This window comes from Geotrypetes seraphini, chromosome 13 (assembly GCF_902459505.1).
Source record: "Geotrypetes seraphini chromosome 13, aGeoSer1.1, whole genome shotgun sequence".
In the NCBI taxonomy this organism is placed as follows: Eukaryota; Metazoa; Chordata; class Amphibia; order Gymnophiona; family Dermophiidae; genus Geotrypetes; species Geotrypetes seraphini.
This window is the reverse complement of record NC_047096.1, coordinates 20230433-20465697: the sequence shown is the minus strand read 5'-3', so window position 1 is coordinate 20465697 and position 235265 is coordinate 20230433. Positions and strand designations below refer to the sequence as shown.

At 42.3% G+C, this 235265-nt stretch overlaps 4 protein-coding genes across 7 annotated transcripts; 2 read left to right on the top strand and 2 right to left on the bottom strand.

Annotated features, from left to right (window-relative positions):
* The first annotated feature begins 5602 nt into the window (after positions 1 to 5602).
* On the top strand, positions 5603 to 14555 carry TMEM167B (transmembrane protein 167B). The gene is made up of 3 exons (XM_033918967.1): positions 5603 to 5758; positions 10823 to 10954; positions 12375 to 14555. Exons 1-3 carry the CDS (start codon positions 5749 to 5751, stop codon positions 12455 to 12457), a joined length of 225 nt encoding a protein of 74 aa, XP_033774858.1. The 5' UTR covers positions 5603 to 5748; the 3' UTR covers positions 12458 to 14555.
* Positions 14556 to 25346: 10791 nt separating this feature from the next.
* Positions 25347 to 42348, bottom strand: C13H1orf194 (chromosome 13 C1orf194 homolog). The gene is made up of 5 exons (XM_033918779.1): positions 42192 to 42348; positions 34759 to 34875; positions 33859 to 33974; positions 31251 to 31369; positions 25347 to 25535 (listed from the first exon to the last, which is right to left on the bottom strand). Exons 1-5 carry the CDS (start codon positions 42270 to 42272, stop codon positions 25465 to 25467), a joined length of 504 nt encoding a protein of 167 aa, XP_033774670.1. The 5' UTR covers positions 42273 to 42348; the 3' UTR covers positions 25347 to 25464.
* On the top strand, positions 32548 to 185855 carry ELAPOR1 (endosome-lysosome associated apoptosis and autophagy regulator 1). 3 transcript variants are annotated; one of them, XM_033918777.1, is made up of 23 exons: positions 55364 to 55516; positions 99403 to 99523; positions 105045 to 105234; positions 109288 to 109435; positions 114182 to 114262; positions 116815 to 116920; positions 126280 to 126429; positions 136220 to 136308; positions 138905 to 139082; positions 142296 to 142424; positions 145113 to 145203; positions 148404 to 148509; positions 151065 to 151202; positions 154120 to 154383; positions 155920 to 156093; positions 159243 to 159423; positions 160410 to 160506; positions 160606 to 160707; positions 164861 to 164987; positions 166617 to 166792; positions 173375 to 173540; positions 182542 to 182617; positions 185625 to 185855. In XM_033918777.1, the coding sequence occupies exons 1-22, from the start codon at positions 55400 to 55402 to the stop codon at positions 182593 to 182595; spliced, it is 2985 nt and encodes a 994-aa protein (XP_033774668.1). In that variant the 5' UTR covers positions 55364 to 55399; the 3' UTR covers positions 182596 to 182617; positions 185625 to 185855. The 3 variants fall into 3 exon arrangements, with proteins under 3 accessions (XP_033774669.1, XP_033774668.1, XP_033774667.1); XM_033918778.1 differs by lacking the exons at positions 55364 to 55516; positions 182542 to 182617 and adding an exon at positions 32548 to 32573; XM_033918776.1 differs by lacking the exon at positions 182542 to 182617 and having other exon boundaries at positions 55365 to 55516.
* A 13453-nt stretch (positions 185856 to 199308) lies between these two features.
* ITPRIP (inositol 1,4,5-trisphosphate receptor interacting protein) lies at positions 199309 to 232706 on the bottom strand. Of its 2 annotated transcripts, none has more exons than XM_033919378.1 (2): positions 232282 to 232706; positions 199309 to 202086 (listed from the first exon to the last, which is right to left on the bottom strand). In XM_033919378.1, the coding sequence occupies exon 2, from the start codon at positions 202071 to 202073 to the stop codon at positions 200454 to 200456; it is 1620 nt and encodes a 539-aa protein (XP_033775269.1). In that variant the 5' UTR covers positions 202074 to 202086; positions 232282 to 232706; the 3' UTR covers positions 199309 to 200453. The 2 variants fall into 2 exon arrangements, with proteins under 2 accessions (XP_033775269.1, XP_033775270.1); XM_033919379.1 differs by lacking the exon at positions 232282 to 232706 and adding an exon at positions 225818 to 225887.
* Between the last annotated feature and the right edge of the window lie 2559 nt (positions 232707 to 235265).

Sequence of the window (235265 nt, the reverse complement as noted above, 5' to 3'; positions counted from 1 at the left end):
AACGAATCTAAAAAACTCTGGATCTGAAGTTTTTCCTCCCTTTTACATAAAAAAATTCTTCAAACAGTTAGGGCCAATCATCCACTCAATCATTCTAAAGAGCTTGGCTACTTCTTCAATCCCCTCATCGTGGAAAACTGCTGTCATTACGCCTCTTCTTAAAGATTATAAAATCTGCAATAATGATCCTACTAACTATCGACCAATTGCAAATATCCCTTTTTTAGCTAAACTGACAGAAAAAGTAATATTTACCCAAGTATCTGACTTCATTGAAACAACAAATGTTCTGCACCCTAATCAAACAGGCTTCCATAAATATCATAATACAGAATATTCCTTGATCGGCTTAACAAATAACATCCAATATTTTCTAGATCATCATAAGTCAGTCGCTCTATTTTCATTGGATATATCTGCCGCATTCGATACAGTTGATCATGATCTTTTACTCAGTCGACTTGAATCGATAGGCATTTGCGATCAAGTCCTTGACTGGTTCACTTCATACCTTTCCAATCGAATCTCTTCAGTTAAGTTTAATAATGAATATTCCAATCCTTATTCTACATCCTTCGGCATCCCTCAAGGATCTATTTTATCGCCACTTTTATTTAACATTTTTCTTTCCCCATTGCTGAGTCTTTGTCAATCAATTGGTTTTACCTCCTTTTCTTACGCTGATAATATCCAATTAATGTTCCCTTTTGATCCCGAAAACCAGGAAGACATAATGTCTATAAATAAAAAACTAGATCTAGTACATAATTGGCGAAATATGAATAAATTGGCGCTAAATATCAAGAAAACAAAAATTATGATCTTTAATTGGAAAAACAACTTAACTCTCAAATCCCCATTTATCCTAAGCAATAATTCCATAGAGATTGTTCACAATCTAAAAATTTTGGGAGTTATAATCGACGATAAACTGATTTTCCATGAACATATCAATAATATAGTCAAATCCTGTTTCTATAAACTGCGACTAATAAGATCGATCACTAAATTCTTGGAACCTAAATCTCGTAACATTCTCATCCACTCTTTAGTTATATCAAAGATCGATTACTGTAATTCTTTATTAATGCTATTAAATTGATTTACAATGCAAAGAAATTTGATCACGTTACACCTTTACTGATCGATGCTCATTGGCTTCCTATAAGCCATCGTATTTTATATAAGGTATTGCTGCTTATATTTAAAACTGTAACTTACAATGAGCCCCAGTTTATATCAAGAATGTTAATCCCTTACAACCCCATTCGCTCTTTAAGATCATACTCCCAAAATTTATTAGTCATACCCTCCCTGAAAACAATAGGAACAAGAAGATCAGACATGTTCTCTGTCATGGGCCCACAATGGTGGAATTCTCTCCCACAATATATTACAATCGAAAGAGATTTACATTCTTTTAAAAAATCTTTGAAAACACACCTTTTTAAAGACGCTTTTATAAGAACATAAGAACATAAGCAGTGCCTCCGCCGGGTCAGACCATAGGTCCATCCTGCCCAGCAGTCCGCTCCCGCGGCGGCCCAAACAGGTCACGACCTGTCTGAATCACTAGAAGGGGCCCCTTTCCACCTTGGTTTCTCATTAAAGTCCTGTCTTCCCATCAAAGTCCTCACCCTCCGGTCTTGCCCATGCACGACCTGGTTGGCTTTCTATACTTATTACCTGGTTAGCTTTCTATACTTGTGTTACATCCCAGCACCTCTCTCAGTATCCCACGATCCCTTTATCCCTCAGGAATCCATCCAATCCCTGTTTGAATCCATGTACCGTACTCTGCCTGATCACTTCCTCCGGTAGCGCATTCCAAGTGTTCACGACCCTTTGGGTGAAGAAAAACTTCCTTGCATTTGTTTTGAACCTATCTCCCTTCAGTTTCTCCGAATGCCCCCTCATAACTGTTGTCCCCCTCAGTCTGAAGAATCTGTCCCTATCCACCCTCTCTATGCCCCTCATGATCTTGAAGGTCTCTATCATATCTCCCCTGAGCCTCCTTTTTTCCAGAGAGAAGAGCCCCAGCCTATCCAACCTCTCGGCGTATGAGCAGTGTTCCAGCCCTTTTACCAGTTTCGTTGCTTTCCTTTGGACTCTCTCAAGTACCGCCATGTCTTTCTTGAGGTGCGGCGACCAATACTGAACGCAGTATTCCAGATGTGGACGCACCATCGCTCGATACAATGGCATAATTCTTAGTATTATTTAATCTTTTTTTAGCATTTTAACTTTTAATCTAACCCTTCCCTTATGTTTTTTTCCCTATTTGTTTTCTTAACTAAGACAGATGTAATCTTTTCCCTTTCTCTCCCTCCACCTCAAGTTTGTCCTGTCTCAAATTTATGTTATTGAGTTTTAATTTTGTATCTCGATATTTTATGTTTTATTTTGTACATCGCTTTGTAAACAGATTTAGCGATAAATCAAATGTTAATAAACCTTGAAACCTTGAACCTTGACAAAAGCTCTGCTCCAGACACCACCCAAGCTCCGCCCCACACCCCGCCCCATAATAGTACTAATTATAATGCCATTTTTTCCATTTATTTTTCATATACAGTATACAGGCAATTTAATCTTATTAGTAATACATAATGGTTAACCACAAAATTAAATTACAAAAAGCACACTGTATGCTTCTCAACGTTCATTCCTACCAGAATACCTGGGATTGGTCACACATGCAGAACACACAGGACCACAAACTAAAAGTACGAATATACACCAAACCAAACCCTAAGATGACAGACTACATGCAGTACATCACCAGAGAAACAGAAAATTAGTTTCTTCCTGAACAGTGCAAAATATAAACAGTGATACAAATTCTCAAAACTGACACCTTTGTAGCACTAACTTGAAAATAAAATTATTCTACCTTTGTTGTCCAGTGATTTTATTTTTCTAATGATCTTTTCCCAGCCTCTTGTTGCACTTCCTTTTGCCTGAACTGACCTTTTCAGATAAGTGGTCTATTGTTAAACAACTTTTGTAGAGCCATAACATTTGCCACTCCAGTAGAAGCGAGAATCCTTAATCCATGCAATGTTATGATTAAAATTCAAGCACCTTTCCAGCGACATTGTACCCCTGCTGTGGCGCCTTGCTGAAGAGCTTATGAGCACATTTAAATATTTAAAAGCCTTTAAATGTTATATGAAGATATTATTTGAGAAACTTGCCCAGTATTGATGAGAGGGGGTCTTTTGTGTTTTGTTCTATTTTGAAAATATTGCCCCTTCAAGTGGACTGTAATTTAAAATCCCTGGTCTGTTTGGATCAAACCTACATCCATCTTTGGCATTAACTTTTAACATTCAACTTTCTTCCATTTGTCTACTTTCTTTTCAAAAACTATCTACTTTTCCTTGTCTTCTCTTCCCATCTATCCATGTGTACCATCTCCTTCCTCTTTCTTCTGTATTCCCATCTATCCATAAGAAGCATTTATTCTATCTCTCTTCCCTTCCAAACCCATCACTGCACCATCTCCTCTCTCTCTCCCATGGTCTGACATCTCAGTCTTTCCCTTTCCTCCCTCCTATTGTCTGGCATCTTTCTTTTCCCATAGCTTGGCATCTCTCCTTGGTCCAACATCTCTGTCCTTCCCTTCCCCCTTCCTGCAGTCTGGCATCTCTACCCTTCCATGCCCTGGTTTGGCATTTCTCTCTGCTTCCCCTTCCATTAGTCTGACATCTCTCCCTTCCTTGAATCATCTCTCCTCCCTCCCAGTGTAACATTTTTCCCTCCCTTCCGCTTTTCTGCCCCCCTCCCAACCCAACATTTCTCCCTCTTTTCTCTCCACCAGTCCAACATTTCTTTAGCTCTGCCTCCTGGTTAACAAGACTAAGAATGTTATATAATGCCTCTGTATCACTCTATGATGCAACCTCACCTGGAGTATTATGTTCAGTTCTGGTCTCCTTATCTCAAGAAAGATATAGTGGCACTGTAAAAGGTTCAAAGAAGAGCGACCAAGATGATAAAGGGGATGGAACTCCTCTCATATGAGGAAAGACTAAAAAGGTTAGGGTTCTTCAGCTTGGAAAAGAGACGGCTGAGGGGAGATATGATTAAAGTCTACAAAATCCTGAGAGTAGAACGGGTACAAGTGGATTTATTTTTCACTCTTGCCAAAAATTACAAAGACTAGGGGACACTCAATGAAGTTGCAGGGAAATACTTTTAAAACCAAGAGGAGGAAATATTTTTTCACTCAGAGAATAGTTAAACTCTGGAACGCATGGATAGCGTAGCTGGTTTTAAGAAAGGTTTGGACTATTTCCTGGAGGAAAAGTCCATAATCTATTATTGAGAAAGACATGGGGAAAGCCACTGCTTGCCCTGGATCGTTAGCATGGAATGTTGCTACTCTTTGGGTTTTGGCAAAGTACTAGTGATCTGAATTGGCCACCATGAGAACGGGCTACTGGACTTGATGGACCATTGGCCTGACCCTGGAAGGCTATTCCCTCCCACAACCAACATCCATAACTCTTTTTGTAATCCGCTTTGAACCGAAAGGTAATGGCGGAATAGAAATCTGTAATGTAATGTAATGTAATTTTCCCCTCCCTAAATGAGTCTAACTTTTCACTCGCTGCCTTCTCTCCCTTCCCCTAGTGTGACATTTCTCCTTCCCTCCTTTCTGCCCTCCCCAAACCACAGGAAGTGGGGAAGGTAAAGAGAGAGATATTGGACCACGGGAAAGGGGAGGGAAGGAGAGAGAGATTTCAGACCATGGAAGAGGAGAGAGATGCCAGGCTGTTGGAAGGAGAAGAGAAAAATGCCAAACCATAGGAGGGGGGAATGGAGAAGATTGAGATGTTAGACCACAGGAGAGACAAAGGGAAGAGATGGTGCATAAGGATGGATGGGACGGGAGGAGAGAGGGAGGAGATGGCGCATAGTGATGGGTGTGGAAGGGAAGATACTTAGAAGGAATTCCTATGGATAGATGGGAATAGGGAGGAGATGGTACACATGGATAGATGGGAAGAAAAAGGAAGACATGGAAAAGTAGATAGATTTTGAGAAGAAAGCAGTTTGTCTGGATTTTTAAAGCTACTGAGCTCAGGGCCATGTCTGGATGGCATGTGCGCATGCATGTGACATTGCGTCACATGCACAGATGCCCTCCAAAGTCCAAACGTTGCCCTGAAGAGATGAGGCTTGTGTGGGGCCAGGGTTAGGATGGGGGGGGGGGAGAATGGGTTGGGGCTGTGGGCGGAAAGGGGCGGGACTGGAGTGACATGGGGCGGAGCCACACATCCTTCTTTTTTTTTTTTTTTTTGTAGTACAAATCTGGTAACCCTTTCGATTGTCATATTCTCAGCATGACCTTAAGGGTTCTTAAGGAGTTAGAGTTTCAGGAAAACTAGCTGCACACAAACTTGCAATAGATTTGGGCTCGATATTTGTGGACCCGATCTCTTAGATTTAAGAATTATTCTTGTACGAAACACCTGCCCAAATCATAGATGACCGCGAGAGGCTCAGAAAAAAAAAAAATATATATATATATATATATATATTTGTTGGCTGTCTCCTGCCTGTTCTGGTTTCTCGGTCAATGCAATCGGTACTCGATTGATTTTGTGCGGCTGACTCCTCCCCTTGCCGCGCTGGACCCGGAAGTGGTCGGATAGAAAGATTGAGCGCCGCAGACGCTGGGTGCAGTGTGTTGCAGGTCCTGGATAGAGCGGTGGGGACCGGTTGTAGCGCCTAGCGGACATGACGAACGGTGAGAGGTGGATGTTTGCTACCTCCGTGGGATTTTCTGGCTCTGGGGCCCGCGTAGGCCGGAGCTCCTCCTTCTTTAAACGAAAGGTTGCCGTTGGCTTTGTAAACATCTCCAAGGGATGGCAAAGGCTGCGCTGGATGTCTTTCCACAGCCCCCGCCTGCCTTCTGGTTATAGCCTAAGGTTTAGTGCAAGGAAGGGAAGGGATCTGGGATTTAGCTCACGTCTTAGAATTACCTTAGGTATAAAATAAGTAGTTCTATAGTCACAATCTTAGATTTGTGCTGGAGCAAATCTCTTAACCCTCCATTGCCTCAAGATCACAAGACTTGAGAGTGTCTCCCTTCATCCCGTTAAGCCAGGAGCACTGGTTTCAGCTTAAACTTTTGCACTGAGGCCTCACTATTATATATTTATTTAAATAGGCAGTTCCCTCCGTTGTAGGGTTGTGGTAATTCGGCTGCACTGCTACCCATCTTTCTTGGTTTATATTTGGGAATTTGGTTATTACTGTTTGACTTATTATATTCCCTTTTGGGTTCTTTAATCAGTCAAGATCACAAGGAGCAGCAGTGGATTTGAAAGCTGGCTCTTTTCAACCATTAGGCTAGTTCTCCATAGCGTTATATTTTCCCATAACCCCCACCACCACCCTTGAATCTGCATCAAGTGGGGTTGGGGGTTCTTTACGATTTGACTGTGTGTATGTCATTTATGCACGTCCTTCTTTTTTTTCCAGATGTGAGATGATGGAGACAACTCTCTTTTTGCTATGTGATTTATGCTTCAACACAGAGACATTCCTGAAGCATATATATATATATATATATATATATATATATATATATATATATATATATATATATTTATATTTTTTTTAAATAAGACATATTTTTTGTAAACTTCATGAAATGTCCATATTTATTTATTTTTATTTTTTTTGGGGGGGGCATGATGATGTGAATGCTGGAGATTTCAGACCATGAGGAGAAGGCAAATATGTTAGAAGCCGCTTTTAATGTTGAAATAGTGAATTAAGTGGAAAGTTTGAAGACTTTTTATGTTGAAAAGGCTTGGAGTAATTTTTTAAACTTTTGGAATCTTTTGTTTGTGGCTGAGGGTTACCACGGAGGTGGGTACATAATTTATATATGGTCTGTGATCAACATGTACCATACTACTCCTCACTCTCCATCCCAAGGCATACAGCAGTGCATCTCAGACTGTGTTCCTCCTGAGATTTCAGGTGTACTGGGGAGGAGGAGAGGCTCCAGCTAACTGATTATAGTACATGCCTCTCGCGGTGAGAAGTACGTCCTGTAGGCAATCAGCCGGTGCCAGCACCTCTCCTTCTCGCCGGCCCTCTTCCCTGCTGGCACCCCCCCCCCCCCCCCTGGCATCTCAGGGCTCATCTGGAGGGCCTTCGCATCTGCAGATGTGGGTGTGATGATGTTGCACATGCGTGTGACATCATCACTGTGATGTCCGTGCATTTCCGGAAGCCTCAAGCTGTGGCCACTACGTTTAGTGTGCCGCAGCTCGAGAAAGTTTGCGGGACACTGGCATACAGGCTACAAAGGATTCGTCTGCTGTTGTAAGTTTACTATAATAGGTTGCACAAATTTAAATATAAAACAGCAGCAAAAAACAAAAGGAAAACTGAGAAGCTTGCCAGTTTTAACGTAAAGGGGACTAATCTTCAAAGCACTTAGACATACAAAGTACCATAGTAACCTTTGGTACTTTGTAGGTTTAATTGCTTTGAGAAAATGAGTCCCAATGTCTTTTAATAGGCACTCCAGTATTTAGCAAGTATATACAATAGAAGAATGATGAAAAGTAAAAAGCAAATTGTCCATAGGATTAAAGTAAATAGGCCGCAGCATTATTTGTAACCTTTCATTAAAGAAACATTTCTAGGTCTCCTTGGTGTAACGTCACTCACGCCCTAATCCAGCATCTCTCATAAATTTAGCAGACTGCAAAGATGGTATAGAACGAGACTTGGGGGTGATCGTCAGTGAGGACATGAAGTCTGCCAATCAAGTGGAGCAGGCTTCATCCAAGGCAAGACAAATAATGGGTTGCATACGAAGGGGTTTCGTCAGCCGTAAGAGGGAAGTCATTATGCCATTGTATAGATCCATGGTGAGGCCCCACCTGGAATACTGTGTGCAATTTTGGAGGCCGCATTATCGCAAGGATGTGCTGAGACTGGAGTCGGTGCAGAGAATGGCCACCCGGATGGTCTCGGGACTCAAGGATCTTCCATATGAAGAACGGCTTGACAAATTACAGCTATACTCGCTCGAGGAGCGCAGAGAGAGGGGAGACATGATCGAGACGTTCAAGTATCTTACGGGCCGCATCGAGGCGGAGGAAGATATCTTCTTTTTCAAGGGTCCCACGACAACAAGAGGGCATCCGTTGAAAATCAGGGGCGGGAAACTACGAGGTGACACCAGGAAATTCTTTTTCACTGAAAGAGTGGTTGATCGCTGGAACAGTCTTCCACTACAGGTGATTGAGGCCAGCAGCGTGCCTGATTTTAAGGCCAAATGGGATAGACACGTGGGATCTATTCACAGAGAAAGGTAGGGGAGGGTCATTAGGGTGGGCAGACTAGATGGGCTGTGGCCCTTATCTGCCGTCTATTTCTATGTTTTATGTTTCTATGTACTTTTTGTAATGGTACATCAAAGTCTTTTAGTTATTCTGTAGCCTTTTCCTTCTGATTTTTGAGATATGGTTCATTGAGGTGGATTTTAGCATTTAATCTCTCTATCTCTCTCTTGAATGGTGACAGGGTTTCTGGGCTCCTATGCAAGTTTCAAGTTTATTAGGTATCTTGATGAATCGCTTAATCAAACTTCAAAGCGATGTACATATTAAAATTTACATTTGTTAGGTAACTGTACAATACATACAAATATTTAAAAAAAAAAAAAATTACACTGTTTAACATACTCTTAACATTAGGTAAGGAGGGGTGAAATACAATTCATTAAAGTAAAGAAGAGACATTCAGGGAAAAAACACAAGGGTAATAGTTAAAAAAATATATAATAAAGTACAATGGAGTAGTAACATAAAAAAAATCAGTTTGCAAAGGCATCTTTAAAAAGAAAAGTTTTTAAGTTACTTTTAAATTTTCCGAATTCCTTCTCCTCCCTTAAAAAAATAGGGAGGGCATTCCAAGTCTGAGGTGCAGTACATGAAAAAATAAATTGCCTTCTCGTATTTATACTTTTTAATGAAGGAATAGACAATAAGTTTTGTGCCAGTGATGTTTGAGGTAATGCTCTGGTAGGCATTAGTGTTCCTTAAGTGCTGTAAGCATGCCTTGTGAATCGGTTGAGGTGATAAGCCTAGGGTGGGTGGATTAACCTCTGACACTTGAGGGGTTTTTGTCATTCACCAATTCCTCTGGATTGGATTGGTTTTATTATATAAGTACTTATGATTATCGGCAGCTTCAACCTTGGTGCCTTGAGCAGAGAGCTAAAGCTATGGTGGGCTCCTAGATGGGCTCTCCGCCTGTTGCTCTTCTATATTCTTCTTTCCTGGATTCCCCCTAGAAGAGGAAAGACATGGCTCCTCTGTTCTTAGGTTTTATAGTTCCTCCCAAAGCTCATAGCAACATTACACTGGATCAGAATAAATCTCTTACTGTTATACTTTGATACCTCTTTTTTGGAGCAAGGGTCCAGATGTTCTTTGTGTGACTGTAATGAGAGAGCATTTTGGCAACCTGTCACGCAAATAATGAAGAGGGAATGAATGTTGGAGACTGGGAGTAGGAGCTGCGAGAGAGGAGAATAGAACATGTGTATATGGTAGTTGGCAGCCCTATTTTTCTTCCCTGTGTACTAGTTATATAATTGCTTATTGCTGTTTGTGAGGGCTTGGGCATGCTTCTTGGCCCATGTGCTTTGGGATCTCAGTGCAAGAATGAGACATTGGTGCACAGGTTTGTTTAAAAATGTGCAGTATTTTGTGGAAAAGACAGCCTTTCCCAAATGGATGGACCCCCCTCCTTGACCAGTGGCACCTGAGTGCTGACATTAACATTTTAAAAAAGGAGAGGGAGGGAGCAGCTTTTAAACTAGAACATGGAGAGCCAACAGTCACTCAGTAGACATGGTTTAGAATGAAATATCTTCAAAGGACTTAGCAAAAGTTGGAGACTCACAATAGAGAGGTTAAAAAAGATATCACATATTCACGATAGAATGGACTCAAACAAGATTACTTCAGCAGGAAACAAAATGCACTGTGCAATTTTTGAGGATAGACATTCCATGTATGGTAGGGAACAGTCGGTGGCACAGGGAGGGGGGGATGCACTGCCTCAGGCACCGGCACCTCTTTGCCCACCCACCTACCTCTTCAAATGATCACCAGCAGCCTTGGCTTTCCCTTTAATGTCACTTCCTGGTTGCAGGACCAGGAAGTGATGGCGAAGGGAGAGCTGAGGCTGGCGGGAGCAGTAGGTTAGAGATGCTGCTCCCCACTGGCGATCATTTGAAGTACACTGGGGGGACGCTTGGCGAGGTGATGCCAGGCACCTCCTTCCCTCGCTACACTATTGGGAAGAGTATAGGGATATACTACCATATGCTTGGACAGAATGAACAGACATAATAAAATGTTAATATAAGTTAGGGAAGCTAACAAATTTGGCAACATAATAATAGAGATTTCAGTTATTCCCACCTCAGCTAGCCTTATACAATATAGGCTCCTTTTACAAAGGCATACTAGCGGTTTTAGTGCAGGCAGTAGTTTTTCAGATAGCACACACTATAGCATGCGCTAAAAACGCTAGCGCACCTTTGTAAAAGGAGCCCTATGTCTCAAAAATTTACAAAATAATTCACAAAATACATGGTTTATTACATATACTGTATAGCGATCTCATTGGGTACGGTTATGGTAGTGATACTCTTGGATGGTTTTCTCTGTAAGCCAATGATAAAAGGGATGAGACATTTGGCATGATGGATTGGGATGTTTGTTATTTATGGGCTGAGGTGATAATTGGATGTGTTGCCTTTCCCTCACAGTGTATTCCTTGGATGGGATTTTGGTCTTTGGCTTGCTCTTTATCTGCACTTGTGCCTATTTTAAGAAGGTGCCTCGGCTGAAAGGTTGGCTGTTATCTGAAAAGAAGGGAGTCTGGGGTGTCTTCTACAAAGGTAAGAAGCCCAGCTTCACAGTTCTGAGCTGAATTTGGATGGATGATTGTTACTACTGTCAAATAAAATTAATGATGGAGTATCTGTCAGCACAAAATTGGAGGAAGGCCTCATTTGATCCTTTGTAATTTATTTATAAACAGCATTCTAGTTCTCTGAAGAGGAGGAGATTGTGTTTCTATCGGTATAATTTGTCAGACAAAACTTTACATCCTAAAATGTTTATGCAACATTTAAGTTTATTAAAACATTTGATTATTGCCTACCAGCATCCTGAACCCAGCAGTTTACAAATCCAAAATAATACATAAAAGAAACGCCATTGATAATATAGGACAGATCTCACCTCCATTCAGACCAAGATCTTTCATAAAATATCCTAAAAAGGGCCAATTCCTCATCCATTGCTCTGTTGGTCATATTCTGCAGACAACCTAGTAAATCTTTAAAATCCCATCTACCTCCATATCAAAATCTTTTTTAAAAAAATAAACAAGAGTTTTTAAATGCCATTTTAAATTTGCTAAAACTTTCATGTTTTCTCACCACAAAAAAAAGGGCATTCCATAATTGAGAGGCTAAATAAAAAAGGGCCTTATTTCTTGTTGAGGCCCATTTTGCTCTTTTCTAGCCTCATCAAATAACCAAATTCTACCCCTCAATCTAATACTTCCACCCTTTTTACTTAACAGCGGTAAGTGCACAGTTACTGCACCTTAGGTGTGTTAATTTTGAGGACATGCCAAGGTTCTGCTCATGCAATAGCACAGAGAAAATGCATTTACCACATGATGTGTATATGATCGATAAGGATGTACCATCTGCTGAGGAGATATTAAGTGAAATGCATTATCTGCTGCAGTAAAAGCTAATGTGCATTAACTGTGGGGAATGCTCTAGGAACTACTGATATTCAGTGTGCTGTCTTAACTTATCTGGGTACCAGATGATTTTTGGTTCTGCCCCAAAGCTAGTGCCAGTGCGCTCACGGAAAATATCTTGGCAGCATTTTCCAGCCAATGTGGCTGAAAATCAGTAGCTGGCTCTAGTGAGCGGTACTTATCTGGGACAGAGCCACTTCTACCCTAGTAAATGCTGCTGATTATTGACTCCCTTTGCTCACACTGGTCAAGTTCTAGGGTAATTATGGCTGAAAGAAACCTTTGTAAAAGGAAAAAAAATAACCTACTGTTGTCATGTTGTCAGGATATATAACCTGTGTCAGACTGACAACTGTGTAAACACCAGTAAAGAATTGAAGGGCCTCTAGGGTGCTGGGGAGAACAGATTTTAATAGATTGTAGATGCTTGGTTCTCTAGCACTGCGTTTTAGATGGGGATTATTGTTCTGTACTGCACTAACATATAGTTACTGGTGGAGATTTTCTCTTACCTTGCTTCCCTTCACTTTTCCTTTCAGCTGCTGTTATTGGTACCAGACTTCATGTGGCTGTGGCACTGTCCTGTATTCTGATGGCATTCTACATCCTCTTCATCAAGTGAGCCCTACTGCTTTCAATGCTCGCAATCAAACAAAGAAATGAAATTCAGGAGCAAACTTGGCTGTGGCTTCTGACAGACTATGACTGTATTCTGCAGCTGGAGGAACACAGCGCTGCCTGCTTCTTAGACTAAATGCCACACACTTCCCTTTTTTTTCCCCTGGCCTCTCTATCCAATGTTTTCTGCTATAAAGAAAAGACTCCTACTCCTCCATACCTGCAACACCCTGTACTAGTGCGCGTAGACAGCTCATGCCATTACAGGTTTTTCTTAATGCAAGAACTAGAACAAGTGTACATACAGAGATAGCGATGGCCCAGGATGAAACACACGTATACACATCCTGTGCTGATGGATGTCGTTTCCCTTCTACCTTCACTCTGATGCTTAGCAAGTGGATTTGGTCTAGACAAAGGAGGCGGTAAAGCAGTAAAACCTCAGCCATTGCTGTGACTGGAAATGACTGATGGAATCTCCATTCTCTTCCATGGACAGATCCTGCAACTCTGCTTTAACACCTGCAGCAGCAAAGTGCACTAAATCTTCCTTCTGCTGTAACAGGTTTTCTAATGTGTGATTGTTTTGAGCCTGAGGGATGGGACCTATATTAGCATTCGTATCATTGAGTGATGGGGGCTTTACTGAATATTTAGTAAAAGTGTAGCTCATTTGCCACCTAACTTGATTTCCCTCAGAAACGAAGCAGGGAAATGACACAATCCAGAGCAAGACTATCTCTGATAAAATGTTACATTTAGTGCCTATAGCTTCAGGGTAGTGAGCTGTTTCTAGTGGTTCGGGTATTGGTTTTGGGTCCACTCTAAGGGTGGTGGGGTTAAGGCATGTTGACAAGAAGACCATGCAATTGCTGTTTCCTTGTAGGGTTCTAGGTTGGCATCAAGTTCCTTTTCCACAGTCTGAAATCACTATATATGAGCTATACCTACCAGTCTGGTCACTGTTGTTGGCGGTTTCATTTTTTTTGTTTGACCTCATTCTCTATTAATGTAATCAAAGTAGCCCTTGACTATTGAAAACAAAGTTTTATGGCAAATTATCCTTGTGCTATCCATAGGAAGGCTAGGGAACAAAATTCATACGATATCTGAAGTGAGCTGTGAACTATTGTAAACCGAGTCGAGCTTTCTTAGAATGAAGACTCGGTATATAAAGCCAAGCATTAGATTAGATCTGCTATTAGCCAGTGTTCAAAAAAGGGAAGTGCGAAGAATCCTAATGGGGAAGCTGCTATGATGAGTGGGAACGTGAAAAGAGAAAGTCTGCAGGCATGATTACCCAAAACATTGCACACATTTTATCTAAAAGAGCCTCCGTGTTGAGACTTGAGCCCCGTTTTATTGTTGTTACTATATTTATGCTCTTAAGGAGAGGTGCAAAGAAATCTTACTGGCATTCTGGCTCTGAAGGAGCTCTGCTTAGCTAGTTTCTGACTGCAGTGTGATCGATGACAACTAGCTATCTAAATCTGGACTTACATTCTGAGTCAATTCCATGGCATGCTTTTTAAATGAACCAGCTGCTAGTGGGGAACACTAGATGCCTGTTAATGAGTGAAGGAAAGTACCTGTACTCCTACTCAGCTATCATCTACCTGTCTTACTCAAAAACCTTTTGCTTGTCTCTGATGACTGGAATGCTGCAGGTCTCATCTCACTAGATGCTGCCTGATTGAGCACATACTTGGGTGAAACAAACTGATCTCTTGCCAAACGGCTAGTGAAATCATGCTTATCACAAGGTCAGCATAGGTTTTCACCCCATGAATAATTAGAAATTGGGTATATGGCTCCTCTTCTCTTGCCAGTGTGCATCTGATGCTACAACGTCACCCACAAGATCTTTTAGAAGAGGACCCTGCACCAAAGGTTTGGAAGGCATGTGCTTGGTTCAGATCTGCAGTGTGGTTTGTACTAGCAGGTTCCTTCTATGGGGCCTGTTAATTACATTGGCCAAGTGGCTGAAGCACAGGGAAGGTAGGAGTTCTGTTAACAAGGCTGATCGTAGATGCTGAAGAAAATATTTTGAAGCAAAGGTTTCAAATACTTTTGATGAGAATTAAAGTCTTTAGAAAGTTACACAGGCTGGTTCTGGCTTCTGCTTGATTTTTTCTGGCTGTCTAACTCTGTTTTGGTTTTTATATTTTTCTCATATATTTTAATTCCCATCCACTATTGTGCTTCCTAATCACACATAATAATAGTGGTGATTAACCTGTACCTATGTGTCAGTGTGACTTTAGCATCTGTTTCTATTCCAAAGCCTGGCACCCCTAAGAACAGCTATTTAAGAGCACTCATTCAGACTTGCACTCTGATCATCTCATTGGGCCACTGTGACAATGACTTTACAGATGATGTGACACAGCCAATCGGGAACAGTGTGATATCAAAGCTGACGGTAAGGTACTAAAAGCAATGGTTTCCAAATCCTAGATACTCCACAGCCAGTAGGTGTTTCAACAAATCTGTAAAGAATATGCAAGAGCCCCATTTGTGTCTACTGGCCTGTACTGTGTGCAAATATTACTCATGCATGTTTTGTTGTGAATAGGTGGAAAATGTGATGAGTTGTGGGGTCACCAGGGTGGGAGTGTGAACCATTTCTAGAAAAGAACGAGAATAAATCCTTGGTTTCAAAATGCAGGGTATTGACTGACAAGAGTGTATACACTTTTCTCTTAAGCATCTTTTGGAATGGGTTAGGATGCAAAGTTTGTTAATATGATTGAAAGGATTAGTAGAATAATACAACTCCTTTTAACATATAGGCCTGGACGGCTTAGGGAAGGGTGCAGTGATGCTAAGAATGGCCCCTGCAAAACTTGATATCTCAATGATTTGGTTGATACAATACTACTATTATTTATATAGCACTACCAGGCACACGCAGCGCTATACAGAATCACAAAGAAGAAGAAAACAGTCCCTGCTCGAAAGAGCTTACAATCTAAACAGCCAAGACAGACAAACAGGATGTCAAGGATACAGTTAAGGGGAACGGTTAATCAGCTGGCTGGGTTACAGACCTTCTTACCCCATAACAAAATGGATTATGGGCTTGGCATTGGATTACAGAGCTCAGCTACTTCCAGGCTGGCATGATTCAGATGGAATAGCACAAAAGACAGCTTGTTAGCTCTATGATTGGTTGGATTAATAGCTTGGCATAGATGATTCTGGAGGGAGAGACATGGATGCCAAACCTGTTCCTTAAGACTGCAGCTGGGGGAGGGCAGGCACCGATAGTTACTTTCATTTCTAGGCCTAGACTGCTCGGTGTATTAGCACAAAGCCAAAGATCACACTGATTTAAAGTCTGATACTTGACTGGATAAGTTAGGAGATTGGCATAGTGGTACTAGCATTGCATGGGTTGGATTGGGCGTGATACAAGAATACAATCTGATATGAGCGGATGGTTCATAGATCTTGCACCTTTTTTATTGCTTAACAAGCCAGGTAAATCACATTATACAAAGATCAGTTTAAAACTAACAATCTACTGCTCCAATAATCAGTAAAGCAATAAGAATACCTCACCTCCCAGAATTTCCAAGCACACTTGGGAAAAATTGTCACTCATCTCTGTTTAAGAATTCTTTCCAGGTAGCTGCTGTTTGGAAGGATCCAGTATCGTACATGACCACCTGTGTCACCTTAAATGCTATTCACCAAGTTTTTATGATTTCCAACACTACCCCAGCTCTAAGGAAAGATATTGTAGTTACTCTTGGTCATTGAAAGTATCCTGCTTCACAAAAATGTGGGTGTCTATATAATTAAAAAACAATATACATTTCATAAGAACATAAGCAATGCCTCTGCTGGGTCAGACCTGAGGTCCATCATGCCCAGCAGTCCGCTCACGCGGCGGCCCAACAGGTCCAGGACCTGTGCAGTAATCCTCTATTTATACCCCTCTATCCCCTTTTCCAGCAGGAAATTGTCCAATCCTTTCTTAAACCCCTGTACTGTACTCTGCCCTATTACTCCCTCTGGAAGCGCATTCCAGGTGTCCACCACTCGTTGGGTAAAGAAGAACTTCCTAGCATTCGTTTTAAATCTGTCCCCTTTCAACTTTTCCAAGTGTCCTCTTGTTCTTTTATTTTTCGAAAGTTTGAAGAATCTGTCCTTTACTCTCTCTATGCCCTTCATGATCTTATAAGTCTCTATCATATCCCCTCTAAGTCTCCTCTTCTCCAGGGAAAAGAGACCCAGTTTCTCCAATCTCTCAGCGTATGAGAGGTTTTCCATCCCTTTTATCAAGCGTGTCGCTCTCCTCTGAACCCTCTCGAGTAACACCATATCCTTCTTAAGGTACGGAGACCAATATTGGACGCAGTATTCCAGATGCGGGCGCACCATCGCCCGATACAATGGCAGGATAACTTCTTTTGTCCTTGTTGTAATACCCTTCTTGATTATGCCTAGCATTCTATTTGCTTTCTTAGCGGCTGTTGCGCACTGTGCCGTCGGCTTCATTGTCATGTCCACCATTACCCCCAAGTCCCTTTCTTGGTTGCTCTCATTCAATAATATCCCTCCCATCGTATAGTTGTACCTCGGGTTTCTGTTTCCAACATGCAATACTTTACATTTCTCAACGTTGAACTTCATCTGCCATCTCGCCGCCCATTCCCCCAATTTGTTCAAGTCCCTTTGCAATTCTTCGCATTCCTCTTTAGTCCCAGCTCCACTAAATAGTTTTGTATCGTCCGCAAATTTTATTATCTCACACTTCGTGCCTGTTTCTAGATCATTTATGAATATATTAAATAGCAGCGGCCCGAGCACTGAGCCCTGCGGAACACCACTCGTGACCCCCATCCAGTCCGAGTAGTGGCCCTTCACCCCTACCCTCTGTTTCCTACCCGCCAACCAGTTTCTGATCCATCTATGTACGTCTCCGTCCACTCCATGGTTCTTCAGTTTCCGGAGTAGACGTTCGTGAGGCACCTTGTCAAAGGCTTTTTGGAAATCAAGGTATATGATGTCTATGGGGTCTCCTCTGTCCATCCGTTTGTTAATTCCTTCGAAGAAGTGCAATAAGTTCGTTAGGCACGATCTCCCCCTGCAGAAACCATGTTGGGTTGTTTTCAAAAGTTCGTTTCTTTCCAGATGTTCATCGATGTGTTCTTTAATCAGTGCTTCCGTCAGTTTCCCCGGAACCGAAGTCAAACTCACTGGTCTGTAGTTTCCCGGGTCACCTCTTGATCCCTTTTTAAAGATGGGCGTGACATTGGCTATCTTCCAATCCTCCGGGATCATGCCTGTTTTCAAGGATAGGTTGCAAATTTGCTGCAGTAGTTCCGCTATCTCCTCCTTTAATTCCTTCAGAACCCTGGGATGGATTCCGTCCGGACCCGGGGATTTGTCAGTTTTAAGTTTTTCTATCTGCCTGTGTACATCATCAAGGCTCACTTCCATGGATGTTAATTTTTCTGCTTGATTTCCATTGAATATTTGTTCAGGTTCCGGTATGTTGGTTGTGTCTTCGTTTGTAAATACAGACGAGAAGAACATGTTGAGTCTTTCTGCGACTTCTTTCTCCTCCTTCACCGCTCCCTTCCTGTCTCCTTCGTCCAGCGGTCCTACCTCCTCCCTAGCTGGCTGTTTCCCTTTAACATATCTGAAGAACGGTTTGAAATTTCGTGCCTCCCTGGCTAGCCTCTCTTCATACTCTCTTTTGGCTTTTCGAACCACACGGTGACATTCTTTTTGATACTTCCTGTGCTCCTTCTGGTTCCCTTCAGTTTTGTCCTTTTTCCATTCCCTGAATGAATTTTTCTTATTGCCTATCGCTTCCTTCACTATTTTAGTCATCCATACTGGGTCTTTTGTTCGACCCTTTTTGCACCCCTTTCTGAATCTGGGGATGTGCAGATTTTGTGCCTCGCTCACTGTGTCTTTGAAAAAAGACCAGGCATGTTCTACTGTTTGCCATTTTTTGGAAGTGTTCCTAAGTTTCTTCCTTACCATTTCCCTCATTGCTTCATAGTTTCCTTTCCTGAAGTTGAAAGATGTCACTATGGTTCTCTTTCCGTTCGGTATGCCTACTTCAACCTTGAACTTGATCATATTATGATCACTGTTTCCCAACGGTCCCACTACTTCCACTTCCTTTGCAGGTCCCCTTAGTCCATTTAGGATTAAATCCAGAGTGGCATTTCCTCTCGTCGGTTCTCTAACAAGCTGCTCCATGAAGCAATCTTGTATAGCCTCCAGGAATTCTGTCTCCCTAGCGCATCTTGAGCTTCCAAGACTCCAGTCTATCCCAGGATAGTTGAAGTCTCCCATAACAACTGTGTAACCACTTTTGCATTCTCGCTTCATCTCGGCATCCATTTCTTTATCGCTATCTCCGGTTTGCCCGGGTGGACGATAGTATAGGCCCATCTTTATTTCATGCCCTTTCCTACCCGGTATTTTAACCCATAGCGATTCCAGTTTGTTGATCATCTCCGCTGTGTCCATTCTTGTCGATTGTATGCTTTTTTTTACGTATAGGGCTATTCCTCCTCCTTTCTGACCTGACCTATCCCGGCGATAGAGCTTGTACCCCGGCAGTGCTGTATCCCATTTGTTTTCCTCATTCCACCACGTTTCAGAGATTCCAATGATGTCTATGTCCTCTGCATTGGCCATGGCTTCTAGCTCCCCCATTTTGTTTCTTAAACTCCTTGCATTAGTATATATGCAGTTTAGATCCTGGCATTTTGTCGTCTTCATTTCTTTTCCCTGTGCTTCAGTCTTTGGTGTCTTCTCTTTTGCTACAATCTTTCTAACCTCCTCTTCTGGGTTAGTTGACTCCTGTAATTTGTCTCTTGTTTCTTCCCTGCCTTTTTTCCCCTTAGTATCTTCACGGGATACCTTCTTCCGAATCATCGACGCTAGGTCGACTGTCGGCTTTCCCCTTTCTCTTAGTTTAAAGCCTGTTCTATTCCTCTCTTGACGTTGTTTGCTAGAAGTCTTGTTCCCGCCACGCTCAGGTGCAGTCCATCTCTCCTGTAGAGCTTGCTCTTGCCCCAGAACGTTGTCCAGTTCCTCACGAAGTGGAACCCTTCTTCCTCACACCATGCATTTATTGATTGTAGTTCTTCCTGCCTTTTCACATCTGCCCTCGGTACCGGTAGGATCTCTGAGAATGCTATCTTCTGGGTCCTCATCTTCAGTTTCCTTCCTAGAATCTTGAACTGTTCTATCAGCGTGCCTCTTCTGTAGTCTCTCCTGCTGACATCATTCGTCCCGATGTGGATCATTACTGCGGTCTCTTCCGTCTCTGCTCCTTCCAAGACCTTCTCAATTTTGTCCACGATGTCCTTGGTTCTCGCTCCTGGGAGGCAGGTCACCAGTCGATGGAGTAATTACTGGGGCTGACTTCCTGGAAGGAAGGTTAGTCTGAGTCAATAGAGAATTTACACGAACTCCAGCTCTTCCACTTCCTAGACCAGGGGTAGGCAATTCCGGTCCTCGAGAGCCGGAGCCAGGTAAGGTTTTCAGGATATCCACAATAAATATGCATGAGATAGATTTGCATCTCAAGGAGGCAGTGCATGCAAATCCTTCTCATACATAATCATTGTGGATATCTTGAAAACCTGACCTGGCTCTGGCTCTCGAGGACCAGAATTGCCTACCCCTGTCCTAGACCATTAGCAGATACCAAACTTAACTGTGGCCAAAAAACTTTGGTTCTCATTAGCCCTTTGTGGCTCTTATTTAGTGGCTGCACATGACTTGTGTGAATAATCATCCTCTGCCCTCAAACTACACAATTTCACTGACAAGACAACCCCTGCCTACAGTGCCTGAGGCTTTTAGATAGCTGCCCTTGTCTACCACAACAGAATTTAGTATCGTATAGGGTCATCCTCTCAGTCTTCTGTCATCTCTTAACAAGGATTTCTAGTGCAAGGTGTCTAGTGGTCCTGAACGCTAGGATTATACATTTGAACCCACAAGTTACGTGTAGAATGCTGCCAATCATCTTTTTGAAATCCACCAACTTCCCAGTAAGCTGTTCCTGCTCCCTCAGTTCTTTTCTGCAAGTTTCTCAGAAGTGTTTCTGTTCTGCTTTGCAGTTTTATTTTTTTCAGGTATTTTTTTTCTGTGTTTGGTCGGAGGCTTGGTGCCCAGAGATTCCCACTTGTTGGGACCTCTGCCTGGGAGACGATGCAGATTCATGCTGTGGAAGTCTGCTGCTAGCAGGATCAGCCCTTGGGGGACACCTAGATAGTCAGCCTGCTTTTGTATTTTTTGAGCTTGGGGGCTGTACCCTTCATAGCTGCTCACATCCATGATTTATCAGGAGCTTGAACGCAGGCCATATGGCTCCTTCCTAGCTTGGTTGGGATTAATAGTGGGCTGGCTGTGTGGTACTCCCTCCCTTCATGGTGTGAGGTTTTCTGGAGTTGAAGCTCAGTCTGACTTCAATCCGACTGGCAGCCTGAAGACCAAGTTCTTCTGGGGAACCTGTGAAGCAGAATTCTCAATTTATCCCAGCTGCATTCCTGAGCTGAAGCAGGCAAGTACATGGCACAGTGAGTAAGGCTATTAAAGAAAATTTTTTTGGGGGGAAGAGTCTCCAAAACTAAAATGTAAAGGTTTCTGCAGCCAAAGTCAAACCACCTCTAAAACCCCTGTCATTTTTGATGTGATTTTACTGATGGCCATCTTGGATTGTAAATTATCTTTTTTTCCCCCTAAAGCCTCTATCTGCCTCAAATCCCTTCAATTTTACTTAAAAACAGGGTTGGACCCCTCAGGCCTTTATCCTTATATCATGCCAGATTTGCACTAGATGGCCGGCCAAGGAACATCCATGTCCCGTGTGCGGAGAAAGGGCAGGAGCATAGTTTTTGCAAATGATAGAAACAGTACTTGAAGGTTGCTTTGATTTGGGGGATTAGAGTGAGTTGAATCTAGCTGTATTCCAAGTCTTCCAGCGCTGAGGATCCACAAGAGATGCATTCCCAAGGGAATGAGACCCTTTCCAGACCCCTCCAATGGTGTATTGGCCAAGCACAGATTCGTGGTGCCCAGGAGGCCCTGCACAGGGGGATCTCCCATCAGCATGCACCCTGAGCAGGCGACACAACTAGACCAGGAGGCTCAGTCTGACAGACTAAGTCTGATTCCATGTCATTATTGTCCCAGGTTGCAGTTTCTCTGGCAGAGTCTGGTTCTCTGCATGAGCACAGTGGTCAAGAAGTGGTAGTGGTCCTGAACCAAGGGGAAGACCCCACAGTGTGCCGGCTGTTCAAAGCCTCTGCGCTCTCAGATATTATTTCTGCCTCGCTACGAGACGAAGCTGGAAGTTTCTCCAGGCTCCTCATTGCAATGCTCAATTATGAGCGGCTCAAGTGCTCCATGTTCTTTCCCTTGCAGCTGGACGTCACAAAGCTGAGGCCATCGTCCAGGAGGTCCAGGAACTGGCCTGGCATCTCTATGGGTTTTCTTAGGCTTCTGGAAACTGCTGGAACTCCTGTCGAGTCCCTAGCCTATTCCAGAGTTGCCTGTCTGCGGTTCCCATGGAGTCCCAGGTGCATGAGTATGTACTCCAACTGCCAAATACTTTATAGCTCTGAATGCTAAGCAGCCCTTCCTACACTAGTACACAGCATACAGCACTGATAATTTTAACACTCTCAGCTTGCAGTTCTGGGAAATAGATGCACCCACTTAACGCCTCACTTCAGTGTAGCTCATGGCTACATAGGTAAAAAAAAGACATTAATACCCCCTTTTATTAAACTGCGCTAGCAGTTTTAGCGCGGGGAGCTGCGCTGAATGTTCCGCGCTGCTCCCGATGCTCACAGAGTTCCTATGAGCGTCGGGAGCAGCACGAGGCATTCACCGTGGCTCCCGGCGCTAAAAACTGCTAGCGCAGTGTAATAAAAGGAAGCCTAAGTTTCACTAATGACTTATTCATCTTCAGGAGGTAATTAAAGATGTATGTGAGCATTCATGAAAAGCTGTTACATTATGGTCCATTTCAAAATTAAGCTCTCATAGCTACGAATAGCATTTGACATACTGAATACTGCGGTATACAAACCTAAGGATTAGATTAGATTAGATTAGATTAGATTTTGAGTCTGGTAAAGATTGGTTGTTGGTTTGGTTTTTTGCATAAACTTTATTATGTCTCCTTGAATGGGGGGGGGGGGGGGGTTGATTTTACAGCATACATATACATACTGATGGCAATACGGCTTATTCCTGGGTTTGAGCCACAGTGAAAGTAGGGACTTCCACCGTTATTTATTTAAAAAAAGTTGTACCCTACCTATCTCTAGGTGGCTTTCATAGTAAAGCCAAATTGATAACAAAACAGTTTACAAAAAACCACCACCACACACACACACAAAACTACATAATAAGTTGTTATACTAAAATTAAAAATTGGAGAAAGTCTACACATACAAGTGGTTAGATAGATTTTGAACCCGCCGGGACAGGAAAAAATGCTTGAGTATCTGAGTTAATTAATGTAAACCATTCTGCGCTCCCTTGAGAGAACAGTATAAAAAATTAAATGTAATGTAATTGTAATGTAATGTAATTTATTTCTTATATACCGCTACATCCGTTAGGTTCTAAGCGGTTTACAGAAAATATACATTAAGATTAGAAATAAGAAAGGTACTTGAAAAATTCCCTTACTGTCCCGAAGGCTCACAATCTAACTAAAGTACCTGGAGGGTAATAGAGAAGTGAAAAGTAGAGTTAGAGGAAAAATAGAAATAAAATAAACATTTTAACAAGACAGCATTGATCTAAATACTTTGGAAGGTAGAAGAGAGGAGAGAAAGGAATAGAAGCAGAAGGGGGAGCCGTTGAACAGTAGAATTCTGCAGCATCCACTATCTCCTCCTCTCCCTATTGGCTAAGGCTCTTAACATTTGCATATCTTCTTCCCATTGGCTAAGGCTCTTTGCCTGCATTGTGATGTCATAGAGCTTTATGGTTATAGAAACCTAGAAACATGATGTAATGTAATGTAATGTAATTTATTTCTTATATACCGCTACATCCGTTAGGTTCTAAGCGGTTTACAGAAAATATACATTAAGATTAGAAATAAGAAAGGTACTTGAAAAATTCCCTTACTGTCCCGAAGGCTCACAATCTAACTAAAGTACCTGGAGGGTAATAGAGAAGTGAAAAGTAGAGTTAGAGGAAAAATAGAAATAAAATAAACATTTTAACAAGACAGCATTGATCTAAATACTTTGGAAGGTAGAAGAGAGGAGAGAAAGGAATAGAAGCAGAAGGGGGAGCCGTTGAATAGTAGAATTCTGGAGAAATTTAAATGATAGAAATAGAACAAAACAAAGACAAAAGGCAAAACAATAGATAAGATTAAAGATAAATCGTAAGCTGGAAAGAAAAATAAAATAAAACTTTGTCTTCAATCCACGGTATCAGCAAGTAAGTTTAAGAGGAGCGATTGACGTTCCCAGAAAGGGCTTCTTCAGGGAAGAGACTTGGCCGACAGTCCCAGGATGCCTATGTCTCCTCCCCTGCGATGTTCTCCCATCCATGCATTCCCTCCCAGACACACTGAAATGTGTTAGACCCGAGATCCATAGCAATAGCTTATGATCCATCCACCAGATTGGTACAAGTAGAGCCTGCCAGCATGAGCCATTCGTAAAAGCAAATACTGTAATGTTCTTGGGTGCATGCAGAGCTTGATGTACCAACAGGTTTCTCCCAGTCTGGTGGCAATTCTCAATATCCTGCCTAAGCGCAAAGGGTTCTACAGACCTGGTAAGTAATTTTAAAAGAAAACTTAATTGATTTCTTTAGAAAATTTCCTTCAGCAGTTATGAAATCACAGTTCTTATAGCCTTTGCACCTCCTTTTTGTCCAGAACTAAGGTACTGTGATCAAAACTTGAACAAATCTTTAATGGCCTTTTATTTGGGAACAGCCCAGGTCCTGTGTAAATTTGTAACCTCACCTAGTTTGCCTCACACATAAAAGGCGATTCTATAGAAGACGCCAATTGCATGCATTAATTTCTAGAATAAACACATATACATGTGAATGATCTCTCAGATTGGCATAGGTGCTATTCTATAAAACTGGCACACTAGTTGCATCCTGATACACTTTTCTTTTTTTTTCTTCACCAGCCCAATAACACACAAACTTCCACAAGAGGTAGTGTAAAGCTATATATCAGTATAAGCATTTTAATGCTCAATGCTCGGGCATTCTAGGGATTTTCAGACATCCACCTCAGTAATATAACTTATGGTAGCAGAGATCCTCATTACTACCAGCCTGGCATTTTATCGTTTTGACATTTTTTTCTTCTTTTTATCCAACTTATGATTTTCTCAATAAATATATAAATATTTTGTAATAAATATATTTTCAATATGTTTCAGCAACATTGATTAATATGAAGCAGAACTTAGCTTTAATTTGTAGTTTTTATCCCCTTGCCAACGCGTTTGTTTAATGTGTTTTTGTAGATTTCCTCATCCTGATGAAGTATTTGTGAAACACGTCGGCAAGGGTATGTGCAGATGGATGACACAACTAATTAAGTTAAACTGTAGAGAATGACATGAGGATGGGTACCCATGGTAAATCTGTGATAAAAGAAAAAAAGGCTTTATCGCTCCGTGGGAACCATAAAAAGCCTTGCTCCCATGAGGAAAAAAACCCCGTGATTACCCTGAGTCTTCCTTCCTCCTTCCCTCTCTCCCAGCCGTTGTTGCATACCTTCTAGAGCCAGCTGATACACACACACTTGCAATCTTCCCTCGGCCGGGACCCTCCTCATGATGCAACTTCCTGTCTTTGAATACTGACCCCAATGAATTTTTCCATTAGTTACTAAACTCCACTGCCAGGTTATAGCAAACAGCTTGATTTAATGAAGAAACCGATAGAAGCCATAGGGGACAGAGAGAGGGAACAGAGGTCACAATGTGGATGTGAGACTGAGGTGACCAAGTCAAGCCGCCTTCAGATAGAATAGAAACCTCCATCATCTTTCCTGGAGTAGCCCCTGTTGGTAGTAGCAGTGTGATGACTCTCTAAGGAGAAAAAAAACACAAGACAAGCTGTTTTTTAGTTGTTGCTCGATGTTGACAGAGAGGTGCTTATATCCAGTGGCATACCTAGGGTATGTGACACCTGGAACCTATCATTTTTTATACCCTCCCCCCCGGCCCATCATTTCCCCCCCCCCCCCCCACCCTTGGTACGCCACTGCTATGGTTTGAAAAAGGCTAAGAAGCTGGCAGAAGCGGCAAAAGTGTCCTTTAAGGAACACCCTCCCGATTTGGCTCTATCCCACCCCCTTCATGACGCCACTGGACAGCGATCTCAGCCATTGGTCGACCTTGCCTGGGTCACAGCGCTCAGGCAAGGTCGACCAATGGCTGAGAACGCTGTCCGGTGGCGTCACGAAGGGGGCGGGATAGAGCCGGATCGGGAGGGTGTTCCTTAAAGGACGCTTTCGCTGCTCCCACCAGCTTCTTAGCCTTTTTCTTGGCCGCGAGGTTGGACCGGCAGCCGCACTGAAGTGCAGGTCCCAGGAGGTTCTGGACCCGGTCGGCTATGCACCCCCCTAGGGCGTGCACCCGAGGTGGTCCGTCCCGCCCTTGGTACGCCACTGCTTATATCATCTGTGATCAGAATCTACTCCTTTCCCCTAACACTCCTCACTGAGATCCACCCCTTCTGATACAGATAGGTTATAAGATCATCTGCTCCTGACCTCCACACTGCAATATCCAATTCAGCCTCTAACACAGCATGATGCTTTGGTAATTAGGGGCTCATTTTCCTCTTGCATATTGGGCAGTTCTTAAAGTCCAGTTTTGCTGTGGTTTTCTCTCCTTCTTTTGCCATTCTTTTCTTGTTCGGGGGGTTTTGTTTTTTGGTTTTTTTTGTGGAGAGCTGTGATCTGGCCGTTGGGAAGGTCAGATCAATTAAACTGGATTAGTGAGGGCCAGCACAGGTATATATAGGGCTCCCTGCACATGCTCAGGTGAGGCTCCCAAAAGCCTCATCTGAGCTCTGGGAGAATTGGGAACGTTAGATGACGTCACCAAAGTGTGGCTGACTTATCCTGCTGTCCACGGAGAACTCCCGTTACAAGTAAGTAACTTCGCTTTACTGTACCATATAATGGAGCTGCCTAGTGGGAGCAATTTTTTTTAGAGAGCATTTAGTGTGGACAAAAGCAAATCTTTCTACATCAGAGGTATTCAACATAGTCCTTGGGTCACAACCAGCCATAGTAGCGCAGTGAGGGTGAGCATGGGTCCCAGAAGTGACATCAGAGAAAGCGCCGAAGCCGATGTGGGCAACAAGTTGGTGGCTGCTCATGCCGAAGCTAAAAAGGTATGGGGGAAGGGAAGGGGCACGCATGGGGGAGGAGAGGAGGAGGGGTGCCAACGCCCTGAGAAAAATTTGAATAGATTGGAGGCAGGGCATACAAATTTATCTCATGCATATATTCATTACAGATTACCAGAAAACCTGACTGACTAGGTGTGTCCTGAGGACTGAGAATAGAGAATGACACGGTGACAAAATTCATCACCGTTCCCATCCCCGTGGATAACCGCGGGAAACCATCTTCATGTCATTCTTTAAGGAGAGAGGGAAGAATCAGAGTATGAATGGCCACAATCACTGACCCTCAAGCTTTGCTTTGAAGAATGCTGGGGTAGAAGGACTGAGGTTGAAACAGACACTAAAGCATGACAGTTTCTGGTATCCAGAGCAGATATTGTGATATCATAATGCCTCATTCCACCAGTGCCTAAGAGCCAATCACATCAGTGATATCACAATGGCTTCATTATCCTTGGCTCACATAAGAATTAGAGTAAATGGCCACAACCACTGACCCGCAAGCTTTGTTTTGAAGAATGCTGGTGTAGAAGGACCGAGGTTGAAATAGACACTAGAAAATGACATGGGATTATTTCCCGCGGTTATCCGCGGGGACGGGAACGGTGATGAATTTTGTCACCGAGTCATTCTCTAACTGAGAACCCCTGGTCTATACCCTTCCCCCTCCTCCAAGCAACCCTTAGCAATGATCTTGGAGTACATTCACCCGCCCTCACCCCCGGAGCAACTGCAATACTCCTACTCCAGCATTCACACACATAGCCCAGATCAATTAACAACAAAGGGATCAGCATGTCCTCACCCTGGCCTATCCCTCAGTAAAATTTTGCCAGTATAAAAGGTTTTGTGAAAGAATCTTTGCCATTCAGGTAGCTAAATTAAATATTTGGCTTGCCCGGTGGTGTTAGAAGCCTCTTCTTACCTGGATTTTAGAAAACAGATAAAAACTCAATTGTTTAATAGGCCAGGGTCTTAATACTTTTTTATATTTTTATCTTGCTTTGTAAAATTCTCCGCATTTGTTTATACTGTTTGTATTTTATAATCTATGTATTTTTTCTACTAAATGCCTTCAATTGCTGTCTTTAATAACTCGTACTGTATGTATTTTATCCAGTTGTTGTGAACCGCTTAGAATTCTTGGGTATGAGGGTATATAAAAATAAATTTATTATTATTAGATGGACTAAAGTCTCTGATCATCTAACGATCGTTGCTAAACTGGTTTGACCAGTTTAGCGACTGATCAAATTTGCTGACCCAATGCACAAAACAGCTCAACGCGTGGTTTCCTGAGCGTTTGCTCATTCTCCAACTCTGCCATGCAAATGAGATCGTTCATATTAAAACGCCATGCAAACTAGCTGACCAATCGATGCTCTACCATCACTTGGCCATGCACAAAAAAAAGCGATCATTTCTAGCGACCCCCAAAAAATGACAAGTCAAGACCAGTTGCTTGCATGTCTTACCGACAGTTCAACCTTGAAATCAATATAATATTAATAAAATATATAACATTTATAACATGAATTAAATGTTTACAATAGGAGAGGGATGTATACATGTGTGTTGTGAGTATGTGTGTTGAAGGAGCATCTTATGCATGCCCGTCAATAGTGTAAAGTATACGAGAGTGTGGCGAAAAGATGGGTGTGAACAAAAAGAAGGTGAAAATTTTCATTCCTCATGATAAAAATATGTACAAGCTGGGGACCAGAACTTTTTTTTGTACAGCAAAAAGAAGGAAAATCTCTACCGGCGGTGTTTATAAATCACTTTGCAATAAGAATGCTTTGCAGCTGATACTTCAACACGCAGCAATGATGTACACATATGACATGCTACAAAAAGCCATGCCTATGACTGACATAGTAAATCTTGGCGCATGCATACATTGTGGCTCTATCAACTTCACTATTCTGCACATGTGCCTAAGTCGCTGTCACAACGATCGATCGAACGGGATTTCGGTGAACCCCCACGCAAATCATTTGCAAACTTGTTGGAACATTGATCATTGTTTCAGAATCAGCCAAAAAAACTGGCCCACAGTGACTTGCACATTCTTAGTGACCATCTTTTGTGCATCTAACCTCCTGTAGACACACTCCAAGAAGAGCATGAAGAAAAAGGGGAGATGCAGAGAAACCTGGAAGAAGAGGGGAAAAAACCAGGAAATTGGGAAGATAAGGGGAGGACCGATGACAAAGTAAAGATGAGAAGAGGGAGACAGCAGGAAAAATTAAAGAGGAGGAGCCGGGAGGAACCCTGAGGTGCTACAGGGGAAGGGAAGAAGGAAAAACACCAGAAGTGAGCTCTACCACCTGGAGTGTTCTGCACAGCTTTAGAGGGAGACCCTGCCCCAGAAATGGGCAGCTGTGGCTAAAGGGGTCAATCCACTGCTGGAAAGATAAGAACATAAGGTTCATCAAGTCCAGTATCCTGTTTCCAACAGTGGCCAACCCAGGTTACAAGTACCTGGCAAAATCCCAAAGAGTAAACCAGATTTTATGCTGCTTATCCTAGGAATAAGCAGTGGATTTCCCTAAGTCCATGTTAATAATGGCTTATGGACTTTTCTTTTAAGAAATTATCTAAACCTTCTTGTTTAAAACCTGCTAAGCAAACTGCTTTCACCAAATTCTCTGGCAATAAATTCCAGAGTTTAATAACACATTGAGTAAAGAAATATTTTATCCGGTTTGTTTTAAATCTACTACGTAGTAGCTTCATTGCACGCCCCCAGTCCTAGTATTTTTTTGGAAAGAGTAAACAAACGATTCACAACTACTCACTCCACTCCACTCAGTATCATAACTCCCCTGAGCTGTCTCCTCTTCAAGCTGAAGAGCCCTAACCGCTTTAGCTTTTCCTCATAGGGAAGTTGTCCCATCCCTTTTATAATTTTCATTGCCCTCACTGTACCTTTTCTAATTTCACTAAATCTTTTTTTTGAGATGCGGCAACCAGAATTGCACACAGATCCTTTTCCTGAATGGTGACTCCTAACGTGGAATCCTACAGCACGTAGCTATAGTTTGCATTCTTCTTTCCCGGATGCGTCACTTTGCACTTGTTCACATTAAATGTCATGTGTCATTTTGTTGCCCAGTCTCCCAATATTGCAAAGTCCTCTTGCAACTTTGTATCATCAGCAAGTTTAATTATCTCACTAATTATTCCCATCTCATTGATAAATGTTAAAAAGCAGCGGTCCCAGCACAGACCCCTGGGGAACCCCACTATTACCTTTCTCCATTGAGAATATCTTTTAAAAAGTTCTTAATCCCAAATAGGACATTACCTCCTAAGCTATGATGAACAACCTAAAGGCAAAGAAAGAAAGAAAGAGGAGAAAGGAAGATGAGAATAAGAAGGGGGAAGAAGTAATAGGCTAACACACACCATCCTTTTTAAAAGTCTAGATCTGCTCATGTGTTGTGTAAAATTCAGTAGAATTTCTTTTTCTGTAGATATCCAGGTTGTAAAATGGAGTAAGTGTAGACTAGAGAATGACACGGTGACAAAATTCATCACAGTTCACATCCCTGCGGATAACCGCGGGAAATAATCCCATGTCATTTTCTAGTGTCTATTTCAACCTCGGTTCTTCTATACCAGCATTCTTCAAAGCAAAGCTTGCGGGTCAGTGGTTGTGGCCATTCATACTCTGATTCTTATGTGAGCCAAGGATAATAAAGCCATTGTGACATCACTGATGTGATTGGCTCTTAGGCACTGGTGGAATGAGGCATTATGACATCACAATATCTGCTCTGGATACCAGAGACTGTCATTCTTTAGTGTCTATCTCAACCTCAGTCCTTCTACAGCAGCATTCTTCAAAGCAAAGCTTGCGGGTCAGTGGTTGTGCCCAATTATACTCTGATTCTTCCCTCTCTCCTTAAAGAATGACATGAAGATGGTTTCCCGCGGTTATCCGCGGGGACGGGAATGGTGATGAATTTTGTCACCGTGTCATTCTCTAGTGTAGACTTTGCTTTTGCTTAAGGACATAAGACAATTTTTCATAAAACTATAGGACTTCTGTATAAAGCATGACATCTTTTCCCACCAGTTAATGTTCCCCTGTCTTCTGTAGCTATGTCGTCTACTATCTTAAATGCTTCTGTGGTATTTCTTCATGTGGATTATTGGACTGTTCTTTTAATAAAGCCTGCATCTTGAACATCATCTCCTCCAAAGTGTTTTTGTTCTCGTCAGAATCCCGGTTCAGTGGAGTATCAAGGGTCAACCCTTTGTTTGTGCATATGTACGTTTGTAACCCATTCTGGGCTCCTGGGGAGGACGGGCTATAAAACGAATTAAATAAATCAATCTGGTCACACCATACATTCTTTCTGTCTAGGGTGCCTTACCAATAGCTCCCTCTATACAATGAATGTTCTCCTTCCTAGGGCTCATCCACTCCCTCACCATATACTTCCGATGTTCTGATGAAGGAGGTATTTCCTTCACTCGATTCTTTAGAATTCTCCTGAAACGTATCAAGGGGAAAGAAGACATTTTTCAGCTTCACGCTGCGTTATCTGGAATGAATCTAAGCATCAATAACAAGGAACTGAGATCAAAACCAGTCCTCTAACTATGAGGTATCTGGTAGCTGCTCAAATTACCATACCTTTACCCATTGAACATGTGCGTTGTATGTGTTTTTACACACTGTGCCTACCCACTGCACGATATATCAGTGTATTTTTACTAAGACATGTTAATTGCAAAATTGATGTGTTTGTTGTTTAGGTCTTTTCTTTCCCTTTGCAGGTTTTTGTTTTTTTTTTTTCTTTCTTGCAGGCTTTGTGCTCTAAGAATGCCTACAAAGGAAAGCTCTTAAAACTAATGCATTAATTTTGCAATTCTTCATCACCAATAGGTCTATCAAGTTTCAAGTTTATTTAATTTCTTTGATTAATTAGCATAATCCAAATCCAATGCGATTTCCATAAATTCAAAATTAAGTAAAATAATAAAAACTGACAAACATAACATTCACTACTAATACGGTAATACATGTAAGGAGGGAAGCGGTTGACAGCAATTGACATAAATACAATTCTAAAAAAATAAAATATAATATTAAGATTCCTTTAACTTAATACAAGTAATTTATTTAATAAGTATAAGAGCTCATATAGATCAGCTTCCCAGGACCTCAAAGGTACTACTCAGGGCTTGATTACTCTCATAGCCCTAGAGCTTTAAGTATCCAATCCAATCGTCACTGGTCCATATACTCATTTTAGATTTAATACTCGCTTGGTTTTTAGGTTCCTTCTACCAACACCAGCTGTATTCAAATTTTAACATTTCTAATATGTCTTATTTACAAGAGATAAGCACTTAGCTTTATCAACTTGAATCAATCGGTCAGGTGTTAATTAATCTGACATGTTTCGCAGATTGCTGTCTCAAAGACACCCCTGGAAAGAGATAAAGTGTGTTATACTTTCCTCCCCACATCTCTTTCTTAAAGATTATTAATCATATCAGTTTTACTCATTGACTACCCTAAGCGCTAACACCTTTCTCACCCACCTTTTCTGATATTGGCAGGCTCTGATTGGTGGGGTTGGCTAGAGGGGAGGAGTAAAGTCTGGGATTTAAATTCTACTCTATGACGCTGATGCCATCTTGGTCCGGGGAAGAGCTGGTGAGAAAGGTGTTAGCGCTCAGGGTAGTCGGTGAGTAAAACTGATATGATTCATAATCTTTAAGAAAGAGATGTGGGGAGGAAAGTATAACACGCTTTATCTCTTTCCAGGGGTGTCCTTGGGTAGGTTTTTTTCTAAAAATGTGCATCCCAATTGGCTGGTTAGATAGTGGTAGGACGCCTACCACCGCCTACAATCAGGATGCCATTTATAGAATTTGCTCCACAGTGTATGCCTATGATGGGGTATGTCACTGGGCATAACTGGGCCCTTTGGAAACTGAGCATTTGAAAGCATCAGAGCTCCAAATTTCTTGGTTGTTATGCTCCCATTGTTTTTGAAGATACACATAAAAATATATATTTTTATTTATTTACATTTGTTTTGTAGTGGTATTTGGTTTAAGAATGTACTCCTTGTGAAACTGGCATTGTCTGTAGTTCTGAAAAATCTTTTGGTACATGCATAAATATATGGCATATGATAGCATGCATTAGTGAGGTTCAGTATTAAAACAGCTTGGGGTATAGAACTGAGGTATACTGTCACAGCTGTATAAGTTACATAGAAGTGCAAAGGGTGCTGCAGAGCAGAACTGAGGTGCATTAGCAGACCTGTAAAAGAGCCTTCATACTAGAATAGCAGAAGTCAAGTACACTTCTCCCTCTGTATTCGCTGTGATAGGGGATTAACAGAACCACAAATACAGAAAAACCGTGAATAACTTTTTCATATGTTATTCACGGTTTTCTATTAAAAACCATCGTGAATATGGTGAAACCACGAATAACTTGGCGGGAGACCTGGCCTGTTCCTGAAGGAGAGGCAAAACACGGTGAAGAAAGTGCTGGGAATCAGCGATTTTCTCTCTAAACGCTTGGAATTAGCGATTTCTCTATGCATGCTGATGTAATTGGGGGGGGAGGAGCCAGCAAGCTAAAAACCGCGAATAATTGAAACCGCGATTGCAGAAACCGTGAATACGGAGGGAGAAGTGCACATTGGTTGGGGCTATCAGTGCTGCTACAGCAGGAGGTGCTCTAGTGCATCCACTAAAGCAGGGGTGTCCAATGTCGGTCCTCGAGGGCCGCAATCCAGTCGGGTTTTCAGGATTTCCCCAATGAATATGCATTGAAAGCAGTGCATGCAAATAGATCTCATGCATATTCATTGGGGAAATCCTGAAAACCCGACTGGATTGCGGCCCTCGAGGACCGACATTGGACACCCCTGCACTAAAGCATCACTTTCTAAGATCACCTTTGGGCTTTACTGGAACCAGTATCTGTTCTGAGGGGAACCTGCCCCTGCTTACCCATGATCCTTGTGGAAGGTCTCTTTCTGAAAAATAACCTCATTCTTGTTTTTCAGTAAATCTGTTTGGTGATTGTAGAGCCCCTTCAGGTTAAAATCCAGGTTGTCATTTGGTGCCTTTAGAACCAAACATGTGAGAAAAAAAATAAAAAGATTCAAATTCCAAACGCAAGTGTTGTTAACCCAGAAATGTTACTGTCAATGGCTGGGATAATCTGAAAATGAGGAAGGCAAGCCATTCCACTCAACTGTCTCTTGGAAGTTCTCTTTCACAGGTTCTTTAATACCTGCCTACATACTCCTAATGCTAGTGCAGGGGTAGGGAACTCCGGTCCTCGAGAGCCATATTCCAGTCGGGTTTTCAGGATTTCCCCAATGAATATGCATTAAAAGCAGTGCATGCAAATAGATCTCATGTATATTCATTGGGGAAATCCTGAAAACCCAACTGGAATACGGCTCTCGAGGATTGGTGTTCCCTACCCCTGTGCTAGTGTGTCCTTAGCTAGCTTTTCCTTATTTAGTGATGCTATACTGTAGGCATGGCTGACCTTCAGACATCAGGTCTCATGAAACCAGAATACACAGCCGTGACCCTTGCAGCCAATGGAGAAGTATTACAGAGCTCCATCCCAGTGGCAATACCCTGGAATGCCACGGGGAAGGAAATTAACATTGTATGAATGGCTCCTGCAAGCATTAGAAAGACACTGTAAAACTATCACTGTGCAGGTACCCTGAGGTGCCTGGGAAGAGGGAGGTCACTGTTGACACAAGTAAAATGTAAATCCTGGTCTCTTGGTTCAGTAGAAGCCTGATTTATTTTTTGTGGTGGTTTTATATGTTTGCTCTACTTCTTCCTTTGGCTGTGTGAATCTGCAGCGTTCTAACATCACCTTACCTCGGGGTCAAAGTAATACACTTCCCTGCGGGCACTGGAGAGTGTTGCTGTGGCATTTAGACGACTCCAGGGGTCTTCGTCCTGGGAAAGGTGGGTTGGCTTTGAATAGGGTGCTCTCTGAAAGAAAATAATGTCTTTTAGATGACCTATGGACAACTTGTGTTTGGAAGCACTTTAGAAATACAAAGCTCAAGTGGATTTCATTCAAAATAGTTTTACAGAGAGAGAGAGAGAGAGAGACATAGCACTTTTCACAGTAACCGTGTCCCAAAATGCTTATACAAAGTCAGAGCTGTGTCTACCCTGTGGGCTGGAGGCTATTGCTCCACATGGTGAAGCAGCTCTGGATCTAGGCGCCTGGGCCAATCAGGCCTTAGTCTTAGTGGGGATGGGCGGACCCGCTATGCCTAAGGCCTGATTGGTCCAGGCTTCTAGAGCCTGGGCCAATCAGGCCTTAGGCTTCGGAGGGATGGGCTGGGAAGGGGCGGGCCCGCCTCATTTCGACGAGGCGAGCCTGCCGGCTGGACGGGCAAGACCCATCTGGCCAACAAGAAAAGGTTAGTTTGGTGGGGGGGAGGTTTGGGGGCTGTTAGCGCAGGGGGTTGAGGAGATTGGGCACCCTCCTGCCGGTGATCGGTAGTGTCGGGGGGGGGCGGTCGGTAGTGTCGGGGGGGGGGGGGCATCTTCCGGCAGGAGGGTTTGGGCACCCTCCTGCTGGCAATTTGAAGGGCGGCCGCGGCCCGCTATACTTATAGCGGCAGAGATCCCTTGCCGCGATAAGTGTAGCAGGCCGTGTCTAATCTAACCCGATTCTCTAACCAGCGTCTGTACCATGGACGCCGGTTACAGAATCGGGGTTTAGTGTAGGCCCGATTCTGAATAGGACACCTCTCCCGGGCGTCCTATACAGAATCAGGGCCATAGCGCTGTACATTAAACACGCAAGAGACAGTCCCTGCTCAAAAGAGCTTACAATCTAATTATGACAGACAAACAGGACAAAAAGGGTGAATCAATACAGGTTACTCAGGTAGAGAATTACAAAGGGCGTGATAAGGCAGATAGGGTAGGGGACTAAAGAGAGAATGAGAAACAGACATGGGTGCTTTGCAAGTGGGTTGGAGTTGGGATTTGAAAGCAGCTTTAAAGATATGGGCTTTTAGCATGGATTTGAACACTGCCCGAGATGGAGTCTGATGAACTGAGCCAGGCAGTTTGTTATAGGCATACGGCACAGCAAAGTAGAAGGGATGGAGTCAAGAGCACTAGAGAAGAAGGGTACAGATTAGAGAGTGACATGGGGACACATTTTTCCTCATCCCCACAGGAACTGAATGTCCCTGCCCCATTCCTGTAAGCCAGGGGTGTCCAATGTCGGTCCTCGAGGGCCGCAATCCAGTTGGGTTTTCAGGATTTCCCCAATGAATATGCATTGAAAGCAGTGCATGCAAATAGATCTCATGCATATTCATTGGGGAAATCCTGAAAACCCGACTGGACTGCGGCCCTCGAGGACCGACATTGGACACCCCTGCTGTAAGCACTGGCTTAACCATACAAGCTATAAGAACATAAGAATAGCCTTACTGGGTCAGACCAATGGTCCATCAAGCCCAGTAGCCCGTTCTCATGCTGGCCAATCCAGATCAATAGTGCCTGGCCAAAACCCAAGGAGTAGCAATATTCCATGCTACCAATATTGGGCAACTACGTTAGAAGGGTACAGGGAGATATATTAATGTAGTCAGAAAATTACTGAATGATAGAAAGAACAGACTGACTATAATAGTAATGATAATGTTTAACAGTGAGAAGAGAGTGGAACTACTGGTATTCAAAAAATGCTCAGAGAAGTGAAACCCTGAAGAGGGGGTGAAAACCACCTCTTGAGAGGAAGAGTTTACCATCCAATCATTGCATTCACATGTAGAAAATCACTCTCTGGTCACTGGTGAAAATATGACTTCATGACTCTTATGTAGTATTATTCCAAAAGTTATGTCAGAAAACTCTCTATATGGACAAAATGAGATTGCACTTAGCTTGCAAAAAGCTTTCTAAGTCTTTTTGCAAGCTAAGTGCAATCTCATTTTGTCCATATAGAGAGTTTTCTGACATAACTTTTGGAATAATACTACATAAGAGTCATGAAGTCATATTTTCACCAGTGACCAGAGAGTGATTTTCTACATGTGAATGCAATGATTGGATGGTAAACTCTTCCTCTCAAGAGGTGGTTTTCACCCCCTCTTCAGGGTTTCACTTCTCTGAGCATTTTTTGAATACCAGTAGTTCCACTCTCTTCTCACTGTTAAACATTATCATTACTATTATAGTCAGTCTGTTCTTTCTACCAATATTGGGCAAGCAGTGGCTTCCCCCATGTCTTTCTCAATAACAGACTATGGACTTTTCCTCCAGGAACTTGTCCAAAACCTTTCTTAAAACCAGCTACGCTATCCGCTCTTACCACATCCTCTGGCAACACGTTCCAGAGCTTAACTATCCTCCGAGTGAAAAAAAATTTCCTCCTATTGGTTTTAAAAAGTATTTCCCCTGTAACTTCATCAAGTGTCCCGCTAGTCTTATGATTTTAAAGTGTTTGAGGCTTGTGCAGAGGAAGACAGAGCTTGTATAAATGGGGCGGGGACAGGAAAATGAGTTCCCGCAGGGATGGGGAAAAATTTGTCCCTGTGTCATTCTCTAAAACTTACCCAATGAACAAAGTTCCTAGGGTGGAATATAGGAAGAGATCAGAGAAGAAAGATACAGAGGATCTGCAGAGTGAATATATTTGCAGGTCAATAAGAGGAGTCTGAACTGTAGGTGGAAATGGATAGGGAGCCAATGAAGTGATTTGAGGAGAGTGGTAACATAGTAACATAGTAGATGACGGCAGATAAAGACCCGAATGGTCCATCCAGTCTGCCCAACCTGATTCAATTTAAATTTTTTAATTTTTTCTTCTTAGCTATTTCTGGGCAAGAATCCAAAGCTTTACCCTGTACTGTGCTTGGGTTCCAACTATCAAAATTTATTATTTTTTTTTTTTGGTTATTTTCTTTTTTTAAAAATTTATATTTTAACACTATCAAGAAATACACTTCTTGTACAGAAATGAATAAGATATACAATTCCTATCTAAGGAAATTAAGTTAAAGAAAGTAAAATTATTCACTTAATCAATATTTAAAGTCCCATATTGATAAGGTCCCCAAGATTCTAATGAGTGAAATTCAATAAAGAAAAAAGGGAACTTGAGACGAGAAAGAGCGCGTAAGTGGTGCGAGCCGGCTGTTGCAGCTCCGCACGCCTTGTGGTTAATATACCAAAAAGCTAATTTGACGGTCAGTTGTAAATAGCGACTGAAACAGTAGATTGTCTATATATATTTACATTTCCTTTTTTTCTTTTCAGTCAGAATAATATTCCACCATGGGGGGGTGTCACGTGCCTTTAAACAAGATGGCTGCTTAGCTTCTCTGCTCCGTTCCAGCCCAGCCTAAATATCGCCTGCACAGCCCTGTTACACGGGAGTTCAGATCGTGGTTCGCTGCCTACCTCACTGAGAATGTCTGGCAAACCTAGTAAGTCGGATCCTGCCTCTGCCGCAAACTCAGTCTCCCCTCATTCGGCATCCAAACGCTCCAAACACGAGCAGCCATCACCGGCTAAAGCTTCCGCTGCCAGCACTACTAAAAACAGCCTTTCTCCAGTTCAATAGTTTTTTATTGAGTATTTTTAGAAAAAACTATCAAAATTTCTGTTAAGACTTACTCCAGCCCATCTACACCCTCCCAGCCACTGAAGCCCTCCCCAGCCCATCCTCCACCAAACAGTCATATACAGACACAGACCGTGCATGTCTGCCCAGTACTGGCCTTAGTTCAATTTTTTATATTATTTTCTGATTCTAGATCCTCTGTGTTCATCCCACTCAGTCACAGTTTTACTGCCCACCACCTCTCTCGGGAGCGCATTCCAGGCATCCACTACCCTCTCCGTAAAGTAGAATTTCCTAACATTGCCCCTGAATCTACCACCCCTCAACCTCAAATTATGTCCTCTGGTTTTACCATTTCCATAAGGACTCTGGTGCAGCAGAATTCCGAACAGATTGAAGGGGAGAGAGATGGGTTAGCGGAGGACCTGTGAGAATCAAGTTGCAGTAGTCTAGGCGAGAAGCGTGGATGAGGTCTTAGCAGTGTGCTCTGAAAGGAAAGGCCAGATTTTAGCGATGTTATCGAGAAAGGACAGGTTTTGATGGTCTTTTGAATATGTGAAGTAAAGGAGAGAGACGAGTCAAAGACGACCCTGAGGCTGCAAGCTGATGAGACAGGGAGGATGATAGTGTTATCCACAGAAATAGAAAATGAAGGAGGAGGAGAGGTGGGTTTAGGAGGAAAGATACTATAGGAAAAAACTATATGATGGCCTCCTGGCCACTCAAGCAGCCAAACTAGACAACCAAATCGCCAATCTACTGACGGCATCCCTCGACTACAAGACTTTTAGAAAAGAAATAAAGACCATACTCGTCAAGAAAACTCTGAAAAAAGAAATAATACCGCAAGCCTCAAACTCCACCTCTCACTAAAGCCAACTACCCCAAACAAATAACCTTACCCATTTCTTACTCTTTTTGAAAATGACCAATTTTTTTTTTTTGGTAAGTTCTTGTTGTAATACATCTTGGATAATTCTTTTGTAATCCGCCTTGAACTGCAAGGTAATGGCGGAATAGAAATCCCTAATGTAATGTAAGATAAGGACTAAGGAGGTCTGTCTTGGCTATGTTTCATCCTCAGAGCGGTAGAAGGCAGAGGAACAAAATTTGGCTACTTGTTCTTTCTATCCCCTACAGCATTTATTTCTTGGGTAACGTTTATTTGTTCTTTTCAATACTCAACACAGAACTAAGATGTTTAGAAGCAAAAGACACAGGATAGTAAATAGAAACTGAAAAAAAATAAGAGAAATAAATGTGTTTATGTTTTAAGAGGGCAGGAGGCATACTGTAAATGCTAAAGGGTCAATAAAACCCATGCTAAGATAAAAAAAGTATGTAACCATGCAAGTTAAAAACTACTAAATAAATGAAGCAAAAAGATTTAAGGGGCAAAATTCAGCCTTTCTTTAAACAATGAGCATCACCTAGTTAATGGGACTGAGTAAAAATCGGATCCCGTGCTTTTTTGCAGGATGTGAAGGATCTGGCTTTTACCGATTTTCCTTCTGGAATATTGCCAAGTCACAGACACCACAGCTTTTCTCGGTGGTGGACTAGTCGCCCACTCTTGCTCTTAAACCTACAAGTAGATTTGGAGGATCGGGATAAGCTTTCCAGACCTGCCCTCTGCTGTTTCACCTGGCACATAACATCCCCGATATTGAACAAACTCCTTGACTGTGTCCACAATAATTTTGAAAAGTTGACTCCTATGTTTCACATTGTGAGCTTAGTATCACAGAGGAGGTACAGCATAGACAAAAGTAAAAACACAGGCACTGGTTTTTAATTGCATAAAATTTAGCGATGAAGTTAGGTTAGGAAAGTGAGATCCTGCTTCCGCCAACAACATTTTGCTGTCCTTGTACAATCAATCATTCTTTCCAGACTGGACTATTGTAATTCCAGCTATCTAAGTCTAACCGAGAAAAATCTTCAAAGACTTCAGCGGATCCAGAACACTGCGGCTAGGTTGATCTTCACAAAAGGCAAATTTGACCATGTTTCCCCGCTTCTGTCAAAACTTCACTGGCTTCCGGTGATTTCTAGGATTCACTTTAAATGTACCTGCCTAATTTTCAAGATCCTACATGGCATTCTTCCTCCCCTAATCCCACTATCCTGGAATTCTTCGAGACCTGACACTACCAGATCCGCCCACAAACTCAAACTATCTTTCCCCCTCGTTAAAAGGCGTCATGTATGCAGGTAAATTAGGGAAATCCCTTTTCTTCAAATTCACTGAGCTTTGGAATAACCTCCCTGCCCCGCTGCGGATGTGGAACCTAGGCTCATTCCAATTATTCCGAAAGCATCTGAAAACTTGGCTTTTCTCCAAAATGTAAAGCTACCTATTTAAAATGTAAAGCTAGCTATCCTCTTCTTAACCTCTAATATTTTATTATGTCCTTCCCTCATTTATTGAATTGCCTGTAAACCGTGCTGAGCTCTATCTTTATGGAGATGATGCAGTATACAAACTTAAGGTTTAGTTCAGTTTTTCTTCCTCTCTCTTCCTCTCTTTTTTCTCTTTTTTCTCTCTCTTCCTCTTTTTTTCTCTCTCTCTTCTTCTCTCTTTTTTTCTCTCTTTTTTTCTCTCTCTCCTTTTTTCTCTCTTTCTCATTCTCATTAAAAGGCGTCATGTATGCAGGTAAATTAGGGAAATCCCTTTTCTTCAAATTCACTAAGCTTTGGAATAACCTCCCTGCCCCGCTGTGGAACCTAGGCTCATTCCAATTATTCTGAAAGCATCTGAAAATGTAAAGCTACCTATTTAAAATGTAAAGCTAGCTATCCTCTTCTTAACCTCTAATATTTTATTATGTCCTTCCCTCATTTATTGAATTACCTGTAAACCGTGCTGAGCTCTATCTTTATGGAGATGATGCGGTATACAAACTTAAGGTTTAGTTCAGTTTTTCTTCCTCTCTTTTTTCTCTTTTTTCTCTCTCTCTCTCTTCCTCTTTTTTTCTCTCTCTCTTCTTCTCTCTTTTTTCTCTCTCTCTTCCTCTCTCTTTTTTTCTGTCTCTCCTTTTTTCTCTCTTTCTCATTCTCATTAAAAGGCGTCATGTATGCAGGTAAATTAGGGAAATCCCTTTTCTTCAAATTCACTAAGCTTTGGAATAACCTCCCTGCCCCGCTGCGGAACCTAGGCTCATTCCAATTATTCCGAAAGCATCTGAAATGTAAAGCTATCTATTTAAAATGTAAAGCTAGCTATCCTCTTCATAACCTCTAATTTCTTATTATGTCCTTCCCTCATTTATTGAATTACCTGTATCTTTATCTTTATGGAGATGATGCGGTATACAAACTTAAGGTTTAGTTTAGTTTAGTTCTTAGCAGTAATCAGGGCAGGTTGCCCGTGCCACAGGCAGTACCACAGCAGTGCTGTCCAGCGCTAGTTAAAACCCAAAATGCATGTAGATCCAGAGAGAGACCTCATCCGAGCCTGATTTCAGACTGAAGAGCGAGCGCCTATAGCCCTCATTTCTCCACAGCTCTGGGGTACTGGTGATCCGCGAGGTCCGGGGGATCCTTGTTTTACCCAGTCCACGGCAACGGCCCAAATGGATGCAAGAGTCGAGCTCCGACCCGAATTCGACGTGGCAGGCGACAACCCCAGCCTTGCTTTACCCAGACCTACACCCAGCCCTCTAAGGCTGCCCCGGCTAGTAATTCGTTTGCGTCGTTCTTTCGGTACCTGCAAGCACGGAGCCTCCCCGGAGAATGTGACGTCATTCTCGTAGCGCGGGTAGGGGAAGGGGTCGCGGGTCGGCGGCATGGCTCAGTCCGGCAGCCTGGGGTCCAGCTTCGCGGAAGGCACCTCCTCTGTTTACCGGCTCTGTCTTCGTTGCTAGGTAACCTGCCTCTGTGACGTCACGGAGAAGGATGACGTAACAGCACAGAGCTTTAAACGGCGGGGATAGAACGCTGCCGTAATGCATTATCCGCTCCTATCGTCATTGCTAAGTTTGATGCAATTAAAAAGCAATGCCTGTGTTCTTACTGTCGTCTGTACCTCCTCTTCCCTCTGATACTAAGATCACCAATGTGAAACACAAAGGAGTCAATCTTTTAAAAAATGTTAGGGGTACTAAAGCCAACAGATAATTACATCTCTTGGACACACAGTCAAGCAGTTTATTCAACATTGAGGTGCTCAAGCTATGTGGTATGTGGAATAGCAGAGGGTGGGCAGGAAGTAGAGGTCTGCACGGGAACGGGGATTGCGGGAATCCCCCCTAACCCACGGGGACCCCCCTCTGGCCCACGGGACTCCCACAGGGATGGAAGGCTTTGGAAGCAGGGTTCATCCATATAATATAATGGACACGTCAGCCTTAGTAAAAGAGTTTATAAGTTAATTACCTGAACAGAAAACAAAAAAAGGGTTCCACCAAAGAGATTCCACAAGGAAAACAGCAAAAGAAACTGTGGAATTGATGATCCTGTCAGAAGTGATTGCTGCTTTTTATGGGGACGGGCGGGGATGGAGGTAATTCTTTGCGGGGATGGGTGGGGACGGAGAGGATCCTGATGGGGATGGGTGGGGACGGAGAGGATCCTGATGGGGATGGGTGGGATCGGAGAGGATCCTGATGGGGATGGGTGGGGACGGAGAGGATCCTGATGGGGATGGGTGGGGACGGAGAGGATCCTGGTGGGGACGGGTGGGAACGGAGAGGATCCTGGCGGGGATGGGTGGGGACGGAGAGGATCCTGATGGGGATGGGTGGGGACGGAGAGGATCCTGGTGGGGACGGGTGGGAACAGAGAGGATCCTGGCGGGGATGGGTGGGGACGGAGAGGATCCTGATGGGGATGGGTAGGGACGGAGAGGATCCTGGTGGGGACGGGTGGGAACGGAGAGGATCCTGGCAGGGATGGGTGGGGATGGAGAGGATCCTGATGGGGATGGGTGGGGACGGAGAGGATCCTGGTGGGGACGGGTGGGAACGGAGAGGATCCTGGCGGGGATGGGTGGGGATGGAGAGGATCCTGATGGGGATGGGTGGGGACGGAGAGGATCCTGGTGGGGACGGGTGGGAACGGAGAGGATCCGGGCGGGGATGGGTGGGGACGGAGAGGATCCTGATGGGGATGGGTGGGGACGGAGAGGATCCTGGTGGGGACGGGTGGGAACAGAGAGGATCCTGGCGGGGATGGGTGGGGACGGAGAGGATCCTGATGGGGATGGGTGGGGACGGAGAGGATCCTGGTGGGGACGGGTGGGAACGGAGAGGATCCTGGCAGGGATGGGTGGGGATGGAGAGGATCCTGATGGGGATGGGTGGGGACGGAGAGGATCCTGGTGGGGACGGGTGGGAACGGAGAGGATCCTGGCGGGGATGGGTGGGGATGGAGAGGATCCTGATGGGGATGGGTGGGGACGGAGAGGATCCTGGTGGGGACGGGTGGGAACGGAGAGGATCCTGGCGGGGATGGGTGGGGACGGAGAGGATCCTGATGGGGATGGGTGGGGACGGAGAGGATCCTGGTGGGGACGGGTGGGAACGGAGAGGATCCTGGCGGGGATGGGTGGGGACGGAGAGGATCCTGGCGGGGATGGGTGGGGATGGAGAGGATCCTGATGGGGATGGGTGGGGACGGAGAGGATCCTGGTGGGGACGGGTGGGAACGGAGAGGATCCTGGCGGGGATGGGTGGGGATGGAGAAGATCCTGATGGGGACGGGTGGGGACAGAGAGGATCCTGGTGGGGACGGGTGGGAACGGAGAGGATCCTGGCGGGGATGGGTGGGGACGGAGAGGATCCTGATGGGGATGGGTGGGATCGGAGAGGATCCTGGCGGGGACGGGCGGGGATGGGTGGGATTTCTGTCCCCGTGCAACTCTTTAGCAGGAAGCTGCTTGTCGCTTCCTAAATCCTTCCCTCCCATTTCAAGGTTCTTTCTCCATTAGACACGCTTAGGTGGGTGCCTGAGCCTTACAACTGAAGAGCAAAAACTGTGAACCCGCACCCCGCAACATATGTGTGTGTGGGGGGGGAGGGGGGGCTCTGTCTCTCTCTCAGTGGTGGGGGGAGCACATGGTGGGAGGTGTGTGGATTTCTGCGGGAGCGGATTGGACACCTTGCGTATAGAAGAGCCCTAGCCGCAGTTGCTGCTTTTATAATTGTATTTTAAGTTTTAGAATCTTTTTTTTTTCTATTTTAATTAGAATTTATTCTGTAATTTATTTTCTTTGTATTTTTACTTTACTATTGATTATGGAGTTTTTTTGCTTTTGATTAGTACTATGTAAACCATTATGATGATGTATCAAATTGCAGTCTATAAATACTAATAAGCAATACCATATGTGTAGGGCCCTTTTTACAAAGCTCCAGTAGTGACACTGCTGCGGTAAATGCACTGAAGCCAGTTGCATAGTAAGGAGGGCAGGGAGGGAGGCAGGAGGCAGACTGCCCCAGGTGCTGTCTTGGTGAGGCGCCGACACCTCTCCTCCTCTCTGCCCTCCGTCCTTCCTTGCCCCTCCCCTGCCACGCTCACGCCTTCCCTTCTCCCCCTCCAGTGCCTCTAACTCTTGGCACGGGACCAGGAAGTGACATCAGAGGGAGAGCTGAGGCTGGTGCAGGCAGCAGGTTGGACATATTGCTCATGACAGCAAAGTTAAAGAGGAAGTAAAGGGGTGTGTGTATGTGCACATGATGGGAGGCATCTGGGGGGGCACCCAGGGAGGGGGCACCCACCCTCCTACCCACCCTCTCCTCCAGTTGCGTTCTACCCTCACTGCATCAGTGACTGAAGCCCATTCTTATGGGCTTCAGTGCTTATACCATGACAGCATCGCCACTGCAGCTTTGTAAAAGGGGCCCTTAATGAAAGAACTCAAAAAAGGATGCCTCAGTAAAACACAGATACACACCTCAGGCCCTGTCCTCCATCCATTTAAACACCTTCTTCCCTAATATTAAATGTTTCTATAGCACAACTGAACAAAAGTGACACTGTACAGCCATAGAAAGTATAATCATCTCTAGAATTAAAATACAGACAAGAAAAATAATTTAGCGAATGATACAGGTACAAATTTGTTTCTGTCCCAGCGGATCTATCTTCATCCCCGACCCATCCCCGTGAGTTCTGTCCATGCCCCATCACTGCAAGCTCTATCCTCATCTGCACAAGCCTTAAAGTGTTCGAGGCTTGTGCAGATGAGAGCAGAGCTTGCAGGGATGTGGATGGAGATATATCCCGCAAGGAATTTGTCTAATCCTTTCTTGAACCCCAGTACCGTACTCTGCCCAATCACGTCCTCTGGAAGCGCATTCCAGGTGTCCACCACACGTTGGGTAAAGAAGAACTTCCTAGTATTTGTTTTGAATCTGTCTCCTATCATCTTTTCCGAGTGCCCTCTTGTTCTTTTATTATTCGAGAGTTCGAAGAATCTGTCCCTCTCCACTCTCTCTATGCCCTTCATGATCTTATAAGTCTCTATCATATCCCCTCTAAGTCTCCTCTTCTCCAGGGAAAAGAGTCCCAGTTTCTCCAGTCTTTCTCTATCAATCTCTCTCTATTTCTATTTCTGTCTCTCTTTCTTTCTCTCTCTCTCTCTCTATTTCTATTTCTGTCTCTCTCCCTTTCTGTCTCTCTCTATTTCTCTCTGTCTCCCTTTCTCTCTCTCTTTCTGTCCCTCTCTACTCTATGCCTTTCATGATCTTGTAAGTCTCTATCATATCCCCTCTAAGTCTCCTCTTCTTCAGGGAAAAGAGTCCCAGTTTCTCCAGTCTTTCTCTATCAATCTCTCTCTATTTCTATTTCTGTCTCTCTTTCTTTCTCTCTCTCTCTCTCTATTTCTATTTCTGTCTCTCTCCCTTTCTGTCTCTCTCTATTTCTCTCTGTCTCCCTTTCTCTCTCTCTTTCTGTCCCTCTCTACTCTATGCCTTTCATGATCTTGTAAGTCTCTATCATATCCCCTCTAAGTCTCCTCTTCTTCAGGGAAAAGAGTCCCAGTTTCTCCAGTCTTTCTCTATCAATCTCTCTCTATTTCTATTTCTGTCTCTCTTTCTTTCTCTCTCTCTCTCTCTATTTCTATTTCTGTCTCTCTCCCTTTCTGTCTCTCTCTATTTCTCTCTGTCTCCCTTTCTCTCTCTCTTTCTGTCCCTCTCTACTCTATGCCTTTCATGATCTTGTAAGTCTCTATCATATCCCCTCTAAGTCTCCTCTTCTTTAGGGAAAAGAGTCCCAGTTTCTCCAGTCTTTCTCTATCAATCTCTCTCTATTTCTATTTCTGTCTCTCTTTCTTTCTCTCTCTCTCTCTCTATTTCTATTTCTGTCTCTCTCCCTTTCTGTCTCTCTCTATTTCTCTCTGTCTCCCTTTCTCTCTCTCTTTCTGTCCCTCTCTACTCTATGCCTTTCATGATCTTGTAAGTCTCTATCATATCCCCTCTAAGTCTCCTCTTCTCCAGGGAAAAGAGTCCCAGTTTCTCCAGTCTTTCTCTATCAATCTCTCTCTATTTCTATTTCTGTCTCTCTTTCTTTCTCTCTCTCTCTCTCTATTTCTATTTCTGTCTCTCTCCCTTTCTGTCTCTCTCTATTTCTCTCTGTCTCCCTTTCTCTCTCTCTTTCTGTCCCTCTCTACTCTATGCCTTTCATGATCTTGTAAGTCTCTATCATATCCCCTCTAAGTCTCCTCTTCTTCAGGGAAAAGAGTCCCAGTTTCTCCAATCTCTCTCTCTCTATTTCTGTCTCTCTTCCTTTCTCTCTCTCTTTCTTTCTCTCCCTCTCTCTATTTCTCTCTGTCTCCCTTTCTCTCTCTCTTTCTGTCCCTCTCCACTCTCTCTATGCCCTTCATGATCTTATAAGTCTCTATCATATCCCCTCTAAGTCTCCTCTTCTCCAGGGAAAAGAGTCCCAGTTTCTCCAATCTTTCTCTCTCTATTTCTGTCTCTCTTCCTTTCTCTCTCTCTTTCTTTCTCTCTCTCTCTCTCTTTCTCTCTTTCTCCCTTTCTCTCTCTCTTTCTGTCCCTCTCCACTCTCTCTATGCCCTTCATGATCTTATAAGTCTCTATCATATCCCCTCTAAGTCTCCTCTTCTCCAGGGAAAAGAGTCCCAGTTTCTCCAATCTCTCTCTCTCTATTTCTGTCTCTCTTCCTTTCTCTCTCTCTTTCTTTCTCTCCCTCTCTCTATTTCTCTCTGTCTCCCTTTCTCTCTCTCTTTCTGTCCCTCTCCACTCTCTCTATGCCCTTCATGATCTTATAAGTCTCTATCATATCCCCTCTAAGTCTCCTCTTCTCCAGGGAAAAGAGTCCCAGTTTCTCCAATCTCTCTCTCTCTATTTCTGTCTCTCTTCCTTTCTCTCTCTCTTTCTTTCTCTCCCTCTCTCTATTTCTCTCTGTCTCCCTTTCTCTCTCTCTTTCTGTCCCTCTCCACTCTCTCTATGCCCTTCATGATCTTTTAAGTCTCTATCATATCCCCTCTAAGTCTCCTCTTCTCCAGGGAAAAGAGTCCCAGTTTCTCCAGTCTTTCTCTATCAATCTCTCTCTATTTCTATTTCTGTCTCTCTTTCTTTCTCTCTCTCTCTCTCTATTTCTATTTCTGTCTCTCTCCCTTTCTGTCTCTCTCTATTTCTCTCTGTCTCCCTTTCTCTCTCTCTTTCTGTCCCTCTCTACTCTATGCCTTTCATGATCTTGTAAGTCTCTATCATATCCCCTCTAAGTCTCCTCTTCTTCAGGGAAAAGAGTCCCAGTTTCTCCAATCTCTCTCTCTCTATTTCTGTCTCTCTTCCTTTCTCTCTCTCTTTCTTTCTCTCCCTCTCTCTATTTCTCTCTGTCTCCCTTTCTCTCTCTCTTTCTGTCCCTCTCCACTCTCTCTATGCCCTTCATGATCTTATAAGTCTCTATCATATCCCCTCTAAGTCTCCTCTTCTCCAGGGAAAAGAGTCCCAGTTTCTCCAATCTCTCTCTCTCTATTTCTGTCTCTCTTCCTTTCTCTCTCTCTTTCTTTCTCTCCCTCTCTCTATTTCTCTCTGTCTCCCTTTCTCTCTCTCTTTCTGTCCCTCTCCACTCTCTCTATGCCCTTCATGATCTTATAAGTCTCTATCATATCCCCTCAAAGTCTCCTCTTCTCCAGGGAAAAGAGTCCCAGTTTCTCCAATCTCTCTCTCTCTATTTCTGTCTCTCTTCCTTTCTCTCTCTCTTTCTTTCTCTCCCTCTCTCTATTTCTCTCTGTCTCCCTTTCTCTCTCTCTTTCTGTCCCTCTCCACTCTCTCTATGCCCTTCATGATCTTATAAGTCTCTATCATATCCCCTCTAAGTCTCCTCTTCTCCAGGGAAAAGAGTCCCAGTTTCTCCAATCTCTCTCTCTCTATTTCTGTCTCTCTTCCTTTCTCTCTCTCTTTCTTTCTCTCCCTCTCTCTATTTCTCTCTGTCTCCCTTTCTCTCTCTCTTTCTGTCCCTCTCCACTCTCTCTATGCCCTTCATGATCTTTTAAGTCTCTATCATATCCCCTCTAAGTCTCCTCTTCTCCAGGGAAAAGAGTCCCAGTTTCTCCAGTCTTTCTCTATCAATCTCTCTCTATTTCTATTTCTGTCTCTCTTTCTTTCTCTCTCTCTCTCTCTATTTCTATTTCTGTCTCTCTCCCTTTCTGTCTCTCTCTATTTCTCTCTGTCTCCCTTTCTCTCTCTCTTTCTGTCCCTCTCTACTCTATGCCTTTCATGATCTTGTAAGTCTCTATCATATCCCCTCTAAGTCTCCTCTTCTCCAGGGAAAAGAGTCCCAGTTTCTCCAATCTCTCTCTCTCTCTCTCTATTTCTGTCTCTCTTCCTTTCTCTCTCTCTTTCTTTCTCTCCCTCTCTCTATTTCTCTCTGTCTCCCTTTCTCTCTCTCTTTCTGTCCCTCTCCACTCTCTCTATGCCCTTCATGATCTTATAAGTCTCTATCATATCCCCTCTAAGTCTCCTCTTCTCCAGGGAAAAGAGTCCCAGTTTCTCCAATCTCTCTCTCTCTATTTCTGTCTCTCTTCCTTTCTCTCTCTCTTTCTTTCTCTCCCTCTCTCTATTTCTCTCTGTCTCCCTTTCTCTCTCTCTTTCTGTCCCTCTCCACTCTCTCTATGCCCTTCATGATCTTATAAGTCTCTATCATATCCCCTCTAAGTCTCCTCTTCTCCAGGGAAAAGAGTCCCAGTTTCTCCAGTCTTTCTCTATCAATCTCTCTCTCTCTCTATTTCTGTCTCTCTTCCTTTCTCTCTCTCTTTCTTTCTCTCCCTCTCTCTATTTCTCTCTGTCTCCCTTTCTCTCTCTCTTTCTGTCCCTCTCCACTCTCTCTATGCCCTTCATGATCTTATAAGTCTCTATCATATCCCCTCTAAGTCTCCTCTTCTCCAGGGAAAAGAGTCCCAGTTTCTCCAATCTCTCTCTCTCTATTTCTGTCTCTCTTCCTTTCTCTCTCTCTTTCTTTCTCTCCCTCTCTCTATTTCTCTCTGTCTCCCTTTCTCTCTCTCTTTCTGTCCCTCTCCACTCTCTCTATGCCCTTCATGATCTTTTAAGTCTCTATCATATCCCCTCTAAGTCTCCTCTTCTCCAGGGAAAAGAGTCCCAGTTTCTCCAGTCTTTCTCTATCAATCTCTCTCTATTTCTATTTCTATTTCTGTCTCTCTTTCTTTCTCTCTCTCTCTCTCTATTTCTATTTCTGTCTCTCTCCCTTTCTGTCTCTCTCTATTTCTCTCTGTCTCCCTTTCTCTCTCTCTTTCTGTCCCTCTCTACTCTATGCCTTTCATGATCTTGTAAGTCTCTATCATATCCCCTCTAAGTCTCCTCTTCTCCAGGGAAAAGAGTCCCAGTTTCTCCAATCTCTCTCTCTCTCTCTCTATTTCTGTCTCTCTTCCTTTCTCTCTCTCTTTCTTTCTCTCCCTCTCTCTATTTCTCTCTGTCTCCCTTTCTCTCTCTCTTTCTGTCCCTCTCCACTCTCTCTATGCCCTTCATGATCTTATAAGTCTCTATCATATCCCCTCTAAGTCTCCTCTTCTCCAGGGAAAAGAGTCCCAGTTTCTCCAATCTCTCTCTCTCTATTTCTGTCTCTCTTCCTTTCTCTCTCTCTTTCTTTCTCTCCCTCTCTCTATTTCTCTCTGTCTCCCTTTCTCTCTCTCTTTCTGTCCCTCTCCACTCTCTCTATGCCCTTCATGATCTTATAAGTCTCTATCATATCCCCTCTAAGTCTCCTCTTCTCCAGGGAAAAGAGTCCCAGTTTCTCCAATCTCTCTCTTTCTATTTCTGTCTCTCTTCCTTTCTCTCTCTCTTTCTTTCTCTCCCTCTCTCTATTTCTCTCTGTCTCCCTTTCTCTCTCTCTTTCTGTCCCTCTCCACTCTCTCTATGCCCTTCATGATCTTATATGTCTCTATCATATCCCCTCTAAGTCTCCTCTTCTCCAGGGAAAATAGACCCAGCTTCTCCAATCTCTCAGCATATGACAGGTTTTCCATACCTTTTATCAGACGCGTCGCTCTCCTCTGAACCCTCTCGACCAATGCCATATCCTTCTTAAGGTACGGCGACCAATATTGGACGCAGTACTCCAAATGCGGGCGCACCATTGCCCGATACAATGGCAGGATAACCTCTTTCGTTCTGGCTGTAATACCCTTTTTGATTATACCAAGCATTCTATTCGCTCTATTACAGTAGAAGCACATTTAGTGTCAGAGAGTTGGGATCAAGAAGAGTGAGTTAAAAGGCAGATGCTGTTCAAAAGGACCAGAAGTATTCCAGGCATATGGAGGTTAGGAGGAGGGGTATAGTGAAAATAAGAGAGAAGTAGTGTAGAGCTGCAGAATGAATACACCTGAAGATGAGAAGAAGTTTGAAGAGAATACAAGAGCCAATGTGAAGTTCTGAGAAGTCTGCTATTGAGATAAATATAGGGGAAGGCACTGTTTGCCCTGGGATTGGTAGCATGGAATATTGCTACTATTTGGGTTTCTGCCAGGTACTTGTGACCTGGAATGGGCATTGTTGCAACTCTGTCATATGGATCACTGATCTGACCCAGTATGGTTATTCTTATGTTAAGACGGGTAACATGTTCATAACAAACCTTGAGAAATAAGTCAAGCAACTGAATTACATATAGACTGCAGTGGAGAAAGGTATTTTAGGCAGAACTGTGAGGAGTATTACATACTGTAGATGAACCCCTCCGTTATATCCCCTAGGTCACAGACTATTGCACTAACCATTAGGCTATTCCTCCAATACATGCTATTGGTTCTGGCTGTCAGAATCTGTTGTTTTGCTTTGCTTTATTCTTTGCTGCCCCCCAGAAGCTGCTGCCCTCTTGTCTGTACCCTTCTCCTCTACTGCTAACTCCTTCTACCTTGCTACACCATATGTTTGGAACAAACTGCCTGACTCTGTGCCAGGCTCCATATCTAGCGGTATTCAAATCCAGGTTGAAATGGGGAACAGAGAGTGGGGAGAAGACGCTGAAGGGACATGGGTTAGAGAGAGTGGGGAGAAGACGCTGAAGGGAAATGGGGAACAGAGTGGGGAGAAGATGCTGGAAGGGAAGACAGAGATGTCAGACTATGGTGGGAGCGGAGGGAAGAAGATGGGTGCCAGACCAATTGGGAGGTGGGAGGGGGGTGGAAGGAGAGATGCAAGGGAGAGGTTCAGTAACAGAGAAAATGGAAGACGCAGAGAGAAGGCAGACAGTGGATGGAAGGAATTGAATGAGAAGATGAGGAAAGCAGAAACCAGACAACAAAGGTAGAAAAAAAAATTAAGTCCTAACCCCAGCCCACTTGTAAAGCATCCATATCTGTTTGTCACTCCCGCTATAGTCCCCTACCATATCTACTTCATCATTCCCTTTGTAATTCCCTACCTGAGCGGTGTGTATAGTTTCACCCTTCTGTCCTGTTTGTCTGGCATAATTAGATTGTAAGCTCTTTTGAGCAGGGACTGTCTCTTGCATGTTAAATGTACAGCACTGCATGCGCCTGGTAGCGCTATACAAATAATAAATAGTAGTAGGTGACCACCTAGTTTGTCTAAATCAGTGATTCCCAAACAATGAGGCAGAGAGTGGGCATTCCTATGCTAACCAGTGAGCACATCTATATTACCGCATGCTAACTGGTTAGCACACTAACACCGGAGCCCTTATTGCCTATAAAGTGTTCATGCGATAACTTTTGAAAATGGCTGCATGCTAATGGCCAGTAAAGGAACAAGCTACTTTAAATACCTTTTTAAACGAGAGTGGCGCTCAGAATCCAAGATGGAGTAAAAAACTTCAAATACATTTGAAGTTTTTTACTCCATCTTGGATTCTGAGCGCCACTCTCGTTTAAAAAGGTATTTAAAGTAGCTTGTTCCTTTACTAGTTTTTTGCCTGTTTATGGTCATTTGGGAACAAATCTCCTTTTTTTGAAATTTACCCAGTTGTGTATATTGCATGCTAATGGCAACATCAGCCCATGGCCATTAATGATAATAATTGAGAAAAAAAAAATGTTATGGCTGCAATAAAGATGGCCTTAGTACACAAGAAAAACCTGCATAAGGGTGCTCTAAAGTTTTTACCGTAGCCATGTATAATAATAATAATAATTTATTTCTTGTATACCGCCAAATCAGTAAAAGGTTCTAGGCGGTTCACAGCAAGATAAGGCTGAACATTCAGCCGAGTCATAATATAACAAAAAGCTATTCTTAGAAGATACATAATGCCTATAGATTAAAAGCTTTAACATTAAAATACTTAAGTTACACTTTTATCAAATAAAGAACCGCTTCCTTCTCTTTTATACTATAAACTCCCAGATATTATATCTGCATGACCTCTGTAAATCTTTTATTGAATCCTACAAAGAAGCATCCTCTTTCCCAGATATATATGTCCCTTAGGAGCCTTCTTTTTTAATTATTATTATTGGGGTATTGCTGAGAACAAAGAGATATGATATGTATAACTGTTGGAAGAAGAAGGATGCTCAGTACTGAACACGTCCACAACCTGGAGGTAATGGGGGGTAGAATGTTGCAGCCTGAAAGAAAATGGAAAAGAGATGTACCGGGAAACAGTGGTAAGGCATTTTGGAGTGCCTGACAACTTGGCATGCGAGAGCCTGAGAGAGAGAAGGCGAAAAGGAAGAAACAAATTAATCGGGGGGGAAGGGAGACAGACATGAGAGATCAGATAGAGTGAAAAGGAGAGGGAAGATTCAGTTGGAATAAAGGGAGATATCACAGATAGAAAGAGAAAACCCTGCAGCAGGTGTGTGTGTACAGAGAGATCCTCCTAAAACAGTGGTTCTAAATCTTAACCCAATCAGGCCTTCACAATGAATATGCATCGAAAGGAGGTGATGCATGCAGGGCAGGATTAATTCATCGAGGGCCCCTAGGCACACAAGTACACTGAGTCCCCTGCCCCGCTCCACCCCACCATGCGCCCAGGCAGAAACAGGAAGCTGCGTCAGAGGGAAGCTTTGGGCAAGCAGCACCGCTTGCAGGAAAGGGGTAAAACGTGGACCTGACGGACCTCGCGGATCTAAACCCGCACGTCCTTAAAAATCTGAGGTCCGTGCCGCTTGTAGTTTAGTTTCTGGCTGTGACAGACCTCGGTGACAATTTAGCGCTGACGGATCCGTCTCAGCATAGGGAGGGAAAAGTATTAGGATCCGTCAGCGCTAAAATGTCACCGAGGTCTGTCAGAGCCAGAGACTCGTGCTGGAGCGGCTCTAAAACGAATCCTTTAAGCTGGTTTCCTGCAGCCCCAGTAAATCGGTTCTGACAGACCTCGATGACATTGTAGCGCTGACGGATCCTAATACTTTTCCCTCCCTAAGCTGAGACGGATCCGTCAGCGCTAAATTGTCACCGAGGTCTGTCAGAGCCAGAAACTAACTACAAGCGGCACGGACCTCAGATTTTTAAGGACGTGCGGGTTTAGATCCGCGAGGTCCGTCAGGTCCACATTTTACCCCTTCCCCCGCTTGGACAATTACATTTCCCGTTGCCTTTCTTACCCGCGTTGCTTGCTTGTCTTACTTTCCATCGATGGGGGGGGGGGGAGGGGGGGCGCGTTGGTGATCGATGCTGGAGGGGCCCATCGCCGTTTGGAAAAAACAATGTTGAGACCCTCCTTCATCGGGCCCCCCTGACCATTTCGGGCCCTAGGCACGTGCCTACATGGCCTATTGGTTAATCCTGCCCTGGAGGCATGCAGGTTTATCTCATGCATATTCATTGTGAATACTGTATCCCGACCACCTAACTGGCCAGGTTGAGAACCACTATGAGAGAAAAGGCAGAGAGAGAAGAAACTGTGTGAGAGGCAGACAGGAGAGCTACCTAGGAAAGAGAACCCGTCACAAAGAGAGAGAGTGGGGGGAGGGCGGGCTCGGTTGCTATGGCGGCGAGAGAAGGGGCGCGAGAAACACAACCTTCGCAGGGGTCGGCCAGTGTAGTCGGTTACTGCGGGGGAACCATTCGGGTGCACGTGGGAGGTCGTTGAGCCGCCTGGAGCTCGGCGAGACCGCCAGGGGGCGCAGCTGAGGCGTGAAGGAAGACGGGGCATTTGGGGACAGAAATCTTAACTGTCGTCCTCCTGGTTCTCCGCTGGGAGGCCGGGGCAGGAGAGGACCAGATCTTCCACCTGTACAGGGGAAGGTGGAGCCGGAGAGGCGGGGCAGCTGTCACCCCCCTGCCCTGAGGGCGGGGCAGAGCTGAAGTAGGCGGAGTGGCAGAGCTCATATTTTGTATGGAGAGGAGGGGTAGAACCAGGTGGATCTCACATCTGCACGGAGGAGGGGGTGGAGTTGGGGAGGGGGGGGCAGGTGTCACTCCTGCACAGCGGAGAGGGGCGGAGCCGGGGGCAGGTCTCCCACCTGCTGCGGGAAGGCAGGATTGCGAGCGCCTCTCTGGGTCACACACGTCACCAGTCAGCATGGCACGGGCGGCGGCAGCGGGGCTCGATCGCTACTGGCAGCTCCTAGTGCTCGGCCTCGGGGCGCTGGGTGCCCTCGCCGGAGCCCAGGAGCAGAGTCTCCACGTCTGCAAAGAGGTAAGAGCGTCCCTTTAGGTCCATGAAGCGCATCCTCCAGCCCAAAGAGGCAGATCCAGCAATGAAACGAAGCCCCAGGTCCTGCCAGGTGTGGGGCAGGGGAATGGTCCCTTGCCTTGTGAGGGTCAACCAAATCCCATGCCAGCACTTCATAAAATAACATAGAAGTAGGGATTTTCACCTGAAATCTCCTTCCTCACTATTCTGATGATTATTTTGTCCGTTTATTGGTTTTTATAAGGTTCTGTCACTTTAAGAAAGGAGATGATATGGGGGCACGTTATAGGGGGGGAGATCTCTAACAGCAGGTTCAACCATAACAAACATAGTAGATGACGGCAGATAAAGACCCGGGATCTTTTCCAGATAAGCCCTGCCAAAAAGTTAACCCCCGCCACCCAAAAAAATTATAAAAGAGAGGCGCGATCTGTAGAAAGTAAAGTGTGTGGGGGGGGGTTTCCCCCCCACACACCCCCGTCGGAGCCCTTAAAAAAATGGTCAACAGTTTATCCTATTTTTTTATAATGTTAAGTTTCATATCCTATTTTTTATAATATTTTTTGATAATGTTAACTTTCATATCCTCTTTCTTATAATCTTTTTTGGGTGCTCCGACGGGGGGGTGTGGGGGGGAAACCCCCCCCCCCACTTTACTTTATACACATCGCGCCGCGTTGTGGGGCCGTTGTGCTGAGAACTTCACTGCTTAAGTTTGTGTGCGCTGGTAAAAGGTGGCGGGGCTTAACTTTTGGTGCGCCCACTTTTTCCATTAGTGGCGGGGCTTACCGGATCTTTTCCAGATAAGCCCAGCCAAAAAGTTAACCCCCGCCACCCAAAAAAAAATTATAAAAAAGAGGCGCAATCTGTAGAAAGTAAAGTGGGGGGGTTCCCCCCCACGCCCCCCTCCCCCCCGTCGGAGCCCTTAAAAAAATGGTCCACAGTTTCCATCTTCACTGGTTAAGGTTGCGTGCGCTGGGAAAAGGTGGCGGGACTTAACTTTCGGCGCGTCCACTTTTTCCATTAGTGGCGGGGCTTATCTGGAAAAGATCCAAGACCCGAATGGTCCATCCAGTCTGCCCAACCTGATTCAATTAAAATTTTTTAATTTTAGGTCAGGGGACAAGAGATGTCATAAGGTTTATTAGCAACTAAAGAAGAAAGTGCAAGTGCCACATAGCAAAATCATGGTTTTGTTTTCCTTCTCTGCCAATTCATGATTGACTTGTTTCTTGTTTAAGTTACTTTTACAGTCTGTGCCTTTCTTTCTTGGTGGGTTTCCCTTTAGCAATATTGCTGGCAAAATGGCTCCATTATAAATACCCTTTGGAGGTTTCTGTTTGTCCACCTTTACCTTATGCTACAACTATACTGTGGGGACAGGAAAGAGTATAATCTTCCAAAAGTATTATGTATTAGATCTTTGAATTTTCGATTAAGTTGTTTTGAAGAAAGCACCTTTTATATTATATTTGTAAAGGAAATACCTATTAAATCAGTTTCTAGGGCCGCCTTTATAGGCAATTAGTGAGCGGCGTCAACTGGAATGCACGGATATTTATTTTGGAAGCGCAAGGTTTGAAAAGTAATTCTATACCTGAAAGGACAGCCAGCTCCTTCCTTGCAAATAGGGGCATTAAGGGCTCCTTTTACTAAGCTGCATTAGGGCTTTAACGCGTGGAATAGCGCGTGCTGCCCTAAATACATAAAACACAAATAACATAACACAAACAAATAAAACACAAACAAATAACATAAAACACAAATACATAAAACATAAATAACGCCAGCCCTAAATACATAAAACACAAATGTCAATTAATTGTCAGCATTGAGATACTTTTTTTTTTATGTTATCAACATGTAGAAAAATGATATTCTGATGATAGCGAGAATACGAAAGAGCCATTCAATATTCTAAAATTACTTTTGGTTTGTAATGAAGTGAAAAGCAAAAATGCTTATAAAGATAGTTTGTTTGTTTTTTTTTTTCCTATAGGGATATACATAAGAAAATAAATCTTTGGCTCAGTTTTGGATTTTTATAAATGTTTTTGTCCTGCTTTTTGGATTCTTTTTTTTTTTTTTTCAGTTTATCTCCTCACTTCTTTGAAACCTCCAATCTGATGCCTATCACCCCCAAGAAGGATATAGATCAGGGGTGTCCAACCTGCGGCTCCGTGAAGTATTTTGTGCGGCCCCGGTCTAGGGCGATGCAGTGTTTTCCTCTGCTGCCCCCGGGTGTTTACCATCTTGCTGGCTCCCTCCTCTGTCTTGCTGCAGCGTTTGCGCATTTGTGTGGCCCCAGAAACATTTTTTTCGGCCAGTGCGGCCCAGTGAAGCCAAAAGGTTGGACACCCCTGATATAGATAGAGATTCTTTTAAAGTTCAGGTGTCAAAGAGAAGGGTTTTCAGTTTCTTCCGGAACAAGTTGTAGCTTGGCTCTGTTCAGATTGTTTCTGCCAGGTCATTCCAAGTGTTCACTACCAGGAAGGCTAGCGTGGAGTGAAATATGCGTCTGTACTTGAGATTTTTGGGGGTTGGAAGATTTAGTTGTATCCTGTTCAGGGTTCTACGAGAGGCAGACCAGAAAAGCTGGATAAGAGGAGCTGCTGAATTTCTATGGAGTATGTGATGAATGATGCATGACGTTTTGAAATTTATTCGTGATGGGATGGGTAGCCGGTGTAATTCTTTGATGAAGGATGAAACAGTCATATTTTTTCTTGTTGAAAATTAGGAGAGAGCTCTACAAGGTATTCGTCAGGATCCCAATTTAATAATAACATGGGGTAGCGATTGTGGTCCAGCTACGAGAATCTTATTTAAATGACACACAATATTACCAGTGTTTAGCATATAACCCTACTAATAATATTATGAAGGAAATAGCTCAATTAACAGCACAGGCTCTGAAAACCAAAGTTTTAACCACTAGAGAAGCAGATTTGATAAAAGAACAGCCAGTAACACCATAAATTTACTTTTTACCTAAAATACACATAAGGCTTTACAGCCTCCTGGACGCCCTATAGTCTCTATGAAAAATTCAGTTTTGGAACCATTCTCAAATTTTTTGGATGTCTTTTTATAAGAAGACGTTATTAAGATTAATCACATATAAAAAGACACCACTCACATACTTCAGCTACTATTTACAATACAAGGGCCCAGATGCACTAAAGTCTAACGATCTTTGCTGAACTAGTTTTGACTGGTTTAGCGACGATCAGATTTGCCAACCCAATGCAGAAAATGGCTCACCACATGCTTTTCTGCACGATCGTTCATTCTCCGATCCAGCCATGCAAATAAGGTCATTGATATTGAAATGCCATGTAAACTAGTCGAGCGACTGATGCTCTAACATCGCATCGTGATGCACAAAAAAAAGCGATCGCTATTAGTGATCTGAAAAAAAAATGACTGGTCAAGACCAGTCGCTTATGTGTCTTACCGATAGTTCAGCCCTGAAATTAATATAATATTTATAACATCGGTGGCCTTCTGGTTACAAATGAAATAAATTTGACAGAGTTCTTGGAAGATATGTCAGGATGTGATCCAGAGTAGGTCCACTATTGTAATAACATGCATGAGTGAGATAGATAAAATGTTAATAATGAAACTTTACTTCAAAAATAGGCTGACAAAATTTTGTGGAGATTTGGTTAGAAGCCCTCCCCAGCCCATCCTCCCCCCAACGACCATATACAGACACAGACCATGCAAGTCTGCCCAGTACTGGCCTTAGTTCAATATTCAATATTATTTTCTGATTCTAGATCCTCTGTGGAATGAAGACACAAACCAGCGCTGGAGTCCTTTTGGACAAGCTAAGCGGTCGCTTTATTTTTCAGTGATGTTTGAAGTTTTTGAACTTTAAAAAAAAATGGGATTTAACTACTGTACTTATTTGTTTCTTATTTCAATTGTGTATTTCCATTTAAATTGTTGTTTAACAATTTGTAAAAGAATATAAATACAGTAATTTAAAAAAAAAAACCTACATAAGAACATAAGAACATAAGCAGTGCCTCCGCCGGGTCAGACCATAGGTCCATCCTGCCCAGCAGTCCGCTCCCGCGGCGGCCCAAACAGTTCACGACCTGTCTAAATCACCAGAAGGGGCCCCCATGCCTTCTTGGTTTCCTAATTGAGTCCTATCTTCCTATCAAAGTCCTAGCCCTCCGGTCTTGCCTGTACGACCAGGTTGGGTTTCTGCATATATTTTCTGGTTAGCTTTCTCAGTATCCCACGATCCCCTTATCCCTCAGGAATCCATCCAGTCTCTGTTTGAATCCCTGTACCGTACTCTGCTTGATCACTTCCTCCGGTAGCGCATTCCAAGTGTCCACGACCCTCTGGGTGAAAAAAAACTTCCTTGCATTCGTTTTGAACCTATCTCCCTTCAGTTTCTCTGAATGCCCCCTCGTACCTGTTGTCCCCTTCAGCATGAAGAATCTGTCCCTATCCACCCTCTCTATGCCCCTCATGATTTTGAAGGTCTCTATCATATCACCCCTGAGCCGCCTTTTTTCCAGAGAGAAGAGCCCCAGCCTATCCAACCTCTCAGCATATGGGTAGTGTTCCAGCCCTCTTACCAGTTTTGTTGCTCTCCTTTGGACTCTCTCAAGTACCTCCATGTCTTTCTTGAGGTACGGCGACCAATATTGAACGCAGTATTCCAGATGCGGACGCACCATCGCTCGATACAGTGGCATGATGACTTCCCGCGTCCTTGTAGTTATGCCCCTCTTTATGATGCCCAGCATCCTGTTGGCTTTTTTTGAGGCCGCTGCGCACTGTGCAGATGGCTTCAGTGATGCATCCACCAGCACACCCAAGTCTCTCTCAAGATTGCTTTCTCCCAACAATGCCCCCCCCAATTTGTAGTTGAACAACGGGTTCTTTTTCCCTATATGCATAACCTTGCATTTTTCCACATTAAAGCGCATCTGCCATTTGTTTGCCCAGTCTTCCAGCTTGTCTATGTCCCTTTGCAGGTCCTCACACTCCTCCCTGGAGCTAACTTTGCCGCACAGTTTAGTATCGTCTGCAAATTTTATAACCTCGCACTTTGCCTCCTTTTCCAGGTCATTGATAAATATGTTGAAGAGTAACGGCCCCAGCACCGATCCTTGTGGCACACCGCTCGTGACTCCCCGCCAGTCAGAATATTGGCCCTTTACTCCGACCCTCTGCAGTCTACCCGACAACCAGTGCTCGATCCATCTGTGCACATCCCCTCCCACCCCGTGGTTCCACAGTTTCCTAAGCAGCCTTTCATGTGGTACCTTATCAAAAGCCTTTTGAAAATCGAGGTAAATGATGTCGATGGGTTCTCCATTGTCCACCCGACTGCTTAATCCCTCAAAGAAGTACAGAAGGTTCGTTAGGCACGACCTTCCCTTACAGAATCCGTGCTGGCTTGTTCTCAGTAGGCCATTTCTCTCAATGTGCTCGCAGATGCCGTTCTTTATCATAGCTTCCACCATCTTCCCTATAATATTTATGAAGGTTGAGAGCCCTATGATTGAAGACTGGGATTCTTTTGACTGGGACCTGAAATAACGGTGTTATAGGAGGCTTTGGGCTCCTTTTACAAAGGTGCGTTAGGGCTTTAACGTGTGGAATAGCGCGCGCTGAATTGCCGCGTGTGCTAGACCTTAACGCCAGCATTGAGCTGGCATTAGTTCTTGAAGCGTAGCGCGGGTTTAGCGCATGGTAATTTTGTGCGTCCGCTAATTTCTTTAGCGCACCTTAGTAAAAGGAGCCCTTTGTGATCTATTAGTCCATTAATATTCTGATGCGTCTCCCCTTCTTGTTTGGACACTTTGATAGTTGATGATTCCTTGAGTTGGACAGGCATTTAAGTTTTCTAAGTGATCTCTAAATTTAAATGATGCTTTCTCAGTATAATTAAAATCTTTAAGACTAGGCTATCACACAAGTCTATAACCACTTAAGTAAGTAGTCTAGAGAGAAACCAGGGATCTCAAGTGCTCACAGTCAGAAGCCCGATGTTTTTCTCAAAGCTAGTGACTTATTCGGTGAGCTATCATCGGTCCCGTATGACATTATTGATTTATAATTATTTTTTTATATTTTTATATATTTTTTATGGCATAATGAATTCCACCAGAAAGTATATAAAAATATAAAAAAATAATTATAAATCAATTATGTCATAGAGAGCATACGGGACCGATGATAGCTCACCGAATAAGTCACTAGCTTTGAGAAAAACATCGGGCTTCTGACTGTGAGCACTTGAGATCCCTGGTTTCTCTCTAGACTACTTACTTAAGTGGTTATAGACTTGTGTGATAGCCTAGTCTTAAAGATTTTAGTGAGATTCACAAAAGTTTGGAAAGTGGGTTCTCAGTATAATTAACAGTGCTTTGGGTTTCTGGATGAGACAGTCTACTTATAAGTCAATTCATGTGACTGAGGAGAATTTGTTATTCTTTAGATGAATTTTATAATCAAGCTAAAATGTTGAAAAATAGATTTTACCAGCGGGGATATCCTTAAAAGATGGTTCAGAGGGTATATTTACGTGTTGGATTTGCCCAAGGGGATCGCCTCTTTAATTATCAGAGAAGATGCAATCAATGCTTTTCTATTTTGATATTGGTTGGTTGGAGTATTTGTATATAAGCATTTGAATTTCCAATTAATTGATAGCACGTGAGTCAAATCTATTTCAATTGAAAGGAAACTCTGGAATGAGGGAGCATAGGATGAAGGTGAAAGGGGATAGAGTCAGAAGTAACCTCAGAAAATACTTTTTCACAGAAAGGGTGGTGAATGCATAAACGATCTCCCAGTGGAGGTGGTAGAGACAAAGGCTATATTTGTTGTTTTTTTGGGGTTTTTTTTAAACTCTTTATTCATTTTAAATCTTGTAACAAGTGTACAGTAATATATCATTATAACAAATTAAAACACTTGAAAATCTTTCTAATAATATCATGCATACTTGAATTTTTACCCATTCCCACCCACCCTACTTCAATTAATTCAATTAAACATATCTAAAAGAATATAATAAAGTAAGCATTTAATAAAAATTCCAAAACAACCCCCCCTAATTATACACATATTATCTAAGGAAAATGATGTCTACCCATTACAATAATTTTCCAACAGTCCCCAGATCTTCAAAAATTTATTGTAAGACCCTTTCTGCAAAGCAATTGCTCTTTCCATCTTATAAATATGGTATAATGAATTCCACCAGAAAATATAATTAAGATTAGTGTGATTCTTCCAATTGTTGGTAATATGCTGAATGGTGACAAAGGCTATATTTGAATTCAAGAAAGCTTGGGACAAGTATGTCAGATCAAAGGGAAAGGAAGAGATAGTAGATGACAGATTGGCATATTAGGTAGGTCACAATATCTGTCTTCATTTTTTCTCTGTTTCTATGTTTAAGGTGAGTACATATGTGCCTAAGTGCTAGGCGCAATTCTGTAATTTATATCCACCTGGGCAGAGACGGGCAGGTCTGGTAGTTATACAGAATACTGTAAATTATACATTAAAATGATACATTTTGATACCAATAATTATGTCTGGCATAGATGTGGCATAAATGTTCATGTGAATATTTATGTGCACCAATGATGACATGCAAGTACAGACAGTCCCTGAGTTATAGACACCCAACTTAAGTACAACTCATACTTAAGAACGTGGTTACGGCTTCATTTGATTTCACTGAGCAGTATTTCTAGCAGCATAGACTCCTAACACTTCTCCTGCAGCAGGTTAAGGCCACATTAAGAACTTGTGGCATGTGGTTGTACATACTGTACCTTAGAGAGAACACTGGTAGGGAGAGTTGGTCCTTTTGTCAGCTGGGAGCAGAGGTAAGCAGCAAGAATCTTAAAATCTACAAGTTCTGAGTTACATAGAAATCCAACTTAAGAACAGCTTTAAAATGTAACTCGTTCTTAACCCAGGGACTACATGTATCGGAATAATCAAGCCATTGTGACATCACTGTTGATGTTGGCTCTTAGGCATTGGTGGAATGAGGCATTATGACATCACAATCTAAGCTCTGGAATGTTGCTACTTAAGAACATGGTTGTGGTTTTATTTGATTTCACTGAGCAGTATTTCCAGTGGCATAGACTCCTACACGTCTCCTGTAGTAGATTCAGGAATGATGCATGGCCGCATTAAGAACAGTGTGTGGTTGTGTATGATGAACCTTAGAACATAAGAACATAAGAAATGCCTCTGCTGGGTCAGACCTGAGGTCCATCGCGCCCAGCAGTCCGCTCACGCGGCGGCCCAACAGGTCCAGGACCTGTGTAGTAAACCTCTATCTATACCCTTCTATCCCCTTTATAAGAAGTGGGACTGGTAGGGACAGATGGACCTTTTGTCAGCTGGGAGCAGAGGTAAGCAGCAAGAATCTTAAAATCTACAAGTTCTGAGCTACATACAAATCCGACCTAAGAACAGCTTTAAAAACCTAATTTGTTCTTAACCCGGGGACAGTCTGTATTCAGTAATGGAATCTGGACGCATAATGTTTATATTTATTTAAGATTTGATCTACCGCTCCTGCATTTTACTGATCTAAGCGGTTCACAATGTATCAAACTAAAATGAAATTAGGTACTTGAGAAAAACTACCCTATTACAGAGATAGCTCTAAGTGTGCAGTATTGGTACACCCAAACTGGGACACCCTATTATAGAATTGTTCCTTTTACATTTCAAATATAAGCTTAAATTCAATCCTGATATTTAGACTTGGAGAAATATTCAGCAGAATATCATTAGACTAGCCATCAAGCTGAGGCTACTAACACAGCACCATTAGATAAAGACTATTATACTTCAATTGCAAAATGACTCTCTAATACAATTAAATAAATTAGTTTTATAATTGGCAAGCTTGAAGCGATTGAGCAGCTGTTTTCTCAGAACCCTTTGTGCTTTTAACAGGGTTTGTAGGATTAATAACTGAAAACCTCAATTATTTCAAGAAGGAGGGGCTATGAAAAATTTTATTCTCCCAGCATCAGTTCTTAGTATATTTTTCATGTGGTTACTGAGGTATTATATATACCAGATAGGCCAAGAATTTAATGACATTTTGTGCAAATGATATTTATGTATTGACATGATAGATTTCATGTAAGACCTGGTTCACAAACTGTCAAAAAAATCCCCACTTCCTCTTTTGAGGTAGAGTTAGGCCTCAGGTGGCTATATTGTTTCCAGGTGCCTTGTATAACAATATTCATATCGTTGTATATTATGATGATACAGCAAATTGGTTTTCTAAATAGAAATTAACTAAGAATAAGATTTTATTGATTTGGATTCCAAAGAAAAATCTGAATTCTCAGCCTCAATTACTGAGTATTTGATCATGATAGATGAACTTTAAAAAAAAAAAAAAGGTGCTGAAAAGTTTCAGCAAGCTTGATACTTAACTGCGGCAGTCAGCAGCTAAGAAAACCGTCGACCACTGCATTTATAATAAAACCGAATATTCAGTGCCAAGATCCAAATACTGGCCAGTGCTTTATATCTAGTTTCAGTATTGACCAATAGGTGTTATCTAATTAGTTTCAAGTTTATTTATGTTTTTGATTAATCGCCTATTACAATTTCTAAGCGATGTACAAGTTATAATAAAATACAATAAAGAAACTTAATACAATAACAATGTTATCCAGTTCTGACTAACATGAGAGAAAGAAAGCATTTCTGTACCAAGACAGGGAGCCAACCTGGAAGTAACTGTAATGGTAATTGTAAAATCCCATTTCTAAACTGTCCAGTGCAACTCCTGGAACATAACGATGAAGCAAAGATGGCCTACATAAACTTGTAATTATGTATTTGTAACTATGACCTAACTGCATTAATAACTGTATTAGCAACTCTATTGAATGTCCATAGTACCTTCCTTGAATTTAATAGGTAAAGGTAAAATAGAAAACCTGATTAGCATAACATATTCAGACTGAACATAAGAACATAAGAACATAAGCAATGCCTCTGCCGGGTCAGACCCGAGGTCCATCGTGCCCAGCAGTCCGCTCACGCGGCGGCCCAACAGGTCTAGGACCTGTGCAGTAATCCTCTATCTATACCTCTCTATCCCCTTTTCCAACAGGAAATTGTCCAATCCTTTCTTAAACCCCAGTACCGTACTCTGCCCTATTACGTCCTCTGGAAGCGCATTCCAGGTATCCACCACCCGCTGAGTAAAGAAAAACTTCCTAGCAATCTCGTGTGGCTGAACGCCACTGCTCAAAGGATAACAAACTGGATAAAGTTTGGACAGCAAAAAGGATTATCCAGAATATGGACATCACAAATGGATATCCATGTCACATATAGGGCTCTTTTTACTAAGCTGCGCTAGCGTTTTTAGCACGCGCAATGCAGAAAAACTAACGCCAGCTCAATGGAAGCATTAGCATCAAGCGCATGGGGCATTGTAGTGGGCGCTAAGCGCACGCTAAAACCGCTAGCGCAACTTAGGGCTCCTTTTACTTTTACTGTCCCTAATCCTTTTACTACTGGCACACCAAACTGTCTGGAACCGGTTTAGGGACCGGTTTGTTAAGCGCTCCTTTTACAAATCTGCGCTAGCGGTTTAAGCGCACGCGCTAGATGCTAACGCCACCATTGAGCTGGCATTAGTTTTTTGGCGCGTAGCGCGGGGTTAGCGCGCGCTAAAAACGCTAGCGCAGCTTTGTGAAAGGAGCCCCAAGTTTTGAGAATCTGGCCCTGAGTTTTAGAAGATGGAAATATTTATCTGCATGAAAAGAGGTAAATTGTGAAATCCGGGAGGGAGGAAGTCGAGATGCAAAAGAACATTTTTGTTTTGTATCTCCGTGGGGATTCTTCCAACAGTAAAAGGTAGGTGCAGAGCCCACTGGTATATTTGTACCCATGGACCTTAGCTAATTTTAAAAGGGAAATTTTGAAAATCAGCTTTAAAGTGCGCTTTTGTAGTCCTGGACCTTCAGAATAAAACACTTTTAAATATTGTTCCTTAAACATTTGTGCATGGGTGTACAATCATGAGATTTTATTGTCATTGAGAGTCCAAAGGAGAGCAACGAAGCTGGTAAGAGGGCTGGAAAACTGCCCATACGCCGAGAGGCTGGATAAGCTGGGTCTCTTCTCTCTGGAAAAAAGGAGGCTCAGGGGAGATATGATAGAGACCTTCAAGATCCTGAGAGGCATAGAGAGGGTGGATAGGGACAGGTTCTTCAGACTGAGAGGGACAACAGGTACGAGGGGGCACTCGGAGAAACTGAAGGGGGATAGGTTCAAGACAAATGAACGGAAGTTTTTCTTCACCCAAAGGGTCGTAAACACATGGAATGCGCTCCCGGAGGAAGTGATCAGGCAGAATACAGTACAGGGATTCAAACAGGGATTGGACGGATTCCTGAGGGACAAAGGGATCGTAGGGTACTGAAACCAAGGGGTGATTCAGACAGGTCGTGACCTGTTGGGCCGCTGCGGGAGCGGACTGCTGGGCGGGATGGACCTGTGGTCTGACCCAGCGGTGGCACTGCTTATGTTCTTATGTTCTTATATATGAAAAGGTTGCCTATGTTCCTAGAGCAGTCACTGGAAGGTACAGTTTTCCTTGAGGGGAAATTATTTCATCAGGCTATAAGCAAGGGATTGTGTAAGGCAGTTGTAAACATAACCATTTAATACAATTGTGAGTATTCTTCTACTTTAGAATGTTTATTTTGGGGTTGCCCCTGGTTCCTGTTAAAAAAATCCCCAGCCCTTGGAAAGGTAGGCAGGCAAGCGCTAGACAGAGAATATCTGCCAGATGAATTTGTGTTAGACCTGCTGCCTGCAGAAGAAGCCTGTAAACAGATACTGATCCTAGGAGCTAGATGTCATGGCTAGTGATAAATAGCTTTTGTGGCACACAGAGTCCAAATTGTTTAAACACGAACTTCCATCCGCAGAAAAACTGGAAGGAAGGAAACAATAACTGGAATCTCCTTTTCCATGGTTAATAAAGTGCTTCAGTCCTGGAAAGGACACTTTTGTTTAGTAAAGTAACTGGGAAAATCCCTGGGTACAGAGTTACCTGTGCTGCTGTCCAGCTTCTAGATTTAAAAACATAAGAATAGCCTTACTGGGTCAGACCAATGGTCCATCAAGCCCAGTAGCCCGTTCCCACGGTGGCCAATGCAGGTCACTAGTACCTGGCCCAAGGTGTAGCAATATTCCATGCTACCAATACAGGGAAAGCAATGGCTTCTCTATGTCTTTCTCAATGGACTTTTTCTCCAAGAACTTGTCCAAACCTTTCTTAAAACCAGCTACTCTACCTGCTCTTACCACATCCTCTGGCAACGCGTTCCAGAGCTTAACTATTCTCTGAGGAAAAATAAAATTTCCTCCTATTGGTTTTAAGAGTATTTCCCTGTAACTTTATCGAGTGTCCCCTAGTCTTTGTAATTTTTGAGTTTTTCTTTGAACATTTGGTTGCAGATCTATGAGTATAATGCATTGACAGAGAATCATGGGACCATTTAAGGCAGGTTCCCTCTCTTCATTTTAAAAGACAGAAGATAAATTGGGACTTCCTAGTTAGAAATGTCATGATACTACCACGAGGTTCTAAGTCAGAATCACTGCTAAATTGAAAAGGGATTCAGAAGTTGCACAATAACGAGCAAGGGAATAAAACTTAGGGGTCCGTATTCAGCATTCATTAACTGAATAGGAGGGGCTAATCCCGGTGCTGACCGGGTCCCCATGGGATATTTAGTGGCATAGAAGTGGACAGAGCTGCTGAATATCATGTCTGATGGCTGTGGCACTATCTTAAGAGTGCCTGTGCAATTCAGGGTGGAGTCGGGGTGAAAGTTGGAGATACCCAGGCTCCACTGATATTCAATGGCACTACCCAGATAACTATTCATTTAGGACAGCACAAAAGCTGTTCTACTTTCACCAGCTAGCTATTCAGATACCTAGATATGCCAATATTCAGTATTAGTAATAGAGGGTGACCGAACTTTGGTTTTGGTTATGGCACTGAAATGGGACCAAAATCCTTTTTCTGCTTGATTTTGTCTGAAGGGTTATTTTTAATTTTTTGGCTATGGGTTTTTTTTTGTTTTGTTTTTGATTTTAACCCAAAATGATCACATGTTTTTGATGGAAGCTGAAAATTTGTGCTTTGTCCAATTTGTCTCACAATCCCTCCCTTGTTCCTCCCCTCCCCCAAACAGGAGTTGCCCCACTTCCCAAACCACCCAATTTCTCCCCCTTTCCACCTCTAGGCCACCCTGGACCTATATTACAATCATTGGTGATCTAGGAGCATAGTTGGGGGCAGGAGCGGTCCCCAGTTACTCCATACCATTTTGGTTGTGTTCTCAAAATGACTGCCATAACTGGGGCATCACTCCTGCCCTGAGTGTATAACTAGACCACCAGGGATTGTAAATAAGTCTTTTTGTGTGTGTGTGTGGGGGGGGGGGCTTCTTTGTATCCTTTTTTATGCACTGTAATTCTGTTTTTCACTAATGCAGTTATAATCTTGCACAATAGTTATAGGGTAAATTGAGTTCTCCAAATAAATACTATCTCTCCGAGTATGGCACAAAGTCAGCCACTGTAAAAGCATGGGGGCTTTTAGTTTCAGTTTTCATGAGCTGCAGTACGTGTGTGGAGGCTGTTTTGCTTGGAGGTAAAATACAGTCAGCCTTTATTTAAATTATTACGGTATATTCTGGTTTGGATACTGTGGGGCTCATAATAATAATAAAAAAAAAACATCTAAAAAGTGGCCTAAATGGGTACTTGGACGATCAAAAAGCCTGATTGTCCAAGTACCCGTATCTAAAACCAGCTTAGGCCTTTCCCTTGCCTACGCACAGAGAGAAAAGAGGCGTTTTTAGAGGAGGGGAAAGGGCGGGCAGTGGGCCGACCTAGACCTAGGCATGCAGCAGGTATAACCAAAACTTTAGGCAGGTTGCCTAGTCGGCACTTATACGTTTTGACTTAGACCAAGTCAAAACAGGAATAAGTGCCGAAAAGGGGCTGCTGAGCTGAATGTGGCTGCTGCGATCAGCTCAGCGGCCCCAGCAACCTGCCTACCCCCTATAGCAATGATCGCGGCAGGAGAGATGGCTCATCTCCCCTGCCACGATCCACCCTTCCCCCCCCCCCCCCCGACAATGATCAGGGCAGGAGGGAGCCCAAGCCCTCCTGCCCCCGGCACCCCAGAACTGCCCGACAGGATCGGGGCAGGAGAGAGCCCAAGCCCTCCTGCCCCGGGCACCCCTGAACTCCCCGACAGGATCGGACAGGAGGGAGCCCAAGCCCTCCTGCCCTTGATACAAGGGCCCTCCCAAACCCCGATTGCCCCCCCACCGACCCACGATCCCCCCGCTGATCCGTGACCCTCCCTCGTTGACCCCACGACCCCCCATCCCCCCTCCCCGTACCTTCAATAACGTTGGTCGGATGGACGGGTGCCAAGTCCATCCGTCCGACAGGCCAGGCATCCGTTGAATGGTTGGCCTTAGGACCTGATTGGCACAGGCGGTTCAAATCCCACCCACAGGTGGGCCTGAGATGCCTGGGCCATCCGGAATAGGCCCAGTAGGCTTAGGCCCCTCCTGTGGGCAGGGTCTTAGGCACATGGGCTGGGTGGGTCACGGGTCGGTGGGGGGGGGCGATCGGGGTTCAGGGGGGGCTCTTGTGTCGAGGGCAGGAGGGCTTGGGCTCCCTCCTGCCCCGATGTCGTCGGGGGGGGGGGGGGGGGGTGGTGGGGGGTGGATTCTGTAACTGGTGTTTGTTTTACCAGACACCGGTTACAGAATCCAGCTTTTTGGTGAAGGACAGGCTCCTCCTTCGCCTAAAAGCCCTTGTTTTGGATGTTTGGGGCTTAGGCTTTTTTTAGGTTGATTATATGATATAAGTTTAGACATAGTGTGGTTTGTCTGGGCGTTTAAACAGCTGAACGTAGAGGCAGGCCATTATAAAAAAAACCCTCCTTTTGGATGTTTTTTTGATAATGGACATTTTCCCTGCTTCTACTTTCAACGTTTAAGGCCTTAGGCCAAAAAGGAATTACCGTAGATGTTTTTTTTATTATGCTCCTCTGTGGGTTTAGCAAAGAACATAAGAGTTTCCAAAAGGTCCATCATGCTATTTCCAACAGTGGCCAACCCAGTATCTGGCAAGTTCCCAAGGAAAAAGATTTTATTCTACTTATCCTAGGAATAAGCAGTGAATTTCTCCAAGCCATTTTAATAATAGCTTATGGACTTCTCTTTTAGGAAATTATCCAAACCTTTTTTAACCCCTGCTAAGCTAATCACTTTTGCTACATTCTCTGGCAATAAATTCCAGAGTTTAATTATCCGTTGAGTGAAGAAATATTTTCTATGGTTTGTTTTAAATATACTACTTAGTAGTTTCATTGCATGCCTCCAAGTCCTAGTATTTTTGGAAAGAGTAAACAAGCGATTCACATCTACTCATTCCACTCCACTCAATATTTTATAGACCTTTATCATATCTCCCCTGAATCATCTCTTCTCCAGGCTGAAGACCCCTAGCCGCTTTAGCCTTTCCTCATAGGCCCCCCCCATGTACCTCTTTATATGTTTGCCAGTGCAAATAGCATCTTCCACTTGCTGCTCATGCCGGCCTCATTTCCCTTCTGACATCACTTCCTGGTTATGGGACCAGGATGTGACATCAGAAGGGAGCCAAGGCTGCTGCGAGCAGCAGGTGGAAGATGCTGCTCACACCAGCAAACATTTCAAGAGGTATGTGGGGGTGGAGGGGCTCAAGCGGTGTGGAAGAATTTGGAGGGGGGGACGCATAGTATGACAACGCCGGGTGTGACCACCCTGAATTCTAACCTCCCTTGCTGCGCCACTGAGAAAGAGGAACCCAAATTATAGCTACGTGATGCAAGGTTCCACATTAGGAATCACTACTCAGGAAAAACATCTAGGTGTCATTGTTGATATGCTGAAACCTCTGCACAGTGTGCAGCGTGGGGGGGGGGGCGAAGAAGGCATCTGGAATATTAGGAATCACTAGGAAAGGAATGGAAACAAAAACGAGAATGTTATAATGCCTTTGTATTACTCCATGCCTACCACAGGGTGCGCTCAGGTACATGTTTAAAGTTTGGTGTTGGCGCATGCTTCCTATGCTAGGAGCAGGTATGTGGGTGAAGAGTAGGCGTGTTCTATGCTAATTAGTGCTGCTACATTGCTGCGTGCTGACCAACTAGAGCGCGGTTAGCATGTGATTCCTTACCGCTTACATAATAGGTGGTGGTCGGGGCTCACCTACTAATGGCCATGTGCTAATGGCAAAATTATGTTTATTATTTGGATTTCATAACTGCCGTTATGAAGGGATTCATCCAAGGCAATGCACAGCAAGTTGAAAAAAAGGTTTTAATAACGATACTGTTAGTTAATGTTTTCTTGTGTTTGTTCTGTCGAAACATGTTTTAGTATTTTTAATATGTATGCATGGAATTTTGTAAACCGCATAATTTTTATGAGGTATATACATTTTTAAATAAATAAATGAACATAACTTACAATTTTGTTAGCATCATAAGAATAGTTTCAAGTTTAGTTTCAAGTTTAATAGTTTCTTTGATTTGTTTGCATAATCCAATTTCAATGCGATTTACATCAGTTAGAAATCAAATAAAATAATAACATCCACATACGTGACATACACTGCTAATTGACAATAGAACATTAGGAGGGGAGGTAGCTTAATTACAATAATAAAAAAATAAAACCAGAAATAAAATCGGGTATAGGTTTAGGACACATGGGTTGGGACACAAATACCCACATATTTCTATGACCTCCTCATCCTAACCTAAAGTATAGTAAGACTGGTCTATTAAAAAGCGTCTTTAAATAGCCAACTCTTTAGGAGACTTTTAAATTTGTTCAATAGTTTTTCTTCTCTTAGGTTAAGTGGGAGTAAGTTCCAGATTTGGGGAGCTGAAACAGAAAAAATCATGTCTCTCCTAGAGTATATGACTTTTAAAGAAAGGACTGTTAGTAGAGCTTTGTCTTCTGATCTTAAAGATTTTAAGGGGGTGTATGGTATTAAATATATTTCTAAGAATGCTGGGGCTTTATATGTGAGTATTTTATGAGTAAGTAGTGCTATTTTATAAGTAATCTATGGTTTATTGGCAGCCAGTGTTTTTCCTTTAAAAGTGGTGTTACGTGATCAAATTTTTTCTTTTTCATAATTATTTTTATTGCGGTATTTTGAATAATCTGGATTCTGCGTATTTCTTTTAAAGAGGATCCTTTGTATAGGGCATTGCAATATTCAATTTTTGATATTACCAGTGAGTGTATTAAAATATTTAAAGCTGATTCGTCTAGGAAAGCTGATAATGATCTGATCATTCTCAGCCTATAAAAACAGGCTCTTACGAGTGCACTAATTTGTTCCTGGTAGCTCAATTTTTGATCTAGCTTAATTCCCAGAATTTTTACTTTTGTAACTGCTTTGAGGATGGTTGTATTCATAATAATATCGGTTCCTAGTTCCAGCCCCTCTCTACATGGGAAGAGTATGATTTCTGTTTTGGATATATTACGTGCTAGCGAGCCTATTGTCCTGAGCAATTACTGTGTAAACAAATACGAAGAATGAGGCCAATTTAAAATCAGCAAATTGAAACTTAGTCATAGGACTACCATGAAACAGTTTCAAAAATATACATGAATTAGTGCCAAAAATAGAATAGAATAGAAAAAGCAGCCATTTTACCTATGTCAGGGGTCTCCAAAGTCCCTCCTCGAGGGCTGAATCCAGTCAGGTTTCCGGGATTTCCCCAATGAATATGCATGAAATCTATGTGCATGTACTGCTTTCAATGCATAATCATTGGGGAAATCCCAAAAACCTGACTGGATTCGGCCCTCGAGGAGGGACTTTGGAGACTCCTGACCTGTGTGGTAAAAATGGCCTTAGCACAGGGGTAGGCAATTTCCGGTCCTCGAGAGCCGGAGCCAGGTCAGGTTTTCAGGATCTCCATCATGCATATGTATGAGATGGATTTGCATGCACTGCCTCCTTGAGATGCAAATCTATCTCATGTAATGTAATGTAATGTAATTTATTTCTTATATACCGCTAAACTCCGTTAGGATTCTAAGCGGTTTACAGAAAATAGACAATAGTGTGCATTAAAATTATAAGTAATAAAAGTTTACAGAGAAATATACATTAAAGGATACAATAAAAATAAGATAAATAAATAAAGAATAGGTACTTAGAAATTCCCTTACTGTCCCGAAGGCTCACAATCTAACTGAAGTACCTGGAAAAATAACAATTAGTTGAGAAATAAAAGTAAGAAATAGAAATAGAAGAAAAAATAAGAAAATAAACATTCTAACAAGACTACATTGATCTAAGGACTTTGAAAGGTAGAAAAGAAGAGAGATAGGAATAGCTGCAGAAAGGAGGAACCGTTGAGCAATAGAATTTTGGAGAAATTTAAATGTTAAAAATAAAACAAAACAAGGGCTAATCAATGAATGAAATTAACAATAAAACATAAACTGGAAAAAAAAGTGAAAATATAAATCAGAACAGTCGGATTAAAGTCCAGATTGAAATGACTTCACTGCTAGGCCGCCAAATTTCACCAGGTATCATCTCTGCTTTTCGAACTCGACCGAGATGTTCACATCCTCCTCCTGCATGCCAAACCTGATGAACTTGTCTCTTTTTGGACAGGTATTGTGCCATTTTGATCGTGCGCGGCTCCTCGGCGACCATGCCATCTGGGCTAACCATGGCCTCCCCTTCGCGGTGGTGGCGGTGGCTGTGGGGGACGCTCCTCTCCATGGCCGAAGCCAGCGGTTGCAGTGCCTTCGCCAGGTTAACGCTGCTGCAGATCAGGAGTGTTCCCGGCCGCTACTGGAGGGCGGAGCTTGCTCACACGCCAAGCCCCGGAAGAAGAGAAGTGGCCTGGGAGCCCTGGAGGTGACAGCCGCGGTGCGAGCAGGCAAAAGGCAGGAGCAGGTGAACGGCTCAACTGCCGCAGTTCAGGAGGGTTCCCGGCTGCTTCTGGGGGGCGGAGCTTGCTCACACGCCAAGCCCCGGAGGAAGAGAGGTGGCCTGGGAGTCCCGGAGGTGTCAGTTGCGGTGCGAGCAGGGAACAGGCAGGAGCAGGTGAACGGCTTAACTGCCGCAGTTTAGGAGGGTTCCCGGCTGCTTCTGGGGGGCGGCACTCGATCACATGCATATTTATTGTGGATATCCTGAAAACCTGACCTGGCTCCGGCTCTCGAGGACCAGAATTGCCTACCCCTGATCTAGCACATGGGCATACACTAAGGTCTCTTTATTACAACAGTTTCGAAAAAGGCCCCTGTAAAAGCTGGCATTTGAGTTGGAGCCTCACTCATGCTTTGCCCACTTAGTAGTTTCATTGCATGCCTCCAAGTCCTAGTATTTTTGGAAAGAGTAAACAAGCGATTCACATCTACTCATTCCACTCCACTCAATATTTTATAGACCTTTATCATATCTCCCCTGAATCATCTCTTCTCCAGGCTGAAGACCCCTAGCCGCTTTAGCCTTTCCTCATAGGCCCCCCCCATGTACCTCTTTATATGTTTGCCAGTGCAAATAGCATCTTCCACTTGCTGCTCATGCCGGCCTCATTTCCCTTCTGACATCACTTCCTGGTTATGGGACCAGGATGTGACATCAGAAGGGAGCCAAGGCTGCTGCGAGCAGCAGGTGGAAGATGCTGCTCACACCAGCAAACATTTCAAGAGGTATGTGGGGGTGGAGGGGCTCAAGCGGTGTGGAAGAATTTGGAGGGGGGGACGCATAGTATGACAACGCCGGGTGTGACCACCCTGAATTCTAACCTCCCTTGCTGCGCCACTGAGAAAGAGGAACCCAAATTATAGCTACGTGATGCAAGGTTCCACATTAGGAATCACTACTCAGGAAAAACATCTAGGTGTCATTGTTGATATGCTGAAACCTCTGCACAGTGTGCAGCGTGGGGGGGGGGGCGAAGAAGGCATCTGGAATATTAGGAATCACTAGGAAAGGAATGGAAACAAAAACGAGAATGTTATAATGCCTTTGTATTACTCCATGCCTACCACAGGGTGCGCTCAGGTACATGTTTAAAGTTTGGTGTTGGCGCATGCTTCCTATGCTAGGAGCAGGTATGTGGGTGAAGAGTAGGCGTGTTCTATGCTAATTAGTGCTGCTACATTGCTGCGTGCTGACCAACTAGAGCGCGGTTAGCATGTGATTCCTTACCGCTTACATAATAGGTGGTGGTCGGGGCTCACCTACTAATGGCCATGTGCTAATGGCAAAATTATGTTTATTATTTGGATTTCATAACTGCCGTTATGAAGGGATTCATCCAAGGCAATGCACAGCAAGTTGAAAAAAAGGTTTTAATAACGATACTGTTAGTTAATGTTTTCTTGTGTTTGTTCTGTCGAAACATGTTTTAGTATTTTTAATATGTATGCATGGAATTTTGTAAACCGCATAATTTTTATGAGGTATATACATTTTTAAATAAATAAATGAACATAACTTACAATTTTGTTAGCATCATAAGAATAGTTTCAAGTTTAGTTTCAAGTTTAATAGTTTCTTTGATTTGTTTGCATAATCCAATTTCAATGCGATTTACATCAGTTAGAAATCAAATAAAATAATAACATCCACATACGTGACATACACTGCTAATTGACAATAGAACATTAGGAGGGGAGGTAGCTTAATTACAATAATAAAAAAATAAAACCAGAAATAAAATCGGGTATAGGTTTAGGACACATGGGTTGGGACACAAATACCCACATATTTCTATGACCTCCTCATCCTAACCTAAAGTATAGTAAGACTGGTCTATTAAAAAGCGTCTTTAAATAGCCAACTCTTTAGGAGACTTTTAAATTTGTTCAATAGTTTTTCTTCTCTTAGGTTAAGTGGGAGTAAGTTCCAGATTTGGGGAGCTGAAACAGAAAAAATCATGTCTCTCCTAGAGTATATGACTTTTAAAGAAAGGACTGTTAGTAGAGCTTTGTCTTCTGATCTTAAAGATTTTAAGGGGGTGTATGGTATTAAATATATTTCTAAGAATGCTGGGGCTTTATATGTGAGTATTTTATGAGTAAGTAGTGCTATTTTATAAGTAATCTATGGTTTATTGGCAGCCAGTGTTTTTCCTTTAAAAGTGGTGTTACGTGATCAAATTTTTTCTTTTTCATAATTATTTTTATTGCGGTATTTTGAATAATCTGGATTCTGCGTATTTCTTTTAAAGAGGATCCTTTGTATAGGGCATTGCAATATTCAATTTTTGATATTACCAGTGAGTGTATTAAAATATTTAAAGCTGATTCGTCTAGGAAAGCTGATAATGATCTGATCATTCTCAGCCTATAAAAACAGGCTCTTACGAGTGCACTAATTTGTTCCTGGTAGCTCAATTTTTGATCTAGCTTAATTCCCAGAATTTTTACTTTTGTAACTGCTTTGAGGATGGTTGTATTCATAATAATATCGGTTCCTAGTTCCAGCCCCTTTCTACATGGGAAGAGTATGATTTCTGTTTTGGATATATTACGTGCTAGCGAGCCTATTGTCCTGAGCAATTACTGTGTAAACAAATACGAAGAATGAGGCCAATTTAAAATCAGCAAATTGAAACTTAGTCATAGGACTACCATGAAACAGTTTCAAAAATATACATGAATTAGTGCCAAAAATAGAATAGAATAGAAAAAGCAGCCATTTTACCTATGTCAGGGGTCTCCAAAGTCCCTCCTCGAGGGCTGAATCCAGTCAGGTTTCCGGGATTTCCCCAATGAATATGCATGAAATCTATGTGCATGTACTGCTTTCAATGCATAATCATTGGGGAAATCCCAAAAACCTGACTGGATTCGGCCCTCGAGGAGGGACTTTGGAGACTCCTGACCTGTGTGGTAAAAATGGCCTTAGCACAGGGGTAGGCAATTTCCGGTCCTCGAGAGCCGGAGCCAGGTCAGGTTTTCAGGATCTCCATCATGCATATGTATGAGATGGATTTGCATGCACTGCCTCCTTGAGATGCAAATCTATCTCATGTAATGTAATGTAATGTAATTTATTTCTTATATACCGCTAAACTCCGTTAGGATTCTAAGCGGTTTACAGAAAATAGACAATAGTGTGCATTAAAATTATAAGTAATAAAAGTTTACAGAGAAATATACATTAAAGGATACAATAAAAATAAGATAAATAAATAAAGAATAGGTACTTAGAAATTCCCTTACTGTCCCGAAGGCTCACAATCTAACTGAAGTACCTGGAAAAATAACAATTAGTTGAGAAATAAAAGTAAGAAATAGAAATAGAAGAAAAAATAAGAAAATAAACATTCTAACAAGACTACATTGATCTAAGGACTTTGAAAGGTAGAAAAGAAGAGAGATAGGAATAGCTGCAGAAAGGAGGAACCGTTGAGCAATAGAATTTTGGAGAAATTTAAATGTTAAAAATAAAACAAAACAAGGGCTAATCAATGAATGAAATTAACAATAAAACATAAACTGGAAAAAAAAGTGAAAATATAAATCAGAACAGTCGGATTAAAGTCCAGATTGAAATGACTTCACTGCTAGGCCGCCAAATTTCACCAGGTATCATCTCTGCTTTTCGAACTCGACCGAGATGTTCACATCCTCCTCCTGCATGCCAAACCTGATGAACTTGTCTCTTTTTGGACAGGTATTGTGCCATTTTGATCGTGCGCGGCTCCTCGGCGACCATGCCATCTGGGCTAACCATGGCCTCCCCTTCGCGGTGGTGGCGGTGGCTGTGGGGGACGCTCCTCTCCATGGCCGAAGCCAGCGGTTGCAGTGCCTTCGCCAGGTTAACGCTGCTGCAGATCAGGAGTGTTCCCGGCCGCTACTGGAGGGCGGAGCTTGCTCACACGCCAAGCCCCGGAAGAAGAGAAGTGGCCTGGGAGCCCTGGAGGTGACAGCCGCGGTGCGAGCAGGCAAAAGGCAGGAGCAGGTGAACGGCTCAACTGCCGCAGTTCAGGAGGGTTCCCGGCTGCTTCTGGGGGGCGGAGCTTGCTCACACGCCAAGCCCCGGAGGAAGAGAGGTGGCCTGGGAGTCCCGGAGGTGTCAGTTGCGGTGCGAGCAGGGAACAGGCAGGAGCAGGTGAACGGCTTAACTGCCGCAGTTTAGGAGGGTTCCCGGCTGCTTCTGGGGGGCGGCACTCGATCACATGCATATTTATTGTGGATATCCTGAAAACCTGACCTGGCTCCGGCTCTCGAGGACCAGAATTGCCTACCCCTGATCTAGCACATGGGCATACACTAAGGTCTCTTTATTACAACAGTTTCGAAAAAGGCCCCTGTAAAAGCTGGCATTTGAGTTGGAGCCTCACTCATGCTTTGCCCACTTGTATACACCTCCTTTGCACTTACATGCGCCCTTATAAAAAATAACACTTGAGGCACTTACATATGCATTTATATATGCAAATGGCACATAACCCTCACTACCTAGTTATAGATTTGTCTTTTTAGTGTATGTAGGACAAACCTTTGCAACATCAGGTAGAAACATAGAAACGTAGAAATAGGCCACGGCCCATCTAGTCTGCCCACCCCAGCGGCATAAATTCTGTTCAAGTCTGCAATGTCTCATCTTTTAAACAGTGCTTCATGTTACCTGGGGAAACAAATGCAGATTGTGATTGCTAAGCCTCTGGAGCTTTTTTCTCAGTGAGGTTATGTCCAGAGTATTTACACAACCATTAGCTCTTTAAACGGTCTGGGTGTTATGAATTGAGCAATTGGTGTTTTATCTGGAAGATAACCATTTCTTCCTCCTCCTCCTCCCTCTCCCACACAGTTAGCTATATCAAATTTCAAGGCTGTCTGTGAAAAAAAAGCACACAGGTAACAGATGTTGCTCCATATGGATATGGTGATTGGAAAACAAAGATAAAAGAGGTAGGTCGGGGAATAAATACATGGAAGGACATCTTGCAACAGGTTTGTCAGTTTGTTTTTCTTCAGATGTCAGGAAGCAGGAATTTAGAAATGGGAGACCCTGTTTTTGTGGTGCTTCTGGTGCCATGTAATGGGATTTGAGGGTAATTTTCCTGAAATAGGTGGAACATCAAATAAGTTTAGCTTATATAATGCAATATTTTGTTCTGGCAGACAAAATCAGAGTGGTGGCAGGGGTTCCCAAGCTCTGCCAGCTAAAATAGAAAACTCATAAGGTATCACAACAAACAGCACAGTGCTGGTGAGGCAATGGAGAATCAGCAGCAAGACCATTGAATTCACATCCAAGGCAACACCTGTTATCTCTCCCCTGCAGTTCCTCCCAAATGTGATAATATTTACCTCTAACACCAAGAGCCTTTCAAACGGAAGAGGGAGCCTGCATGGGGCAGCTGCTGCTGGGGCTTCTGGTAACTTCAGAGTTTTGGGGCAGCATATGCTTAGTTTGCTTTAGCCAAGTTCTCACCTCCCAGCAGGGTTGGTGATGTGTTTCCCTCAACCTGGTCAGGGTAACGGAGCTGGGGGTTTGGGGTTTGCTTGGGCCTAACTCTAGGCTGGGCAGAATCTTAAGGAGAGGAGATGGATGAAACATGATTCTAGCATTTTTCAACAGTTCTGTTGTACTGGGGTTACAGAGGAATGGTTCTTGAGGATGATTTTCAGCCACTCCACCTGTGTGTTTGCTGCAGTCAGCAACATTAGGGAGTGGGAAAACATCACAGCGTTGGCTGAGGGATCCTAAGGTCCTTCTACTGAAGAGGGAAACACTAAGATTAGCAACCAAAAGAGTAGAGATGGGAGGGTGGTGGAAGACGAGGAAGGAGGAGAAGAGAAAGAGAAGGGAAGGGGGCATGGGGAACATAGGAACAAGGTAGGGCAAGGAGAAGGGGAGGAGTAGAGGAAAGCAGTGCAGAAGGAGAGCAGAGGAAAGGGGATGGAAGAGTGTGCTCTGTATATTCACATATCCACACCCCCTCCCCCTCCAAGATCTCCAGACCAATATCCATGTACATAAATGCCTCCCACCATTCAGATCTCCCACACACTAACCCACCACTCTACAAAAAACACCATGCCCCTCTCTCCTCTAATGCATGCCATATATACCCTCTTCCAAACTAATTTCCCCACCCTCATACACATATCCCTCCCCCTTCTGTACACACCTCCACCACACACACTGGCAACTGAGGAAAGTGAAACATGCCAAAGCATAACACTGTCATCAACCCAAAACACACCAGTCTGGTTGGTACCTTACATTTTAGCCTATGTTTCACAACTCTTTTGTAGAGTATGAACTAAAGCACATAACTTCCTAGTTTCAGAGTATTTATTTTTTATGGCCTGGTTTGCCTTCTGTCTGAATTTCTCACCCTACCTGAGCACCCAACCATAATCACTGTGATTTATGCAGACAGGTGTGACCATGTGGCTCTGTTCTTATAATTCTATATCCCTCTCATTGTCATAGCCTTCAGAAGGGGGCTATAGATCAGGACTCCCTAGAAATCAGTACATATGTTGCTTAAATCCTTCCTGACACATGAGGGCTAGGACTTCTGGTTTTAGGTACTGTAAATAGCACATTTGAATCATTTTCAGATGCAGTGGCATAAACTTTACCCAAGTAGGAAAGCCCAAGAAAGAATTAGTCCATTTATAGATGTTTCCAGATCTTTTGAGATGGACCTTCTCCAGGGGACCTTTTCCAAAATTCTTGCTTTAGAGACCTTGTGTTTGAACTTATGCCACTATCCAAATGAAAAGAAACTATCAAGATGTTGGAAACCCTGACCCTGATCGATTTTCAGATGATTGTGTTCATGAGGAGCTAGCTAAATTGAAAGCGGACAAAGCAATGGAGTTGGATAGTGTACATCTGAGGGTACTGAAGGAACTTAGGGAACTTCTGGCAACTCCACTGGCTGACATTTTCAATGCTTCTCTAGAATTGGGAGTGGTACCAGAGGACTGAAGAAGGGTGGTTCTGATCCCTCTCCACAAAAATGGAAGTAAGGAAGAAGTAGGGAACTACAGGTTGGTAAGTCTGACTTATGTAGTAAGTAAATTAATGGAAATGCTATTACATTACATTACATTACATAAGTGATTTCTATTCCGCCTGTGCCTTGCGGTTCTAAGCGGATTACAAATTAGAAGAGATCTGGACATTTCCGAGAGAATTACATAACACAGATTCATGTGAGTTACATGATACGGTAGAGAGTTACAACTTAGAAGATATCTGGATTTTTCCGAGAGAATTACCTAGCAAAAATTCAAGTAAATTACAGATTACATTGGAGAATAACAATATATTCAGGTAACATAAGAAAATTATCTAACATTGAAGGAAGAAGTTTATTGGATAAAGAAGATGGTCACTAATTTAGGATCTGAATATATATTGGTAGGTATGATTTGAGGGGTTATCTAATGTGTTATTCACGGGGGAGAAAGCATGTGCGAGTAGGGAGGAGATTAGTAAGTAGGGAAGTGTTTTTTTGAATAGAAAGGTTTTGGATCCTTGTGTAACGCGGGCTCCCGTTGTGTATTACAACAGAGAATAGTGAAGTTTCTAGAATCCAGTGGATTACAAGATTCGAGGCAACATGGATCCACTAGAGACAGGTCTTATCAGACAAATATGATCAAGTTCTTTGACTAGGTGACCAGGGAATTGGATAGAGGGAGTGTGCTAGATGTGGTGTATTTAGATTTTAGCAAAGCTTTTGACAGTGTTCCACATAGGTGTCTAATAAATAAACCGATGCCCTTGGGATTGGTCCCAAAGTGACAGACTGGGTCAGGAACTGGTTGAGTGGAAGGCGACAGTGGGTAGTGGTCAATGGCAATCTCTCTGAGGAAAGGGGTGTTACTGGTGGTGTATTTCAAGGTTCGGTTCATGGACCTGTTCTTTTTAACATTTTTGTAAGTGATATTGCTGAAGGGCTGTCAGGTAAGATGTGCCTCCTTGTGGATGATAACCAAAATCTGCAATAGGGTAGATACCCCTGATGGCATGAATAACATGAGGAAGGATCTAGCGAAGCCTGAAGAATGGTCTGAAATTTGGCAGCTAAGATTTAATGTAAGTGGTGTACATTAGGGTACAATAAACAACAAAAAAGGAACAATAATTGAAGTTATTGATGCTTTTCTAGGATGGCGCTCCGAATCCAAAGGTGGAATAAGAAAGCTCAGCGTGGGGAAAAACCCCTCTAGAGACTTTCACAGACTCAATCATTGCACCATCTTGTTAAATAGAAAAAAGTGTTCAAAATGACTTCATGAAATAATAAGCGTTTCTTAAATCTCCATACCGTGAGAATAATGTCCAAAGTCTTATAAACACAAAAACTGGTATAAACAAAAAGACTTAGCTTGAGTGTCTCTGCAGCGGTAATCCGGCGGGGTTCTGACGCGTTGCGCCGATCTGGCTTCCTCAGAGAACCCGCAGTTGCTGTATACGACTTCAAAAAATAAGTCACAGAACACGGGTTTTTCCCTTTGAACTAGGAGGACTTATTTTTTGAAGTCGTATACAGCAACTGCGGGTTCTCTGAGGAAGCCAGATCGGCGCAACGCGTCAGAACCCCGCCGGATTACCGCTGCAGAGACACTCAAGTTAAGTCTTTTTGTTTACACCAGTTTTTGTGTTTATAAGACTTTGGACATTACTCTCACGGTATGGAGATTTAAGAAACGCTTATTATTTCATGAAGTCATTTTGAACACTTTTTTCTATTTAACAAGATGGTGCAATGATTGAGTCTGTGAAAGTCTCTAGAGGGGTTTTTCCCCCCCCCCCCCCCCGCTGAGCTTTCTTATTCCTTTGGATTCAGAGCGCCATCCTAGAAAAGCATCAATAACTTCAATTATTGTTCCTTTTTTGTTGTTTATTGTTATTCCCTCTTTGGAACAATATCCAGTTTATTTATTTACCCAGTTGTGTTTATTGGGTACATTAGGGTACAGCAGGTATTTTTCTGTTCCTGGAGGACTCACAAAAAACTCAAAAAGAGCTGAAGTGGGATTTAAACTAGAGAATGACACAGGGACAAATTTGTCCCTGTCTCCGCAGGAACTCAATTTCCCCTTCCTGTTCCTGCAAGTTTTGTCACTGTCCTTGTCCCATTCCTGTAAGCTTTGCCTTAACCGCACAAGCCTCGAATACTAATGATTTTAAAGTGTTTGAGGCTTGTGCAGATGAAGATGGAACTTGCAGGAATGGGGCAGGGACAGGAAAAGAACTCGTGGGGACGGGACAGGAAAATTAGTTCCCACGGGGACGGGGAAAAATTTGTCCCCATGTCATTTTCTAATTTAAACCTGGGTCTCCTGATTCCCAGCCCACTTCATTAACCACTAAACTGCCTATCTGCTCTGCAAAGCCATCTATGTGGCCATTCTATAACATGGATCCTATGCTGCCACACAGATGTCCATGTCCCTCATTTTCCCCATTCATAATTTGGATGTTTCAGTTTTATGATGAATATTCATGCTGGAAGTTTCCAGCACATGAATGTCCACCTTGCACATATTTAGAACAGGCTGTATCTTATTCTAAAATACATTTGAGATTGGCATTCATACTGATATCCATATTGACTTGGATGTCCGAATTCTAAGCTGGACTTCCATTCTAAAATGTCATTCCACATCTGCTATAGGTGAATTACATTGAAGTGAATAGTAAACTTCAAGTTACCACCATTTTCCCTGCAAATATATATTTATTTATTAAAAAATTTATATACCGCTCCTTTTGTTGTAAACCACCTAGAACTCTTGGCAATGGCGGTATAAAAGAATAAAGTTATTATTATACAACTATGCAGTTTCCATATCACATACATAAAATCTTGTTTCCCTACGATTATCACATATAAAATAGACATGTCTAAACAACATTATTAATCGTCCCTGTTATATTTATCATCAATGGTTTTTTTTTACTGTTCTCTTGAATGGACTTCTCTGCCAGCATAATACTTATTGGAACTGTTGAAGTGGAGAATATTTTGGTACGTACTTTGTCAGTGATACTAATTCATCCATGGTACCTTAGGCAGAGCTCTTAAATCCGGGTTTACACAGAAACCTGTTTGTTAAGCTGTTTCTCGTTGTTCACCTGCCGATCTCTGGGCATGCCAAGATAAACACGGCATTTGCATAAAGGTACAGAATGACTTTCACAGTTGTACTTGGGTTTCCTCAAGACTGTGTTTAGCATGTTTGATAAAAGTTAATTAGATGGATTGGAACAATATTATGCTGCATTTATAAGTACAAACACAGATGTGTGATTAAATTTGCAGATGACACTAAACTGTTCAAAGTTGTTAAAACGCATGTGGATTGTGAAAAATTGCAGGCGGACCTTAGGAAATTGGAAGACTGGACGTCCAAGTGGCAGATGAAATTTAATGTGGACAAATGCAAAGTGATGCACATTGGGAAGAATAACCTGAATCACAGTTACTGGATGCTAGAGTCCACCTTGGGGGTTTGCGCCCAAGAAAAGGATCTGGGTGTCATTGTAGACAATACAATGAAACCTTCCGCCCAATGTGCGGTGGCGGCCAAAAAAGTAAACAGGATGCTGGGAATTATCAAAAAAGGGATGGTTAACAAGACTAAGAATGGCCGCCTAAACCAGATCCTCACCTCAAGACAAAGAAGAACTCCGAACCCTTTTGCCTTCCCTCCATTCAAGGGCACTCAGCGCAAAAAGATGTTTGATAACCTTCTGGCGACGCAAGCAGCAAAACTTAACCACTCCATCTCCAACCTGTTGACGGCAACGGGCGACTTCAAAACTTTTTGAAAAGAAATCAAAACTCTACTTTTCAAAAAATTTATCCAGATATCTTAACCCAACCCTTCCCCCTCCTCCTAGATAAATTCTCCCCCTAAACCTCCACTTAAATAATCTCTTCCTCCCCAAAACACCAACCAAGTATTCAGATCCCTGAAATGTAACGTAATCTTATTTGTACTCTAACTGTAATCTATTTGTTATATCACACAGTAACGTACAGTCAATTTAATATCCAATTTGCAAGTTCTTCCGGAATTAATCCAGCTACCTCTCCTCCCTTGTAACCAAAAAAAACCAAAAAACCAAAACTGTTGTAACTTCACTGGAAATATCCAGTTAGCTCTTTTGTAATCCGCCTTGAACTGTAAGGTATAGGTGGAATAGAAGTCCCTAATGTAATGTAATGTAATAATGCTCCTGTATCACTCCATGGTGCAACCTCATGTGGAGTATTGCATTAAATTCTGGTCTCCTTATCTCAAGAAAGATATAGTGGTGCTGGAATAGGTTCAAAGAAGAGCTACCAAGATGGTAAAGGGGATGGAATTCCTCTTGTATGAGGAAAGACTAAAACGGTTAGGACTCTTCGGCTTGGAAAACAGACGGCTGAGGGGAGATATGATTGGAGTCTACAAAATAGTAAAATGACAAATATAATTTGGAATTGGTAAATTTAAACCTAATAATAGAACAAACATGGAACAGTATAAAAAATATATTGAGGAAAAAATTGTGAAACCGGCAACATTATTAGTAACAGTCGCTTTAGCTCCTGATAAGGAATGGATAATGAGGTTATTCTTTAAAAACAAATCTAAAAAATTTTTCAGACAAAAAATACTGATGTTTCCTGATGTCTCTAAAGATAGAGAAGGCGGCGAGAATTTTTGTTGATGAGACCCGTAGTAACATCCATTAGTGGAGATTTTTTTTCCTACAATACCCCTGCAAGTGTTTAATTAGATATAAATCCTTCAAATATGTTTTTTTATGATCCAGCCCAGCTGACTGGATTTTTGTCTCTTAAACGCCTTGATAAAGAATAAGTGACAACAACTCTAAATGAAGATAAATCTCCCACCATTATAGGCTGTTGTTTTTTTCTTTTTCGTGATTTAAGTATTTCCTTGTTCAACTTTGTCACTTGATCCCTATAATTGAGGACTTGAGAATGATAGAAATATTGTTGTTATTTCTTTAATTTTGATTAGGTTTCTTCTTTTATTTGATTAGGTTTCATATTATTTGTATGTTTAATTTCTGTCACTCTTTCTGTTCAAGATGAGTATGCTTGGAAATTGTAATTGAAAATTAAATCAAGAATTAAAAAAATCTCGAGACATCTGGAAAAATTGTCACTCGTTGACCACAAAACAGATCTTGTTTTTTAAAAAAATATAATTTCAAAATAGCCTGTTTTTCAAGATCCTCCTTGAAGGTCACCAACAGAGTAACCCGTTTACTAATTATATCTTGTCTTGTGGTCAACGAGTGACAATTTTTCCAGATGTCTCGATTTTTTTAATTCTTGATTTAATTTTCAATTACAATTTCCAAGCATACTCATCTTGAACAGAAAGAGTGACAGAAATTAAACATACGGATCTTGAAAAACAGGCTATTTTGAAATTATATTTTTTAAAAAAACAAGATCTGTTTTGTGGTCAACGAGTGACAATTTTTCCAGATGTCTCGAGACATACTCAATTTAAAAGGAAGCAATTCCTTCAGCTAAAGCCCAACGCTTTGGCAGTGGGAGCCATTTTCTTTTTAAAATTCCCATGTAAATGTCTTATTTCATATGGAAGTGATAAATATGTGTTCCTTGATCCAACCCAGCTAGAAGATTTTATTAAAGGAAAACCTTCGTTAAAAGTTTAATTTCTGTTATCGCTATTTTCATTTGGGAGAATGATGTATGATATATAAAATAAGCCACAATTTAGCCTGTCCACGATGGTAGATTATATATAGTTGATTTCCTAGTTTAAATTCTGGCGACCAGTGTAATGTGGACTAGATCAGGTTGATTTATTACCTTATATATGTCTTAATGTATTTTATATACAGAGTTTTTGGTGGATATTCATGAATATTTGTTATTATTGTAATGAATAATTATGATAAAGAATAAAAAAAATAAAAAAGAATAAAAAAATATATATATATACACATTTAACAGCACTGCAGAGCAATCATATAGCATAAATATACTGTACTGTATGATAAATATTAATACAATATAAATAATAGACAGCATGGAACTAATAGAGATTTAATATGATGTCAGCATAATAGCAATGAAAACCTAATAAGCACACAGAACATTCAAATAACATAGATATGATGTTAATGCTTTTCTACAATACAGCTTACTATATAGCCAAGGGGTCAAGTGCAGATATACTCGTACGAGGGCTACAAGATGGGTAGTACAGAGTCATTTGGGATAAATAAACGCCAAGGTTAAGTTCTTGCTTGCTAAGCAGCAGAAGAAGGCATGATTCTGGCTGCCTCTGAGCACAGGAGGAGCGCTGTGCTTCATTGCATCTGGGCCTGGGGTGTCGGCTTTGAAATACTGAATGTAGTGAGCCATAATTGAGGGAGGATGTGACTTGAAGCTCAACACCCCATCTGTGCTCAGAAGGAGCTGGGTTCACTTCTGAGTTGAAGAGATGCCAGTCCTAGCGCTGAGGCTCTGGTCTTTGTCTCCTGGGGCGATTCTGGAGCGAACAGAGAAAGTTGCAGAAAGGACTGGATTTAGCAGTCCTTCTGTGGCTGACTAGGAATCCTGCTTATACTGTTATTAAATTCACAAAATGTTCTTTCCAGTGGAAATAATGAGAACATTCTTCAAAGTTCAGACAGTAATGTTTCACTAGCAGATCACATGCTCATTATGGGGATAGTTTTATAAACAACCTGAGCACGGAGAAGTGTTTTTCATGCACAAGTGCAAAAATCAGCATCTATTTCATGCAGGGAATGGGTGGAGTGGGGCATGATTGGCACTTACGCATATATCTTAGAAAACATATCAGTGGCATAGCTATGGGTAGGGACTGGCCCATCCAGCTGCACATTCTTGCTATGGGATTCCCAAGCCCCTCCCAGATTAAAACTCCTGGAGGCTGTGTTGTTGGCTTGCATTGGTGGGACCTGCCTGGATGGTGTGCAGTGGGTTGGTGACAGCGTCGGATGATCTTTCGTGGCCTGCCTCTTCTTCCTGGTTCTTTGCCTTCTGCTCTTAGGCCAAGATTGCAGCCGTCGATTCCTTTACCTCTGGCAGGGATAACCCCACAGTCCACCATCACTTCTCTGTGTCGATCCTTCCTTATAGATGTGGAGCTCTATTGGACCGGATTGATGATTGGACTTAGCACCAGATTGGAATTTTATTTTGCTCAATCTCCAGTCTCTTAAACTTATTTGTATATTTTAATTTTATTCTTTTTATTTCTTTTATCTTTTTCTTTTTTTATTATTTGAATTGTACCTTTCCCTCACAATTCTTGGAATTTTGTTATATCTTTTCTATTTTAATAATTTAGCTAGATTGTGAGCCTTTGGGACAGATAGGGAATGTCTAAGTACCTGTATTATATTAGGTGACGGGTCAAAAGCGCGCGAGGATAAAGGCGTGCCGACAACTGAGCGTGGACAACTGAGCACAGGGCTTAATCGCGCCGAAGAAAACCCGCATTTTAAAGGGCTCTGACGGGGGTGTGGGGGGGAACCCCCCCACTCTACTTAATAAGGATCGCGCTGCTTCACGCTGCCATGTTGGGGGTGTGTGGGGGGGTGTAACCCCCCACATTATACTGAAAACTTAACTTTTTCCCTAAAAAACAGGGAAAAAGTTAAGTTTCCAGTATAATGAGGGGGTTACAACCCCCCCAAACCCCCCACAACGCCAGCGCGATCTCTATTAAGTAAAGTGTGTGGGGGGGTTCCCCACCAACACCCCCCCCGTCGGAGCCCTTTAAAATACAGTTTTTCTTCGGCGCAATGAAGTCCTGCGCTCAGTTGTCCGGCGCGCCTTTGTCCTCGCATGCTTTAGACTATGAACCACTATATTATAAACCGCTTAGATCTGTAATATGCTCAAGTGATATATCAAAATGTTAATAAAACATAAACATCTCACCTGGTCTGTCAACTTCCCTCCACCCCCATACCTTTTATAAACATTACTTCTGGAGATTGCCAACAGCAAAGAAATCACATATGTTGCTTGCGCTGGCTCCAGAGCCTTCCCTCTGATGCAACTTCCTTTTTTCACATAAGCAGGATTGAATCAGAGGGACGACTCTGAGGTGCGAACAGCATGCATGAGTTGCTGCTCACTGCTGGCAACACTCAAAGGTTTTAAAAGGTAGATAGGTGGTGGAAGGGGTGGGGAGGTTGAGAGACCAGAAGAGATGCTGAATTGCCAGTGGGGGGAGGGGAAGGGGAGATGCTGGACTGCAGGTGGGGGTGTGGAGACGTAAAGAAAATTTTGTGCCCACCCACTTTGGGCTCAGGCCCATCCAAAATTGGCTTTATGGCTACCCCACTGAAACATACTCTTCCAAAAACAAACAAAAAAAATGAAGGCAGGAAAACACAGTAGACTGACGCAGGATTGAAACAGGCCACATGGGAACCTGGCATTAAAGATAAGTGTGCCTTCTGAATATATTTTTGAATCATTTGCTAATCATCATATGAGAAAGTGATAATCTTCTGGTGGACAGCAGTATAGAGACTCTTAATACATCAACTAAATATCAACTAAATATATTGACTAAGCGATGATTGGGTGGTGAGGCGATAGTTTATGGGTTCGCCCCTTGTTTCACCTCCGTGTCTCCGAGCACTGATTTATTTATAAGTTGATATAGTTTTCATCAAAAGATGTTGTATATTTGTGAGTGAATTTACATCAGGGTATGTCCAACCTGCGGCCCGAGGGCCACATTCGGCCCCCGTGAAGTATTTTGTATGGCCCCGGTCAAGGGCGATGCGGTGTTTTCCTCTGCTGCCCCTGGGTGTTTACCATCTTGTCGGCTCCCTCCTGTCTTGCTGCAGCGTTTGCGCGTTTGTGTGGCCCCAGAAACATTTCTTTCGGCCAATGCAGCCCAGGGAAGCCAAAAGGTTGGACACCCCTGTATTGATCACATGGATTATAAAATCCAGTGTGCGAGATGTGCTGTGTTTCAACTCATACTCTTTTCAGGGACTGGGTTAACTCACAATGTACATTCAGCTGTTAAAAAAATATATGTTTCACAGTGATCCCTGTCTTCTTTTTAGTTTGTTTTAGCTGTTGTATGTTGTTTTGTTTTCCTTATTTTGAGGTAACCGAGCTTTTGCATCAAACTGCACCACATGTGTCAACATCTTAGTTTATTTTTTTTCTTTCTTTGATATGTTTTCTTCTGATTGACCTGTAGGCTGTCACTGAAGCATATCAGTACTCCCAACTAGAAGTGGAAGACCTTCTGGCAAAAGCGTTGTTCTTTGTACTTGAGAGACGACCGTAACTGCTGGGTATAAGAGTTGTTTGATCTTGTTGCTTTGAACTTTTAGTTTTTATCAGGCAGTGTTCCACACTTGAGCAAGCAAAAAAAAAAATCAATCCAACCAACCCAGAAACCATGTGTTTCACAGGTCTGAAATCTTGATTTTGTGCAGCTAGATCTCCTGGCAGTTGGGTTCTGAAGTTTAAGCTAATATACTGCATACTAGTATTTAAGCCTGTTACATTAACGGGTGCTAGAATAGATGTGTGTGTCTTTATTTCTTTTTCTCTCTCTCCTCTTGACCGCTTTCTGTTTCTCTCTTTCCTCGGCTGTCAACCATCACCCCTTGCCTGTTCCACCTGTCCAGCAGTAGGCCTTCTCCCTTCCTTTTACCTACCCCTGTCCAGCAGCACTCCTTACCTGCTCCCCCTGTCCCTCTTCCCTGCTCCCCTGTCCAGCTTCTTCCCTGCTCCGCAGTCATTATTCCCTGCTCCTCCTGTCCAGCAGCACTTCTTATCTGCTCCCCCGTTCCTCTTCCCTGCTCCCCTGTTCCTCTTCCCTGCTCTGTCTGTCCAGCAGCACTCCTTCTTTTCTCCCCCTGACCCTCTTCCCTGCTCCCCCTGCCCAGCAGCATTCCTTACCTGTGTCTCTCTTTCTCCTTAGTGTTTTGTTATTTTTTTAAATCTGTCTCTTTAGCCCCCTGTCCTTCTGTGAGTGTCTGTGTGTCTCTGTCGTTGTGCACTGTTGTTTGTTTGTTTTTTAAAATCAATGTTTAGCTCCTGATCCCCTCTGTTTCCATGGCAAGCATGTTCGCGGATGTGAGGGCCGTTTTGTGGTGCCGGATCTGGCGGCGCCGTGTAGGTCGGAAGACGGGCCTCAGCGTTTTGTAGGTCCGGGTCTGGCGTCGCCGTGTAGGGCGAAAGCAGGAGGCGGGGCCTCAGCACCGGCCGGGCAGATCGCGCCGCCGGCCCCCAGTAGCTCGAGGCCGGCGGCGGACATGGCTTGCGTTGCATGGTGGAGGAGGAACATTGGTGACGTACAACCCGCGCATGCGCACTAAAAAAAACGCGACAGCTCAGAGAACACGATTTTTTTAGTGCGCATGCGCGTCCTACCATTTTATTATATTAGATGATCAAAGAAACTGGGTACTTTCAATGACTTCAAGTGTAAACTGAGGAAGGAGCACATCAAGGATTCAGTGCTGCAATGCACTTGTCCTTTAGGCCCTATGGGGCTGGTTCTATAAATGGGCGTCCTGATTGTAGGCAGTGGTAGGCGTCCTATCATCTGGCAGCCAATCGGGATGCACTTTTTTTTTTTTTAAACCCAGAGGCAGGCTGCCTACATTGTAGGCATTTGTCACGGGTGCAGAGAGATACCTAGGGCCACTTATACTCGCCCAAGGCAGGGCGTGGGAATGGTTTCACCTGGTAGTGGCCTTGGGTGAGCTAAAGTGGCCCTAGGTGCCTCCCTAGGGCTGCGACTGACGCCTGAAATGTAGGACAGCAAAGTGCTAGCCTACATTTCTAAAACCTAAAAGTAGACGTGGCCACCTCAGCAGATCGTGGGAAGGGAATCCCCAATCAATTGAGCCAGCAGGCCTCAGTCCTGCCGGCTTAGCTGATCTGGGGGAAAATACCCCTGCCACAATCAGCTGAGCGGCTGTGGCAGAGGACCTCCCTGAACCCCCGACAACCGCCCAGAAAGTATTCCAGCAGGAGAAATGCCCAATCCCTCCTGCAGCCACTACCCCGAAACCTCTAAATGTTCCCCCCGAAGTTACCTGGCAGGAGGGATCTCTGAATCCCCCTGGAACCCCTAACACCCCCCCAATTGGCAACACCCTCCTGAAGCTCAAACCTCCACTCTGACACCTCACCAAACATCCAGACACTCACCCCGCACCCCTAAAACAAACCCAACACCCCTCACCCCCCATCCCTCGTACCTTTGATGAAGGACGGCTGGCCAGAGGGATGTCCACTCCTTCTAGTCTGCGGGTCCGCCTCTTCAAAATGGATGCACCGGGGAGGGGCCTAGGGCCCTGATTGGCTCAGATGCCTAAGGCTCCTCCTATGGGAAGCAGTGGGCATCCCCTCTAGCTGGCTTTCCATCATCAAAGGTATGGAGGGGTGTCGGAGTGGATGTGTAGATGAATGGGGGGGGTGTCAGGGGATTTGAGCTTTGGGGGGGTGTTGCTGGTTGGAGGTGTGGGCATCCCTCCTGCCGGCCAACTTTGGGTGGGTGTTGGGGCTTCCGAGGGTGTGGCAGCAGGAGGGAGTGGGAGCTGGCAGGACTGAGGCTGCCAGCTCAGCTGATTGGGAATTCCCTTGCCGCGATTACCTGATGGCAAGGGATCCCTTGATCAGGCAGGCATGATTTTGTAACCAGTGACTGTGACGTGGCTGCCAGTTAGCGAATTGGGGAGGGGGGGTAGGCGGGCTTAGGCGTCTGTCCATTAGGGCAGATGTGATTCGGTATAGTACGCCGGTGTGCAATTCTCAGCCGCTTCTTAAGTGGCTGCTGAGACCAGCATCTTATACAGAATCTATCCCTATTTTTATAAGGTCCAGCTTAATCTGTGCTGTTATTGGCACTCGACACCTCACGATCAGCTTTAGTCGGATTTAATTGAAAGTTATGCGCCTCTCGAAAATCTCGATTCTATAAAAAGTAGGCACAGAGCCCAAAGCGCTTACACTAAAAGTGGGGGTGGCTAGAGGTGGATCATGGGCGTGTTTTTGAGTTAGGCATCTATTTGTGAATCGGATGCTGTTAGGCGAAGAAAACCCTGGCATAAATTGGGGACACCTAAACATTAGGATGCTGAGATGAGTGCTGCCTAAGCACGCTTTGGCAAAGCTAAGTGCGCTATGGTTGGGAACTGTTGGTTGGGCGGTATACAAAAAATAAAATAATTATTATTATGAGCGTTGGAGCAATGTTGGAGCATTTAGTGCTCCAGGCCATGGTAGAAACCTGGGGGGTGTTTAATTTGTAGATTCACTCTCTGGTTTCAGCCATTTTCTTTCAATGCTATCTGTTTATAATGTATCATAGTAACATAGTAGATGACGGCAGATAAAGACCCGAATGGTCCATCCAGTCTGCCCAACCTGATTCAATTAAAAATTTTTTTTTTTTTAATTTTTCTTCTTAGCTATTTCTGGGCAAGAATCCAAAGCTTTATCCGGTACTGTGCTTGGGTTCCAACTGCCGAAATCTCTGTTAAGACTTACTCCAGCCCATCTACACCCTCCCAGCCATTGAAGCCCTCCCCTGCCCATCCTCCACCAAACGGCCATACACAGACACAGACCGTGCAAGTCTGCCCAGTAACTGGCCTAGTTCAATATTTAATATTATTTTCTGATTCTAAATCTTCTGTGTTCATCCCACGCTTCTTTGAACTCAGTCACAGTTTTACTCTCCACCACCTCTCTCGGGAGCGCATTCCAGGCATCCACTACCCTCTCCGTAAAGTAGAATTTCCTAACATTGCCCCTGAATCTACCACCCCTCAACCTCAAATTATGTCCTCTGGTTTTACCATTTTCCTTTCTCTGGAAAAGATTTTGTTCTACGTTAATTCCCTTCAAGTATTTGAACGTCTGAATCATATCATCTGCTCTTGTTACTAAAATCCGGAGTAATTTCAGTGGGGGGGAAAATTTTTTCTTAGATTTCCCTGTAAATGTTCATTATGGTTCAGATAAATATGTTTTCTTTGATCCAACGCACCTAACAAAGTTGTAACTTTGAAACGTCTTGAGAAAGGTGGAATAATGGAAGTAACAACTGAAACACATGGTTAATTACTCCCTGCGACTTCACTTAGATTTTCTTTAAGATTTAAATTGATTTTCCTTGATTGTTATTGTCACTCTTAAATTGAAGTCTTGGATCATAATAATTGTGGACTATAGATTACTTAATTGTAAGGAGAATAAGTTAGTATTTCTCCTATTGTGTTTTTCTTTTTCTTTTTTGAAGTTCCTAATTACAATCTTACAGTACAAGGTGTAGATTACAGAAATTAAATAGCTCTAAGTCTAATAGATGCTGGCATTGTAATCTTGAGATTGGGACATTAGATCATTTGTTATACTATTGTCCCTTTATTTTGACCTTTTGGAAATCAATCTGGACCCAAATAAATTGTTTATTAGAGAACCCTGTGGCTTTGTTGTATGACACGATTCTATTTGGTATGTCAATGAGAACAAGGAGCCAAATTTCATCAAACAATAATAAGCTCTTATTGATTATGACAGGAGTTGCCATACAACAAATCACGCATAATTGGAAAAATTGGAGCAGGCTTAATTACAGTTTTTGGTGGAACTCATTGTGTCATATTTATAAGATGGAAAAAACAATAGCCATACAAAAAGGGAATTATAAAAAAATTTAAAGAGATATGGGGACCATTGACAAATTATTGTAATGAATAGATACCATTTTTCCATTATAAGTACAATACAAATGAAGGGATGGGAGGGGGGATTTCTGAATTTTATTAAATGTTTAGATCAGTAAAAAAGAATATTTCGTAGGATATAATTGAATACATATGTTAAGGTAGGGTTGGGAGGGAAGGGGTTAAATTTTATGCATTATTGTTAAATATGACAGAAATTCAAGTGATGTATTTCATTCGAAATGTCAAATTATTGATACGCTTGCTGTAAGATGTAAAAATGAATAAAGATTTTTTTTTATAAAAGATGTTATGCTTGGAAATATTGTATAAAATTGATAAATAAATAAATTAAAATAATGTATCATCCTTAGAAAGTCATTTCTAAGGATGATGTGATTAAAACTTTTCTGTTCCTCCCAGTTAATGAAGATTAGGTTATAGTAAATGAAACTTCGAAAAATGGAAATAGGGGACTCACACATAAGAACATAAGCAGTGCCTTTGCTGGGTCAGACCAGGGGTCCATCCTGCCCAGCAGTCCACTCACGCGGCGGCCCATCAGGTCCAGGACTTGTATAATGATCTCTATCTATACCCTTCTATCCCTTTTTTCTTCTATCTATACCCTTCTAGCCCCTTTTCCTTCAGGAAATTATCTAATCCTTTCTTGAACCCCAATATTGTGCTCTGTCCTATCACACCCTCTGGAAGTGCATTCCAGGCATCCATCACCCTTTGGGTGAAGAACTTCCTAGCATTGGTTCTGAATCTGTCCCCTCTTAATTTTTCTGAATGCCCTCTCGTTCTTGTAGTTTCTGAAAGTTTGAAGGATCTGTCCCTCTCCACTTTCTCTATGCCCTTCATGATCTTGTAAGTCTCTATCCTGTCCCCTCTGAGTCTCCGCTTTTCCAGGGAAAAGAGCCCCCGTTTCTCTAATTTTTTAGCATATGAAAGGTTTTCCACACCAGTAATTTTTAAACTGGTTTCTTGAACACAAAGCTAAAGCACCTCCTGATTCCCAATTTGTGCTATATCTAGATTAGCTGATAAAGAACGAGCTTATTCACTAGCTGGTGTCAGTAGCCAGCTGTTGACATATAATCCAAAGCAAATATTTTGCAATACAGTTAAGGCGATGCAGTGAGGAAAGCTTTTCAAGTCTGCTTTTGAGATTGTGGCAGTTTCGATCTGAATTTCTTATGCTACTGGAACATGATATCTTGCAATACAGACAGCGGGTCCTTCCTTATAATCTGTAGAAGTCGCCCTGCTTTCTCTTTTCTCTGCAACTCCCTTTGTGGCTCGTTTTTTGCTTGCAGATTACCACAACTATTGCAATAATGGCCTTTAATTTACCTGTCTGTACAGCCAACATCATCCTAAGCACATTTCGTCGTTTCCCCAAATGTGCCATAGATGTTACCCGCCCCTTTTTAAGGGCTCCTTTTATCGAGCCACGCTACCCCGGTTTAACGCGCGTAATACCGCGCGCTAAACCGCCGGCTGCGCTAGCCGCTAACAACTCCCTTGAGCAGGCGGTAGTTTTCAGGCCAGCGCAGCCTGATGATGAAAAGTCGCGCGCATTAACCCCGCTAGCGCGGCTTGATAAAAGGAGCCCTAAATCTTTATTTCTAACCATATTTGATGAAATCACAGTGTGCTCATCTCCTATCTGTGATTTTAATTAAGACAGCCAAGCAAAATTTTTTTTTAAAAAAAACAAAAATATGTTTATTAGAATAAAAAAATACTTTTTCAAAAAAATGCATGCTTTAACCACCCACATTACCTTCAAACACTACAAAACATGTGCAAAACATTTTTCAACACCTAGTCCCATAGGCAGTGGGACACTGCTTTGTTTAGGGGGGGCTCAGGATCTCTGCCCTAGTGCCCGATTTCTCAGCGGCCCCCAAGTCCCCCACCCTCCTCCTCCCAGGGCTATACAGTAGTTTTAAATCTTCGGGCAGCCTCCGTGCAGTGTCCACAAGCAGGCCTGCCCCCGGAAGTAGAACATAGGATTCCAGGGCAGGCCTGCTGTTTGACACATCGGGAGATGGGAGGGAGGGCGGACGACAACCGATGACCGAAAATTTGGGGGGAGGCCTTTCCCATTCCGACGCCTATGCCTAGTCCTGTGATTCTGTTCATTGACCAATGCCAATATGACCAAGAAGAGGCATATACATTAAAGCAGTGTATCACAAACTGTGTGCCGCGGCGACATTCTGGGTGCCGGAACTGGCTGACTGCTCACAGGATGTGCCTCTCGCGGCTAGAGGCATGTCCTGTAGGTAGTCAGCCAACGTCTCTCCTCCTCTCTGTACCTCTCCTTCTCCAGCATTCCCCCACCGGTATAGTAATAACAGTATCAGGGCCCCGTCTGGAGGGCCTCCGTGCATGCACAGACTTTGATGTGATAATCGGGCTGACATTCGGCAAATTCTCTATGACTGTTTGTTCTTACAGTTTTAATGGGAGACTTGGGCTTGTTTGGATGAAATAAGCATTTTGAATCTTGGTTTCAATGTACTGATTCCCACAATCAGGTCACTTTTTTGGCACAAGCAGTTTCTTATTTTAGATTTGAGAGCTGTTAAATGAGAGAAGCTGGTTTCACATAAGAATGCAGAAGCAAAAAGCCATTTTTATAAGCTGTGGGTGTTCCATTTTCTGCATCTGCCAAAATGCTGCACTTTTGGGCCCGATCCTGTTCAATATCTTTATAAGAGACTTGGCAGAAGGGCTTCGAGGTAAAATAACGTTATTCGCAGATGACGCCAAATTATGCAATGTAGTAGAAAGGAGTGCAACGGTCAAAAACTCAATGTCCGACAATATGAAGCACGACCTACTCCTATTGGAGCGCTGGTCTAGGATCTGGCAACTAGGTTTCAATGCCAAAAAATGCAAAGTCATGCACCTTGGCAGCCAAAATCCATGCAAAACTTACACCCTTAATGGCGAGATCCTAGCAAGGACTGTAGCAGAACGGGACTTAGGGGTGATCATCAGTGAAGACATGAAGACTGCCAATCAAGTGGAACAGGCTTCATCTAAGGCTAGACAAATCATAGGGTGTATACGTAGGGGTTTCGTCAATCATAAGCCTGAAGTCATTATGCCATTGTATAGATCCATGGTGAGACCCCATCTGGAATACTGTGTACAATTCTGGAGGCCTCATTACCACAAAGATGTGCTGAGACTGGAGTCGGTCCAGCGAATGGCCACCCGGATGGTCTCAGGACTCAAGGACCTCCCGTACGAGGAACGGCTGGATAAGTTGCGGCTATACTCTCTCGAGGAACGCAGAGAGAGGGGAGACATGATCGAGACGTTCAAATATCTCACGGGCCGTATCGAGGTGGAAGAAGATATCTTCTTTTTCAAAGGTCCCACGGCTACAAGAGGGCATCCATGGAAACTCAGGGGAGGGAAGCTGCACGGTGACACCAGAAAGTACTTTTTCACCGAGAGAGTGGTGGATCGCTGGAATGGTCTTCCACTTCAGGTAATTGAGGCCAGCAGCGTGCCCGATTTTAAGACAAAATGGGATCGTCATATGGGTTCTCTTCACAGAGAAAGGTAGGGGAGGGTCATTAAGGTGGGCAGACTAGATGGGCCGTGGCCCTTATCTGCCGTCTATTTCTATGTTTCTATGTTTCTATTTCTCAGGCCCTCATTTTGCACTGTTTTCAGTGTACTGTCAGAAGGAAATTCGCTTAATGATAACATATTCTAATGACTAGACACCTTTTTACACCAAAAGTATAGTTTAATAATGGGGAAGGGGGGTATATTGCTGCATCATTGGTTTATTATTATTTTGAACACATGCACAAAAAGCAGGTATATCTACAAGTTGTATACAAAAATTATTGTAATCTGAATAAGAATATATGAACAGAAAAAAAAAAGCCTGAAAAAAGTTGCAACCAGGTAGACAATGAAAAATACTGGCTGGTTTGCTTATTGCTTCTAATTTTTCTTTGATATTTTTGCAGTCTGAATACCATTATGAATACACTGAATGTAACAGCTTTGGATCTCGATGGAGAGTGGCAGTCCCACACAGCGTAGGACTCTGCACTGGTCTGCCTGATCCAGTGGAGGGCAAAGAATGCTGTAAGTTGCCATCACTGCTCTTTTGTCTCTTATGTTTCACTGTTATCATTTGATTAACAAAAAAATGATTAGAAACTGGTTTTAGGGAAACATTTGTTTGCTTACATTGGAGCCTTTTTACGAAAGCTTAGCCCATGCTAACTGCTGCATATCCCATTTTACACCTCTGGGCCACGTGGCACTGAGACCCGGATTCTGAAAACGGCGCCTAAATAGGCTAGAAAAATGGCACATCCACATGTCAATCATGCTTAGGCGACATTTACAGAATCACGCCTAGTGGCGCCTATACTTAGGCACTAGAAATGTAAGCCAGGATTTTAAAGATCTACATTTCAGGCACCTAAGTTTTGGGAGAATTGTACTTAGCAGTAGCTAAGTCATGCTCTACCCATAAAAATGCCTACTTAGGCGTCATTAAGCACCATGCATTGGTGCCTTCCTTTTATAGAATCAGGCATCTATCACCCAATTATTTATTTAAGTATTTATATATCATTTATAGCCTAAGTCAGGGCTGCCCAAGTCCAGTCCTCGAGATCTACTGGCAGGCCAGGTTTTCAGGATATCCACAATGAATATGCATGAGAGAGATTTGCCTGCACTGCCTTCTTGGTATGCAAATCTCTCTTATGCATGTTCATTGTGGATATCCTGAAAACCTGGCCTGCCAGTAGATCTCGAGGACCGGACTTGGGCAGCCCTGGCCTAAGTAGTTTACATTCAAGTACTCAAGCATTTTCCCCTGTCTGTCCTGGTGGGCTCACACTCTATTTAATGTACCTGGGGCAATGGGGGATTAAGTGACTTGTCCAGGGTCACAAGGAGCAGTGTGGGATTTGAACCCATAACCTCAGGGTGCTGAGGTTGTGGCTCTAACCACTGCATCACACCCTCAATTATTGAAGCTATTAAGGTGATTTTGCCAACTAGCCCCCCTTTTATGAAGCCGTGTTAGGGTTTTTTTTTTTTATTGCCAGCCACGGCAGTAAAAGCTCTAACATGCATAGGAATTCTTTGAGTGTTGGAACATTTACTGCCGCAGTCTGCGATAAAAAACCCTAGTGCGGCTTTATAAAGGGAGGAAGGGTAAGTTAAGTGCCTAACTTTAGATACCCTTCAGATAATCCGTCCCTTACTGTATTCAGTTGTTAGCAGTTGCTTGGAACAATATACTGAGACAATGAAAGGGGAACTGTGTCCATAACACTGGCTCAGATGGAGTGCCCCGCAAACACCATGCTGAGATATTGGGCTAACAACTCGGAGGGAAGAGTGCTTCCTAATGTCATTTGGGACATTGGTTTTCTGCTAGTTCATAGGGGAGCATATCTTCCGACACCATGTTGGAACAATCGGCTGATAATCGGTTGATAATGTTGCAGAGAGAAGAATGACTCCTAACACATGCTGGGATGTTGCATCGATGCTGGCTCAGAGGTGAGAGTGTTCCCTATGGACTAGCAGAAAACCGATGTTCCTGAAGACACTAGGGAACACGCTTCCCTCTGACTTATTTGGGGGCACTCCGTCTAAGTTAGTGCTGATCCAGTGTCCTGGTGATGTATTATGGGCACCATTCCCGTAGAAGTAACATTTAATAATTGTCTCGGTGTGCTGTTCCATGCAACTGCTAACAATTGGGCTTTTTTTTTTCCAAATTCTTTATTCATTTTTCATCTTACATCAAGTATACAATATTACATCAATTGAATCATACACATCACTTGAAATTCATTCTATTATCATCTTAAATACATAAATTATCTCCCTCCCCCACCCTCCCTTCTCACAAATATTGTAATAAAAAATAAAAAATCATACATGTGTTATATTCATAAATATTGATTAAACCTGTGTTATAACTATATACCACCCCCTTCCCATAATTATAATTATATTTTCAGTGTACAAGGTGTCTAATCATTACAATAAGTTATCAATGGCCCCCCAATTTTTTTTTTTTAATTATTATAATTCCCTTTTTATATGGCAATTGTTCTTTCCATTTTATATATATGGCAACTGCTAACAGTTAAAGCATAATGTATGCTAACAGACATTAGTATAGGAGAATGCCTCTGGCCTGTAGCTGATGCCCCCTTCCTGACGATGCTTTTTGTGAAACTCGAGTCGAAGGGAGACTATGGGAGTTTCAAATTCGGGGAGTCTTTATTGAGATGGATATCTGTTACGAGCGCTGGATTTGAACAAAGCATTTGCTACCTTCTTTTTGCATATTTGAAGATAAGTGTTTTTTCATTTCTTCTTGACAATTATTGCTTTATAAGGAAGGTTTAGGGATTGTGAGTGCTATGATGGACCCTGTTGTACAACCGGCGCTTATACTTTTAACGGTACTTTATGCACGGATCGGTTGGTGACTGAGCACCTCACTTATATTAATGAATATTTATTACTATTACACAGCATATTGTGTTTTTTAGATATATATTGGTTCTATAACTTGTGAAGTATTTTCATGAAATTAGTATAGGGTTACCAGCCATCCAGATTTCCCCAGAAATGTCCTCCTTTTCAGGACATGTCCGGAGGTTCGTACAGCTTTTCAAAACTCGGCACTTTCCTCCACATCGTGTCAGGCAGGAGGGCATGGGATTGGGGGCGGGACTGGGACGTTACAGGGTGGCACAGGGCAGGCCTGGGGCTGGGTGTAGAGGTCTGGATTTTCCAAATGGAAAATCTTGTAACCCTACATTAGCATACACTAAGGGGTCCTTTTACTAAGCTGCGATAGCGGTTTTAGCGCATGCTGAGTTGCCCCGCGCGCTGGACGCTAACGCCAGCATTGAGCTGGCATTAGTTCTAGCCACGTAGCGCGGGTTTAGAGCACACGGCAATTCAGCGCACGCTAAAAACGCTATCGCAGCTTAGTAAAAGGAGCCCTAAGTGCCACATGGCCCATAGGTGTAAAATTGCCTGGCCTTGGCCAAGCCAAACTCACTTCAACGAGAAGTCGAGCATTTTCTGTGTCTGACAAATTCTTTGATGGCACGTCCTATTTGACTTTTAGGAAGTTATTGAAAACAATATTGTTTCAACAATATTATGACACTAAAGATTTTTAGAAAGACTCTATGGACCACTAAAGGGGGTTTTAATTTGATGATTTATTTTTACTTTATTTTCATTATGTTACTGGAATTGGACTATGATATATGAGGGTATATTTATATATGTATATCCTTTTCGTACACCATTTAATAATTAAGTCAATAGCAGTCAATCAAGAAAAATAAGACTGAATTATTGTTTCTGGTGGAATTCAGTTTGTCACGTGTATAAAATGGAAAGAGCGTTGGCAGTTCAAAAAGGTTACTATAATAAATTTAAGGATGTGTGGAGACCATTATTAAAGTATTATAATGAATAATTTACACTTTTCCCAATTTTAATACTCATGTGGATTTGGGGTGGGGAGGGGGATTCTTGGTTTTTCACTAATAATATATTTATGAATGACATAAGATATTATTTTTATGTGGTATATTTTAGTTGTATATGAATTTGGGAGGGGGGTGGGGGGTTAAATCTTCGTGTAGATTGTAGATTTTCTTGATATTGTAGATTTTCAAGTGATGTTGTACTATAATTGTTTGATATTTATTGTACACTTGATGTAAGTTATAAAATGAATAAAGAAATTAAAAAGAAAAATAAATCCAATCCAATCCAAAATACTGGGATATTAGCTTAGCACGGGCTCAAAGATAAAGAGTATCCCTGACACTGTACCTGCAAATTGGATCAATAATGACTTAAAGGGAGGTTTGTCCCTATCACCTAGGGCATTTGATCAATATTCAGTAATAGCTGAAGCCCCCCTTCAGCTATTACTGAGGTTACACATTCAAAGTGGTTTACATATAAACAGGTACTTATTTTGAACCCAGGGCAATGGAGGATTAAATGACTTGGAGCAAGGCTGGGATTCAATCCCACAATCTCAGGTTACTGAGGCAACAGCTGTACCACTAGACCATTCCTAAAATGGCATTGTACCTTTACTTTGCCTTTTCAATAAAAGGAGATTAAGATTAACAAAGTCAGCATCTATGAGTCAAACATGGATATTTTTATTACATAGAGTGTTATGGACCCCGACGCGCTTGCAAAAAATAGATAATACTAGATCTAATAGATGCTGGCATTGTAAAATAGAAATAGGGACATTAGATCATTTAATTTTTTTTTTTTTTTGCATAAAAGCCTTTTGGAATTTAATTTGGCCCCAAATTAACATATTACTAGAAAATCATATTGGTCTCTCATATGATACCATATTATTTGGTACTGCAATGAGAACACAAAGTCCAATATCAGCAAACAATAACAAATTGCTTTTAATATTGACAGGAGTTGCCATGCAGCAAATCACACAAAATTGGAAGGATTATACCAAGCTAAATTATACATTCTGGTGGAACTCGGTGTGTCACATTTATAAAATGGAGAAAATATTGGCATTACAACAAGGAAATATAAAAAATTTTAAGAAAATATGGGATCCATTGACAAAATATTCTAAAGATCAGATATCTTAACACATTGATAATAATAATATAGGGTTAGGGTGGGAAATATAGAAATTAATATGAGAAAAAATAAAAAAACAAATAACAGGGGAAAGGGATTCAATATATATGATATGATATTGTACATACAACTATAATTATTATAAACTATATATTATGCTATTCATTTATTGTAAGAATGAAAATTTAATAAATAAAAAATTTAAAAAAAAAAAATAAAAGAAAAAGGGAGCCTAAGGATTGCTCAAAGAGAGACATGTGGGCAGGGTTAAGTCAAGAAGGAAAATACGTGCATTAATTGCATTTTTAAATCACTGTGCATACTTCCTGGCACATCCCATGCGGTACAGAGTATGTGAATACTAAAGTACTTATGTTGTCTACCCTGGTTGAAATTCCAGAGGTAAACTCTTTTGAGCCAGCAAGTTTTCTGTGGAGTTTTCAGATTCAAGTTCAGATTTGTTCATTTGCTTGTCCGCTTAGGGACCCAAAGTCCAAACAAGCAGGTTACAATAAAATCATAAATTTGAAAAGAACACCAAATAGTAAAAGGACAGAGAGGCAATATATATATACATATATAGTACACACGAGTATATAGTTTGTCTCCTAAGTACTCTTCCCGCCCCCAGCCGAAAAATAGCCAATAGGACCAACAAATTAAATAGCCAATGATTCTGGAAATGCTTTCTGAAAGAAATAGTCTTTAGGTTGCCACATAAATGTGGGCAATGACGAGCAGCATGCAATGTCCCTGGTAACTGATTCCAGAGTACCAGGTCTTCAATCAACCATAGGGCACCCCTGAAGGTAGAAGTAAGGGACTTGGCGAACAGATGGCACCTGGAACAGGCACTTCCCTCCCCATATCTCTCCCTTTTTGGGGGAAGGTCGAGATGAGAGGCCTTTATAACAACAACTCTGGATTGCTTGATCTTTGCTTGTATGTTGTGTTTTCTCTTTAGCTTTTTCCTGCAAGGCCGGTGAGTTCTTGGACATGAAAGAACAGACGTGTAAGCCCTGTGCCGAAGGCACGTACTCACTGGGTACAGGTGTACGATTCAACGATTGGGATGATTTGCCAAAAGGATTTACAAACGTAGCAACAAACCTTGAAACAGAAGCAGGCTTTAACTCTGTGGAACACTGTAACACGTAAGTATTTCTACACAGTTGTCTTGGAACACAGTGGCCGTAGCAGGAAAGAGATGGGGGGGGGATCTGTTGTTTTTTTCATTTCTTTCTCATCTGTCTCATTGTATGCCACTGTAGAGAATAAGACCATCTCCAAGTATTTCTATCCTTTCTACCTCGCTGTATCACACCCAGCAGGGGGTGTAACCCAGATGCCATTTACTGCCAGATACACAGAACTCTGGCAACCTGGTGGAAAACACCAGGTTGGGAGCTACTGTCATTTAACATAGTAACATAATAGATGACGACAGATAAAGACCCGAATGGTCCATCCAGTCTGCCCAACCTGATTCAATTTAAATTTTTAATTTTTTTCTTCTTAGCTATTTCTGGGCAAGAATCCAAAGCTCTACCCGGTACTGTGCTTGGGTTCCTACTACCGAAATCTCTGTTAAAACCTACTCCAGCCCATCTACACCCTCCCAACCATTGAAGCCCTCCCCAGCCCATTCTCCACCAAATGGCCATATATAGACTCAGACCATGCAAGTCTGCCCAGGATTGGCCTTAGTTCAATTTTTAATATTATTTTCTGATTCTAGATCCTCTGTGTTCATCCCACGCGTCTTTGAACTCAACACAAATAATATGCAAATTGTATGCACGCTATCTGTGTTGAGTGTCACGGTGAAAGAGGGAGGAGCTGTGCCTGGCGATGGTGCATAAGAGCTGAATGGTAGGCACAGCTTTTGCACACAGGCTCAGTAGAGTGCAGGGCTATGATTGCAGGAGCTCCAAAGGTAAGCAGCAGCAAGAGCAAAAAAGAAAGGGAACAAACCCCAACCTACAGCTGCAGCTGGATCCACTCTTACTTCAGTAAGTCTGGAAGGGTTATTTTTGTGCTTTCCAAAGCGATTTTAGATATTACTGTTATGTGTGGGACATGTATACATCGAACACATGCACATCAGAATTTAAAATTCAAGCAATCTGCTGAAATTTAAGCAAACAACCACAGTCACCGACAACTCCAGACCTGCAAGAAAATTTTGCACTGTAAAAGGTGGGCGTTCCTTTCTGTGCTCATTTTAATACTAATGAGCTCCTTGTAATGCATTTGCATAGGATTCTCAGCAGCTGCTATCATGATTGGTAAAAGCCCCCAAGAACCCTTTTGTGCATCAGAGGCTGAGCTAACTTCCAAGTAAGTCAGGCTACAACCAGTCTTACTTGCACGGTAATCTTTTGAGCATCAGGGCCGTAGAGTCTGATCTGAACATGCTGGGTTTTAGAGAAGTCTGTATCCTGGACACATTTAGTAACTTTTCATAGAACATCTATTAAGCTCAACTCATTAGAGGGACTGGGAGCTTATTTGGCGAGACTATATGGTTTTGGAGGGAAAATATATTCATTCCTGAACTTCAGAGATCAAAGGGAAAGCATCTTGTTCCTGAAACCTCAAGCCAAATGCCTTGTCTGTTCTACCCACATATCAGGGGCTTGGAACAGAGAAGGAAGAGTAAGATGGTTACTTCTATATGCTAAGTTGGAACCTCTGTGTTAGCTCTCACATCTTGTTCTAGTAAACTGACCTAAACACTGGGCTGGCATATGCCAGTGTAGCCTATGAGCTCACAGGTAGCAGGAGAACCCCCCCAACAAAAACCTCCAAACAAAGACAACAGTTTTTGGAGGTCCAAACAGAGTAGAGGAAGGAGAAACAGATCCTCAGGTGGACTCAATTCCCCAGGAGATGTTCCTACAACTCTAAGTGGAAGATGATCCATTAAATGCTAACTCAGCAAGCATCCATGAGAAAGTTTCTTATAGTGTCTAGAAAGAAATGAGAGAGCAGAGTGAAAGAAAGAACAAAGTCTTCATGCCTGTAGGAAGAGGAGAGTAATGCTGTTGTAAATTCTTATCCAATGAAGAAACAGAATCTACCTCAAGTGTTCATCTTGCTATTATTTACCATAATTGATGCCTGTTGCTGATATTTGATCCTGCTGGGTTACTATCAAACTGGAGAGGTTCATTTATATTAACACCTCTTGGACAAGAAACAGTGTGGCAACCAGAGATCCACCATCATCTCATTTGCGTAGCCCCAGAGATTGTCCACCTTTGGGTCCCTACAGGGGATAAAAGATGATTATCTCTTCAGTCTCATTGTATCACAATCTACAGACAATAAATAACTTCCTAATGTGTTTCAATCACTTTTCTCTCAGTAAATCATGCTGTGTGGAATAAAAGTCAAACCTATTCTTTCTATCCCACTCTGATACTCTGTATGACCTTGTGCAGGTCACTCAGCCTTCCTTTGCTTCAGGTAAATATGAAGGAGTCTGTTTAATAATACATTTGTAGTCCTGAACTGTATGTCCCAGAACTGTAAGCTGAGAGTTTTAAAATCATCAGGGCTATACTCGTATGCTGTGTATTGGTGTAGGAAGGTCCATCTGGCATTCAGAGCTGCACAGAGTGTTTAGCATTTGGAGTAAAAGCTCATGCACCTGGGGCTCCATGGGAACCACAGACTATGTGCAGACAGGCAGGCCTCTCTAGAAAAAGCTAGGGACTCAGGGCAGGAATTCCGGTAGTTTCCAGAAGCCTAAGAAAACCCATAGAGAAGCCAAGCCAGTTCCTGGACTTCCTGGAAGGCGGTCTCACAAGGGACTGGATCTGGATGGGAGATTTATGTTTTGGTCAGAGTCCACAAACTGACCAGTGCAATTAGATTAGGAGATTTGTCTTTTGGTCAGAACCCACCAACTGACCATTGTAAACTCTGATTGAGAGGTTTGGCTTCTGTTAGTCAGAGCCCACTAGCTGATCATTCTAGCTAGAGTTTTTGGAAATTATAAATCATATCTTGGAGTGAAGGAGAGAAAGCATCTGTATATAGTTGGACTGTGTTCTGAAAGCAACTGTTTCCTGTTCAAGAGTGTGCCTCTTTGGTCTAAGAAAAAAGTAAAGTTGGAGTTTTCGATTTACCTACATTGAGGTTTGCATTATTCTGACGAGAAAGTCTGGTGCCTGCTTGCTGTGGGATCCCATTCCGAGTGGGTCCCAATTCTGGTCCTAACAAATAAAATTAACTTTGTGTGTCTCTTGCAAGCATCTGGGCGGTTACATATTCGTGCACTATTATACAGCCAGTTGTTTCCTCTGGATTTTTGAACATTGAAGTGTCTGAATACCACAGTTTAGTAAATCCAGCAGTAATTTTACTCATATTGCTGTGGCTATGAAATCTGTGCATTCCCTACCCTGGAAATGTGTGATAGCACCCCCTCTTTTTGGTTATGACACCTGTTGCTTTGAAAATTGCCTTACAGGCCATGGGTACAACCTGGGAAGCAGTGGCATAGCTTTGGGGGGGAGGGGAGATGGTCGGCTCAAGCTCCCTCCAACAACATTGTAACATAGTAGATGACGGCAGATAAAGACCCGAATGGTCCATCCAGTCTGCCCAACCTCATTCAATTTAAATTTTTTTTAAATTTTTTCTTCTTAGCTATTTCTGGGCAAGAATCCAAAGCTCTACCCGGTACTGTGCTTGGCATGGCAGACAGTACTTGGCTGTCAGGGGTGCTCAAGCCCCACCATGCCAAAGAGTTCCCCTGCTGTAGCTCAGCTGCAGGGTGCTCTGGCGGCTGATGTAGCACTTCAGTGCCTGCTCAGTGCTGTGTGTTAGCTGATGACTTCTGCTGATCTGGCAGGGGAACTCTTTGGCTGATGGAGCTTGAGATACCTGCCAGCAAAGGTGTGATTGGGGGGGGGGGTGTCATTTCAACAATGGTGGCGGTAATAGGGACGGTGGTGGTAATGGCAGCGACAGCATGGGAGGGAATGAAGGGAAATGTTTGCCCCCCCAGTCCACCTTTAGGCCCTCCCCCCAAAAAAAAACCCCCTTTCTGGCTACACTGCTGCTGTGAAATTTCAAAATTTCTCCTGAAATGGCTTGGTTAAAGTTAATTTAGGATCAATGATGGAATTTGAGTCTTGGTATCTGTTACCGTCATCCCAGTTCATTTTATTCCGTTATTAATATTCTTATCTCAGATCGACATGGACCCCCCATGGGACATACATCGCTTCTAATACAGATGAGTGCACAGCTACCCTGACGTATGCAATCAATCTGAAGCAGCCCGGCGCAGTCTCTTTTGAATATTACTACCCTGACAGTAGCATCGCTTTTGAGTTTTATGTAAGTGAATAGAACCTTTATGGGAGGGGGGGGGGTGGATTATATTGTGAGCGTGAAGGAGTGCTTGCCAGAGCTATCTTGCCCGTTTTGTCTTTGATTGAAATGCACTCGGTGCTACTTTCTCAGGACCTCCAAAGACCAGGCTAGCAAAATTCTGCACAAAATTCAGGTCTTCATGGGATTTTAACACAGTGCTACTTTCCTTTTTCTTATGCCAGTTCAGTCTGGTCTTGACTTAATAAGAAAGTAAATGATAGCAGATAAAGGTCAAGGTAGTCCAACTTGTGCACATATATTTCCATGTGCAACCCTATGTTAGTTCCTCCCTCCCTTCCAGTCTTTCAATCCTACTGCTACTGCTGCCCTTATATCATTGACCTAGAACTTGCTTGCTTTTCCCCATTGCACTTGAATGGAAGCAGAAGCTGTTGTTGGCCTCAACCATGTTCCTTTTTTTAGTTTTTTAAAGAAAGATTCCTCTGTCTATATATGTTATCTTGGTGCCCAGTTAAAGGCAGTTTTATTTTTTGACACATCAGATCTTTAGAGATGATGAGGAAGGGATTGCATTGTCATTGGAGCTGGGATCTGTTTTACCTCACTGAGGCCAATCATGCTTAAGGTTTTCCAAGGCTAGCTAAGAGTTACAATTTGGAATAATCTACCTGTTTACATTAGGACTGATATCAATTATTTAAGGTTTCATAAAAATTTGAAAACTTTTTTATATGATGTTGTAATATTCATGTTATGATGATATTTTAATTATTAATTGCTTTAGTATTTTCCCATAGATTTTACAGTCTCTTTGAATGTAAATTGCCTTGAACCTTTTTGGTATAGTGCGATTAATAAGTTGTGTATTAGATTAGATTGGTTCCATTTGGGAAGGCCTTATACTACAACCTGGGATAAGCAAAGAAAGCTTTCCACAGATATTTTGGGCCTGGTTCATTTAATACTTTACATGTACGAATGAAATCTTGAACGATAGAGGTTTCTCAATAGCCCTAAATCATTGTCTCTAGGTCTGAATCTTCCTTTAATCCATTTTACTCTTTTGGTCATTTACAGAGGTAATCCTGTATAGAATGCATTGCTGTAGTCTCATTTTGATGAATTAGGGGCCTGATCTGCTAGGACAAGATGAATCCTATTATAGTAGCATACCTTAATTACATGTATATCAATTATATAGATCTCATACCTCGGTGGTGCTGCCATGTGTATTATACTTCGCACACAGATTCATAGCACCATGATCGTCATAGATTTATAGTAGTTTTCTTTATCAAGAATTTTAAATAATCTATAAAGTACTAATAAAGTTAAATAACTGAAGATAAAGAAAACTACTATAAATCTATATAATTGAGTTATATGTAATTAAGGTATGCTACTATAATAGGATTTATGAACGTATACCTTAAACCAGTGGTCTCAAACTCGTGGTCCGGGGGCCAAATGCGGCCTGCCAAGTACTATTTTGAGGCCCTCGGTATGCTTATCATAATCATAAAAGTCACATAAAACAGTTTTTTGATCATATGTCTCTTTGGCTATAAATTACAATATTATTATTAAGAGGGTCTGGACAGGTACCTGGAGGACAAAGGGATTGAGGGGTACAGATAGGAGTAGAGGTAGGTAATAGGGATAGAATTAGAGGATCAGAGGCATTTACAAAATTAGTCATGGACACTGTTCAGGCAATTAGGCCTGATGGGCCGCTGCGGGAGCGGACCGCTGGGCAGGATGGACCTCTGGTCTGACTCAGCGGAGGCAACTTCTTATGTTCTTATGTTCTTAAGACTTAGCCAAAAGGAAAGATTTATAAACTATAAAGAGTTTTACCTCATGCAAAATTGTAATTTCTTTAATAAGACATTAACTATTTTTTCTGAGACCCTCCAAGTACCTACAAATCCAAAATGTGGCCCTGCAAAGGGTTTGAGTTTGAGACCACTGCCTTAAACAGTATTTGTGAAAACCGCTAGTGCTTTGAAGCTCTGTATGGGGCAAGATGTTTTTTACTTTGTTGCAAGTTTATGCTGAGTTCATTAGCTAGCAATTACCCTAGATTTGTACAGGTTTATGTTTATTATCTATTTGAACTGCGGTTTAATTCGAAACCTTATCAACGTTGGACCCCTGAAGAAGGCGTGTTAACCGGAACACGGACCGTGTCAGGTCCCTTGCTTTGTTAAAAGGTGGTATTATTAACCGCATTTAATATTTGATATAATAAACATAGCCTGCATCTTGTACATGTTGTCTGCAGTTTTCTCTTGTTTTTCGGGTGTTGTTCTGCTTCTGCTGCAGTTCCAGTTGGATTCTGTTTTGTTCATTGGGGCAAGATGGAAACATAGTGGGCAAATAGTCCTAAAAAGAACACATGAAAAGTTTGTTACAGCAAGATTTGAGTAGATATAGATTAGAGTCTAGCCAGACTCCTAAATGTTTTTGCTGTCAACTGAATTGAGAGAAGGGATCCATTCAAAGGTAATTGGAACCCTGGAACTAGCTTCAATTTGCCCACCAGCTGCATGGGAGTCCACCCCCTCGATCTTATCTTTCAGAGTTATCCTACCATTTCACTGTTTAAATCATATGGTGAGGCAAGTCCCTTGGATGTCCTACAAAATTTGCTTGCCCTGGGCAATTGAAACTAAGAGCTTGCAGCATAGGTGCCAGCTTTGTGGGTGGTGAGAATGATCAATATTGAGCAAGCTCCTTCCTTATATCCATGGAGAGTGAGTAATTTGTATTGTGTTTGTCACCCTCAATCAGTTTGAAAAGTTGGCACCTAAGGATTGCAGCACCTCCCCAATACTAAGAATATGGATAATAGACTCCCACACAACTTAGAGAGATTGTTGTTGCTCAACCATAGAGCTTCAGATCATTTATTAACATATAACTTAACTCTATGGTCCTTGAACCACATGACCACCATTTCTAAATACACGTTAATGTATTTTTTCCCTCCTCTAGCACTACCCTTAGTAATCAGAACAACATCTGAACATCACTGTCAAACGGATGGTAATTTGTCATTGATAACTGTACAATTGCATGATGGCCCAAATTTTATCAAGTCCATCTATAGTTGGTCCATCTATAGTTTTAATTGACACATGGAAAACTTTGAGATACATTAGTAATTTAACACCTATTCCAATTAATAAATCAACAAATCAATCTTTATGGATAAACTCCAAGATTCAAATGGGCGGTAATAAAATTCTTTGGAAGGACTGGATTATTGCAGGCATACAAACTCTAAATGATGTTATTTCAAATGGTAAGCTGCTTGATTTTTCACAGCTACAACATAGATTTGGTCTTAATAAAGCACAAAGTTTTTTTTAGTCAATGTTTATTTATTGAATTTTTACAAAATTACAAAGTATGGAATAAAATAATCCATAATAGTGGAAAACAAAAGATATGCCAATGAATGGAATCAACAAAAACAGAAAATGAAATGCAGAACATGAACATGGATTCATACATTCCTCAAGAAATTTTCTTCATAGCATATCTAATACAACAAACTGTATCCTAACTACCTAAACAAGCACGTTCCAGGTAAAATGAAGTAAGTAAATAAATAAATAAATAAATAAACAAACAAATGAGTGAATGAGTAGATAGACGAATAAATAGATGAGTAAAAGAAAAGGGAGGAAGGGAGAAGAAAGACTAGAGAAGGGTCCACTCAAGGGAGAGAAGAGTGCAGGTAGAGTTTCAGTAGATTCCATCTGAGCTGGAACCGAGGAAACCTATTGGAGGACAAAGTTTTAAATGGTTGCAGCTGAAGCAGGCTATTCAAGTGGGGTTCCCTGAATGGAAAAATCTAGATAATCAATTTAGCCTAGAATTCCTATGTTTTCATGCAGACTTCCTAGGACAATAATTGGAATTAATTGAAAGTTAGGTGCGTAGTCCAAAGCGCACCTCATGGGCGTGTTTTTGAGTTGGGCGCGGGCATTTAGGCCATGAAAACTCCGGCACAAATATGGCGTGTCTAAAAGTTGTGATACTTAGGGCTGCTTTTACGAAGCCGTGTTAGCGGTTTAACGCGCGTAATAGCACGCGCTAATTTGCCGGCCGCGCTAGCCGCTACCGCCTCCTCTTGAGCAGGCGGTAGTTTTTCGGCTAGCGCGGGAGTTAGCGCGCGCTAAAAAGGTGCAAGCGATAAAGCCGCTAACGCGGCTTCGTAAAAGGAGCCTTTAGTGACACCGAACATCGCTTGGGTGGCACTGTTTGATTCTATATAGTGCCCCTAACTTATATTGAATCGCGCTTAGTGCCGCATTATGTGGCACTGATTTTCTAGTTGACATATATAGAATCGAGTCCTATGTGCATGTTAAAAAAGAATTTTGCATATGTTATAGCGCATATTTTCCATTTTAAAAGAGAATAATTCTCTCTGCTTTTATAAACAAAACCTTTCAAATTCACAGGAAATTTGGCTGCTGAATGAAAAACATTAACTTATTTAACTGTAACATATTGTGGTGTCCTTATTATTTATACTCTGATTTGAATTATAATCAAAAACTATTCAGATCCATTTAATTCTGCAAGTTCCAATCTTGCGCACAAAGAAAGACTACTTGAAAGGGTGGAGAGCCAGTAGATATGACAGAGTTTTACTATTCGTGTCCAACTTTCTATTTATGGCTAAGGCTGCTGTCATGTAAGAGCTAGACGTCATGTGGTGCTTCTCTCTACTAGGTTCAGAATGACCAGTGCCAACCAAATGAGGAAGAATCAAGATGGATGAAAAGCACAGAAAAGGGATGGGAATTTCACAATGTGAGTATAGGTCAAGAGAGACAATAAGGATATTGCTACATAGTGACGTAGAGGCCCCCGGGGCGGTAGCGCCCTTCCCCTGCCCTCATCTCCACCCCCCCCCTGCTCCTTCCCCAATCCCCCCTGCTGCATGCATGCCACCCGTTTCCCTTCCTGCCGTGAGCAACAAGAACTTCAATGTGCTCCTTGCGACCCCATCATCTCTCCCGCTGACATCACTTCCTGTGCACGACACCCAGAAGTGACGTCAGCGGGAGAGACAATGCGATCGCGAGTTCCACATTAAAGGCGATGAAGAACTAGAGGTTCAGGGGAAGGGAAGGGGGGTGCACATGTGGTGAGGGGAGCAGAGGAGGAGGGGTGTCTTACAACATGGCGCCCAGGGCATACCGCCCTCCCCCTTACTATACCACTGTCACTACACAAGAATATATCATCTTGGACCAAACTAATGATTGCAGTGCTGGAGGTTCCTGGTTCCCAGGTTAGATGGAGTTGGAGATGCTGCAGAGGTTGTGTTCACAGCCACATGGTCCAACTTAGCAGGTGGATTCAGGGTTAGTGAGCGTAGGGTTCTGGAAAGAGCCCTGGCACATGACCATCGCTGCAATGACTAGACTAGGTATGATGGGAGTTACATGGGAAGAAACAAAGTTTGCTATTTTTAGCCCATTCGTCAATCGATGTTAGACAGATGGTCAGTTGATTCAGGGTTGTGAATAAATCAGGTTCAATGGGTCTGAAATGTAGAACTGAGTGTCCATTGACCAAACCAACTTGGCTAGTGGCTTGAGGTAGGTATTGAACAGAATAGGTGACAGTATTGATCTTTGTGGTACCTCACTGGCCAATACCCATGGTGGTGATGAGGTGCTGCCAAACAGTTTGGGCTGTTGTTTGTCTGACAGATAATATCTTAACCACGCAAGTACTGTTCCATTGATACCTGTTTCTGCCAGTCGTGTTAGCATAATATTGTGATATTATGATGTTTACAAATATTCTTATGTTCAATTCTATACAGTGCCCCTATACAGTGCAGTTCAATTCTATACAGTGCACATTGGTCGATGCTGATTCTAGATGAAGTGTGCTAAGAAGTCTCACTTACAGGAAGTGAATTTTGATGAATCAGCCTTCTTACTTAACTTGCTAGCAGATTGCTTTCTTAGATCCTCAACTGTGCCTCGAATACGAGGGATTTCTAGTTCTTGCAAATAAATAGCTTCTTATAATTCATAGCAAAACAAATCAATGTCTGGCAGTCCTGAGAAAGCATGCTCTATGTACAGTCTTTGGAAAAGAGTTTGAAGTTGCTACTCATACCTACATGAATTCCCATAAAGTTGAAGAAGATTTGAACCACTGGATTTTAGTCACTGCCAATCCTAGTGATGATGTACATACATTACATTACATTACATTAGGGATTTCTATTCCGCCATTACCATGTATGACAGACCTGAACCTCCTTCTGAAAAATAGATGAGAACAAATAAAACATTGGTGACTGAGATAAAATGTAAAATATTCCAATCACAGTATCTGTGACATGTTGCATCTTACAATTCAAAAATAAAATGTGCTGCATTTTTGTTAACTTTGAAAAATTAATAAAAGATTTAAACAATAAAATAAAATAAAATGTAGAATTATAAAAACAGTAAAAAAAATAATAATAAAAAAATATATATATATATTCTTATGCAATTTTTTAATGTCGTAACCCCATGCAATGTTCAAAGAGTAACCTTAGGTAATGGTACATTGTAACACTATGAATGTAAAATTGTGACCTGTTCTGATCTCGTTGATGAGGATGGGATATAAAATTAAATAAATAAATAAAATATTTGCTGCCACATTGATAGTCCACAGGCCAACCAGACATTGAACTTAAATATGTAAAGCAACAATTTGTGAGGCCCACTGGCTGGACTGTAAGAGGAGGTGCTCAGCTTGTTTGTAAGAGGAGGACTCTTGCTCAGTTTAGAGGAAACAGTGGTCATTAGATGTTGGAAGACGCCTCCACTTAGATGCCACATGGAATTCTACGCCTAACTCATGGAAACACTAATTAAAAGCAAATTGGACACGATCTTGAATGAAGGGAATCTTCGGGATCCCAGTCAGCATGGATTCACCAAGGGTAGGTCCTGCCAATCCAATCTCATCAGCTTCTTTGACTGGGTAACAAGGAAGTTGGACTTGGGAGAGTCTTTGGACGTCATGTACCTGGACTTCAGTAAAGCTTTTGACAGTGTCCCACACCGCAGGCTGCTAAGCAAGATGGAATCGATGGGGTTAGGAGAGACACTAACTGCATGGGTCAATAATTGGCTGAGTGGCAGACTTCAGAGGGTGGTGGTTAATGGTACCCTCTCTAAAACATCGGAGGTGACCAGGTGTAAGTCCTCCTCTTACAAACAAGCTGAGCACCTAAATTTACAAGTAGGTAATTTAGGTGCCTAAATTTGTCCCCTATTTTCATCTGAAAATGAATTTATTGCCTATATTTATTTGTTTAATATAAGTTGCTTTTGCATTTGCAGGTAGATTTGACCCGGGGCAATAATGTCCTTTATTGGAAGACAACAGCATTCTCATTGGGGTCTCAAGCTCCAAAGCCAGTGATGCTCAGAAATATTGGAATTACAGGTATATGGTTATAGCTTCTTGATGGATTTGCACTGATAGATGATGCAGTTATATATAACTAGCTCCAAAAAAAAGAAGAAAATTGCCACAGAAACTTAAAAGACTCAACAGCAAGGCAAGCAAGGTCAAGGGTTCTGTGAGTGGTTGCAGGACGGAAAAACACCAATACTCAATGTTGACAAAATTAAACAACATTAAATTGACTCAAATAGAGGAAAATTAGTGATAGGTACCCTCAGTGCGCAGATACAGCGACGGGAGCGAACTCCAACACTTCATGCAAAAAGGTAGAGGCTAGCTAGCCCCCACCTACACACCATCATGGGGTACCGAGGGTGTGTTTCAAATGAAATAACACTATCACCAAAAACAGTGCACAATGAACACAGGTGAAATAAAGTGAAATTACGAACTGCAATCACTCAGGGAACCCCACCAGCCAACTCCCCCCAAAAATCAAGGAAGAAACTTAGCTACAGTGAATCTTCATCCAACGTCCAAGGGAGCGGGAACAAGACAGATGACACACCGCAGAACCAGGTTATATATAGAACCAGGTATATATATAGAACCAGGTTATATATAGAACCAGGTTATATATAAAACATGATTTATTATCAAATTTATCTTATGCCTAATACCCAGGCGAGTTACAAATAACACACACAAAATCCATTTATATCATAAAAATATCGACAATACAAAACAACATATTCAATTATCGGCAACCTGCAATATCATTTTTATAAAACCTGCATTTCTTAATCATATAAAGCTTGCACAAAAAAATGTTTTTTAAGCAATTTACAAAACTAGTCACTACCTTTACATAATCTCATAGTTCCTGGTAACTTATTCCACATTCTCGCTGCAGACATTGAAAAAGTTGACTGACCTGTCGCCACTTACAAGTATCATACAGTATCAATCTTCATACTCATACTAGTTTCTGATCTGTTTTCTACAAGGTAAATAAATAGCCAGTGCTTGTTGTAAATATGAGAGTGTTTGACCATACAAAACTCGATGAACCACTAACATTGCTTTATATTGGACCCTCCATCTTATTGGGAGCCAATGAAGCTGTTTCAGAATTGGAGCCATCGAAACATACTTATTCACTCCCACCAAAACTCTTGCCACTGCATTTTGTATTATTTCTAATGCTTGTAATCTCTATTTTGCAATTCCTAATACAAAACATTACAATAATCAATCTTGCAGAGTACTAAACTCTGTAAGACACTCTGAAAAATCATTCAATGATATTCAAGGTTTTAATTCCTGAACACATGCAATTGAAAGAATGCTGATTTCTCAACTCGTGTTACTTGACTCTGCATTGTCAGCTGGCAATCGAAAAACACTTCCAACAAATGTATTTCTTTTTTTACAGGGATGTTATATGCCCCTAAAAGAACTTCGGTAGGCCAACACACCGGTTCCTTTCTTTCCAATATCAACACCTCTGTCTTGCTATATAAGAAACATAGAAACATAGAATATGATGGCAGAAAAGGGCTGACGGCCCAACAAGTCTGCCCAATCATGATCCCTTCCACCCTCGAGAAACTATCCTCTATCATACCTCTGTAGCGACCCCACATGTTTGTCCCATCGTCTCTTGAAGTCGAGCATGCTACTAGCCTCGACTACCTGACGTGGAAGACCATCCCATCTATCAATCACCCTCTCGGTAAAGAAGTATTTCCTGGTGTCCCCATGAAATCTTCCTTCCCTAAGTTTTAGCGGATGTCCTCTTGTCATCGTGGGACCCGTAAGAGTGAAGATTTCCTCCTCCTCCTCGATGCGGCCCGTTATGTACTTGAAAGTTTCTATCATGTCCCTCCTTTCTCTGCGCTCCTCGACCGAGTATAAGCGCAGACTGCTCAGACGATCTTCATATGAAAGATCTTTAAGTCCTGAGACCATCCTTGTGGCCATTCTCTGAACTGACTCAATTCTCTTCACATCCTTCTGGTAATGTGGCCTCCAAAACTGGACACAGTACTCCAGGTGCGGTCTCACCATGGATCTTTTCCTCATGTTTTCCCTTTTTTTTTTTTTTTTTTATGTTTTGTCAATAGTTTTGTCAATAGTATGTTCAGTTTTATTCAGTGTATTATTCCCCTTTTATTGTAATTTTAGTAATATGTAAATCGCTTAGAATGTGGATTAAGCGATTAATCAAATTTTTAATAAACTTGAAACTTGATCTGTATAATGGCATTATAACTTTGGGTTTTCGGCTGATAAAGCTTCTTCTGATGCAGCCAAGCATTTGTCTAGCCTTTGTTGAGGCTTTCTCCACCTGATTTGCAGCCTTCATGTCTTCACGGATGATTACTCCCAAGTCCCTTTCTACTTCAGTTTTTGTTAAGTTTTCTCCATTTAGGGTGTATGTAGTGCAAGGATTCGCACTGCCAAGATGCATCACCTTAAATTTTTTGGCATTAAAGTTTAGTTGCCAAGTACTGGACCATTGTTCTAGCAAAAGTAGGTCTTGTTCCATAGTGTTTTGTGCGGTTGTGCTGTTAGGTTCAGTTGCCCTGCCTACAACGTTGCACAGTTTAACATTGTCGGCAAATAACACAATTTTGCCTCGAAGTCCTTGAGTCAGATCCCTTACAAAGATATTAAATAGCATTGGGCCCAAAACCGAGCCCTGCAGCACTCCACTGGTCACTTTTGACTATTTTGAGAGAGTACCGTTTACCATCACCCTTTGAAGTCTGTCGCTAAGCCAGTCTTCTACCCATGCAGTCAGCGTTCCTCCTGGTCCCATCGCGTTCATCTTGTTCAATAACCTGCGGTGTGGAACACTATCAAAAGCTTTACTAAAGTTCAAGTACACGATGTCAAGGGACTCCCCTCCACCCCCCCCCCCACACACCCCCCCCCCGTCCAGCTTTTTTGTTACCCAGTCAAAGAAGCTTATCAGGTTGGATTGACAAGACCTTCCCTTCGTAAAACCATGTTGGTGGGGGTCCCTTAATTTTCCTCGTCCAGAATCGTGTCTAATCTGTTTTTGATCATTGTCTCCATTAGTTTACACACTATTGAAGTGAGACTTACCGGTCTGTAATTCTCAGCCTCTGACCTGCATCCCTTTTTGTGAAGAGGAATAACGTTGGCGATTTTGCAGTCCAAGAACATAAGAATTGCCGCTGCTGGGTCAGACCAGTGGTCCATCGTGCCCAGCAGTCCGCTCACGCGGTGGCCCCCAGGTCAAAGACCAGTGCTCTAAATGAGTCCAGCTTCACCTGCATACGTTTAGCAAGAACTTGTCCAACTTTGTCTTGAATCCCTGGAGGGTGCTTTCCCCTATAATAGCCTCTGGAAGAGCGTTCCAGCTCTCTACCACTCTCTGGGTGAAGAAGAACTTCCTTACATTTGTACGGAATTTATCCCCTTTTAACTTTAGAGAGTGCCCTCTCGTTCTATCTACCTTGGAGAGGGTAAACAACCTGTCCTTATCTACTAAGTCTATCCCCTTCAGTACCTTGAATGTTTCGATCATGTTCCCTCTAAATCTCCTCTGCTCGAGGGAGAAGAGGCCCAGTTTCTCTAATCTCTCACTGTACGGCAACTTCTGCAGCCCTTAACCATTTTAGTCGCTCTTCTCTGGACTCTTTCGAGTAGTACCATGTCCTTCTTCATGTACGGCGTCCAGTGCTGGACGCAGTACTCCAGGTGAGGGTGCACCATGGCCCGGTACAGCGGCATGATAACCTTCTCCGATCTGTTCGTGATCCCCTTCTTAATCATTCCTAGCATTTCTGTCATCCATTTTTCAATTGCATTCATACAAGTAGTTAATTTCTCAACAAATCATTGATCCCATGCAGAAACGGGGAAAAAAACTGCACGTCATTAGTATGTTTTTTTTTTTCTTTCAATTCATCTCATCTAACTGAAAACCCTAACTGCGGGTGTAGTAGGTAGTGTTGCTGCTCTGTGACAGCTGTTTTCTGTAGACAATAGGATTGACAAGACACACAAGTGAGTGGCATCTAGACAAAATGACTCTCTTGCAGGCCTGGGCTCAAATGCTCGCTGTAAAATCAAATTCTACTGCAAAGCTAGCACAACAAAATTACTGCAGCAAGCTCAGAACAATGAGCTTGCAAAGTAATGTGTTAAAATCGTAGTATTAATTAGCTTCTCGCTATTCAATGCTAATTTTCTTGTCAGTGCCTGAGTACTGATTCAGTGGTGTAGCGAGGGTAGGGGGGTGCCCGGGGTGGAGGTGCACTTCCACCCTCCCCCGCCACACACGCACCTCCTTCTTCCCAAACCCCTAGAACCATCTGCAAATACTTTTCTAGGAGCTGTATTTCAATGAGCTCTCCTAGTGATGCACAAAAGGGAATCCTGAGATTGAGGAAAGCGCGTAAACCTCCTGTCTTTTGTGGAATGAGAAAGCATCTTGAGTAGAACCCCTTCCTCTCCTGAAGCAGGACAGGTTCTCTTGGATTAATTTGGCGAAGTGAGCGTTTCTCTTCTATAATATACTGTAGTTAGGTGACTTAAAAGAGGTCTTGCCCCTGCTAGAGGGCAATGTAAGCAGTGGTGTAGCGAGGGTGAGAGGTGCCCACTCCCGTGCCCTCTTACCCACCCCATCCCCCATTCTTTCCTGACCCTCCCTACCACGTGCCCCCCTTCCCTTCTCCAGTACCTCTTTAATTTTCCTGGCGTGAGCAACATCACCAATTTGCTGCCCATACCCTTTCGGCTCTCCCTCTGACATCATTTCCTAGGCGCAGGACCCGGAAGTGATGTCAAAGAGAGCAGACACCAATGCTTAGACAACTCAAAGGCTTTTGCCTTTGGGCAACTGAACGTTTAGGTCCATTGTGCCGAGATGTTGAAGGCTTCGCCATGGAAAATTCTTGACTAACCTGCACAGGAATGGATGGTTTCTTTGCAGAGGAAGGTCCCAAAATTTTAGAGAAAAGAATTTCTAAATGTGTTTTATATGGACTGGCAGAAAATTACAAACTTGGATCATGATCCTCCACAACCAAACACTACCCCTCCTCCACCGCTTTACAACATCCCTTTTTGGGCCTTTTCTACTTGAAGTAGGAGCTGGTTCAAGACTCAACTGCAGTGATAACAGCAGTGACTTATTTTGAAACTAGGCTGGTTAGGAAGTAATCCATCACACAGTCTCCTCACTCCGGGTCTTAACTCCTCTTTACCATTTTCACAAAATGTCACCACCGTCCCCATTGTTGTCATGGGTGGGACTTGGACCAGCCTCTGCTTCAAGAAGAAATGACTGGTTTATGGAGAATAGATTCACAAGGAGATGAGCAGACAACAGAATATTAGCACTTACACTGCTAGTTTAAAGGTCTTGCCTCTCATCAAAATAAGTGAGATGGCAATCTTTATATTCACTTAATCCTGGTACTTCCCATCAATAGGGTTAAATGGTTCATGATTATATATTAGATAGAAGAAATCTAATGAGCAGCTGCAATGTAGGTGAATACCTCAGAGAAATCCCCTAAAAATTTTTTAATGACTAGTTTGAATTTGAATACTAGAAAATCTGTGAAGTTAAGTACTATATGTAACTTGAAACTCCCCAGGGATGACACGTAATATCTACTGTTGCATTTGGTTATAAAGTTGACAAACTACAAACGTGGTATAAAACAAAATTAGAGAAGGATTTGAGTCACCATCTGCCAGGCAGAGAGAAGCTGATAATAGGGATTCTGAACAAAAGAACATGAAAGAATCACTGCAGAATAAAGTAACAGCTGTAGAAAACCAACAACAAAGGCTTACTGAGAATAACAGAAGACCAAGAAAACACAGTGGAACAATTAGTCTTCCAGAAAACAAAAGACAGAGATTCTGAAACTTGGCTCCTCAGAGGCCTTAAGAATTACAGTAGACACCGAGCAGGGAGTTCAGTAAATAATGCTGAAATTTAGGTGCTGAAAAAAATTCAGCGCTAAGCGCTGTTTTATAAAGGGCACGCATCTTATATAGAAAAGCGTTTAGTGCAGATCCTGCACCTAACTTTTGCGTGCCGAACTTACACCTGCTGAAACCCGGTGAAAATGCCAGCATCCAAGTTAGGTGCAGTTAGGCAGTATTCTGGGTTTAACTTTTCGGAACACCCTCGACACACCCACATGCCATGGGAGCTGGATGCCATGCCTTACAGAATAGCATGCATCCAGATGCACACACTAACCTTAATGAATGTCAATTAACATCCATAATTGGTTGTTAACACTCCGTTACGAGGGTGAATCAACAAGTAAAGGCAATTGTTATATTACGCGATAACCGGAACAGAGCTAGCGAAATATATGTACTTGTATATTGTCTGTTGGATAGTTCATCCATGCACAGTGCAGCACTCGGCCTTTAGTCGTGTGGCAGCCACGAGGTCAGCAACATGGACGCTCCATGACATTGTTGGCGGCCGTCATTCATGTGTCAATCACATGATAGTGCCGTTTATAGAATCATGCCTTCAGGAAAGGCAGGCGCCGGAAATGTAGGCCATGGGTTTTCAAGGCCTACATTTACGGCGTCTACCTTTTACGTAAATTGTGCCTACAGAGGACTTTATCTAATCTAATCTGACATTTGTGCATCGCACTAGGCCTACAAAGGTTCAAGGCGACTTACTGAACAGAAAAGGAGAATCGTTTAGTACACTGAAGAGTAGCTGAGATAAACATTACAATACTAGGACGTTCTAGAGCAGTGGTCTCCAACTCAAACCTTTTGCAGAGCCACATTTTGGATTTGTAGGTACTTGGAGGGCCTCAGAAAAAAAAAAAATACAGTGGTGCCTCACACAACGAACTTAATTCGTTCCAGGAGCAAGTTTGTTATGCGAAAAGTTCGTTATGTGAAACGCGTTTTCCCATAAGAATACATGTAAAAAAAAATAATTCGTTCTGCAGCATAAAATATGCTAAGATGACATAAAAAAGATAAATTTTTTGTTATTATTTTCATTTAGATACATCTAAAAACACACATTTTTTAAATTTAAAGACAGACTAAGTAGAGTCTCATAAAATCCCCATCAGTGCTCTCAAAGGCAGCGTTTTGATCAGCATCCCCACCTCATTTAAACGGGATTTCTATTGCCAAGTTTAGTTCAGTTACTTGGTGTATTTTTTTTTCCCCCTGTAAGAAATGGAACCGGAAATAATTCCTCCCTCCCCAGTCTAACATCCCTTGGCACACAGCGACGTCTGCATTGCTGGCCCCGCTCTTCAGTACGTCTAACCCTGATGGGCAGAAAGCACCCCCCTCATATCGTAGCCATTTCTGTACTCGCAGCGATCCCCCCCACCACTTACCTCGCCGCATGCACCCGACTACCGGGGATTAAGAGCCGTCTCTGCTGGAGCCGACGACTCCAGTGCTGTCCCTGCTACAAAAGCTTCAGCTTCCACAGGCGTTATTTCAGGAGATCAAGAGGGGGGAGGATGCTTCACCACATGAGGGGAACTGTTCTTTTTTTTTTTTTTTAGCATCGGGGAAGTAAACAGACTGCTGCAGGAAACAGGCCTCTCTTTTCCCCGACCTGTGTCTCCCAGTGCTCTCCCCTCCACAGCACCGCATCAGCCTGTCAAGCACCAAACAGTAACCTGGCCCCGGAGATCTAGGCGGAAGCGCCTGCCTCTCCAACCCCATCAAGAACTGCACAAAAACGGCGAGGCCTAACGGCCTCGTACCCCCGAATGCGGTCATCACTTATTCTACCCACCCCCACCACTCCGGTCACTACTTACAGGAAAAGCCCGTATGCGCATCTTGGTGTCCCTCCTGCTGCCCGTGCTTTTGCTGAGGTTCGACATGTTCGTCGGCTTTTGGAAGGGGGGGTGGGGAACAGGGAGGAGGAGGAGGCCGTGTACAACTCCGCGCGTCCTTTGTCGCGAGCAAAAGAGTAAACGTTGACTTAATTTACATAATAACTAAAAGAAAAAAAAAAGAAAAGGGGGAACCGAAACCTAGGGAAGAAGAGGCGACGAGCAGAGAAACCGTCCTGGTTTGTTTTTGTGGAGCAGAGAGGGGGGGAAGGAGGGCTTCACGAGGCCCCGGCCCGACCTTCACTCTTCTGTCGCTTGGCCCTCCCCCCCTCTCGCACTCTGCCCGCCTCCTGGTGTTCCGTCTTCCCCCTCTCGCTCGCCTTTCTTCCGCCGGACAGCGCGTGCAGCACCCGGGCGCTGCGCGAAGCAAGCACAGATCCGCCCCCCCCAACGCATCAGCAGTAGGCGCGGATGCAGCTCGGGCGACTTCGTTGTGTGAAACGAAGTTCGTTGTAGGGAGCAAGACATAAAGTTCGTTGTGTGAAGCGTTCGCTGTGCGAGGCGTTCGTTATGCGAGGCACCACTGTAGTTAATGTCTTATTAAAGAAATGACAATTTTGCATGAGGTAAACTCTTTATAGTTTATAAATATTTCCTTTTGGCTAAGTCTTAATAATAATATTTTCATTTATAGCTAAAGAGACGTGATCAAGAAACTGTTTTATTTTACTTTTGTGATTATGATAAACATACCAAGGGCCTCAAAATAGTATCTAGCGGGCCACGAATTTGAGACCACTGTTCTAGAGGTATATAAGAACTTTGGGAGTTCTCGAGGAAGAGGATGCCGTTCTGTGTAGAGAAAGAGGTAGTTCGGTACTGCTCAGAGGAGTCATGGGACGTACATAAAGAACCTTTAGAGAAGGAATAAAGGACAGTAGGAAGGTCATTATTATACGATAACTGATGTCATGAGGTAGTGGAGTCTCTTACAGTCATTAACTGGTGTTTAGTTCCAAGATGGTAATAAAATAAAGATGCCTAAACCACTTCCAGCATTAGCCACGCCTACAATGGCATTAGATGCCATAAAAGGCCTCCATAGGCGCGATTCTGGAGCCATTTTTTAGAGGCCAGTAGGTAGCTTTGAAATTTGTTTTAAGAGTGCTTTTAAGCAGCGTTTAATTTGCACTTAGATGACGGTAGGGTGTCTACCAGCACCTAAGTTAAGGCGCCTTTTATAGAATATGGGCCTTACTGTCTACATCATGAGTGGTGGTAGAGGCTCCATGCTATTTGGTTAGCATGCGGCAATGTAGGTGCACTGTTTAGCACACAACATGTCCACTCTCCTAAAAAATGCTAAAAAAAATGTTATTTTTTTAGTGCATGGGTAAAGCGTGCACATTCCAAAATTACCATGGAACATCTGAGCGCACCCCACGCAAAGGCATTTTTCTTTTTGCTGTGGTAAGACCCTTGAATAAATAAAGATTTCAAAGAAGGTTGCTTTGGATTCTTCCATGCCTGAATCACCTCTTCCTGATGCTTGTTTCACAGGGGTGGCGTACACATCAGAGTGCTTTCCCTGCAAAGCGGGCTCTTACAGTTCTAAATCTGGATCTTCACTCTGTAAGTTGTGTCCAGCAAACACATTCTCCAACAAAGGGGCTACTGTCTGTCAGGAGTGTGAGCCCGATAAATACTCAGGTAAGCCTCACATTTGTACAGTGCTTCGGTCGCCCTTAATATTTAGAACCTGATGATGACAAATAGTAAAAAAAATAGATGGTGTTGGCCAATAACATATTATTAAAACAGTTCTCCAAGGAAAGCAAGATATGTCTAGTAGCAGTATAGAAATGAATTATCAGTACAGTGGTGCCTCACACAACGAACTTAATTCGTTCCAGGAGCAAGTTTGTTATGCGAAAAGTTCGTTATGTGAAACGCGTTTTCCCATAACAATACATGTTAAAAAAAATAATTCGTTCTGTAGCATAAAATATGCTAAGATGACATAAAAAAAGATAAATTTATCTTGTTAGAGCTGTTAGCATGATATAGAGGGGATATATGTGAAGGGGAGGGGAGACAGGGGTTTTGTTGATCCTTGCTGTGTATTATAATCACCCCCCACATACTCCCCAGTACCTTTTTTAATTCCTCCCATCTTTCCCAGCCAGTGGCGTACAGGCCAGAAGCGCAGAGATCAGGAGCAATTCCTCTGCACGCCTGTGTGGGCCCATGCCGATCTCCGAATGGCTGCAGTTAGTTCTTGTGAGTCCCGCGAGAGCTGACTGCAGCCATTCAGAGATCAGCGCAGGCCCAGGCAGTAGCACAGAAGGCTTGCTCTTGATCTCTGTCTGCGCTTCTGGCTGGGAAATTTGCTAGACCACCAGTTCGAGTGAGCGGGTGAGATTAAAGTTGCAGCAGTGGTGGCTTTTTTAAAAAAATATGTGGCGGCGGGGGGAGGTTTAAAAATATGCGGTGGCGGCAGAGGCTTAAAAATATGCAGCAGCGGCGGCAGGGGGGTTTAAAATATGTAGCGCCACTGCACAGGGAGCCAGGCGGAGAGAGGGCAGTTAAGCGATGCAGCTCGGGCGACTTCGTTGTGTGAAACGAAGTTCGTTGTGGGAAGCAACACCTGAAGTTCGTTGTGCGCAGCGTTCGCTGTGCGAGGCGTCCGTTATGCGAGGCACCACTGTACTTGGATGATCTGTTTTTTTGATCGTCCAAGTACCGATTTAGGCCACTTTTTTAACTTTTTTTTATTATTATGAGCCCCATAGTGTCTACTTGGAATGTTAGGGCTAGTCTTTAAGCACATTCCCACTGAGGGAAGTGCTCTGCTAAGAGTACGTGCTTTTCATGTGTTTCATAGGGCATATATCACATCCTCCCAGATGCATGAAATGAGTTATCTGCACTCACAGCAGCAAAACTAGACAGACAAATCACCAATCTGCAGTCTTCGACCACAGACTACAAAACCTTCAAAAAAGAAACTAAAACCTATTTAACACGACCAGTTCCTTCCCAAACTCCACCTACCACAATCTCTATCCCTTTCAAATCTAAAATGTTTCCAATTACCCAACATGTATCACCTCAAGTCCCGACAATTCTTATGTAATTCCTATGACAATTCTTATGTAAAGTTACAACTCTTGTAACCTCCTGGTAATCCACCTTGAACCGCAAGGTAATGGCGGAATAGAAATCACATAATGTAATGTAATAGTAGTAGAAGTAATTGACAGAACCGGGACAGGAACTTTCAATATGCTCCACCGAGCAAGTGCAGGTTGTCCACATGTCATCGACATCCTATGGAGCCTCCCTCCATTTCACCTAGGCCCAAATTCTGTATATGGCGCTAAAGAAATCAGCGCCAGTCAGCATGGCACGTAGGGCAATTCTATAAAAGGTTCACGCCATATGTAGAATTGTACGTAGTGGCCGTACATGGCATAATATTTAGGTGCACCCTTTTAGGCCAAGGAAAACCCGGGCTAAATGTCTGCGCTTAAGTTAGGGGTGGGTCGGGCATATTCTTTAACAGTGCACCTAACTTTTAGGAATGCCAGTGACCTGCCCATGCTCCTCCCCTGTCCATGCCCTCTTTTGAGATTTGTGCACTAAAAATTGTGCACACCGCTGTACAGAATGCATTTACCAAGCTGTGTGCATAACTTCTAATTAGCGCCAATTAGCATAAAATATTATGTGTTAATTTGTGAGTTATTGGTACCAGTTGGCCTTGTTAAATAGTTACGTTGCACGCTCAAATTGACCGTACACTGTTTTGCGTGTGCAATGTATGGCGTGATATATATAATTTGGGGGACAGTATACAGTTCTGAAAGGAGATAAGCAGCTACAGGGCAGCTCATCAAGAGGTATTCAACCCCAAATTATAATCATCATTCCAATTTTTTTTTATATCGCTAAGGCAGTTTTCATATCTGCCAGCATAGTTGTAAGGTCTGTGACTATTTTAACTCCTGTGCTTTGCATCAGTTCTGAAAGTAAAAATACAAATATATTTTCCTTTTGAAGTTATAAAGTACCTGTAGAGATTTCCACCTGCTTTTTCTGCAGACATTCTCCCATCAGGACCACCTATATCAGGGCTGCCCAAGTCCGGTCCTCGAGATCTACTGGCAGGCCAGGTTTTCAGGATATCCACAATGAATATGCATGAGAGAGATTTGCATACCAAGAAGGCAGTGTAGGCAAATCTCTCTCATGAATATTCATTGTGGATATCCTGAAAACTGGCCTGCCAGTAGATCTCGAGGACCGGACTTGGGCAGCCCTGACCTATATCTTACCCCCTTGAAAGTATACCTGTTGTTTATCTCCACACATACTTTTGGGCGCTTGACACTGGACAATTTTCAGATAATCTGCTAGCATAGTTGCGGTTTACCTTTGCTTAATCTTTTGTAAACCGCATAGAACTTCACGGTATTGCGGTATATAAGCTGTTATTATTATTATTATTATTATAATCCTGCTACATGTATGAGTGAGCCTCTATCGTTTTCATCATTTTTTGAAAATGGCCATACATGGAGTAAATAAGCAAATTACCCATAGTAAGACAAATAGGGCCAGATTCTGTAATGGGCGCCTAAAAAGATAGGTGCCTATCACATGTCAATACTCTTAGGTGCCCATTACAGAATTGTGCTTAGAGGCTACTAACTTAAAACTTAGGGCTCCATTATTAAATTATAGTAATGAATAAGTTATACTTTTCCCAATTTTAATACACATGTGGATTTGGGGTGGGGGGGTTCTTGGTTTTTCCATTAAGAATATATATATGAAAGTCATAAGATATTATTTTCAGGTGGTATATATTAGTTATATATGAATTTGGGAGGGGGTGGGGGTTAAATTTCATTGGTGTATGATATTAAAGATTTTTCAAGTGATGTTGTATTATAATTGTTTGATATTTACTGTACACTTGATGTAAGTTATAAAATGAATAAAGAATTTAAAAAACCCAAAAAACTTAGGGCTCCTTTTACAAAGGTACATTAGGGCCTTAACACGCGGAATAGCGTGTGCTAAAATGCCGCCCGCGCTAGCCGCTACCACCTCCTCTTGAGCAGGTGGTAGTTTTTCAGCTAGCACGCGCTAATCTGATGCGCGCGCTAAAAACGCTAGCGCACCTTCGTAAAAGGAGCCCTTAGGTGCCTATAATGTAGGCCAGGGTTTTAAAAGCCTACTTTATAGGCGCCTAAGTCCTTTACAAAATCGCACCTATGTCATTTTCCACCCCTAAGCATGCCTACTTTATTGTTAGGCGCCATGCCATCTTAGGCACCTATCTTTTACAGAATTGTGCCTATCGCTCAATTTATTTTTATATATTTTTTTCAATTATGAGCTTGTTTTTTGTTTTTTTTTTATAAATCTTTATTCATTTTACAACTTACAAGTGTAGCACAAATTAACATTTGAACTTATAAACATCACTTGATTCTCTATCAAAATGCATATAAAGTAATCACATTTAACCCCCACCCTCCCGCCCCTATCTCATTCTATCCATCACAATATATTCTATAAAAAATCAGAAATCTCCCCATCCCCCTCCTTTCCCCCTTTCACATAACACATACATCAAGGTTCTTCAATCTATTCAATTCAAGTAATAAAAAATCAAAAACTGTCCCCCCTCCCCTTCCTTTCATTTGTATTATTTTGGGAAAAATGATTCTTACTCATTACAATAAGTTGTTAATGGCCCCCACACATCTTGAAATTTCCTTTCTGAATAGATATTGTTCTTTCCATCTTATAAATATTACATTACATTACATTAGTGATTTCTATTCCGCTTGTGCCTTGCGGTTCTAAGCGGATTACAAGTTAGAAGACTGGACATTTCCAGTAGCATTGCAGTACATATAATCAAGAATGCGTTAAGTTACAATTGTTGTTCTGGACTTTTCCAGGATAAATTGGTAGTAGATAGTAGATAGTGATAGGTTGTTTAGGCGAATAGAGATAATATTGTCCGGATTCTGTTGTTTAGACGAGTAGAGATAATACTGTCCGGATTCGGGTGTTGCTGGTGGTGGTGTTTGGGTAGTCATGAGAGTATTTTCTAATACTTTTGTGAGGTTATGATGATGGGAAGTGTTTTTTGAAGAGATGAGTTTTGATTTCTTTTCGGAATGCTTTAATGTCTATTGATTTGGTCAGTAGATTGGTGATGGTAGTATCGATCTTTGCTGCCTGTGTCGCTAAAAGGCTGTCATATAGTTTCTTTCGTCGTGTTCCTTTGAGAGGGGGGTGAGTGAATAGGCTCTGGGTTCTCCTTAATCTGTGTGAGAGGTTACGGTGTAGTCTGTTGTTTAGGTAGCTGGGTGCTGTTCCATGTATTACTTTGTATAGTAGACAGTAGAATTTGAACTGGGATCTTGCTTTTATTGGTAGCCAGTGTGAGTCTAAGTATGCTTTGGTGATGTGGTCATATTTGCCTAGTGAGTAGATGATTCTGAGGGCTGTGTTCTGAACTGTCTGTAATTGTTTTATCATGTAATTTGGGCATGATAGGTATAGGCTGTTACAGTAATCTACAATACTCAGTACTAGGGATTGTACTAATATCTTGTATTGATCTTTGTTGAAGAATTTTCTTATTTTTCTTAGGTTACGTATTGTGAAGAATGCTCTTTGGATGATTTTGTGGATTTGAGACTGCATTGTGCAATTTCTGTCTAGTAGGATTCCCAGGATTTTGAGTGTGCTTTGCATTGGGTACTTGATTGTATTTACTTCTAGTTCTGTGAGAGATGGTTTTTTTTTCCCTTTCCAGTAGTAGTAATTTAGTTTTTTCCGAGTTCAGTTTTAGTTTATGACTTGACATCCATTTTTCTACCGTTTCCATTATCATTTTCAGGTGGTTTGTGGATAAGGGGTCTTGAATATTAAAGGGGAGGAGGATAGTTATATCATCTGCGTAGCTGAATGATACTGTGTTTAGGGCGTCTAGGGTTATGCCTAGGGATGCTATGAAGAGGTTAAACAATATGGGTGATAATGGTGATCCTTGTGGTACTCCACATGGGTTTGACCATGGGTCGGATATGTGCTCTTTTGATTTGACTTTGTATGTTCGTGTTTTGAGGAAGCTTTGGAACCATTTGTGAACATTACCTGAGATTCCTATTGCGTCTAATATCTGGAGTAGTGTGTGATGGTCAACTAGGTCGAATGCCGCAGAAAGATCGAGTTGAATGAGAAGCAGCTTGTTTCCTTTGCTGAGGTGTTGTCGGGCAATGTCTAATAGTGATACCAGTAGAGTTTCTGTGCTATGGTTGGATCTGAATCCAGATTGTGATGGATGTAATATGTGATGGTCTTCAAGGTAGTTGGAGAGGTGTTGTGCGACAAGGCCTTCTGTTATTTTAATGTATAGAGGGATTGAAGCGATTGGTCTATAGTTTGCAGGATTATCTATAGGACCTTTGGGATCTTTTAGGATAGGTGTAATTATGATTTCTCCTAATTCCGGTGGGAAATGACCTTCACTTAGTGTTGTTTGAAGCCATAGTGTGAGGCTAGCTTTAAATTTGGTGGAAGCTGTTGCTAGTAAGTATGAGGGACAGTTGTTCAAGTCACATGAGGATTTGCTGTATTTTTTGTAAAGCCTGTTCAAGTCTGACCATTGTATCTTTGGGAAGTTTGTCCATATCCTGTCTGCTGGGATTGCTTCATCTGTTTTGGGATTGATTCGTATTTCTTCTATGTTGATTCTTGAATTGTTGAATGTGGATCTGGTTGTGATGATTTTGTGTTTGAAGTGATCCGCTAATTGGGTGGCTGTGGGAGTTTGGTTTCCTTGGGTGGCGAGAAATGGTTTGGTATCGGTGAGATTTCTTAAGATGTCAAAAAGTATTCTTGTGTCTGGTTTTTCGGTGCTGATGAGTTTGGAGTAGTAGTTTTTTCGTTTTTCCTTCAGTTTGGTATTGTATTGTTTGATTAGGATTTTCCATTCATCTTTGATGTGGTTGTGTTTTTGTTTTTTCCATGATCTTTCTAATTGTCTGCATTTTCTTTTTAGTTGTAGAAGTTCGTCGTCGAACCATTTATTAGATGGTCTGTCTATTTTGTTTTTGTTTTTTATTGGAGCAAGTTCGTTTAGTGTAGATTCACTGAGGGTCCGCCAGCTGTTTATGAATTCTTTGGGGTTGTTGGGGTCGATTTCGGGGTCGACTGTGTTCCAGAATGTGTGAGGTTCGATTTTCGGTCTGAATTTGATGAGTGTTTTCTTTGGGATGGGTTTGTTGTTATTTTGAGCCCAATTTATGGTGAATGAATATTTGAAATGGTCTGACCATAGAGTAGGGTGCCAGGACCCGTTTGAGATGTAGATGTTTTGTGTGTTTTGATTTGGAGATGAGTAAGCTGCTATATCAAGTTGATGACCTTTTTCATGTGTGGGTTCTGGGTTGAGAATTTGATAGGATAAAGTGTTGAGGTATGAGAGTATATCTGTTGTTTGTTTGGATGATTGATCTTCTAAGTGGAGATTTAAGTCTCCGAGGATCAAGTTATGTGTGGAGGAGAGTGAGTTCTGGAAGATGAATTCTTCAAGTTCTTGTTTTGAAGTGTTCCATTTACCTGGTGTAATGTAGCAAATAAGACAGTTCAAGTTTCCATTGAGTGATTTGTCAGATATTTGGCAGGCTAGCAGATCAAGATAAGGGGTGGAGTGCTTGGTTAGTACGTCGATGTTGAGATTGTTTTTTGTTATGATTGCTAGACCTCCTCCTCTTCTGTTTTCTCGACATACTACTTCAAGTTTATATCCTTTGGGGCAGAATTCTGTGATGCTTGGGTCTGACTCAGAGGTGAGCCATGTTTCGGTTAGGAAGAGACAGCCTAGATTGTCTTTGGTCAGCCAATCTTTGATTAATTCTGCCTTTGGGCTGACGGATCTGATGTTCATATATGCGCAAGCAATTGTAGTGTATTTTGTGGTTGGTGTAGTGGTTGTATTGATGATAGTTTTTGGTGAGGTTTGGTATTTTTGTGTGTTTGAGTTAGGTTTTGGTGGGGGTCTTTTTCCCCAGATGGTGGGGATGCTGGCTTGGCTGGATAGTGGGCATGGAGTTAGTGTTCTAGTGGTATGCAGTTTTCTGGTATGTTGAACAGGTCTGTGTGTTGTTGTTAGGATAGGGATGGTTTGTATTTGGTAGCCTGTGGTTTTCCATTTTGCTATAAATGTGGCAATTAGTATGAGGGCAAGAATGAGGTTGTGTGTACGCAGTGCCATTTTTTTTTTTTTTTTTTTTTTTTTTTTTTTTTTTTAATTTGTGAAGATTGCGGTTTGGTAGTTATTTGAGTTGGTTGTGAGAGTGGATGTATGGGTTGTGTTCAGAGTTCGCTGGAGAGGTGGTTGGAGAGGCAGGGGCTCTAATAGAGAGCAGAGTCCTCCTGCTTGCACGGCGTCGGGCGGAGGAAGGAGGGACAAGATGGCAGAAATTTCCTCCTTCCTCTGCCTAGGAAGTCGCTGGGTGGGGGAGGCTTTCGGTGGCCCTCAAGGGCTGAAGAAAAAGTCCGACTCAGAAGTCGGTCTGCGTTCGGTGATCCGCGGTTGCTGGAGCGGCAGGGGCTCTAATAGAGAGCAGAGACCTCCTGCTTGCACGGCGTCGGGCGGAGGAAGGAGGGACAAGATGGCAGAAACTTCCTCCTTCCTCTGCCTAGGAAGTCGCTGGGGGGAGAGGCTTTCGGTGGCCCTCAAGGGCTGAAGAAGAAAAATCCGACTCAAAAGTCGGGCTGCGTCGGCGATCCCCGGTGGCTGGAGAGGCAGGGGCTCTAAGAGAGAGCAGAGTCCTCCTGCTTGCACGGCGTCGGGCGGAGGAAGGAGGGACAAGATGGCAGAAACTTCCTCCTTCCTCTGCCTAGGAAGTCGCTGGGTGGGGGAGGCTTTCGGTGGCCCTCAAGGGCTGAAGAAAAAGTCCGACTCAGAAGTCGGTCTGCGTTCGGTGATCCGCGGTTGCTGGAGCGGCAGGGGCTCTAATAGAGAGCAGAGACCTCCTGCTTGCACGGCGTCGGGCGGAGGAAGGAGGGACAAGATGGCAGAAACTTCCTCCTTCCTCTGCCTAGGAAGTCGCTGGGGGGAGAGGCTTTCGGTGGCCCTCAAGGGCTGAAGAAGAAAAATCCGACTCAAAAGTCGGGCTGCGTCGGCGATCCCCGGTGGCTGGAGAGGCAGGGGCTCTAAGAGAGAGCAGAGTCCTCCTGCTTGCAACTATAATTCAATCTATTCTAATTCTTCCAGTTAAATGTTATTTGTTGTATGGCAACTCCTGTTAGGATAAGTAAAATCTTATTATTGTTGGTAGAAATTTGGCTCTTCACCCTCATAGACATAACAAATAAAACTGTATCATATGATAAGGCCACATGATTTTCTAAAACAGTGGTTCCCAACCCTGTCCTGGAGGACCACCAGGCCAATCGGGTTTTCAGGCTAGCTCTAATGAATATGCATGAGAGAGATTTGCATATAATGGAAGTGGCATGCAAATCTGCTCCAGGCATATTCATTAGGGCTATCTTGAAAACCCGATTGGCCTCCAGGACAGGTTTGGGAACCACTGTTCTAAAAGACAATTTACTTGGCCCCAAATTGATTTCCAAAAGTTCAAAATAAAAGGGCAATAGAACAATAAATGATCAATTATGAGCTTGTTAATGCTCATAATTGAAATCAATTCAAATTAGTGTGGGTCCATTGGCGTCTTTTGGAGAATTGCTGTAGTTTTATTTTTGCTGATATAGTACTTGCACATCCAGGGGTGGGAGGATGGGTATATCTTTCTATGATTCCTTGTTCTTTTCTTCGATGGTTGGGAAGGGAGGGGGGTATTTCTGGGTATTGACGAACTGTTTCTGAATGTTTATAAGTGCTTTATTGCTATGGTTATGACATGTATGTTATGATGCACTTTTTGTAAGATCTGGAAATTTAATAAAGATTAAAAAAAAAAGAAATCAATTTACTAACTGAGATAAGTGCTCTAACTTTAGCTGCCTTTTGTAGAATTTCCTCCATAGTGTTTGTCTGTGGTTATTGCTGAGATAGCCCAAAGTAAAATTACGTAGGTAGTTTTGCTTTCTTGTTGCCTCAGTAAGAAGATTCACAAAAATTTTCACCTGCTTTTGTATGATTAGAGGCAGAATTATTCCCATAGTTGTTCAAAATGGCTATTTTTAAAATGTTTTATATGGAGGCTACTAATCTCACAACTAATTACCAAACTCATAACTAATTGCCAAACTGTCAGCTCTTACTATGCATGTAAACTTTTAAGTGCTAACTCAAATTTGTCTGTAAAATTGTAAACTGTTAACTCCTATTATGTATGTAAACCTGTAACCTGTTCTGGGCTCTTCTGGGAGGATGAGATAAAAAATTGAATAAATAAATAAAATTATTATTATATTGTATTGTTTTTGTCTGCAGAAATTGGATCTGACTCATGTAAGCCTCGCCCTCCTTGTATAGAAAATGACTATTTCTACACACATACCCCATGTGATACTAATGGACAAGTATGTACCAAGATGGGGCTGTTATTAGATTTTTAAATAACTACAGGAATAACTTGTCCCGCCTGATATTCAACCCATGGCAGTAAGTGGCGTCTGAGTCACTCATAGCTGTGGGCTGAGCCATATTAAGTGCCAGGGCACGTGTGACTCCTGGCATGAAATATCTGGGTCTCAGCGGTCACCCGGAAGTTAACCGGACGCCGGCCAATATTCAGACTGGCACCCAGTTAACTTCACCACATAAAGTTAGGACAGCCTTTTTGCTGTCCTAACTTTATATGTTTATGTAGCCTATAAGTGGGCTAAAATTTGCCGCTAACCAGCTAAGTTTGCATTGTACCCATGCCCCACCTCCAGTCCGCTCCTAACTTATCTGGGTAGGGAACGGTCGGTTAGTGGGAATATTCAGCAGTAGAAAGGGCCTGAGTCTCAATGGGACGTCAATCTCAGTAGATGCCTAAGAGGCGGCCGCTGATTGCGTGTGAATCACACATCGGCGTCCACATCACGGAACAGACACATTAAATGTAGGCCAACATTTTATAGGCCTGCATTTAAGGCATCTGTCTCGCACCTACAGAGACACATAGGAATGCTTAAGCACGCCCAAGGCCACTTCCGGGCAAAACCATACCCATGCCCCGCCTTGGGCGTGCTTAAGCGTCCCTATGCATCTCGGTAAATATGCTACAGATACCTACAATCTAGGTGTCCATCGCGCAATTTGTTTTTAAAAGGTGCGTACTGATTGGCTGCCAGATGTCAATAGGATGCCTACCACCACTTGCAATCAGGGCGTGTGTTTTGAGAATCAGGCCCTAACTGCTTAAGTGCCATTGAATATCCCCAGATGGCATGCCTGAAGCTATTTAAATGGCCAGGTGATGCACATGTAGGTTAAGGAGATGATCAATTTTAGAAACTTAAAGTGGGAAAAACATGCAGAAAGCACCGGTATTTCACAAGTGTGTGTTACCTCTTACACATGTGGGTTGTAAAATAGAAACCTACACCAGTAGTGGTGGCTACATTGCAAACCTATACATGTATCTCCTATGAACACAAAGCCATTTCAATCCCCCTCCCCAATCTGATCCCTGCCCCCTGTTGTAACCTCCACCATAACATCAGTCCCTTCTTGGCAGTCCCAAGCCCTTCCCCTAGCCTGCCAGGCAGACATGGAGCTCCCCCCACCTGCTTTTCTTGTATATGCGTTGGGGGGATGTTTTAGGGAGCAATGATTTGACAACGCTATTCCCCTGCACATGTGGGGGATGGGCTGCACATTTTTGCTCATGTGCAGCATTATAAAATTGGCACTCCTTCTTGTCTTTGCATGCATTTTACAAAATCCTATGTGAAACACTGGGAGGTTTTTACATTCCAACAAGGACATTTTAATTCCCCTCTCTAAAGCAGAGTTCCTAGCATCAGAATGATGCTTTAAAAGCCTTCATTTCTCAGGGTATAGAGTACTAGCACATGGAAAATTATTTTTGGAAAGGATTGTAAGGTTAAGCAGTTTCTCCAGTGCCAGGCCTCTCCCTGCAAGATGTTGGTTTTAAAAACAGCCCTGCAGCAAAAATCGTGCCAGAGATGTGCATCGTTTCTTTATTTAAAATATTTGTATTCCGCCTATAATCCTATCTCAGTAGTAATTGCCTTTCTCAAGCCTAATGAACTCCAAGTCATGTGAGACACCAGATGTTGATCCTTGTTGACAAAAAGGAGGAATTCCAGGAAGCAAGATAGACAGTAAAAAAAATTATATACCGTATATATATATATATATATATATATATATATATATATATATATATATGCAAGATAGACAGTAAAACAAAATAATTATATAATAAGATACTGGTAAAGGGGGGGGGTTGGTTTATTCTCTTTATCATAAATACATAAATAAATTATTATAATAGTTGTTATATTGTGTACAATTAACAAAATAAGGGGAGGGAAAGGGATTCATAATTGAATAATAGTTGATAACATTATTAAATTTTTTTAAATGATGTCTAAAATTATAGTAAGGATTATATAAGATATATTGTATGTATAATATGTTATAGATATATCAAGTGTATACTTAAGATAATTGTATGAATCTTTATGACACACTTGTTGTTATATGAAGAAAAAATCAATAAAAATTTAAAACAGGAAAAAAAAATAAAAATTATATACTGTATATATGTGTGTGTGTGTGTATATATATATATATATATATATATATATATATATATATATATATATATATATATATATATATATATAGTATATAATTTTTTTTTACTGTCTATCTTGCTTCCTGGAATTCCTCCTTTTTGTCAGAGTTAGAGGAGGGAGATTAAATACCAGGACTGGCTTGAGTTCACGCCTGACTTGGAGTTCATTGGCATCTATGTTGATGGAGCTCATGAATGCACAGCACACTGAACATGTAAACCACAACCCTTGCCAGCGGCTCTCAGCCCCTTTCATTGTCCTGGTGACTCTGTAAGTTTCTGTATCTTCTGAACATGTTGTTCTCAGTCTTGCTCTGCCTGCAGGCAGTGATCTCATATGTGGACATTTTGTCATGCTTTAGACTCAATTAATGTACAAGTGGATTGAGCCGAAAACCTGCAGCGAGGAAGCTGAAGGTGCGGTACATCTGCCTGCCTCCGGAACCAAAACTCAGTGCCCACCTTGCAACCCAGGATTCTTCCAGTCCAATACCAGTACCTGTGAACCCTGCCCGTATGGATCGTATTCCAATGGATCTAGTAAGTATTAGTAGTACGAACCACTAACTAGAGCCACAGCAGAAGCTGACACAGCTTGGGATAATGGCACCTGAAAACTGAATTTGGCTATAGGAGGTGGGAAACATTAGCAAGAAAAGATAATACCATCTGGGTCTAAACTAAAACTTAGATTTATAGACTGGGTCATCTTCCTATAATAAAGCTCGACTCGGTTTATATTAATTTTAAAAATATAGAAAAAACCATGAGTTAACAATTTAGAGAATAACCATGTTTTAAAATTTTTCTGAAAAAGTTGAAATGAACCTAATTCTCTTAATTAATTAATTAATTTATTTATTTATTTATTTATTTAGATTTATATCCCGTCCTCCCAGTAGCTCAGAACGGTCAACAAGTAAACATACACAGTGGAAGTAATTAGACAAATAAAATGTACAATAGGTTTAGATGCTTGGACATACAAAACTGTGCAGTATTTATCAGAGTACAAACAATTTATCAGAGTACAAACAATTTTTCAGAGTACAGACAATTTCTCAGAGTACAGACTAAGAGAGGACTATACTGAAATTTAGGGAGAAGTTAAACAGGGGAGAGAAGAGAGAGGTGGGGTTTAAGGGGGGGTGTAGACTGAGGGAGACCTTTAGTTGAAGAGGAGGGTCTTTACCATTTTACGGAATGTCAATAAAGAGTTCTGTTGCCTGAGTTGGGGGGGGGGGGAGTTGATTCCAGAGATGTGGGATGAAGTGGCTGTAGGATCGTTTGCGGGCAGTTTCTGAGAGGAGGGACCTTCCAGGGGGAATGCATAGGCGTATTTCCGATTTTGAGCGGAGGGTGCGAGTGGGGGTGTAGATGGGAAGCTTGGATTTTATGTAGGAGGGGGTGGTGGCATAAATTCTCTTGTGGGCTACTGCTAGGGCCTTGAAAGCACAGCGCTGGCTAATTGGGAGCCAGTGTTCAGCGCGGAGTGCTGGGGAGACGGGATCATGGTAGTTGAGGTTGTGTAGGAGGCGGATAACTGCATTTTGGACACGTTGGAGGAATATCATTCCATATTTCTGTTAGTTTGAAAGGATATGATTTCCCTAATTTGTCAGTAAAAACAATTCCTTTAAGAGAAGGAAAAGCCCCAATCTACCAAGACCCAATCTTTGAAAGTTCCAGGAAAGGGGTACAAGTGAGGAACATATGCCAAATAGGATCTTGAAAGTTAAACAGGAACATTTGAAGAGTATCCTGGAGAATATCGGGAGCCAACGAAGTTTGGCCAGTAGTGGAGATACATGTTCAAATTTACCCATGCTGAAAATCAACCTAGCCGCGGTATTCTGAATCAACTGGAGCCTCTGCAAGTTAGTTTTGGTTAGACTTAAATAGATTGAAATACAATAATCTTTTTTTTTTTTTTTTAATTCTTTATTTATTTTAAATCATAAACAAGTGTACAATAATATATCCATTAAATTTCAATGTAACACTTGAAAATCTTAATCATATCATCAAGAACAAAAGTATATATCCTCAGCCCCCCCACCCTACTGAAATTAAAATTCATGAATCATTTTCAAACATACAATAAGTGTACAGAAATATAATCATTATAATTTCAAACCGACACTTGATCTTTCCAAATCATCTAAAATAAAAATATTAATCCGGTTAGAGGATGCAAACTAAAAAAACACCATGAGCATCTTCTCTCACATCAGGCTGCTCTATGGGGTAAAGACCTAGAACAACTCCTATTGCCCAGCACTTATGAGGTATTCAGGAAACGCCTCAAAACTCACCTATTCCTGAAATACCTAGACAGCTGACCCACTTCCCTCCTTCCCCTCTCTTGCCCTTTCTCCCCATTGTTCCCACATCCCTTAAGTTAACTCAACTTGTACTCCACTAATCTTCTGTAAACCGCATAGAACTTAACGGTATTGCGGTATATAAACTGTTATTATTATTATTATTAATCCCCTCCCTCGCGCCCTACCTACAATAATCTAACCGAGAAAGGATGATGGATTGAACTAGAACGGAGAAATGCTGCTGATGACGGATTGACGGCACATAAATAATTCCGGGTCAAGGCTTCTCTTCTCCAATGAGGCCCACAATAGCAGTTCCCAGTTCTTAGCTAAGCACGACAAACTCCAAGTGCCATACGTGTTATGTGTAGGGTTACCAGATGTCCGGGAAAACTCGGATGTGTCTTCTTTATAAAGGACTGTCCGGGTTCCCAGTTGTCTGTGTTTTGGAAAGCCCCAAGCTCCAGCAGCATCTTTGTGGTCCTTCAACAAGCATGCAGAGAGCTGGAGGCGGAACGGGGCAGGTTGGAGGCAGAACAAGGCAGGGCTGGGGGTGGAATGGGGCGGGGTCATGTGTCCGGGTTTGTCCATCGTTAAATATGGTAACCCTAGTTGTGTGTGCATGTGTGTGTGGGGGGGGGGGGAGTGGAAAATCTGGTGCCGATTCCCAAGCCCAAACTTTAAGTGCCAGACTTATGCTTATTGGTGCCCAAGCTGGGCACACTAAGGGCTCCTTTTACAAAGGTGCGCTAGCGTTTTTAAAGCACGCACCGGATTAGCGCCCACTAGCCAAAAAACTACTGCCTGCTCGAGAGGAGGCAGTAGCGGCTAGCGCATGCGGCATTGTAGCGCGCGCTATTCCGCGCATTAAGGCCCTAACACGCCTTCGTAAAAGGAGCCCTAAGTCAGTATTCTATAACTATATGCACAACGTTTCGGGATGCCCCTGTCATGCCCCCTTTTGAGATGCACACTATGGAAGTTAGGCGCACTGGCTTATAGAATAAAGTACAGCCAGACGCACGTGCAAATTCTAATGGGTTCCAGTGATTGATGGTTAGCAGCTCATTAGCCAATTGATTTGCACACACATCTTGGGAGTGCACCCAACTTTGGGCAGTATATATAGAATTCAGGGGTATGTATGGATATGTTGATCTGAATTTTGCTGGGAGAGGGGAAATGGGGTGTGTGCTAGTATGTTTATGAGCATGTGATCGAGAACGTGGCAGGCGGATGTGGGTTTGCTGGTGTGATACCTGCTGAATGCAAAATGGCCGAGAGAATGGAGATTTTGTCCTCCAAGAGTTAGTCAAAGGATGAACTTAGTGTTATCACCTTATTTTCCTTTTTTTGTATTTATTATAATGAAATGAAGTATATGGAGACCAGTTATGGTTAATGGTTCCCTGTCCTCATTCTCCAGGTTGTAGCAACTGCTCTATTGGGACAGAGCCAGCCCAAGGCTTTGAATACAAATGGTGGAACATACTACCAGCAAACATGGCAACTACCATCCTCAGTGGCATCAATTTTGAGTACAAGCAAATAGCTGGTATGTAAATAAGGAAGCACGATTTCTCATAGAAGTAAGATATGTTTAGTGCATACACAGTGCAAGGTGTTACTGGTGGGCCCATTGATCGGACAGGATTTACCCAGGGAGCAATGCTACTACCCAGTTACATCTCACTGGCCTGCTGTGCCGCTTATAATTCAGTAACCCTTAATTGAGCAGTCACTCCATATCGCCCAGACCTCCATGGCACTATCCAGTTAATACTGGGGCGACCCAAAGGTGGAGTCAGGGTGGTGCCAGGATTTACCCAGTTAGTTGCAATATTCAGTCCAGTAACCAGGTAAGTTAGCATAGCAAAAGAGCAGTTGTTTGGCAGTTTACTGGCCTGAATATTGGATGATGCCCAGATAAGTCCCGACAGCCAGACATACCTGAATAATATCCAGCATTGAATATTTGGGTATAAAATGCTCACAGCAGTCAATATTAAAAAAAAAAAAAATGCTATCCACCACAAGCTCAATATCGACCCAGATCTTTCTTAAGCATGTAGCACCTTGTTCAATTCTAGTACCCTACAAGTCAGGTTTAGACAAATTCACTGTAGTAGGAGGACTGGAAATCCTATTGCTACCACAGCTGTTTGGCTGGAAAGGGGCCATTGTTCATGTGTCTCACCTTCCTTCCCCACCACCACCACCACCACTACTACTCCCATCTTATGCCATTGATGGCGTATGCTCACAACTGAACATTGCAAGGATAGCTCAAGATCAAGAATATATACCATATGCTATGAGCCTCGTCATATTGGACAGATTGGATAGACCGTGCGGGTCTTTATCTGCCTCCTATTTTTTTATTTTCAAATTCTTTATTCATTTTACCTCTTACATCAAGTGTATAAATAATTGACATATTGAAATTGTATACATCATTTGAATTTCTTATCATTTTAACATTAATACATAAGATTTAATCCCTTCCTTCCCACCCCTCCCATAATATATGCAATCAAATAATCATATAAGTATTCTTATCTAATGAACTAAATATTTAATCAAATTCAGAAAACCCCCCCTTCATCTGCATTTGTACTTATAATGGAAAAATGGTATTTATTCATTATAATACTTTGTCAATGGCCCCCAGAAAGACTGAAGATACTATAGAAATGAAACATGCTCACTACGTACTGGAAGGCACCTAGACCCTGATTCTATAAACAGCGTCTACTGGTAGGTGCCTAGATTGGGATGCCTACCAATGTAGGCACCTAACTTAATTTTTTTTAAATTGGTTCAGTTGACACTGTTAATTGAACAGTGCTATTAAAAACAATTAAAACATTAATTTTCGAGTAGGTGCTTACATTGGTATGTGCCATGTAGGCATCTACACCAATACACCTAGCAGCACCTACCCGAAAAGTAGGCATGGTTATGGGCAGAGTTTGGGCATGGATAGAATTAGGTGCCAGTAGGCATCTACTTTAGGCACCAGTATTATAGGCCAAGAAAACCCGGGCCTAATATATCAGCACCTAAACTGTTCGCATCTAACTTGACTTAGGTGCCGCTATGCACGATTCTGCAAATGGCGTCTAACTTTGAATAACACACAATAGGTGCCGTTTTCAAAAGCACTGACCGTTTATAGAATCAGGCTCTTAGTTTTATATGTCAACCTAACGGTGAAATGGAATTTTGTATGTCTGTTATATAAAATATGTTTATAATATTGTCATCTAAATCAGAGGTGTGTACAGTTTTTGATAAATGGGCCCTCAAAACTAATTTCAAACTCTCTGGTCCTCCAACACCTCTTCCCCTCCAATTTTCTTCCTTCTTACGTTCTGTCTTTCCATTTTCTTCTTTCAAAGTCTGACCCTTTCAGCTCCCCCTCTTACTCTAATTGCTCCTCTTGTTCACCTTTATATTTTCATTTCTCCACTTCCTATCACTTTATCTCCCTCCCCTTTCAGCCTCTTTGAATCTATCACGTCTCATATGACCTTACCATTCCCCTCCTCAAGCAGAGTTGATGGCACCCTCAGTTATCTCTTCTCGAGCCCTCATATAATATATTTATTGTCCAGAAAGAATGGCCAGTACAAAAGTATTAGGCGTAGGCCTCTAGGTACATTTTCATTCTTGTCTTCCACCACACACCTTTACAAATCTACCAACTGGTGATTGTTCTGGCATAGCATTCCCCTTTCATTTCACCTTGCAATCTGTCCTCTCTTCTTCTCCCACTGAGCATCCTCTTCTCTCTCTCTCTTTCACCCCTACCTAGCAAACCATCATCCCTTTAATTTTTTGTCCCTTTTCTGCAGCACCCAGCATCCCTTTTTTTGCTGCTCCCTACCCATCCAGCATCTTCTCTCTCACTTCATCCTACCCACCTGCACCTTCTCTGTTTTGAGTCCTGTACACATACAGCATCTCCTTCATTTGAGCCATACCATCAAGCCTTCTGCTAGACCATGGAACCTAACAGGTAAACACAGCTACTAAAAGCCCCCTTTGAGCATCCGGCATCTAGTGTACTGCTACTACTGGCTTGAGAGATGACTGTTTATTTTAATAGTAGCTAGAAGAGTCCTTGGTGGAAAAAAGTTTGTAGGGCTTCCAGTTTAGATAAAATAATAAAGTTGTGCATGAGCTGCACCACCATCTTACTGTGTTAATAAAAGGGTTGTTTTTTCTGTAACTGTTTTAGGCTGGGAGGTGGCTGAAGAATATATTTACACTGTAGCTGGAGCCTCTGATAACGATTTCATGATTCTGACCTTGGCCGTCCCTGGATTTAGGTGAGAAAGGTGACATTGTTGAGAGAAGGAAACCATGTACCCAGAGAGTAGCAAAATCAGATTCGCTGCCATGGTTTAAAAAAGAAGGAACGTAAGGAGGGTCCATGTTGACAGTATGAAGGCCCTCTGGTGGTCAATGGCAGAACTACTCTCCTACCTCAGAAAATGCTTCCTATTGTACCTGTTTAGACAAGAGACTGCAATAGGTGATTCTGACAGCTCAAGATTGCATGGCAAAGGGGTCTACTCAGGTACATTTCCTCTCCAGTCTCTTCTCGAGACCTCCAGTCACTCTCTCTCCACACACCCACAAACTCTTATTTACTCTTTTCACTTCCAATTAACCTTTATTTACTCTCTTCTGTCCTAGGGTTACCAGATTTTATTTGAGTAAAATCTGGACCCCTACAATCGCCCCCAGGCCTACCCTGTTCCATCCATCCCCACCCCATTACACCTCAGTCCTGCCCCTATCCTACCTCAGCCCCTCCCCCTGCTGCCTGTCCTCCTGCCCAAAGGTACGGGGGAAGGAAAGGAGCGGGGAGGGGGGGCAGAGACGAGGGCAGTGGATGGGTGCCACTGCCCTGGGTGCATCTCACCCTCGCTACGCCACTGGGCTCAGAGCAGCTATAGCACATTGGGCAGGGCCAGTGTTAAGACATGATGGGACCCAGGGCAGAAATTAAGGAGAGAACACTGTGTTTACTGAGGGTTGATGAAGAAACATGACAAGGGTTGCTGCAGGACATGAAAAGGGCTGGAGGGAAGGTGTGACAGCAGAGGTGAGAGGGGTGAGGGGGTTTCCCTTAATCCAGGTTACTTTAAGACATCTTAAAGCAGCCTTGGGAAAAAGTAGAAATTCAGTTGGGGAAGGTGAAAGAGGAAACAATTCACTACAGGGAAAAGGGTTGAGTGAATGTGAGAAGTAAATGGAGTGAATAGGAGTCCATAATGGATGAGATGAAGAGAGAGTTAGTGGAAATTGGTAGGAGAGAAGAAATGGAGCACCAAGGAAGGGAATAGAGAAGGGGAGGACAGAAACGAATGGGAATTTGTGAGGACAGAATAGGGTTACCAGATGTCTGGATTTCCCCAGGCATGTCTTCCTTTTCAAGGACATGTCCGGGGGTCTGGACGGCTTTTCAAAACCCGGCATTTTGTCCGGGTTTTGAAAAGCTTCCTCAAAATCACTTTGGAAACTAGAACCATGTATAGTATCCATGTCACCTCCATGTTTAAGTGCTTGAATTTCCACCAGCTCTATGGCAGACATAAGTGTGGATGTTTAGATGTTAGGTGCACTGATGCTGTTATAGAATAGGCGTCTACTGCATGGCCTTAGGGCACTTAAATGGAGGTGCCTAGTTATGTAAGATATGTCTTTGGCCTGGGGATTTGAATCTTGAAGTGGATTGGGTTTCTTTAGTGTAGATTGTCTCTGATTGGCTGTGAAATATATCACTTGACAGCCCCAAACAGTTTGTAAAGTGTATATCCATCATTGTTCCTTATAATTAATCCGAGTCCCCTCCCTCCCAACCCATCTCAACCTTTTAAGAGCAGTCCACTGCATGTCTGTGATTGCATGATGTTTATTCCACCAGTGCTGCACTAAAGGGGCTGAAACGCACTCATTTAAAATGCAAGATTTGTGTTCAGTAAGGATGCAAGATTTGTGTTCAAGTATAGGATGTACTTGTCTTGATGTACATCCTATACAAGAGTGCAAGGACATATAATCATATAAACTACATTATTAGAAAGGCAAGTCATTATCAGCTCTCAGTTGAATCGTTAGATTCTTCCCTGGAATGTCAATGGATGCTCTCTCTAGAGTGAGAGCACACCGTTGACAATGACCACCTTTACGCAGACCTAATAATGGCAAAGAGTCCTCAATATCAATCCATTTATAAGATAACATCTGACCAATGGTGCGGCCCCTACGATAAGCTATAAATGGGGGGGGGGGGGTCTGAAAAAAAATGTATGTAATGATAATGTATGTAATGTACAGTATAATCACGTTATAATGGACTCGCTTATAACGGAACCTTGCCTATAGCGGACAAGGTCCACTGGTCCCTGCCGAGTACCATTATAAACATACAGAAAATCATCGGATATAATGGACTCGCATATAACGGACTTTCGGATATAACGGACAACTATTTTGGTCCCCAGAGCTGCTTTTAGCTGTAGTTTTATTCGGCTATAACAGACATGCAGGCTCCGCCTACAAGACACGTACCATGCCAGTGATATAGTATCAAAATGCAGCCCAGAAAAAAAAATGACAGAGTATTTTTCTTTCCAGTACTGTATTCTGGTTTGCAATCATTTCATGCCATACCAATGTTTTGCTGAGTTTTGTTATTGATGTTGCTGATATGCTTGTGCAGTGTCTGTTGTTCATCGATTTACGTTGTTTCAAGTTGCCCTAAATAAAGTTTTTTTTTAAATGCAACTCTGGATAGAACGGATCGTTTTTCCAGGTCCCTTGAAGCCCGTTATAACGAGATTATACTGTATGTATGTAATGACACCGATCAATGTTTAAACCATAGGTTAGTCACCTGCTTACTCATAGTATCTTATGGTAAAACTAATTTATCTTCCTTCGCAATATGTTTATATTATAATAAAAGGTCCCGCTGGCCATATTTACCTCTCAAATATGCTTTCCTAATAACTGCCCTAGGGTAACCCCTCTCAGTAAACTGTTACATTAATTTAACAGCTTGAATCTCATAATCTTTTAATGTTGAACAAATGTGTTGAATTCATATAAACTGTTTAATGGGAAGAGTAGGCTTTAGAGCAGACGATACGGATGAAATGAGCTGAAATGCAATAAAATGTTATATGCCTCTTCCTTACGATGCACCGAGGAAATCAAATGAACACCCTACCGCTGGATACGTATATCCCAAAAATTAACCTGCTGATGACTAAACGTTATGGTAAATTATAAATCTATGTCCAGCAAATTTGACCATTTCAAAAATTCCAAATACCTGTTGCTCACCACCATCTCATATCAAAAAAGTATCATCCAAAAATTGTTTTTTGGGGAGGAAGAGCCCCAAACAATCAAGATATCACAACTGTCGCAGTGCACCTTAGCCACCAACACCCAGATATGTCCCAATGTTCTGTATATGAGGGAAGAACTCCTGATATTGCCTTCACTTCCACAGCCCTCCACCATCGGTTACCCAAGACTCGGAGAATAAAGAGATTGCAAGAATTACCTTTGTGTTCGAGACCATCTGCACCGTGAGCTGTGAATTGTATTTCATGACGGTATGTGTCAAGCTAATTATATTGTTCCCCCATAAGTAGAGCTTCTGTTTTTAGGTTTTAAATTATAAACACTGATAATTTGCTTTGATGCATAAAATTGATAAAAAGGTGTTTATTGAATGAAATCCAGTAAAACGCTACCACCCATTGCATGCTTTCACCCCTTCCCTTGCCTGCATTGGAATATAATTTGCAGGATACTTTGGAATGAAAGCTGGTATTTCAGGAAAAAATAAAGAAGATTGAGAAAAAAAGATGGCGGCTTGTGTGACTGGTAGTTTGACTAAAGATAACCAGTATAGTCTGCCGCTCATGCTTTCAGGTGGACTTTCTGGGACACCAGGCCACTCAGCGGTATAAATTAATATCTGGATTTTTAAATAAGAAACCAAAGACTGGTCTTAATGACATCTGGAGCATTGAGATTAAGCATCAAATTACTGTGTCTCAATGGTCACGAATTTGGGCTTGGAGGATGAGATGTACAGTGTCCACATCTATGAGACAAACTTGGTTTTTTCTGTTACATAGAGCATTTTGGACCCAGTTTACAGAAGTTAGATGGCTCTAAGTCTAATAGATGCTGGTACTATCATCTTGAAGCTGGGACATTAGATCATTTAATATTTTATTGTCCATTGATACTTGCTTTTTGGAAATCAATTTGGGGTCAAATAAATAGCTTGTTGGAAAATCCGGTGGCATTATTGTATGACACTGTGTTATTTGGTACATCAATGAGAATTAGGAGCCAAATATCTTCTAACAATAGCAAGCTATTACTCATTATGACAGGGGTTGCCATACAGCATATCATAAGGAATTGGAAAAATTGGGATTGTCTGAATTATAGCTTTTGGTGGAACTCTTAAAAAATTTCAGGATATTTGGGAGCCATTAACAAAATACTGTAATGAATTAATGTCATTTTTCCCCTTAAAAATGCACGTCCAAGGTGGGGGGAGAGTGGTGGGGGTATTTTGGTTTTCTTACGAGTGCAAATTGAATATGGGGGAGGGGGGATATGGAATCTGAATTTGATTTTGATAGGATATTAAGTGATGTATTTAAGCATAAAATGATGTTATATGATGTTACACTTATTGTAAGTTTTAAAAATGAATAAAGAATATTAAAAAAAAATAAAGATAACCAAGAAATATAACTTGATTATCTTGGCTACTAAGTGGCTCACTGACAATTGGATAATTTTCAATGAGTCTACTGTACTTATAATCCTTCAAGCGGATTTTCAAAGTAATACTCTCCGTGGAGCTTCCATTTAAAATCTGTTACAAGCTAATCCTAGCAGAAAGGAGGTGTGGAAGTGTTAAAATGGAATCCCCATGTTTAATTTTTCTAGCCATGCCCTTCCCTCTAAAGGAAAAATGGCATATTGCAGTGGCATAGCCATGGGGTGGGGTGGCTTGGGGGCCTGGGCCTCCTCAATTTGGGTTCAGCCCCTCCCCCCACTCTAAATTTAGGCTCAGCTTGCTGCTTTGGCTGGTGGGATCCACAAGACCCACCAGCAGAAGCCATACTCCTACAAAGCCCATTTTTCCTGGGTCACCACCACTGCTGCCTTATTCGCCAGCCCCCTGCCCCATGCATGTTTGGTTCCTGTGAAACTGAGCACACACACACACACACAAAAAAACCAGCCATGTGATAGGGAGGATACTCGGCTGGCGCAGTGACAGCCATCCAGAGAAAGTGCTGCTGACTGCTGGCTTTGTGAAGAGGAGAGCTCTCACTGGTGGGGCTTTGGGACCCATGACAGCTCTGGAATATGGGCATGACAAAATCCCCCCCCCCCCCCCATACACACACACCTCTTCGGGTTAGGACCTCCCAAAATATGAGGTCTGGCTATGCGCCTGGCGTGTTGTCAGTAGAGAGCTGCGCGGGGACATAAATCCCACCCATCCCCGCCTGTTCCCGCCAGGATCCTCTCCATCCCCACCTGTCCCCGTCAGGATCCTCCCCGTCCCCACCCATCCCCGCAAGGAATTACCTTCATCCCCGTCCGTCCCCATAAAAAGCAGTAATTACTTCTGACAGGATCATCAATTCCACAGTTTCTTTTGCTGTTTTCCTTGTGGAATCTCTTTGGTGGAACCCTTTTTTTGTTTTCTGTTCAGGTAATTAACTTATAAACCCCCCTCTTTTACTAAGGCTGACTTGTCCATTATATTATATGGACGAACCCTGCTTCCAAAGCCTTCCATCCCCGTGGGAGTCCCGTGGGCCAGAGGGGATCCCTGTGGGAGTCCCGTGGGTTAGGGGGGGATTCCCACGATCCTCGTTCCCGTGCAGACCTCTAGTTGTCAGTGGTGTGCATACTTTTACCCATAGAGGGCCAGGGCATTTTCAAAAGGAATCTTCCCTGGGCAAGAATCCTGTTTATATTTACTTTAAAATTAATGTCTTTGATGGTGCCATAAGAATCACTGCTTTGGGCCCAGCAATTCAGCTAGTGGCTGAAACAAAAATGATCTGTTATAAATTGTTGGAATGACGCAACTATGTTTTATGTTCTTTATACTTTATGGTAGGGAATAAAATCCATTCCAAACTCTGTGGTGGAAAAGTGGATTGGCTCCAAGGAGAAGCAGTCCTACTCGTATGCTCTTGAGAAGAATGCCACAATGACCTTCACATGGGCATTCCAGAGGGCAGCCTTTCGCGAAACGGTAACTCCACAGTTATGAGTGAAAATATCTAGTCATACAGCGCTGCATACATCTAGTAGTGATGTAGAAATGATTAGTAGTAGAGTAAAGAGCAGAACAGCATGCTCTGGGACAAGATTGAGGAGTCTGTCTTATAGAGAGAAGGGGGCAAAAAGAAGCACCCACAAGGCTAGAGGGTAAGGGAGGGGACCAATAGGGAGAGGCATGAGACTAGGGCACATTGGAGATCATCACAGTCACTGAAGTCAGAACTTGCTTGGAAAGAGAGAGTCACAGGTATCCACCAGGAAGAGACAGTGGAGTAATGAAAGACCCAGGCTCTCCTAAGAAGGAGGAAGATGTCGCATTCAAACAAATAACCAACATAGGCTGCTGTTAAGAAGTGGACCCATTTTAGGCAATGAACTTTTATTTTTTTTCCCATAAATTGTACTGAAGAATTTTTCTTTTAAGTAGGGCAGTTACACAGGCATGGAAGAGTGGTTTTATCAGTTTGAATAGTCACATTTATTGTCAAAACGTGAATAAACCAGCAATCTGACAAATTTGCAATTGACATTTTACTTGCTATCAAGGTGAATGTGATACAAAAACATGCATACTTGTTCTTCATCTGTCATTGTCGCCAGGTACTAGTGACCTGGACTGGCCACCATGAGAATGGGCTACTGGGCATGACCCAGTATGGCTATTCTTATGTTCTTACGTGAGCCAAATAGAGGACAATAATGGCATTGTAGCATCACTGTTGAGGTTGGATCTGAGGCACTGTGGATTGAGGCATTATGACATCACAATCTCAGCTCTGGAATGTTGCTCTCAATGGGGTTCTGGAATCTGGCTATTCTTTGAGATGCTGGAATGTTGCTACTCCTTGGGTTTTGGCTAGGTACTAGGGACCTGGATTGGCTACTGTGAGGATGGGCTACTGGGCATGACCCAGTAAGGCTATTCTTATGTTCTTACGTAAGCCAAGTATAGGACAATTAAGCCATTGTAACATCACTGATGAGGTTGGCTCTGAGGCACTGTGGCACATAGGAACTCAACATGGTTTCAGCCTAGCCAATGAAAGCCCCTTCCTAGCTTCTGGCATTCTCTTGGCTGCAGCACTTGGCCTAGAAGGACATATTTTGGTGGCAAACATTTCAGCATGCAGACTGGGGTAGCTGTAGGTCCTAGTAACTTACCCATTCTATACAAAAGGCATTTAAGATATTCCAAAACTTATGCACAAAGGAAATGTCAAACTTCCACATTTATTAGTTGGTCATCCCATCAACATTTATATTGAGGCCCAGGGCTTATAAAGGTAAATGTGTCCTTTGCATTTTGGATTGCAAGATAGCTGTCACTTTCTATGTAGAGTGGACTGAAACCTCGGAATATCAACCAGCTTTTAGTATCTTTTTGTCCAAATTATGCTAGGATAGCCATATGAAAGAAGACTCAATTGGATAGCAGATTGCATATACTTAGCTTTTTTCTCTAGTGAATCTAGCCTTTGAAGGGCATATCAAAGTTTCAAGTTTATTAAAATTTTGATGTTAACGCAATATCAAATATTTTCAATGTGTATAACAATAATAATTTTAGGGGACAAGATAAAACAATTTATACCAATAAACATACAGTTGATATACATAATAGATAGTGATACATAAGGAAAAAGGGGGTGAACTACAATTATTTAAGGAATAGAAAAACGTTTAAGGGGAAACAACATCAGGAGGGTAATGGCTGCATCAATAGCCTGTCTAAGGTATACAAGGCTGAAATGTGGATTTAAGACCACACAGTTAAATCCCATGATTTAAACAATGACTCTCAATGTAACTGAAGGTTTGGACAGTCTTTCCCTTTTAGTCTCTGAGGATTTAAGCCTAATTTCAGGCCCCACCAGGAGCCATTTTTATTTATTTTTTTTTTTAAATATTTTTTATTCTTTTTTTAAATTCTTACATCAAGTGAAATACATGTAATACATTCAATTATGAAAAAACACTTGAAATTATTATTAAATGTTCTTACAATGTGAATTAAATAAACCCTTTATCAGAATTTTATATCATATTTTTATTATTATGCGGTTTTCTGTGGTTATTTTCTGTTTAAAAAAATATAGTGGTTCAAACATTTTACTTGCTCTTTAGGTAGGTTCATCATGTTTCTCCTTTTGTATTATGAGGATAACCTAGGACTCCTAGCTGTGTAACAAATGAACTGCTTGTCTTCATATAAATGAAGCTACTTTCTGAGTACAGCAGTTCATTCATCACAAACCCACCCTCTTCTTTTTTTAAAAAAAATAATTACATTAGTTTAATGACAGCATTAAGGCAGTCTGGAGGTGCATGACCAAAGGAACTGAAGTTTTGAGAAGATTCTAGAAGAAGGTGCCCAGTTTGTCACCATCAGGACAACATTACCCAGTTCTGTGACTGGCGAACTGCTGTCTTCTGAGAACAGCTGTTTCCGTTAAAATAGCTTTTTCCAGTGAAGAAGAAATCACTGACCTCCAGAAACCAGTTCCCAAAGCCAAACTAACAGAATCATAGAACGAGAAGGCCTTTTCACATGTATGACCAACTTTATAGACTTCTCTGTCAAAAGATAATAAGGGCATGGACTAATTTCACATGTAGACTTGTAAGCCTGGCTTTTTGGCCAGGTCTTTCCTTGATTCCTTGGATTGAGGCTCTAGGTTTTAACCTAATTCAGATTTCAAAGTTTATAAGATTATTGCTATTTTCCTCCGATATGATGTGATGTCTGTCAACTGTGATTTTACATACTGTATTGTAAATTATTATATATAATGCAAATGCCTAGAGCCTATATGGTAGGAGAGGAAAAATGAAAGTATTAAATAAACTGTTCTTGTCACATATCTCACATGAAAATATTTTTCTTTTAGATGAGAAAGTACAATAATGATGTTGCAAAAATCTATTCTATCAACGTGACAAATGTCATGGATGGTGTGGCCTCTTACTGCCGACCCTGTGCCCTTGAATCTTCAGACTCAGGCTCCTCCTGTACTTCTTGCCCACCTGGACACTACATAGAAAAGTCTACCAGCACTTGCTATCCATGCCCTTCTTACACCTATCTAAAAGCCCATCAACCATATGGCAAGCAGGCCTGCATCCCTTGTGGTCCTGGCACAAGAAGCAATGAGGTACTTTTTCTTTGCTGTTTCAAAGCGTCATGGATATGGAAGCATCAACCCTTAGTTAAATTAAAAACTGTCATCTGGGGGACTAGGCATTGTCCGAGCAATAAGGGAAGCTGGATCAGCAGGGGAAATCTTTCTGCTCATCTCAGCTGAGGTGACCTTGGGGAATAGGGGGTTATTTTTGACCTTTGGAAAGAGGGAAATTGGCTGTCCCTTGTTTCTTTTATTAGCTGGGGTGAAGGAGTGGGAGGGAGGACACAAAATTGTTTTTTGGTGTTTGCATCTATAAAGTTTCACTCAGTACAATGCCAGCTAGATCAAATGTATGATATTCTGCCAAACCTTGCTACTTGGGTAAATGCCATCCATGAATTTTCAGTGGCATAGTCCACTACAAACCACCCTGGAGTTATTCATATAATGCCGGGCTAGGTGGAGCCAGATTTTTGTCTGAAAACTAGCATTAATCAGTACTGGTCATAGACTTAGTTTACCTGCTTTGTGAGGGGGGAGGAGTAGGAAGGTAGGTGAACAATCAATAACTCTGTCATTCACACATACCTGTAGCGTACCTAAGGGTAGGCCTGGGTAGGTACAGGCTCACCCAACGATGATGCCTCACTCAAAGTGGCAACAACAACAACAAAAAAATAGAAGCATCATCTGGCCTCGTGTGAAGAAAGCAAAGAAAAAAAAATAAAGCAAGGCAGTGGTCATGAAATCTTTAAAAAAAAAAAATTATCCAACTTATTAAATTCAACAACCAGTAACATTTACATTTACAAAATGGAGAAAATTTTGGCTTTACAACAAGGAAATATTAAAAATTTTAAGAAAATATGGGATCCATTGACTAATTATTCTAAAGATCAGATATCTTAACACATTGATAATAGTAATATAGGGTTAGGGTGGGAAATATAGATATTAATATGAAAGAAAAATGGAAAAACAATTAATAGGGGAAAGGGATGAATATTTATGATATGAATTTGTACATACATATATATTTTATTATACATTTTATAATATGTGATTCATGTATTGAAAGAATGAAAATTCTATAAATAAAAATTTTAAAAAAAACCCAGTAACATCCACGATGAGACCCGACACAGTTGTGTTTTGACATGCAATTGCCAGCATCAGAGGTCAAAGTGCAACTACAAATAGAAACAACAGACACAAAAGTTTGACAAAAACAAATTGGATAAAATACTATTGTATAAAAGGATGAGAGCCTTAAAAATATCTATATAGCCATATACACTGATGTATTTACAATGTTTACTTTAGTTTTGGGGTTATAAGTATATTTACAGTTGGACATACATTCCCAGATACATTACATTACATTAGTGACTTCTATTCCGCCTTTACCTTGCAGAGGCCATGTTGTGCTTTCCAGCCTCTGCACTTAAAATATAACTGCCACTGTCCCCTAAGTTTGGGGAAAGTATTAGGAAATTACATCATTCGTAGATACTCTAATGAGTACATGTCAGAATGAAGCAGACATACTGAATCTTTTTTCCTCAGGGTAATTCACTCTGCTACAATGACTGTCGGTTCTCGTATAGGAAGGATGGACTGGTTTTACAGTACGACTTCTCCGCTCTAGCAAACAGCACCACATTTACCAACAGACCCAGCTTCACATCCAAAGGGCTGAAATACTTCCATCAGTTCAGCATCGCCATTTGTGGAAATCAGGTGAGCTTTGAGTTCTACATGTCGGCGTGAAGAAAAATTCAAACCTAGACGTCTGCATTCCAGTTCAGCACCAGTGTAGTTCACTGTGGTTCACTTCTTTTCTCAAAAATAGGACTTTTTCCATTGTTATACCGCAATCAACATCTGGTAACATTAAATTGACTTGTGGAGGCCCACAAGGCTCTGCATTATCGCCAGTATTATTTAATATATTTTTGGGCCCCATTGTTGACTTCTATTAAAGAAGCCAGTATAAAGACATACTGTTACGCTGACAATATATTACTTGTGGCATAGATTGGCCCAATTAAATTGTACATGGTTGTCCCTGAATAAATTCCGAACATTAATAAAAGCTTTTCCTACAGGTGATTGAGGCCAGCAGCGTGCCTGATTTTAAGGCCAAATGGGATTGGCACATGGGATCTATTCACAGGGCAAAGGTAGGGGAGGGACATTAAGGTGGGCAGACTAGATGGGCCGTGGGCCCTTATCTGCCGTCTATTTCTATGTTTCTATGTTTCTATGATTTCAGGACAAGAGACTGAACCAACTAAGATTCACATCATTTCTTGATAAAACAATTCCACTTGTGAAAAAAATAATTCAAATATCTTGAAGTAGTTATTGATTCACAGTTAACATGTAATGATCAAATTTCAGATATTGTAATACAGAGTATTAAAACACCTAGATCACTTCGGGCAATTAGGCATCTTTATTTATGCATTTCAACTTCTTGACAGACACATAATCAAAAAGAACGGAACAATACAATGCCAGTTTATCAATCATTCTCAAAAAAGCAAGTCACAATTTTCCAGGAAATAACAACTGTGCCGGCTTGTCTAATTAGTCCACAATATGGGAGGCTGGAGCTTCAAATCCAACTGAAATATTTCACTGGTAATTATTCGAAAGAAAGAAAATAAAGATGTGGCTAGATGGGCCCTGAACTTAATTTCATTGAGCCAACACACAAGTAGCATATCTCATGTAATATTTATAATTTGCCCTTTGGCAGACATAAATTTTGACAACTGCTGAGGTTCAAAAAAATACATATCTACTCCCTTGATAGTGCATAACACATTTGCAGGGGTATCTCCAAACAAACGTTGCCCCCAACTGCGTAACCTGGGGCCTCAAAATAAGAAACTGTTTTCTTCTCCTCTGAGTTGAACGTGACACGTCTGGATATATTCTCACTACTTTTGACATAAATGGAATATCTTTATATTTGAAAGAAAGCTTAAGCATCCATTATCTGTCTGAATCAATGGCAAATTGTACAAGCAGTGTAGCAGTAACCAGTATCTCACTATCAGATCTCTCCAGGAACTGTGTCATACGACAATGTTTTATTTGGCATGTCTATGAGAGCTAAGAGCCAAATATCTTCCAATAATAACAAACTTTTAATGATTCTGACAGGAGTTGCCATTCAGCAAATAACACATAATTGGAAAAATTGGAACAGATTGAATTATAGTTTTTGGTGGAGATCAGTGTGTCACATTTATAAAATGGAAAGAACTTTAGCTATTCAAAAAGGGTATTTTTAAAAATTTCAGGATGTGTGGGGGCCATTAATAAATTATTGTAATGAATAGATATCATTTTTCCCTGTTTAACATAAATGAAAGTATGGGGTGGGGGGTGGGTTTTTCATTATTTGATATGAAGGGAAGGACAGAATTTATTATATTATATTATATATATTATTTGATATTAGTACGGTGGGAGGGATGGGGTTAAATCTTATTTAAGGAGAAATTTGTGGAATTTCAAGTGATGTATTAATTTAATTGTTGATGTTTTCTGTGCACTTGATGTAAAATATAAAATGAATAAAGAATTTTTTTTTTTTTTTTTAAAAAAAGATCTCTCCAGGAAATTCGTTAAATTCAAATTATCAGCAGATAAATTCTGCTGGTTTGGATTTTGAGCCTAGTCTCTATTAGTTAAATAGTAAATTTTTGAGAGAGGCGGATAGGAGGATTCGGGTACTTTCAAAATTTCAGTTAAGTGTTTCTTAAACGTATCATGCGGTAGCATAAATGACAACCTTGGAAAATTTATAATCCGAAGATTACATCTCGATGACACATTCTCCAGCATTTTCTACTTTGAAATGAAGATTCCCACTGTCCTTAACCCAAGTTAAGGCCTGAGGTGTTAAAATAATTTTTAATGGGTTATGGAATTAGAGTCAGGGTCCCCCACCTCTAAAATCCCAAATCACTAGTTTTTGGACCCCAGTATAGCTCCCCTGGGCTTTAGGCCACCTAACGCCACTTCCAGCGTTGGCCATGCCTACCTTGGTGTTTGGCAGCCTTAAGTGCTTACGTAGGCACAATTCCGGCGCTGATTTTCTAGGCGTCGGTATACACCTCAAATCTCAGTTAAAAACACCTTTTGGATGGTATTTTTAACAGAGGTATGGAGGGCCTACCGGTGTCTAGAAAGTCAGCACTGGTTCAAGGATCCGGGCCACTGTGACTACCCTGTTTCCCCGAAAATAAGCCCTACCCCAAAAATAAGCCCTAGATAAGATCAACCCCCCCAAAGCCACCCCTCCCCCCCCCCCCCGACACTCCCCGATGCCATCCCTGACACTAGTGCTACCCAATTCACCGAAAAATTGGACTCATCAATTCAGTGATCCCCACCCTGGTGAGACCTGACATACCTCCGCTCCGAGTCCTCTAAAAGAGCTGCCATCGCTGCTGTTTTTGGAGGCCTTGGAGCAGAGGTATGTCAGTCTCACAGTGAGAGGGTCAGTGGGGTTCTGTTGCACAAGGGGATGGGAGGGAGGGATAGAAAGATGTTGCACAAGGGGATGGGTGACAGAGGAGGAAAGATTTTGAACATGGGGGGAGGGGGGAAGAAAGGAAAGAGGAAGAATTGGGCTGAAGGAGAGGAAGTGAGAGATGATTGTTGTACATGAAAAAAAATAAGACATCCTCCGAAAATAAGCCCTAATGCATTTTTTGGACTCCAAATTAATATAAGACATGGTCTTATTTTTTGGGAAACATGGTATTAGCAGTGTGGAAACACTTCTGGGACCAATCCTCTTATGGAACCTTTACAGTCCGAGTCTACAGTTGCACTGAATCTACTGATACTTACTCTGTTTCATGCAGGGGAAGAGGTTAGCTATCTGTATGGACAATGTTACAGACTTACGGAGTCCAGATGAAGCATCTATGTTTTCAAAATCTGTTATATCCTACGGGTGCAAGTCCATCCTCCTGTTTTCTGATAGAATGGGCTATAAATCAGCATTGTTGTCCCAGCCTATAAGCTTTGCTGATCGCCTCATAGGTGAGTACATTGGGCGGGAAATGTGAGTTGTAATACAAATTTCACACTTATATATGGTAAGAATACACAAATGTCATGTCCAATGGCTTCAGAAAAAAAACATTTGGCTCTGATATGAATGCTACCATGTTTCTCATAAGAAGAATATTTGTCTTCAGATTTTTGTTTTTATAAGAAAGGAAAGGTTCCAAAGCCTAACAAAAAAAAGCCTTCATAGACTCCAGCGGATTCAGAACACCGCGGCTAAACTAATCTTCGCAAAAAGCAAATTCGACCACGTCTCCCCGCTTCTGTCTAAGCTTCACTGGCTCCCAGTAATCCTTAGAGTTCACTACAAATGCGCCTGCCTAACCTTCAAGTCTCTACACGGCATCTTTCCTCCCCTTTTTCCACTATCTTGAAACTCCTCGAATCCCAACACCACCAGATCTACTCAAAAATTCAAACTATCCTTCCCCTCTTTAAAGGGCATATCCCATGCAGGAAAATTAGGGACATCCCTCTTCTTCAGGATCACCGAACTCTGGAACAGCTTTACTATCCCGCTTCGGAGTCTGACCTCCCTTCAACTCTTCCGAAAACATTTAAAAACATGACTTTTCTCTAAAATGCAACGACCTCTCCCTCTTCGATATACTAAGTCTCTCTAAACTTCTCTGTACCAAGTTCTTCTACTTTTCTTTGGAGTTCCTTTCTATATCAATTCCTGTAAACCGTGCCGAGCTCCACTTCTGTGGAGATGATGCGGTATACAAACTTAAGGTTTAGTTTAGTTTAGTTAGGATCTCAAAGCTGTGCTGGAGATTTTTGAGAAGTTTTGCTTGTGATCTGCTGACCTTGCAGAGGTCTCAGTAGAGGTTTTCATTAAATGCATGGGACAAACATACTGTTAATGTCAGCCAGTAATGGAGACCTGGCAAAAGATGCAGATACTGAGGGCACAGCTGTTGTGCCTGCATAACCTCTTGACTTTGCTGTACCCTCAGGAGTGACAGCGGATATAACACTGGACAATATCACCAGTCCTACTGACTATTTTCCCTTGGAGAATGTAGGCCTGCCTGATCTCATCTTTTTTTACAGGTAAATCATTAGGTCATTTGACCCTTTGTTGTATTTGCTCAGCTCGTATGACCTACAAGTTCCTACATAGCTCACACGATACTATGCATTTGTCCACAGGTCCAAAGATGTGACACAGTCATGCAGTTCTGGGAGAGCCACCACAATAAGGCTGCGATGCGATGTGTCCAAAATCGGCTCTGGGAAAATCTCCGTGCCAGAGTAAGCAGAGGGTTGGCAAGTTACTGGTAACTAGCATAACTATCGCTTCACGCACTGCGTATATTCTCCGCTGCTGAAAGGAAACCATTGCACTTTAAGCAGAAATCCAAGATACTTTTATCATACTGTTTTAGGAAGAGGCATACAGAATATGGAACCAACATTTAACTGTGGCAGTTAATTAAAAATGGCAGCTGCTGCAGTTAAAATGAAACCGGAAATTCAGGTGAAAGTCAGTGGCATAGTAAGGGTAGGAGGCGCTCGGGGAAGAGGTACCCCTCCTGCACCCTCCTCTCTATGCCTCCACTCTTTCTGTGCCACCTCCTGCTCTTCTTGCCCCTCCCCCCCCATTCCACACCTGTGCTCTCCCTCCCCCCATACCTCTAAATCTTTGCCAGCGCAAGTGACTTTTGCAGCATGTTCCTCGCGCTAGCGGGTATATATTGAAGAACTAAGGCCAGTACTGGGCAGACTTGCACAGTCTGTGTCCTTATATGGCCATTTAGCTGAGGATGGGCTGGGGAGGGCTTCAACAGCTGAAATGGTCTAGATGCACTGGCGTGAGCTTTGACAGAGACTCCAGGGCTCTGGGTTTCTGGCCCAGAAATATCTAAGATAAAGAACAACTAAATTTAAATCATGAATTTATAGAGTGTGTACAGTTGGGCAGATTGGATGGACCATTCGGTTCTTTATCTGCCATCATTTGCTATATTACTACGTTCCCAAGCAGTAATGAAGGATCCCAGACTTTTCACAAATTCTGTGGCTGGTTGCAGGGGGCCTGGCTATAGTAGAGTCCCTCAGTGATCACCCCATCCCTGAAAGATGGTCTGCGTTTAAGTACCAGCCCTTTTTTGCTAGAAAAAAAATGTTGATTAAGGGTAATTTTCTATGAAGTATTCCACTTCTTCCTGCCTTCCATAGTCCTCCCTACCCTCTTCTAACCCCTTCCTCTGTAATGTCGCTTAGAGCTTGTATAGGTATATGCGACACACAAATGGAAGAAATAAATAAATAAAAATAATTTTCCCTTTGAAAATTGGTTTTAAGCCCAGTGAACAATACACAAATTGGTTTTTTAAAAAATATAAAATCTTTATTCATTTTTACAACTTACAAGTGAATCAAGAAATAACATTTGATCATAAAAACATCACATGATTTTCCATTACATCCATCGTAAATTAATGAAATTTATCCCCTCCCCTCCCCTCCCTATCATTCCATATATATTCACTTATATTATACAATATATATTTTTTAAAATTATTCATCCAAATCTTTAAGAAAGAATCAGAACCCCCCCCCAACCCTACCCTCTCATTATCAATTATATTATTACGGGGAAAATGTTATTTATTCATTACAATAATCTGCCAATGTCCCCCAAACATCTTGAAATTTACTAAAATGTCCATTCTGTTTGGCTAGCGCTCTTTCCATCTTATAAATATGGCATAAAGAATTCCACCAACAATTGTAGTTTAATCTACTCCAATTCTTCCAATTAAATGTAATATGTTGAATAGCTACTCCAGTCATAATTAGCGAAAGCCTGTTATTTTTTGAGGATATTTGACTCTTTGCCCTCATTGACATGCCAAATAAAATAGTATCATATGATAGGGTTACCGGATTCTCTAATAAAGAATTTATTTGGCCCCATATTGATTTCCAGAAAGCCAAAATAAATGGACAATAAAATAATAAATGATCTAAAGTCCCCGCTTCGAGATTATACTGCCAACATCTATTAGACTTTGAGCTATCCAATTTTTGTAAATGAACAGGGGTCCAGAATGCTCTATGTAACAGAAAAAACCAAGTTTGTCTCATAGATGCAGCCACTGTACATCTCATCCTCCAAGGCCAAATTCGTGGCCATTGAGACTCAGTAATTTGATGCTTGATCTCAATGCTCCAAATGTCCCGAAAACCAGTCCTTGTTTTTTTTATTCATGCATCCAGATATCAATTTATACCACTGTGTGGCCTGGTGTCCCAGGAAGTCCACCTGAATACACAAATTGTCATTGTTGTTTTTATTATTAATAGTTCTAGTATTGATGATTTTGGACTATGGAAACTAGTATTCAGATCTGGTACTTCAGTTGTAAGCACACCATCCACCGGAGGGATGCCTGCTATTTTCTTCTGAACTGTTGCACTGTGCTCTAGCTAGATATTAGCTAACAGCATTTATAGGGATGGTGGTGGTGTGGGCTGCATAAGTTAGCTTTTTAGAAACAATCTATGGCCCCTACACAGATCACATTGACCATTTCATAAAGAGGGTAAGAAAAGGCATCTATTTTATAATTGAAATTGGGTACCTATGTGCCTTTTATAAAACAGACTTTCAGAACCACCTGCAGTAACATTGGAAATACTGTTATACACATTTACACCTGCTCTGAAGTTGGGATAAATGTGCATGTGCCCTTGTGTATTTTATGAAATACACATGTGCATTACAATGCCACCACTGCCCAGACGATGCTCCTAGGAATATCTGTGCCCAGCATTCATATAATTTGCAGGATCTTGTAGGCACTTATAGCTCCGGTTATAAAAAGTCTTTCCACTTGTAAAACTTTTTATGCACAGAACAATCTTTATACAAATACCCTGTAAGGGAGCAACAGGTCACCCAGGTTGTAGGGCCAAGTCACACCTATTTTGAGGCTCTTCTCTGGACCCTTTTGCGTAGGACTGTGTCCTTCTTCCTGTACGGTGACCAGTGCTGGACGCAGTATTCCAGGTGAGGGCATTCCATGGCCTGGTACAGCGGCATGATAACCTTCTCCAATCTGTTTGTGATCCCTTTCTTAATCATTCCTAGCATTCTGTTTGCCCTTTTTGCCGCCGCCACGCATTGCGCGGATGGCTTCATCGACTTGTCAACCAGAACTCCCAAGTCTCTTTCCTGGGGGGTCTCTCCGAGTACCGCCCCAGACATCCTGTATTCGTGTATAAGATTTTTGTTACCGACATGCATCACCTTACACTTATCCACATTGAACCTCATTTGCCATGTCGCGGCCCATTTCTCGAGCGTGTTTATGTCATGTTGTAGGTCTTCACAATCCTTCTGCGTCTTCACTACTCTGAATAACTTTGTATCTTCTGCAAATTTTATCACCTCGCTCGTCGTATCAATTTCCAGGTCATTCCAGACCTTGTATGATCCATCCAGTCTGCCCAACAAGATATAGCATAAGGTATGATGTGCTACTACATATACTTACTCGATCTTGACTTGGCACATACCTTATTCTCCAAATACTGAAGCTGCCATTGAAGCCTCACTCCAGCCCATCCAAATTTGTCCAGTCATGATCAAGGCACAGAAGTGTATTCTTTCTAGACAGGATTCTTTTGTGTATATCCCAAGAATTTTTTTTAATTCCGTTATCGTTCTCATCTTCCCCCCACCTTCCACTACCCTTCAGTCACATAAAAATACATGCATGAATTTTAAGGATGGGACAATTCAATGAAGCCTTTTATGTGTGAACAACAGGATATATTTGGAAAAAAAATCCTATATAAAATTACCCCTAAAAGGCCAAAGTTATCTATTTAAAATCAGAATGGGGCTTAGAGTGGGCCAGGATGGGGTGTAGTGGAAGTAGGACATGAAATTATCTGTTCAATGGCAAAATCGAATTGCTAAATGCATAACTTATGCTTTTAACCACAAATGCATAAACCCAGGTATAACATTAAATGCACAAATTAACCATTTAAACTTATACATAGATTTTTAGCGAACCAGCTTATGCATTTTGAGTTGCTGAAAATGTGCATAATTTTAAATCAGGGGTTATCAACCCAGTCCTTCAGATACACCCAGGGTACCCCAATGAATATGCATGAAATAGATTTTGCATACAATGCATGTAAATTTATCTCATGCATATTCATTGTGACCATCTTGAAAACCAGACTGACTTGGTGTGTTCCAAGGATTGAGCTGAGAACCCCTGCTTTAAACTGAGATCTTTGCTATTGAAAGTTTAGTCTTGGGCTGGAACTGCAGTGGTGCCAGACACTGCATGATTTTTCTGGATCTATGTGGGATGCGGGGTGCTACTTACAGCAGCCAGATTATGAACAATCCAACACTATGTCCTGTTTCTTCTCACAGTAAGTGCCCTGAAGGAACCTGTGACGGCTGCACATTCCACTTCTTGTGGGAGACAGCAGAAGCCTGCCCGCTTTGCTCCGATGAAGATTATCACGCCATTGTTAGTGCCTGTGTGCATGGAATTCAGGTATTTAAATAGCACTGACAGTTTCACAATCCCTCACCTCCTTTTCCCTGCTGGCCATTCTTCTTGAGCACCCAAGCATTCTTCTGGCTTTGGCTTTGTCACCTTTTCAACTGATTTGCTCATTGTAAGAACAGGTATAATCACCCTCAAGTCTCACTCTTCTTTCATGCACAGTATTTCACCCCTTATATCAGTGTATAGCAAACTGTGTGCCCCAGTGAGGAGGAGAGGTGCTAGTACCGGCTGACTGCTTACAGGATGTGCCTGTCGCGGCAAGAGGCACACCTTGTAGTCAGTTAACTGACGCCTGCATCTCTCTTCCTCACTGGCGTCGCTGCTCCTTCTCACCTCTCCTTCTGCAGTTCCCCCCACCGGCGGTAATGGGAGGCTCAAGGCCGCAGCTGGAGGACATCCGCGTACGCATGGACGTCGACATGATGACATCATGCATGCACATGACATCATCACGTCAATGTTTGCACATTTCCGGGTGCCCTCCAGCCGCAGCCCAGAGATTAGTCTGCTGCAGTTTAAAAAGTTTGTGACACACTGCCTTTTTTTTTTTTTTTTTTTAATTCTTTATTCATTTTCAACATTTTCAGTAAGTGCAATACAAATTAAATACATGTTATATTTAAGATATCACTTAATACTCTTTCAAAAAACAAACCAATCTATATCCCTTCCCCCACCCTATCCCATAACTATTATAAATTTTTAATTTAATAATCAAAACTTCAAAAAGCTCATTATGATATACATTTCATATCCATAAGAGATAGTAAGCACTATACATTAATTTTACAAGAATTCAGAGAATCGTTTAAAAATAAATCCACCCTCCCTCCCCCTGGATGTGCACATAATATATCAATAAAAATCAAATCTACAATAAATCAACACTGCCTTATATTGAACCACTCCCTCAGGTTTTTGTAGCCCTAATACATTTTTTAGCCTAAAATCTTAGCTACCAGCTACAATAGTGGGGAATTCTGTACAAATACTGAATGGAGCAGAGTTCCCCTAGAAATGTCAAGTTCTGGTAGTGCCTTCTCTGCTAGGGCCCTAAGATCAAATATGTGATGAGGCGCATTTTGGAGACAATTTTTCAGAAAACACTGCTATGTATTTAGGCCAATATGGTCTATGAAGAAACTTTGCAGTGCACTTGATGGCTTTGATAGAGTGTCTTTTAGCACTCCCAGCCCCTCATATTCACATCCCCACATTGAAAACCAAGAAAGTAAGTTAGAAAGTCCCTAAAAAAGCAAAATTTGATAAAGTATGGTTACCCGTTAAAAAGTATATGGAAAACAATAAAGGTTAAATGTTATGGATGTGTGGTGTTTATGTGAATTTGTGAGTATGTATGGTATTTTACTCTCTGTAGGGGGGGGGGAAAGGTAGGAAGGGATGTATTTTGTTTAAGATTCATACATATCGATAGCTTACGTATATGAACATTTTATAGAAATATCTTGAAAAATGTATTCTGTCTGGATATTGTGTTCTAAAATTTTTGAAAATAAAAAATTATTTGAGCTACAAAAAAAAAAAGTCCCTAACAATTAGCAGTTAGGAAGTGCCTCCGAGATTAAAACAAGCTTGCCTGCTTCTTCCCTGTAGAAAACCACTTATATGTGGCGGGATCCCAGGTTGTGCAAAGGAGATGTGCTGCCTGAGCAGACGGTGAGCATCTGTAAAAGCATGGATTTCTGGCTGAAAGTTGGGATCTCTGCAGGCAGCTGTGCTGCCGCCCTGCTCACAGTGATGACATGCTACTTCTGGAAGAAGAACCAAAAGTGAGTAACTGAGGAATCTATCCCCAAAAATATTTGGTTTAAACTGGGTTTAATTCAAAGTGACATGTGAGAGAGCTCCTATTGCACTGGTAAAGCCAGTAAATATTTTTACATTATATTTTGTTTTATGGTATGCATTTCCCAAAGTAAGGGGAGGGAGGGGGGTTATAATTGAGTAATAGTTGACATACTTATTAAGTATTATATGCTGTTTAAAAATTATAGTAAAAGAGTATATAATGAAATGTTATATTTACAGTAAGATATGAAAGAATGTCAAGTGTATACTTAATGAATTTGTATGAATTTAGATTGTACACTTGTTGTTATATGAAAAATGAATAAAAAAACTTAAAACAGGGAACCCTTCTGAATGGCCATAAGCTTTTCTATTTTGAAGATATAACATAGGGATTCCCACCAGAATGAATAACTTAATCTATCCTAATTTTTCCATTTCTTTAAAATTAGCTGCATGGCAATTCCCGTCAGGAACAGAGTTTTTTTATTTTTTTCTATTTTATCTGAATCCTTAGTTGAAGGGGATATACATTGAGTATCATTAAGCTCTGGATAAATAGCTGTCAAGAGAGCGTTTAAACTTTTTCAGTCTTCTCTGATCGTCTTAATTAGTTTCAACTTGTGAAGACTAAGGGCTCCTTTTACAAAGCTGAAATAGCAGTTTTAGCGTGCGCCCTAGATGCTAACACTAGCATTGAGCTGGCGCTAGTTCTAGCCGCGTAGCACGGGTTTAGCACGCGCTAAAATGTTGCCTGCGCTAAAAACGCTATCGCAGCTTAGTAAAAGGAGCCCTAAAATTTCTGTCTAGCAAACTGAGATGCTAATTTTTATTTCTTAAATGCAATTTTCCATTGTGTTTTTGCATCATCTGAGTGAGACCTTCTCCGGGCATGTTCTAGCTGTGGATCCATACGTCCACTAGTTTATATGTTCTATTAGTTCCATGTGTGCAAAACCAAATCAATCCATAGCTGAGGATTACTGTAGTCCTTGGAGGGGGGGGGAGAGCAGTTTTGCACATACACATCCCAGTGAAGACATGTTCCACAATGTACAATCCTGGGCTAGGGCAGCAATTAGGTCTTGTATTCTTTTCCCACGCTACAAACCAATAAAACCAAGATACTGGGACAAAGAAATCAAAGATAACTCAGTATAGTACTAAGGGCAAAAGATACCATATTCATAATTTATTTAGTTTATCTCTATTACCAATTAAAATGAGAGTCAACTCAACAGACTCAGAAAGCTTTAAAAAAAAAAACCTGAATTAAACTAACAAGGTGGGTATTGTGGGACAAGGATCCTGGCTAGGCCGAGTGGCTCTGCTGAATCCTAGTCCTGGAGTTAAAATAAAGGTAGTGGAACACAAATTCTTTAATGTCTCCCAGAAATTGCACACTAAAATGTCCAGGTTGTTCAAACAAAACACTTTTAATGGAACATCAAAAGTTTCAAACAAAAATGTCAGAATTTGGCATGAGTGAAAAACAAAACTTCCAAGAATTCTCTTTACTTCTTTTACCAAACAAATAAGTCCTACTCCTAGCACCAGCCGTGCTTCCAGAGTCAGTCCAAACTAATAACAGCAAAATCCTCAGTTTAGCCTTCTGGCCACATTCAGGGTATGACAGAATAGTCCATGCATCAAGTTTCAAGTTTCAAGTTTATTAGCATTTAATGAATCGCCTATACAAAGTCATAGCTTTTGAGTATAAGGCTCTTGGGTACTGGCTCTAATTGTGTCCCTGTTAGGTTGAAAAAAAATAATCCCCAACAGTTTGAGAGGAGAGAAGCCTGTTCTCCACAGGTGCTACCACTCTCCCAACAGACAGGCTTTTGTGTAACTTCTGCAGCTTCCAGCACAAGTCAGAGCAGCGCACAAGCTGCTCCAAAACATAAATTCAAAAGTTCAAAAAAACAAGGAAAATTTCTGGGCTTAATAGCCTACTCACACTCCATTAAGTGTTCCTCCCAGTTAGGCAGGTCATAGTCCACCTGGCATTCCATGTCTTGTTCCTCAGGCTGGACTTCTGGTTCCTCCATTTCCCAATCATCAGGGAAACTTTCTTGTACTGGCCATGGGTTAGCTGCAAGGGCTGGCTTCCTCCCCAGCTTCACTTCAGCTTCCTGTCCCAGCTGCCTCTCCTCTCTATCTGACGAGGAAAGCTCTGTAAATGGAAGCCTCGACAACAAGCCACGCCTCCTCCTAGCACGGTTAGCCAAATTCTTAAAGGGCCCTGTCCTTTCAGTAACAGCTTGAGCTTTGGATACTCTTAAAGGGGCAGGCACCTTCCTAAAGCTGTTCACAGGATTTTTCCCTCGCTCAGGATATTTCCTAGACCTGGTCACTGGGTTTTTACTGGGGCTTACAGGGACTTTCCCCTTGGATTCAGCAGGACTAGCCAGATCCCTGTCACAGTATATCATAGAATATAAATATAAATCAAGAAGGATGTCAAATAAATCCAAATGCACAAAAAAACACCCTTAATGCTCAAGGTTCAATATCAGATCACCTTCAAAAGGGAGAAAAGACCTCAGTGTCTAGGGGTACACTAAAAGGGATACCCACATAGACAAACTGATCTCAAATGGAACTTGAGACCAGAAGACACATCCTTGGTCAGAAAAACTCCCAAAAGAAAGAAGACGCGATAAGGTAACAATTTATAGGATGAGCTAATTCCAAAAAACAGTCTTATAAATCTTAGCTCCTCAAATCACTTATCTGAAATTCGCTGTCTTCAATCCATTGATACTGGTAGAAACTTGAGACTTCAAACGCAGGCAAAAACTGGCTCCAAAAAGGGATCAGCTTGAAGGATAGCAGCTACTTTTAACCAATTGCTAGCCCGCCTCCATCAAATCCAACAGGGCTCCCCGTTTCGCTAAAAAGCTTCTTCAGGGATTTGAGCAGTTGGTTAAAAGTAGCTGCTTTCCTTCAAGCTAATCCCTTTTTGGAGCCGGTTTTTGCCTGCGTTTGAAGTCTCAAGTTTCTACCAGTATCAATGGATTGAAGACAGCGAATTTCAGATAAGTGATTTGAGGAGCTAAGATTTATAAGACTGTTTTTTGGAATTAGCTCATCCTATAAATTGTTACCTTATCGCGTCTTCTTTCTTTTGGGAGTTTTTCTGACCAAGGATGTGTCTTCTGGTCTCAAGTTCCATTTGAGATCAGTTTGTCTATGTGGGTAGCCCTTTTAGTGTACCCCTAGACACTGAGGTCTTTTCTCCCTTTTGAAGGTGATCTGATATTGAACCTTGAGCATTAAGGGTGCTTTTTTTGTGCATTTGGACAGTATATCATAGTGCATTTGTGACAGATCATAGGATCTCTTATAACATAATTCCAGATCCGCATCCTGGGATCACAGCTCTAATCATGTATACACCCTCCCTCACTAATATCAAAAGTCTGAAATAATTTTAATTACAAATACTAATCTAGATTCCTTGTTTTCTCACTATGATAATGATTTCACAATCAATACATTCAAAAGGCCACAAATGTGTCCAGTATTGTCAGCACTTATCTTGAATGGTTAACACCAATTCCAGCGCTGGCAGGACTTCAACAACTCCCGCGCTCACCCTTATTCAAGCGTTTCAATCTAATAGATCTTCTTCGAGGGAAACCTCTGCCTTCGTTGCCAAACTGCAAAGCGTACGTGAGGCTACACTGAGTTATGATTGAGTGTGGGCAAGAGTGACATTGAAACCTTTTTTTGAACCCCATCTAATAATAACAGGCTTCTACTTATTATGACAAGGGCTGTCATACAAATAACTGGAAAAACTGAGAGAGACTGAATTACAGTTTCAGGTGGAACTCTTTATGTCACATTTATAAAATGGAAAGGACAATAGCCACACAGCAGGGGAATTTTAGAAAATTTCAGGATACTTGGGCGCCATTAACAAAATATTTTAATGATTGAATATTATTTTCCTTCTTAAATATGCATGTCCAAGGTGGGGGGAGGCGGGAAGGGTATCCTTCCTCCCCTCTTTCCACTATCTTGGCTCTTCTCGAATCCTAACTCCACCAGATCCACTCAAAAATTCAAACTATCCTTCCCCTCTTTAAAAGGCATATCCCATACAGGAAAACTTGGAACATCCCTCCTCTTCAGGATCACCGAGCTGTGGAACAGCTTTACTGCCCATCTTCGGAGTTCGACCTCTCTCCAACGCTTCAGAAAACATTTGAAAACTTGGCTTTTCTCCAAAATGTAACTACTCCCTCCCTCTCCATTATACTAAGTCCCCTCTTTCCTTCCTTTTTACCAAGCCCTTCTTCTTTCCATTGGAGTTCCTTTCTTTATTAATTCCTGTAAACCGTGTCGAGCTCCACTTCTGTGGAGATGATGCGGTATATAAACTTAAGGTTTAGTTTAGTTTAGTTTATTTTGGTTTGATTATTAAAGAAAGGTATATAGGAATGGAGATTATTGTATGTTTTCTTGAATTTAAAGACTGTTATTGATTAGGGGGGAGGGGGATGGATTTTAACAGAATATTAAGTGTTGTATCTAAGTTTAAAATGTTATATATGCTGTTACACTTATTGTAAGTTTTTAAAAATGAATAAAGAATTTAGAATGAAAGCTTCAAATTGGCGGATTTAAGATCATCTGGAAGCATTGGATGATTGCAGGTATAAGGACTTTAAATGATGTTATTTTAAATGATAAACTGCTTGATTTTTCACAGTTGCAGCATAAATATGGTCTTAATAAATCACAAAGTGTTAGGTGGTTGCAACTGAAGCAGGCCATTCAGGTAGGGTTCCCTGAATGGAAAAATCTGAATACGCAATATAGTCTGGAATTTCTATGCTTTCAGGCGGACTTTCTGGGACACCAGGCCGCACAGTGGTATAAAATTATAAGTGAATCTGTTAAAAAGAAACCCAAAAATGGGCTTAGAGATATTTAGAGCATTGAGATTAAGCATCAAATTTCAGCATCTCAATGGCCACAAATTTGGTCTTGAAGGATGAGATGTACACTGTTTGCATCTATGAGACAAACTTGTTTTTTTCTTCTGCATAGAGCGTTTTGGACCCCAGTTAGACTACAAAATTTAAATAGTTCAGAGTCTAATAGATGTTGGCACTGTAATCTTGAAGTAGGGACTTTAGATCATCTTTTGTTTTATTGTCCCTTTATCTTAGCCTTTTGGAACTCAATTTGGGATCAAGTAAATTGTTTATTGGAAAAGCATGTGGCATTATCTTATGATACAGTACTATTTGGTATGTCAATGAGGAAAAAGAGCCAAATATCATCAAATAACAATAAACTTTTATTGATAATGACAGGAGTCGCCATTCAGCATATCACAAGTAATTGGAAAAATTACAGTAGACTCAATTATAATTTCTGGTGGAACTCATTATGTCACAAATATAAAATGGAAAGAGCAATAGCTATACAACAAGGAAGCTATAAGAAATTTAATAAAATTTGGGAGCCATTAACTTCTTATTGTAATGAGTAAACACCATTTTCTATTGTAATTTATACCGTCTAATGTTTGGGGGGAGGTATATTTTACATTTTTCTTATTGGGGAAATAATAGAGGAATGATGGGAGGAGAGGGTGGTAATTTTATGTATTGTAAGATAAATTAGAAAGATTGTCAAGTGATGTGTTTAATTGTATTGTTTTATTGTTTGTGCACTTGATGTAAGATTGAAAATGAATAAAGAATTAAAATAACTTGTTATTATTTGCAGAAATCGGACTCTGAGTTCTCATTGCTGTACCAAATAATATAGTGTCATATGAGAGTCCTACATGGTTCTCTAGTAATTTATTAATTTGGGGCCAAATTGGTTTCCAAAAAGCATTTACAAAGGGACAAAAATAAATTAAATGATCTAACGTCCCAACTTCTAATCTACAATGCCAGCATCTATTGGATCTAGTGCTATCTATCTTTTGTAAACGTGTAGGGGTCCATAAAACTCGATGTAACAAAAACATCCACGTTTGACTCATAAATGCAACAAATTACTCAAAACTGGAAAGATTATACTAAATTAAATTATACATTTTGGTGGAATTCAGTTTGTCACATATATAAGATGGAAAAGATGTTAGCGTTACAACAAGGGAATCTTCATAATTTTAAAAAAATATGGGAACCATTGACTAACTACTCTAATGATCAGATAGCACATGGGTAGCAGACAGGTGGGGATGGGGTGGGAAATGTATATCATATGGAATTAGGAATATTGATAAAAAGGGGGGTATTTATATTACAAGAATATTTGATTGTAAATACAAGTGATTTATGAAAGTTGTTTGTATTATGTTTAATTCACTTGTTGTAAGAATTCAAAAATGAATAAATTAAAAATTAAAAAAAGAATAAAAAAAAAAAAAAGAAAGCTTTTTCTAATACAAAGAAATCAAAGAGCAGGCACAAACAAGCAACTCGGTAAACTCTTCCATACAAAGAAATGTTTCTCATTACATGAACATTGCCATGCTCTTCTCTTTCTTCTCATTTGGTTTATATGCTTCATTGTATTATCACTTTTAGGCTAGAGTACAAGTACTCCAAACTGGTGATGAATGCTACAACCAAAGATGGAGATCTGCCAGCTGCAGACAGTTGTGCCATCATGGAAGGTGAAGATGTGGAAGACGATCTGATATTCACAAGCAGAAAATCTCTCTTTGAGAAGATAAAGTCATTCAAAACAAAGGTAGCTCCGTTCTTCCTATCCTTTCAGAGGGCATTGACTGTGTACGAACATCTCCAAGGGAAAGCCAACTTTCTGTAGCAGCCCCTTCCAGACAAGAGTAGTGTGGGCAGATGTTGCTAGGAGGAGATAAGGATGAATTCCTTAAATAAACATTCAGTTCTATTTCGGGACTTTATATTTATGCTTAAGTTTATTTATATTAAAATATTTGCAGTCCACTTATCACAACTTTATAAATGGAAGACAGGTTAAAACATCAACAAGTAAACAAATTATTAATAACGACATACTTCATATTATAAAGCAATCAAATTCTCTATAAAAAAATAGATTAAATAACACCTGCTTTATGAAATTTGTCTCAAGGAAGAAATACTGTAAGGGAGTTCCACTTCAGGGAGATCAACATGCTAATGTAAATGTTTTCTGCATTGATTCGACAAGAACGGAGTAGACTATAGCAACCCAACTAGAATGTAGAGAATGACACGGGGCCAAATTTGTCCCCCATTCCCACGGGATCTTACCCCCCGAGAGTTCTCTCTCTGTTCCATTCCTGCAAGCTCTGCCTTAACCGCACAAGCCATGAACACTTGTGATTTTAAAGTGTTCGAGGCTTGTGCAGATGAGGACAGAGCTTTCAGGAATGGGGTAGGAGCAGGGACAGAGCTTATGGGAATGAGATGGGGATAGAGAGATTCCTCGAGGACGGGGATAATTTGTCCTCATGTCATTCTCTATAGGGCTTATCACCTGGGGAAGTGGGGGCAGCAAGGCCATGTGGCTCAGGTCTCACATAGAAAAAAGGCCACCATTTGTCAAAAAATGTATATTTAGCTGACAGTAGTCAGTATTTCTTTGGCCACCAACAGTGCTATGCCAGGATATTCATTGCTGGGCCGTGTCCAGGCACTGGTACTGAATACCAAGTAATGTGTGGCCAGTTATCACTTATCCAGTTAAGTGCAATACCCAGTACTTAACCACATAAATGAAACCAGACAAAGTTAGGACTGTGTTTTATGCAGTTAAGTGCTGGATATTAGCACTTAAACTTGCTAGTTTGGGAGATTTAATGCAAGAATTCTCTTTTGATTCTGTGACAATAACAAGTCTGCAACTTTAAAAGACAGAACAGGAGATTATGGCTCTTTGCACATGTCCAAAGAAAATGAAAGTTTACTGCATCGCTAATATTCTCATTAATATCATAGTAAACGCCATGCACTCAGCCGTCAGAATGTGGCTCTACTGCATGATTTTCTGCATCAACCCCTGTCCAACTAGTAGCTGTGCTGCAATATGTCATGTTGACAACAGGGGGCAGTTCTGTATAAGGAATCATGTCCTGACTTAGAACTCACTTGCACAAGCTGGAACAGGTGCACTCTGAACATTCAATCAATCACAGTTGATTAGAACACTCAATAAAAACATGAAACCATCAAAGCCATCAGCCTCTCCTTGCATCTTATGTACTGACTAAATGTATCCTTATTGTAAACCGCTTTGAACTTCACGGTATAGCGGTATATAAAAATAAATTATTATTATTATTATTATTATTTCTACTACCCCAGCAGTCCTGTCCCATTTCTGGGTCTCTATTTGTATAATATGCAAGGTTTTACTGTACAATGCCATTAGATAGCTTATAGTGTTCTCTATACAGCTGTTTCATTGAGCTTTAAAGCTAGAGTCTGGGCATTCCCAGTACTGAGGGTATGGCACCGTCTTCCTAAGGGCGTGGCACCCCTCCTTCTTTCTGTCGTCCCCTTCCCCCCCGCTCCTCTCCTTGCTGCGCCCGCCTCTTGCCTTCCCCTGTACCTTTATTACTTCCCCGGCGTGAGGTTGCTACCCGCGTCAGTATCGATGCTCTCTCTGATGTCATTTCCGGGACCTGCATCTAGGAAGTGAAGTCAAAGAGCGAGCCAGCACCAATGTGGGCATGCTGCCCATGCCGGAGAAGTTAAAAAGGTACGAGGAAAGGGAAGGGGGGTGTGCACGCACAGAGGGGGTGGGGCAGAGGGCATACAAGGGGCGCCACTGACCCTTACTACGCCACTGTCTCCCTGAATATGTGGGAGATTTTTCTTCCTTCATATATGTCTTCTGTTGAGCCACATTCTCACCTAATAGCCTTTCATTTAAATTTTCACTGGTTCAGTAAGTGGAATACCTTAAAAGATTAGTAATGGCGATTGTTATCAATATGGGCTAACATTAAGATGTATGATTTTACCACTAACTCATGCTGTTATAGCATAGATCTCATTTTATGCAATGAGATCTCATTACTAATAAATAGGTTCAACAGTAAAATAGCCCATATTGATAACATCACCCCAAATTGCAGTCTTCAGTGAAACAACAAGGAAAGGCAAGAGGGATGTCTTTACAACCAAAACTGTTTCTAATAAAGACTTGTTTTGGTTGTAAAGACATCCCTCTTGCCTTGCCTTTCCTTGTTGTCTTTGCTTGTATCCCAAGGCAAGGGACCCTTCTGTCTGCCTACTCTTCAGTGAGACACATAAAATCAAAGACAGGAGTTTGGTAGACTAGCCTAGGTTTGGCAGGCTAGCCCGGCTTGCTAGAAGTAATTAGAATACAAAACACTTTTCACAGAAACAAAAACACTTTGTTTTATTGTTTGCCTCACACAAAATAGAATGAATTTGGTTTACCTCAGCCAAGCACATACAAGCACCAGTCTGCTTTCCCAAGACCTTCCTCCGCCTCTCTCTAGAGAAAACTTGAGAGTTCCTCTTTCTCCCTTGGGGACCCTCTAGAATAAACCCAACCTAGGTAGAAATACCCATCTTCTGTGAGTCCCACCCCTGTGACTCAACACTGAATTCTGTAGCCCAGTGCATGCTGGAACCTGTAGTTCCACATTTGATTAGCACCTCCTGCTGCCCAGGGATATAACATTTGCATGGAGGAAGGAAACATCCCTTAATCTATTACAAGGATTTTAAATTTTATCCTATACTCAACTGGCACCCACTGCAATTACAGAAGAATCGATGAGACATGATAAAATCAGCCCAACCACATAAGGAACCTTGTCACCATATTTTGGACCAGTTCTAGTCTATAAAAGATAATTTTAAGAAATTCAAAATACACTGAATTACAATAATCATTCTAAGGTATGCAGTTATAGTTAGAATACGGACAATCATATATAGATTCTTGAGGTCTACATAGAATTTTGGTTTGGCTTATTGGCCTAAGGTGAAAGAATGGTCTATGCGCCATTGTAGCTATCTGAGCAGATAATGGCAATTGTGAAATCAGATGAATACCCAAATTTAAAATGGAACCTCAGGATTTCAAGACAAAACCTTCAACAGTCGAAAACTTTTTCAATGGACATTCATGTTTACTAATTTACAGCAGTGTAGATTTACTGGGATTTAACTTTAACTGGTGGTTGCAGCATAAGTTAGGAACCCCGTACAAACAGATAGTTTGACAATTTGGGTCTCTTGTTCCAAGTGAACCATAAATCTTGATGTCATCAATGAAAATACAGAATGTAAACTCTAACTCATAAAAGCCAGGAGAGCCAAAAGCTTAATAAAAAGAACGTGAGAGAATGAGAGCCCTATGGAACTCAACAGGGCCGTAGAAAGATATGAAACCAGCAGCCCTAACAAAAAAAATGAAGAAACCCAGTCAAATCATCTTCCTTCTACTCTATGTCTTTGTATAGAGGTTTGGATTACTTCCTTCTACTCTATGCCTTTGTAGGGTTTGGATTACTTGGTCTGTCTTTATATAGATACATATAATCAAACAGGGCAGGTAACCGAGCCTCTGCTCCATAGCCTTCTTGGAATGCTGATTGATCAGAGCATAAAATCGTCTTCCAATTCAAAAACTCAACTAACCAAGAATATACTCAGTAATCTTAGATAGAAATGGGATAGTAATACTTTGTAACTTGTCACCCAATGAGTCACGGAAGATACAGTGAATATTTTGCTTGAACTTTTTTTTTTTTTTTAATTTCTTAAGTAGGTATTTATAAAATTGCCCAGGGTGAACAGAAATCATCTTAGCACTAAAAGGGTTCAAGCTCCAAACCCCACACTACGGACAAAACTAAGAATAGGTTTTTGACAAAATCCCTAGTCTTTAGCCAACATTCCAGCCCTTATTCTGAAAAACCTCTTTGTAAGTCAGAAGTTGAGATTTTATGCAAGTTATTGACCCAATGACTTCCAACAACCGGGTCCTTGCGATGAATACAGGGGGGCATTAAAAAATTAACCCCATATAAGAAGGAAATGTGTTAAAACATCAGAGTATATGAATCTCTAATGCTTCTAGATAAGTATTTTCCAGTTCTATTACTTATTTTTTCCAGTTCTTTGGACAATTCACATGAAAATCAATGCAAGGAGTGGATTGAATGATTTATTATTGAAACATATTTGTGTAAAAAAAACAAAACTTGGACATTTATCATATAAAAAGTACAATGATATGAGAAATGGTGGCTTACCTGGTGGTGCTCACATCATTTCCTCTGTTATGAGCACAAAAATATTTTTTCAGTCATTGAGCGAATTACATGTAAACTACTTTTGAAGTAATCTCTGTGGGGTTAATTGATGATATTATAGCAATAATTAACATTTACTCATCTTATTACTATTTACCCCTTTTCATTTCAGCTTTATTCTGAACTAGACAAAAATCCCTTAGAAAGTCTACCCAGCTTATTTTATTTTTTTCCCATTAAAGCTTGACATTGGGTGTAAAAGAGAATATTATCTGTTGAATAGTAGATTACAGTTATTTTAGAAGCATCTCCATATGTCAGTGGCAGCATTTACATGTGTTGAATTAATAGACATGTGAGTGGTAGTTCAAGGAAGACACAGAGTTACATATCATGCAAAATTTCAAGGGAGCATAGTGGATACATGGTTTGGGCACACCAAAAATCTACAATAGAATACACACATATATGAAAAAATATTCCCTGTCTACTTTTGCCCCTGCTCAGAGGCTCATAGAACTTTCTAGAAATAGCTTGTTTTGGCCAAGCCTTTACATAAGGAATTAAGGAAGAAATCCTCCGAAACCCCCTGTTGTTTATCTCCACCTCCAAAATGGCCTCACTGTTAAATGAACATAAGAACAGCCTTACTAGGTCAGACTAATGGTCCATCAAGCCCAGTAGTCTATTCTCACGGTGGCCAATCCAGGTCACTAGTATCTGGCCAAAACCTAAAAAGTAGCAACATTCCATGCTACCAATCCAGGGCAAGCAGTGGCTTCCCCCATGTCTTTCTCAATAGCAGACTATGGACTGTTCCTCCAGGAAATTGTCCAAACCTTAATTATACACAAAGGTTCGTAAAATGAGCTGGCTACTTGTAGAAGTGGAACTACTTACAAGGGAAAGTGCCTGCACTTCCACTCATTTGTTCCACGTGTAAAATGGTTATTCTGCTATGTGTGCCTTGAGTACTTATACCTCAGTTGTTTTGACCTTAGAAGGGCATGTCACAGCTCACATCAGGCCTTAGTGGCCAATCTGAGGTCTACTAAAGAGATTTGTAGAGCTTTAATGTAGATTTCAGTCCATATATTTTTACAGAGGTTAAAATATTAATACAACAAATGCAATAATCAGTATAAAACATCCCTATCTGACCCTATCCCCTCTCTCACAAGGGAATAGGCCTATCATTATTAGAGAACCGCTCTGCCCTCCTTTGTTTTGCTTGATTCATTCTTTGACTATATTTTGTATCGACTACTGCAACTCCCTAGTTCTAGGATTGTCCCATACCCAAATTATGTAGCTTCATCTTATATAGACTACAACAATAAAATTGCTTTATGGTGCCAAAATTTTGAACAGGGTCACTCATCTTGTCACTGCTGAACACTGACTCTCTGTTATTTACTGTATCCTTTGAAAATTCTTATTCCACTCCATTCAACAGAATCTCCTGGTTATCCTTTCCCATCTCAGATGAAGTACATTGCAGATGTTTCAGTGTATCAGCCCTCACTCTATGCAATAGCTGATTTGTATCAATGCAGAACGATCCTACATTAAATTTAAGTTATTAAAGACATATTATTTTACGCTGGCTCTTCCACCTAGCTACATATTCATAATTTTTCTTCCGTGTTTTGCTGCATTTTCTGGCACTCCAGTTGCAGTACCTTCACGCCTTTTCTGTGGCATCATGGATGTTCCTGTCACTCTCCTCCCTTTGGATTATGTCTTATTGTAATTATCTTTTCTTATACTTTGAATTTTAAATTAGCAAAACCTAGGCGTCCATTTGTGCCCTGCCATAGTGTTTTTTTTCTTACTTATTGTTCCTATATCTTTATTTTACAAGTAAATAAATAAATAATAAACCATAAAAATAAACAAATACTGTCACTCCAAAATTATAAAATTACCTGTAGGTTTACTTAATGAATCCGAAATGGCCTATAGCATAATAAACTACATGGTAGTACAAACAATAATAAATATCAAACTGATTGCTGTACATGAAGAAGGACACGGTACTACTTGAAAGGGTCCAGAGAAGAGCGACTAAGATGGTTAAGGGGTTGGAGGAGATGCCATACAGCGAAAGATTAGAGAAACTGGGACTCTTCTCCCTCGAGCTGAGGAGATTGAGAGGGGACATGATCAAAACGTTTAAGGTACTGAAGGAAATAGACTTAGTAGATAAAGACAGATTGTTCACCCTCTCCAAGGCAGAGAGAACAAGAGGGCACTCTCTAAAGTTAAAAGGGGATAGATTCTGTACAAACGTAAGGAAGTTCTTCTTCACCCAGAGAGTGGTGGAAAACTGGAATGCTCTTCCGGAGTCTGTTATAGAGGAAAACACCCTCCAGGGATTAAAGACAAAGTTGGATAAGTTCCTATTGGAACAGAACATAAAAAGGTACTGAAGAGAGAACGAGAGGGCACTCTCTAAAGTTAAAAAGGGATAGATTCTGTACAAACGTAAGGAAGTTCTTCTTCACCCAGAGAGTGGTGAAAAACTGGAATGCTCTTCCGGAGTCTGTTATAGAGGAAAACACCCTCCAGGGATTAAAGACAAAGTTAGACAAGTTCCTGCTGAACTGGAACGTATGCAGGTAGGGCTAGTCTCAGTTAGGGTGCTGGTCTTTGACCAGAGGGCCGCCGCGTGAGCGGACTTCTGGGCACGATGGACCACTGGTCTGACCCAGCAGCAGCAATTCTTATGTTCTTATGTACAATGTAAGTTTTCATTTACCTCCGGCACTGAACTAACAACAAAGAAGAGACCTGAAGCTTTCTTTTTTCTTTATCATTGGGCTAATTCACATTTTACATCCAAGAAACACCTCAGCTCTTTGGAGTTACGTTTGATTTTTAGAATCAGTAGTTTACAACTGGCTTCTGTACAAAGCTTTATAAAATGCATGGCTCTCAAAGATGCAAAGGTACACTAAAATCATCCACAAATGCAAGCAGTGTCTCACTTCCGGCTCACCACACAATTGTTTCCCACGTACTCACCTTTATAGGACCCCCCAGGGACCCCTGAAGAAGACTTTTTGTCGAAACGCGGACCGTGTTGGGTCCTGTATCCCTAGCGGACTAGGTCCTTTAAGGCTCTTATGTGGATGATTTACTTTTATATGGATGGAATTATTTTATGTGGATGATTTTAGTGTAACTTTGGAACTTTGATACTTTCAAATAAAGTCCATTTGGGAACATCGTCACTCCACAGAGTTTTTTTGGTTTTCTCTGGATTTTCTTCTTTGTGGATATTTTGGGGTCAATTCCTTTTGTTGTTTGCTCGTGGCTCTCAAAGATGACATGGTGGTGAATTTATTATAGTTTATGAATGTTTTTGTTTACTTTGCTTTCACATATTATAAAATTATCCTCCAACCCTGACTATCTCAGAGGGGGTTCTGTAGTCATGTTGCATCATGGGACGGGCAAGATGCAAAGCCATTCATGTGAATAAATAGCCCTCTTTCAGTTGGGAGAATGGTCCTTTCTCAATCTAGTTAAAATTAACGGCCTCTTTTACAAAGCTGCGCTAGCGACTGCCGCCCGGCAACAGCCCCGAAGCCCTTTAAATCTCTATACGAAGGTGCGCTAGCGTTTATAGTGTGTGCTACAATGCTGCGCATGCTAACCCCTCACTACACGGAAAATACTAATGACAGCTCTATGGAGGCATTAGCATGTGGCACGCGCTAAGCGCGTGCTAAAACAGCTAGCACACCTTCGTAAAAAGAGCCCATAGTGGTTTTTAAGGTTTTGCAAAAGATCTGAACAGATAAGTATGATCTAATTTGAGGAGGTAGTTCATTCTATACCGCAGTTAGTAAGTATGGAACGGAGGTTACAATTTGCCATAGTACAGTACATGTTGGGGTTTTTTATACACAAGTTTTATCTTAATAATAGAACCCAGGAACTATCACACTTACTGAGAAGGACCTTCAACATGTTAGTACCATTGCAACATCACCATGAGAATTTGACGTCGCCTGGTTTTCTAACTTTTGTCCTAGTGCATTGTGGCCCTTGCAGTCCTGTTTGCTCTATGGAAAATTGGAACGTTATGGGCCATAATGTAATAAGATAGGATTTTGAGAACATGTACTGGTCTAAAGTCTCATGGTAACATGGAATGGGTTGGCAGAAGCACAAAGATTTTCACTAATAACCTTTGCATTTTTTCCCCCCTTTTCCTCCTTTGCATGCTGGAAAGAACATGACCCAGTATCCTTTTCCTTGGTCACTTCATACCTACAGTAGTTCATAATTATTATCTCTCTCATAGCCTTTGGAACTTCTGTTTGGGTTATCGTTCAAGTGAATTTTGTGCATTGAGAGTTAATGTGTTAAGGATAGAGCACTCAATATGATACAGTGACTTGGCTTCCAGAATGGAAACTGTGAAAACTATTTGTATTACTGTAAAGTCTTTTAATCCAGATGTTTATTTCCCTGTAGGCAGCACGTAAATATTCAGCTCTTGAAGAGTACCTAGCGGCCAGTCATCACTAAAATTAAAGGAGGCGCCATGCAGGTAGATAGTACATAGGTAAAAGTCCATGGCGTCATAAGACAAGTGCGGACAGTTTCACAGAGCACGTCCCTCATCCCATTCCCCAGACTAACTCACACTACAGTGCTTTGTTAGGAATAACCTTTTCTGTGAGCTGGCTCCAAACCCTTTCTAGCTCATCATGACTTTTCTGTTCCTTTTCGTGTACCCCACTCTCCTCTTACTATGCAGATTACCCTCAAGGCTACAAATGAATGATTTATTAATTCATCTTTGTGTTAAAAGATTTCTTTGGGGACAAGCAGGCTATGCAAAGTCATCTAATGGAGCCCAGGCAATCTGTGCTGATATCAGTTGAGATTATTTTTTTGTGTGTGTGTTCCTATCAAGCCATTGGATTTTTCTTTGGCTTTTTTCCCACTGAAGTCTCAGAAGCAGAGATGGACCCTCTGTAATTTTGGAACAACCACAATAAAAAATAGAAGCAAAAAAATTGATGTACTCAATTATAACCAAATTAGCTTCATAAATTAAGAGTAAACTTGTTCATCCAACATGGATGTTCATTCTTAATAAACAGATAAACATTCATGTTGATATCCTTCATGAGGTAGTGTAATTCATCATTGAACTCTACCCATGCTGAAACATCTGCAACGAATTGTCCCATTCCACTTGATAATATGCTCAAACAAGAAGGGGTGGATTTGGTGATGTTATAGATAAAGAAACAGCAGATTTTAGCAGTCTTATTGATATATACAGAGAAAGAGAGAAATAAATCAATGAATGTAATAATCAACCGTATGAGAGGCATGCAAACACAAAGGATTTGGAAGCAATTTCATGAATCATGTTCTACATGTTACCAAATATATCTTCTGGTTTAAAAAAATAGCCTTTTGCCAAAAATACAATGTCTGCTTCCTGTTGGCAAACTGTTGTTTCTTTCTATTTTATCCTTTTTGTGCTAAGGGTAACTTGTAGCTTGTGATTTCCACCTGTGAGGACTATGTATCCTGCTTTTTATCCACGAAAGCAAAGTTGCTTATCTGTAACAGATGTTTTCTGAGGACAGCATGGCATCAGCCTTCACAAAACCCATCTGCCTCGCTTAGTAATTGGCTTCTCCCAATAGTACTTTAATACGGAACATAGATTGCCCTATGCAGCTGGCCTGTACATGCACAATGCATGACATTCCACCCAAACTCTAGCCCTGCACATGCCTACTTTACAGGAACTAGTCAGCTTGCATTGCAGATACCTTTTGGCATGGCTTAACTTTATAATAGCAAACGGGGAAAAGAATCTAATCTAATCTAATCCTTAGGTTTGTATACCGCATCATCTCCACGTTCATAGATCTCGATGCGGTTTACAGTAGGAGAAATAGGAAGGAACTACAACAGAGGGTTAGAGGTAGAAGTGTGAAGAAAATTTAGAGGACTTGGGATGCCAAGATATAAGAGTTTCCTTAATTCCTAAGTTGGAGGGAGACTTACATTTTTTGAGAAAAGCCAGGTTTTCAGATGTTTGCGGAAAACTTGGAGAGAGCTCAAGTTCCGAAGAGGGGAGGTAAGGTTGTTCCAGAGCTCAGTGATTTTGAACTGGAGGGAGGTCCCTAGCTTTCTGTGTGGGAAATGCCTTTTAGCTAGGGGAAGGATAGTTTTAATTTGTGGGAGGATCTGGTGGTATTAGGGTTTGAGGAATTCCAAGAAAGAGGGATAAAGGGAGGGAGGATACCATATAGGATTTTGAAAGTTAAACAGGCGCATTTATAGTGGACCCTGGCGATTATTGGAAGCCAGTGGAGCTTGGCCAGGAGCGGGGAGACATGGTCAAATTTACTTTTAGCAAAGATGAGCTTGGCCGCGGCATTCTGAATCCGTTGAAGTCTGTGGAGGTTTTTCTTAGTTAGGCTTAAGTAGATAGAGTTGAATGAGAACAAGAAAGTGTCTGGACGCGTGGAGTTTTCTCTGAGTTCTCTCTAAACTTTTGGTTTGAACTACCGAGTGCCTTTCTTGTTCTCAGTCGTTTGGAAAGTATCCCCTGAGAAAGGCGTTTGTATTCCCCCGAAACTAGGATCCTTGTTGGGACTATTTCCTTCTATTAATGAAGACTTTGGTTGAAAGGACCTCTCCCTTGCCCTTTTGTTGTACTGTTTTAACTTTATAAGAGCCAGTTTACACTGAAAGAAGTGTTTTATGTGTGAAAATGTTTTATGAAATCACCCTTCACGAGCTTTGCATTAACTTGTACTTTTTTTGATGATCTGGGCTCTGTCAGATGACATCATGCATTTGTGAGGACTAAAATCTTCTTGTTCTTAGGGAATATCTATTAGAGGTAAACAACTTTGCTTTCTTCCCCAGCTTCTGAAGGTGATTGCATAGGAGATTTAGCTACTGTCATCTATAGAACTTCACTCCCTTTCAGCCATTGTAGATCACCTCATGCCTTATTTCTTCCCACCCTGTTTTTATTCTAGGAGCCAGCACACAGATTTTTAAGTATTTTCTCTGTCTATGACTGCTTTCTTCTCAAGGTCATGTCTTACAGCGCCTCCCTGTAGGCTGAGAGGATGCTTCCTACCTTGGCAGCTCTGAGGTGGCATCTGAAGGGCAGCATTTAACTTCCCTTCTCCTTGAGAAATAGTAGATTTACTATAGGAGTACTATCAGACTAACCTGACACAGCATCATAATTCAGCTTGTATGCTTGCCAGGATGAGATATTAACCTCTTGTATGTCTTAAGGGAAACATAATGGGGTCTTATCTAGCACCTTTTTGTGGCTTTGGCATTTCAAAGCTGACGGCACTAAAGGATTAAGTGACTTGCCCGGGGTCACAAGGAGCAGCACTGGGATTTGATCTCACAACCTCTGGGTACAAAGGCAGAAGCTCAACCAGTGAGCCCCAGCCCTTCCTTTTAGTAGAGCATGTTAATTCTGACTCACCTATGTACAATGTATCTTGTTCTGTACAGGAATACTACATTAAATGCATTTTTTTTTTCACTTGCAGAGAACATCGGATGGCTTTGATTCAGTACCTCTCAAATCATCCTCAGGAACCACAGATATGGACATTTAAAAAGTGCCCACACCCCATTCCGAACAGCGACTGCCTCCCGATCTTCACCACAGCGTCAACACAATTAATGCTGGAGAAATTGTTGAGTTTTCCTAAATAGCTGCCATTTGATACCAAATATTCTTTGTGGCCTTACTGGATTAAACTTGTTGGTTTTGTATACAGGAGTGTTTTGCAAACAATACTGCCAAATGTAGGTATTTTGTGGACTGAATGAGTGTGCGTATGAAAATCCGGTCTGTGTTTACGAATGTAGGTGAAAAGAGCCTTATATCTGTGGATAGAGCTTTGAGCTTTTCATGACACTACCGAACCTGTGTGTTTGGGAGACCTCTTGTTTCAGGGCATTATCTGAAGCAGAGGTGGCCAGCAAAAACTGACTAGAGTTGCCCCTTTTTTTCTAACAGACGTAATTGGGCATCATACGAGTATATTAAGTACAGTAGCACTGTTTTGTTATAAGCACTAATGACATAGAATGATTTACGCAAAAGTCCATTATTCATACCTGAAGAGAAGTTTGCTTTCTCTCAATTACAGCCCATCAATATTTTTGGCGTTCCTGTGCCACTTCAGGGGTCACAGTTTCCAGAAAATGCCAGACACATTTCAGTGAAAATGCTGCTCATTTTTGTATAACGCAGCATTACAATTTGTCTGACAAATGCTTAAAATGTGGGATGAACACCTCAATTATAAAGCCATAGACAGAACTCATTAGAACAAAGTAAATCGTGACAGAACCCCTTAGAGCAGAGTACTTGGTTGAAAAGAAAAAGGCATTGCCAAGTTCTTGCTTCAAGCTGGGAGTCCACACTTACAGTATGCTCACTGGGGCTGTGGAAGCAACATTCACAGCTGCCAAGTAGGGAGGGGTAGTGCTCATTAATTTAAGGGTGACACCTAGTGGCAGGAAAGGGTTCCACAAGGAGCTTTGGTGCATGGCACAGGACCAATTACTGTAATAATCAGGCTAGATATTGTGAATAAGTGTTAAAAAAAAAAAGTTTTCTATTTAATTTGCATGCAGGGGCATGCTGGAGACCTTTGGGAAAGCAGCAAAACTGTGGGGCTTGCTCTAGATAATGGCAGACCTCAGCCCAGATAAAATAAACACTGATGGGAGGTAGACTGGGTAAAGATACAGACTCTGAAGGTAAGCTCTGGGATCACATTGGTACTTTAGAACATAAGAATAGCCTTACTGGGTCAGACCAGTAGCCCGTTCTCACGGTGGCCAATCCAGGTCACTAATACCTGGCCAACCCAAGGAGTAGCAATATTCCATGCTACTGATCTAGGACAAGCAGTAGCCTTCCCCTATGTCTTTCTCAATAACAGACTATTGACTTTTCCTCCAGGAACTTGCCCAAACCTTTCTTAAAACCAGCTACGCCATCTGCTCTTACCACTTCCTCTGGCAACGTGTTCCAGAGCTTAACTATTCTCTGAGTGAAAAAAAATTTCCTCTTATTGGTTTTAAAAGTATTTCCCTGTAACTTCATCGAATGTCCCCCTAGTCTTATGTAATTTTTGACAGTGAAAAATCGATCTACTTGTACCCGTAAAGGTAGTTGTGGTCTTCGAAAGAAGGCAGCTACTGAAAAGTAGCTATGGACCAGTAAGAGACTGCAAAAGGGATGTGATTACCATAATGAGCAGTACAGAGGGTTGGGGTTGATTTTTTGTGGGTTTTTTATAACCATGTTGTGGGCACTTTTGCAGAGAATCTGTTGCTGGGAGGCAGCATGGCCTTGCCAAAGGAGGTCAAACTGGTGTGCAACTGACATTTCAATCCTACAAGGAAAATGTAGCTATGCTGCTGATGTCAATGCCAGGACCAAGGAGAGTTGCCGGGGGGAAGTGATGACGGTAGAGAGAGAAAGGCATGCATTACACAAGTGGGAAGGGTTGTTTCATTGCCAAACAAATCCCTGCCTTTTTTCATTTGTCAATGACTGAGGAAATGTTCGGAACCTCTCAGGCCCTAAGTATTCATTTGGCATATTCATAGCCTGTTTCTAGTCATTCAGGTGGGATGCAACACAGAATAATATAAGATTTAAAAAATAAGATTCTTTTTTTTAACATATTTTTATTGACAGTGAAAAAGTCAAAACCATACAAAGTGTAAATGCAACATCAAGAATGCAAAAATGAGCAAATACAAGCAATAGTCAACAAGCACTACAAGCCCAGCAATCAAACCCAGCCCTGGTATCGGAGGAACATGAAAACAAAAAGGAATAAGGCTTGGCTTGGCCAAAGGGGGGGGGGGGGGGGCTGAAGAGGACCAGAAGATGCAATAAATCAGTATATCAAGTACAGTGACCTTTCACCATTTTGTAATAAGTGTCCTAAGAAGGACCATCCACATCACACTTCACCACACACGCATCTACAACCACGCCATACTACAGAACATACAACCCCACAGACACACCAAAAAAACCCCACCCCCCTAGCTCTCAGTTGTGCCTCTACTCTCTTTAAGATTCTGTGCATCTTCAGCTTCTCAAGACAGTGAGTGATTTGTGTTTCCCCCCCTCCCCACGTCCTCTCTCAGTTGTGCTTTATAGATGGATGGAGTTATATATATATATATATATATATATATATATATATATATATATATATATATATATATGCATCTTCTGCCTGGAAGCGATGAGTCAGGGCTGCAGCAGCTGGAAAGCCCGAGTGATATCTGTCCTGTCTGGACTTATGCCGTTGGGATTATTTAAAATATGCTGAGGCAACAGAGCTGCTTCAGGAAATTGGACTTCTGCCAGACTTATTTGATTTTGTTTTCAATTTTTTCTTCCAGTTTATGAATTATTTTAAATTTTATTCCATTGTTTTTACCCCTATTCTTTTTATTTTAATAACTGAATTCTATTATTTAATGGTTCCTCCCTTCTATTCCTTTTTACATCTTACTTTAATTCATTTAGATCAGTGGTCTCAAACTCAAACCCTTTGCAGGGCCACATTTTGGATTTGTAGGTACTTGGAGGGCTGCAGAAAAAATAGTTAATGTCTTATTAAAGAAATGACAATTTTGCATGAGGTAAAACCCTTTATAGTTTATAAAACTTTCCTTTAACAGTTAAAAGGAAAGATATATAAACTATAAAGAGTTTTACCTCATGCAAAATTGTCATTTCTTTAATAAGACATTAACTATTTTTTCTGCAGCCCTCCAAGTACTCTATTTTTCCTGCAGCACTCACATTTAAAGTTTAATATCTTTTCTTTCTTAATACTGGCACATTTCAATCACTACTGTATATTGAAAATAAAATCATTTTCCCTACCTTTGTTGTCTGGTGACTTTATTTTTCTGTGCTTTCAACTATGTTTCCAGGGCCTTCTTGTCCTTTGACTGTTTTTCTCTCCGTCTTCACTTTCTGCTTTGCATCCATCTTTGGCATTAACTTAATGTTCAATATTTCTGCTTTCTTTTCAAAATCTACGTTTCCATGTCTTACCTTCCCTTCCTATCTCTCTCTTCTTCCGTCCTATTTCCATGGTCTGGCATCTCTTTCCTTCCTTTCTCTCCCTCCCTCCTTCCTTCCTTTCCCCTGGTCTGGCATCTGTCTCCTTCCCTTCCCCCATGCCCTGGCATCTCCCCCTCCCCCTCCATGGTCTGATATCTCCTTTCCTTCCTTCCCTCCCATGAACTTGGCTTCTTCTCTTGTTCCTCTCCTCTCCCTTCTCCTTCCTTCCCTCTCTTTCCCCAATTGGGTGCAGCAGCAACAGAAGCAGCATTTCCCTTCCTCCTTTCCTGTGCAGGAGAGGCATTTCTCTTCCCCTTTCCCTCCCTCTCCCTTTCCCTGTACAGCAGCAGCAGCATTTCCCTAGGGTCCCCCTTTTCTATGTAGCAATAGTGATAAAAGCCATTTAATTCTGAAGTGAACCAAGGATCCTCCAGAGTAGAAATATTTTTTATTTAAAGAGAAAAAAAGGAGAATGGATAATTGCTGTAGCCATTGATTTTTCCTGCAGGATTTTACAAGTTTGTTCTTGCCAAGAAAGGATCACAAGTACAAGGGGGCACTCAGAGAAATTGAAAGGGGAAAGGTTTAAAACAAACGCCAGGAAGTTCTTTTTCACCCAGAGGGTGGTGGATACATGGAACGCGCTACAGGGCTTCAAAGAAGGTCTGGACAGGTACCTGGAGGACAAAGGGATTGAGGGGTACAGATAGGAGTAGAGGTAAGGTTATAGGGATAGGATTAGAGGTAATTTATAAAATTAGTCAGAGACCACTGTTCAGGCAATAGGCCTGATGGGCCGCCGCGGGTGCAGACCGCTGGGCGAGATGGACCTCTGGTCTGCCTCAGCGGAGGCAACTTCTTATGTTCTTATTTAAATTCATGGTGAATGATGAAGATATTTGGGGGTTTTCTGAAAGATTTGTAGGGCGTTAGAGAATAGGAAACACTCTTGTGTATCCGTCTCTGTTTCCAAATATTTCTAGTTTTTCCTCTGCTGTGGTAAACTGTCAGGAAATGTTGCTTTCTCCAACTATTGGAGACAGACAGAAAGAGTGCTGGCCATGTAATGCTGTCGATATTTGTAGGTTAGAGGCAACAGTGGAAATCATCCGGGTGAATGTATGTGTTACGTATTAGGCACAATTCCATATTAATTTCTTGGCTTGCTAATGTATTATTAATGTGTTACATCAACAAATTACACAAAAGAGTCCCAGAACTGTAATTTTACCATATAATACTGATCACTGGGACAGAATCACATGCAGAGAGCAATGAGTGTATTAAACCACAAGCAGGGCAGTGCTTTGTAAGCAGGAACTGCACTGTTAGCCCAGCACTAGGATCAAAATACTTGGCTTTGATATCTAGAATAGAGGTCGGCACGGGAACGGGGATCGCAGGAATCCCGCGGGTCCTGCGGGGGTCCCATGGGAATCCCCCCTTTCCCACTGGACTCCCACAGGGACCCCCCTCTGGCCCACAGGACTCCCACGGGGACCCCCCTCTAGCCCACGGGACTCCCACGGGGATGGAAGGCTTTGGAAGCAGGGTTCGTCCATATAATATAATGGACACGTCAGCCTTAGTAAAGGAGTGGGTTTATAAGTTAATTACCTGAACAGAAAACAAAAAAAGGGTTCCACCAAAGAGATTCCACATGTAAAACATCAGCGCAAACACAAAAGAAACTGTGGAATTGATGGTCCTGTCAGAAGTAATTGCTGCTTTTTATGGGAACCGGCGGGGATGGAGGTAATTCCTTGCAGGGATGGGTGGGGATGGAGAGGATCCTGGCGGGGACGGGTGGGGATGGAGAGGATACTGACGGGGATGGGTGGGGACGGAGAGGATTCTGGCGGGGACGGGTGGGGACGGAGAGGATCCTGGCGGGGATGGGTGGGATTTCTGTCCCCGTGCAACTCTCTAATCTAGAACAGTCTTCAAGGCCAGGCCATGAGCTGTTATGAGCATCCCAGAGGAGCTAATGTGCAAACTACTGACAGGACAGTAGGCTGTCATTAAATATCTCTACCCCCAGATTCCCTTGGTTTGGATCAATGGTTCTCACCAGGAGATAGATTTTCATACCACGGAAGTAGCACATGCAAATTTCTCTCATGCATATTCATTGTGAATATTCTGAAAACCCGATAGGCTGTGTGTGTCCTGAGGGCAGGGTTGAGAAACCCTGGTTTAAATGATGTTCTTTTCCTGTTCATGATACAGGGCGGTTGGACTTGCAGTTCATCAGATTCTCAGGGTGGTATAAAGAGCTTTCATGCAATTATGGGTTTTTATGTCAGCTGTCACTTTTTCCACTATACCTTTATTTCATGAGATGGTAATTTCACACCAAGATATTGCAATTCACTAAACAGAATAAATCGTCTGTAGGCTCCAGTGTGTACAAAATGCAGTAGTGAGATTCTTTACCAGTGCTGAGAGGGGAGATGCTAGGCACCACTATGCAATGCCAGTTTAAGTAACTTGCTATATGCATACACATCAGCTTGAGTATAAAAATCACAGTTTGAATGGCTACGGATGACCCCTTCGATCTCCCAGGCTTAATGCCTCAATCTGTAATTGAGGGCTGGGGGGGGGGAGGGGAGGGTGTTGCCTATGATTGCTCTGGGCCTGTAGAATATTTTCCAGAAAGAATAGATTTGTATATTTTTCTTCAGTTGTTTGAAATCCTGGCCCTTTGTGAGGGTAATTGGGGCAGGTTAATTTGTCGCAGGAGTATAAGAATGTTTTGCATTTGTAGGAGCACAGGTTAGAGAATGGCACGGGGACAAATTTTTCCCCATCTCCGTGGGAACTCATTTTCCCATCCCCGCAAATTCTTTTCCTGCCCCTGCCCCATTCCTGCAAGCTCTGTCCTCATCTGCACAAGCCTCAAACTTGGCTCAAATTTGTAAGTCTACAAATTTAAGTGTTTGAGACTTGTGCGGTTAAGGCAGAGCTTATAGGAATGGGGCAGGGACAGCATCAAAACTCACAGGGACGGAACAGGGAAATTGAGTCCCTGTGTCATTCTCTAGTGCAGATATCAGCTGCTCTTCAATATTCTCCCAGTCAGCGCAGGGAGTGGTTGTGGCAGTGATACAGTAGTGGAAGCTGCTCCTCCCATTCAGTCAGCTTAAGGGGGTGGCTCCTTTTATTCACCCAATTGCAGAGTGGTTGTGCAGCTGCTCCTCCCATTCAGTCAGCTTAAGGGAGTGGCTCGTTATAGCCCCCCACCAATTGCAGAGAGTGGTTGTGGCAGCTGCTCCTCCCATTCAGTCAGCTTAAGGGAGTGGCTCCTCATATTCCCCCACCAATTGCAGAGAGTGGTTGTGGCAGCTTCTCCTCCCATTCAGTCAGCTTAAGGAAGTGGCTCCTTATAGCCCCCCACCAATTGCAGAGAGTGGTTGTGGCAGCTGCTCCTTCCATTCAGTCAGCTTAAGGAAGTGGCTCCTCATATTCCCCCACCAATTGCAGAGAATGGTGGTGACAGCTGCTCCTCCCATTCAATCAGCTTAAGGGAATGGCTCCTCATATTCCCCCACCAATTGCAGAGAGTGGTTGTGGCAGCTTCTCCTCCCATTCAGTCAGCTTAAGGGGGTGGCTCCTTTTATTCACCCAATTGCAGAGTGGTTGTGCAGCTGCTCCTCCCATTCAGTCAGCTTAAGGGAGTGGCTCGTTATAGCCCCCCACCAATTGCAGAGTGGTTGTGGCAGCTTCTCCTCCCATTCAGTCAGCTTAAGGGAGTGGCTCGTTATAGCCCCCCACCAATTGCAGAGAGTGGTTGTGGCAGCTGCTCCTTCCATTCAGTCAGCTTAAGGAAGTGGCTCCTCATATTCCCCCACCAATTGCAGAGAATGGTGGTGACAGCTGCTCCTCCCATTCAATCAGCTTAAGGGAATGGCTCCTCATATTCCCCCACCAATTGCAGAGAGTGGTTGTGGCAGCTTCTCCTCCCATTCAGTCAGCTTAAGGGGGTGGCTCCTTTTATTCACCCAATTGCAGAGTGGTTGTGCAGCTGCTCCTCCCATTCAGTCAGCTTAAGGGAGTGGCTCGTTATAGCCCCCCACCAATTGCAGAGTGGTTGTGGCAGCTTCTCCTCCCATTCAGTCAGCTTAAGGGAGTGGCTCCTCATATTCCCCCACCAATTGCAGAGAGTGGTTGTGGCAGCTTCTCCTCCCATTCAGTCAGCTTAAGGGGGTGGCTCCTTTTATTCACCCAATTGCAGAGTGGTTGTGCAGCTGCTCCTCCCATTCAGTCAGCTTAAGGGAGTGGCTCGTTATAGCCCCCCACCAATTGCAGAGTGGTTGTGGCAGCTTCTCCTCCCATTCAGTCAGCTTAAGGGAGTGGCTCCTCATATTCCCCCACCAATTGCAGAGAGTGGTTGTGGCAGCTTCTCCTCCCATTCAGTCAGCTTAAGGGGGTGGCTCCTTTTATTCACCCAATTGCAGAGTGGTTGTGCAGCTGCTCCTCCCATTCAGTCAGCTTAAGGGAGTGGCTCGTTATAGCCCCCCACCAATTGCAGAGAGTGGTTGTGGCAGCTGCTCCTTCCAGATGATCAGCTGCTTGTGAGACAGCGACCATGTGTTGAACCAACACCTTGATGTGTATGGACAAACAGATGAACCTTCAGCCTTGTCTTCTCTCTCTTTTACCTTTCTGGCTCCTGTCCAAGATTTTAACAAACTCTGCAACCATGATTATCCCAATATCATTCTTCCCAGTATGACCCTGTCAGAAGACATAATTGGATTTCATGCTTGTAAATATTAAACAGTACAGGTTGAGGTTCCCTGAGTTTATTTATCTGTCAGGGTCTATTTTGCTTTGACTACAGCTGCTCTTTGCTGTCCCCTTAGGCAACCATCTAGTTTGCCTAATGATTAAGCCAGCCCTGTTCCTGGTTGCTTGTTGAAAAATGTATTCAGGAAAAGGCTGAAAGAAAAACACTTAACAAAGGTGTGGCTTGAATGTTCAACAGCATCTGATCCTCCATGCAATATAAATTATATACTCCTAATTATTTATAGCTTATTTTATAGTATACATTTTTTTCTTTTTAAACTCCTGATTTTCTTGTGAACATATCATACTTCAAACATGGGCTGTTTCTCTGTTTTTGAGTTGTTCACCTTCGCCATTCCACCTTGGTTTTTGAGTTGTTCACCTTCGCCATTCCACCTTGGGGTTTTTTTTTTTTTTTTAACTTCTGTCACACCCCTTCAGCCATCTTTTCTCCAAACTGAAGGGCTCTAACCTGTTTAACCTCTCTTCAGAAAGGTGTTCTGTCCGCTTTATCACTTTGGTCACCCTTTTCCAGAGAGGGAAGAAAAGGGACAAAAAAGGTTTATTACCAGCAATTGAAAAACGGGCAGTTGGATGTAGAGTTGCAAATTGGCTCCAGATCTTCAGGCCAGCTAACCCAGTATGGGTTTATAATCTTTTCCTTAGGCAGCAGAACAAGTCCCTGCACTCAGTGGGGGTAAAATCAGGACATGGGCACCTTATCTCACTCCTTTTTCCTTCTCAATGAATCATCAAGCTATAGCTCTCACTTTGCTATTTTTTGGGGATCTCAGTTGGATAAATACTATACACGTTTTCTTATTGGTACCTGGGCTGAGCTACTGGTTTCACTAATAGAGACAGCAAAGCTGCCCTGAGGTGGGCAGCAGTGCATTACTGGCACTGATTCCTTTTCTCTGGGATATATTTGCTCCTGTCTTGCTCTCTCTTCTGCCAGGCTCTTACTGCTTTTGACTGCAGAGCCTCCAATGTACAGATGTTTTTTTGACATGCTACTTGAAATGAAAAACAGATTTTTTTTTTCTCTCTCACATACAGTGGTTAGTCATAATTTGGGAATGCTCCTGAAGCCATAATTGCTGTACTATGGTAAACACACTTTTTTTTTTTTTTTTTTTGGGGGGGGGTTACGCCTGACAACTCCTTACAACTGCTGCATGTAGTCCTCCGGTACTGAGGTTCTTTGCAGCGGCTCAAATGTTTTACAGGCTTCAGCCCTGATTAATCTTTGACATAGAAAGACATTTGTGCTCTTACACAAGTCAGATCCACTACTTAAAGAGTTTGATCTTGTGGTTTGGTGATGACTATTGCCGTTCCTCTTCTAATTTGGAGAATGTGTCAATTAAATCGATAATGTCATTGTTCAGCCACTTAGAGCCTTGTATTCTTCCCCTCTCTACTCCTCAGTGGGTGCTTATTTTTCTTAAAATCAGCCTCAATTATATATCTAATGTCCAAAATGTGAAGGAATGAGCAACTCTGATTAGGAGGCATCTCCCAAACAAAAAAACAATAGGAATATAGTCTTAAAGATCCTCTGGCTGACATTCAGTATGAGTTAACTGGCTGGGAATGGCCGCTGACCAGTTAACTCGTGTCTTTGCAGCTAACTGGGCATTTGCAGCATCAATAAACTGGTTAGGTTTGCTAAAAATGCCCCGTTAGCGCTAAGATATTGCCTTAAGCACTGGCTGGCATTGAAAAACCCGGATAATCAATGCCGATCACTGGAAATGGCCCAGCCTTTTATATCCAGGTTTAACGATGGCGGTGGGCAGTCAATGCACCACCTTCAGCTGGCTTTCAGGCAGCCACTTTATATCCTCCAAAGTACTTCTCAACCCAGTCCTTGAGGCATACCTAGTCCCATCAGGTTTTCAGAATATCCACAATGAATCTGCATGAGATGGATCTACAAAAGAAGGAAGTAGTGCATGCAAATCTGTCTCATGCATATTCATTGTGGATATCCTAAAAACCTGATGGGACTAAGTGTGCCTCAAGGGCTGGTGTTGAGAAGTACTGCCCTATCAGACTAACTCCCTGCTGAGTTCTGGCAATGAAGCTTTACAGCTAAATCACAGAGAGGAAAAGGAGATTGGATAGAGATTCTCAGTCCAAAGCTTGGACATGTGTTTTAACACACCAGAGACATTTAGCACTGACAATATATTCACAAAATGCAAAAGAAATGTCTAACAAATCTGTAAATCTGCTTATATATCAATGGTTTTGGAAAATATCCCGTATACAGTGTTTCCAGGGCCAACAGTAACGGGATAATATTTTGGCCTGCTGCAGGGAGCGGGTGTCAATAAATGCTAAGGGTTGTTTTGGGTTTTTTAAAAAAAAAATTCATTCCATTAAGAGAATACTATTTGGAACCTTATCGATGCCAATACAGCACAGTATAGAACACACGAGTTGCCGTACTGAAACAGATTAAAGATACATCACACACCCTGCATTCTGTTTTCAACCGTGCCCAATCCAGATCACAAGGACCTGGCCAGATCCCAAAAGAGTGAAAAAATCTACATTCAAACATACCTATCCTTTATCTCCTCAGCACAAACTGTTCAATATTCTCACTGCTATTGCTTTAAAGTTGATTATGTCCAATTGAAAATCGTTTTGACTTCCTGAACGTCCGATTTTGGTGGCACTTAGTTTTACAATATCATAAACTAGTCTTTAAGCCCGTTACATTAACGGATGCTAGAATAGATGTATGTGTCTGCCTTTCTTTCTTTCTCTCTCTTTCCTCGGCTGTCCACCACCACCCCTTGCCTGCTCCCATTGTCTAGTAGTAACCCTTCTACCTTCCTTTTACCTCCCCCCTGTCCAGCAGCACCTCTTTCCTGCTCCCCCAGTCCATCAATACCTGTCCAGCAACACCCCATCCCTGCTCCCCCTGTCCAGCAGCAGCCCTTCTCCCTTCGTTTAACCTGGCCCCCTGCCTTTCTGTATTTCTCTGTTGCACCATGCCTGCCTGTCTTTCCGTGGCCCCCTTCTGTTCCTCCCCTCCCAGAGCAAAGCATGATTGCTGTCTGCCCCCCCGCACACTCCTCACCCCAAAGCAGCCTCATTTCCCTCTCCCCCTCCACTTCTAACCAGCAAGGGACACCTCGCAGCACCCGCATAACACCCTCCTGCCTTTTGTAGAGACAAACCGCCGCTCAATCCACGCCCCAAGTCAGCGCATATGCCGCAAGCTGCCCCATGCACCACAAATGGATTCGGCAGTCACAAATCACAGCAGCAGGGATCACAGAATCGTAAGTGCGCATGCGCGGGTAAGGGTTTTATTATAGAGGATACGAGGTATTCTTGCCTACCACAATGTGTATGCCTAAAAGATCTCCGATTTGGAAACCGGTTGAGATTTATCTTGCAAATGTACTTCTATTCCTTCTGCAGTCTGATAGACTAATTTCTTTCAGTGACATATATTTATTCTGCACTATTTCTCTCAGCCTCTGAATTGATCTTCCTTCTGCTTACATTTCTTTACTTCTTTTGTTTTCCTCCTCCTTTCCTTTCATATATAGTTTTGGATGATTAATCGTGGCATTCTGTGAAATAGATTAGTGGATACAACTATATTAGTTTGTTCATTACCTTTCAAGGACATGTGGAGTTCTACTTCTGTAATTTGGATTTGTCATTTGTTTCTTTGAAAATTAATAAAATTTCATGTAAAAAAAACCAAAAAATAAAAACAGATTTACCCATCTAAGTCTGAAAAAGAAAATAGTTTCACTTTCAAATAACCGTGTACATTTCTTTTTAATAAATCCACATTTATAGTAAAAAGAGAGAACAGAGGTAAAGTATATGGGACAAAAAGTGCTTGTTAGCTAATTTTGACTGCATTAATTACATTGTATTGCTACAGACCCACTTGTTCTACTGGTTGCTCTCTAGGCCATAGCTAGATATAAGAGATTTATCTCCAAATAGTAGAACCCTTCATAGAAAACAATACAATCTTATCTCTCACATCACTTTTCCACAGTGGAAGAAGTTTACAGTAAGTGAAAGATCCTTATAGCAGGAAGACCCACTGCGGAAGATACTGGAGAGGCTCGGAGGGAATCCTGTCCTGCCAGGTTTGCTTGAGTAGAATTCACCTCAACACTTTTCAAGACAGGGTAACTGCACCCAGATGGCTTACCCTGGATTAAAAGCATGGGATGTTGCTACTCTTTGGGGTTCTGGAATCTTACTTACTCTGAGATAATGGAATGTTGCTGCTACTCTTTGGGTTTTGGCCAGGTACTAGTGACCTGGATTGGCCACTATGAAAACAGGCTACTGGGCTTGATTGACCATTGGGCTGACCCAGTAAGTCTATTCTTATGTTCTTACGTGAGCCAAGTATAGGACAATTAAGCCACTGTAACATCACTGATGAGGTTGGCTCTGAGGCACTGTGGAATGAGGCATTATGACATCACAATCTCAGCTCTGGAATGTTGCTCTCATTGGGGTTCCGGAATCTGGCTATTCTTTGAGATGCTGGAATGTTGCTACTCCTTGGGTTTTGGCCAGGTACTAGTGACCTGGATTGACCACCGTGAGAATGGGCTACTGGGCTTGATGGCCCATTGGTCTGACCCAGTAAGTCTATTCTTATGTTCTTATGTGAGCCAAGTATAGGACAATTAAGCCACGGTAACATCACTGATGAGGTTGGCTCTGAGGCACTGTGGAATGAGGCATTATGACATCACAATCTCAGCTCTGGAATGTTGCTCTCATTGGGGTTCTGGAATCTTGCTATTCTTTGAGATGCTGGAATGTTGCTACTCCTTGGGTTTTGGCCAGGTACTAGTGACCTGGATTGGCCACCCTGAGAACGGGCTACTAGGCTTGATGGACCATTGGGCTGACCCAGTAAGTCTATTCTTATGTTCTTAAATATTTCTTACTGGAGTTTTAATTGTGTCTGCGGTTCCTAGGTACGTTTAGGCTCTTACATTGTATTCCACATAGAACTCATAAGATGGATGCAGAATGTAAGAACTGTCCTGTAATACAATCTGGGGGTTAGTTTTACAAAGGGCCCCTTTTACAAAACCGCAGTAGCGAGTCCCAGCGCAGTAAATGTGATGCAGCCCATAGGAAATGAATGGGCTGTGTTGCATTTTCCGCTTGGGAATCTCTACCGCGGCTTTGTAAAAGGGGCCCAAGGTCTTTTCCTCATGTGCAGTAAAGCATGAGTTATACAAGGAAAAGAACTCGTAAAAATATATCACGGTATACACATCTTAAAAAAAACAGGTGCGCAAAAAGATGATATCTGTATTTATTTTAAAAATTAATACACCACCCAAAACCTAGGCAGTAAGTCTCCTCTAGATTCTGTATCAGTCGCCCAAATTTGGACATGGATTCCAGATCCCCATGTAAACTAATTAAGTGCACCCAATCAATTAATACTGTTTACAAGCACTTAATTGGCTGGAATTAGGAGCTCCGCACGGATCTGCCCTATGCCTTATTCTATAACATGCGTGCCTATATTTCATGGTATGCAACTCAAATGGGGTGTGACCATGGGAGGAGCGTGGGCGGGTCAGGGGCAAGACCACAAATGAGGTGCAATATATATAGAATACCTGCATTATGGCAGGTGTATGCGCTCACACCCAGATTTGGGGGTCATGAAGTGCACCAAGCTAGTATTCTGTAAAGAGCACTTTGTATACTTTGAATACTCGCTTAGCGCAATTTGGGCGCCGTTTACTGAATGTGGCCCGCTGTGTGGAGGTATTCCCAGAGAAGCAGTTTACATACAGTAGAAGCAGAGATCTCTATAAGATAAGCAGGTTTAGGTACAGACTAGAGGACACACACGCACTGTTACACTTTTTGGGAGCAAAGTGCAAATTTGGGCATGTAAATTTATGTGAAGTTGGGGCTGGTTCTGGTTGCCCACATTCCCTGTATAAAATACTATTAACACTCCCTGTTATAAAATGTCCCCTATTGTGCACAAGATGTACGCATTTTTACTAGTCATTTCAAAGATCTTTAAAAAGCCATTTTAATAGTTCCTCTAAAAGACCAAGGAAGGGGGGGAAATTTACCAGGGCGGTAAGATGCCCTTCCAATATGCCACTCTGCTCACCATTAAAAACCACTGCAGACGCCTGTGGAAATACGGACAAACCTAGTCACTTCCACATAAAAGCAACGGAGCCGCTGGTGAAGTAGCCCCAGGACGCTGCAGCTCTTCAGTGATCCGACGTGTACATTTTAAGACGGAAATTTTAAGGGGAAACAGATTTCCCGTTCTCTCTTGGCATTCACTGAATGCAGGTAGAGTCTGTTGTCAAGTTCATTCCAATGCAATTAAGTAGAGTCAGGAATGTCTGATGCATCCTATGGGATATACTGGATATCAAGAGTGATGCTTACGCTTTGGTGGTAATGTCTATACCGCTATACCATATGGTTCAAAGCGGTTATGTAATGTGTACTCATTTATCAAGACAGATGCATTCTTCAACATTTCATAAAAACTGTCCATGGTCTTCTTATAAATGCTCCTGTGTAGCACGAACTGTCTGAAAAGGTTCAGAGGCTCGGCCACGAGGAAGGTTTCTGGAAGACAAATGCTTGCTGGGAGGCTGCCGTTGCCGATCATGAAGTGATACAGCTTCTTTTCATGCAAACTTTTCTCCAGGTATTTCAGGATCTCTCTCAACCGCGCATCCAGCTTTTCAAAGCTCCAGTCCAGTGCGGGCCGTGCAAGCAGCAAATGCAGCAGCGCCGTCTTCAGGTGGTAGTTGGTTAAACCACTTTGGCCCGTTAGAGCAGACTGCTTCTGATGTAGGAACGTCAAGATCTGAAGGCAACTGAGGTGACAGGAATTCTCGGGAAGCCTTTTAGCCATTTCCGTAAGAAACCTTCTCTCGTAGACCGCAAAAGAAAGCAACCAGTAGGTACCGGAAGAGAAGTCGTTTGGAAGTCCACTGTTGGGGAAGTGGGATATGAAATAGGCATCTGAATCTTCATACTGTACCACCGGCGTTAAGTTTAAGGTTATGAACTTCCCGGAGCGGAATTTTATTTTCAGGGCTCCTGGTGCATCCAGGTGACTAAATGTTACATCAAATTCATACTTGTGTGAAATTTTATTCCAAGCTTTGGTTACTGCAATCTGAAACCATTTCATTACCTGATCCGTGTCCAGATTCTGAGTGTTCTTGGAGCACAGCAAAACTTCCATTTCACTGTTCAACTTTGTCTCATTATTTTTGCTGTGGAGAAGGCATAGCATATCTTCTCCTAATTTTGTCTTGTCGCAGATGCACCCTGTAGCTTCCTCACCAGGTCGGCACACCTTGATCTTCCCATAGCCTTGTTTATCTTCGGGGCTGGAGTTTGCAGAGCCCCATATTTCAGATTGGAAACGATAGGGTTCTGGAGGAGTAAAAGGCACAAGGAGATCACAAACCAATGGTTTATTCACTCTCCAATTTTCATACATGCTTCCAACGCCTACACTGTCTTCCACTTCCATATCCGCGTCCCGATTACACACACTTCTTAAGGCCTCCAATAAGTCATCGGCGAAACCTTCCACAAACTCCCGGGTCCTGGCGGCATCGTTAGTTGTGCTTCTGATAACTCTCTCATAGAAGGTAGCCAAAGCTGTCTTATTTGGAAGGGATACCGCTTGGAAAATGTTTCCCCACAGGCTCATGTCATCTTCCTCATTGTTGGGCTCCTGCAAATGGCCATCTTGAAAATCTTGTCTCCAGATTTCAATCAGTAAGAAAATGACCATAGATATGGTGCTCCAGAAGTCCCAAGGCAGCTTATTCTCCTCTTTTCCTTCTAGAATCATATTTATTTCAGCATCTCGCCTTGCGATCTCCTGTTCCAACCGCAGCTGCTCAATTTTAAGGTTTTCTTCATGCTTTTTTAGCTTCTGAATGATCTCCTTGTCGCTCTCCTGAAGGGTTGTGTTTTCCCTTGGAAAGAGAAGTGGATGGTTGACGATGGCTGCGACCACCACTAGACACACTCTAAGGAACCCAGCTTGCATCGTGATTTTCTTCCTTCAAAAGAAAAACCAGGACATGATTAGTTTTTAAGACACAGAAATATGACATCACATATGATCAAATGGCAGTAAACGTAGTAAAGTTTGAGCACATAGTCAGGGCCTAAGGATTTCTACAATAACCTTAATATCCTTTCATATCATGAGCAAAATGAAAATCTGTAAGTTGTCTATAATGAACCAAAATATGTAAATTAAAAGAGTGTGTGGAAAACTGGTTAAAGCTACAATCTCAGCACCCTGAGGTTGTGGGTTCAAACCCTTGGCAAGTCACTTAATCCCCCCATTGCCCCAGGTACATCTGATAGATTATGAACCCACCAGGACAGACAGGGGAAAATGCTTGAGTACCTGAATAAATCTGTGTAAACCATTCTGAACTCCCCTGGAAGAACAGTATAGAAAACTAAATAAATAAATGGTGTGTAAAGTTTCAGCTTCTAATAACCAGAGCTGGTACTGTGACATCATAACGCCTGAGAACCAACCTCATCAGTGATGTCACAATGGCTTGACTGTCCTTTACTTGGCTCACTTTTACTACATTTTGATTTCTAGAGTGGTGCAGTGGTTAAAGCTACAGCCTCAGTACCCTGAGATTCTGGGTTCAAACCCATGCTGCTCCTTGTGACCCTGGGCAAGTCACTTAATACCCCCATTGCCCCAGGTACATTAGATAGATTGTGAGCCCACCAGGTCGGACAGGGGAAAATGCTTGCGTATTTAAATAAATTAATGTAAACCGTTTTGAGCTTCCCTGGGAGAATGGTATAGAAATTGAATAAGTAAATAGCGTGACAAGTTTCAGTCTCTGATAACCAGAGCTGGTATTGTGATGTCATAATGCCTCATTCCACCCATGCCTAAGAGCCAACCTCAGCAGTGATGTCACAATGGCTTGATTGTCCTATACTTGGCTCATTTTTACTACATTTTGATTTCTAGAGTATCACAGTGGTTAAAGCTACAGCCTCAGCACTCTGAGGTTGTGGGTTCAAACCCACGCTGCTCCTTGTGACCCTGGGCAAGTCACTTAATCCCCCCATTGCCCCAGGGACATTAGATAGATTGTGAGCCTGCCAAGATAGACAGAGAAAAATCCTTGAGTACCTGAATAAATTCATGTAACCCATTCTGAGCTCCCTTGAGAGAACGATATAGATCAGGGGTGCCCACACTTTTTTGACTCGCGAGCTACTTTTAAAATGACCAAGTCAAAATGATCTACCAACAATAAAATTTAAAAAAAACACAATGCACACTGTACGCATAGAATTGTTAATTATCTTTCCTATTCCGGGGTTTTTTTCAAAGAGGTCAAAGCAGATGACTCTATGCGCTGTCACCTCAGTAACAACCATACAAAAATAGACAAATACCCCCCCTCCCTTTTTACTAAACCACAATAGCAGTTTTTAGTGCAGGGAGCTGCACTGAATGTCCAGCGCTGCTCTCGACGCTCATAGGCTCCCTGCGCTAAAAATCACTATTGCGGTTTAGTAAAAGGGGACCATATTGTAAAATATAGACAGCAGATATAAATTCAGACACATTTTGATCACTAAATTTAAAATAAAATCATTTTTCCTACCTTGTCTGGTGATTTCATGAGTCTCTGGTTTCACTTTCCTCTTCTGACTGTGCATCCAATCTTTCTTTCAGCCTGTATGCTTCCTCTCCTCCACACCTCATTCCCTCCCCCAACTTTTTCTTCCTCTCTCCCTGACCTTTCTTTCTTTCTCTCTTCATGCCCCCTTTCTTTTTTTTTCTGTTTCTCATCTTTCCTTCTGCTTCCCTGCCTGCCCCCTTTCTTTCTTTCTCCCTGCCCTTCCCCAAGCCACTGCCACTGCCGCTGCCATCGGGGAACAGGATCCAAGCGCCACCAATGGATAACAGGCCCCAAAGCCGATGCCGACGCCGCCCCATGCTCTCCCTGCTTCGGGCCGATCAGTCTTCCTCTCCCCGACATCAATTCTGCCGTCGGAGAGGAAGTTCCGCCCAGCCAGGCAGCGAATGGCTGGCCCGAACTTCCTCTCCGACGGCAGAATTGACGTCGGGGAGAGGAAGACTGATCGGCCCGATAGATCGCCAATGCAAAGTGAGTCCTGGATGATCGACTCACTTTGCTTTGGCGAGCTACCGCTCGATCGCGATCGACCTATTGGGCACCCCTGATATAGATAAACTGAATGAATAAATATGTTCCCCAGCATTTAAGCTGTTGATAGCAGAACAGTAGTGATATTCCCATGTTGACCACCTTATTCCTATCAATGGGGGTTATAAGGTACATTTTAGTAAGTATGTCTTTTTGCTAAAATGTATTTTCTGTTTCAACTTCACTTTATTTCTGATTTCTACCATAATCTTTAAGCTGAAGAACCCCAACCTCTTTAGTCTTTCCATCCACGAGAGGAGTTCCATCCTTTTGATCATTTTGGTTGTCCTTCTTTGTACCTTTTCTAAATTAGGGAACTAAGGCCAATGCCAGACAGATCTCTACAGGCTGTGTTTCACAAATGGCAAAAGACAGATAAAGATCAAGACAGCGTATTGTACAGTAGATCCTCTGAGTAAAGATTCTCTGAGTAAAGGTGCTGTGCAACTCAAGAGGAAGGTGAAAACATCTTAATGTTGAGATTAGCAAATTAACTACTAGCAATACTTTTGGTTATAAAATAGTTACAATTGGGTAGAGACTGCTTTTTCTGGGTCGTAACACAAGCAAAGCGGTTTACATATTTTAGATTTTGTACCTGGGTCAATTGAGTTAAGTGGCCTGCCCAGAGTCACAAGGAGCTACAGTGGGAATCAAACTCAGAACCTCAGGGGGGGGGGGTTGAGGCAGCTGCTCTAACCACTAGGCCACACTTCCACTCCAAGCCTGCATCCTATGTAACTATCTATATGTGGTTAACATAATGGCAAATTGCCAACCGATGTTTACGAATATAAGCGCTGCCTTCCTGGGACAGACTGAAGGTCACAAGTACCTGGCAAGATCCCAAAGATTAAAATAGATTTTATGCTGATTATCCTAGGAATAAGCAGTGGATTTCCCCAAGGCCATCTTAATAATCGCTTATAGACTTATTTCAGGAAGTAATCCAAACATTGTATAAGCCCTGCTAAGCTAACTGCTTTCAACACATTCTCTGGCAACAAATTCCAGAGTTTAATTGCATGTTGAGCGAAGAAATATTCTCTCTGGTTTGTTTTAAATCTACTTAGTAGCTTCATTGCAGGTCCCCTAGTCCTAGTACCCATCCCACTCCACTCAGTATTTTGTATTCCCTGAGCCACTACTTTAGCCTTTCCTCACCATTTTTTGTCACTCTTCTCTGCACCTTTTCTAATTCTGCTATATACTTTTTTAAGATTATATGTGGAACATTATTACATATTAAGTCCCTCATGGACCGATATAAATGCCGTCTTTTCCTAATTATGACCGGGATAGCCATGCAGATGATAACCCGTAATTGGAAAAATTATGATTGCCTGAACTTTTCTTTTTGGTGGGCGAACCTATGCTCTAGGTATGAAAAAATGAATGCTGGAATGTTGGGGCATAGTAACGTATTTAAACTGGTTTTGAGGCTCGTTGACATCTTGTATTACTTCTCTGTAGTTGTTTATTGTCTTTAATTCTGTGCCATTTCCTTGCACATCCAGGGTGGGAAGGAGGGATGGGGGTGGGATTGTGTTATTGTATTATTTTAAATAAATGTAGATTATTGAAAGAGTATATACGTGGAGGGGCATAATCAAAAGGGACGTCTAAGTCCATTTACGTCCATCTCACAGGTCGTCCAAAGTTAAAAAGAGCCTAAGACACATTTTCGAAAGATATGTCCAACTTGTTTTGACTTTTGAAAATCGTCTAATTATATGTTCTGCTGATCTGATCGTCCAAGCCACTAAATCGTCCATCTTTATACCACATTTCTGTCCAAGTCCAAAATGCCTAGAACAAGCCCTGTTGGACATGGGAGGGGTCTGCAAAGTGATGGACTGAACACCCAGATATGGCACCTATATAGTGGGGTACCTTACAGGGCACTGCTGTGAACGTCACAAAAAGGGTGCCATGGCTTCCCCTCACTACAGCTCCCTTACAGGTTATGGTGAGCCCCCCAAACCACCTCCATAATCCCCTAGACCCACCTATCTACCACCCCAATAGCCCTTATGGCTTCAGGAGCCACTTATATGCCAGTAAAAAAGGGTTTTGGGGGTATATATGGGAGTGCACGTGTTTCAAAATCAATGCAGTGATTACAGGGGCTTATGGGCATGGGTCCTCCTCTCTATGGGTCTCTAGCCCACCCCCAAGATGACTTAAGCTGCCTCTGTGCTGGACGACTAGGCTTTCCTATGCCAGGCGGCCAGGTGATGAAGGTCTGGAGGCTGAAATATAAAGTTGTGAATAAAATTTTTATAGGGGTGGGGGGCGGTTGGTGATCACTGGGGAAGTGTGTGTGGGGTCTGTGTTATGTGTTTTCAGTTCTTATCTGGTGAGTTTAGGTGGGTTTTTGTGACTTAGACCATGTTTTAGATGGTCTAAGTCACAACGTCCAAGTTCCATCGATCGTCGGGTGTATAACTTTCGGTTATACATGCTGTACGACTAGGTCTAAGCCAGCCCATATCCCGCCCAACTCCCGCCCTAAACACGCCTCCCGACACGCCCCGTTTAGCTTTGGACGTTGAGCGGCACTATGAAGGCCTAGGTCGTTTAGAAATACGTCCAAAACCCAGTTTTATTATTGGCGCTTGGACGTTTTTGAGAAATGTTCGTCCAAGTGCCGACTTAGACCGATTTTTGGACGTTTTTCTCTTTTGATTATGAGCCCCATAGTGATTAATCAAAGGGTGGGTGGGTGGGATACAAGGATTGATTTTGAATATCTGTAAGTTGAATGTGCTTTTCTTGACTTGTTATTTGTTCTTAAACCTGTGTATTGCACTGTTAACATTTAAAAATTAATTAAAGATTTATTTTTTTTAAAAATGTGACAACCAGAATTACACACAATATTTGAGATGCTGCCGCACCATGGAGCAATACAAAGCATGAATGACTTGATGGACAGACTGGATAAACCATGAAGGTTTTTCATCTGCTGTGCTACTGCATTATGTTTTTTGAGAGGCCTAAGTTACAAGTGATTTAAATATTAATCTAGACAAGCTGAAGTAAGGCATGCCCAACAATTAATTAACAAGTCATCCACAGTAACTGATTGATGGCTACTCAAAGTCTTGTAATAACATATAGCCTTGAAACCAACTTAAAAGACAATACAGCAGATTTAAGGGATCTTCAGACTGCCAACCGGGCAATATAACTTGATCAGGCTACAATCCTTTGATCCCATTCTTTTTTAACCATGATGTTTTATTTACATTTTGTCCTTTCTTTATTTCATGCTTATTAAGAGAAATTTAACTGGTTTGATTTGCTGCGCCACCTCTTCCGAGACGTGAGCCCGTTTCAATACTTCATCAGGGAATGAGGCGTAACAACATGCTGTGCAAATCTTAACACTTGTGCTTGTCCCACTATGTTGTAATGCCAAAATATAAATCAGCTCTTTTTAAATAGCAAAATCGTGGGTTGGGGCTCTTATCTTGCTAACACGTCTCTAACTGGGCCTCTGTAAATTCTTTACTGAACTTTCCATAACTTTCCATTAACCCCACCCCACCCCCTTTTACAAAACCACAAAAGAGCTTTTTAGTGCCAGCACGCTGAATGCTCTGCGCTGCCCCAATGTCAAAGGAATTCTATGACCGTCGGAGCAGCGCAAATCATTTAGCACACCAGCTGGCGCTAAAACCCATCTCATGCGGTTTTGTAAAAAAGGGGGGGGGGAGGAAGGTAAAATTGTTAGGACAGAAGGAGAAAAACAGGCAGAAAGAAACCATGAAATAAATGCTGAGAATCCTAAGGAAGGAGAGTATGAAGAGCCCTAGCAAGGTAAGCAGAGTTAAGTAACATAGTAAAGTAAATGACGGCAGATAAAGACCCAAATGGTCCATCCAGTCTGCCCATGAGTTATACCCATTGAAAATACATGATTAATTTAACTTGTCTCTTCTTTGATATTTCTGGGTCATAGACTATAAAGTCCACCTGGTATTGTCCTAGGTTCCAAATGCTGAAGTTGCCATCTAATCAAGCCATTGTGACATCACTGCTGAGGCTGGCGCTTGAGCATTGGTAGAATGAGGCATTATGACATCACAATCTAAGCTCTGGAATGTTGCTACTCTTTGAGTTTCTGCCAGGTAACATAGTAAATGACGGCAGATAAAGACCTGAATGGTCCTTCCAGTCTGCCCATTAGTTATACCCATGAAAAATACATGATTAATTTAACTTGTCTCTTCTTTGATATTTCTGGGTCATAGACTGTAAAGTCCACCTGATATTTTCCTAGGTCCCATCTAATCAAGCCATTGTGACATCACTGCTGAGTCTGGCTCTTGGGCATTGGTGGAATGAGGCATTATGACATCATAATATTGCTACTCTTTGGGTTTCTGCCAGGTAACATAGTAACATAGTAAATGATGAGAGATAAAGACCTGAACGGTCCATCCAGTCTGCCCATTAGTTATACCCATGAAAAATACATGATTAATTTAACTTGTCTCTTCTTTGATATTTCTGGGTCCTAGACTGTAAAGTCTGGCATTGTCCTAGGTTCTAAATGCTGAAGTTGCCGTCCAAGCTCACTCCAGCCTATTCAACCAACCATCCCGTTGTTTGCAGGATATCTACCGTAAAGTCTGGCCAGTAACGTCCTCATGTTCCAAGTTAGTGGAGTTCCCACTGATGCTCACCCCATCCTATATGGGACACAAACCGTACAAGTCTGTCCAATACCGGCTTTAGTTTTTTCATTTATACCATTTGTTTTCTAAATTAGAGATCCTCCGTGCTTATCCCAAGCTTTTTTGAATTCCATTGCCGCTTTCCTCTTCACCGCCTCCCTCGGGAGAGCATTCCAGGCATCCACCACCCTCTCCGTGAAAAAGAATTTCCTAACATTGCTCCTAAGTCTTCCTCCCCGCAACCTGAAATTATGCACTCTAGTTTTACCATTTTCCCGTCTTTGGAAAAAGATTTGCTTCTAAATTAATACCTTTCAACTGAAAGATACAGGATTATTACAAATAGGCCAGATGCCTAAGAAATGAAAAATAAGTTGTTTTTTTTTACTTTAACAAGGGAAATAAACGTGCCTGCTCATTAGCATTTTTGAGCAGCCTGTCAGTCTTGCTAATCTTGTTCCCTCTAAGGTCCAGTACTTCTTGCTTTGCACAACAATTATTTTCTTTACCTCTCCCAATTAGCAGCGCTAATGCGTACACACTTGTTGTTCTTTATATGATAGAGAAAAAGATTACACAGAAAGAGAAAAATTTAAGAAGGTATTAAAGTGAACCCATGAAGGGAACCACTGTAATCCACAGGATTGCAATTAAACATTGCTAAACACTGCAATGAAATGTCCTCGCGTGTTGACAGTCAACAATCGCCACACCCATTGTGCTCAAAGCTTTTTCATGCAGTGGCGTAATAAGGGGGGGAGGGGTGGTCCGCTCCAGGCATAGTCTTGCTGAGGGCGCGGCACCTCTTCCCTGCTCCTCTCCTTACCGCGCGCGCACACCCCTTGCCTTTCCCCATACAATTTTTTTACTTCCCCAGTGCAAGTCTGCTGCCCATGTCGGCATCGGCGCTCTCTAGGATGTCACTTCTGGGACCCGTGCCTAGGAAGTGACGTCAAAGGGCGAGCCGACACCGACGTAGGCATGCTGCTTGCACTGGAGAAGTTAAAAAGGTACGGGGAATAGGAAGAGACATGCATGGCGGGGAGGACGGGGCGTCGCTGCCCCGGGGTGCCTCTCGCTCTTACTATGCCACTGTTTTCATGCAGCATATTGTGCACTCGTTCACGAGAGATGCCTACAGTCTCAGTAACCTCGTGCAATTTCACTTGGTGGTCTTCCATAACGATACGATGGATTTTTTTCAATCATAACCTTTGTGATGACCTCAACTGAGCGTCCGGAGCACTTCATCTTCGGTGCATGTACAGCCACGTTTAAACTCATTAATTTTTTTGTACGTCACGTCTGTATTGTTTTTCGTACTGTATTATTTTATCGTATGTTATGTCTGTATTGGTTTTTATTAGACTCTTGATTGTTTCCCCCATATTTTTATAACGCTTAGAATTTATGATTGGCGTTTTATCAAAATTTTAATAAACTTGGAAACTTGTCTTCAAAGCTGGTGAGAAGTCCCCATGAACTTCATCCATCTTGGCTTTGATCTGCATGGCCGTCCGCTTCTTCAAATAAAAATGTTTTATGACTCCATAAAACTCACTTTTTTCCCATTTTTGTGACAAATGTGAAAGTGGTTGATTGAAATGACTGTCAAACGTCAACTATGTGTCACATCTGGCTGAAACATTTGTCACAGATGGTTTGAAAAATGAAGCTAGCCAACGGTGATGCCACTTAATGGACTGTGGTGCCATCTCATGGAAATTTACCAAACTTTTCAAAAAACCCTCATATATGGTAGAAGAGAGCAGATATAGAACAGGAGAGAGATGCGTAGAGTGTGTAAAGAATAAGGATGGAAAATACATTTCTGCACGAGTCCAGTACAAGATGGCCCTGTTATAGATATCGCCAGCCCTATTCACAAGTACCTTTTTTATTCCTACTGTGTCATAAACGTTAATGTTCCTTTTCTGCCTTCCAAGGCCTTGCTCTGCAATGCATCGGTGAGCTTACACCAGGTATTACCTCTACCCTTTTCAGCAGAAAGGGGGCAGCAGTTCAAGGAGTGATGCCAAAACGGGCGCTAAAATGGCATGAATTTGCATTGCAAAATACAGACAATACAATGCAGTATACTGTACACATGGAGCACATACAGTAGCAAAGAATACACAGTTACCTGACACAGACTAGGACAGTAGATAGAGACTAAGACTCATCTATAATAGACTTTCCAGTTTAAGGATTATGGGTCAAGTCTAAAAGTGGGCACTGTAATTTTGGCGCTATGGACTAGATTTAGTAAATGGGCACCAAAAATTGATGGCAGTCAGCTGCTGGAGGAACAGACAGGCACCGAACTGAACATCAGTGTGAGGACCCTGGTGATGTCATTCTTGGGGCTTTCCAGAAACAGCATAAAATTGCATCCAGTGCCGTCGGTGGTGGAATTGACGGACGATGGCTGTTGACTAAATTGGAGGAGCAGATGGGTGTAAATCCCTACATCTAACTTTGGCATGGACCCCCTGGTTTCTAAATACTGTGCGCATCTTTAAAGTTTTGGCCCTGGACTGCTCTGACACTATCTGGTTAGTGGCATGCCAAACACAGTACTGTAATCGAATATAAAGCAGGATATGCTCAAAATATCAATCAAAATATAGATAGCCACATAAAACAACTTAGATCTAAATATTTTATTTATTAATTTATAGGTATTTATATACGGCCTATCAAAATGGTTTACAAACAGGTACTCAAGCATTTTTCTCTATCTGTCCCGGTGGGTTCACAATCTATCTAACAAACCTGGGGCAATGGAGGAGTAAATGATTTGCCCAGTGTGGGATTTGAACCCACAACCTCAGGGGGTTGAGGCTGTAGCTCTAACCACTACACCAAGGAACAATCAATGAGAAGCAATATTCACCGCATATATTCATCAGTCCGTATTTTTCTAAATTTTCTCTCGCCTGCTCTGAATTTTCTATTACTTGTAATGCTTTGAAGATTTCAAACGCATTTCTTGTTTTAAATTCTCTTAGTGTAAAAATAATTTTCAAAGAAGCACACTTTTCTGCATTTGCAGCAGGGGAGTGGAAACACAGTACTTTAACCCTTTCAGGACCATAAGGATCGTAGGCCAATTTTTGTGGTTTTGACGACATTTTTATGGTAAAAAGGGCTTGCAGATGCCAAAAAATTGATTTTTTTTGTGAAATATCATTATTTTTTTTTTTAAAAATCACACTTCTGGCTTATGGACAGTGTGGCAAGTGAATCTTCTCGTCAATCTGGCAACGACGCTAATGAATGAATGTCAGAACCAGTTTGTTTACATAAAGGCAGTATCATATGGAATCCGTACATATCAAATTTAGAACTGTAGACTATCCCAATCAAAATTTATAGGATTTTAAAGTTATGGGACAAATATGTCCCTTGGTCCTGAAAGGGTTAACATAGTAAATGTCGGCAGAAAAAGACCTGTGTGGTCCATCCAGTCAATGAAGACTTGGCGGCATCCAGATAATGCCACAGAAAATGAGTGGCTGGTCCCAGTGAGGGCACTTCTCCGGGTAGAAGCCATAAATGCTGCTGAATATCAACCTCTAAATCAAGCAGGATCACATATGGAACAATGCAAAAACCAAAATTAGAACAATAACGCCTTTCATTTTTCTATACACACGTAAATGGCAAGCATTGGGACTGAAAACGATTTAAATAAGGTCAGGAAGAGGCATGCTAAAAATAGAAACGAACAATAGAATGGCGGTTGCATCAAGATGTTGTCTTTGAACTGTGCAAAACGAAGACATTCTTTAATAGCCTGAAAAGGCATTAACTGACATTATTTTTTTTTTTTATCCTGAATTACATTTCTTGTGCCAGTTTTAAGAAATCTCTAGTTTGCAGACACAGCAGATCTCCTTCTAATGATATATTGTTTCATGCTGACAGGGGGAAATTCTCTAAATGACGTCTAAAAAGATAGGCGCCTATTGCGTTTCAATCGCGCTTAGGTGCCCATTACAGTATTGCCCCTATTGGCACCTACCGTATTTTTCGCTCTATAAGACACACTTTTTTCCCCCCAAAAAAGCGGGTGGAAATAAGGGTGCATCTTAAGGAGCAAATATATATATAAAAAAAAAACCAACCCATACCTTTTTTTTTCAACCCAGCGGTCCAGCGCGCTTTCTGCGCTTCTGCCTCGCTGATCGGTTCCCCTGCTCTCTTCCGGCAGCGGCAGAGCGGTGCACGAGGCAGGCGCGTGCTTTTTGTGTGCCTTCCTGGTCCCGTTCTCGAAGGACGCGAAAACTGATGGCAGCCATTCGGAGTGCGGTGTGGGACCAGGCCGAAATGCAAAAAGCACACGCCTGCCTCGTGCACCGCTCTGCCATTGCTGCTGCCAGAAGAGAGCAGGGGAACCAATCAGCGAGGTAGCCGTCCAGCAAGGCAGGAGCGCAGATAGCACGCTGGACCACCAGGTTGAAAAAGAGGTACCGGGTGGAGGGGGGGGTGGCTTGAGGCTGGCTGGCTGGGGGCTGACTGGCTGCCACTACACATGCCTACCATTAGACGTGCCCACCACTAGATGTGCCCTGTACTCTGTCCCGGCCTACCACTAGACCACCAGAAGGGGGACAAGGTACAGCATTTGGTTTAGAATTTTTTTTCTTGGTTTTTCCTCTTCTACAAGTGGGTGCATCTTATGGTCAGGTGCGTATTATAGAGCGAAAAAAAACGGTAACTTAAAACTCAGGCACCTGTATTGTGGGACAGGGTTTTAAAGACGTACATTATACTATGTTTGCCATGCTAAGGTGCCATCCTATATTTGTTTTGTCATACAGTGCTCGTCATGCTATGTCACACCATACCAAGATTCTGTGTGGGGCAGTGACAATATGCAGGTTTAAGACAGCCAGTCACACTTTCTACTCTGGTCAAATGAAAGGAATTATTTCTTACGCTTAAACAGTCTTTTTCCCTATACTGATCCTATTCTGTGAACTTATCTGCTTATTTTCAGGGTGACATACCTTGCTATTTATTACCCTGTTACCATGGTATTCCAGCTCTGCCCCCCTCTTATCTTTTAGGCAAATCTGCTAAGACGGGTACCCCTCATAAATTTCTTTCAGACTGCTGTCCTCACACATTCTACTTGAGTGCATCTGTGTTTCTTCTTCTAATTCCTTCAACTTCATGCAAGCGTATAGCGAGCATTATAACTCATTCAATGATAACGTAGGACTTACACCATGGTTCTTGCACCCCAAGATACAACTGTCCAGTGGACTTCTTTATGGTGTCTTTAACATCTATGTCCAGGATCAATTGTTGGGGAGATGAGAGGCTAGAACCTCTAGCCCTCCCTCAAACCTTTCAAAGGATCTTGCTGCAACCTGACCTGAGGGTGCCCTGGGAAGTGTGGCACCAGAAGATCCCCTCACCAGGATCACAGCTATAAAAGGGGAGTTGTCCGCCACTCAAAAGGCTGCAGCACTTAGTACTAAACCGGAGACACTTAGAGACATTATAGGCAAGAGAATGGCTTGAACATGGAGGAAATGCTACAGAGTTGCTTACAACCCCAGAGTTCCATGCAGTCTCGGCAAAGGATCCACCCCCCAAAAATCTAAAGAATCCATTCTGGAAGAGATCTGGGAAATTTGAGGCAATCTCCATCAGGAATTTGACTTTTAAAAGTGAATTATCTGCTCAAAAGAGCAGAATAAAGTGTATGAAATCTCAAGTGGAGAGTTGGAGGTAAAGACTGAGACATCCAGATATCTCAAGGGTGTCCGAGTTGCAGGATGATCCATCAATAGAATCCCGCCCCAGGACCCTCACTAAACATTCATTTCTTCCTGTTCTCCCCTTCCAACACGCACACTCTTATCCAAAAGAGTAAGTTCTCTTAGGGGGAAAGGGGGATGGGACTTGTATACCGCCTTTTTGTGGTTACACATTCAAAGCGGTCTACATATACACAGGTCCGGCTGGTGGGGGCAACTTTTGGGTTGGGGGGTGTCAGCAGGAGGGATTGGGCATCCCTCCTGCCGGTGATGTATGGGGGAGGGGAGGGTTGCCACTAAAATCGTGGCAGGTCGATCCCTTGCCGAGATAAGCTCAGCGGTAACCCGATTCTTTAACCGGCGCCTGTAACATGGACATCGGTTAGAGAAGGGTTATTAGGCAGGCTAAGTCACTATTTTCTATAGGACGTCAAGGTGCGATTCTCAAAAGCCGCTTAGGTGGCTTCTGAGACCGGGCGTCCTATACAGAATCCGGGCCTCATTGCCAACTTGGGGTCTACTATAACTCCTAAACACCCACATTTCTCTCCTTATAGCTACCACAAAATTTCCTATTTTCATCTGTTCTTTTTTATTCCCTGCAAACATAACTTGTGTTTTTGGCCACATTTAAAATTAGCTTATTCTCACTCATCCATTCACTAACTACATTCATCCATTTATTTATTGTTTTAACAAATTCCTCTCCCCTTTCAAATACAGGGAAGACGAATGGTACGTCATCAGCGTAAAGCCGATATTCTACATTCAATCTCCTAAAAATTTCACCTATAGATGCCTAATAGACATTCAAAAGAGTAGATAAGGAGGAACACCTGCCCTACTTTCATCACTTTAGAAATGTCACCTTTACACAGAAATTGTATTGCATGATCCATTAAATAAGATGAAAACCACTCAAGGACTTTCCCATTCACACCCAATCCCTTTAACTTCAGTAACAATAAATTCAAATCGATAGAATCAAATGCTCCTGAAACATCTAAAGACACAAGACAAAAAGTCTTATTTCTATCCATACCTTTTCTCATCTGATCAATATTAACAGTGTCTCTATACTATGTACTGTTCTAAATCCATACTTTCTACATGTGCAAGGAAAGGCAAAGCTGAAATTGGAAGATAACGCTGAAGTTGGAAGATAACACAGTCACAAATGCTAACATTTCACCCTTGTGCCTTATCTTTGGATTACCACTCTAGTAAACAATTTGTATATATTTCTCAAAGCAGTATACATTATGGTAAGAGCAGATAGCGTAGCTGGTTTTAAGAAAGGTTTGGACAATTTCCTGGAGGAAAAGTTCATAGTCTGTTATTGAGAAAGACACTGCTTGCCCTGGATTGGTAGCATGGAATATTGCTACATCTTGGGTTTTGGCCAGGTACTAGGACCTGGATTGGCCACCGTGAGAACAGGCTACTGGGCTTGATGGACTTTTGGTCTAACCCAGTATGGCTATTCTTATGTTCTTACGTGAGCCATGTATTAGGTTGGCTCTGAGGAACTGTGGAATGAGGCATTATGATATCACAATCTCAGCTCTGGAATGATGCTCTTATTGGGTTCCAGAATCTTGCTATTCTTTGAGATGCTGGAACATTGCTACTCCTTGGGTTTTGGCCAGGTACTAGGAACCTGGATTGGCCACCGTGAGAACAGGCTACTGGGCTTGATGGACTTTTGGTCTAACCCAGTATGGCTATTCTTATGTTCTTACGTGAGCCATGTATTAGGTTGGCTCTGAGGCACTGTGGAATGAGGCATTATGACATCACAATCTCAGCTCTGGAATGTTGCTCTCATTGGGGTTCCAGAATCTTGCTATTCTTTGAGATGCTGGAATGTTGCTACTCCTTGGGTTTTGACCAGGTACTAGTGACCTGGATTGGCCACCGTGAGAATGGGCTACTGGGCTAGATGGACCCTTGGCCTGACCCAGTATGGCTATTCTTATGTTCTTACATGAACCAAGTATAGGACAGTTAAGCCATTGTAGCATCACTGATGAGGTTGGCTCTGAGGCACTGTGGAATGAGGCATTATGACATCACAATCTCAGCTCTGGAATGTTGCTCTCATTGGGGTTACGGAATCTGGCTATTCTTTGAGATGCTGGAATGTTGCTATTCTTTGGATTTGGGCCAGGTACTAGTGACCTGGATTGGCCACCGTGAGAATGGGCTACTGGGCTTAATGAACCATTGGTCTGACCCAGTAAGTCTATTCTTATGTTTTTACATGAGCCAAGGATAGGACAATTAAGCCATTGTAACATAACTAATGAGGTTGGCTCTGAGGTACTGTGGAATGAGGCATTATGACATCACAATCTCAGCTCTGGAATGTTGCTCTCATTGGGATTCCGGAATCTGGCTATTCTTTGAGATGCTGGAACGTTGCTACTCCTTGGGTTTTGGCCAGGTACTAGGGACCTGAGAACGGGCTACTGGGCATGATGGACCATTGGTCTGACCCAGAATGGCTTTTCTTATGTTCTTAAATAAGACAATCAATATTGCTGATATGAACTTAAGAAGCAAATTTGCACATCATAATTTATAAATTCTTCGGAAGCCTCTACAATTCAATATTTCATTATCGGTAGGGATTTAAAACATCACCTCTTCATCAGCCCCACTTTATCAGCAGCTTATGCTATTCTCAATTTTCAATATACTTGATTTCTCTTTTATATATAACACCTTGAACTTATCTCCAGTGTATTTTCACTTCTCTCCGGCATATTTCTAGAGAGAAAGGGGATTCGCTGAGGCTCCCAAAGAATTGATAAATTATGACGTGCAAATTTTCTCCTTAAGTTCATCTAAGCAGTGCTTTAGTTATCATTGGATTAGTCATCAGAACTGCTTGCAACCCAACCTAGCTGCAAATAACGTATCTCAGCCTCAGCTACAGGTTTGTGGATGATCAGAGCACATCCCACACCCAGCCAAACTTGGCAACCTATGTAATAAACAAAATACCAAAGCAGAAACGCCCATGTTGCTATGTATATAGGCAATTCGTTTTAAATGAAAGAACCCAACAGAGGAGTACGCAGAACGATTGAAGACAAAAAAGTCTCCCCTGACCCCCAAAAGCGTAGAAGGGCAGAGACGGCCACCAGAACCTCAATCTAAATTATTAGTGTAAGTGGGAAAAGGGTACCTGGCGCACAAAATATTACATCCAGCGCACAAGTTTCACGTCACAGCGCACGGCGGGCAGGGCGGCGAGAGGAGAATCGGGCGAGTTGGCTCATAACTTGCTGGCGCCCGATATTTGTAGCGCACAGCGAAAAAAATTTTGCTCACAACACCCGCCCGCTTAGAGGGAGCACTGCCCAGGACTAAACCACAATTTTGCAATAAAGTGCACTAAATGAGCTAAATGGTGGAATAAAGTGAAAATCTTTAGAGTTCAAGCCATCTGTCCCCCAACCTGGGGGTACACAGCGACCAGAGTTCATATAAGCCCACAAAAATCAATCAAGCTGGACTCAAGACTAAAAAACTGGAAGTCGAGCATAATGTTTCAATTTAAGTGCATTTGTATTGCTTTTAAGATCCTATTTGGCATTTTTTTGCCACTTTGATTCCTTTAGACTGGAATGTTCAAAGACGTTCTCAAAAATGAAAACTTACATTTACCTCTGTCAGTGGTAAAAACAGAACCTTTAAGAGATTTAGTCATTCTTTTGCTTTTAAATTAACCGAATTCTGGAATGCTTTATTGCTTACATTAAGAAGCACGGGTTGGGTGGGGAGGGTTATTGGTCTGTAAGAATCTTGTAATATTTTAAGTGATGTCTATAGTGTAAATGTTTTATTTATTATTCTTCACTTATTGAAATTATTTAAAAATGAATAAAGATTATTAAAAAAAAAATAAAAAAAGAAGTTTAGGTTCTTTTGCTTTATTCCGGAAAGTTCTGAAAACTTTTTTGCTTGCTAAACATTTTGGAAATTAACTATTTCAGTCTACTTTTCCGTGCCAAGTTTATGTATTATGTATTACATTATTGTTAACCGAGCTCCTCTTGGTTGATGACTCGGTCTTCAAAACTAAGTTTAAGTTTAATGTTACTTATCTCTTCCATAAAGAAGTAGAATGTGCTCAATAAAGCTGCATGTTATCCATCCCCCACCATTTAGCACGTTTATTTAGTGCACTTTATTGCAAAAATTGTGGTTTAGTCCTGGGATGTTTCACAACTACCCTTTTGGATTTACTATTGTGGCAGCTGTGAGACTGAGCACTTTTTCTACTTACACTAATAATTTAGATTGAGGTTCTGGTGGCCGTCTCTGCCCTCCAACCCTTTTGGGGTCAGAGGAGACCTTTTTTTAATCTTCAATCATGTATAAAGGCAAGACAGAGAGGAGGATAGGCTTGACTGAAGCGGAAGGGATGAAGTCCCTGATGAATTAGCAGAGCTTGTGAATGAATTAAAAAATAATGAAATACTCAGATCTGACAAGTGAAACAATTCTACACCTAGCCTGGACCGACCTAAACCTCAGTTCCTCAGCTTTGTAAAGCTATTTCCTTTTAAAATTTATTTAGTTCATGTATAAACCACTGGCCTGGGTTTAAATAAAACCAACTGTATAGGAGGCCCCACAATCGAGTATAAAGAGTGTCGCTCAAGGGAGACTGACATATTCCAGGCTTCCTAAAGAAGCAGCGGCGGTGGCCGGTCAGCAGAGGCAGAACTCTGAACGGGCTGCTCACAGTCTGCCACCAGGAGCCTTCCCTCTGCCACGTCATCATGATGATGTGGCAGAAGGAAGCCCTGGCAGGGCAAGATGCAATCAGCCTGTTCACAGTGCTGCCTCTTCAAGGCCTGCCACCACCAACGCTGCTGCTGCTTTGCGAGGCCTGGAGGTATGTCAGGTCTCACGGGGAGAAGAAGGGATGGAAAGCTGCTGCACAGGGGGATGGGTTAGAGTTTTGACCCAGCCGGAAGAGACAGAGAGATGATAGACAGTGGAAAAGAAACAAGTGTTGAATATGGCAGGGGAAGGAAAAAAAAAATATTTTCTATTTTGTGATTACAATATGTCAGATTTTAAATGTGTATGCTGCCAGAGCTGGTGTTAGACAGTGAGCATGAGCTAGGACCTAACAGAGGGGAAAAGTCTTTTTTGTTTATTTTTACACCACAGCACCGGCATGGGATTGGAGAGGGCAAAGGGGGTGGGGATGGGTGGAAAGGCTACAACATAATACCGCCAGGACGTTTGAAAAAAAAAAAAAAAAAAAAGGCCAATTGGGCAGGAAAAGCAAATCAAATTGAATCGAAAAATCAATTCAATAGACCAAATCAAATCTAAAAATTTTTTTCCCCTGCATCGGACAACGCTACTGCTGAATGTATCTGACCATTGAGCAAATGGCAAAAGATTCACAAGTGCCCACCTTAGAGGCCCTCAGCTTCACCTGTAAACTGCTGCTGTACAGATCATCTATTTCCAGGCTCTAGAACCCAGCAATGAGTGATCGCTGGACTGGGAAGAAGAGTGCTCACTCAACATGGCTTAACTGTGTTGCCACCCACTTTGAGAAAGCCTTCAGGTTATAGCGCTGGCGTTGCTCTTCCAGCTGTTGTATATATTAGAGCGGAAGTAAGTTATCAACTACCCAGGCTATTAAGATCTAGACAGGACAGATTGTTGAATGACCCATTTAGATATTGGGCATCACTGGTGTGTTGGAGAGCAAACACTTTTTTATTGATTGTGCCAGTGATGTAGAATAGACTCCACTTGGTACTGAGGAATGTTTAGAAATGTTTTTTTTTTCCAATATCATAGATGTTGCCTGACTGTTTCTAGTCTTCAGTAGAAGGCTAGAGTCGTGGCATGGAATCCAAAAGTTGCATTTTCACTAGAGAAAGTAAGTACTGATTGCTACTTCCCTCCTTGTCTTGGTGGAGACAGGCTGTGGGAGACCTTTAAGATCTAATTGCAACAATGATTTCTATTTTGAAAATGCATTGAATGCCAGGAATAATGGCATATACATTTTATAAATGCAATATCATGGGAATCCCAAATGTATTTTCCACCTATTTTATTTGGCTCATTATTTGGTTGGATTAATTGGTAAACAAAGTTTACACAAGGCTAATTTAAGTTTTTATTGTTTTAAGAGTACTTTTCTTGCACATCTTGGCTTCAGCAACCAGAAGAAAGCAGCTTGCTTGCCCTGATGGTTTACATGGACACCTAGGAATTTGAAAGTCAACAAACAGGCTGTAGGTACAACCTTTCTACTGGATTCAATACATCCGTGACTTGTTTTGCAGAGCTGTGCACCTTTCACCAGGCGTGGGCAGACTGAGCTAAGGATGACTGTCTTGTAGTGTGGGAGGGTATAAGTGCTTTACATTTCAAAAGTAAAACAATCACGCTGAAACAAAAGGAACTTGAGAGAGAGACCTCAATTGCCCCAGACATTATGTTTATTTCAGACTTTTAATCCTGCCACCTTGATCAGGGGTGGGTAGCCACAGTCCCAGACAGCCACAGCCCAGTCGGGTTTTCAAGATTTCCAGAATGAATAAGCGAGATTGGTTTGTATGTACTGCTTCCGTTGCATGGAAATAGGTCTCACTGTCTATTCATTGTAGAAATCTTGAAAACCCAACTGGGTTGTGGTCCTCAAGGACTATAGTTGCCCACCCCTGGCCTATACGCTCATATCTCTAGAAACACATTTACCTTCTCACTCTCAACTCCAAGCTGCATCTTTTGCGGAGGTTGTGTGATTATCTTTCTGAAGATAATTTTCAAACTGTTATCACGTTGATGATTATTAATTTAGCAAAATCTTAAACCAAACACATAAAAATACATAATATCCAAAGTTCTGTTCCTAATATTCATGTGGACCAGACCCGACACAGTCTGTGTTTCGAAGAAAAACTCCTTCTTCAGGGGTCCTACGGGGAATGGTATTGTAAACGAATATCAATAATACAATACAAATGACGTTCCCTGAACAAAATTATAAGCATAATCTGATAAATTGAAAGAAAATGTGCCACCAATGGTGAGACAGAACAAAAATTAATTAGAACCATAGGTGAAATGCAAAAACAGACTAGGTGAGATGAAACAATTAGAAAAAGACCATCAGTGAAAAACAATTCATGAGTAACTAATGAAAAGAGAAGAAAAGAAAAAACGAAGACCAAATGAAGGACATGCTGTGGAATGGTGACCTAACGGTAGGGTCAAGAGCAGTTTTGTTTTGTTTTCTTATTGTTCTGCACCTGTACTGCAGGTCTTGTTGGTTCTTTTTTGTTTTACATCACACTTTTTTTTTACTTTTTTTTTTAAATCTTTATTAATTTTCAAATATTAACAGTGCCTTGCAAAAATTTTAAACATAAATGAATCAGGAAAAGCACTTTAAATATGCAAACATTCTGAAAACAATCATTTTCTCCCCCCCATCTAATATAATAAAATGCTAAGCCGCGCATGCGTACTCCCACCTGCGTGAGCCTGTTTTCCGTGAGCTGTAGGGCACCGCAGGTAGGAGTGCGCATGCACGCAAAGCTCTCTCTCTCTCCCTCCCCCCTGAGGCGGATGTCGGCCGCCGCGGCTGTCGGCGGCCCGAGGCGGATGTCGGCCGCCGCGGCTGCTGGCCACCCGAAGCTCTCTCTCTCTCTCCCTCCCCCCCGAGGCGGATGTCGGCCGCGGCGGCTGCTGGCTGCAGTGGCTGTCGGCAGCTGCAGGCTGCGGTGGCTGAACCCGGACAGCATTTTAATATAAAACAGCTGGCTTTTCAAATCCCCCACCACCACCACCGCCGACGCAATACCTTTTAAAACCCTCCCCCCCCCAGCTTTGTGGTTAAGGCCTGGCTTCTTCGGGCAGCAGCAGCGTTTAAAATTCGCTGTTGTTGCCGGCTTCAGGCCTTCCTCTCTGGCGGGTCCTGCCTACTTCATGTTTTCGTGAAGACAGGACCCGCCAGAGAGGAAGACCTGAAGCCGGCAACAGCAATTAATTATAAATGCTGCTGCTGCTGCTGCCCAATGAAGTTGAAGGAGGAAAGGGAGCAGAGGGGGAGAGAATGGTAGGGCATGGAGGTAAGGAGAAAGGTTATGGGGGGGGGAGGAAAATGCTGCACAGGGAAGTGGGGTGGGAGGGAAATGCTGCAGCACACGGAAATTGAGGGGCAGAAAAAGGAAGGGAGGCGTACTGCTGGGCAGGGGGACCAGGAAAAAGGGGTTGATGGACAGGGGAAGAGGTGCTGATGGACAGGGGGGGCAGAAAAATGAAGGTAGGCCTACTGCTGGACAGGGGGAGCAGGAAGGAGGTGATGATAGACAGGGGGAGGTAAAACAAAGGGAGAAGGACTGCTGCTGGATAAGGTGAGCAGTGATGGGGTGGTGGAGGACACAGGGGAGGTAAAAGGAAGGGAGAATGGACAGGGGGAGCAGGCAAGGGGTAGTAGTGGACAGCCAAGGGAAAAAAAAAAAAAAGGCAGACAGAAATACAGAAAGCGGCTAAGGAGAGAGAAAAAAATATAAAGACAGACACACACACATATATTCTGACACCCGTTAATGTAACGGGCTATAAGACTAGGTCATCCATAAAAGTATAACCACATATAGAATTTCAATAAACTAAAAACAAGAAATAATGATGCCTTCCCACCTCCCTCCCACCCTGGATGTGTAAGGAAATTAACTAAAAAGAAAAGGTACATGAGATTCAACAAATGATGTCAGCGGGCTCCACACCCTTCTAAATGTATTACTATATCCCAAAAATTCAGCGTTCATTCTTTCATATTTGTAACTGCAACATAAGTTCGCCCACCAAAAAGTAGAATTAAGTCTATCATAACTCTTCCAATTGCGTGTAATCATCTGCATTGCTATTCCCGTCATTATTAAGAAAAGCCAGCTTTTATAAGGATCCAAAGAAGGTTTTAACATGTAGTAAAGTACCACAAAGTACCACGTTAATGATAACACCGCTACTTGACTATTGTAATTCCATCTATTTAGAGTTGCCTAAATGTGTCTTGTGCACATTGCAGTTGGCACAAAATGCTGCTGCACGCCTTACTGTACGTGCTTCGAAATTCGATCGCGTTACTCCGATACTCCAACAACCTCATTGGCTACCTGTTGGTTTGCGGGTTGAATTCAAGGTCCTTTGTGTGATGTTTAAGGTGCTTTAGCGTAATTGCCCGTCAAGTGTCCGCTCTCTTTTGCGGTGGTGTTGTCCTTCTCGTGAGCTACAGTCCTCAGACTAGAAATTCCGACATTAGCAGCCGTGAGGCTTATGGGGAACCGAAAATCCATGTTCTCTGTGCAGGGCCCGGCGCTGTGGAATGCCCTACCTTTGGCGTTGCGCCAATCGAACATTCTCTGGTATTTTAGAAAGGGGGTGAAAACTGTGTTATTTGAGCACTTTTCAGGTGACAGCCATGTGACAGTGTGAGTTAGAGCTGTTTTGGTTTTTTGGCTTCTGTTGTTCTGTATTTGTCTATGCCTTTTATTATGATTGTGTGTGTGTTTATTGTTCCCCGCTTAGATTTGTGGACAGGAGGGTTATAAATAATTTTAAATAAATAAATAAAATCTTTTTCCTTGCAAATCCTTACAGTTTTGTTAGCAAACCCCAGCTACAAAGCAGTATAACAAAAATCCTCTTTCATTCAGCTCACCCCTGATGAAGGAAGTGAAGTCCTCAACAGCCAGTCACTAATATAGTACAGTAACTTTTAATATTCAAATGATTTTTATTGATGGTATATAAGAAACAGCCAGAAATAACACAATACAATTGGTCAATATACAATAGTACAATTAAAGAAGAATACTAAATCCGAATCAGGTTGGGCAGACTAGATGGACCATTTGGATCGTTATCTGCCGTCATCTACTATGTTACTATCATCATTTTGCAATACAAAATATAGTGCAATCCCCTTCCCACCCGTCCCCAACACCTATCACTCGTCCATAAGCTTTATCCATCACCCCAGGGTCCTAGACTCTTATGGGCTCTGGAGGATACTATCCTTACTCCCCCACTCCCCCAATCCTAAACCATCTATGTATACAAACCAGAACAATCCAAAATGGAAGTATCCTGAAAAACCCCTCATTCCCAAATCCTCAACCCCCTGTATTACAGTAACTTTTTACTGAACAGTTCCTCCCTCTTTCACTGCAGTACTCAGCACAAATAGCGTGCATATATTTTGCATGCTATTTGTTCCAAGAATCGCCTGGAAAGTGAAACTTGCTCCCAACCTGGTTGCCAGAGCTCTGTGCATCCAGCCCGTTGTTTTGTCTTGAATTCAATATACCACAGTCCACTTTTGCTTAGAGTAGTTTCTGAAATTTCCAGTTAACTTGATCAAAACAAAAGTGGGTCAAGTCCTTAACTTCCCTAATTTTGGATATATTCAAAAACTGTTGCTGATTTGATGAATCCATCCAATAGCACCTATGTTACTTAAACAAACAAGATGAAGGTAAATGATTACCTGATTTTATATGTGTATATATATATAAATCTATACCTCACAACTTGGATAGCCAGTATCTCCCATTACAACAAAGTGGCCCGCTTTTCTCAAGAGCTTAGTTGGAGTCCCAACCCACAATTTCAGAAGCTCTGCATTAATGTGCCTTGTAGGACTTCAAGCCCTGTAACTACCAGCCCCACACTATCCTTCAGTGACAGAAATGCCAACCATCCTCTGCCTGTCTACAGGAACAGCCTAATGTCACTGCAGTGGGCTGTAAACCTGGGGATCTGTGTTCAATTCCCACTGAAGCTCCTTGTGACTCTGTGCAAGTCACCTAACCCTCCATCGCCCCAGGTACAAAATAAATACCTGTATACAGTATAATATATAAACTGCTTTCATTATATCCACAGAAAGGCAGTATATCAAATAATCTGTGACCTCCCACCAGTAGCCCTCCTGAGGAATGGGACATGCTCCATCCCCATCAAACAACTTTACCCCTTTCTCACTTGAACTGCACTTTCACTGTATCATTAGATAATCCCCACCCAACCCACTCAAAGAAACATTACCTTTTCTAGTCCTTGATAATACAATTTCTCTTTCCAAACCACAGTGAAGTAGCGGGGACACAAAGCACACCCTGTTACTAGCTTCTGTTGTTTTATTAAGCCTGTAATTAGTTAGGTGGGGTAGTGCTGATTAACTCCACCTCATTTGTAAGAGTCAAACCATTAACTCCTTATTTGCACAGTCTAAAGCTGGGCTTATATGTACAATACTTCTGGCTTTCTGGGAAGAGTCACATGACAGGGTGGAGTAAGGGAATCCATGTTGACAGTGGATTTCTTTACAAAAGTGGATTTCTATTCATGTGCACAACCACCCTTGCTGGGAGATGTGGAGGGGAATGAGGGGTTTCTGGGAAGTCACATGGCAGGGTGGAGCAAGGGAATCCATGTTGACAGTGATTTTCTTTACAGAAAGAAAGTCATTCTACTCATGTGCACAACCACCCTTGCTGGGAGATATGGAGGGGAGGTGGGGGGAGGAAGAAGGAATTGAGATGATGGTCCAGTGCCTACATCCTGACAATACACCCACAATGCAATTCTCCTAACTTTTTATCCTCTGTCCTGCAGAAGAACAGCAGCACTCTTACCTATTTGTGCTTCTGTGAAAATCATCATGACATTGGTAAAACTCTGGGGGAAGGGGCTAGGGGAGATTCATAGAGAGGTTCCTTTCCCTCCTCTCAGATGCTTTTCACAGATTTAGGAAATTTGTACATGTGTCGCCTCAGGACAGTATAGTGTTTTTATAATGTGCTTGTTATGACTTAAGGAAGGAAGCTTTGGTCTCCAAGAACTACACTAGTTAAAAATGTAATAATTTATTCCAATTAAAAGGTATTACCTTATTCTCCAGAGAGTGCGAGTGCACATGTGTGTTTTGACCCTTCAAATGTTACAAAATATAAAATGTGACCGCTAATTTAAAAAAAAAAAAAGGTTGGACAAGCCTGCTCTAAGGCAAAACTTGGACTGAATCAGCCCAAATGGTCAACCTGGGGTGAGATGGCAAACTTACATTCCACCTCACTGAGCAATACAATACCAGTGGTAAAAACCTCTCACTGGTCACTAAACTCATTTTCCCCTCCCCCTACCCCCAAGGGCCAGCTGAACTGAGCTCCCTAGCTTGGCTTCAGTCTCTTCAGAGGGGCAAACTGAGGCCACTGTTCTATTTCCACACTCTTGCCCACTTCAGACTTGCCGCTTCCAAAAAGTCCCCTTATCTCAGCATTGCCTCTTCCTAGTCACCCCCAGATCCTTCATACAATTTCTCCACACCTCCCTCCAGATACTGTTACCCATTCTCACCCTCCCTCCACCTAGATTAGAGGTGTCAAAGTCCCTCCTTGAGGGCCTTGATCCAGTCGGGTTTTCAGGATTTCCTCAATGAATATGCATGAGCTCTATTTGCATGCACTGCTTTTCATTGTATACTAATAGATCTCATGCATATTCATTGGGGAAATCCCAAAAACTCAACTGGATTGCAGCCCTCAAGGAGGGACTTTGACATCCCTGACCTAGATTGTTCTGCTTTTATCTGTGATTTTTCTATCTACACTTTGTGCTACTGTGTTGATTTGTACACAATCTTAATTGCGTTTGCTCAAGAAACGGGTATTTAAAAATTTTTAACTAAATAAATGTTTTGCCCTCTCTTTCCATCTCTGGAGGCTCTTTCCCCTTCATTCTTGCTTGCTCCACTCTTCTCACTATTCCTTGTACTCCCTTCCTCCTGATCCTCCCCTCCAAATGCTATTTCCTCCCTCTGTCCCTTGCAGACTCCTTCCTCCCCTCTCAGGTTCGGATGCACTATAATCTAAAATCATCCTTAAAATTCTGTGGGGCACAGTGGGGGGCCGGCAAATTGTCCAATTTCAAAGCTGCGATCGATGTTCAAACGACGTCCTATGCAAATGAGTTTCGCGGTGGTCTGCCGCAATCCCACCCCATCAGTTGTTGGAAAAGCAACTTTGACACAAGTGCAGAGCTAGCAAGGGAAGCCTGAACGGCTGAGCCATAGGGGAAGCCCCAAAGCAGCCTCCTGCCGCTCTGCTGTTCAGAGCAGGAAGAATTTTTTTTTTTTAAATGGGCACAGATGTGCATGTTGTACACATGCACAATATCTGTCCCCATTTTTTAAAAAGTCGTGCCGCACCCCCCTTCCCAAACCCAAAAAAACCCTACTTCGGAAACCTGACACCCCCCACTCCCAACACCTCTCTGCCCCATGAAAATCATGAGCACACTCCCTCCTGCCTTGGCCTCCTCCCTCCCACTTTCATACCTTATATAGAAGGCAGCAGGAGGGATGCCCAGTCCCTCCTGCTAGCAGGCCTGCCTCTCCAAAATGGTTGGCTTTCCCCTTCCTGGTGCATCCTGAGGGGCCTAAGGTCCTGATTGGATTAGATGCTGCCTGGTGCATCCTGGGATATACTGGGAGGCGCCTAAGGCCCCCCCCCCCCCCCGAGATGCACCAGGAAGGGGAAGGCGGGCCATTTTGGAGATGCAGGCCTGCTGGCAGGATGGACTGGGTATCACTCCTGTTGTCTTCTTCAGTATAAGATATAGGGGTGATTCGAGGGACATGGGGGGGTCTGGCTCACCAAGGCAGAAGGGAGTGGGCATCCCTCCTGCCGATGATCTTCAGGGGAGGGGTCAGGAGTTTATGAGGGTTCAGGTGGCTGCGATCTTTGGGGGGAAGAGGGTCAGGAGTGTAGGGGGGGTCCTGGTTTCTGAGGCAGGAGGGAGAGGGCATCTTCCTGGAGGATCAGGAAGGTAAGGTAGGATTAAATTCTGATGCTGCAACCAATATCATGATTACCATAACGCAGAGTGAATCTGATAAAAGTAAAAGCTCTGAGGGGGCCATACAGCTGGTCTGGAGGCCAGAAGTCTGCAGAGAATCATCATTTAAAAATACCAACCAGGCTGGCCAAATACTGATCATTTGACAACTCTAGATACAGAGTTATTAACAGCATGGACAATTATCAAGTTCTGGTTCTGTTCTGTACTGTTTCCGCTGGTGTCTCAATTCTTTCAATGCTGGACCAGACATCTTCAGCCATGCCCCCCCCCCCCCCGGCAGTTGGTGACTCAGTTGTTTGAGGAGGCTAACACTGTGGTGAGACTGGGGGGCACTGCTAGGTAGGGGTGCGATTGGGTATGGTAGGACATGTTAAGATCGGGGGGGGCAACATCAATGTCAGTGATAAAGGGACAGTGGGGGGCCACTTTCGAATATGGAGGGGGAAAGAGAAAGCACAGCTGAGGGGACAGAGATCTACAAAAATCTCTGAGTGGAGTGGAACAGGAAATATGCGAATCATTCATTTCCTCTTTCAAAAACTATAAAGACTAAGTAACATACCTTGAAGGTATACAGTAAAACTTTTAAAAGCAACAAGAGCGAAAATATTTTTTCTCTCAACACATGGTTAAGCTTGGGAGCTCATTGCCAGAGGATGTTTAAAAGCAGCGTAGCTGGATTTGAAAAGAGTTTTGGAAAAACTCCTGGAGTTAATAGATTCCATTGAGAAAAATTGTTTATGGTTTGATATAGCCTAGCTTGCGTTTTTTAATGGGTATTAAATTCAGTGCCAGATTTACCTATAAACTAAATAACCTACAGCTTAGGGCTTCACGAAAGTTCAGAATTTTTAGGGGGGTCTCTAACAATTGTATGTGAAGGAACTGACAGAGGTGGAGGCGAGGCTCAGGATCGTCCTTGAGAATGAGAGATACATCGATAAAATGCTCCAAGAGGCATCAAAGATTTCCAGCAGTGGGGAAGAAGAGGCTGAGCTGATGGAGAATAGCTGGATTCAGGTTACCAGACCCTGCAAGATGGATACTGTGACTCCACCTACCTTTCTCCTATAGGACAGGCCTTAGGTACCTGGACCAATCAGAGCCTTAGGCCCCTTCTTGGTACATCCCAGAATGCACCGGGAAGGGGAAGGCCCACCACTTTGAAGAGGCGAGCCTGCTGGTTGAAGGAAGAAGGCATCCTTCCAGCTGGCCTTCGTCATAAAGATACACAAGGGACAGGGAGTTGTCAGAGGGTGGGGGACCCCAGCAGTGGAAAGAAGTGGGCATACCTCCCTGCCGTCCTTCAATTTAAAGGTGCAGGGGGGAGGCGAGGATGCTGGCATCATCCGGGGCATCGAACAGCCTTAGGGGGGAATCAGTGAGAGGGAGGAATCTTTTTTTTTTTTTTTTGCTGGGAGGGGGAGGCTTTAAGCTGTCAAGCTTTACTTTCCTGTCGCTGCCTGAGCCAATCAGCACTCAGGCACTGACCGGAAAGGCTACCACAGCTCAGACCCCGCCGGAAACTTTTGCCTGCACAATGTGGCACAACGAGGCTAGGGAATCACCTGGCGATGATAGGGAATCGCCTGGAGCCCATTTTACTACCATTTTTAATATTAATGAACTTGTACTACATTTGCATGGCAGAGTCGGAGACTGCTCCGATAATCGGTCAGTAAAATACTAGCACGTTGAACCGGCTGGAACCGATTTAACGACCATTGTTAAGGGCATGGTAAGTTTTGAGAAGCTGGCCCTCAGTGATTAAGAGTATGGGCATAATTTTCACATCATGTGTACCTCCGGGTGTGGAGGGAGGAAGAGGGGAGGCAAATTATGCAAGAGGGGCATGTTCAGGTTTCTTCCTACTGATTAGACCACTTGGCTTTTCTTCTCTTAAGCTTGCTTGCATTGAAAACAGGGATCTTGAATGCATGTGAGAGCCTTGGGCATTTCTGAAACTTTCTTTTGGAAAAATCAGCTATAAAATGTATTTTGTATGGGCAGAGATACAGGGATAGACACACGCCGACACACCTTAATAGTACCCAGGCTACACCCCTGGAACTGTAAGAGTTAACATTGGTCGTGTTGCCCAACCATTAGGCCAGTGTCCTGCAAACTTTCTCGAGCTGCGGTACACTAAAGGTAGTGGCTGCCGCTCGAGGCACCCTGAAGTGTGCGGGCATTGCCGCGATGGCATCACGAGCACGCTGACATCCGCACATGCACAAAGGCCTGTCAGACGAGCCCCGAGATGCCAGTAAGGGGGGGGGGGGTGCCAGCAGGGAAGAGGGCCAGAGAGAAGGAGAGGCGCTGGCTCATTGCCTACAGGATATGCCTCTCGCTGCGAGAAGCAAGTCCTGTAGGCAGTCAGCCCGCGCCGACGCCTTTCCTCCTCCACAGTGTACCATGGCACACCTGAAATCTCAGGAGACACACTAGTGTGCCGCGGCACACAGTTTGCGATACATTGCATTAGACAAACCTAGGTGGTCAGCAAGGGTAGCAGCTTCTGGGGAGGGGAGAGGGTCACAGCAAACAGCGGCTGCAGTCAAAGCAAATCAATGGGGGGGGGGGAAGGGGTAAAACGCGGACCTCGCGGATCTAAACCCGCACGTCCTTAAAAATCTGAGGTCCGTGCCGCTTGTAGTTAGTTTCTGGCTCCGACAGACCTCGGCGACAATTTAGCGCTGACGGATCCGTCTCGGCATAGGGAGGGAAAAGTATTAGGATCCGTCAGCGCTACAATGTCGTCGAGGTCTGTTAGAGCCGATTTACTGGGGCTGCAGGAAACCAGTTTAAAGGATTCGTTTTAGAGCCGCTCCAGCACTAGCGCTAGTCTCCGGCTCCGACAGACCTCGGTGACATTGTAGCGCTGACGGATCCTAATACTTTTCCCTCCCTATGCTGAGACGGATCAGTCAGTACTTAATTGTCACCGAGGTCTGTCAGAGCCAGAAACTAACTACAAGCGGCACGGACCTCAGATTTTTAAGGACGTGCGGGTTTAGAACCGTGAGGTCCGCGTTTTACCCCTTCCCATCAATGGGAAGGGGTAAATTAATGGGTCCTGATAGCCACACAAACTCAAAGAACCCATTTTATAGGGTTTTGCGTGATGATCATGGCTGTTGAGATTAATAATCAAAATCTTGGTGGGAGGGGGGTTACTAGGGACCTGAAAGTTAATGTGGGGGGGGGGAGGGAGGAGGAGGGAGAGCATGTAAGGCTGAAGGTTGCCTAGGGCGCCCACTTCCTTTGCACTAGCTCTGAGCAGCTGCTCTAGTCTAGACGTCTTCAACCCCCCCAAAAAATCTACCAGTAGCCACTAATCGTTTTATGTATTTTGACATTGGTTTTGATGTCTTTGGTCAACACGACGTCTCAGAGGTCGGATGTACCCGCGATTGCGTAAGCGCCATTTTAACAATAAACAAGTTGACTCTAGACCATGTGCAATTTCTTTCCGGAAATAAATGCCAGGTTTGGTTCGTTGGGGGGGGGGGGGGGGAAGCGATCAAAAAGTCCAGCAGCCCCCCCCCCTCCAAAGCAGATCGCCCACACTTCCACGCAGACTTAGCCGATCACTTCCAGGCATCTCGGATGCTGCAAGAGAAACTAGAAAGAGAAAGTGATCGACTTACGTTTCGCGCTTTTGCGATCGCGCCGATGCTCAGGATCCCACCGAGCGCGCTTTTCAGTTCGCCCCTTTCCCTCTCTCAGCACTCCGCCTGATCTCCCCTGTTTTCTCTCTTACTCATTTCCTGGATGTCAGCGCTGCGAGAAACTTTTTCCTCTCTGTAGCAAAACTTGCGCGCTCGGCTTTCGGCTCGCCCGGGACATTTAAGGAGGAGCTGCGGCTCCCGCGGGAAGATCGGCCCGAATTCGTTCCAGCCAGTCAAATCAGCGAGACCGACCCGCCCTTGAACGCCGACCGGGTCTCTGAAGAATCGGGAGAGTGACTGTCTTCAAAATTAAGCTGCTTTTTCGGAAGCCATGAAGTCGGACGACCTTAAAGCCGACTGCTGTACCGTCCTGTCGTTGAAAAGCTCAGTGACATCTTTCCTGTTCTTGTGTACAACAGCTCGGAAAAGACCATAGCACAACGTTAAAACTCATGTACTTGAAGACAATCAAAGAAACAGCATTTTCTCCCGGATACAAAAGTATCCTTAATGGGATGGTTTGGCTCTGTGTGTTTTGCTGCAAGTCACAGGAACATAGATTTAATATATACAGACTTAATATACAGTATATGTATATATATATATATATATATATATATATAATAAAACCCTAAGCGCGCATGCGCACTCCTATCTGTGATCCGTTTGTCTGTGGTAGGTAGGAGTGCGCATGCGCGCTTCGACTCCCCCCCTCACTCCACTGTAAGGCAGTTTGTCATCGTGCCCCCCCCCCCCTGGCGCACCCGAACCCCCGTTGACCCGACCCTCCCATCGTGAGACGACCACAAACCTCCCGGCTCCTACAGTGTCCGCAGCACTCTAAACACGCCGCTTCGCGGCCTTCTACTGCCCTGATTTCCTCTGTCATCAGGGACGCAGCAGAGGAAATCAGGGCAGTAGAAGGCCGCGAAGCGGCGTGTTTAGAGTGCTGCAGACGCTGCTGGAGCTGGGAGGTTTGTAGGTCGTCTCACGGTCGGATGGGAGGGTCAGTGGGGTCGGCTGCACGACGGCGGTAGTGGCGGGGGGGTTGGAAACATGCTGCTCAATGGTTCTACTGCACAGGGGGGATGGGAGGGAGGCAGGCAGAGTGGCTTTAGGGGGTGGGGGTGGGACAAAGTCTGGAAGGCAATGAGGGGGAAATAGAAAGGAGGCACTGGGGGCACTAAGGACACAGGAAGGAGGGCACTGGGGGCACTAAGGACATGGGAAGGAGGCACTGGGGGCACTAAGGACACAGGTCGGAGGCACTAAGGACACAGGACGGAGGCACTGGGGGTACTATGGACAGAGGACAGAAGCACTGGGGGCACTAAGGACATTGGAAGGAGGCACTGGGGGCATTAGGCGTAGGAAGGGGTACTAAGGACATGGGAAGGAGGCACTGGGGGCACTAAGGGCGTAGGAAGGGGTACTAAGGACATGGGAAGGAGGCACTGGGGGCACTAAGGACATAGGAAAGGGCACTGAGGGCACTAAGGACATAGGATGGGACACTATGGACATAGGAAGGGGGCCACGGAGAGACAGGCAGGCATGGCGCGACAGAGAAATACAGGCAGGCAGGGGGCCAGGGAGACAGAGATAGAACAGAGAAAGACAGACAGCATCCAAGGAGAGAGAGACAAAGGAAAAACCCCTAGACAGACATCTACTCTAGCACCTGTTAATGTAATGGGCTTAAAAACTAGTATATATATATACAGACTATATATATGCATATATATATATATATATATATATATGCATATATATATATATATATATGTATATATATCCGCCTAGAACCGCAAGGCACAGGCGGAATAGAAATCCCTAATGTAATGTAATGTAATATAATATATATGCAGACTTAATATATATACATTGATTATGCAAAAAGAAAAAGTCACTTAGTTTCACAAAGTATTTCTTCACTTCCCTCTGTTAAGTTCCTCATCAAAGCAGAACCCAATCTGTCCACAAGGAAGGCTTCCTTTCCATAGACAAGGGTCTTGCAGAAACTTTCATTACTCAGCTCAAAGATTCTTTAGTTATTTCACACTTTTCTGGACACTTTTGGTTTCATGTCATATCATTGAAATGAAGTGTCGAGAAAAAATGTGGAATAACTTGTAAGTTTTACGGCTCCACATCATTCTCTTGGTTCGTTTGAGAACTTTTCAGTGGTCCCTCCTAGTAAATGACAACAGATAAAGAAAGGGTCCATCTAGTCTGCCCAACAGTCTTTTTTTTTAAATTATGTTTAAATTTCTTTATTAAATTATACAACTACAGTTGTGCAACAACCGATTCACAAATACAGATATTATAAAACAAGCACAATGTAACTTGCTAACATTAACATGCAATTAAATTATTCCCACCCTCCCACCTGATTTATGAATAAAATAAACCTTAATGAACCTTGTTTTTAAACATCTGTATCATATCCCTTCTTTCCTCCATGTTCCTCTTCTCATACGCCTCTCAGTGCAATCACGATACCATTTTCATCGCCGTCCTCTGGGCCGCTTCAAGTCTTCTTACAGCTTTAGCAAGGTACGGGCTCCAGAACGGAACACAGTATTCCAAGTGGGGCCTCACCAAGGACTTGTACAGGGGCATCAACACTTCTCTTTTTCTGCTGGTGATTCTTCTTGTCTGTGCATCCCAGCATCCTTCTGGCTGTGGCCATCGTCTCATCACATTGTTTTGCAGCCTTGAGTTCCTCAGATACTATCATGCCAAGGTCTCTCTCCCTGGGCATATCAGCTTCTCACCCCCAAGCATACACAGCTCCTTTGGAGTTTTACCCCCCTCCCCCCCCCAATTGCATTACTCTGCACTTCTTTGCATTAACTTTTAATTGCCAGACAGACTATTCTTCCAACATTCACAGATCTCTTTTCATGTTTTCTATTCCCTACAGCTTGTAGTGGGACGTCAGTGCTACACTAATGAAA

What these genes read in the sequence shown, in the direction of transcription:
- TMEM167B (XM_033918967.1), top strand. An exon ending in CTGGGGTGTCTTCTACAAAG is followed by an intron (nt 10,955 to 12,374) that starts GTAAGAAGCCCA and finishes TTTTCCTTTCAG; the next exon opens with CTGCTGTTATTGGTACCAGA.
- C13H1orf194 (XM_033918779.1), bottom strand. Translation starts at nt 42,272, where the DNA reads ATGCCGCCGACCCGCGACCCCTTCCCCTACCCGCGCTACGAGAATGAC. An exon ending in GGGAGGCTCCGTGCTTGCAG is followed by an intron (nt 34,876 to 42,191) that starts GTACCGAAAGAA and finishes ATTTTCTTTCAG; the next exon opens with AGAGCACCCTATTCAAAGCC. An exon ending in TGTATTACTTTGACCCCGAG is followed by an intron (nt 33,975 to 34,758) that starts GTAAGGTGATGT and finishes TTGGTTCTAAAG; the next exon opens with GCACCAAATGACAACCTGGA.
- ELAPOR1 (XM_033918776.1), top strand. Translation starts at nt 55,400, where the DNA reads ATGGCACGGGCGGCGGCAGCGGGGCTCGATCGCTACTGGCAGCTCCTA. An exon ending in GCATCGCTTTTGAGTTTTAT is followed by an intron (nt 109,436 to 114,181) that starts GTAAGTGAATAG and finishes TCTCTCTACTAG; the next exon opens with GTTCAGAATGACCAGTGCCA. An exon ending in GGGAAAATCTCCGTGCCAGA is followed by an intron (nt 160,708 to 164,860) that starts GTAAGCAGAGGG and finishes TTCTTCTCACAG; the next exon opens with TAAGTGCCCTGAAGGAACCT.
- ITPRIP (XM_033919378.1), bottom strand. Translation starts at nt 202,073, where the DNA reads ATGCAAGCTGGGTTCCTTAGAGTGTGTCTAGTGGTGGTCGCAGCCATC.